The 288,358-nt window shown below is 40.1% G+C and overlaps 1 protein-coding gene and 2 long non-coding RNA genes across 7 annotated transcripts in view; 1 reads left to right on the top strand and 2 right to left on the bottom strand.

Annotated features, from left to right (window-relative positions):
- Positions 1-32,444: 32,444 nt before the first annotated feature.
- On the bottom strand, positions 32,445-239,265 carry GALNT18 (polypeptide N-acetylgalactosaminyltransferase 18). 3 transcript variants are annotated; one of them, XM_042035553.1, is made up of 12 exons: positions 239,244-239,264; positions 238,443-238,708; positions 147,130-147,322; positions 137,226-137,392; positions 104,907-105,090; positions 103,827-104,024; positions 100,927-101,041; positions 86,595-86,780; positions 82,613-82,750; positions 77,837-77,932; positions 49,359-49,523; positions 32,445-32,922 (listed from the first exon to the last, which is right to left on the bottom strand). In XM_042035553.1, the coding sequence occupies exons 2-12, from the start codon at positions 238,675-238,677 to the stop codon at positions 32,776-32,778; spliced, it is 1,824 nt and encodes a 607-aa protein (XP_041891487.1). In that variant the 5' UTR covers positions 238,678-238,708; positions 239,244-239,264; the 3' UTR covers positions 32,445-32,775. The 3 variants fall into 3 exon arrangements, with proteins under 3 accessions (XP_041891487.1, XP_041891489.1, XP_041891488.1); XM_042035555.1 differs by lacking the exon at positions 239,244-239,264 and adding an exon at positions 238,852-239,159; XM_042035554.1 differs by lacking the exon at positions 49,359-49,523 and having other exon boundaries at positions 239,244-239,265.
- LOC121668117 lies at positions 40,892-45,399 on the top strand. The gene is made up of 4 exons (XR_006017259.1): positions 40,892-40,978; positions 42,597-42,693; positions 44,839-45,019; positions 45,183-45,399. It is a non-coding gene; the product is annotated as an uncharacterized LOC121668117 (long non-coding RNA).
- Positions 239,266-274,789: 35,524 nt separating the features above from the next.
- LOC121668137 overlaps positions 274,790-288,358 on the bottom strand; it is a 45,718-nt gene continuing 32,149 nt past the window's right edge. For 2 of the 3 annotated variants that reach the window (XR_006017263.1, XR_006017262.1), the window contains 3 exons: positions 285,744-285,911; positions 285,148-285,275; positions 274,790-276,911 (listed from right to left, as the gene is read on the bottom strand). This is a non-coding gene — a long non-coding RNA (uncharacterized LOC121668137). The remainder of the gene's footprint in view (positions 276,912-285,147; positions 285,276-285,743; positions 285,912-288,358) is intronic. The other variant, XR_006017264.1, reaches the window with a different exon arrangement.

The following is a 288,358-nucleotide window of genomic DNA, read 5'->3' on the forward strand; positions in this document are numbered from 1 at the left end:
GTCCTGAGGGGGCAAAGAAAATGCTGTTGCTGTGTAGACAACCTATCATTTTTAAATGCTCTGAGTTTGAAGGATCTCAGCATTTTCATACTTAACAAATAGGATTAAAATGAACAAACAAAATGTAAAAAACCCCCCCAAACAAAACAACAAAACTCCCCAACAAAGACACTTCTAAAATGTCATGTTAATTCAAATATAGTTTGGAGTTGTGGCAGCAAGCTTCAGGCTAGCTGTAATGCTGTCTGCATTGAGAATTGAGTTATCCCTTCTTTGGGCTGGCATATGACCAGAATTAGACTCCTTTTTCTTCTACAGTGATGTCTTTTGCCTCAGAGTCCCCTGCCCAGAACTGCAAAGTTAGGCCCAGCTGTCAGTGTGATGGGTCTGTATGTGGAACTGATTTCTCAGAACGCTTGTCTCTTCAGTTTACATGAGAAATTGGTTTAATTAATGATACATCAGCAGTGCAAAACCAAGGGCTGGTGTAAGGCACTGACAAGAGGCATTGGTGCATGTGCTTAGCATGACCTGGGAACAAACTCAATTTGTGAAATCTCAGTTTATGTAGTGGAGAACACTATTACGATTTTGGGGTGATGTTACTTATTTGGGACACGTCAAACCTACACTGCTCAGGATAGCTCTGTTGCATGTGATTGAGACAATTTTTTTTTTGTTTTGTACTTTCAAAACGATGACAAGTGTGCTTGCAAGGTCATAAAGCTGCCCCAGATGTGATGTGAGAGGTTGAAATTATAATTTCCTCAGACTGAAAGAGAGGAAAATTAAACTGTCAGTGGAACTGAGATCCATTGCTTGCTTATGTTTTACAGTGAAACTCCTGACAGATTATAGTGGTGTCTTTTGTATGTGGTGATTTCTTGTGCTGTGCAGAGTTAGTAAAGGACAAGCTGTGTTTTAGGAATGGGTTACCACAATGGTAGCAATGAATGGTGTTCCTTGGTTCACATGTAGTCACTTAACCCGTTTTTTTTGACTCCCTTGCTTATATCTACTTTTCTTTATTGACTGCAAAGCATAAGTCATTTCACTCTAAGGTGTGCTTATAAAATACAGCAGATGGGTTCCCCTCTAGAAGTGCATGCAGAAAGCTAAATGAAATGATTAATGTCCTGTTTATAAATTGTTAAAATGCACATTATTTTCACCTTGGCCACTGAACATTTTTTTTTGTTACACAGCTGTCAGCTGGCTTGGTTTCTTTGTTCTTCACTGGAAGCATTATCAGCTCAGTGAAAGAAGGTGTCCAGATCTCAACTGCTTTTAGTGAATTTTGGTTCCAGTCTTACCTGATTACCAAACCTTTTTGATTCCTTAAAGACATGCAATAATATCCAGTGAGAGTGTTTGATCTTGTCATGTTTATGCTGTTATACAGAGTTGCAGCAGTTTGATTTATTAACCCAATTGGTTAGTGAGTTGGGATCTGGGTTTTATCTGACTCTTGCAGTAAGCTGCGAGTGACAATTTCTGAAGCATTAAAAATCCTCCAACCCACCCAATCCACCACCCTCCCCAACCTAAACAACACACTTTTGTTTGGAGAGATCAGTATTCCAAGCTACTTCAGAAGGAAATTGCAGGTTTCCTTCTGTGATCTTGATGGTGTAAGGCACATCCAGTGGCAGAAGCACCACAGGTCCCTCCAGAAGTCCCCAGCTGTGTGATGCAGACTTGTATTGGTGATGGCAAAGATTAAAAAAGTAGTGTGAGTTGTCATGTTCCAGTAGAACACAGCTTCCTGCCAAGCTGGCTTTCAATTACAGCTTGGGAAAACAGCTTGGTGCCTGTTCTATTTTTACAGCTTTGAAACTCTGCCTTGGTTGGCATGGCAGTGTATGATTAAGGGGTTTTTTGGTTTGTAATTTTATTTAAAAAATAATAATAAAAAGAGTCATGGTGTGACATAAGAAAATATTCTGGAGATTCTTCTGATTCCCTATGCTAATGTAACTTCTAGTTTTAATACAACAAAGTGCTGTTTAAATATCCTGTGATGATATTGTGGAACTGTGTCTAGAAGTTTCAGAAATGAAGAAGACAGAGAAAGGTATTGTGGAAACTATCAGGGGAGAAGTATGGCCTAAATATATGGCAAAGGGCTGTTTTTTTTCTGAAGCATAGCATCAATTCCAATAAATACACTAAAATAGGGTTTACGCCTTGATGTGGCAAAAGTTATTTCCTTTCTCTTCAGAACTTAATAGAATATGAGAAATTGGTTTTATAAAACATGAACCATATATGTTGGGTTTTTTTGAACCAAGTATTCTTCTACTGTCCTATACCTATGCTGATGATGACTACTTAAACATCTTGGAAAGGGCTGGGTTTCAAGCACTGAGTTTTCTAAGCAACGTTGAGAGTTTGAGTACTGAGATTTGTAGTCAAGTGAACAGTTTGATTTAAGTTCAAAAATTTGTATTTATTCCTTTTAATGGAGTAATATATTTCCAACAAGACTAAAAATGAGGTCAAACAACAAAAACTTGAGCTAGGTGCAAACTTGGCACAGGTATATTCAGATTAGTCTGTGGATTTTTCAGTCTGACTTCAGGTAGCATAGAAACTTTGGCATTGCCAATGTTCTTCATTTTTCTTGTAACACCACACTCTATAAGCCAAAATTCATGCCTTAATCTACGTGCTGGGTCTCCATTACGTACTTCTGGTCAGCCTAAGGGCCACATTCCTGTGCAGTGTGTATCCTTCCAGTCCAATGTAGTGTGTATTTCTTTGGGGGCGACAGAAGGAAAGCTCACTTTCTGTGGATCCTCTCTAATGAGGAAATGAGGTGCTGAAGTGGATGGTGTATTGACTTACTCTGCTGTAGCACATCAGCAATGAATTTCAATTTTTAGAGCTGGAACAGCTCCAGCAGCTAAGGCTTGTAGGACTGTAACAACTGAGCCTTGACTGAAGATTTCAACAGGCCCATCTTCCACAGGAGGAAAATGGACACTTGCTGGTTTTGGCTGGGATGGAATTACTTCTCTTCACAGTAGCTGGCACTTGGCTGTGTTTTGGATTTGCAATAAAAACGGAGTTGGTAGCACAGGGATATTTTGGTTACTGCTGAGCAGTATCAAGGCTTTTTGTGCTTCTCACCCCACCTCACCAGCAAGGAGACTGGGGGGCACAGGAGGTTGGGAGAAGGCTGGAACAGCTGACCCCACTGACCCAAGGCATGTCCCACACCATGCGGGGTCATGCTCAGTGTATAAAGCTGGGGGAAGAAGGAGTAAGTCAGACAGGGGACATTCAGAGTGATGGGGTTTGATTTACCAAGTCACTGTCCTGTGATGGAGATGGTTGCCCATGGGAAGCCAGGAATGAATTCCTTGTTTTGCTTTGATTGAGTGCACCGTTCTTGCTTCACCAATTAAACCATCTTTATCTCAACCCATGAGTTTACTCACTTTTGATTGTCTCTCCCATCCCACTGTGGGGGGAGTGAGTGAGCACAGCTGCGTGGGGCTTGGTTTCCAGCTGGGGTTAAACCACAAAAACACACTTTAGATTCTGACACTACAGTAAAACTGCCAACTTAAGCAATGAAGAGGATCATGCCTTGTCAATACTGTAGTAACATTCACACTCTGGCAGTCCAACCTGTGGCTGTGGTAGTTTACATACAGTTTTCTTATGGAGTTGTGGATTTTTAATTTTACGACACTTAAAAGGGAAATGAGGACCATAAGAAGGTCTTTCAGTATGTAAGAAGTCGAAATGGACTTACCTTGATTTTTCTTGGGCCAGTGCCTACTTTCCCAGAAGTTAAGAGCACTTTCCCACTGACATAAAGAGCCCAAAACATCTTTAACCTACTTATCCCCTCACACATATAGCTGGGAAAGAAATGGTCTTCCCATTTCAGGAGACAAAAATAAGACTTCTTTTCTTCCTCTTTCTGTCCTTCCCCCTCCTTAAAACACTGACAGTGCTGGAAGCTTAAAAATTCACAGCTGAGATCCACAGCATTTCTTTTCAAAATTGAAAGGCTTTTCTGTTAATAATTTCTGTCAGGCACTAAGAGCTGTACAGAGCTCAGCAGCAACAGACAGAAGCAACTAGAGTTCACATCTCTTTTGTACTTCCTTATCTCTGAATATGAGTAGAATAACTGAGCAGTTTCTTGTTAAAACTGGACTCTTTGTGCTACTGTTATTCAGAAATGGACAACCACCAAAAAATGTCCATTTTTGGTCTTTGAGACACAGTTATCCACAGTTGCTGCCTCTAACTGGGGAAGATTTTAGGAAAAGAGAAGTTTCTTTCAGCCCATTGCCTCTGAAATAAACTTAATGCCACAGTTTCTCATTTTCTTTATCTAAGGAACATGCAGTATTATAAAATAATTTTAAAATCCCTGGGGCCTTACAGAACACCCTGTTTCCTCCATGTGTGATGCAGAGGGTTTTGCAATGACTGCACCTGGCTCACCTCATACTCTTTCTGTGTTCTGTATGTTCTGCTTTTGATTTTGGTATTGATTGCCATCTGATCAAAGCCTCAGTCATGCTGTTAGTTAAGCCCATCCCCTGTGAAACAGTAAATTAAATAGAAAATCTGCCAACTGCTTACAAAAGCCTTCTACTACTCTTCTCAAGAAAAGTACCTGAGTGTGCAGCTAAATTTGTCTGCTTATAATATGTATTGAATTTGCTTATGCCATTTCCTATGTACTCTTAGTCTCTTGAAAGATGAGGAATGTTTTCTCCCAATGTGTGTGAGGATGTGTTATTGAGTTTAATCTTTATAGAGTGTGTTTGTGCCTTTGTGCAAGAAGAGAGGGACTGTCAGGAAAATTCAAGGATAGGGTATATTTGATTTTTATCTGTTTCTGAAATTAACATAGAAAATAATCTTTAGTGAATTGCCCGGAGTATAACATCAGTCTATAGACCTGTCTGAAATGAAATTTTATCAAGAGTTTGATGAAAGATGAAAATAGAGGGGAGAAAAGAGTGACTGGCTTGGCTGATCAAAGTGTAGCAGTTCATAAATAAGGAATGTAACAGGTTTTGAAGATCTGAGCTTGTAGCTCAAGCCCCTGGGAAGACTGGGCTGCCATGACTGGCACATCTCACATAATAAGCTGGCATGGCAAGGGCCCTGTCTTACAACAAATTAAATACTCTATACTACCTTGCAGCAGAATTAAGTTCTCTATTTTTGGGACTTAATTTCAAAGGATACATTAGCTGTCGTTTGTCTCTGCCTATCAAACTTCTGCCATACATTCAAGCTCTGAGTGTTTTCTCCTCTTCTAATACAGAAAGGCAGATTTGGAAGAAAATTCTGTACTGCTTCAGTGATTATGTATTTTTTTTGTTCTTGTTAATACAAGAACAGTGATGTTATGTCAGACTCTTAACTTTAGCAGCTGCCCAATAGACTTTTCTTTTCATGCAGCTCAGCATCAATCACCATACCCTTTTCTCCTACCTCTTTCTTAAGCCATATTTTGTGTAAAAATTCTATCCTTGTCACCAGAATGTGTTCGTAGGTTTTCCATTTGTAATTGAGCATGGAAATTCAGAACTGGGGGGGGGGTTGATTTGGGTTGAGTTCTTGGGTTTTGCTGGGGTTTTTTGTTTGGTTTGTTTTTGTTTTCTTGGTACTGTTGATTTGTGTTTTGTTCTTTCAAATAAAATACAAGCAGTGTTATTAGAGACTTAATGGCTGAGAACAAAATGGTTGCTCTTTCTAAGTACTGGAAGAGTGCTAAAATACAAAGATTCTGAATAGAGAAGAGATTTAAAATAATACTTATTCAGATAATGCATTTCAAGGAGTTCAGGAGGTGAGAGGGAAGGGTGAAGAAAAGGGCTACATCTATTAGCATTTTAGCAAACTGTAATTGAGTGCCCTAAAGGGGTCACTTATTTTTTTTAAAAGCTGTGGTTAAAATTTTCAGTAATTGCTAATGACTTCAGATTTTCTTTTGAAAATTCAGTCACTTCAATTTCCATGTTTGGGGTAGGTCATAAATGCTGGAGTTTTATGGAGAGATTGAGAATAAAGGAACCCTTAAAAGGTGGCCTGTGACAGTCTGGTGAAGACTGTCTTGAGTTTTTCTCAAATCCAGGATAGTTTTCAGTATTGGTGGTGGTGGAGAGTTACTAATGTTTTTCTTATTTTTGTAGTCCTTAAAATGAAGCAATTTTAGAGCCTTAACATCACTTACATCAAAAAAGAGGTACTGAAGAGACAGTTTCCTCAATTTGTGCTTAATCTGTCTGACTTTTGGAGCTGTTTAAAATGGTGATAACCCCACTTAGCAGCACTCTGTAAATATCAATTAGTGCTTGCTGAAATGGCACGGTCTCTCCAGGACTCTTCAAAAGTCAGCAATAATTTAGAGCACAGAATCATCCTGAAAAGTAACTTTCCATTAAGATGAGGTTTTTTCTAATTTTTGTATGGCGTTCCAAAGTTCAAACTATTCTTTTCTCATTTCCTAAAGACTATGCATGACTGACTTCAGCGATAGGATTTTGCAGTTCATCAGATAGAACAGTTGAATTGCTTTCAGCTGAAGATCAAAAAAAAAAATCTTCTTGAAAGATTATGAGGATTTTCTTTTATGTTTTAGTATTCTGTAGCAAGTTCTTTTCTTCTGCATTCAGCACTGGAGATATTTGAATGCCTTGGTACTGTTCTCATCTCTGTGTGTGCTTTCCAGAATCTTTTTTTTTTTCCTGTAGAAAATATTTTTTCTTCTCAAGCTTTTATGAAGAAATATGACTGTTTATACACTGACATATGTAAACATTAATAAGACAGCCTGGCCTATAGTATATAGAGGATTTTGATGATTACTTGACCAAGAAAACTATTAATTGACAGAATCCCTTATGAAGCTTTGCTTAGTGATCACATAGCCCCTGGTATGAGATCAGGGTCTGAGGACAGTGGACTCTCATAACATGCTAAGAATAAAAGAGGACACATCAAACATAAGTTCTATATTTTAACATATTCATATAAATTCAGGGAATGAATTGGATAGGAAATCCATGGGTTGTATTGATGCCATGATGATTTTTTGCCTTTTCTTTTATACCTTTTTACAACTTCTGTATTAGTGCTTTTTGCCTACATTCTTGGACTTGTTTGTTCAGCTAGAAGACTTAACCTTTTAGAAGCTTTGTAGCTAGGGATCAGTGTGCCCCAGACCCCAAGGTCCTCTCCAGAACACATTCTGTAAACTAAGATAGAACCGTCCAGGGGAAGGTTCCTTGGGGAGAGGGGCTGACTCGAGCCTTTCGTTGGGGAATTTTTGATAGATGAGCTAATTAGTAAGACCTGTAATGTTATACCTCATCTATTGTGGGTGTGCATTGGTGTGTGTGCATTCTGGCACATTCCACCTGGATGTGTGCACCTAAGGATCCTTGAAATAAATACCAAGGTAAAAATCCCTTTTTCCCTTTTAACTGTATTTGACTCTTGATTTTAAGACCAAGAAAAGGCATCAGTATGTGTCAGTAGCAAAAATATTCCTGTAAGATACAGGTTTTCTAAAACTTGTTTCAGTAACTTTGCATTCTTCACACTTCATAGGCTGATGCACAATCCAAATGCAATTATCGACCAAAAGTCTTCAAACTCTAAGTGTTTTCTAGAATCTGTGTTTATTCAGGCCAGGAAGAGATAGACTGCTGGGCCAAGCGTCTGTATCCCCACCTAGACGGGCATGGAATTGATTCGGGGCTCACAGAAAGGTGTTGACTGTTTTGATTTGCTGTCCAGGAAATCTGCAGCACTGAACAGGGAAAAATTATTTGTTGTATTCTGAAACAGATGAGGAAAGCATTGTCTTTGTATATCTGAACTCTAGAGTTTGTGCCCTGTGTGGTTTGCATCCACTGTGCTGAGGGACCTGGGGCTGTTCAGTATGTTGGTCTCCCATCTGTGCCACGGTGCAAAGTGCAGCACTGGCTTCTCAAACAGATTATGGATCCTCTGAACCAGATGCATGAGGAAAAGAAGTTTTGTCTCTGGAGTTCAGGCTGAGTCTGACTTGGTTATTATCTCTGACAGACTTGATGAGTGACCTTGGGCAAGGTATTTTCATAATCTGTCCTTTGTTGGTTTTTTTGGTCGGGTTGTGTTTTTGGGTTTGGGGTTTTTGGGTATTTGTCAAGCTGATTCTTGTCAGGTATATTGGTGATTAGGTCATAGAGGAAAGGGAAATCTTCCAGTGGAAGGCACCATAGGGGCACAGAACTAGAACATCAAATGGAATTCTGCAGGACAGGGTTCCTGAGTTACCATCATCATTATTTGAGGGTGTTTTGCTGAGAACCTGGTACTCAGAGCATTACGCAGAGTTAAATAAATAATGTTTTTCGAACTGGGAGTTGCAATCTGTTATTGTCACTTCCTTACAGGTACCTCTCTCTCCTGTCTTTCATAAGCTGTCAAAAAGAAAATGAAACTCCTAGCCTGAGGAAAGAGAAATGCTAAAGGAAAGCAATGTGTTTACTCTGCATATCAAACTGTGTCTTATCACAGGTAGGCTCAGAGCTGTCTGTGCTGCTGTCTGCACCCATCAGCAGTGGAGTTCTTTGAAGCAAGCACTGGCAGACACCAAATTTCCAAAGGCTCCATAGCTGGATGAGGAATGGGTGTTTTGCAGCTGTTCAAGGAGGCAGGAGATTCTCAAGACCTGTAGTTTAGAAGTCACAGTCCTTGTACTGTTTCCATTATTGCTATTAAATTGTCTCTTGAGTATAATATAATGAATTTCCCTTGATGCCTTTCCAGTGTATTTATTTGTTTAACTGTGGTGCTCCTTGGATGGAGAAAGCTTTTCCCACAGAGTTGTTGGGTTTTTGTTGGTTTTTTTTTTTTTTTTCCCTTCTTACCCTTTTTTTCTTTCCTTCTACAAATGTACAGTCCACCCACATGGCTTAGAATTAATTTATAAAAAAAGAATTTTCATGTTCTTTTGTTGAAACTGTACTTTGCTTATATACTTAAAGGACATTTTTTGGAATAAATGGTGAAAATGTGCCTCAGGAAGACAAGGGAAGAAAGCTTCTCTTAGTGTTGTAGGGAGGGTGACTGTTTTCAAGTGCGTGTTTTTTTCCTTTTTGCACTCCTGTCAGCCTCCCTTCTCAGAGTTTCTCTCTTCAGATTAGTAAAGTTGTATTTACATCTTGCTTTAATAGCAAAGGTAATTAAACCCCTACATTTCTAACCTGCCTTATTCAGATCCTATTAATTTAGGGAATGAGTTACATAGGAAATCCATCATAAACTTTCAGTGGTTAAAAAAAGGAGGCGGGGGCACTATTTATTGAAAAAGTAAATTGGAGGGGAATAGGCTATCTGTTTTGTTCCATGTCTTAGATGAAAATAATTGGCTCATTAATCACAATATCAGCTTGGTCATTTTAGCAAGGTCAGGCTGAATAATGAATAGAAACAAGGCACATGATTTTAAAATTTAAAAAGCAAACATTAAGAATGCCAGTGAAAGAAACTTCAGTAAATAAACTCTTGACATCTTGTTGCTTTATATAAGCAAACTTTTAGGATTAAATGTATTTCATGTGTCTTCCTTCCCCAAGTTCTTTTAGAATTACACACTCAAAACATATATGTATTTATATACACACACATATATATTCACACAATAGCATGAAAGTTAAGATTGATTTATTTCCTTCAGATTTTTGTGGATGACTGTTCTTTTGGCTTTGCTAGCTTTCCATGTAACCACCATTTCTTTCCCAAACTACCCTCTACTACCTTTGAAGTAGTTATTGCTACAGCATAGAGAAGGTAGAACAGAAACCCTGGGATCCTTCCGCTATGTAGGGTCCCTTGATGTTTCAGATGTCATAATTTCCTGTGGTAAGAAGGCTTTTATTTTAGTCTCAGCTTTGAAACAGCAAAGTTTCATAAGGGAGTTGTCTTACTTGTTAGTTTTTTATTTAGTACCAAATAACAAATATCAAGTACTTCGGGACATCTCATCTGAATATATAGAAGACAGAGAAATTATACCAGTGAATAGCTTTTCTTATAATGTTTAAAAATAATGCTTTAAATTTAGAAGGCTTTTGGTTGGGGATGGCAGTGTCATCTGTCTGTCTCTTCTTTGCTGGGTCTCATCTTTCTGTGTTTTCTTCCCTGAATATCCACCACAGTATTATCCTCTGACATGAGCTGCAGTGCCACAGATTTCTAACTACAGGATATCTCATGTTGGCTCATTTCTGCTTACTGCTCTTTTGGATAAGCTCTCAGTATCTTTCTATCCAGTGACATTTATTTTCAAAGGATGACTGTAGACATGCACAGTATGTAACATGCACTAAGCTGGGATGGTGAATGCCAGGATGATATCCTAGTTCTGCTAGAGACGGTAGGAGTTTTGTGGACAGATTTTTCTAGTTGATCAGTATGCAGCAGAAAAGGTTTTTACCTTTTTGTATTAACTTAGATATTCTGGAAACACTCATGCCACACCACAACCAAATATTGTCTTGAGGTGAAGATGAAAAAGGATGTTTCTCCTAAATTACCACACATGTGCAATCATCTGTCATGCGAACAGATACATATGATTAAAACCATGCAATTTTGGCATTCATCGGCTTATGAGTATTTCTGGAAAGTTCTGGAACCAGCTCAGTTAAATTATCATTTGCTTCTTCGTAAGCTGTGTGTGAATTCCCAACCCTGATTTTTATCTGTGTAAAAGATTATTAGCTAAAGTTTTAAGGCTTGGTGATTCTTAGACCCCCATGGATGCAGGCTTAAATACACCATGTAACTTCTAGTGAGGTGCACAAGAGTATGTGCTTAAGACCTGTGCGTACTGATGAATTCACAACTTTTTACTTGATTGGGAATAATCACTATCTAAATTGTCTTTTTTTTTGATAGAGAATCCCTGAAAGAAAGTCCAGAGATTTCAAGGATGAAGAGAGGAGTTGGGTTCTGTGGATGGAGCAGCAGTGCCTATACTCTGCTGTGAAACACTGTTCCTTAAGATTCCTCTAGCAAAATCTAAATGAAATTTGAGGCTGTCCTATTTGATATATTCCTATTGAATTTATAGGGGAAAAAACTGCATAAAAAGCTATTTATGCCCTATATGAAATAGTGTTGTTAGTGATGAATCCCATCAAATTAGTTTATTACACTATGCCTGCTATTCTTTATCTGAAAACTATAGAGAAAAAAATTGATAACTTGATTTTGCTGCACAGAATAATTGTTTGCACTGTATTTGAAATTCGTCCAGTCATGGAGGATAATGACCAACTGATGCTACATTTATGCTGCCTGAGGAGCTAAGAAGGTGATATAATACAGCAGAAGACAGGTGTGAGACCCTTCTGTGTTTAATCCATTGATTTGATCTGTCATTAGTCCAGCTGCAGGGTTTTGGATGTGTTAAAAAGCAAGCTGAAAATGATGCTGATGTGTGAAAGGCCCATTTCTGCACCAGGGCACAGAACATCAGGGTGACAATCAGGGTTTTTGCATGCTGAGGCTTCAAAGAGCTTCACAGGTGAGCCATGTTTTGCAAAGGCTAAAAGGTAGTTTTTAGTATCTGGTTTATAGGCAAATCGAGAGACAGTTGCAGCATTAGATGAAAAGAAGAGATATGGGAATTTTGCAAGCAGTAGTGATGTTGGAATTCCTGGGTGATATGGAAGATAAGCTACAGAGCCTGTGATGAAGAGCTCTGCTAAATGGCAAGGGAAATATGTTCACACTTGACACTCTTTTTCTAGGGAGGATGGGAAATGCTAAAAGTAGGACACATGGCATGAATGACCCCCTACAAGTGTACATACTGAGTGTCTTTTTCTGGAAAAGCACGAGAACTGGCTTGATCCTCTGTCAGCTGCAGGAAGCAGCTCCAGCAATGAGCTGACTTCTCTGCGCTGTGTCCCTCTTCTCTCTTCCACTAGAGCCCAGAAGTTTATTTCTGATGTGAGAAATGCTCTTTGTTAGTTGGTATGTCAAGCTTCAGTTCTCTGTTCTTTCAGTTCTCTTCAATGCTCCTGAATGAACCAAGCTTAATGTGTGATGGGGAAAATCAGCTACCAATGGATTTTTTTTTTTTACATCTAGAAGGGCTCTAATTTATTTTCCTTACTCCTCTCTTCCTTTCATTTTTGTTCCCATGTTTTTTACTTTCCTATTGCTTTTCCTTTCAAACATATCCCAAACACACCTGGTGAGGGACTTGCATGTCTTAAAGTTCATCTACTCTTGCCTGTGGCATCTTTTAGTCAAGGAGACATGGCCTTTTCCTTTACTATCCCTGCTTGAAATAAAACTCACAGAGACAAAACTAGGTCTCATGTACCCTTTACTCAGGAAAAAACCAAACCAAAAAGCAGAGAGGAGATGAGAGCCAAGAAATCAGGGCAATTTACCCTTCACTTGAGAAAGGTAAATTAGAAGCCTTGAAGCCTGTTTTTGAAATTGCTGAGTACCTATTGCCTCTCATCTGACAATGACTAGGACTTTAAGCATCCTACTATCAAGGAAGATTTTTTTTTTTTAAAGTGTGAAGTTCACTTACAGTGAAATCTTCCAAGCTTGATGACTGCTCTGGAAGTCATTGCAGTGAATTTCCAACCTTGTGGAAAGGAGGAATGTGCGGCCCCCTCAAGAAAAACACATGTGAAATCAACATAAATTCTGCTCAAGCTGAGCCTGTAAGAGGATTTTCCGATTCAGCTCTGACAAGGCTGGCAAAATTTGGGTCAGGCCAAAGCTTATGTTATATTGTTAATTCTTCATGGGCTTTTTTGTGTTTTTTAACACTTTCATCTCTTACTCTGTTACTTAGAACACTGAGTTCTGTTCTTCAAATTAGAACCTAAATGAGGATAAAATTTCGCATGGTAGAAAAGTGTTGTGTTTGTTTTCCTCCTCTCTTCTCTTTTTAAAAACAGTTTGCAGGTCTGGAAATGTGAAATATTCAGGGCACGTGAAGGCCAGGGAGTTTTGACAATTCCCTTTGCAGGTCCCCTATCAGCACATTGTGTTTGACAAATTGCTCCAAAATGGGTGAGTGTGCTTTTTATTTTATCCTTAGGTTCACCACTGTCAACCTAATGAACTCTGGTTTTGCAAATTAGCTCTTAGACATGTAAATAATAAATTGCTGGAATTTACTTTAAAACCTTCCCTATCACATTCCTGTTGTCTGGACAGAATAGAAGCCAATTGAAAATATTGAAAAATATGTATGTCTTGAACAAGCTCACTACAGTAAAGACTCTGGGGGACCTATCAATTCTTTATTAATAATGGTTGTTACTTCTGGTGAAGGAAATCCTGTCTGATGACAGGAAGCTTCATATTAACCAACCAGTTTCTACTTTCTGATTTTCATTCAAGAAGACAGTAGAGGACAAGATTGTATTTAGCAGATATTTATGTGCATGAATCATTCAAACAAACATCTGGAAATTTTAAGATCAAAGTGTTCCAGCAATTGTTTAGCCAGTTTCTCTGTAGATATTATATTAGTGAATTTTGCCATGGGTTAATTACAATGGAAAGAAGAGGAAGTTATTAGAAAAATACTTAATTTTTTAATATTAATTCTGAATTGCGTTTGTACTTAATTGTTTTATATTAACTCTGAACTGTGTTCGTCGCTTCTACTGGCTGACTGATCATTCCAAGTTGGGACCTCAGGACCAATTTCCAGGTTTTCTGAGCCTCCAATTTGACAAATGAAATCTGATCGTTTCTTTGGTGACAATCATGAGAGTACACAGCTGATTCTGGTTGTCACCTAATTTCTCAGTCACAAAAGCCTGTTTGTACTTAAAAATTTGGGGACAACGAGGAGCTCATCTGCATCACTGTGTGTCACGTTGCCAACAATTTCCCTTACACAAGGCAGCTAAGAATATTTTCTCTCCAAACCAAATTGCTATTGGATTTTAATGAGGTTTGGTTTTCATTTAGTATTTGGGTTGATTAGGTTTGCATTGTCCCACTTTTTATAATTTTCTTTGTTAGTAAGATTACCCAAATAGTACATATTACACATGAAAGCTATTTCTGAAGTGGAATTGGAAGTTCATTGTTTCATGCAACAGAGCTGTATTGCCATCAGTGCATCTCAAAAGGAAAAGGAATTTGATTATTTCCCTCCATAAAAGTAATAGCATTCAAAGAGCTCTTAATGTTGATGAGTTCATCAAGCATTTATCATGCTCAAATCATTCCTTTCTGAGACTTCACTTGAAGGAAAAATAAATAAAGAAAGTCACTGATATTTGTATTTAAAAAGCAGATAAAAGTGCTGCTGGAGATTATACTCCAAGTGCACAGGTATAAATGGAGAAAGTATCTTTGAAGAATGATGCTCTATACTTCAAATATAAGTGTTTTATGAGCTGCTTACAATGGAAAGCCCAGAACTGGCACTTGTCTTTCATGCCATACCTCAGTTTGCTCAGCTCTAGAATATTCAAATGACTGCTTGTGAGCTCTGAAATCACAGATGCAGTTCTACAGCACTTCCAGTCCATGGCATCATTTAAATATGTTGTGTGAAGAAAGAGGCTTTCTCAAGAGGGAGAAAATAAGATGAATCCTAGGAAAAAAAGGTAATGAAACCCTGCACATTTGAAGATTTGTCTCTCTAGCTGGTAATGTTAGCAAGGCTGGCAGGGAGCCAATGCAGATCAAGCTCATCCTGAGCTTCTGTGCACAGATGAATAATCCTGTAGACACCAGACAGATGCATCCAGCTCCCCTTCTGTCCTGATTACATCTGAGATTCCAGAGATGTTTCTTGGCTGCAGTGTGTCAGATTTCCCTGTATATAATAAATAAATTCTCAGAGAAAATACCTTGCTGAAACCCTTGGCAGGCACGGGCATGGTAGGGACAGACAGACTTCCAAATGGTTGGTATTCCAAGCAGCCATTTCAGTGAAGTAAAGTAAAACACAAAGTTCATTAACACACTATTTGTCTAAAGCAGAGCATTTCCACATATTTCAGTGGGTTGCATTGGTACACAAAAGGAGAATAAATTTTAAGATGTGTTTTTCTTCAGATGAGTGTGACACAAACCACAACTGCTGTTAAACAGTATTTGTCCTCCAGGATGTGTTCTAGATTTTATCAAAAACATAGCTACTCCTTGGCAGTAAAGGGGCCACGGTAAAATGTGTGAGTAAAAAAGACTTTCTGTGCGCTGAGAAATCTAACTTGGGACACTTGGATGAATTTTGGGATGCTTTATCCATGCCTCATCAAAATATGACAGCCGGCACCTACAGCACCAGATTTTGCTAAAGAGCTTTCAACATTTAGTTTGTGTTCTGTGTTCCTGATCCGTACTTGAACGTCAAGTTTTTAAGGGAGGCAACTGTAAAATCTGTATTTACATGAATATTCTCTGTCTGGGATTAAGTAAAGTAGGTAAAGTCTATCTGTGACAAAATTTCTTGACTCAACCATTTCCTCAAAATGTATAAATCTCTCTGTACTGCAGTGTAGCTGATGTATCCAGTGGGCATTTTAAGACTAGTTTAAGACTAGTAAATTTCTGGGATTTAAGTGCTCCATTTCTGAACCTTCATTCTACCTTTTTTTAATTTTTCCTCACATGGAACATTAAATCAAGGCACCTTGGTAAAGGTCTGACTACAAATATAAAACTTATCCTAATGCAACAAGAGATAAACTTTACTTTTAAGATGTTTGTTTGTATGTGTGATCTGGGGTTTTATTTTGGAAAAATCTGCAGTTTGGCAGATACAGACAAACTTCATGGTATCCAGTCATATGCATTGCCTGTATAATACACTGTAGTTTGGAGAGGTTTGTCTTTGACCCCTTTCAGTCAGCGAGTTTGATGGCTAGTGTAGCCTCTCCAGCTAGCAGATAGACAGGAGACAATATTTAAGTAAAACTTACATTCCATTTTCAAGTGTGTGTTTGCCTAAATAATAATTTCAGAGTTATAGTTTCACTATGTATCTTTGGTTCTGCTCTGTCTCCCTTCATCCCTGCAAGTACCTTTCCTAAGTAAAACAAGAGCTGTCTAATGCCAAATTATTCACTATACAAAAGTTGGGAGGGGAATCTTGCTCTTCCACCTTGGTTTTCTGGAGCTGGAATTCCTGTTGGGCACGCCATGGTAGTGGGACAACCCTGGAAGGTGAGCACTGTGCCACAAAAGGACTGAGCTGGCTGAGTGAGCTTCTGTCCTGACACCACCCCTGGACCACCCCTGGATCCCTGCTAGAGAGCTCCAGGGAGTTGTTTATGGACAGTCTTGGATGAAAACAAGGCAATTCCCATATGTCACACCTGTAAGTCACACATGCTGTTTTCCTGGAGGTTCGTAATGCTTTACAGGTTTGTGTTCTTGATGCTTGTCCTAGTTAGGATTGCACTGAGTGACAAAACTTGAATTCTTCCAGGGCAGAAAAAAGATTTTGGCATATCTTCTGAGTCCAGGGAGCTGTGAAATGCTGCAGTTTGACGATCAATAGCTCTAATTATGGACAAGAATCCCATTTCCCTTAGCAGTGGAGGGGAGCAAGGGTAAATAATTTCTTTGCAAGAAGTTCCTTGTAAATCCAGACAGACCAAGTCAGGTTTGAATAGACTGAGTCAGACTGACAAGTGCTGATAACGATGATTCTTTGAAGACTGTAGATTTTACAGATAGAGAGGAATGGGTAATTCTACACACAAAAAGAACACTTTGAAGAAGCCAGTACCAGTGGTAACTAGAAGATTGTGTGACTTGGGAGATGGCAAACACAGCAGAAGACAGAATTCATTCCACAGGGAGATTGTCATCGTCCCATAACAATGAATAAAAAAAAAATCAGTCAGTGTACATTCATTATCAGTTTTCCTGTCCTTGCCTTATTTATGTTCATCTGCAGTTACTAGCCAGAACATAAGAACTGCAGTTTGTACTGCTGTATGGAGTTTGGTAATGGATTATAGATCTATTAAAGATTCTAGTAACAGAAAATATTCCTGAGTTCAGGTGGTGTAAACTTGCAGCCTTCTCTGAAGGTCGCCAGTTTAATCCCTGAAGGTGTTTTCAAAATGTGGTGACCAGTCATGAACCAGCCCTATGGGAATTGTAATGGATTAGTTTTCAAAAGCATGAGAGAGATCTTTTAAATCTCTCTTTTAAGATGTGGGAACTGGGGTAAGATAAGCCTTGAACCATGTTTGAGTTCACATACAGTCTTTGGTAGAAACTGTGGCCATGTATTTGCTCCTGCTCCTGACATTAAATGGTACCTGTACCACCACTGTGGTTTGGAGGGGTTATGGTAGGGTATAAGCAACACAATACTTTTGGCAAAAGTCTATTAATGTTCTGTTCTGTATTAGACCAGGCTGGAAAATGACTGAATTTTCTGTTTATTTCTCCGTACTGTCCCATCCATTTTCTAATGGTACCCACTTTTGATCCCAGAGGGCTTGGCAAACCTTTCCAAAAGGAAAGGAAAAGGCCATTTTCTGACAGTACAATTTGAATGTGGAATTCCTATCTTGTAGCTGTTTTGTGGCTGTGCAGAACAGCATAACAAATGAGAATGTGTAGCACTTGTAAACTCTGCTTCTCTGGCTTCCCAGGGCAGGCAACAACAGAAAACATGAAAAAGAATATTGAAACCCATTTTAGCTTTGTATTTTCTAATTGTTAGTGCTGGGATTCAACATTTGCCTTATGGGAATTAAACTGCATGAAACCAGTTTTTATAACAGGGTTCAGATTATGCACCCCAATCACTGTTTATTGTAACAGCCCAGGGGAAAAAAAAAAATCCATCAGAAAAATATCAGTGTGTTATTACTAATTCTCATTGGACTCCTACTGATATTGTATGGTTTAAGAATCTGCAGTTGTATATTTTTGTCAGCAGACATTTGATGGTGCCTGCGACATTGTATTATGCCATGCTACATTCATGTGTCAGAACATACTGTTGCTTAGTCATACCTGCATTTTTTATTATTCAGGACAATAACAAGCACTTGCTTTCAAGACACAGTAAAGTACAACATTTAAGCTTGTAGGTCAGTAGGTTTTCAAATTCTGTATGCTTGCTTTTTTCCATAGTGACTTATTAGGGGTCTGTACATACGGGAAAATGAGGGATGAGTGGACCATGGCACTCTGGTTATGCTTTTGATTTATTTGTTGTGGTTTGGGTTTTTTTTTTTCCCCTTCAGTCCTATCATATCTTTGCATTTTAGTGATTGTGTACAGAAAAAAAAAAATTAGTCAGATATTTCATTTTGTTTGGGAAGCACAGTTATCTCTTACAAAGTTCTTTCTTAGCACTTAGAACTGTACAAAGTGGTATAAAGTAGATTTTGAACTATATTTATTTGTTACTTTTTTTTTTTTTGAACATTTAAAAATCTTGTTTATAATGTTGCCTGTATTCTGGATAGCCATTCTCTCCCTCAGAACCTTGTTCTTTTCTCATAGATCAACATCCTCAGCTCTTGCACAGATTTCTGTGTCCAATCCCTCACCCTGTCCTTTTGCTCACTTGTTCTTTGGGACAAGCAGCTCATGTCTTCCTTTAGCAAGCTGCTCCACGCTTTACTTTCCCTTCACTCACTTCCAGCTCCTTTCCATTTCCTTTACATTTTTTCCATCCATCTTGTGCATTCCTGGCCAGCATTCTTCACATTAGCTGGTCTATTTTCCAACTGATTCACGAGGCTGGTACAAAGAGAAGTACATGAATTGGGACCAGAAGCCTAGAATTGGGGTACTCTTGGGGCAAGTTTGGAATTTTTAAACGTAAAGGAACTTGAAGGCAGGATTTAACCAGAGGGAATTCAGAATCTTTTAAGAACCAGCGGCATCTTCTCAGTTTTTCATCTTTTAAAAAAACCTAACCCCACAAAACCAATAAGCAACAACAAAAGCAGCCTGGAACTGAGGAATTTTCTGCCTCTGCTTTTCAGCTTTTTATTTTCCTGTCTTTCTCCTGTACCCCTAGAAACTTTAAGATCTCTTTCACTTCATCCTCTGGCCTGTCATGCCATTGCAGCAGGTACAAATAACCTTTTCTTCTAAAGGCCTGCTCTAAGAAAAATAATTTCCTCTTCATCATGCCAGTGCCTGAATTGCTCAGCCTGGTTTAATGCTGGTGGTGTCTTTGTATTTCAGCCTGGCTTTCTCAGGAAAACACTTGTTAATGCACAAGTGCCTCTAGACTCTGTGAGGCTGGTGCTGTCAGCTTTATCTCTGCTTGTCCTCCTTGCATTCAGTACAACAACTACTGTTTCCTTGGTAGGCTGCTACAATCATAATTTGCTTTCTTTTTGAACCTGAAACGTCCTCCCCAAGGTTCATTTTTTTGTTACTATCTTGGCTGGATATACTCTTCTGTTTCTATTCCATTTCCCAGGTGATAAAAGTTATTTAGAAGTCTAAGTGCAGGGATGATTTGTGCCTGTGCATGTGTTTGCCTGCCTGCGTGCAGAGAACTCCTGAGACCAGGCAGTGCCCTACCAGAATGTGGTATTCTCTCCCTCTGCTTTTATGTGCCTTACAAATTGTGAATTCCTCAGAGCGAGGATGATGACTCCTTATGTATTTGTAGAACAGTGGGTGTTCTGTAAGTGGTATTGCAATAATATTTATTGGAAACGTTTCTCCTTGGACTGAATGCCCTGAGAGGACAAAATTCAAGGAATAATACCATGTTGTCCCTTCTGGAAAGTACCAGAACTCTCCAGATCTGTTTCTCATGTAAATCCCACTTTCCCAGCAGGGCTCCTCGATCAGTTCTACGCAGCAGTGCTGGCTCTCAGTGCCAGGAAGGCACGGGATGAGTGGGAGCTGCCCAGAACTCGAGCTGTCTGCAATGCAAATCCAGCTTTTGTGCACTTCTTATGTAATTTTAAAAGCTTTTATCTGTGGAGTTAGCTCTAGGAGAGAAAAAAATGAAAAGGCACTATAACAAACTGCCCCCCCCCAACCATATTACCATGCAACTTGGTTTCTTTATTCTTTCTGCTGCCTTACTCCCAGGCCTGCTGCACCCCCGTCTCCCCCAAAAACCAAAAGTAAAATCTATTTAGGCTACATGTTTCTATGTTCTTGAGGAACTTGCCAAATTTTAGTGCTATACTGTCTGATTCTAGGTCCCATTTATAGTGAAGTATAAAATCACTTTGTACTGCTTCACTTTTTCCCAATGCAATGGATTTTCTCTGTCTTTATCCTAGCAAAGTATAATTTTATTAATGTTCCTAGCTGCATAATACAGTATGCATGCATTTCAGTAGTCAGATGGATTATCTCAATGATTTTTTTTTCTTAAATTTCTGTTTCACTGCTTGTAGATGAAACTCAGCACCTATATGTTTGGAGGGAATATAAAAATAGTAGAGTAGGGTCTTCATGGTGGTTTAAAATGAACATACACTTCAAAAATCATGGTCTAGTGATTTCCTATACTGGATTAGTTCACAGATTGCTGAATTGTCTGGACAAGTACTTCTTTATGCCTCATTTTAACTCATTGTACAACAGAAATAAATTAGTTACCTATTTCATGGAATGTTATAAAGACTAATAAATTATGTAGGCAGGATTTTAAAGCACTGGTATAAGTAGGTGACAAGTGTTACTGGTGGAGATACTCAGATGTACAAATGGCATTTGGACACAGCAGCCATTTCTGCCTCTGAAAATGTTTCACTGGCTGGTAGTGCTTTGCTGTTGCATGTGACCTGGGGGAAGCTGCTTAACTTCTCTGCCAAATGGCAAGGCTAATCATGTACCTCAAAGGCATTTAATCTGCAAAGGGCTTTGAAATCCTCTGACAAGAGGGGCCCTATCAGTGAGCTTATTCGAGTCTTAAGTCATATGATGGTTTTTTGAAGATGTTTCTGCCTGTGCTTCTTCCTGAATGATAAGGATGCAGGATGCTTTCTATTCCAAATATTAATTTAATTAATATATCCTTTGCTATACTCTGAAGTTACATGAGAGGGAACCAGATGTGTGCTGAGGATATGATCCATGCCTGCCTTAGAAGTGATATTGATTTATTCTATGGAATCCTTCACAGTTGTATTTTTATGTGACACATACCTTCTGTATGGTAAATAGACTGCAAAGTCAACCATTTTGGTACTACTTTTTCAAGACGTTCAGATAGAAATCCAAGCCAAACATCTCACTGGAATGGGAGGGGAAAAGAACTTACTAGATGCTCATTTAACAGGCATTGTATGCACAGCATAGAAGCCACTCCAATAATGACTGGCCACCAACCATGACTGAGGTTAAATGTGGTGACTGACAAACACTGTGAGCTCAGTTGTTCAAAGGGCCTTAGAAGATGTCTGGATGGTCAGAACTGAAAACACTCAGAGTCAATAGAAAGGGGGCAAATCAGCCACAGTGTAACTAAAAGGAGAATTTCCCTCAGCATGGATTTTTGTTTCTCTGGGCAAAATTAGCCCTTGTAAAAAGACCAGAAGAAGCTTTTTTCTCAGAAGAAGCTCCCACATCTCTAGCACAGCACTCCACCTGCCAGCTCCACAGTATCTCTTTTCTAGCTTGTGTTATTCACAGGATATCAGTAATGTTGATGAAGAGATGTTTTGGCGTGGTAACAACAGGAACATGCTGCTGGTGTGTTTAAAGTGGGTCCCCTGAAACCCTTGCCTTGTGATAAAGTGCTGCACCAAGCTTCTGGGGGTTAGCAGGGGTGGTGGCAGCAGTAGCTCCCATTTTTCTTCATGAAGTATGGTTCCACTGCATTCACTCAGAAACACTGTGATAAAGTACACTGACGAGAGGAAAACCCTTGCCAGACTACTTCAAAAAGGTGTTGTTTAGGAAAGTCACTCCCCTGAAAGCTGGGAAAAATGGACTTCTATTCCTGGGAAAGAAGGTTATTTAATGTGACTGCCACTTCAGTCTGAGTGGTGTTAACTGCTGACAAAAGGGAAAACAGGCACACCTTCTCCTCCCACTGTTTTTGAGTAGGGACTGTACTTATATGAGGGTTCAGAGAACATAACCAGTCACATCTTCAGGAATTACATCCCATACTTCTGTACCTAATAATTTTTTGATGAAGCTGGAACTTTAAAAAGGAGCCAGGTGCAACAGAGACGTTTTTCTTCCTACAAAGATGAACATGTGCTAAGCAAAACCTGGGTCATGGCAGGATTCAGTGTTTAATCAACTAATCACTGAAATTAAACACTTCATGTCCTCCAAACTAGTCCAAATTTTTCTTTTCCTAATGTATTATCAGAAAACGTACAGAGTTCTTTGTTACAAATTTCCCTGAAAGCCCTTGTAGACTAACAGTTTCCACATACCAACACCTGCAAGTGTCAGAAGTGTGGTTTCACTGAAAGCCTGCAAAGCAGTGCTTGCCAGTAGAAAACAGTGACTAAAACCTCAAAATATTTCACTCAGGCTTGAGCACCTGTCAAGGTCTGAGAAAGAATTCAAAACAATGAGTTTGACACTGTATTGTACATTTATTTATTTATTTATTTATTTATTTTAAAACTGTGATGCCTAATTAGTGCTTCTCCAGAAACACTTTAAACCATATAATGTGATACAATATTGCTGTTTTATGAACAGTCTGAATTTTGGAAAGGAAAGGTTAAAAAGGTTTCTTTTTCCTTTTGTTCCCCCATTCCCCTGCCTAATTATATCCAGTCTCTTGATTCCAAGGTTGAAAACATTGATATGCCCTTTTTTTTTGTTTGGTAAGTGGTAATTTATTTTTATTTTTTTTGATAAATGTAAGTACTTCATTATAATAGTATAAAATTAAGTCTAGTATTTTGGTGAAACTGCTGCTGTGACAAAATGATCAGCAATTACAAGGTATCAGTTCTGAAAAGGTAAATGATTGTCAAGTTCAAATAGCTATAATGCTTCACCTTATAATTGTATAACATCATTAGAGACATAATTATGTAATATCATTAGAGATGGAATACTCATGTCCAACCTGGGTTCTTGCCCAGTTAGTCTTTAGGAAAACTCAGAACAACAATTTGTGTATTGCTTATTTGTAAAAATGTGAAGACAGAGCTGGAAATAGCTATGTTGACTTCCCTGCTCTGAATGCATCACTCCAGAGCAGTATTTAGAAGCAGATAATTTTGGATGCTCAGTAGATAGAGCTCACAGAAGTACATTTATGCAGTGCTCTTGGTGTAGAAGGCAGGAGCACAAACAATCTGGCCTGTGAATGTACCTTGGACAGCAGCCAGACTAAATCCAGGCAAGCTGAGGAACCTTTTATCAGCTCTTGGTGTCCATTAGATTGGCTGCTGGGAACAGGGGTCTGTAGGAAATGGTGGCTCACATGGGCTGTGGTGCTGTCTCTTCAAACACTTTTGCAAATGATTCCCTGGATGCAGCAGTTGCTTTATGTAAATATATACAGTGATAAGTTACAGTATACCCTGTAAAATAATTCCTTGGGGTGAATTGTTGGGGAATTTCTCCTAGAGGAAGTTATACATGAATGCATATGCTGTGTAAAATTACCAGATTTCAGAAAACATTAAAAAATGAAAATGGCGTTCTCCTCTGTTGTGTGAGGAATGGCAGCACTGGTGCAAAGTTATCTGAGCATCTGTGGGAGTGAGGGAGCAGGACTGGCCCCAAATTACCAAGCTGTCAGAATGGATATTTGCAGAACTGTGACATTTGCTATTTCCAGTACCAGCTGGAAGAACCAACTGGATCCCCACTGTGCATAGCCAGTGGCTATGGTGCGGTTTCTAGGGGACATGGAATTACTCGTTTCCTAAGGTGCTATGAATAGACAGAGTGCAGCACTAAAAATATCTGCAAGATAATTACAGAAAATTGCATTTGGGACTTTAAACAACATAATAAATAACCAGAATGCTGCGCTAGCTCGATTTCTCTGTGACCAGCTATTAAATGTGTTATGTTCTTCCAAGACTTTGCAAAAATCTGCGTGCAGTTCCTCTCTCCACCACACGCTCCCATATACTGGAAGTTTTTCAGTCACCTTAAAGTGGACTTCCTGTCTTATGCTCTCTGTACCCTCAGCACCCTGCCTCAGGTGTGGCAAAGCTCTGCTAGGCAAGAGGTAAGGCTGAACAACTGAAGAATCCCTCCTGCCTTTAAGAATTGTGAATTGTTCTCTGATCCAGGAGTCTGTCACCCCGCGTAGCTCATGTAAGGTGCTGCACTTTGAAGCACAGATTTGTCACCCCTGTGTGTCTTGCACCCTTGGCCAACAATGCTTTTTATCTTCTCTGTTCTCTCTCCCACCCTTTCCAAGTGTCTGCAGCTACAGCTGTACATGGTTCTCCCTTCCTGGTCTCTAGCAGGTGTTTTGGGCCAAACCAGCTGCTGTGGTACATTCCCTGTTTGTGTAGAGTAGATTGGGAACACCTGAATCTCTGAAAAGTGCAGTCATTAAAAATGGCAACATGTAAAAAATTCAGCCCCTGTCACCTTTTTATACCTTTTTTTATAGACTGGTGAATAATGAGATAAAGAAAAATATTTTGATCTCTGTGGTCACTGTTGCCTTGTGCTGTTACTGATCACTGGAACTTATCTGTAAGACAAACATGGACTCAAACTACCTGTGAGGTACAAATGATGTTTTCTACAAACAAGCTGATGTTATCTCTATTTCAGTAATTGTGTTGAGAAAAATCGTGGGCTTTGTGTGTATATGTAGGCAGGAAGTTGGAGAATCGCATAACAGAACCTAAGGTATTAATTAGAATTGTTATTATTCTGAAGAGTCAAAGGCAGATCTAAAATACATCCTCAAGGGTAACAGGTTTAAAAGAATTCAGCTCTTTACAAGGGTCTGCTTAGCAATAATGAACACATTGTTAGTTTGTGGACAAAAAGAAATTGTATTCCTTACTCCTGTTCCAGTTAAAAGCAGTTGTTATGGCAACTATTGCAACATCTTTATTGGTATTTCTATTGTACTGTTTGGGAGAGGATAAATCTGTTTTGCTCAGCTGCATGTGACTGAAGGAATGGGAGGCTGAGATGCCGAGTAGTAGGATGAGGATTGTGGTAATGTGTTTCAAGTTAACCTCACCCTTCCCTAGGGGAGTGGGAAGCAAGGGCTGCCCACAAATGCAGAGGTAAAGCACCAGGACACTTCTCCAAAGCTCTGGCTACCCTGAAGGCCTGGCTGCAAGTACAGCCAGCTGCTTTACATGTCAGTCTTGGTAGCCAAATCTGTGTGCTGCTCCCGGGGAAGGGGGATGGCTGTCATTTGTCGAATGTCTGGTGATCCTACTCAAATACCTGACAGGAGGCACACAGAAGCTGTTCCCTGTGTGCTTAATGGGCAATATTCTGCAGCAAGGTTTGCATTATCTCTTCGAGTGGTCCCTCCAGTCCAACAACTTCCCATCTTCCAGTTGTGAAATTAGGGTTGCTTTTGGATGCTTGTCTGCAGTTTGCCTGCAAACTTGTGTGTGCTTGTTTGGCTTCAAGCCGAACTTCGACCTGAACTCATTTTTTCCTCAGTGTGTTTGTACCAGTTTGTTGCTTCCTTTTATAGTTTTCAACTTTGTTTTACACTGTTTTTGTGGTGCTCGTTACTCTAACTGTGGAGCACTGGGAGGGGTCAGAAAGGTGTTGTATAAACCATTGTTGTTTCACAGCAAACTGTTGGCAATATCATTTGTGCCAGAGGAATTTCTGCTTAGTTTTTAAAAAGCAAGAGTAATACAGGAGCTATTTCTGGGTAGAACACTGGGCACAGCAAAATCTGCTGCAAAACTCAATTTGCCTGTACCTCTGACTCACGTAGTAATCTTCAACCATCTGTTGATTCTACAATGCCCTTAACAGTGCAAGGCATTATACTGAGGTAAAAGAACAGTATGGATCAATAGGCCAGAATGGAATTAATAATCAAGGGTCAGGTTTTTATTACCACATTCTTCCTGGAAAGTGCCTCACTGCAAGTGGTCCCACAGAAACTGATACACAAGAGAAGATGATGGCTCTCAAGCTAACCTATCAGGTAATATTCATCTTTCATGAATGTTTTCTATAAAGTAAATGACCACTTCTGCAGACAGTCTAAAGTCTAAGTGATACAGACAGGCTTCTGAAACTACACTGGTAAAACGTGACTTGTGGGAGCTTAGACATGATATACAACATTCTTTTCAGATCTCTTCAGATGATGAAAGGTCCATGGGATTCAATGGAAGGTCCCAGGACCTTTCAGTCAAGGATTTAATAACTGAAAGCTTTACTTTCAAGAAGAAAAATTATTTAAATTGGCCATCCTTGACAGGAGTTATTGACTGTGAGACCAAGTAGATGAAGTCATGCTATGGAACAATAAGGTAGTTTAAATATGAGCTGGTTCAAGTGAACTGACATTTTGAATATTTCTGTATCTCTGCTAACAAATTTGGGAATAAGAGCAGCTTTTTCTTTGACTTTGATGGCTAAACACACAGAAATCTAACATTAAGGTGCCTAGGCATAATACACACAGGTTAGAAAGATGGAGGTGGCACACTGCGTTCAGCTGCAGGCAGAAGGATTAGGTATCTAACACAGAATCAGCCAATGTGGCTTCCAACTAATTCAGTTGGAACTTGGACTCTGCTTTCTAAGAATAGGAAAGTAAGACAGATTAGAATAGTGATACCTGCCAGAAATTAAAAGTTACCTTTGATACAGGTTCTGTGATTCAGTGGTTTTTCTTTCCCTTGTGTAATGTGTACCCAGGTAAAATGTGCTCAATAGCAAAGCATGTGAGGAACACTCAAAATCAAGGTTATTCACTTCTCTACTGTGATGATCTTTCTTCATCTCTTAATAAAAGAAGCTCTCCCTAAATGGCTGCCAGATTTGAGTGGCTATGTTCAGCAAAAATGCTTAAAGCACGAGACCTGTTTTGAAAAGTGCTGTCTGTACGATAACTTTTAATTCATGTCTTTGCAGTGCTTGTACTTTTTCTACTGTTTAGAAAGGTGTTCTCAGCAACCACTTGGGCTGGCAAGATCCTTTTTGTGCACAGGATCCTTTTTGTGATTGTCACTGCTTATTCAAGGTGATCAGTAGACATGTTTGGGATGTATTTTCAGTATCTCCTCTTTAATTGTGAGCATTTCCATTCCATTTAACTCAAGAGATACTTGTTATATAGCCAATCAATGTCTAGGAGAATATAGAAAATTATAAAATAATGGTAAATAAAGAAAATACTATGCACAGAAAACCCTTATTAACAGAGGCTGAAAATAAGAATGTAGCATTTGGTGTTTTGTTTTGAATTGGAATGAGTGCACTCGTTATCTGCAGCAAAATACTCACAACGGGTATGAGAATAACTAGCGCTTATGGGTGCCTAGATATGGGTATTTCCTACCTGTGTTTGCAGAAAATGGGCAGATCATCCTGAGGTTAGCTGTTGGTATGCCAGTTCTAGAGCAAGTGTTGAAGAGACCATGAGAAAAGGGCAATGAGAGAAGGCAAGGGAACTCTATCAGTCCAAATGGCAAGCTGAGGCTCACAACACTCTCTGTGTGTGCTCACAGGAGCTTTGGTTCTCTAGGAGTAAAAAAGAGTCAGCGTTTTAAAATTTTTGCCTGTTACTGTTTATTAAAAAAAAAGTACCACCCACACAGACTTCTGACCAAGAATGTCAGCAGAGTTTAAAAGCTGAATTTAACTTGTATACTTTTAGGTCTGAGCAGTCACCACCTTCTAAACTGTGGTCCAGTTTAGTTAGAATACTCACTTTCCTTCCTTTTAAAAGCTGAATGAAAATTTCATGCACCTTTTGCAACAAATATGTATTTGTTGTTTTCCTATCATAAGATGAAAATATATTCTTGTAATTGAAAAATGCTGTCCTGTCATATATGCAGCTCAAATGAGGCTACTTCACTGAAAAGAATATATTATCATGAAAAGTATATTTTTGTGGTGCTAAAATTTTTTTTCAGATGGTTTATCACAAAAATCCCCTCAGACTCTTCAGAATAAGACTGAATAAAAATAAAATAGTCAGTTTCTGGTAAAATAGTCACTTTCACCTGACAGTGCAAAGCTAATGTTAGTCAGTAAACAAAAATACATGGCTTTGCTGTTTTAGAATGTAGCTATGAATGACAGACCTGAGACTCAAGTTCTGCACGTTTAAGTATTTTTAAAGCAAGGTGTGTAGCAGGGGGGAAATTTAAGAAATCAGTAGAGAACACACTGTTCCATGAAAGCCTTGCTAATTGCCCCCTGAGCCTCTGTGTTAGCACAGCTCTTTTGTATTCTGGTTTTGAGAAGTTATTGTGGAAAAATTTTAACATTTACTTGAACAAATGTTGAAATAGGATGACGTTGTGTTCTGCTCTTTTTGTCAGTGTTAAAAACAGATGTAGTGCTGAAGGTGTTCTGGGTAGCAGAGGGATATAATTGTGAACCAGACCTGACATTTTGGTGTCTTATCTGCATGTCTTTAAGACTGTAGTTGGATAAAGTGCACTTTAATGTGATTTTTCTTTTGTTGTTGTTATTACTGGCTCAAAAGCAGTTTGAGTGTGTACATGCATGCTTATATTTTATATATAAATTGATGTATGTTTGGTGGTGTGGAGATACACACACACACACACACACACAAAAATATACATAATTTAGGTCTGTAAGCAAAATTGTGGTACCATCTATCTAAGTATGACCTTAAAATGTGTTTCCCTTTATATCTCCAGCTAAGTAAGTATTCAGAGCTACCCAGTATAAAATAACACATGACAGCTACTTGCTTAATTATCATTTTGCAACTACCTCTTGATTAACATACATAAAAAGGCTCAGTGATGGGTTTTGACTGATTAACTTCTTTTTGGAAAAGACACAAGAGGCATGATGTTGGAGGGTTAAATTTTGGTCTTTCAGAAAGATGAAACCAATAAAACCTGCCTTTTCCATAGCAGAAGAGGACAATCCTAAACCCTGCTCTGCACAGTGACTTTCAACAGGTGTTGGCAAGCCTGGAAAGATCAGGCAGGCAAGGATAATCTTGAATTCTCCTGTCAGAGTTCCAGTTGGGAATGAGCAAGCATGGTGTTGATAATCCATGCTCCTGAATACCTGTAGCTTTGTGAAAATAAACATATAAACAAATAAAAGAATAAATTCCTAGAACCTGGATCTCTTCTGAAGACTGTAGAGCCCATCTCCAGAAGTATTACCTAGGGATCTCTGATACAAGCCAAACCCTAACACCTTCTCCCTAAGCATGTGGAATTAATCTTTTCTGCACGTTGTCCTCGCGTCACCAGCACAGCTTCTTTTCTCTTTGGTGCTGGTGCTTTGCCCCACGTGCTGATGTGATGAAAGAACACACAATGGGAAACCTTACAGCCTTGGGAAGCCACTGTATGTGATATCCTGGTATGAGTGATCATACCTGAGAAGATATATGTTGTCCGTAAGTATTTAAGCAAGTATTGTAGGAAGAAGGCTTAGGGTTTCTTGAAATGTTATGTTTCCTTTAATTGTCAGTATGTCCTTATCAGCTGGTAGATGTGGTAGATGTACTGCTGTAATTTGTCAAGAAACACTGATCAAAATATATGGGAATAGCTGTCAAGCAGCAGGAGGAAGAGGGAGCTGACTGGATATTTCTGGTCATCTTCATCTCTGACCATACTCAGTTGATGACTTCTGGAATGGTATTCCTTTTTCCCCTTAAGTGCTAACATTTCCTCTTTAAAAAACAATTAACACACCTCTTCCTCGCCCCCCCAAATGCAAACAATTATTGTTAGGGAATTTTTTTTTTTACCTTTTGAGGCACCTGATGCTTGAATAAGATTCTATAATTTTCCAGAAAGTGAAGATGAGATTTGTTTTCCACTTGGTACTTTTGATTATTTGTCTTTTACAGTGTGAGGCAGTACTCCTATATCTATGTAATTGCTGTGCAGCTGAAAAAGAAAGTGGTGAGGAAGCAGTTCATGACTAAGAGTGTCCAGTGAAATGTGGCCACATCCTTCAGTTCTGCTTGTGCTGTTCTGTTTTTCTGAGAGGTTTGTCAAGGAAAGTCTGTTCAGAGAACTGAGATCTCAGAAGGTGCACGAAAATGGTGATGCTTATGTACACTCATAATTTTTACTGTACCCCTTTAGTAAGCTTACCCACAGATTTAAAACCCTTTCCCTTTTACTATAAGTTATCACATAAAAATGTTTGCTCCATGATACAAAACAAAGGGAAAAATGTATTATAAAACATGCATTTTACCTATAGCCAAATTGCTGCAGTATAAAGTAATGTTTCAAGTCCAGATTTATGGGATTTCCCACTCCAAATGTTTATTTTGGTAATTCTGCTGTAGTTACTAGGATTGTTAGGTGATCTAATTTAAACCCACAGCCACCACTGTGGGATTCTCTGTAAGGTTGTTCAAGCAAAGTGTTCCTGAGTGCAGGCCCCATGGGAATCAAGGGAAGCAGCAGCCTTGGAGCTGCTGTGTAGCAGGGAGGTACAGCTGGACAGCACAGGGCACGGGTGCTAGGACAAGGAGCAATGGGTTCAGACTGAAAGAGGGGGAATTTAGGTTAGAGATATGGAAGAATTTTCTCACTGTGGGGGTGGTGAGACACAGGCTCTCATCCAGAGATGCTGTGGATGCTCCATCCCTGGCAGTGTTCAAGGCCAGGCTGGATGGGCTTGGAGCAACCTGGGATAGTGGAAGGTGTCCCTGCCCATGGCAGGGGGGATGGATCTAGAGATCTTTAAGATCCCTTCCAACCCAACCCATTCTATGGTTTGGCACCGTGATGAGGTTCACTTAAGTGTGGTGTGTCTTGGTTTGTTTTTTTTTTTCACTTGGCAGTGACCATCAGCACACTGCTGCAATGTGATAGGGAGTAATTTCTATCTTCTCTGGGCAGATTCTAGACACAGGATACTCATTTGGGCATGAAATAAAATTCTTCAGAGCTCAGCACCTTCCTTTCACTTTTGTCAAGCCTTTGGCAGGTATCTCCCTCTAGTGCTCATAAATAAAAACATGCCCAGACCAAAAAGTTGAAGGCCCACAGCAGCAAGCCTGGGGAAATCAAGAGGAGACTGGTTTGATCCATATCATTTGGTTTTTCCTTACGGCTGCATCTCCGTGCACTGAAGTCTTGGTTATCTCTGCTGGAAGGAAGCTCAGTTTGTCTCCTGCCACTCTGCATGTGTTCTGTGCTTTTCCTCTGCCTGAACATGCAGTTTCTTCCTCATTTATCTGGAATGGCTGAATTCAGTTCTGCTCAAAATGGCTCTGCATTCTTATTCCAATTTTAATGTGATTTGTTTTTACTCAAACAGGGCTGAGGGGCCTCCAAGGTCGGTCAAAGGACAGGTGTTCAGCCTATCTCCATCTCTGTGACTTTTCTCCTGTTGTTGGCTCAGGGTTTTTCTCTTTGAGAAGCAGATGTATGGTAATTATGCATCTGTCTATATGGTAAATATATATAGCAGAATACCTAAAATTAATGTACCACAAGACTTATTGAAGAGCCCCAGGAGACAATGCTGTGAGCTGATCCTGTATGTGAAGCCAGCCTGTAAAAGACAGTGTGGCACATAACCAGCTCCAAAACAGGTTAGGACTGTTGCTTAAGGTAGCAAACAGAATCAAAAGAACAAATAGAGTAATAAAAGAGAAGGAATTTACATACAAATAAAAGCAGCTGGAAACAGACTCCAGTAATCCCAGTGTTCTGGTTTACCTCATCAAAATTTCTCTCCTCACCAGTCTTAGCTGAGATGAAGTGATACGGAATTGCATTCACACTTCTTTCAAGGCAGGGAGAAAGGCAAAGTGAATTCATACCTTTTTCTCTTCGATGGAGCCAAGTCTGTGGTAGCCAGGGAACAAGTGCATTTAAAAAAAGGAGTTGTAAGAACAATGAAGAATTGGAAGGAAATGAAATGGAGGCCAACCCACTGAGTAATGTCAGGGTTTATATTTTATTTTTCTTCCAGTAGCTGCTGCTTTTCTCTTGTAGCTTTTTTCCTCTTCTTTTTAACAAATTCCCTTCCCCGTCTCACTTGAGCCCTGGGGTTCTCTCTGGGGTTTTACTTAGTGGTACTGGAGAGGAAAAATACCTGGGGGCATATTATATACCTCCACACACCACCCCTTCCCCCCATATTTGCACACCAGTAGCTACAGTGGCCTAGACAGATCGCTGGAGAGGGAGAATGGAGAAAATCCTGCCTCACTGTAACTACTGGTGTGCAGGTAGGACTTTCTATCACAGGTCTAGAGAATTCTGATGCTCTGCAAAAACATGCCGAGGTCAGGCTTGGGTTAATAAAAGCAATGAAACCAGCACTTAACCTCCAAATGGATTTCCATGGAGACAGCTAGACAGTAATAGTGTTTGCACTTTTTTATTCAATAAAAGTTTGAGTTATAAATATTCTCCATTTGCTTCCTATTTACAGTTGTAAAATATTTTAGGATAGCCTACCCGTCACCTGTCATTCAGCGTCTCTATAAATGTCATGAAAACATCATTGTGAAATAAAAACATCTTATTTCCAGCCCACAAACCCTATTTCCACGCACTCACAAAATAAAATCAGAGACAAAAAAGAGGAGAGAAGGAACTGGGGGGATGGGGAGAGAGAGGAATACAGTACAGCAGTCGACAATGCAGTACTTGCTACACAGTAGCAAAAGAAATGGGTACAAAATTTAGTCTGCTATGATGACAAGCTTCTCAGGACATTTGTGATGGACCAGCGCTGTCCAGTGCACTTCTGAAGGACCAGTTGAAACCCAAACTCATTTTCATTGTTTTCCTGCAATTCCAGGCAGCGCTTGGATTTTCGGTTCTGGATAGGACCTCCCTTTAAAGATGGGGGGAAAAAAAGAAAAGGAAGTGTTAGGGTTAAACATTGTGAACTTGTTACATTGCTACTGTGGGGTAATATAAATGATAGAACATTCCAGTGTCTGTCTACTGTGAAAAACGTTCCAGTTAGAGACAAGATAAGCGCTGGATTTGGAATGAAGGTTCCTTTGTCACAGGCTGGTTTAATCTCTAAAGCAGTTTGCAATAGTCTCAATTGCCTGGTTTCCATTTCAGCAAATGGGATTCCTGGAATTGAGCTGTGTTTCAAGCCATGCATCTTAACCATGAGCCAAAGCTTTCCTGTTTGCTTCAGTTCCCTAATTCTGTGGCTTTGTTGCCCTCCTGAGCACTAAAGTCAAAAGAGAACCAGGATTTTGGCCAGGGGTGTGCTGTATAAAGGAAAAAATGCAAAAAATTGTTTATTCCTTGAATACTAAATGTCTTTTATAATTGTTGTTGCTAATCCTCAGTATTGATTCTGTTCAATTCCCAGCTTAATGCTGCCTTATTAAAGCCCTGCCTTCACTTTTGAGTTGCATCAAGCTTTAAATCACTGCTACCACACAGTTAACTACAGCCCTCAATTACAATTAAATTGTCATGCATAAATCACATTTTTTCCCCCTTTAAATCTGTTTTCAGTTGGTTCTTTCCTCCTCTCGCCTGTCTAAAGAAGGCAATAAATAACTTGTACACATTAGTGTCTGGGAGGTTTCTTCCAAGATACATAGAGGAATTGCACAGAAGTCTGAAAGTGGCTTTCTCTAAAGTATCTTGGACTTGTGTAGAGAATTACTGGCTAAATCTGCAAATCAAAGAATGTAGTCAGTAGAGATTAGTACACCTGAAGTATGGAAAGAGCAGAAGCATTTAAATTGCTTATTTGTACCATAGGAAAAAAAATAGTTGCTGTAAAAAAACCAAACCAAACACCCAACCCCATACAAAAACCCACCACCTCATAGTTTTTTTTAAAGTCTGTGTTATACCTTGCATTATAAAGTCATAACTGGGAAAGACTTCTGTTCTATTCACAAGGATGCTGGTATAAACCTCCTAGAAGGGCTGTGTGCTGTCTCAGAGCAGGCTGTTCCCCAGACAAGGGCAGCTTGTGCCATTCAGTACAGGTTCTGCTTCATTCAGACAGGTGGCTGGGGGTCTCCTCCCATCCCACCAGTAATGCTTAGCAAGTACTTTCTCTAAGAAGTGACTTCTAAAAGAATTTTTTGGGCCTGGCTAATGAAATAAAGAATAAGGTTTGAAAGTTCCACATTTTAAATAGCTTTGGGTAAGAGGGACCATTTCTACAATAATCCACAAAAATTCAAAACATGAGGCTCCCTTAAAGCCTCCTGGTAGGTCTATGTGCAGCCTTGATAGAATTTCCACTGATTACTTCAGTAGACAGACAGGCTTGCAGAGGCATTTTAATACACCTCCATGATGAAATGCTGACTGAACTGTATTTTCCCACAGCTGTGTAATGGTTATTGGCATTTGTATTAATAACAGCAGTTAAATTTGGGTGTCTGGTGGGAGCCTAAACTCCAAACTACCCAAAAGCAATAAAACTGCATGACATACAAGAAACTTGAAGAAACTAGGTTGAAAAATTTATCAAAGCTTTATTATATGCTATTTGTTCTCTTATCCCAGATACTCACCCTACATCCACTCCCTCCATTCTCATCCCCTCACTCCCCTGGTTACTTTGGCCTTCTAGAGATCATTGTAGTGAGGTTGATTTTTTTTTTTTTTTCTTCTCCAAGTTAATTTAATGAGCTCTGAACTAGGTTATTCACATGTAAGAGTCAGAGGAAATGGATATTTTCTCATTGTGAAAGGAACAGTTATCTTGTTTTCTTCTAGAATAACATACCCTTTCTATTCTTGATGGAAGCTGTGGAATGTGGTTTTCCACTGCATGGTCTCAGTGTTCCATGGCACCCAGTCAGCTCCCTGGGAATTGGGAATTACAGTTTACAGGTGTTTCTGCCTAAACCCAAAATCGAGATTAACTTCCTTGTGTTTCCAACTGATGCTGGAGGAGCTTGTGTTGCTGTTAGCTATGTAAATTAGCTCTGTATCTTTCATTTATTGGTTGCCCCTCATCCCAGTTTCAGTGTCTGAGACATCCTCAGCTCAGATCCTGCACTGGAAGCTGAGGAAGGCTGTCCCACCTTGTCTTGTTAGAAAACTAACTTGTTCTGGTCCATTGCTTCCCTGATTTCTGGGAATCAGGGGAATGACTCTCTGCATGGCACCTTTAGGCTTCTCCTGTCATTTCTAACTTACTGGCATGAGGGGAGGCACAGAATTCCTTCTCTCCATTTTTTGTGAAGCATGGCACTTGGAGCTCTGTGAGGCAGAGGGAGGCACAGCACTAAGATTTAAAGACTACCGTGCAGAATTGGAATTTTTCTGCCTAATTCCCATTTGTTTCAGTGGTCAAGGGTTTCCTTCATTGAATGGGCCCAAATGCCATGTGGATTTGGGGGTAGAGGAAGGAGAATTTTCACAGTGGAGATGATGTTTTTTCCTTTATTCTAAATCTTGTAGAGCAGACCCAGGTGTTACAGTAAATGTATTCATGAGAAACACTTTAATACAGGCAGCTACACAAACAAAGTGTAAGCCACTCCTAAGGAGAAACAAAACAAGGAAGAAACAAAAAAAGCATATAAAAAAGCCCCCTTACACTCCTTCACTCTTTCTGATGTGCCCTGGTGTGAAATCTGGCTTCTGTTTAACAGAAACAAGTGAATTGGGAGATAAAAAGCCAAGGAAGCTCTTTTTGATGTGTGGAAAGTGCTCTGCATTGGCTACTGAAAACCACCCTGCTTGAGTACATTGGAGCTGCTGTATGGAATATAAAAGAGATGCCCAAGTTAAGTAGTGGCTAATATGTGTGAACTGAGTGTTGTAGGGAGCCCAGATGCTTTTGGCAAAATGTGCTTTTTTTAACCACAAAAGAGAAACATGAAGGCTCAAGCCCTGTTAGGAGCTAAGTTGTTCTGTTTCTAAGAGATGTGAGGCCTGTGCAGAGCCACTGCCTCAGCCCTCACAGAGGATGCAGTGTACACAGCTTTAGTTCCTTTCAGCAAGCATATAAGTGAAAAAATTGCTCTGAAGTACAGGGAGGAAAGTTTGTATGCTACTTACTTAAAATTTCCTGTTATTTTTCTATTTAACTGCATTTTTTTTCATCCCTTCATATGCCCAATACAAGCCTGGGACAGTGGTATTGTCCTGTCAGCCCTGGGCTGCTGACAGTGCCCCTAATACAGGTTGCAAGGCCTGAACTAGTGAGCTGTGTAAGGATTAAAGCACGTGAACTGAGTAACTCCAGTGAAGTGAGCAGGCAGGACTGAGGCAGCAAAAGCTAACACTGTATTTTGCTCTTCTAGCTGGCTTGGCCTCCAAATTACAGCATTCCTGAATGGTTTCTTCAGTCTGTTGTCATCATTAGAATTTGGAACCCTAAAGACAAATGCAGGCAAAGGTGTCCTTTAAGTTAATTATTTTTTGCCTTTTTTTTTTGGCAAGCATTTAGCCAAACTTGTATAAAGCTGTCATAACTGGGTTTTACTGTGTGCTTGGCAAAATGGTTTATTGTGTTCCTACACTTCAGGCTCAGTGAAAGGCGAGTTGCCCATCTGGGTTCCTTTCCCCATTCTAGGCAAGACCTCTATTTTCCAATTTAAAGGCAAAAATTTGCTAGCCTAGGATAATGTCTTTAATCATGAGCCATTAAACATAATTCTGTAGGCTGAAACAAGTTTCAAGAGGAATTCTGTGCAATTGAACAGAATTAGGATTAAGATCACTGGTGGTGAGAGGCAGCTCAATGGCAGTAGGAGTCTCAAGAGGATAAATAAGCATCCAGGTGAACTATTCTGCGAAAAATAGACAGAACATATCAGCACTAACAAGTTTGACTGAAAACTGCATGGTTTCTGCAAAGCAAATGGAAGGAATTCCTGTGAGAAGCACAAGTGTTCTCAGCTCCTGCTGGTACTCAGACACACAGAAAACTGATGGAGTGCTTCATAAGTGTACTTTTAATGTTAACACTATCTCAAGTCAACATCCTGCTACACAGAGTGGAAAGCAGTGCTTTTGGCTTCCTTTAGAGTTATTGTACTTGCTGCATTTCTACTGTGTGTAAGGGGTTTCCTTCCCAGTCTTCCCCTAAAGCAGAATTTATCCAATAATATGGCACTTAAGAACACTGTTTGATGTGCCTGCAAACCCTTGCAGTACCAAGTTGTGCAAAGTAATTAGACTGTTTTTGCTGAACTGTTCTATGGGTTTTCTTTTGGTTTTTTAGGGGTGCTGGATGCACAGTTACCAAACCCGATCACTTTAAAAGACCTGATCACTTGTAGAAATGAGGGATGTAAAATGAGCACTGGAGGTTGGCAGCATTACTGAAAATCAGTCTGGCAGCTATTTTTAAGGAGTTACTCTAAAGTGAACACTTTTCCTTACAGGTTTAAACCTGCTTTTTGCTCATCACATTAAAACTCCTATTATTCTACCTAAAAGAGAAAACCATGCTCTTACCTGCTTGCCTAAACATGGATATTTCAGAGAAAGGTCTTAAAAGGTTAATAAGTATATCCAGCCTCATATCACATATACTTTATAGATCGTTGCATTCTCTAGTCTATTAATTTTCTATTTGGACCTCAATCAGTGACCTCAAATATTTACATGTTCACTCTGCCTTTGAGGCAGAAACTCTCATCTTCACTGTTGCTTTGACACATTTGAATCAAAGAATTATGGTGAGATGTATGAGACAGAGATAATCTCCACTCCAAACAGAACACTTGATATCCTCCTGCATTTCCCCAGAATACTGGGGTAAATTTTCAGTGACTGTTAGTACACCAAATTTAATCCTAAAGAAAATTACTCCATTTTTACAGGGTCTTTTTTCCTCTGTGTGATTCACTTCTGTATGGATGTTGAAGCAGTAAGAAAGTGTTCACAGGAAGAAGGGAATAATTTTTCCCATCCAGTAATTAATGTATTTTCAGTATTGCCCATTGCTTGGAAATATTGGATGATGTTATTCAGTTTAGATTTTCTGCTTTTTAGCTGCATAAAGGGTATAGATATAGATAATACAGAGGTAACTGATTAACTCCTTGAATCCAAACCAGTGTGACAAATTTTCCAACTCTTTGTCTAACAGGTATGCTGTAAATAAAGCAGGCTCCATAACATATCTTTTGTTGTTCAACTATTTCATCAATTAATTTGAACTATTTCAATTGAAGTATTTCTCATTGAAGTATATTGTTAGCTGCTCTTACTCAAAGATGTGCTTCCTAATATATTTTATATGACTACTGTGAAAATGAGGTGCATTTAACTGCTTTTGTGTATATGAAGTATCACATACAGCAGGGTTATATATTAAAAGTGTATTGTTGTCTGTTCAGCTATTTAGATATTTATTTACAGGGTAGATAAGCAAATGAGAATTTTTACAAGATACACTTAAAATGTGAATTTATGTTTCCAATACTAAACAAAACTAATTACTATATACAGCGTAAACTTAAATGGTGTTATAATAGGGATCAGCCAAACCATTTCTTAAGGAAAACGCAATTATTTTTCCTCCTCCTGCACTCAGGTTCTGTTGTCAGGTAGCCACCCAAGCACTTAGATCCACTTGCTGGTACTCAGTGTGTAAATACTGTGAGGCATCCTCTGGCAGTGGGATTAGACACATCATTCAACAGTTGCACCACTTTAATGTCTACATCATGATTTTGCCTCATTCCTCTCCCAAGACATCTGAGTGAGTGCTCAGGTTTTACATGATCTTAAATGCTACATTTTCATAATGTTGCAACAAATTTTTAGTACTGCAGCTGTGACAAATCGAATGATGCAGCCTCATCTGTGTGTCCAGACCAGGTTTTAGTAACTAGTGGTCTGTGCAATCATTTTCTGTTTTGTTTACTCTAGATTGAATGGTCTGATTTGCTTACTCTCTCCAGGATGTAGAAATACACAATACCGTTAATTAAGGTATTAAAACAAAAGCAATTAAACCTGGCACAAGGAAATGCAGCTTCACACAGAGAATGTAACTGGAATAGAAAACGAATTACAGCATAAAAATCAGAAATGGAGTGTGGGAATTTATACCTATCACTAACATTTCTCCACATATATACGAAGTTTCATCACAGATTAATAACAGATTGCAGTCCTGTGAATAGCAAGATTAAGAAAATACTACCTTAAAAATAATTTAATTCTTCACTAAAATACCAAGAAGCTCTTCAGGATATGGTAGCTGGAAATGTGTTTTACTACAGAAAATTGGGATAAGACTAAGAAAATGGAAGTTTTGGAGTAGAATTCTTTAGCCAGACTAGAAGTATTTTTCAGAAACTAAACATGAATTATTATTATATCAGCACTGGCCAGGGAATCTTCCTGACATGCTAGAAAAACATCTGCAGAAACAAGTATTGTAGGTATATGATGTGATTTTTGGAATTAATTATTGAACTCTGTTTCCAGGGAGGGGGATGTGGGTGTGGTAGGATGGAAAGCAGATTAAAAAGGGAATCCTTTATCCATACATAGTCCTGATAATTACGGCTAAATGCAGAATTCACAGCTGAATGCATTGTTTGGTTTTTATTTGGCAGCAAATCCAGATGATGATGTGTTGTGTTGTTCTTCTGAGAGCCAGGACTACCCAGCAAGTCCTTTGTGGAAAAGGAAAAACTGGGTTCATGAGGAGGATGGCTGCATGGCTTTTCTGACCACAGCTGTCCTGAGTAACCAGTAACAGGATGGGTCACTTAGAAATAAATTGCCTTTTTGAGAACTTAATGGAGTAAGCTGCAGAGATGCATGCTGGCAAGGGATGATGTTCATATTTGTCTCCCATTTGTCTTCCTTTGCCCTAAACTGCCTGCTGTCCTGCTTGGTAGCATTCAGAAAACTGTATATGCAGAACCCACCAAATTCAGTGCTCACTAGCTACTTAGTGGTCCAAGTTTAAATTAGAACTTAAGATGCGTTTCTAAACTCTGTAAGTTCACAACAACAACAACAACAGCTACATTTTATGCTCCCTCTACTAGGAGAAGAGTTGGATATAAGTAAATCCTGTGTAAACACCTCTGGAGTGAGACTTGACCTATAGAAAATATACAAATTAATGCTTTGTCTAATATTTTCTGCAGGGTAATTTTTCTCTAACCAAAAACCAGATTTTTAAACAATCCTTCTTATCATTGATTGTGCCAGGCAGTAGCTGCCTGTGTAGTGAAACAGTATTTTGATACAATCAGGAAAAAGACAGGAGTGCTGGAGACATTTGCTTTATTTGCATGTTTTACTAATGCATTTTGTGAAAAGCTCAGAAAAGTTACCTTTTTCTCTTTCATTCTGAGATTACATATAAATGATTTCTGCAAACAACTCAGGCTTGAGTTATCTGCCTTGATCTAGGCTTGCTTTGAGATGTTTAAAGTGTAAGACAGAGAAAGGCAACAAAGATGTTTTGAAGTGTGATGGAATATTCAGATGGTGTGGAATTACAAAATACAGTAACGAAAAAAACCCCAGGACTTGGCTTAGGAGGGGAGTGAAAATTAGTGGGACCTGCCTTTAGTGTTCAAAAGTACAAATACCTGTGAAAAGCAGTGAGGAACTGGTAAACAAAACTTCTAAGGAAAAAAGTGTTAGATTAAAAATTTCCAACAACTATTGTGATTTATGAGAGTATAGGAAAACTGTTGACTTCATTGTCTCAGCCATCAATGTTCAGTGACTGACTGGATGTTTCTGATGGGCTGAATTAATTTTAAGAGTGCTGATAACTCTTTTTAGGCATGCTGAGATGATCATTCGGACAAATCAAGCCTCAATCTTCTTGAAGAGAGCACATCAGGGGTCAAGAAGGGAATCTTCCTCCTGCTCTTAAAATGAACTGCTGGCTCAGAACAGAGCTAATTCCTGCGAAACAGCAAGTACTGCCCATTGCCTGGGGCAGTCTTCAAGATGAGGTAATTAATCTAGTTAATTAATTTTGTGATCTGTCATGCAGCAAATTGTGTATCCCTAGGTTTTGCCTTTGTTATCAATTACAGAAGTGTTTAGGTGGCAAAAGACTTTTTAGATCATCATTGAGTTCAACCATTCAACCATCATTTCCACACTGTCACGTCCATAACCAAACCAAACCATGTCCCTAAGTGCCACTTCCACGTGTCTTTTAAATACCTCCAGGAATGGTGACTCCACCACTTCCCTGGGCAGCCTATTCCTAGGCTTGACAACCCTCCAGTGAAGAAATTTTTCCTGATATCCAGTCTAAACCTGCCCTGGCACAACTTGAGGCCATTTCCTCTCATCCATCACTGGTAAAAGAGAACAACACCAATCTGGCTACAGCCTCCTTTCACACAGAGCAATAAGGCCCCCCACAAGCCTCCTTTTTTCCAGGCTAAACACCCCCATCTCCCTCAGCCTTGTGCTCCAGACTCTTCACCAGCTCTGTTGCCCTTCTCTGGACAATTCCAGCATCTCAGTGTCTTGCTGGTAGTGTGGGGTCCAAACCTATAGACAACCACATGTTGCAGCTGTAGTTCATGCCTAGGAGCACCTCACTGCCTTATTCTTTCTCTTTTTCTCCCTATGGATGAAAATATTGTTCTAACGTAGCACAGATGGAAAACTGATGTGAAGAATGCAACTTCACATTGTTATTTACCAGTCTTAGCATAGGTTATACCTAGCTACTCATCTTCAGCCAGATAAACAAGAAACTCCTCTCAGCACAATTAGGAAACCTGAGATTTTTATATTTTCCCCAAGACATGTTAACAGATTTCCAAAGATTTATGGGGTTTAGATGAGATTGTTTGTGAGAAATAACTCCCTTGCAAAACAAAAATACTGAACGACAATTTTATTTCTTTTGTATGTGTGTTGTATTTAATTAATCTAAGTTTTCTAATCTGAATGCTCCATATGAAGGAGGCTTAATGCATTTTAATCCAGAAACAGAACTACTTGAATTATCATTATATGCTTATGATTAAACTAGTCTCTAGAGACTAAGAAATAAATTGAGTGCCAAGTGAAGAAAATTAGGAAATGAATTTGTACCAGTATTACAACTGATCTGCATATTCCAACATGGGAATTTAGGCTGGGCTCTTTGGGACTCGGATCAAAAATGGCTTTTTCCCTACTAACCACACAAATCTGATTATAACTGATATTGGGAATGTCCTTACTGCTGCAGCACAGACATTGTGCAGTTTACTCAGACAGTAATGAAAATAGATTATTTTTTTTGTCTGGTATACTGAGCGTCATCACTTTTCGGTTCAGGACACCAGGCTTGACGTCCTGATCATTTCACTGAATAGCAAACCCTCTTTTCTTGTCAGTTTTTTTCATCCTGATTTATTTGACTTCCAAGGGAAGATTTTTCTCATCTTCTCATCTCAGACTGTAGACTGTTGTGTGGTGGCCAAATCTTGCTTACATATATACTGCTTTTGTCTCCATTGGGACTAAAGATGCAACTTTTACTGACTTGACTGGGACAGGGTTTTGTTTTCAGCTGCAAAGTTAGAAATAATAATGGCAAAACTCCTTCCATCTCTCCCACAGCTGAGGAATGCAGAACACAAGCAGCGATTGGTGCAGTAATGCAAAGGAGGAACCAAAAGCAGCGCTCAGATTTCCTGAAACTCACACATTTCATTTGGTGAGTGCTGGTTATCACTCCAGTTGTAGGAGACCTTCTGGATTTGGTCCTTGTTTTGCGTGCCTGACACAACAATGCCATGCAGTGCCTTGTCAGCAGCTGTCATCTGCGATTTTTGGATGCAGCCTATCCGGACAGCTGAAATTAGGAAGAATCATGTGCAACTAGAACAAATAATTTCTTTGTAAATAAATGTGGCATTTAAAATGAGATGCTAAAATATGCAAATAGGGTATCTGTTTTGAAGAAAAAACATGGGTATGTGTTAACTTTCTTCTAAATTAATTCAGCACAAGTGTCTTTGGAGCTTAAATGTAGTCCTCAGGAGAGTAAATACTGCATAATGTGATATGCTAGAAAAGATTTGAAATGCATCCACTAAAAGCTCATTCTACTGCTGTATTTCACACAAACTTTCTAGCTGGCAAGTTCTACACCCAATTTGCAAAGATTAAAACTTGCTACTAGAAAATTACTCCAAATAGAAGACTAAACTGAAACAATGAAATTTTGGTTACCACTAGCTACAGCAATAATTACCAAGTAAATTTAATATCAGCTAGCAATAATTGCCAGGCAAATCTAACACAAGTTGTTAAAACACGATACTGCGTAGTAATATTGGTATCTAATTTTTTTGTGCATGTTTTTTGCATATACATTTTCATATTTAAGTTGAAGTCAAGTATTCAAAATGGAGAAAGCCTGCATGCATTCAGATTTTTGTACTTGTCAATTCCATTCTGCATAAATGGTACTAAAATGTTTATAGGCTTATAGTAAGACATGGTGAATAAAAAAGAAATATTTTAATACACCTTTTTTGAAATTAATATTGTCATATTAAAATATGACAAGAATATTAAGTTACACATGACTTAGGGACAAATTTACCAGAGTAAATGAAAATTGAAATATTAACTATCGTTTTCTCATGTCTAAGCAGAACAATGGTTCAGCTTGCTTGTCCTCCAGCTATAACACCTTGTGCAGTTACCCAGTTAGTTCAAATATTAAGTCGAGGCAAGCTGGGCCAATATTGGATCATAAAATGGGCAAAGAATACCTAAATATAGAAATGCTGCTGATGTTCTGGACCCCTACACCAACACCAGACTGGGGCCCCTGGGGCTTGTGGAAGTGCTCTTTTGTGTCTGAGGTTCAAAGCTTCACACTTGGCAACACTGGTTACTTAAAAATCAAGACAGCCTCACTAAAAATACAGGGCTTAACCTAGTCTATTGGCTCATTTAATTGAGTAATTATGTTCTGTTTTTCTTTATATTTCTCCTGCAGGATCAAAGTCTCTATCTCTTTTAACAGGATCACCATTCCTTTCTGTTCTGAGCTGCCAGGCAAACAGCACTGCCTAATTACAAAGCTCTACAGCAGTACAGCATGTCTTAAACTACAAAGACATATTGAGAGTATTTGCATCCTTTGTGGTTAGAAATACCACATAAATCCAAACTCTTGATAAATTAATGATGCTGTTTTTCCAGCCTGTGGCTCTCATAATGGAAGAGTCTCATGAAGTTGATTGGGGGCCACTGTTCCCTTAGACACACACAGCTCTTCTGAGATGAATCCCTCTTGTACGCTGATGCCCTTGGCTAATGGATGGGATGAAAACAGGAGTGGACATTAGAATTAGGCTGCTGTTTAATGGTGTTGGGCTCTGCTTCTGCACTCTGTGTGCTCAGCAAGGGGGCATCTGAAATTGGTACAGAGATTCTCTGCTTGCTTCCCAGCCCACCAGTTTAATCCTGCCACGCAGCCTGCATTCCTGTACTTCTCTGGGATGTGGCGGGGGGTAACGTCGTACTGCACATCCTTTATTTTCATTACATGAAGGTGGGTAAAAGGAATTGAAAGGCCAAAGCCTGCAGGAGGAACAAGATGTAAATTCAGTAATTTTAAGGTCTAGTCTTTCTTTATACAGCTAAATGGAGTATTCTCCTTATCTATTACCTAATACCTATTTAAATAAGATCTAAATCATCATATTTATCTGTGGAATACTTGCAATAACTCAGTAATTAATTTGCTTGTCTGTCTTCCCTTTTCCTTCCAAAGCAATTCCTACTAGATATTTAGGAAATACATATTGTAACTACAGCTGTCAGCAACAAATTTTATTTACAGCTTCTGGGGATGGCATAAACCACCCCCTCCAAACATTTATGAATGGGAAGACAACCTGTGGAAACCTTCAGCAGTGACTAGAATCACCATTCTCCACACCATGCACAAGCAATGTTATCAGAGGAACAGGACAGTGCTGAGAGCAGGCCCTGCCCATCCTCTCCCTCCCATGAAGGATGAGGTGAGTGTCCATCCCTATAGATGCAGACTCTTCCTACCTTTCTATAGCAATCACCCTGGGAGCTGAAATTACTTAAGTTAACTAAGTATGGAACAGCTGTAAATGATTAATCTCAAGTTTTTAGCTCAGCCTTGTGTCTTCTCTTTTGCCTCTTTTTACACAGAGCTCTCCCCTGTTGCATTTCTCACAAAAGTAAAAAGTGAGAGTCAGGCTCATCTGGTTAATATGGCAAAGTCACATTCCTGTCCAGCTAAACAGAAACAGGAAGATAATTCAAGATAAAGAGTAATTACAGAACAACTTCCTCCTTTTGCCTCTGCTATGCCTCTGGAGGAGCCCAAACATGTGGTAAGTGAACGTTTTAACCAATCTGCTGCAACTCAGGTGAGGGGTGTAGAGACAAATTTCACTTGCAGGGCAGGCAACTGACTCTCCATCAGCAATAAATGTGAGAAATCAGACTGGAGACCGAGAGACTTCTTAAAATCACCAGAATTTGGGATTTGCCCTCCAAAAAACTTGATTGCATCCCTGAGAATATACTGCTTCTGCCGACCATGAACAAACCTAACCATATCAGGTTGGCCACAAGCACCTGTCCAGGTGCTCTGGCCTCCATCTCCCACAGCTCATGGCCCCTTCTCTGCCACCCACCAGAGCATGTACCACCATCACTGCAGCAGCCCCAGCAGCTTCACTGAGCACAGGGACAGTGACAAGTGCTGCTGAGCTGGTGCTTTGTGCCAGCCCTTGGGTCCAGGGGAGCTGCTGCTGCTGCCAGCAGTGTTTGCACCTGCTCCTCGCCAAAACCAGCTCACAGCCTGAGTTTTTGCTTTCCTCACACTTCATGATGCCAAAACAGCTTCCTTGAGATCATGTTTCAAGTAATATTTCAGTAAAATTCGTTTTACTACCATGTAATTCTTGCCTCTATCCTCTCTCCCTTGTCTAGCTTCTGATCACTTACCATTTTTTTGCTACAAGCTCTAATTTTGTTCTGATTAAATGAAAAATTGGTCAGACAGACTGAAGTAGGTGAGCTGTCAAACAACTAGAAGGCTTTCCAGCATAAAAGTATTTCCAAAACAAACATTTCCCTAAGAGAAGACTTGACAAACAGCCTGAACAATAAAATTCTTCAACACTACCCAGTTGATGAGAGCCTTTCCTGGGCTAATTTACATAATTTGACATAATTACTGTTATAAACACTTGAAGAAGCTTTGGAAGCAAGAATGCCACCAAAGCCTACATTTTATTGGGTCTCATTGCATTTGGCAGCTGTACAAAACTGTGGAGCATGGAAATGTGCTCAGATAGATCCTGATGATACAAACACATACTACAAGCTTTGAATGCTCAATGCAAGTTTCTGTACAGGACAAAGATACCAGAGGTGGTGATTCTCTCCAAGTGCCTGCCCATCAAACCACAGTTTTGTCCACAAAGTAGCAGTGGGCATCTGGCTGCCTGACTCCAGCTGTCTGCAACTGAAGAAAGCCAGGAAATTGAAAATTTTAAAACCACAGGAAAAGATAAATTAACAACAACAGCAAATCCCCAAACCAACCAAAAAGCCCCCCCCCAAAAGAAATCAAGTTTGTGATATAGGCACAAGCATATATATATGTGTATACACACACTTCTGATCTAGAAGATGTGATTTAGTAATTAAATAAATAATTCTTTAATAGATCTACAAAAGCGAGGAGTCCTCTAACTGAGGATAACCCCATCTTCTACTCCTGTCATATGGAATTAGCTCATCATTACACAGTACAAAGGAGGAGGAGGAGGAAAATGTTACCTGAAGAATATTTTAAAACAGCTGTACAGTTTTCTATCAACCAGACTGCTGTCCATGTCCCACCACAGACTACTGGGGTGCCTCTCAGATTATAGTGTTTCCTTATTCAAACTGATTTAACATAAATGTCTGTAAAGCAGGGAATATAATGATTTTTGTCCTGGTCAAGGCAATCTAGTTCAATTGGTTTATCCTGGTTTGGGTGGTCAGTCTGTTTCCTGTTCCCTTTCTGAGTCAATTCTCCACTTGCACTGCTGTATTTTTACTTACCTATACCATCAGACATTCTTGTGGAATGGCTCAAGAATCCAGAGAAGTCAAAGCATACTTCCAGCTAAAGGAAAGTGCTACAAAAAAGCTACAACCAGCATCTACATTTTAATTATTATTTTACAAATTTCAAGACCATGTAAGCATCAATGCTTACAATCCTGATACTCACAGTAGTTCTGCTCTCTGCACAAGACGGAAAAAAAATACCTTTAAGAGCCTTGAAAAAGTAATAAAAAAAGGAATCTTTTCAGAGAGAGAGCTTCCAAGGTAGTCACACAAACATGTTTTCACCAGACTAAATGGGAGCATTTCCAATGGAGTTCATCAGTTGATGTTGGCAAGCCTTGATTACATTCATTAACTTTCCTCTACCTTACCGAGCATACCCAGGGCTGAGTACCAGGCAGTATGTTGAGCAATAATGACATTTTAATTGTATTGGGTATTAACAAAATCCTTTTTGAACAGAAAAAAATTAATTATTTCATTTGTCTCTTAATTTATCATAAAGAAACAACCAATTAGTTTTCACTTCTCCTTGGGAGAAGTTCCTCTGTAGAAGGAAGAGAGAGTCCATATAGTCAACTTTACCAGTGCTGCACTTTCACTGAGAGACTGTCTCTGGAACATGGAATTGCAACAAACCTAATGCTGCTAAATCCCATTTTTAAAGCTTTTAATAGCTAAATTATCAAGGCCTTCTACTGCTGCCCCCCAATGAGCTCTAACATAATCAGTGTTACCAAATAGCAGCAGTATCCTGGAGCAGAAACCATGAACTGTCATCAAAACTTGGGGGTATACAGAGCAATCACTGGATAGGTGGACCATGCTAAAATGTTACCAAAATACTCTTCAGTGTTAATTATACTTTTTAGAAATGGTACAAAAGATCAAGTGCAGAGATGGACACAGTGAGGGCCCCTCCTCATGAGAAGACTAGTGTTAAAATTTGTGAGAAGGCATAATCAAAACTTTGACCTTGAGGGGCCAATTTAGGGATGTAAGGTCTGCTGCTTGAGAGCTACCTCTCAAAGACCTGGATGTCTTTCAAGTATAAATACAAAATAAGCTAATATTGTGCTTTACTGATTAGTGTCCAGATGCTGTCTGCACCAAGATTGATGCTAAACTGTATTAACAAGGTCCTAAAGTATATTGATAATGACTTGACAGAAAATATATTTGCAAACCCACGTGGATGTTACAGAAAAATTCAACGCAGGAAAAAAGTTACCTTAATGGTGAGCCTCAGCCTGTGGGCTGGAGCACACAACTAGATTTGTTGACTCAAAACTGCAGAGGAGCAGCTGTGAGACCAGGCAAACTCACACTAGCTATGACATTTCCCCCAGAAGCTAAATCATGCACTTGTTTTAGAGAATAATGTAATTTCATTTCATTGATTCACCAGCGTGCCAGTACCTGACATGGCAAAGTTCCATTGTGTTAAACTCACCTTAGGAAAAACTTGTCTTTCTTTGAAAAACAGAATTTGACTGTCTTTAGCTTCCAACCATTGGAACCTGTTTTGTCTTCAGGATAACCTATATCCCTCTGTGGAAACACTGAGATGCCTTGAGTCACCTTGACACTTCCTCTTAGCTAAACCAGAGTGATCTCCATAAGTGTTACGTGGTGGAGCATCTTTTCTAGCCCCAGAACTTCTGTGGCTTCTTTACAGTTCTCCCTTATGTTTCTAAATCAGTTATGAAGGGGGTCACCAGGCCTGGCCTTAGTGTCCTGTCAGCATTTCTCATCACTGTGAAACCACCTCTGACAGCCTTTCCTTGAGCCTTTCTGCATCTCTCACACTCATGTATAAAAGCATTAGCCTTTTGTAGCCTTTTGAAGAAAGAAACTGCAGAACTAGCTCATTATGAGGCTGTTATCACCAATGATCCACTCCCCCTTTTCTGAGTTGCTGCTTCCAAAAAAAACAAACAAAAAGATTTCTGTTCCTTGTTCCTAAATAGGTTACTTTGCATTTGACTCCACTGAAATAACTTTTTTTTCCCCATAACAGTACTCTGCTTTAGAAAAAAGTTATTCATGGTGAACTCAGAAAATATAATACAAGTTTTGTACCCTACTGAGGTAGCTGACATTGGAATCAAATCTAAACACCAGCTTCCTGGCTCTGTGCAAAGAAAGCAAGGATAAATCTGGTCCTGTTCCATTAGTAAACAGATTACTCACACTTCAGACACAGAAACAGAGACTTAAAACTTTCTGAAATGTCTGCTGGGTAAGAATTACCTGAGTAAATTGCCAGTAAAGCTTCATTCTCTTGGCTTTGGCATAATTGCATTCAATGAGCCTGGGCCTGCTGTTCACATCCACCAGGCATCTGTTGTCATCATCGTCGATAGTGGGGCTCAGAACACCCACGTGGAGCTGCTGACTGCTTGTGTAATAAACATTCTGCAACAGGAAGCACAAAAAAGATTTGTGGCCTCTACACAGAAGCAGCACTTTTACCCCAAACTAAAGGCAAAGATAAATATGCTGAATAGCAGTAGGCTGACCCCATAGTGGCTTTTAAATTATTTCCTTTCATGCAGGAAGCAACACAACATTTTAAAAGTTGGTCTAAATAAACAATTAATTGTTCATTGTTATTAACAAGTAAATGCTGATTAAGTATTTAAGAGGAAATATGCAAATACAACTGATTATTGTCTCATCATGTGCCTTTTTACTTCTGTTTTCTGTGGCTATACTGAGGGTCTTGAAAGATCAAGATACACAGCCTGGGATTGGCTTGAATATGGCCACCAGCTCTGATTAGACTATTTCATCTGAGGATAACACCTCACTGGAGAGGTAAAAAAAGAGAAGAGCAGCACAGGAGTTCAGAGCATCTCAATCTTTTATAGGACAGATGGAGAAATGAAGGTTTTCTACAAACAAATGCTAAACCCCACACTTGAAGCAGCTACCATATACAATAAAAAGTTATTAGCAACTGGTGACAGAGAACAGAACGGCCACATTTCAGGGCATTTGTTCTCATTTTACTTTTTATGTGTCAATGCACACAGACACAAGAGACTGGGAAAAGGGACAGACACTGGCTGCTCTGTATTTCTAGCAAAGGAGTGCCCTCAAAGGCCTCAGGGATTACACCTGGGACCAAAGACATGAGTTTATTATGTTATACAAATTCTTTCTACTCTGACTACAAAGACATGTGGGAGGTTTCTCTAGAAGAAAGAAAAAAAACAAAAGGGAAGGAAGGTGAGCTTGCCAGATGGAGGGGATATGTCCTCTTGAAGATGAACAGGTTACATATCAGCCCAGAAAGGTAACACCGGACTATGCCAGGATTGGCTGTTTTCTAACCACAAACAGAATTTATTTTGCTAAAATCAGACCTTTTTCTTGGAAGGACCATGAGAAACATGAAATGGAAACATCATTCTTTAGGTGTTAAGTCTTTGATAACTCAATGGTAGCAGAGTCACACCAGGTAAGAGCAGAGAGAAGCACCAAATGAATGCCCCAGTCATTCACTGAAGCTATTCTATTTGCCTGTAACAAAAGGGAAGCTGGGAATTATGCTATGTGTATTTGGGATTTTTTTCTGTGCACAGAATTTCCTCGTATTTGTTGTGAATTGTTTTATATGTGAGTGTTCTTATTTGTGAAAACTCTGGTAAAATAGGAGAGAAAGCAGAACAAGCCACGTCAGAGGAGAGATTTAGGAGCTTCATGAAATAAATAGATAAACAAATAAATAAATAAATAGAAAGAATGCTGAAAGCAGTCAATGCAGGGATTGAATGCAATCAAAACAAATGGTGGTGTTTTGGGCAAGACTGTGTCCCCTGTTTACCCTCCCGTAAAACTGCCAAGGCAGATGTAAACTCACAGAGCTCATAAAAGTTAATTAAGTTACCATTAATGGTTTAGAGTAATCCAAGGTTTTGTCCCCCGTAATGAAGTTTCATTGTTTTCACTCCACAGAAATGACAACAAGCCTGAGCTGGCTGAAGTGAGGTGAGTGAAAGTTTTAAGAGGTTGAACAGAGAAAAGTTGAATAGTTCACTCATGCCCTACAGGAAGAGAGCAGGGCAATAAAAGGACCTAGCAGAACACATTTCCAGAACGGATGGTTATGATGGATTGAAGTAAACTGTAAAAACCATGGGCACACCAACAAGATCACACTCCATCCACAGCTCAGGTTATTAACATCTCTGCAAACAAAACTGATGCCTTAGAAAAGCAATAAACATTTAGAATGCACTTTCTAGACAGGCCAAGAGCAACTATTTTAGACATGTTTATGACCTGTTTTGATGGTTTTTTTTGGAGAGAGACTGAGGTAGTGATAGAGCAAGGCTGTAAGACCAAGATGATCTTTAAAGGGGCACTCTGCAGATGAAATTTTGTTGCAGCTCGTTTACCTCTTACCTGAAATTACTACTAGAAAACAGAGAGGGAAATTTTTATTTTAATTTTTAGGAAGGGATGTTTCATTTCAGCATGTTGTCACCACAGAAAACATGATACAAGAAAACAAAGGGGGGGTTGCATTTTTTTTCTTAATGATACAAACCAGTCACTGGAAACAAAAGAGCAGGCTTGGCTGCAACTCTGAGAAGGTGCACTCTATAGCTCAAGGTCTGCACAAAGGAAGCAGTGTGCCTGCAAACCCTCAGGGCTGAGCTGTTTTTATTAGCTCAGACACCTCAGCCTTTCTCAGCGTGGCCTGAAGGCTGCAGGTAATCAATCATTTCACCTTCCTGGATAGAGCAAACCCAGTTCCTACTACAGCTCCTCCAGCTTTTTCTGATGTCAAAGCAGCAATGGTTCAGTCTGAGCCTCTCTCTGGGCAGAAGCAGAATGATGGCTCTGGCTGGAGGAACTACTCAATTCTGCTTGTTGGCAAACCTATACAGAAGTAGAACAATCAAATACAATTATGCTTAACAAATTTAATTAGAGGCTGCTAATTAAGAGAGCCTACCTGCTAATATAACTTCATTTTTCATTGTGGGCCAGTTATAAAAAGAGGTGAGAACTCTTGAATTCTCACCTAGTGTTGGGAAAGGCACCTTTCAGCTCATGAAGTGGCATGTAAAAATAAGCTCAGACTAAACCAGAACATGGTAGGGTGGCAGTCTGTCCAGCAAGGCTCTTTCATGATGTCGCTTTGCTTATCCAGTAATGTGGACAATTTTTAACTGTTTATAGATCATTACAAACATTTCAGTCTCTTATACAATAAATCCATTTCTTATTTCACTTCAGAATTGAAAATGCACAACCTTGCAACTTGACTGCTATGTTTTTCTACCGAAGGAATCACATCAAAAGCACTACCTCTAAAAATTCAATTTGAGCAGCGTGTTAGCCAACAGGGAGGTACTGGTTTGTGCTGCACTTGGCCAGAAAACTTTTCTTAAAACCTACAGACAGTGCCTGGCTCCTTTCCCCCCACCCTGAGAATGAAACAGCACCTGCACTGAGAGAACACAATAATAACTCTGTTGGATGAAGGAAGGAGAGCCATTTGGTAAAACAGGACTAATTACTGACACTACTGATTGCTGTTCTAGCCTGAAACCTAAAGTCATGAAACCATGGTAAAGCCTTCCTTTAAACAATTTCATATATTGAAAATATTTTAATTGCTTTCATGCTACATCTTCCTGTTTCTATTTCATTACTTACATTTTCCAAAATACTTTTTAAGTTTCTTTTTTTCATTTGGGGTTTCTTTTGTGGCTTAGGGTTTGGTTTTTCTGTTTGTTTGTTTAAGGATGGTGTACAAATTGGCTGTCTGGAGCAGGCTGCAGGAGATTACCTGAGTTACATGAACTGAATTAAGTCACGGTATCCCACAGTGGTAGGGAGGAGAAGAGAAATCCAGCAGGCAGGCACTGTGCAGCAAGATTCCTTTATTTAATTATTTTACAACTCCTTCATAGACTTTTTTCTTCATAGTCTAATTGGACAAGGATCAGCCACCCCTTGGGGTGATTGGCTAAAATCCTAAAACATCCATTGTCAAAATATTTTCCTACTGTACCATAAACAAAGCTCTGTAAGGTTGCAGGTGTTCATAGCTTATAGAACTCTGCTAATATCTTCCATGAGAGAGAAAAATATCTCACAGGACTGGAAAGAAGCAAGAGAAATTCTTGCTAGCTGCATATTTGTATCCACAGAATTACCCTCTCGTAATGTACATGTTAGCTATGCACATCTATGGCTTCTTATTGAAGATATTTTAAATTGATCTTCAGGTAAAATACGGCCTTACAGATTAAAACCATGCTCATGCTTTAACATCCTCTAGCCCTATTAAGAACACACAGCCTGCACTTGTGATTTAAATAAGCTGTTAAATAGATAAATGGTCACAGCAGTCCTTCTTGAGGAGGATGCTTTTAACAAGCATCAACAAGCACACAAGCTGTTTTGCAGTCCACTTCAGCACAAAATGGACAATTGAGGCACTTTTGTTTAAAACACTTGAAAAGATATGGTCGAAATGCATTTTACCAGCACATCTGTTCTACGATATTGCAAACATCACCATCAACCAACACGACAGGATAGAAATTCTGCACTAATTCAGGGCAGTGATTTGCTGAACAACCACTCCAGTACTATCCTGGAAGTCCAAAAGGCTGAACACTGGATATGAACTAGTAAGTTGTTAGGCTAACTTTGCAAATTTTACTCAGAACTTGGACTTTTCATTTGAGCTACAACAGCAAATGCCACAGCAGTGCTTGTTTAAGGGACTAGACCTTAGATAGGCAAAAATTTATTTAGCTCCACTGAAGTCAAGACACTTGCTGTATGCTGATTTAGGGCGCTCAAAGTTCCTTAGCAAAACAAGCACACATTTTCACATCATCACACACATACTCCCCAAGGAGCTACTGAATTTCCACAGAAAGAATCTTGCTTGGATATTGGTACCAAAGCACCTGGTAAAAACTCCCTTAGTCTGTAACAAAATAAGCCCCCTTACATTTCATTAGTCTGTTCTAGCCCACAGCATTCTACCATCTCTTTTTTTCACTACAGCAGCACTGACGTACAACTATGTCTCCTGGGCACCTGGCAGGGAGCACTTTTGTTCAGGAAATCAGTTAGGTTTGACAAAAGGCACTTAACTTTCTCAGAAAGTGAAGCTCCAAGGATTCAGCATTAGTGTCAGTGAGAAACTGTAAAAACCTGGGCAGGATTTGTGATCCACAAAGTCTCAGAGTCAATGTGTGCCCTGAGTCCTTGGCACTGCCACCTTCAAGCACTCTCCCACCAGGTGGGTGAGTGCCATTCACACAGGGACAGGCTGGCTCTGGATGCTGCCACATGCTGCCTGCTTTCCCTGCCCTCTCTGCAGGTCCAGCTGCATTCAGTGACCTCAGGAACCTTCCCCTGGAAGCTTGGGGCTCGCAGCAGATTAAAGTGATAGGAAAGAAATTCCTCAAAACAAAACTGTGTGTTACCAATCTAAAGGTTTGCAGCAAGCAAATGATTAAAGTAGCAGAAGTTTCCTACCTGGGTCTGAAACACATTGGTTGCCTTCAAAGCATGACAGAGGTGTCTGCCAAGAAGGCTTCTGTTTCAGTCTCTTTTGTGTTCTCAGAGACCAGCCTCATAACCAATCTCTTCTTAACTAATCTTCCTCCAGACTGGAAAATGTGGAGGTTTTTGTAAATTGTTGCCAGCATTTTTAGTATCTGCTGAGAAACTTGGCCTGCAAATAGCCTTATGTCTTTAAACTGGCATCTTCCAACTAAAGGACCAATTATTCTGTAGCTTTCTTGGATTTATTTTCCTAGAAGTGTCCTATGTAAAGCCACCTCTTCATTTCCATTTGCTCTACACAATAATCTCTGTCTATTCACATTAAGACAGGCAAACAGAGGCTGGTATCACATAATTAAAACTAATAAAATGGTTCCCCAAATCCTCATACGAGGTGAAAGTGTGAGGTCTAGTCAAGGCATACTTATTTTTGTTGAACAATTTATCTTTTTTTCTTCAGAACATTTATTTGACCTAAAAAAAGGTAGCTAAAGGATGAAAACATGGATGAGTGGTAGTTGAGAGCTGCATGGGATTCTCAAGAAATCATCGTAATGACTAGGAACTATTAGAGAAAATTAGGTGTTTGAAATGTTCTCCACACTTGTGTTTCAGGTGAACTAGTTTGCTGAATGTTATTTTTTTCCATTTAATATTCTAAGCTCAACTTTTTCTAAAAATTTGCTTGACTGTCAGGAAAACTTACAACATTGCAATGAAAACCAAAGCTGTATTCAGTACTGCTACTCAGATCACCTCCAGAAATAAGGAGAAGCAGCTCCACCCTTTATTTGTCATTGGACCAAGCCATACCCTTGCTCATTTTTGGAGAATGCCAGGACTCTCCCTCCCTCCTGATGCAATCTCACATAGCAAATTGTCAGGGAAGAGAAAATGGAGAGTTTATGCCTGGAGTCACAGTCTCCCCTAAAACTCACTAGTTACATTCAAAACAAAGGATCTTTCTGCCCTTGTATTCCAGCCCTCTCCTCCAAGACAAATTCTGCTTTCAGCTGTAATGTTGAAATATCACTGGCACAGCCCTCTCACTGCCAAAGAGCTCATCCTCTGCTCAGCTAGTGCTCCCTGAAAAGCCCTGCACATGCCAGGCACATGGAGTGAGCACAGCACAAAGCAGAGCTGAACAAGAATGCTCGAAATCGGAAAATAAGAGGTTTTGATTTATAAAGGGATAGAGCTGACATAATGTATGTGGAATCTAGCATGTGTATGTGGAAAATACTTCTTTGCTGGTGTTAAAGATCCTCTGACAAGTTTTGGTTGCTTCTGTTTTACACATGGGGTGATGCCAAGCATGATTTACAGAACTCCCTCTTCTACTTCAGCTCTGGCCCAGCCTGGCCAGACAGAGCCAGACCAAAATGCTGGGACAGACCTTGCTGGGACAGATCAGCCGCTGAGTCAGGGCCTGGCAAACTGAAAGGTGCTGCTGCTCTTTCTAAAGATCATCAACTTGATTGCCATGGCAGGTTTCCTGTAGGGCTGGAAGGATAATCTTGGTGCAACACTCACACCTCGCGTGCTGCATTGCAGTGCAGAACGCGCCCTAAACTGCCATGAGAGAAGTGAAACCCCAGGTACTTCAACCAAGTTTTTGTGCCCAGTGAAAATATTTCAAACACCTACACCAAATAAAGTCTGCAAAACCACACATGATGCTGTAGAGTACGGGGGAAGGTAAATGAGCTCTGCTTACTTGGACACAAATGCACACCTTTCCCTCCTCAGCAATGTCATGTAGAGCTTCTGTTCTTGAGAAGTTCACCCTAAAAGGTCAAATTGTGATTCCCATTGCAATTAACACTGAAATTCCACTGACTTTGAGTGCAATGGAATTTTTGGCTCCAAGTTTATTATTAAACTTTGAAAAGCCCCCAGACTTTATAAAGACTTCAGAGCTGAAGTGGGTTGCCAATTGCAGTAAATTATTCATAGGAGCTGGTTTATCATGTAGCAAAAAGTTACCCTAAGATGTTCAACTTAACACAAGATGATTATCTGAAGGATAAATTGCCAACTCCCCACTGGAAGTTTAGAGCAATACATACCAATTTTCAGGCTGAAAGCCATTTGTAATCCTTATGGCAATGTTCCCAGATGAAATCACGCTGGAGACTGGTACATGACTCTGCATTTATAATGAGCAAACTTAATGCTCACCACCAGCAGTATTTATTTGCTACCCTGCCTTTGGCATAATAACTACGAGGGATAAGAAACCTGATTCACCACTACTTTATTCCATTTTTGAACCATATTTTTCTCCAAATGAATCCATGAAGTCATTTATTGTCAGGAGTAATATAGTAACATATTAGGTCCAAAGTCTCATAGCAGATTCATACTTGGCTGTAGCTCCAGCTAAAGAGCAGACTGGTGGATTCCAGTAAATCCAGACTTAGCTCACATTGCCTTTACTTGGCTATTTGTATTACTCCTATTCTGGCATTTCTTTTACATAAACACATCTGAAATAAAGAGCTTTCCAACCCCGATAAGAAAATGCCCAGCAGAATCCAAGTTCATTCTGAGCAATGCAAACATATACATCACTAAGATAAAAATCAAGTGTTTTCCCATTTACTATTCATGTAAGAAGTGACAGAGGAGAGAGGCGGTGCTGTCCTGCAGCAACAGCATCTCTGTGTCTTGTGCTGTCCTAAAACACTGCTGAGGAAGAAAATACATGAGAACATGGGCTGAGAATGAAAAATTATCCCTAAGCCATGGGTCAATCCTTAGATGACTCATGTTGTTTTTTGAGGCAGGTTTTTCAGCCTGATGATTCAACTTGAAAACCACGATAATGATACTTTATCCATGTTGAGGATCTATTAACTATGAATCTAGCCTTAGTGAAGAGTTGAGAAACAGCTCTGGTATACCAAGTGTAGCAACACCTTAACTTAGCTTTTAATTGTATTAAAGCATGTAAAAAAGACTCGCTATTTCACTTCAGTGCTCAGATTTGTATCTACTGAATTAAGGCACCAGCATACTGATTATCTGACCTACTTGCTCTTCTTCATGTCCATGCACTAATTAAGACCTGAACTCTGAGCAACAATATTTGATAGTAATAAAACCAAGGTGCTCAGAAACCTTAAATAATACAGTGTGGTGCTACAAATACATGCTTAAAGACACAAAAATGTTAACATTTTAATAGAAAATAGGTTCTAAATGCCAGACCTTTTATTTTTAATTTAAATTCATGAACTCATATTGCAGTGGAATACCTAATTCTGGTGTTGCCTACTTTGGTATTCTGCTTTGGTTTTATTTAAAACAAGCAAACAAAAATCCTATTACTTAAGCTCCAATTTTTAAATGGAATAAAACTGTCAATCATGGGGTTTCTATATGCCCTCAGTATTTACTGCCATAGTTCTCCTAATTCTGGTAAGTACAGAATTAACAGGACCTGGAAAAATTTTTACTTGATTTATTTCCTAATGCTTCTCTGGGTTTTGCTCTCTTCTCTACACAAGATCTCTACATCTCTTCCACAAGAAAAATAATAATAAAAAAAAAGGCATTAAAAACCCCAGAATCATTCTGACAAAGACTATTATGTCCTTTTAAAAAAACATATTGTCTTATGGCTCCTGTGACTTAGACCTATCTGCAGTTTCCTTCATCCTTTCCCACCAATCCCTCTTTAACCTTCACAGTTTTCTTTGTGGATTCCTACAGAATCCCATGTCTTTACTACCCTGTTTTCTTCTCCTTCAACCCATATTCACAGCCTTTGTTTCCATATGGTGATGCACTGGTCCATCCTTCAAAGCAGAGCTGACTTCTAGGCAAATTAAAATCTGAGCTAGTTCACTGCCATCTGTGTATCAGCATTTGGTAGCTCAGCATCAATAATTTTAGAAGCAGATTTTTTTACCTTTTCATAGCTAGACCTTCAGGTTACTGTGGGTACAGTCACGTTCAGATAATTGTGAGTTCACACAATGCACATCTTCACCTTGAACCTCTTCCCAAGCCATCAAGTCTTGCTATGCAGCCTATTTTTCCTGCAATAAAATATAGCTTTTCTACCTAAAGTTGACCCTTGCTGGCTTCCTCACTGATGTCAAGACTCATGATCACTTCAAATCCATGCTGAATGCTTCTGAAAACTCGGTTTTCAGGCTGCCTTTCAGGAAGGCAATATACTTCCTCTTGTTCTATTTTCCATGCTGCCTAAACTGCTTATCTTCATTTTCAACGCCCCCCTGAACCCCTTCTCTTGTTACTTATCAAGATAGCAAATATCACTAGGTTATCCCCCAGCTCCTAATAGCCAGCCTTCACTGTTCTCTGCCTGTTCCACTGAATTTCCCAAATGTTCAAAAAGAAAAAAATAAATCAGTAATTTAAATTTTGCCGATGAATCCAAAGCATTACTCAAGAATGCTCTGTCTACCTCCTAGCATTCCCTTCTCCTCTCTCCCAGAATCTCTTGTTTCTAATATTCTATCTGTAGGCTTTAGCTCTTTGACTCAAGGACGTAGGTTTTATCCTGAGGTTGTAGAGCACTTGATGTAACAAACATCTGGGTCATTATTGGAATGCCCAGAACTGCAATAATAAGCATAACAATAAAAAATATGTAGTGCCAGGGATGAGTCAGGTAGCTTACCACTCCTCAGAAAGTGGTTCTTCTAGTGGGATAACCTTCTGAGAGTTTTCTAAAATAAATTGTGATATTTCTACCACTATTAGCTTTTCTAAACTGAATTTGATAATTTTTTTTGTCTACAAGGGATGAATCAAAGCAAATTACAACCAAGTACCACACCTTCTTAAGATGCTCTACAGTAAACACCTTGATGTCAAGGATTTTGAGGTTCTTGTTTGTTTGTTTGAGGTTTTTAGTTTGCAGATTCATTTAGTTTTGTTTTGTAATCCAGCCCTGTCATGTTTAATTCTGTATGCTAGTGAGCAATGACTGTGGATACAGAGGTCCTTTAATTCCTGTTGTGTTCCACAAGTAGTGTAATTTTTCATCATTTTGTGAAAGGAACAAAGTAAGGTAGTTACATTTATAACTCTGGGAAGAATCCCCAGCTCCCTACAGATACTACTTAACCCCTAAGCCTACTGTTTCTCCTGGCTTCACTGAAAGGAATCACAAATCTGTTCCTAAGATCAGATGAGCCAGTCTCACCCATTCTTAGAATCACATGTGCATTTGTTTTCAGTTTTCCAGAGGTACCACATTGACACCAACACATGCAAATTCAAGAAAAAAAATGATCTAAAATGTAGTTACTTTTGGTGCTGAAGACAATAAAATAGAGACACTAAAACTTCTACAGGGAAGCGAGGCAGCACATTTTAACCTAAGCTGGTTAGTGGTGATCTCTCTTGTGATTTTTTTCAACTACTAGCAAGGACATACTTATTTTTCCCCACAGAAAAATGCCAAAGAACAATACACCCACAAGAGTTCATCAGCCAAAGTCAAGTTTATAAAGTGACCTTCATGCAAGCACCTTTGAGAGGACAAATTGAAATGTCAAACCACCTGCAACCAAAGAACCCGCTTAGAGACTTAAGTTGCAATGGAAATGCCAAAATTAATACGCAAATTGAAACGAAAGTAGTAACTTAGAACATCCCAGAGTGCCAGAGCACTTTGACAAAAGGGAAGCTCTGAAGTTTTCACCTAGTCCTATTAGCAGCGTTTCCTTCAGCAGTAGTTTTAACCTCCCACTTGACCTCCTAACCTCTCTGAAATAATTATACTCTGAAAGTCTTATTATGGATTTTATTAAAGTTGTGAACTAGTTAGGAACACAATCCATATGGAGACCCTTGGGATGAGCAGCACCGGTGGTCTGGAGCACTACCAATGTTCCAACACGGAGAGGAGGGACAAAATCCTCTGCAGCGCAGCAGAGGGCCTCAAACACCAAAGCCAGGAAAAGAATTTCACTTTGTTCAAACAGACATGTGAGAGAAGCTCAGCACAGATGCACAGCACTCACACAGACAATTTTCTCCAGTGTTTTGTCTCTCACATGGCTTCAGGAATTGTCTTACAGCTGAGATATTGCCATCTGGGAACACCATCTTAAAGGCTTATTACTTGCAGGTACATTGTGCATTTCCATGCACAAAACATTCAGTGCTGCAGTTTCAGTGATAAACAGCAGCTCTCGTATCAAGCTCTGCCACTTGAGCTGCTCAGTGGGTACTGCTGTCGTCTTTTCCCAGGTTAGAATTAGTCACTTTTCAGAGTAAAACCTGACACCATTTGCCTCAGGTTATCATGTCATACATGCCTACATTGAGAGAAAAGGCAAATACTATATATAGCCTAGTTTCATGCTCAGTAGCATTATTTTTAATAAACTATAACAAACGAAATCTCTGTCAGGTTTAGCTGCCTGATTTGGTACTTTGTCATAATATGAATAAAATTTCAGACATCTGATGTCTGTGCTGTGATGTCCTTTTTTAAGATGACTTATATGACTTAACAGCCAGCTTCACAACAGAGTTTTAATGGATGAGACAGCTTGAAATCTGATGATGCAGACATGACTGATAACCACCAAAGCAAAGAGCACATTTACCATTTTTTGTTGATTATCTCTGTCATCAACAGTTAAGCTTTTCTCTTTTTATAAAAGATTAAAGGCTGTCTATATTTCCCTTTGGGGTTGTGCTAATTGCTTTAACAGATGAGGGCCAGTGGTGTGGCTGTTCAGCAGGCAGGGGTGAGAGGTGCAGCTTGGTGCAGCTCTCCCTTCCATGGAGAGCAAAAGGAAGTTACTCTGGTCCCACCTGGGCACACTCAGGAGTATTTTGCCTCTTAAAGCCAGCTAAGCCGATTAAGCTGAAGAAAAGAATTTCTCAAGTTTTAAATGGACAGTGTCAAAATCCAAGCAAATCCTTAATCACAGTAGCCTACAAAAAATAAACATATTATGCCTTAGCTGTAGATAATGTATTTCAAGTGACAAAGCCTGTCACTTTAACTGATTTGTTTCAATCTTTACTGTTGGTCTCTCTCTGTAGAGACTGACAGGAGCTCATGAAGTTTTATCCATCCCAACTGTATCCTAAAAGAAAATCTCTTCCCTGAAACAGTTTCAAGCTCTCCAACACAAGTGGAGAAATATATGTGCCTTAATAGAATGAGCACTTTCCCTGAACCGCCAAATGTCTTGAAGTAGTGGCTCCACTGTTTGCAGGGTGACAGCAAATGACACTCAGAGAAAGAAGTCACATCTAGAATTTAAATGAAGAGCCTGCACACTATGACCTCATGCAGAAGCTGGAGATTCGATCCCGTGTTTGTGAATAAATCGCAAAGTTCACAAAGCTCTGGAAGTAAGATTGAAATGTGTCTCAGGCTGGAATACTCTGCTCATACCCTAGAGATTCCTCTTGTCTTCTGCTCTTCTTTTGGCCCCCAAAAGAAGGGCAAAAAAAGCATCACCTAATACATTTCCATCACTGAATGTACTGTTAGTGCTAATGACATTTTTTAATGGAAAGATGGAAATGAAGAATGCCATTAGAAGCAACCATACATCAAGACTTCTTACCATGAGTATTTGAGTCTTAAAAGATTTTCTAGACTAGAACCAAATAAACAAATAAAACTGTTTAAAAAGCAGAAAATTGCTTTGATGTCAAGGAGGACATTAATCCAACTGCCCTAGCTGTGAGGGCAGCCTTACTGTGCTTGGCTGAGTGAGCTTCACTTCTCCTATGACTACAAACACTGCCAACTCCGTGTTGTGACCCCTTGCACAAATCAGGCTGTAGACCTCGGCAAGAAATGAAACTGTAAATACTGTGATATGCAAAGGCATGTTGCTTAATCATGCAAATATATCTCCACCTCTCACCTCCCCGTTTTCATTCATTTAATTTAATTTCATTTCTAGGCCATTCAATCACACAGTGAAGGCTTGATATAAGCTCAGGCCTTCACAGGCCAAGCAGAAGAGGCTCAGATTTCTGAGTAGCAGCTTATCAGATGGATGAGGCAGCAAAATAAAACCAACAGCTCTAAACCCAGGCTGTTTAAATGACCTTCAAGTACAACAGTGAATAGCTAAAATAGCTCGGCTAAGCTCCAGGCTGCTGAGGTACCACTGGGCTGTGACGCTGAGCTGCTTTCAGCACCAAAGACAGATTATTTCAGATTTTTCCCTGCATTTTCTGCCTGTCTTAGGAGGCTTTATTTTAATATCTGAAGTAGATTATCCCATAACAGTATCTGCAGGACAAGACCTAAAGAAAAGAAAAAGCCTGCTGTCTTGCTGTTTAGAATTAACACAAAAACTAGGCACATCAGTCACTCATAATTAAAAGTCACTGAATATTCACAATATAAATAATAGTTCTTTACAATATCCCTTTGATTGTTCCAAACCAACAACAATGACTACTGTTAGCATCTTAATTTGCATATGAATAAAAACACTAATAAGGATTATTACAATTGTCTGTTGTGCAATAAACTATTTAGTGATTTGTATTATTTTGTGCAGATTGTCCCTAAAGCACAAATCTATGTCCCTACATGGGCCCTCTAGGGCTAGATGCTCCCTTGGAGGCCAGGGGTGGCAGAGGCATGCACTGGAGAAATAGTGGTTTGGGAATTAATTAATGATTAGTGGAAGGGAATTCTCCCCTCCTTCCCAGGGGACGTTGACCCGTGTCCACAACAGAGGGAATGCTGTGCTAGGACACTGCCAGGGGGAGGCAACACCACTGCAGTCCTGACCCATGTATCCACACCAAACTGTATGAGGGAGGGCAGGGACCCTCTCAATTCCTAGAGACTCAGCTCAAAGGCCCAGACAGCCCACAAAAGAGCTCAGGAAAGAGGCAATTCACACCCTGTCCTTGCCCCAGCTGGGCTGTCATGACCTGAGACATGAATTAAGTGTGGCAAAACCCCAAAAGAGGGGAGCTAAGTTTGACTCAAAGCCACATTAATTGTACTTAGCTTTCCCCCCATACTAAACCAGACTGAAGTAAAGCATCAGAATTTCAGTCAACAAACTGCTGAGTCCTGGTGTCCCCCTGGTACACATCTGGAGGACACAACTACAGCCAGCTACAAGTTATTCCTTCAGCATGCTCCCTTCCAAGCCCACTGTTGTCAGCCTCTTAAGCAGAGTCACAGGGGAGCAATTCACCAGCCTCCAGTACAACTCACCCTGTGACTCGTGCCTGTCAGATTCACAGCAAGAAGACAGGGGAAGAGTTAAATCACACTGCTCACAGCCTTGATCATTCCACACGAAATCTCTTTGTCTGCTTCAAGCCAACAGAGCCCTTTCCTTGTGAACTAAATTGCATCAGCCCTAAAAGGAAGTACCAGAAAATTTTGTTCCTGCAACATTCATAGAACGATTTGGGAGATGAATGGGAAGCTGAGGTGACAGGCTACATCCTCATCTGAGATGCTGAATCACACTGATGTACCTGATCCTGATACGGTGTTGAGCACTCTCTAAATAAAACTAACTTTACATTCTCTACGGCACATGGGGCACCAGATTTACTCTCCTGTCACACAAAGTATCTCTCTGACTTGTTCAAAGCTGCTTTGCATTTAAAGCCTGATTTAATTATTATTTAATTAAAGCCATTTCATGGCTGTTACCCAGAGAGCATTTCATCAGGCACTGACTGAAATCCTTGGGCCAGCCTTACTGAAATAAGAGCTTTACTCTCTGTCCTGTTATCCCGAAGCATCCAGAGTTTATCCTTCATGATCAGCTGGGAAGCTCCCTCCCTACTGTTATTTACAGTATTGGCTCACAGCTGCCACTGTTTTGTACTGAAGATGAAACATTTTTATGGGTTACTGTATTTGGTTACAGCTACCTTGTATCTTTAACGGTTGGTTTGCTCCTTTAAAGAAGAAGTGTCAGAAATACTAGAATTTCTTTCATATTTATCCCAAGTCTTGGAGAGTTTTCAGCCTTTTGGGGAAGTGGTGGGCCTGAGGTCATGGAACTTTTCTTCACACCCGTGCAGGCAACATATTTGTCTTGGAATTAGCAATTTCGGAAAGAGACAGAATTATTTCAATGCTACTTATTTGTCCACAGAGCAGACTCTTCTCTTGCCCAAGATGAACTGGGTTTCATCTGTTTTTATGGACAGAATAGGAAAATAAAGTATCATGAGATATGTTCCTTGCTCCAGCTGACCCTGCTCAAGCAGGGGGGTTGGACTAGATAATCTCCAGAGGTTCCCTCCCACCTCAAACATTTTTTGCTTGTGGGAAATAGTTTCCCATAAGCACAAGGCTGAAAACTGCTGGAGAGCAACGAAGTTGGAGGGACAGGAAGAATCCTAAGAGGTAATGTTTAATTAACAAAAAAATTAATCAGCATTGATGTTTAGAAGTCTAAACAGTGCCAAGGAAGCTGAAGTAAACATCAAACCTGACACAGTATTTGTAGGTGGTGTTTTTGTTTCTTCTTGGTGACATTAACTACAGTGTTATGTCAGGAAATATTTATCAAATTACAGAAGTCCTTCAAATTTATGTGCAGCAAATAGAGTCTGCAGCAGGCAGATTGAACTTATTTGAAAACATGTGACATAGGATATTAAAAATACATTTGGAATCCAGAAATGGGCATTCTGCAGCATAGAGTTAATCCATAATCATTCAGCATGGCTCCTGCTGAAAGTGGGGAAATTAGGTACCTCAGAGTACTATAACCATGTACTGCATGTCACACTGGCAGAATGACATGCAGCTCACCTGACAGCTCATATTTAAATGTGCCTGCAGTGCTCAAGAAAGTCCCAGAACTCCCAGTCTATCTTTGCAGGTACTCCTGTTACTCATTATATTGAATTTAAAAAAGCAATCTGGGGAAAAAACCAACCTGCTCCAGAAATGCTTAAAACCCCCCAAATTCATAGCTGCTAACAAGAAAGAGGTTAAACTTGATGAGATGTTTAAATCAATCCAGTAGGTGAAAATGTTGTGACTGCATCAGACACAAATAAATAAAAGAATGATCAGTCAGTCATTGCTGTAATTTGATCCAGCAATGCTGGTAACACACACAAACCTAAGGTCAGCTGGTACCCAAAACATGCCCCGTATCATGAGAACACTGTGCAGGCACAATTTAACAAAGGAAATCACTTTAGCACTCTGTGTCACACTAATGCAATGGTATTTGATAGTTTCTATTTGAGAAATTGAAGATTTCCTCACATGAACACATTTAAGGATGAAAAAAAGTGAGGATGTGGTTCTGCGTTAATTAAAATAGAAGATCAAATTATACCCCCAAACCAACAGGAAATTTACAGCTCTGATTTACCAAGATCTACTTTTTCCAAACTGAGTCCTGTCCCTGCCCTTTGGGTCACACACCTCCATCCCAAAGGCAAAGCAGCATGATCTGAAAAAGTTCCAGGTTTAATGTAGTAACCTCAGTTTTATCCTTTTTAAACAATTTTATTTAAACCTCATGTTACTTTAACAAAACTTGTGAGTGCATGAGCTGTGCTGCTCTTTTTAACTTCCCAAACTGCCATTTGTGAGTCAGTCAATGCAGACCTCACAGTTTTAAGGCTAATTTGAGAGCTTGAAAGCTCTAAAAATAACTTCTGAAATGGAATCTGCACACTGAACAAATCACTCCGTCTTTTACACAGCAAGAGCAACAAAGCCCCAGTGTCCACAGTCAGGGCAGTTCCCTACCAAACAAATACGAAGTTAATTCTGTAGTAACATCGGAATGACTTAAATGCATTCCTCAGCTTTTCCACTTGATTGCTCTAAGCCTTTATGGACAGCCAGCTGAGCAGATAGGCTTGGTGTCACAGAACTATCCCTGTATAATTTGTGTAATCACCCTTTAGGAGAAATTTAAAAAAAAAAAAGGAAAATTAATTCAAGAAATTTAACAACTATTTTTAAAGCTACACAAAAATACATTAAAAAAATCCCCCACAATTTCTTTAAAGGCATACCATTATTCATCCACTGTAACAATCAAGTGTTATTTCTGAACACTCTCAACTGAACTGAAATTCCAAGAAGTCCTAGCTGTGATTGCCACTTGGCTGATATGTGAGTAGATTCACGAGCCAAAGAGGACCATCAGTTTTTCACTCTGCTCTCCCGTATGCCACGGGCACCGTATTTCCACCTGTTTAAGTGAAATGATTTGTATTGCATTAAATTAGAGTTTCCAGGGTTGTGTCAGCTTTGATGATCTCAACAGTTACTTCCTGTGATGGCCACTGATCTGCTCTGATAGGAATATGTACCTTATTCCTAATGGGCATCCAACTGGCTTTAATTTCTAGCCATTGGCTCTTGAAACTATGCTAGATTAAAATCTCTAGTATCTCATATTTTCTCTGGGGAAAATACATGTACTCTGTAAATGTATTCAGGTTTAGATTGAACTCAACTCTTGCTAAGAGCTAGTTTGATTGCTGATTTCAAATAAATTATCTGACAAACATAGCTCTATCCTTGACTTACGAATCAGTGCAGGGATTTTTTTCAGAGTTACTCATAAATATCCAATCAGCATTTCATGTGAACAAATAATTTCTGACATTCTCTGTGCTTCCCAATTGGACAAATGACAGTTAATGAGCAGGACAAAAAAAATCCCCTCTTCACAGAAACACATTGTGGGTACAATCATTCCATAAACATTTCTGCAAATAACCACACTCTGCAAGTGCTCAACAATACCAGGGAGAAACTGAGCTGAAGCTGAATTGCTGATCAGAATCTGAATGAAGGCTGTGGAAGTAATATGGCTCATGTAATTACAGAGGGAGTTAAATATGCTTTCATGGGGACTGAACTTGGTCCATGAATTCTAAATGAGCCAGCAGATGACTTCAATTAATGGAATGACATAATAAAATTATCAATAAAACCAAAGTAACTATAAAGTGGATTTTCCATCTACTGTATTACCTTCTCTAACAGTTAATAACATACTGTTAAGAATTTGAGAAACAAAAACCTAACCTTCAGAACTTCTGTCTGATGAAGTAATGAGAGACAGCATAATATCAATCAAAAGAATGGTTAAATTGACAACCATCCCACAATTACTACATCATCCATCTCCAAGTGCTCTACATGTGCTCCAATAACTGTTAGTTTTATGCTGAATTTAGATTGTAAGCGACAATTGGTTTTAAAAACTGCTGATTGAACTGCCAATTTGCAATGAGAAGAGACATCTTTAAAATATGGATAACTCTAGTAATAGCTACATCATATTCAACTCTGGTCTATTTCAAATTAATGCACTTACAAAATGTGAAATGTTCACATTGTATTAGATTATGAGACTAGACTGCAGGTACCCAACACAGCTGCTCTGTTTCTCCAAAAGTGTGAAATAAAACCATTTCCAAGTTAGCAAAGGAAAGCCCTGCCCTTCTTTTGTGGTTGTACTGCATCATCTCATACAAGCAGTGCTTGCTTGCAAAGTGCCTCAGGGAGACCTTGGAGGGGGCAGCTTTGGGCCCCAAGATGAGGGCATTAACCAAGCACTGCAGAAAGCAGCAGCAGACCCAAAACCATGACACCTGATTTTGGGGGTGTGGGCTACAAAGCCCTTCAGCACCAGCCCACAGCTCTGAACCCAAAATCTAGTCCCAGGCTTATCATCTAGAAGCCCAACAATATTTCACCTCCACATTTTCAAATGTTTTGATATTTTAAGCTGCTGAAGTAATTTTGACCAAAACTAGCCATACAAAAAAAAAATCACTTATTATGGCATACCACATGCAAAAAAAAAAAAAAGAAAAAGCCTGGACATGTATGTGCATTTTTATTTCCTAGATGAGAACAGTTCTGAACTGTTGTATAATATTCAGGATAACAACTCTAATCTCTTCTAAATTAAAACAGTACATGAGAGCTTGAAATGCTCTGATAATTTTAAATTCTTAGGCACTACAGTTGCTCTCAACAGTTTGTTTCAATTAAATTTTCAATGCAGTTTTTTTTATTACAGATATTCTGGGCAAATTGCCTTAAAAATGTAAGCTAGGGAAGAAAGCTCTTACAGTGACCATGAGAAGCTCAGTAAAAATTATTTGAATCTTATAAAATTCATAAAAACCAATAAAAAGAAGGTATTACATAGCCAGAAAATCAATTAGTTTGATATTCTACTTGCCTTCTTCCTGCATCAGCCTCACCTATTTAACAAAATGCTGAATAAATTGTTTCTGGTCAAACTATAAAGACAGTAGATATATGTTTCTCTCCTTCCATATCAATAACAGACATATCATCAACTGTGGACAAGATAACCAGAAAAGATGATAAAGATGGATTTACTCATCCAGAAAGGCAACAGAATTCAAGATGAAGAGAATAACCCAAAGGCTGAGAGGAAAATGCAACACCTAAAGCAATACAGAAAACACGCAAGGTAATGATAACACAAAACACAAAACAAAAGTACTTCATAAATTATTAAAACAAAATCTGTGAGGAGCCTTCTGTGAGGTACAGCCTCATCAACTAACCAGTTTTTCTTAAAAGCAACAAAGAAAAACCCTCCCAAAGAAATCACCCATGGAGAAAGCCCCCAGTTTGAGCCCTGTGCTCCAAGAGAGGGGAACAGAGGGGATAACTATTAATTGATTCATCCCACTGTCTCTCCTCCAGAGCATCCTCTGTGGCCTCGGGGTGCTGCTCTGAGCACTCCACAGGCTCCCTTACTACTGCTCTTTGCTGACACGATGCATTATTCTTTTCTGCAGTAATGTGATGAAAGCTGAGTTTATCAAGTCTAGGTAAATTATATCAGATTTTTTGCCAGTTGAAGTTTCTATTATCTCTGTGGAAATCCTGCTTTACTAGGCAAAAGCTGAGGAACTGAATGGCTGTGATAGCATTTTCTGAGTACCCTTCTGACATTGCTTCTGATCAGCATTTGCAAGCTTTCCTCCCATTAAAGGTTAACTTATGCTTCTCTATCTTTTCAGCACATCTTCTAATATATGGAAAATTGCACCAGTACCTCTACTGTAAAATATTAAATAATTCTGCTATCATAAAAGAGCTCTTATCCATTCTCTGAGATGAGCATTTCCCTTTAATTTAGAAGAATGGATGAGTGAACAGGTACAGCATATTACAGACAACTGCTTTTATTCCTGTTACATTTTGTGGTTAGGAGTTTTATTTGCTTTTTCAAACACGTGTCTTCTGTGGCACTGGCCAAGTTATCTTTCACTCTCCTGCTGCATCTTCCTGCTTAAAGGAGCAGTTATTTCTCAGTCAGAAAAATGCTTGGCTTTTTATTTTCTTAGAGCATTCTTGGCTCCAAGTTTTGAAGTAATTAAAGTTCTTAATATTCTTCCTCACAGCACTTAAAAGAATTGAACTACTTTTTGAATTCTTGCTTTTTAACTTCAGCTCAGGTCCTGGAACCTGAATGTCAAGATTAGTGCTTTAGCCAGATCACTAATTTCATCTTACAGTAGTATTTTCCTTTTTCATTATTCATGCTCACCTTCAGCAGTGATCCTGTACACTAGGGAAGAATATAGATTTCAGAAGCATATAAGACATTTTAAAGTTGGGGGTTTTTTTTCATTCTAGACCATTCTATTGAAACAAAGATAAAACTTCTTCAAAACAAAACCATTTCTACAAGACTACAAAAATCCTATATGCTTCCAAATGAGAAAATCAATGTTACTCTTAGGAAAAAAAAGATTATTTTTCAATTCTCTCATTTCACCATGGTTGGAGTTTCAATTCCAAGTGATCGGTTCTCTCAATTCTCACAGGCACATGCAATGTTTTCACACTACATGGTTTCCAACACAAAAATAAATAAGCAGAAATATCCATTCCATTATTTCAAAATTGAGTGATGTAAAAGATATTCCCTCTGATCCAGAATAATGCAGTTCTACAGCTTTTTTCCTCTGCTTTTGTTTTCAGCCAGTGAAGTGTAATATACAAAAGACCTATCCCAGGTCTGAAACTTGAAGAAGGACCTCTTGTGCTTATTCTTTTGAATTCCAGTGCCTTTTACCCTCTGAACAGAGAATGGCATTCATTATATCTGACACTTTCATAAAATGAAGAGACAGGTTGGTCTCTGTTCTATTATTACAAAGACCTCTGTTCAGTCGCAAAATAGAGTGTGCAAATCCCTCAGACCCATCAGATCCACACTCACAAGCTAAAAATTCAACACTACTGATCTTCACCTGCAACGAAAAACTCTCTTATTTAGGTTGGAACAGACTTTTAAGATCGAGTCCAACTGCAAACCTAATGCTGCCACAGCAAGTACAGAAATAATTCACTCATGGCAAATGGCTCAGTGTAAAACTGCTCCAAAACCAGAAACCAGATTAACAGATTCCCCCTCTGAAACTTTGCCCCGAAGGAAATAATGAGAATTTGTCCAGAATCAAACTTAAGGAAAAAGATTATAAAAAAGAAAACAATATACAATGTGAAATGCCTTCATCCATGAAACATCCCCAGGAAGAAAGCATTGCACTGCCTGCGCTGGGCCAAGAAGGACTGGCTGGTTTCGGACGCCTTTGAAACATCTCTGTAGCTCCCTGATGTACCTGTCATATACTCTAAGAAGGCTGAAGCTTTGAAAAAGCATTGCTGGATTCAGCTTCTCAGGTATACATAGAAAAACCCAACTTTGAAAAGGATTGCAAAAAACTAACATCAGATTTTGCTTCCCTTGCAAACAAGGTTATCACGACGTCCCGCAGTGGTAGGGAGGAGAAGAGAAATCCAGCAGGCAGGCACTGTGCAGCAAGATTCCTTTATTTAATTATTTTACAACTCCTTCATAGACTTTTTTCCGCATAGTCTAATTGGTCAAAGGATCAGCCACCCCTTGGGGTGATTGGCTAAAATCCTAAAACATCCATTGTCAAAATATTTTCCTACTGTACCATAAACAAAGCTCTGCAAGGTCGCAGGTGTTCACAGTTTATAGAACTTCTACTACTATCTTCTGTGAGAGAGAAAAATATCTCATGGGACTGGGAAAAGCAAGAGAAATTCTTGCTAGCTGCATATTTGTATCCACACAAGGTCACAATTCCTATTAACTATGATCAAAATCAGGATTTATGCACTGAAAAAAATTAGTAGAAATATAAATAGCCTTAATAAACTACTCAGCAGGAATGTCTTATATAGGACATTAATTGCCATAGCAATTTACAGAATATATTTAAAATAAAAAATATAATTTATTAAATGCTTATAACCATGCTTGCCAGGCAGTTTCACTGACTCTCTAAATTATCTTCTATTACTTGGGCCTCTGCTGAACTGAGGAACCTAAATTGGGGGAAAAAAACCAAACCAAAAACTAGCTATTTATTGTGGAAAAATATCCTTGCTCCCAGAAATCATGCATGTACATAAAAGTTAGTGTTCGGCCCAGTGCTTAGATTATTCCACAAGACTTCATGAAAAAGGCAAAGAAAAACAATGAGCTGGCAGTGCTGTGAGATGCAGCCCCTGGAAGAAGAGCACAGACCCTGGGAATCAGACTGGCCAGCCAGGCTGCCTCTCTGCATAGGAATAACGACAGACTGGCTGGACAAAGAGAGGAGTGACCACTCACTGTACCCACAGCGTGACTGCAAAGTACCTGGGCCAAGATGGAACGGGACATTCTGTACAGCTCAGGTTCTGTACAGCCCTCTGTGTGTCTGCACCCACAAAATGATCATCCTCAAGCAGGTAATTACCAAGTTCAGCCCAACATGTTAGAAAGAAATGGTGCTGTCACATCAGGCTGCCTCGTACACAGGTGCCTAATATGTCTGACATTGGCCTCCAAGACAATCATGAACATCAACCCTGAGTTTTCATATACCTGAGAGCTGTTGAACAGCTGCTGTGCTCCCTTTACTGCCTAAAAAAGGCTGCCTGAAATGTTGTTATTGTAGACATCTCATCTTCAGGGCAGTGATTTTTCAACTCTGAAGGGCCAGTCATTGATCCATCTGAAGGTTTTGTTGTGTTCTTCCTTATTCTCTGACAATCAGCAGCTGTTGCATGTGGGGCCTTCTGTTAAACTATTTTCTTGCACAGTCTCAGTTTGCAATGCTTATGTGTTTTACACACATACTTAACAAACTTCTAAATAATAGAAGCCCTTTTCTGGAATGTATTACAATTATCTGTGTATGAACAACCACCATGTTAAGAGATTTCATTGAAGAAAACATAGCTTTTATAAAAATATATATGATAAACAGTTTAAAAGAAGCATTCATGAATCATACAAAGAGTTTTTAGAAGTTTAGAAGTTTCTGGGAGTTTTTGCAACTGCTCCCAGTACTTCAGACACTATGCTTAGAACACAAGATTATGCTTTCAGGTCAGAGTCTTGTACAGTGTGAACTGGCACAGCTTTATGTGTTGGCAGGACTCCCTTCCACTGCCTTCAGTGGAGATGCAATAATTCATACCAAGCAGGGCTGTAGTCACCTGTGTCAGTTCTGCAATCTCTTGCAAGAACATGAAATATATAAATGAGTGTCCCTTCTCACCTGCTTTTCTTTTCAAGTGATTCTCCCCATTCAGTCTTCTGACCCTGTTCCTCAACTTGAATTCCTCCAAATCTAACCGGTTTCTATTGACTTTCACATCACTGGATGAGCTTGGGGGTTTAACTGCTTATAAATTGAGAATTATATGAGCCAGAAGCTATTGAACAAGGGAACAGAACTGCCCATTATCCCCTCAGTCACAAGCAATTATCAAGGTAAATCTGTACTTAAAATATCACTTCATTGATTGATGGTACTTATTTATTATATAATAAAGTCTCTAGTAATGTGGTATTTCATTCTCATAAAAGAATCTTCTAAACTATCACTAAGGAGCAGTTTTAATGCAAGTGACATGCTGTCATCTTCCTGCCTTCAAGATTACAGGCCTGGTTAAACAGCAGTCTTAAACAACAACAAACATCCAGGCTCAGGCAGACGCCAGAATTAGGAAGGGAATGCAGTCAGGCCTGGGGCACATACTTACTGCAACTACAACAACCATTTTTTTCATGCAAAACAGGGGCACAGCTGGAAATAGATCTTTTAAGGCCTAAGCATATGACTGAGTTGTTGCTTTACTTTAACAAGTTCAGGAATTAGAAGAGTACCTTTATCTTTTCTACAGGAACCACTTAAAAAACCCCAGCAAAACCCCCAGAGCCTCACATGAACTTTATGTTTTATGTACTGTTTTGCCAGTAGTATTCTTCTGCCTTCACATTTATCTCCTCTCACTGCCAAGCCACCTCATCTCCCAGTTTTTCTCATTCCCTTTATCATCGCTCTGATGGGGAGCTGTTGTGCTTTGCGCCTCTAAGATGATCTTATGTGATTAAAGTAAAATGATTCCTACCACCACCAAACAGTGCAGTAGGAGCCTGGTTTAACTCCTGTAGTTAACTATTTTACCATGTTGGCTGCTTCAATGGTTGCAAAACCCAGTTTTGTTCAGAGGCTTGATGTGACAGGCTAACAGAGACACTAAAAGCCATTTACAAACAGTGACCAGCAGCACACCAAAGGTACCAAAACCACCTGATGGCCTTGGTTTGAGCACATCTAACAGCTGCCTGGTACCCGTGGTGGCTGGAGAAGAGCAAAAGATGCTCAGGTGTGATGGGGGTGTTCCCTGACAAGTCTGGGGAGTTATGTCAACACTCTGTGTGTTGCTGTGCAGATGGAGCTGTAATGACAGTGCTGGTTTGGGCTGAGAGTGTCTAAAGGCAGGAATGGAAAGATGTGATGCTTAGGAAGCAACACCCTTCAGCAACAGAATCAGGGGAGGATGAGCTACTTAGGCAGCCACGCTGTTCAGATGCCACCACTTAGACAAGGAAGCTCTCAAAAGCATCTCAAATTACTGGGGCAGCATTTTGTAATGAACTCATTAAAGGTAAAAGAATAGCAATTCTTCCCTTAAATTCATGTGAATGCATTGCAGGATCATCACCCAGTTTGGTTTTTCCACTGATCAAACATTCAGTAAATGGTATGCTAAATCCTGAAGTGTCCAGTCTCCTAGGGACCAGGACAAAATACAGCTGCCCTGGAAGGCACCGTCCGAAGATGGAAGGAGGGTAGGAAACACACCTAATCACAAATTCTAGTTTTTCAAATGCCTTCTGTCTTTTCAGGCCAAGCCAAAGACCCTGCTGTGAGGAATTCTTTCACATTAGTAGTATCAGAAGACTACAGAAATAGACAGATCATATTTTGATTTTCCATTCAATCTCAGCATTTAACCACACATAAGATTTGCATCAGTTTCTCTGTGTGTAGAATGGAAGTATGAAATAAACACAGTTATAAAGCACTCCAAGATACTTGCAGGAATGAACTGTGAATATGCCAATGTTAGTTACAGCAGAGGCAGAGAGGATTGCTGAAAGGTTTGGAATCACAGAAGTCTTACCATCACTAACCCTGATTCTATTTAAAACTAAACTGAAACACCACAGGGAAAACTACTTTTGATCAGTTCATTGCAATATTTTAGGGTATTTCCTCACCATTTTCTACTGTTTTTAATTAGGAAGCTACACATTATGTTTTTGATACAGTCTATGAAAAATGGAGCACGGAATTTTAATGTCAGGTATGCAGATCCCTTTCTATTGACTTCAATGTTTTCTTTCCTATATAAAGCATATTAAAAGGAAACAGTAGCTGTACCTACGATTCTAAAACTATTTTTTGATGTCAAACACCTTATCTAAGCCACTTCTCATGCAAAAAGATGAAAATCCAAAAACATCTGAAAGTAGTTAGGGGAAAAAAAGGGAAGTTATCCAGTTTAGAAGAGGGGCTATAGTAGTAACTAAGAGCAGCAACTTAACTGCCTGTGAGGGAGTGGTTCCTGGCAGTCAGATGGCACATCTAGATGCAAGTGTGCCAAGTGGTGGCAGCAATAAAACTATAAATGGAATAACTACAACAGAAAAACTTTGCATCTGAGCTAAGAACGGCATCACCAAACACTCAAGCAGGCAGTCCTGAATCAGGGCACTAATTTGTTTTGGTAAGGACTGCCAGGTGGGCAAAACATCCCCCTTTATACAGCATTTCACCACTGCTAGAATAAAATTAACATCTTACCAGTATCTTTTGTGGCTACTGGAAAGATCACTAAGATTAAAAGGAATATTTATACACATATTTCCAAAATGCAAGAGGAAAAAGTCCATGGCTGGGCTGCAGCTCTGCCTAAGCAAGAGATGCAACATGTGCAGTGGAAATCTCACAGAAGAATGCTGAGTGATGTTTGTTAGTTCTTTCCCTCTCAATACCATAATCCCTAACACAGGGAAGGTCTAATTCTCTTTTGCAAAAGTTCTCAGGCATTACTGGGATCTTACCCAAATTTGGGCCTTTTTGGATGTTGTTTTTAACATGAGTTACAAAATGAAATACACAGTAATGGGGAGGAGACACAACATTCTAATTATGAAGGAGCAGTCTTTTCAAGAAAAGTTTCCCTTGCCTCTTTCCCCTCTGTCATTTATTTGCTGCTATCTCATTTGTACAGAACTTGAGCTGACATTCAAAGGTAGTTTTTTATCTGGTGAATAACAAACTGCGCTAATTGAAGCGACTTGTTACTGTTGTTTGTCTCTCAACTATAATTAAAGTTTCTAATTGGAATTTACAGGCATGCCTGCAGTGTATTGTTCTCACAGATGATGTGCCACAAGAGCCATGGTGCCCTCCTAGAGGACGAGGAATAATGGCTCTGGCTCAGGGGTGAATTGCACAGTTCCTTCACAAACACTGAGGACTGTCTTGCAAACCTCCTGCAGGCAAACAGTGGTTCCCACATCCTTATGTGACAAATAAGGCACAGCCCATGCAGTGAGTGAGTCTGAGGGATGGGATTTTCAGATATTTCTGGCTTCATCATTCATAATTTACTCAAGCACGATGCCACTAGTGATCAATATTAAAGGTCCTCAGCAAAGGAAGGCAGTGCAGAACAGAGTTGCAGCATGTACAACTTGGCAGGGAAGTAGAGAAACATATCTGCATCTCACCAAACTCAGGTCTCCTGTTCACTATGAGGTACAGGCACAGGGGACAAGATCACCCTGTTGCTCTGTGTTTATTTCTGAGATACTCTGAGGATTCATTTGCTGTATAGTCAAAACAGGTAATTCGCCATTCCTGGGTAAAACCACATTCCATAACTTCATAGGGTGGGGCATTATTAGTGCCCTTTCAAGAAGGCAAATATAAAAGGTAGTCAGGTAAAAAAAATCATTCAGACTGGAGGGATTTTTCAGTTTCTCCAATCACTCCCACAAGTATATCCATTTCCTTTATGTCCTTTTTGCATATGTTACTTTTGAGGTTAAATAATCTGCATATCTGTCTTTGACGAGCATGTTCTAGGCCATGCAACATTATTTCTCCTGTCAAGATTTGCCTCAAAATCCTTTCACTTAAGCCCATGTACTTAGTTGGGGACACACATGTCTTTACCCTCCTGTCTGCCAAGTTAGTAAATCCAGCTGCTATGTAAGAAAATGGAAAGGTTTTGGTAATTTGAGTCTTTGGCACATAGTGGAATAATAGGACAACAGCAGAGAAAGAAAAAAGGAGATTTAGGGGCGGGGTTTTCACAAGAACAGGGTTTGGAATTTGACACAGCTGTATGGTGTGAAGAAGGTGGCTGTACATTTCAGATTTGTGGAAATGACACAGTAAATACATAAAGTAAAAAACCACATTACTTCAGATAATGCATAAATAAACTGTGGGTATACCTATTCGTGTATGCAAAATGTTTTAAAATGCATTGCTTCATTCATATGACAGGCACAGTTAAGGATCAGAAATGAAAGCTTTTATCAGCAAATCTGGGTCAGTGCTGACTCTCATATTCCTTAAATTCTTTCAAAATGAATAAATCAACTTCCTTGTCAAAGCATTAATGTACCAGTGCTTCTCAATTTACAGCAGAAATAATGTTCTGTCTCTCTAAAAAAGAGCTACTAAACATCTTACCGAGGGATTGTTGCAGGAAAACAATGACAGGTACAAGATGGTTCCTCCTACACAATCTGCTAAAAGCAGCACCAAAATCAGAGATCATTAGACAAACTAACCTGTGGTGTCATTCCATGGCAGATATACATGATTGGGATATTCTCTGTGTCTGGCCCTTGATCAAGGCACAAATCGCTTTTCAGGGAATTCTGCAGCTAAAATAAACAGAAAGAAAAAGAAATCAAGCAAGTTTTACGTGAGAAAAAGATGGTGTGATTACTTTCTTTTCTTTGAAAAAAATAAAACATATGTAGTTGAAGAAGGAAATATGCAAAATTAAAATATGTTGCAGTGAATATTTTGAAGAGAAAGCATCTGGACTAAATTCTTCCTTGTAGATAACCTAGCACTACTGATTTCGATAATGTTGCACAAAGTTTCAGGCACAGTGTATTTCAAAAAGCTTTCAGAGATAGCAATAATTTTTTGATATATGTTTTAAAAATATTTAGTCCCTGGTGCACACTATATACAGAACTTCAATGCATCCTGCTGAGCAAGATAGATGAGGTATTAAACAGCTTTTCAGAGTCACTCAGGAGAGTCTTCTGATTTCTGGAAATAATTCAAAAAACTGCTTTCAGCTGACACCTGAAGACTTCAGGGCGATTGTTATGCACCAGCTCCTCTGATTATTCTGGGCTAACCACACACAGCAATGAACAGACTGCAAATACTTGGCCCTGGTCAGCACAAAGCCCTGTGAAAAACCTGGGCAATGCTGAGACAGTTTTCTGAAAGTGAAGTGCTAAATTAATGAGCACAGACAGCTGGGAGGTCTGTTCAGAGTGTGAGGACAAAGATGTGGACTGCATACCCACGGACATCTATTACTGTATCCTGCAGCCGTAGGAGAGGAGAGGAGATCCAGCAGGCAGGAATTGTGCAGCAAGATTGATTGATTTAATTATTTTACAAACTCTTTTATAGACTTTTCCTTCATAGACTAATTGGACAAAGGATCACCCACCCTCTAGGTGGATTGGCTAGAAATCCTAAACATCCATTGTCAAAATATTTTTCTACTGTACCATAAACATAGTTCTACAAGGTCACAGGTGTTCATAGTTTATAGAACTTCTGCTAATCTCTTTGTGAGAGGGAAAAATATCCCACAGTTTAGAAAGAAGCAAGAACATTCTTGCTAGCAGCAACATTGTATCCACAAACGTGTAAAAGTGCTCAGTGATGTAAGATTGGCTCAGAGAATAGGAGGCAAGTGTCTGATGGAGGGAGTGGAGATGTGGTTTGCCACCACCTGTGATTAACTGGCCAGGTCTCTTAGCTGTGCACAGCGGCCTCTGCTGAGGAAAACAAATTCATATCCTTAGCAAAGAAGCCTCGAACTGCACTAGCACATAGGAAGAGTGGACAAGCCAGAGACTGAAGACAGGAAGTGAATAAAATCAAAACCATTAACTCATTTCTACAAGACTTCCAACTCCAAACCTAACTCTAAATCCAGTAATGGACAGGAAAAATCTCAACATTAAAGAGAAAATATGCATTAGGTATCAATACTGGCATTACTCTCAAGAATTAAATCTTTGAGAATTAAATACAATCTCTCTCAAAGCTTTCTACTTCTTATTCATAATGTAACCATAGCCATGACTCTAATCACAATCAGATGTCTAAGCACCACTCTCTATCCAAACCAATGATAAATATCAGCCTTATTAATTCATGCTGGGTCCAGCACTACCTTTGTGTTTTCAAAACCTCTTCCATGAACTCCCATCCTAATGCTCGTCCTAGTGCTAATGTTATAAACTTTTCCACTACAATCCCCGTAATAAAGGAAGAAAAAACCAGAAACAAAACAGCAACTGACCTGTTAGCTAATAATGCTATTTCAAAATCTGAGGGCCAGATTCTCAGGAGCTCTCTCTTTCCAAAATCTAGTGGCTTTGTGGCAACCAACAATTAACCTGGGTAATGCAATTTTAGCCTACCAAGACTTAATCTTAAGAACAATCCAAAATATGACAGACAATCCCTGTGCTGAAACCCAGAAATAATTAGTCAATACTGTCATTTGCTCCCTTTCAAACTTGGAGCCTTACAGAATACAGATATAAGGTAGACTGCCACAATTCTGAATTTGCAAAATCACCTCAAACATCAAGTTGCCATCAGGGAGCCAGCCATTACACTGAATACAACAAGCTTTTGGCCCAGTGACATTGCTTTCTTCTAACTAGGAGTATACTGCACAATTCAGAAAGAAATTTCCTTCCCAAATATTTACTCTGCCACCAACCCCAACCCTATCTATATGCCACAACATAAACTAGACCTGAATGATGCAACTACTTCCCTAACTCTCACAGAATAGGAGGAAATTTAGGATTCAGGAAATAAATGCGTGGGGTGACTCTGTCAGTGCCTAAATCCTAATCTTCACCCCCATTCAGGTAACTTTTTCAATTACTCAGTATTTTTTTAAATTGATGATAATGCTATAGTAGGAATATTTCTATTTTCTATGAAAAAATGAATCCAGTTGATGAATGGAAGCATTTAGAGAATCAGAAAGCAGCTGACTTGGCTTTGAAGTATCACACCCTTCTCTGCTGTAAGATGTGCAAGCAAACAGGAGAGCAGACTCAAAAGAAGATTAGACATCCAAGTGATTCTTTTACTACAAGGATAGAGGCACTTAGTCTCGTGTCATACAACAGTATTTCATAAAACAGTGAGCTGTGTATTTCACAGAATGCTCCCTCTTTATCTGTTGCCATTGTTGTCCACTGCTTCCTTTGTGACGGTACAAACAAGGCCTGCTCCTCACATCTCTGTCAGCTGATGATAATCATGTGCATTTCTGGGCAGTACCTGAATCACAGAATCATAGAATGGCTTGGGTTGGAACACACATTAGAGATTATCTTGTTCCAAACTGCTGCCGTGGGCAGCAACACCTTCCACTAGACCAGGTTACTCAAAGACCCATCCAGCCTGGTCTCGAACACCTCCAGGGACAAAGAGTCCATAATCTCTCCAGGCAACCTCTACCAGTGCCTCACCACCCTCACAGTAAAGAATTTCTTCCTAATACCTAACTAGGATAGATTATCTTTCACTTTACCCTCTTTCACTTTAAAGCCATTCCCTCTTGTCCTATCACTATATGTCCTTGTGAAAAGTCCCTCTCCAGCTCTCTTTAGCCCTCTTCAGATACTGGAAGGTTACTCTAAGGTCTCCCCCTGAAGCCTTCTCTTCTCCAGGCTGACCATTGTGTTCAGTATTTTTGTGAGAAACCCTTCTTACTCTTTTTGGTTGATGAAAATCTCTCAGCAGAGTATAAAATTACAGGGCGCCTGTTGCTGATTTTCGTTTTGACTTGCATGATGTGAAGTTGATCCTGAGATGAGTACATTAGCTCTTCCACTGCCCTTCCTTTATTTATATTGTATTATTTCTACCTGAAAAGACTTCTTTAGCCAGAGCCACCTACAAGCAGAACCATGCACTAGTTAGCTGCTGTGCCTCCTTCTCCTCAGGAAACTCCACACTTCATTAGATCACAGCATCACTGAGAGCAATTCCATGGTCTCTATGGCAGAGGCTCCTTGCACACAGGTGTGATTTTGGCATTGTTCTGAACTAATTTGGAAGGTAACCATTATCTCATGCATTTAGCAATGACCTAAACCTGTGCTGGAAGTGCTTTTCTTCTCTTGTTTGATTGTATGAAAAGTCAGCATGATTATTTTAATTGATCATCACAGGGGTCATGGAACTTTGCAGGATGTACAATCCCTTCATTTGCCAAAACACCCCAGCTGCTCTATGGCACCCTCAGGGCTCTTCCAGAGCCATGCTGGCCAACTGCACAGGTCACTTTTCTTTCTGAGGAGGAATGTGTGAAGACAGACCTTTCACTTGTATGATCCCCTCTTAATTAGTCACACTTCCTGTTTGGGAATGTCATGCAAAAAGAAAAATTTTGCAGGAATCAATTTTTGTGAAAATGACAGTGGAAAAGAATGTGAAAAGGCCATCCTAGGTTTATTACCTTACTATGGGCCTGTGCTCATTTACTCTGCTCATCTGCCCTCTCTGTTTGGGGTCCTGCCAGTTTCTGAGGGGCAAGAACTGCTTCTGCCTTAATTAGCACAGTGCAACTCAAGCGTGATTTCAACACAGACAGGGGCACTACTGTTACACAAATAATAATGATTCCAAAAGGCATGGATTTAGCTGCAGTTTCTGTTGGATGCAATGTAATTCTTGAACCTCTCTAGTGGTGCTTTACACATGGCTTAGCTATGTGAGATTTGGCTAGCTTGGCATGTGAGTCTTTGACACCTTGTAGCAGATGTCTACTGTGATATCTGTTCAAGAGTGAAGCAGGATTGCCCTTAAATGGCTAGAACTTTAATAAGGGAAAGCATCAGCCTTTTAACAGTTGGATTTGATGATATTAAAAGTCTTTCCATCCTAAATGACTCCATGATTCTAAATTAAGCTCTGGCTACAATATTAAGAAGGTTGCAGTTGAAATACTGAGCCTATTTGGGAATTCACCTGCTGCCACAAACCTGTCAGTTCCAGTGTGTCTGCAAAATCACCCCTTGAGTATTTCTGTGTGAAATGCAAGCCATGAAGCAAACAAAAAATCAGGGAGGAAGATAACATTCAGAATACCTCAGCACAAATGACAGCAGAGCAGCTGTCTCTGTCAACTACCCAGTCCAATAAATTATTTAACTAGTGACTTCAAGTTGATCTGATTCTTTTGAGCCTGGCATTGTCTTCATGAATTTCTTCCACTATTACACCTTTCTCCCCCATGTTTTTAGAATGGGAAATGTAAACAAGATCCTTACCACCCCATAGGCGACGGTATCCGAATACATTCTCATTTCAGGATACACACTGACAAGATACCACCTAAAGGTCTTGCACTGGAGCTTTTTCCTTAAGGCCTTCCTCTCTGAAATATCACCAATATCAATTCCGGAGTCCTGCACATGAAACAAAGGGCAGAAAAAGCAGAAGAGACATCAGTGATACATTTCTGTGTAAACTGAACACCCAGAATCTCCCTCATTGAGGAATCACAGAATCAACTGAGTTGGAAGGGGCCCATCAAGATCATCAAGCTCAACCCCTGGCCCTGAATAGCACCATCCCCAAGAGTCAAACATGGTTTTGACCTATGACAGTGACCAGGTTTTGGTTGTGAAGTGAGTCTGTTAACCCACACACACCCCAGAAGTGTCTCAGCTAAATATGATACAGGTCACCATGGCAGGGTCCCTTTTACAGTCTGCTTTGGTGAATGGGACCACTCCTGTTGGCTTCAGTGGGGTTTAGATCCAATGTCCAAGGAGTATCACTGTTGTTCTCTAATTTCCTGGCACTTTCCAAATCCAAAAAGAATTGGCAGAAAATAGCAAATTGCCCTAGAAACATGGGCATTGCTGGTGTCCCACTGTGGCCTAATCATTAGTGTCTGACACTTCTGGCCATTTCTGAAGTCTGGGTTACTGCTTCACTGCAAAGAGCAGAAGCTCTGCTCACCTTTCTAAAATAGCACTTATTAAAGTTCTTTTGTAATGTAAAAAGAGAAGTTGTTATTTTTGTTAAAAGCAATTGCATAAAATTCTCTCCTGTAATTTTTATCCTCCTTTACATTTCTGGCTAACCTAGTTTCTACTTTTCGTAAGAGCAGATCACAAAGCATGACTTTCATAAAGGCCTTGCATATAAAAATCAATAATTTATCACATTAAAATCACGCAGCAGAAATTTTTAGAGAGGGATCTAAGTGCAAATCCATGGCTTCTCTATGACAGGAAGTAAAATGAGACATTTTGCTCCACACTGTGCTATACCACTTCTGCCTCAGAGCAAAACACAGGATAAATACATTTTCATAGGGAAATCTTATAATCTATCTCCTTAAACAGCAGCCTTTACTGGGCCATAAACACCTCAAAGATTTTTGTCAACCACAAGACAGGATTTAAAAATAACATTGAAAGCACTGAATTTTCTTAGTTACACAACAAAAAGGTATCTGTATAAGTATCTAGATTTCTGAGCTGCTGAAGCAACCACTGCATCCCAAAGCACTGAATTAATGCTAATCTGGAACAAGTATATTTTATTATGGAAGCATTTTCTAACTGAAGTAAAACTGATTTCAACATTAGCAAAGTACTCTAAAAAGTAGGTAACTGAGATTTTGCATACACAGATCAGACATAACTCAACAATCTTAAAAATGGTGATTCCCCATCTCAAGCCCTATATAATTCATAAAACTTCATGTGGAACTGTGCCTTAAGTGGCAATTTTTTTCTGAATTTTGCAGCTAGGGACTAAATAAAGAGACTGTAGGGTGCTGAAAGACAATCAATGGATCTCGTGAACAAATCCTGCTCAGGCACCACTCTGGCTGCACTTGCCAGCGTATCTGCCACTTGTGTGTAGGAAAAGGAAGGTGCCAGCACACAGACATTTGACTTCTAACATTAACAAGGCTTCCTGGGATCAAGTGCTAAATTGGTCCACTGCCTCCCAAATCCTATCTCATGCAACCCTGCAGGCACCAATGCTTGTTTCCTCACCGTTTACTGTATAAGAAAATAAGAGCATCAAGGGCCTCAGTAATCACATCCTTTCATGCAGCTGGAGAAGAAAAATAGCTCACACATAGCACACTGGCTTTATCACCACCAATAAGGAGTGTGTTCCCTAAAGCCAAGAATATGATGGGGGGAAAAAAATCAAAACCCAACAAACAAAACCAGAAGCACAGGCAGAACACATGGAAAGCACAGTCCTTGATTCTGGGACTTGAAGAATCTTTGAGTTTCAAGTACTTTTCTGTACCTATGAATCTAAGTGTCAATGATGCAGAAATCACCATGGCAGCAGAGGTCTCCATTTGAAGCCCTCAGCACTTCAGAGAGAAGCCCACAGACATCCCGAGAGGGCAGTCACAGCACACTGCCAAATGACTCTGACTTCTTTTTATTGTTAGCTCCCAAAGACCAAAACCTTTGGAAACATCTGACTTCTCAGAGATCTGGGAATCCTTCCATGGAAAAAATCAGGTCCAGTGTTTAACATTTTGGAATAACATATTTCATGGAAAGTCTTGACTATTATAACTGAATACATTTCTATTACTTGCACAGTCCATTACCAGTATTCATTAGCTTCCAGATAGAGAATTACTCCTGTAGTTTTCCAGTTGCAATTTATCTTTGCATTCTTCATGAATTTGATTTTAAATTGCATTCAGATCTCAAATTTGCACAAGGTTAAGCACCACCACCACCACATCTGGATGAATACGATGCAAATCAGTGTACAGTACTGTACATCCTGGTTAGCAAGAGGAATTTCTAAGTATCATGTTAATGTTATGTTTGCAAGTTAAAAAACTAAAACCTGGATCAATCAATGAAAATCAACCAATCTTCAAGAAAATAACAATATGAAATAGCAACTGAAATCTAAATCTATCAGGCTAATCACAAATAAAATCCATTTGGAATTGCTTTGCCATAAAACAAGTAACCCTATCCAGTGCAGAAATGTCTTTATTCTTGTATGGACTGCCATGCAACTTCTCAAAACAGGGACACTTAGAGGGCAGCATGGATTTGTTGAACATGGGACTTCCAAAAAAGGTTACAGAGGATTTTTTTTTCATGGTCATGGCAGATTATGTGGCTAACGTTGCAACTGAAAAATAGGACAATGACTTCCCCACTTTGCCAAAATTATCTACTTTTAATCACAAGAGATGCAAGAAGCTACTGAGAGCAGCTGAACCAACATCAGCATTCATATATTAAGTCGGTTTTTTGTTTCCAATCTTTTCTTCTTATTAGACTAAAGGAGAAGTACAGCACTTTATTTCTCGAAACAGAAATTGCAGCAAAACCAGTTTCTCTGAACAGTTGTCAAATCAGAGAGATTTTACTATAGAAAAAATAAATTGCCCTTTAATTTAAGTCTAGACTGTTTGCTTTTGCTGTAATGATGAGAGCTGTACTCTGAGTTAAACTCCACATTCAACTAGAGCCATGCTTTCCAGCTTCTAGGGGGAAACGATCTATTCACACAGATTCTGAATAAGTACAGTCCCCTTGCTCTGAGCCCTTTAGCTCATAGGTGTTGATAGATTAAGTACCATTGACTACAGAAAGGAAGAACAGCTAAAATCAAACTGAATTCTGAGGTTGGCCATCTGACATCATCTCTTAAATACAATCGACCAAGCAATGCTCATCCATGGAAAAGAAATCAGGACAAGCAGTCCAGTGGGGAGCTGCAGTGAGATTCTGCAATATGTCATGACACCCACCAGCCACCCTCACTCTGACGTGAAATCCTTATCAGGCACCCCACACTTGCCTCAGTGGCTGTCAACACCCCCCGGCAGATCTCTCCTCACAAATCCTGTGGAATTATAGCGCTCTGTGATGGTAAAACCAAATTCAAAACAAGATGTGCAATGTAGATTTGATGGGGATTTTTTTCCCACATTTCTGCAGCTACTAGTTTAAAATATCCATGAAGAGTCATCAGTAAAGAGGATGAGCTTGACAAGAAACTAATTTTTAAGGAACCTAAAGACAAAGGAGTTACTCTAGAATAAGACAAAGCTACATATATATGTTTATATACAATTGTGTAGGTATAGGCATGTCTTATGCCTATATGTGAGACATAAACACATACACATGTGCAAATAAAATCTTACCAGAAAAATCAAAATTCAGGGCAGGAACCAAACCCAAAATAATCTAAAGCCAAAGCCTGCAAACAGTGGTCTCTGACACTCACCTCCTGGGGTATGTTCCAGGCCATATAGACATGGCTCTTAAACTCATCCATCCACACTTCTGCCACCCTCAGTGCGTTTCTCCGGACGTGAGCAGTCAGATCCTCTGTGTATGGTTTATGTGCTCTTTCAATGTGGGCAATCCTGGAGCAAGGCAGAACCTCAACGCTTCCTCCACACTGCCACACCTAGCAAGGAAAAATAAAAGGACATTCTGCTAGTGACAGCTCCCTACACCACTGCTGGCCTCCAGCAAATACACTGGAATTGTTTTATTTCTATGCTAGCCATTGTTACAAAGGAGAATAACCATTCAAGACTTATTGGACTACACAGAGGTTGTGAGAGGACAGAGTTACTACCTTGCCCTACCATGAATTATTATTGCTACTTAACCTTACTGCAGTTTCTACATTACCAGTAGTCTCACATCACAAACTTCCTGGATCAACTCGGCTTTTCTCAAGATTATCAGTAAAATTATTTATAGCCATTCAAAACAGTAACGCCTGGTTCAAGTTTTAATGGTTTGCAGGGCTTTTCTCTGAGGTTCTGCACAGTCCATACCAGTCCATACATGCACTACCCAGAATCTCAAACTAGGCAGCTAGTCATAACATGGAAATGAAGCCAACCAGCTTTTTAAGACCACTGAAGTTTCAGGTTCTAGGAAGGTGAGGAATATAAATGCATCTTATGCTTTGCTTTAAACATAGTTGAGAAGGGACCAGGTCTATTCCTTTTGAGAAGGAAAGGCAAAGACCGAGACTGCCTGGTGAAAATGTTGTATGAACAATTTCATCAGAAACTACTCTTATAATAAATTTTTAATGTAGGTTACTCTACCTGCTCAAACGGATTTCAGTTTTGCCCACTACCACAACTGAGCTAAAGTACACAATATTAATCATAATTATTGCTTTCATTTCTGATTTTCCCTTTCTGCTTTCAACCCACTTTGGTAGACTTAAGAGTCAGTGAAGTACATGAGTTATTTTACATAGCAGCTCTTTTTCTGTGTATCCTGTATTCTGTAAGCTTCCTAACAAGATCAAGGCAGCCCATTCATAATGGTTGAGTGGATGCTGCTCAGGTGAAAGCCCAGATGTACTCAAACAGTTTGATAGTGCTGAACAAGTACCTTGGTGTCCCAGAGGCAGGTGTACTCACTGAGAAGTGACAGAGTTTGCCTTATGATACTGCCAGCTGAGATTCCTGAGGCTTGGTATCTCATACTAGGACAGCAAAAAATGAGAGCAAGGGTGCTTCTTCCTTCTACACTCATCCAGGAGATCATATTCTGGTCTCCCTCCTGGTGGCCAGGAATGTGGGCTGGCAGAACATCCTGTTCTGGAGCTGATCTCAGACCCTTCAGTTCTGTCCACCCTATAGGCATATGCTCTACTAAGGAGGCACTTTGTTCAGTCATTCATTTTATATATTTAGACATCTGGCTTGAATACAGCATTTAGGCATTTGGCAGCTCCTGAGACCAGAAAATGTGGCATGAATTCAGCATGTTTACAAAGCTTTTTCTGAACTGGTGCCTAATTGCATTCAGCATATGCTGGGAGAAGAGATAGAGCCCTGGTTTCCAGAGCTCTGTGGAAAGGGAGCTAACCCATGAACCTGCTGTACAGTCAAAAAGGGAGCAAAAAAGACTTCAGCATCTCTCTGTGTCCAGAACTTGGAAGACTATAAGAGTAAATAAACATAACCATTATCAAAATCAGGGCAAAACTGAGATGATCATAAATATTTAAAAATAAATATGCAATTGATCTGACACAAGAATAAATAATCCAGAAACAACATTTGTGTCCTGTCTTTCTAAATATCCTATTAAGTGGGCAATCCAGTTTAGCAATCTAACTAAAATAATAGTTTGTTCAACATATAATTATAAATGGTCCAGCTCCATCTCCTAATAAAGATTAAATGTGAAGTATCACCAGGCTGTGCTCACACAATGCCTGCTTTCAGTCACAGTCATTTCTCAGTACAGCATGGACATCCAGCTATAAATTGTTTCAGAGGTACTCAGTGCACACTGCCTAAATTAGTATAATGAAAGACAAGGAAGATGTAGAGATGCTCATAACTTAGCCCAGGACAAGGGCTAAGGACAATTCACACACCACTTGCACTGTGTACTCTGCCCAGCGCCTCTGCTCTCTCATCCCTTCTAACCAGGGATGGCCTCGTGCCAAGGCCAACAAGTGAACACCAAATCTTTTGTGGGATTTTCAGAGCTAGGTCTGAATGCCATCTTGACAACAAGTTAAGCAAAAAATTCACAGTCTATAATAAGCTGAATTTCCAAGCAAATTTCTAGGAACTGAAATTCAGAAGAGCAAAGTCATCTATAATTTTAGCACTGATTCAGTTATCAGTAAACTCTGATTTGACTTTATAATGAAGTGAGATGTTTTCAAAAAACATCCTGAGATCACCAAGTCTTCAACAGAGTTTGCAAATAACAGTTACCCACTACCTGAATAAACATCCATTAATCAAGTCCAAGTGGCCACTCCTTTCTCCCAGACATTGTCAGTCTTTGTTCTATTTTCAAAGACTAATTAGTTACTATCAATTAATTAGCTATCAATACAGAACTGGTGAGTTGCATCAAACAGTTTCAAAACCATATTCTGTTATTTCCAAACAAAGATCTCCTAAAATCCACAAAAATTAGCTACAGAACTCAACAAGGAGCATAGATGCAGGCTATGAAACCTTGCAGAGTGGAAGCAGAGGTGATGCTTTAAAAAGGCAGAAAGCACAATCCTGACATGCTCAGCTGGTCACACCTGGGACAAGACATAGTCCCTCTCTCTTCCACAAATGTTCTTTGCAGATTGCAGTACAGTGAGAAAACTCTATTATCCAAACATTTCATTGCACTTAGGGAGAGGTAAGTTGTAAAAAAAAAAAATTTAAAAATGTAGGTAGCAGGCATTAAAGTGGGACTTTCAAATGACATGAAGCTCTCCTGGAATCTCACTGAAGCCTGGATTCCCAGCTCCCCAGAACACGCAAAATCTCCAGCCAAGGAATGGAGGGTTTTGCTATTCATCCACTGAATATTGAACACTACACTGAACTGCATGTATGAATACTAAACAATAAACATAAATAACTGCTACAAAAAGCAGCAGGGCTTTTGTTTAATTCTTTCCTGATTATATTTTAAATATGGGTATTTCTTGCATTTTCTTTCCCTTCTAGACCAACTGTCCTCTTGAATCTGACCACTTCTACCTCCCCCCATGTCTTTCACTCATGTACATTAATCCCTGGTGCTCCAACCATTGTGTTGGAGCTGTTGTGGATAGCTGGGTAGTTTTTCAAGAGAAAGACCTTGAGATGGTATAAATCTCACATCAGAAGTGCACAGGAAAGACTAATTAATTCCTCTGAATCAATACCTTTCAGTCAGATACAATTTTTAGGGGTTTTTTAAAATAATATTTTAATACTAAGAAATATGTTTTCTTAAAGACTCTATTCATAGGGAAGTTGAGAAGCCTTTTAGAGTGGTCTGTTCTTCATCTAATAAGACTCCTGTAGACAAGAAGGAATAGCAATTGAGGGGTTAGCTCCTTGCAGCTTCACACATTTCCCCTGTGAATTTTGCAGCTATTTTTTGCTGTCATTAGCAATCTTTATTCAGGCTTTATCCACACTGAATAACACCTTTCTAGTTTTCCAGCACTGCTATTTTATGTGATGGCTATAAATACATACAAAAGTTAAAAATCAGTGAAGCTTTTCCAAATTATCACCCATGGCTTTAGCAAGAAATCTAAAGATAAAAGATCTTCAAAGACTTTTTTCAACCACATGGAATGGTTTGAAGTAAAATGTTATATCTCTGAGCATACTGTGGCTGCAATCAGTAATACTTAATGACTAACCTGCTTTTACAAATTGCAAGGAAGACATTTGATTAATTTCCTAAACTCTGGTTAAAAGGAAATTCAGCAACTTTTCTTGTTACACATGAAGATATTTTACCTACGGTAGGCAAGAGATGGAAATTGCCAGCAATAACCTCAATTTCCTGCCAAATCTCTAAATATATATATGCAGTTGTAAAAAATAACATATGCTTTCATCACTGTGACATGATAAAGAACAATTCAAATTTCATGCTGCAAAAGCATCAATTGCAAAACTGTACCAACAGGTCTCAGACTTCGCCTTGGAAAGTTTTGAAGTGTGAGGGTCTGTGTATCTTTGGGAGTTCTTTCCATGATTGCTGGAGTCTCAGCAAGGAAAAAGGTTTGCTTTGCTTTGGAGGAATTTCTTGAGGTTCTGGTCCTGCTGGTTTCCTTTGCAAACAGAGTCTTTCAGGAAAAGAACACAGCAACTGGAGTTTCCCTTCCAAAGAGCTCTGAGCCCACTTCAGTGCGTTTTCAGTGCTCTCTTCCAAGAGGGCCTGAGAAAGGGCTCTTTATTCTCGAATCTCCTGAGGAGGTTCATATATTTGGTATAGCCCCAAGAAGGGCTTAGAGTGATTCCTCTTCTTGAAAGGGTTCCTTGTTCCTTCATCACTAGCAAAAGGTAGTAAAATTCCATAAAAAAATTCAAGGTCCAAAGGGACAGCAGCAGTGCCAAGGCGAACGCTTACAAAGCTGAAAGACTAAGCCAGCATACCCTATGATCTAAACTGAGCAAAGCAAAGGAGAGATGACAGAAACACCAAATGAATACAGAGAATCTATTGATGGGGGGGGAAAAAGGAGGGGAAACTCCCTTTTAAATCTTCAGTTGCTACGGCTTACGTGGACAATTTGTCCAAGCTCTGAGCGCTTCATACTGTTAATTTACGGAAGGTTTATTTGCACACAGTTATAATTGTGGCCCTAAATCTGTGAGAATTTATGTTCATCAAGGTTTAAGTAGCACCACAAAGCAAACAGAAAACAGGCTCTCCACATTGGGAGAGCCAGGAGAGCAATGTAAAACCACGGAGAGAACACAGGTGGCGGCACCACAGCTCAGCTGCGACTCCACCTCTGCTGGGGGAGTACAGGACCTGAGTATGGGGCAGTCCAGGGGGATGGCACAAGTGAGGCAGCAACAGGAGCAGGAACACACCAAGTGATTCCTTAGAGCAATTTGCCAAGTCCTGACACCCCTGTCACCCCTCACTCACTCCCACCAGGCATCAGTTACAGCACTCACAGAGCCGTGTGTCACTCACACTTCCTTACAAATACCCAAACCAAGCTGGTTTCAAGTTTTTTAAAGCAAATTCCATTCACATCTGGAAAATCTTTCACTACATTCCTTAGTAAACCCTTTCCAATTTCATTTAAATGTATTAGAATTTGCATACTTAATCAAAACAATCAGAACTCTGAAGCCGATCCCTCTCTCAAATAATTAATTTATATTTCATTATAAAATGACGTAACACTTCTTCATTAGAAGTTTCTTTTTATCTCTTTAATCATTGAGTGTTCTTTTTATGTTATAGAACCTTAATCTAATAAATAAATAAACTCTACAAGTCATTGAGCAGTTTATTAGCATGTACTGCATTCATTAAATTTACACAGATCATGCAGTTTCTCCAAGAGCTAATGTGACCTTGTTTGATATCATCATTTCATTTGGACTGCAAACGAAAACCTTTTAATTATTAAGTGATTTCTCAAAAAGCTGAAGTAATTTCTAGCTTCTGTGAAGGCTGCAAATTACAAAATTAGAAGTACTCATTAAAGATGCCCTGAAGTTAAAAACACAGTTAGTGTAAATTAATTTCTACTGTGGATACAAACTAATAGTTACCAATATCTTTGAAATATATTTTTGGGAACAATTTATTGTAAAAACTACCTGTGAATCCTGTCAACCCTTGTCATTACCATTAATTGTTTACTGGTAACCAGTAATGAGCTTGATGTTTTCCAGACAAGTATGAATAAGCTATTTTTATTCAATACCACAATAATTTTAAATCTGCATTTTTATTTTGGTATCTTGACAGGTGACTGCAGAAAGGACAGAGAGAATTGTCAGACACAAAGATCACTGAAATCGATGTTCGTATTTCTAGTTGCTGTCAGTGGAGTTTCGATCACACCCTGGAAGTTTTTGGATTGTTGTGTACATTGGTTGGGTATCTGTCACTGCAGAGCTAGAAACCATACTCACTGGATGAAATATTTCATTCTTTTTTTAGGTCATACCTCCACTGCAGCCAGATAATCTTCACTAAATACTTCTGATCATCACACAAGCCCGTCATACTTCCAGGTAAACTTATCTACTTGTATGTAAAAACAGCTTTTTTTCATTACCAAGGTGGTATTTTAATGTGAAACTGTAAGCAATCTACAAAAACACACACACATAATCTAAAAGGCTTTTTAAAAGGAAAATAAAAGACTTAAACATAACTAGAGCTGCTCTTAATTTTAAAATGTAAATTATCCCTTAAATCTAACTTTTGAAGTCATCATTAATTGCCTCACAGGCCCCATTTTACATTAATTGTGCCTTCATAAAACACTCTCAATGAAAACCTAATACATGAAAAGATTCTTCCCAAATTAAATTGTCATTACTTTCCTTACTCTTTTAGATAATTGCTTCATTATGTACTTTTTAAATTGTTTTGTTCTGCAGGGATTAATTTTGCATGTATCTTCATGAGCTGTGAAACTTTTACAGTGTACTGTTAACCTACACAGGGTGTGCTCCTGGTTTACAACTGCAGGAACTATTCTCCACCTGCATCACTTGGAGATAACACATGAAAAGGGTCACTGAAGGCTTGTGGCTCCATTCAGTTCTCTTCCAAACACGCCTATCTCATTGCCAGGCACAGTTAATAACCCACATATCAATCACTGCTTTGCCAAGTTTATGTCATGAACAGGAAGTAAAAAAACCCACTTTTTGTCTTAAAAAGCACAGAAGTAGGAGACTGAAGAACAGGATCACCACTGGTTGAGTATTCATGGAGCAATGTACTGTGCTGGCCATCTTTTATGGTTTTACCTTTCTCTCCCTTACCACAGCTATACTTAGCTTGATCAGTCTTGTTAATCTTGCACTGTGCCTAAAGGCTTGATCACAGAACAGAATATGCTGAGTTGGGAGTGACCCACAAGGATCATCCAAGTCCAGTTCCTGGCCCTGCACAGGACACCACGAGAATCACAAAATGTGCATGAGAGCATTGTCCAAACACTTCCTGAGCTCTGTCAGGCTGGTGCTGTGACCACTGCCCTGGGGAGCCTGTTCCAGTGCCCAATGAACCCCTGTGTGAAGAATCTTTTCCTGATATCCAACCCAAGCCTCTCATCACAACTTCAGGCCATTCCCTTGGGTCCTGTCACTGTCACCAGAGAGGAGAGATCAGTGCCTGCCCCTCCTCTTCCCCTCACAAGGAAGTTGTAACTGCAATGAGGTCTCCCCTCAGTCTCCTCCAGGCCGAGCAGACCAAGTGACCTCAGTCCCCTCCTCACAAGGTTTCCACTCCAGACCCTTCATCATCTTCGCTGCCCTCCTTTGGATGCTCTCTAAGAGCTTCTTTTTTATATTGTGGCACACAAAACTGCCCCCAGCACTCGAGGCGAGGTCACCCCAGCCCAGAGCAGGGTGGGACAATCCCCTCCCTTGCCCAGCTGGCAATGCTGTGTCTGATGCCCCCAGGACAGACCCTCCTGACTGCCAGGGCACTGTTGTCCCATGTTCAACTTGCCACAACCAGCATCCCCAGGTCCCTTTCCACAGGGTGTAGCCCAAGTTCTATCAGTATTCTTAAAGACTGAGGCAACAGCTCCATAGCTTCCTTGTTCAGCCAGGCTTTTTGCCTCACTTGCTTGACTTAGAACACAAGGTACTGTCACACACATAAAGGTACCTGGCCTTCACACCTCTGACCTGAACATGCTGGATCCATCCTGGTGAATCCATCTCAGTCACCTACTCACTTTTGTACCACCACAACAATTCCTTGCTCTCCCACACTGATCTTCCTCTAATCTTTGTTAGATTACTAAATCAGTCTTGCGATACTAAAAACACTCAATGAAATTGAATTCTAGAGATAAGCAACAAATACGGAATCTTCCCATCTTAGGCAGTGAAGACTTGTAACACCAGAAGGTACAATGGCAGTGACACTGTGCCATGACTTGAAAGTGCAGGAAAGCATTAAACATGAGGCTAATAATGCACTAATTAATTTGCATCTCACCTGAGTCCATTGATTTGTAAGTGTATATTGACATAAAATGTTTTACTTCTTCCCATACCACTATAAAACAACAATTTCCTCTCATAAAACATCAAGATATCTGTATTACTTCCCAGTTGGTAATGTGCAACCACACAGGCACAGTTGGTGAAAAAACGTTTGTGAGAAATCTCCAAGTGCCTCGTTGTCCTTCCTTGCAGGGTACAGTGATGCCACGTGTTAGCTGCTGCTGTAATACTTTCCTTTCCTGTGGGAGCAGCTAATAAAATGTTCTCTCCCCAGAAATAGCAAAAACACAAAAATGATTCACTGGTAATGTATAATTACACATGCTGTAGCTGCTGGTTACCTGCTGAGGCATTCATGGGCAAAACGGGGGGAAAAACACTTATTCCAATGCAGGAGTGACTGAAACCAGAACAAGTCAAAAAAAGCCAATTTCTGGTAATGTCATGGCAGAATTTGGTGGCATGACAGTTCCTTACTTTATTCTTGATAAAGCCTTTCTTTGTTAACCTGTTGGAATTACAACCTTGTAAATAGAGAATTTTAGTCTGTGTCCTCTTGGGATTCAGATTGTTAACACAGGGAGATAGTTTGCAAAACAAAATTAACCTTAGGAATAATCCTGTGCACACTGATAAGACACTGCTGGTTACACAGAGTGCTAGGCAAGTGCTTATGCCATACTTGCACTGCTAAGGAATTGTTTTTATCTTGGTGGAAGTGTGGGCTGTGAAAAGCATTGGCCACATCTTGTAAGAAGTCACATTCAGTCAATCTTTACAATTTTTTTTCTTGCAGGCTTCAGTTTAGAAATAGCCTCTTAATTCACAAAATAGATAAAAGCAAAATAAACTTCTATTTCATGCTTTAATGCAAAAAAGAGAAACCATTACCTTAAAAAGCAGTGTTAAAAGTTATCTAAGAGTAACAAGTAAAAATATTTCTATTTTCCCACTTCTCAACCCTTTGCCTTTGCCCATCACCAACCTAATACTGTTGAACAGCACTTGTGATCAAGTACTAAGGATGGTTTCTGTACAGCAAATCATTCCCTAGTGGCAAAGGATACTGGCCTTCTTACTGAAAACAAGCTAAAAACATGGCTTTAAGACTACAACAAGTGATGATAACTGCAAGTGCAAGACCAGGGAAGGTCCTGATTCATTTTCCTGAGGTGTATTTAGGTAAGATCTACATTGCTCACTGGAGTGCCATGAAGGGAGACCCAGCAGCAAGGACAGAAAGGGACACTAGGCACACAGGACACATCCCACTGCTCCCTCTGCATGTAAACAGTTCCACAACACAGCAGCTTGGTGAAAAATCCCCTCACTTTCTTTGTTCATTTGCAGTCATTTCTACTCCTTGGTGCATCAGTCTGTCAATCTGCCTAACAAAACTGTTTGTGAGGCAGCACAGTAAACCACAAACTGATTAACATTAAAATTAACCCTGCATTAGAAAAAAAAAAAGTTTACAGAAGCAGAGGTGTTCAGAGGCAGCAGGTGTGGACTGACCACTGTGCTGGCAGGGCCAAAGCACTGGTGAGCTGCTGCAAGAGTGAGAATGCATGGCATGGAGAAGAAGAAAATGTAACCCAGTGTGGCCTCTGTGCTGTGAAACTACACTCGAGCTTGAACACTGTTGGTGTGGTTTAACATTATTCTCATCCTAAACCCAAAACATTGCACCGGCTACCAGGAACAAAATTGTCTCCACCCCAGCCATGCCCAGGACAACTGTGCAAAGGCTTTCCTTAATAAAACCAGACATCTATTTATATGCAATATATTCACAGTTTCATGTAATTTATGGCCTGTGTTAGGAACACTGACAGGTAAAATTGCTGGAAACTTCTAGGGAAAGAGGAAAAAGAGCAAAATGTTTCCAGATAAACATGGAGATCTTGGGGCAAGGGTAAATATCTTCACTTGCTTGTGATTAACAAAAAGAACACTATTGCAAGGGCAATATTATAAGATCTCAGGTGAGAAACAATTGGGATGGCTTAACTAACTCAACTAACTGGCAATGAAAAATCATGATCCCAGAAGTACATGTGGGGGGAGGTTAAAGAAAAAAAGATAGTGAAGAGCCAAAAACACATTAAAAAACCCCAAACAAACAACAAAACAAAACCCACCCCAAAACAAATAATAGAAGTAACTTCTGGAATTTAAAAAACAATACATCAGAGAGAGGCATGATAAGACTTCACACCTGCTTGCTCTGCCACAGAGGGACCTTAACATATGGAAAATACCCCAAAGAACACTGGGACTATTTTCTGCTCAAGGGACTGATTTCTCCATCTCTATTCATTAACTGCATTCCTGAGTTCTCCACCAACAGAAAGAGCACCAGATTCACATAAGGTCTGCAGACAAACCATCAGACTAACAAGAAATGAAGCAATTAATTTCACTACAGCAATATACTGTACAAAAGTAGTGTGCCATACTCAGTCTAAGTATAAATGCAATTTTCCTCCTGGTTTGGCTGATGTGAAGTCCTGATATACCATTTAGTGGGAACAAGACCCAATCCTTTTCCTTAAAAGAGCTTTTACTTGCTAATAAAATTTCCTCTTACCCACTTAACAGGACCATTGTATCCTTGTGAACACAAATTTGTCTGCAAGCACAAAGTCTTTGTGACAGACAGAATTACTCTAAGTCAAAGCCTGGGCTTGCATTCCCTTGACTCTGATGATGACTTAGTCTGGGACCTGAGGCAAATCACTGAATATTTGCTAAGGCATCCCTAAAAGTGGTACAAATAATTTCTTGTAATAGATATTTGGGACCTTTATCAAGCATGCAGGCTGCTTTAAAAGACAAAAGGATTGCTTTGCTAGAGGCTTGCTTTTGATAGAAAATCTTCTGCTGACTTCAGTAGGAATTGGAAGAGGCCTTTAAGAAGCCTATTTCAAACTAGATTTGAACCATCCTGAATCTGACTGATTGCATCCAATTGATTGCAATGGATTTGAAGGGTCTTCCACGGCCACAAGTGTTGCTTGTGCAGGCACAACCCAGAAGCAGAGCCCAAATGACAGTGAGAAACACCAGCCTCACGCTCACATTCTTTTTCCACTTTAAGGCAGTTAACAACACAGTTCCTGCCTGGTCACATGTATAAGACTGTGATTCCAATTTGCCCTCCAAATGCAATCTGGTCCTTTAAAAGCACACTTAAGTCCATTCAATTGGGATTGATTGAACATAAAACAAAACGAAGCATCACTCATCCTAACGTGAATTTACAAATATGATGCTGCTTCAAAGTAAATGCATCTTTCAAAAATCCCAGTTGAAGTGATTGAGCTGCTCAAAGAGGATTCTATCAAGTCTTGCATCAACCAGCCTGCCTGCTTTGTCTTATGGGGCAAATAAATAGCTTTGCAAGAAAACATTTGCTCGAAGAGTAAATGAAGTGTTTCTTCTAAGAATCAAATGCACTCATGTTTTGAACTCATCTGTCAAGCTTCTAGCTCAAGGCAACAGATCTCTATTAATATTGATTTAATAATATATGCTTAATATTTTACAAATGCTGTTACAAAGCCACAGACAAAGGTAAAAATCTTAGAAGTTAAAATAATATTCCAAATCAGAGACCAACAGAGCTGAGTAGTGAAACAAATTCTTCAGAGTCAAGAGAATAATCCTCCAAAGTCCTATTTTCTGTGGCTTGTTATGGTTTACCAACAATGGATACTTCAAATACAGATTCCAAAAACTGGGGATTTTCTTGCAACTCATATAAAACAAATAACCAGATATTTGTGCAGATGATGAGGTGACAAAAATAACTCCCGGGTGAGGATAGTGGGAAAAGTCTCCATTTTGTCAGGGTCTAACTCCTCACAGTAGTTTGGCTCGCAGCAGTTTTACATCCTTAGGAACAGAGTCAGTAATATAAGGACACAGGACCATGTTCTACTTACCATGTTTAAGATAAACAGGTAGCTCTAATGATCCTAACAGCTGCTGCTCTTTCTGCAGTGAAAAATAAACTCCCTAGTTCCTCGAGATGTTTGCTGCTACAAGCTTATGCGTAAGACTTCCCGAGCAGGCCAGTTTGGGCACATGAGGTCTGCTTGCCTATTATCCTGATAATGCTTATCACACAGTAGAATTCTAGAAAAATCTAGGTACTTCTTAAAAAAGGAAAACAGCAATGAAAGATAAGGTACAGTGAGGAATGTGTAGTTATAGACTGGAGAGCAGCATTTGAAAATGGAAACATTATTTATTGCACTAATACTGTAATTATAATGTAGTTTTTGTAGAACAATGACTACTTTAAGTGATTCATCATCGGCCACACAGTTGAAAGTGACACAAGTAATCTAGAGATGTTCCAGTGCCCAACCACCCTCTGGGTGAAAAACCTTTTCCTGATATCCAACCCAAACCTCCTGTGACACAACTTCAGGCCATTCCCTTGAGTCCTGTCACTGGTCCCCAGAGCGAAGAGGTCAGTGCCTGCCCCTCCACCTCCCCTCATGAAGATGTTGAAGACCAGAATGAGGTCTCCCCCTCAGTCTCATCCTTGTATGATCTAGGACATGCTCAGGATTCTGAGAAGAGATGGTAATAAACTGCTAAAAAATCTGTTTATTACAGCTGCATAATTTGTTTTCATATAGCCAGGAACACAGATCCAAGCCAGCATAAAAGCAGATAAGGCAGCATATATTATGCTACCTTGCACACTACAATCTGTTACAGATGAAAATATTTTATGTAGGTCAGCCACTGCTTCCCTGGAGACAGACAAAAAGCCAGAAGGAAATCAGAGCAGTGTCAGGCCTTACTCCAGTGATCCAGCCTACTCCTAAGTTTCAATTATGCAGAGATTTGTGTCCCTCTGGTCTCGTCTATCAACACATCAACAATCAGCTCCCCAGACCGGGTACATCTCATGATGCAAACCGAGAGAACGCTCCGTGCACTCATGAGGAAACAACAGGTTTTTATCAGTTGAAAAAAGAGCAGAAAAATCAAAGTGACGTTAATTTTCAACTCATTGCAACACTGAGCTGCAAAATAAGTTTTTGGGAACAGAAGGCAGCTCTCTGGCCCTCACAGTGAGAAGAATGGTGTTATTAAAGGGAGCACTCCCGCATTTCTCTCTCCCTTTCCTCAAAAAAAGTGCTCTAGTGTAGCTGAAAAGGGGTCTGTGCTTCACTCATGCTGAAATAACTCTTTATCTCTAACAGGCAGAAGAAAAAGAATTTCAAGAAACCAGAACTAAAAATGAGTATTTTTAGTTATATCTTGCAGTCTCAGGAGAGAATTCGATATTCTTACAGTAATTTCCTTTTTTTGCTGTTGTACAACAGTCTGCTTTTATTCTGGCCACTAAAATGCACAAATCACAATGTTACCTTCCACTAATGTTTCATGGTTTCAAGGTTCAGAATTTAATTTTATAATACATCACACCATTTTTCATTACCATTATCTACCTAAGAATTCCTTTCTTATCAAAAACCTGAGAGATTCTTAAAGAGAACAGCACTGTATTTTCAGAAAGGTATTTAGCTGTGAAGAGATACAGAAAGAAGTACACAAACCACACACAATACTGCACTATAGTAAACAGGTAAAGAGTGCATGAAGGAAAAAGAAAATACGTGCACTTACGCACTTTATGAATATCTTAATTCCCTTCCCTCTGGAAAACAGCATAAATGCCTCTGTATTCCACTTTGCTCCACAGTGATTTTCCTAATTTAAATAAACCAAGTAATCTAGAAAGGCTTTTCCCATCACACCTGTGAGAAGCTCTCCTCCTTACTGGAAAGCAGGGAGTTTTAGTTTTAGCTATCAACTCTGCAAAATTCTAGCACTGTCACCTGAGTGAAAGAATAATCCTAAATTCTGTACTTCTATCCTTGTCCCAGATTAAGTTCTGTAAAGAGAGCTTTTGCTCTTTCTTCCCCCCCCCCCCCCCCCCTCAAATTTATTTACATGTCTGCAGAGCAGTGGATCTTCTTTTCAGGCCATCATCCATATGTTTTTGACTGCTTCCCCCCCGCAATAAGGAGCAAGCTATATTTTAAATGTAAGCCACCAGTATTGGCTAATTATTTTCCTTACCCTGATTCCAAGCTCCACATTCTCTCCTCCATATACTTCCATGCCTTCATCCAGTAATCCAATCTCTTGGAAGTATTCTCTATCTACTATGAAGCATCCAATCAATGCAGGACTTCTGGAAGAATAAACCAGCAGCAACCAAAATTAGCAGATAAATTATGAAGAATTTTATTACTCAGACGTGTATGATATTTATAATTGCTGGATAAAATGGTGCAGCAAAACAGATCCTTACGGATGTATTTCTCAAACAAATTGATTTAGCCTTGCCTTCTAATATGCTTAACTCTAAAGTGAAATAAGCACCACTGAAGGAAAATAGAGTCAAATTATTGGACACAAATATTCACCAGAGCAGGTAGGATTTCAGTGCTAACAGCACAAGATCCAGGAGCCCCAGTTTTGTTTCTGAGGCACCAGCCAGTGTAGTCTCTGTCCTTGCTAAGTCCTCAAGTCTCTTGCCTGTGATAATTGCAGATGATACCCACTGATGCACAGTTCTGTGTGTTTAGCCAGAAGCCAGGTTCGGCTAGAGCTAAAAAACTTGTGTCTGTAAGTTCTAAGTAAAAAAAGAGATTATTTCTTGAATAGGACCATCCATATAAGGTTTTTTTAATACAGAATCAAGAAAAGTCTGCCTGTACCAGCATAGTGTAACATTAGTCCATTGTCCTGAGCCAAATTTAAACACGTCACATATCTTTACTGGATCAGTAAGCTCTATTTATGTCATGGTCTGAACCAACCAATTTTTACTACACAGATCCAATTTTAGCAAGGTAAGAGTTCAGCCACAGAGGGTACAATTTTACCTGTATGAGATGCAGTAGAGAAGGATAGAGAGTCATTTAGCCTTTTCATATCCCCCCTACGTTATAGTCCACAATGGCAAGAAATAAAAATGTCTTTTCTGATGACTATTCTGCTATCAGGCACTCTGGTAATGACAGCATATTAATTAGCAGTACAGGGGAAATCACCCTACTTTTATTGAGAACACTCAAGCTACAGCTAGTGTACACATCTGCTTTCAAACAGATTATAGGCTGTCTTAATCACAAATTGTACAATTCTACAAAAATCTATATATTAATGCCCCTAAGTGCTATAGTACCCACTTTATAACAATGAAAGACTGTTTCTGATGTATTTATTAATGAGGAAAATAGCACTTAAAATCAATACAAAAGTTATGCTTCTTATGGTAAGGTACTTTTGCTTTTGTTGTTGTTTTTAAGTATTTCTCAGAGCACCTACTTCCCTCTGCTATAATTCTAAAAACATAATGGAGGCATGATAGAAACCATCCATCAATACACATGGCTTTGTTTTTTGGTGTGTTTGTTTTAATTATCCAACACACACATGCAGCATATTGCACTGAATTAAAAAAATGTGCCAGGGAAAGGGGTAGGGAACAAACCTTAACATCCAGTATTCATAAAGGACACTCACTCCCTGGCCCTCATATAGAACAGTTTGGGGGTAAAATGGAAAAGCAGATTTGCTCTTTATTCTGTGTTTAAATACTTTTAATCTTAAAAGTCATCATAATAATTAATCTATATATTTAATCACAGGATCATAGAATCGCTTGGGCTGGAAGGGGCTTTAAAGATCATCTCATTCCAAACCCAGGCCATGGGCAGGCATATCTTCAAATAGATCAGGGTGTTCAGAGCCCCATCCAGACTGGCCAAGGGTTTTCCAGGGATAGTGCATCCACCACTACCCTGGACAACCTGTTCCAGTGCCTCACCACACTCACAGCAAAGAATTTCTTCCTAATATCTAATCTAATCCTGCCCTCTATCAGTTTAAAGCCATTCCCATTTTTCTATCTCTACCTACTTTGTCCCTTACCAGCTTTCTTGGAACCACCCTTTAGGAACTGGAAGGTGCCTATAAATCTCCTGGAACCTTTTCTTCTCCAGGCTGAACAACCCCAACTCTCCCAGCCTGTCTTCACAGAAATGTTTTTATAACGTTAACAGAGTTCATTAAGAGCAATAACTATTTCTAATGATGTGGAAATTATCACCCCTTTTTACATTTGCCTGTGGCAAACCTGTTAATTTTTATCTCCTACTTTCCAATTCTAGGTCCTGTTCATGGGTCAGTGCAGTTCAGAGTGTGTTAAGCTGATGGAACCTGAGAAAAGTGCCTGCCGTAAAGACAGCTATGGGATGAAAAACAGCTGCCAGTGCCATTTGAGGTTCGGCTTTTCAGCTGGTGACAACAGTGGTCACACTATTTCTGCAGGGAGCTAGAGCACAGGTACCAGTGGCCTCCTTGGAATCAATGCATATCTACAAGCAAGGCCTGGAATCTCAGCAGAGCTGCTGAGTGGGTTCAGAGGCAACTACTCCCCTCCCTGAGACACAGGTATTGTTCTGAACGAGCCTAACAACACTCCAGACGTGATAAGAAGGTAGAGACCCAGATTGTCCCAAAGCAAGGATCCAATACACCCTTTGCTCACAGTGTCAGTGACCAGACATTAACTCCTAGGACACAGCATAGCTGTAAAGCTGTGTGACAGCATTATAAAGAATACAGCTGTCAGATCATCTCTGTTTATATCATGTATCTGCAAAGGCAATTCCATTTCTGGCCTGTTAGCACTAAATTAGCAGGCAAAACATTTGGAGAAAGCAGTGCTGCTGAGCAGCCCTGCCTACCACTCCACTTTGGCAGGAAACCTATTTAAGAAGATCTAGAAGAGTTTCCTTTAAAAAGATCTACTGAAAACAAGAGTTTTCTTGATTGTGTAGGGGACAAGGACAAAGGTGAAGAGGACAGCTCAAGGACATTTAAGTACTTTAGAGTCAGTAAAGCCTATCAGCCCCTGCCATACCTAGGAGAGCACTGCCAGTGACACTCATTTGGGCCACCGTTACCTTATTGGAGCAGTTGTGTTCTCCAGCTTCCACCAGGACTTAGGAGGGTTCAGATATCGGCACCACAGCTCCCAGTCAAACCCCTGTGCTGAGAGAGGATACTCCTCTATTTCAAAATTGTCATACTTAATGTTATCGAATGATGGAGAAATTACTCTTTTTCTGTTTTCTTTTATCCTGGTGAGCACTGGTTCAGCCCTTAAAAAAAAAAAAGAAAAAAGAAATATAGTGTTAAGATTACATCAATAAAAGCACAGCACTGATGGAAATCATAGAATAGTTTGGGTTGGAAGGGGCCTTTAAAGTTTATTTAGTCCACCCACCAAATAAACAGCAGCTTATGCTGTATTTTTCAGAAAGAGTGAAGTCTAAATCTGTTAACCATTCAGAGCCCTCTCTGCTTTGAGATGGAGTTTTGACAACGCAGGATTTGTCCCAAAATAACACACTGCAATATTTTCTCTAGGATGCCTTATTGTTAACCTTGATTTGAGCTGGTGGATGGAAGAAATGAGTATCTGCACATCATAGAGCATTTATACCCTTGCTACCAAGCAACGATAACTTCAGGCCCTCAACATCATCAAGGACATCAAGATCAGAGTTAATAATAGATCTATCCTAGGGACAGAAGCTCCTGCCTTTTTACCATCATTTTTACTTAAGAAGAAAGGGAGATATTAAATCCAGACTGAACAAGTTGAAATACATTCTTTTAGTTATGTTTACTTTTGCAGAATGGCCAAAATAACACCTCTTTGTTTACACTGCAGAACATAAAAGAAACATAGTATTTTTAATGAAAAGAAGACACATTTGCCCTCATGGGAAAAGGGCTATGCTAGTGGAGGAGGTTTTTCATGTGCAGTTTTTAAATATCATTTAAGTACACTGTAATTAGATCAGCAGATAAACCATAAAAATGGATCTAGACCATGTTACACAGATTATGTCTGAATCTCCATTAAAAAGCTCTGAATGCTAACTCACTCTCTATATGCAAGAGAAATGCCAGTCAGTAAAATAACACCAGTGCTTGGAAAAGGTCCCTGGGTCAGAAAAACTGAAGGAGGCACATACCATCCCACGTTGAATTCCACGTGGGCATCAAAGAGAGCGACGACCGGTGCTGTGGCTGCTCTCCACCCGCTGACCCGAGACCGGATCAGCCCCTCCTGCTTGCTGTGCCGGACAACCTTGATGAAACCAGGCTTGTGGGCATTCACTTCATCAACATACTTCTGGAGCTTCTCCTTGAGTTCCTCTGCAGAAGGGAAAGAATTAGGTGTTAACAAGAAGTGTCAGCTCAACGAGATGTAAAAATCTGTTCTTTCAGCAAAACAGGAGTAGCCTTCACACAGCTACTAAGAATTCTCTTACAGTCAGTCTAAAAGGAAAAAAGTAGAAGACCATGAATTAAACAACAACAACAAAGAAGTTCAGGTGTAACTATTTAGCCTACATGACTGACATCAGAATCCTGGCACTGTTTAACAATAACAAGCCATGAAATAAAGTGCCATAGCTACATAAGAGCATATTATGTTACTGTAACAACAAACAAGACAACTGTCCTACGTTTTCGGAAAAATAATATGCCCAAGTATTCTCCATGAACCTTCTCTACCAATATTTCAAGAAAAAAAAAGAGAAGTAAGAAGAAAATTAATTATTTTTTCCTCTTTCCATTTTCCTTTCTTAACTTTGACAACTGGTTTCTGTCTTGACTAAAAAGTTCTGTGACTTTTGCTCTCAGAACAAAGACCAGTAAAAGCCCCGGAGGAGAATAATTCCTCATTAAAATAGAATAACTCTTAGATCAACAGCTATTATATCTCTGGTTTAAAGACCACTGCATGAGAAAACACGATATGTGGAGTTGAAATATTGGGTTCACTATCATTATTTACTGAAAGCACTGTTCAATGTTCTTTATTAGCATTCCTATATTCTATTTACATTATGGTATCAGAATTCCCTTTGTGACATTAAGTTCCCTTTATTCTGAATCTCTCCACAAATCCAGGAATGCCTTTGCTGTGATGCAGAATGATGCTCCTGTGGCTGTAACGCATTATCAAATCTGCATTAAAAGCTCAATGCTGACTAGTCCTTTCCGTGAAAACTTGAGCAAGCCACTTAACTCTTCCTGAGGAACAGGTTCCCCAGGGCAGCAGTCAGAGCACCAAGCCTGTCTGAGCTCAGGTGTTTGGACAAGGCCCTCAGGCACATTCTCATGTGATTTTTTGGAGTGTCCTGCCTCGAGCCCAGGTAGCTTCTCAAACCATCAGCCTTCCACTTGGGGAACTGGTCAACTCAAACAGATCAGGACAACAGGCACACTAGAATAGTTAATGCCACAGAAAATTAATAGCAAGCACACTTTACGAGCCACATTAAATGTTCCTCTATAGAAAGGAGGTGGGTGTGTCCTCTCTTGAACTGACGAAGAGGAACTGAGCTGGTCAAGTACAAAGACTCCTTAAATTCATCCCTGTTTGTAATGACTCCTGGATAGCCACCAGGTGTGATGCAGCTGGCTCCACAGGCCTTGCAGGATGGTGCATGCCACGTACCTTTGTGTCAATGCATGAAATGAGAGACTACCACAGAAAACTGCTGATACTTACAGGTTTTCATAAAAACAAGAATGAAAAAGAAATAGTCTGCTGATCATGTCTATCGGAGTATTTAAACTGCAGCAATATTTCATGAATTGATTTGATATACCCCAGAATTTTCAACATTACACTGCCAATATCTATTCAATTTGTTTGTCTGTGACTGCATCACCTGCAATAAACAATATGAGCCACTTACACATCACTGTTCTCTTCTGTATTAGACTTCCTGCTTATTGATCAATACACTTTTTCTCCTTTATAAAGTAAAAAAACCCCCACATTAATTTCTATCATGCTTGTGCCAAACCACATGTTCTTATTGCCCATCCCCAAACACAGAGAATTGTAGCAAGCACAGAAATTTGTAGCAAGCACAGAACTATCAAACCAACCACTAGCTAACAGCACATTAAATTGAAAAGAAGACATTTATGTTACTGTAATTCTATGCATCTAAAAATAATACAAACCCATTCTCTATTCTCAAAATGCAACACTGTGGAGGGGTGAATAGCAAAACACGAAGATGAAAGCTTTGTTCTCCATGTAAGTGGCTGCTCCCAGCTTTGCAATACCAGGAAGCTTTATTTGCCACAACAATGCAGCATCACCACTGAGGATAAATTGCATGAAAGGAGAGCAGGCTCTAATCAAGGACTCAAAAATCAGTACCCTTGATAGTCACTGCTCTCTCAATCACTCCATTTCAGTAAGTGGCCTTTTCTTACTCCTGCCTTATACTTTTCCTAATGTGGACTGACTTCAGAAGCTTCAGTAAACACAAAATCTATTTCATAGCTAGGTGTAGTATGGAAACAGATGGAAATGGAACAGAACCCAAACCTTGGCTTGCCACCAGCATGACCTCAGCTGCACATTAAAGCTGTGACATTTACTAGGCAGTGCACGCTTCTAATTTTCTGGGTACACTGCAGCTCTTTGCAAATGAAGTGAATGGCCTGAGAGCATCTCAGGGGAACCTTGGAGGCTTACCTGTGGTCAGTCAGTATGGAGGAACCATACCCTGGGCTTCAGGATCACCTCAGGAGGAAACTGCTGCTTTTTACCTAATGTTCAATGCTGGCCCACAAGCAGTGACTTACTTTTTTGGCATGTCCACAGGATGTCTCCTGTGGAGACTTTTGCAGCCAGGCACTTTCTGGCCTTTGTTATTTAAAACAGATCAGCTTTGCTTTGCAAAGGCGGAGTGCTGAGCAGAGCATTATGTGCACCCTTTGTCTTACAAAACCTACTGGGCAGATTCTCCCAGAAGAAAAGATATGAAAAAAATGTATCATTTTCACTCAGCCACAGGACAGAGAAGACATGTTAATGAAGCTTACAAAGTCACAATTTCAGAAAGAACTTTAAAGATGCCTGTCATGGGTTAGCAAAGCATAGTCTTGGAAGTGATGTTCTTGCAAAGGGGTGCTTACAGCTTCCTCTGTGACCTGACAGAACCTATCAGCTGGCCAGTTTGAATATGGACAATTTTTTAAGACACTTAAAATTGTGACCGCCTCTGTGGTCCACATTTAAGAATAGACAAACCCTGGGCAGGGCTCTCTCTTGTTTCCAGTGCTGGGACAGGTGGCTGCGGGCCACAGCCATCCTGGAGCCGATGGGCCCTGTTCCAGCTGCGGAACCCCCCACAGCCCTGCTCTGAGCAGACAGAGCAGCCCGGCTCCCCCTCTCCAGTGTGGCCAAGATTCAGCCGAAAGCTGCCCACCACTGCCTGGCAAAGATCATGTGGCCAACAGTGATAAGCAAAACTCCAGCTGCAAGGCCTGGGTGAGATTAACCCTTTCAGTGCTGTGAAGAGCTGAAAACCTGAGGGAGAAGAAAGAGGAGATGCTTAAAGCTGCAATTCAGTTGTAAAGCTATGATGTATCAGAGTACCCGTTGTAATTTCATGAAGGCATGGGGGGTGGAGTGTTCAACTTGTACTTGTGAGCAAAAGCACCTGCGCTGAGATAGGCAGATGCTGAAGCAGCTGTAATTTGATGAGAAGTTTGAACAAGGAGTGATGGAAGCAATGAGGATTCTTACTCCACATGGAAAGGGGAAGACCTCAGTTCCTAGAGATGCTCCCAGAGATAGTCCTAGAGATGAAGATGAGGAGGACCCTTTGCTCCCAGGGAAGGAAAAGGGCCTCTGTTCTTAGACATTAAATGCTCCCAGAGACGGGTGAAGAGAACCTTTGTTTCTGAATGGCTCAACCTTAAAATTGTACCCCAAAAAACTTCAAGAGTGGACCCTCGAAAGCACTTGTGGGACAAGCTGCAGGTCGGGGAAGGGACTCAGACGCGATCAGAGAACCAACCCAGGCGGCTGTCTCGTTGTGATACTGTTTTCATAGCATGGGCAAGAGAGACTCCTCTTCCTAAATGGACTGAACAAGGTTATTATGGAAGTGGTAAACAGACTGAACATCTCAAGAGTTGTCTTTTTACATTGTCAGTGGGAGAAGGGAGAAAGGTGGGGGGGAGGAAGAGAGTTCTGAACGTGTGGTATGATTTCCCCCCCCCCCCCCCTTTTATGTCTGTTAATAAACTTCTTTATGTTCTTTCAAGTTTGGTGCCTGCTTTGCTTTTCTCCTAATTCTTATCTCACAGAAGGTAAATAGTAATGAGTATTTTAGACCAAACCACTACAATGCCCTAGGAAAATAGTTGAGTCAGTTTTTTCCCCACGCGTTCCACGTCTTTCGGAATTTTACATGAGAAATCCAAGTTCAATTGTATTGACAGTTTCAGAGCACCCAGCCCAACTGGCCTGGATGATGGGACTCTCCCCCCAGAACTATTCATACGCTTTGCTATGGCACTGATGGTCTTCAGCAATATCATTTCAACCCATGTTCTTTTTTTTCCTCCACTTCAAGATATGTTGCCTGAATAATAAACAGTCTTTTTCAATAATTATTGTGCTTCACTGCTTTATGCTACCATAGGGAGAAGACAAGGAATAAGCAAATGTGTCATCTCCAATACACTGTTGATTCAGTGTCTAATTATGGAAACAAACAGCCTTATAAAGATAGATGCATTTGCCTTTCAGCACAGAATCTCTCAAATAAGGACTCAATTTGACTAAGCTGAATGAGGATCTGCAATTGGAATGAAAGAGCAGCCATATATGGAATGGGAAAATGGCACTTGGAAATGTTGCACTCTACCACCTGTCTCTATATGGTACAGATGTCTGAAGAGCACAGCACAACTCTCCTCACAAATGTAGAAAACATAATTAGTGTGCCATAATTATGTTTAATATTAACATAATTAAGTTCAAACACTTCCAAGAGGTTGTTTGTTTGTTTTTAATAAATTGACAAAGATTCTGTTTATCAAGTCCCCCTACTCAGTATGACAAAGCAGTGTTAAAGAATTCACACAACTTTGCCTTCTTAGGAAGCAGAAGCAGCAGGACAGGGTGGGGCAAGGAGCATGAGGAGCCAGAAGGCTTCAGCCACCCCGCTTTCTCAAAAGGAAAGCCATCTACAGGTCATGCTCTTGGATCCAGTTGCATGACATGGGCTATCTTTTGTAAGCCTCTGTCCTCCCTAAATCAAGAAGTGACCAGGCTCAATGCTCAGTGATGTCAGGTGCCTTAGCCTCTTACACCAGTGCCCTACAGCAGCTGTGGGTCTGTCCACAGACTTCAAATTTCAAAGTAATTGATACAGTGTTGTCATAAGTAGCAAATTACTGCCTCTCAGTTATGGAGAAGAAGCTTAAAGAACAGCCAATTAAGGCTCACTTTCAGTAACTTTCATGCTTTAACATACTCCCACTCCGAGTGTTTAAATGAGTTCTCATCTCTCAGAACAGTTACTTTTATGAAGCCCCACACTGTGCTTGGCTGAGACAGATGCATTTTACTGACCTTTTTCTTAGCTGTAAGTTTGCCAACAGAGCTAAAATAACAAATATATAAATAAAATAACACTCTACATTTTCTAAACCCCAAGAGTCCCTGCTGACTTCAGCCCAGCAATGCATGCTGCATGTTACTGCCATCTCTGCAAACCTTGTGCTTTTACCTTTAGGGAAATATTTACTTCCATATCAAAGGCCCAGGAATTGCCATGTCCCTCTACCTTGGCACAAACATGGCTTCTTTTGCTGTGAAGGGAAAGAATTACTTTTCAATACAGAATGGGGTTTAACTTAACAGTTGGCCTCCTTGTGCCAGAAACTGTGGATTGACACATTATATGAAAGGGGTAAAAACCTGCCAATTCATTATTTTATGTTATGTGTTCACTGAGCTGCCTAGAAGGCACACTCTGGTCCCCAGGTAATGAAAAGTGTTGGATATTTTCTTGGACCATAAAGGACACTTTTAAAGACAAATCATTATAGCAGCTGCAAGAATACAGCAGGAGCTTATGCCTGGGTTTGGAGCCAAGAGACCATTGGTCAGCTTGCTTCTGGGAAGGACTGCAGAGCCTTCGTGAATTCCCAGTGCAGCAGGTTCACAATGGGATCCACTGCCCTGCAGGAAGGCAAAATAGCCTTTCACCACGAGGGCTGCTGCCACACTGGGAACATCTGTCTCATCAGGTACACCTTGCCTTTGCATGAAAGACCAGTCAATTGGCAAAAAGACAAAATTCGCACAAGCCAATTAATTTTAAACCAAGATTTTTCCATCTTCTTTACCTGATTATTTTTGACTCTAAATCTTAGGAACAAGAAGAGCTGCTTTTCCAATTTTAACATGTATTAACATAGCTAACTTAATTTCTGGCAAATAAAGAAAGCCTGTTATAACAGGTTTGCTGCAAACCCCTTCCTCTCTCTCACCTCAGTCCCTCTGTAGGCAACCAACCTGACTTCATGTAATAACCTGAATTCATGGCAGAAGCTAGGCATAGAAGAGAACCTGTTTTGCTGCACTTTATCTAATAGGATATGTGGATTATGTCACTTATTTCGTATGCAGCTCAGTGCTTCATCATTTTTATTTTTCTTACTTCTGGTCCTTTATCTTTCATGCTCAAGTGATCACCTCTCATCTCTGTAGCAGAAGCAGATAATTCCAAATGGAAAATATTTATAACCAGATAGAGGCACGTCATTTGTAATGCACATGTGTATAGAGAATGTCTGCAACAGAGGGCAACAATGCACAAGCAGATAAGGAGGGCCTGCTGTGCACACGTATTTAATAACCCCGTGTTATCTGGTAATAGATAAACCACCCAGGGGAAATTACCAACGTGATGCAAGGAATTGATCTGGACAGACCTCAAAAAAAAAAAAAAAAAAAGAAAGAAGCAGTGGAGTCCTTCTCCTCCACTCCCATACCTAACTTGTATTGTTGACAGAGATGCATAGTCTAATCCCAGAAGTTCAGGCTATCCACATGTAAAGATAGAGAGTGTAATGAACTTTCACAGTCACAACCTTTGCATTCAGCAAGCCAAAGTCCCAGCTGCTGTCAGACCTCCTCAGGTCTATTAAGATAAATTGCCTACAGCAACCCATTCCAGCTCATATCTTGGTCTACAAGCCAAGGGTTCCTTTACTCTAGCACATGAACAGCACCCTTCTCCCACAACAAAGGCAGGAAAAGAAATGCATTTCCCCTCTCACCCCCTACACACACACACATTCCTTCAACTGCCCAGGAGAATCTTATACAGAGGAGTGGGAAGTTTTCAAGGGATTCGATAGGGGCTGCTTTGATCCACACTCAGCTCCTTCACAAACATCTTCTCTATGCACGGAAGGAGCTCAGGTGGACGTTTCACTGAATCCTTGTGTAAGGTCCTGGGAATCCTACAGCAAAAGGACATCATAGAGCAAATAAATCCACTTCAAAACAGCAGTTAAACAGCTTCCAACAAAAACGAGGCTTTGCAGAAGGAATCTGTGCCAGCAACTCTTCCATGAGCCATCTAGCAGCCATGTTCACTACACAGGTTCATTTTTGTTTTTTCCTAAAGGATGTCTATTTCTCATCCCAGCCATGAAAATGGGATACTACACTTCACATCATTCAGTCCCACACAGAAATATTGCTGTGTCTTAATAAATCCCAAAAGTACGGAAAGAACTACAAAAGTTATCTTTTGGAAACTCTGACAGGTCAACTCTCTGTTATGGAGGTGGGGGATACTGAAGAAAGAAATATTACAGCTGTTATTTTTTGTTACTACTAATCTTTTGGGGTAATGTCTTTATTATAAGGGCTGTAAATCCCTTTTATTTCCCTTCTATTATTTATTAAGTATTGTTTGAAGACAGCACTCAATTAATGTAAGGTGCATCCCATCATAACTATCACTGAGCCCACATTCTAGCAGCAATCTCCCAACACTTCGCAAGACAGAGACATAAATTAAGATGCCAGATGAATCTGCAAGGTCACACCAGAAGCTGCAGAAGGGGAGGAATAGAACCTGAATCTCCCAAATCCCAGGGCTGCACATTATCACCACATGATTTCCCTAAGGCTGTGATTCTGCATTTTGAGCCGTGGCGTATATGGAACCCCGAGAACTCTGGTTCAGAGCAGATTCAAGGGCTCTTCCACATCACTGTGTCAGGATTAAGAGGCATCTGATATCTGGGATCTTGCAAATGTCAACAGAAATGCATGGCACCAAAGGAACTGAACACTGCTCTTCCATCCCACTGACCATGGGAGACTCACACTCTTATCTCTGAGAACAGAGCAGAGCTTACTAAAGGGAAGTGTTAATATTTAGAGAGGAAAAGAAAACATACTTGCTCTCAGGTGAACATTTCAGCTCTTTAAGAGGCAAGGCAGGACTAATAAAAAGGCAAAAAATGTCTGTTCTTAGATTGCCAGTCAGGTGTGCACGTGTGGAACATGCAAACACAGCTAAACACGGAACAGGGACTTTCCAAGTGCTGCCACCAGCCACACAGACACCAGAGGGACAGAGGCTGCCATGTATCTCTTCAGGGCAATACCTAGAATCCTAGAATGGTGCTCAAATTTCAAAGTCTCTTTAAATACAGAGCTAATGATATAAACTTAACGGTTCCACTCGATGTGCAGATTGCTGGATGCTTGAATTAATCTCAGCAGGAATACTATCCCACCCCAGCTTTCAGTGCATGACTGCTTCCCATTTAGGGACTGCTATTGGATGGATCATGGCTACAATAATGTGATCACAACAATGAGGGCAGGAATAAGCGCTATTGCTGAAATCAGATATAAATATCACATCTGATGCAAGAATCACTTCTGATGTTTATTTGGATACAATAGTTTTAGAAAGTGGCCGTAAAGCGAGAGGCCTAGCAAGCACCGAGAACATGCATAGAGAGACAGTGATATGACACATTGCTGGAATAACCTCAGCCAAAATTCTGAGTTCATCATTTCATTCCTTGGTGTTCCTGGATTCATCTATAGAATGACCTTTAAATGTTAAAAGAAGTGCTTGAGAAATGCATTCTAGTCCCAGCTGTTTTCAGTAATCCAAGCGGCACTTTTTTTTTTTTAATATACAGCATTTAATTCTAATCTATTTCTTGGATGTATGTGAAAGAGAAAAATCACTATTCAGAAAAGAAACTAAATGCCTGAACAGAGCCAGATCAGATTGTATAAATCAAGAAAAATACAATCAGAAGAGCACATTAGAAAGCTCTGTACTTTCATAACCATAAGATGCAGCAAGTTGCTCACTGTACTATAAACCTGATAAATAATCATGACTCCAAGAAACAGCATGGCACTTCACATTATGGTAGCAGATTCATAAAGAAAAAAAATAAACCCTGCCAATTAAAAAACAATAGTCCAAGTGTAACTACTTTATTTCTGGAGTGGATTCTGAAGAAATTAGTCACACAGGTTGCATTAAAAATGGAATATGCAAATACTCAGTCAGAACTGTATGAAACAGAGCTGCTAATATTGCTCTCTGGATCAAACGTCTCTCTAATAGCTGAGAACAGGACTATGAAAGGAAGAGGAAACAGAAAGCAATCATAGAATACTTGCTGGAAGGGAACCTCTGCAATCCAATCTTTGACTCAAAGCAGGTCCAAATAAACAATATGAAGTAACTCTCACTGTTAAATAGTTATTTAAAAGAATGACAGAGAGCACTAAAAGACAGGTTTTGATTTTAATAAATAAGACTTGGCCTTGCATGACACGTTGATTTTTATTAAAATCTTACTTGATATCAGAAATTATTATCTAACTTTATATTTGTTGCATGGAATCCCTTCCCTGGGAGCAAACCAACATGCACAAAACCTGATGATACTACGAAAGCATCCTCGAGGGTCAGGACAGCAATAACACTATTTCACAGTGCCCTTTTCTTTTTCTTTAACCTTGCCCAAATGTAGAGCTACATTTGGTAACTTTTGATTTTGACTGAATGACTCTTACTATACCAGACAATTCCTACACATCAGATGCAAACTGTTCTGTCCATATTCCAAGCCAGAAAGATTGATTTCTTTACCTGTGATCATGTTCTGTGTGACCTGCTATTATCTTCTCCTTTCAAAGGCCACTCGCAGAAGAATGCAATTCACACAGCCACAGCAACACAGCACCCAATCCACCAGGCAAAAATACAGCCTGCCTGGGCAGGAGGGTTCTTTTCAGCAGATGGGATTAGTTCACAAAACGGACTGGTTTTTATATCAGCAGAGCTGCAGTCACACAAGATGTTTCTCAGAATAAAAATAAAAGCAAACCATCCCAATATCAGCAATTTTTGTTATTCAAGTGGTTAATACATCTCTGGCAATACAAACAGAGTAGATCAGGTAATACCCCTTGCAGGTAAAAATTCTACATGTGAAATAGTGAAGTCACTGAAGTCAACAAGAACTTCTCAGAAAACACTTTTATATGTCTGGGTCCCAAATGCAACACCACACATGATGTCACTGGAAGTGCAAGTTAAAATCACCCCTCGAAAAAGTCAGCTCTCATATATCCTCTTATTATATCACACAGTCTTGAAAAATTCTACCAAACACAATTTATTACCTTGCACAGCCATCAAATCCTGCTCACCTGGCATAAAGAGAAGGAGCAGGACCTACCCCATCACCTAGCAAGCAAGCAAAGCGCTGCCTTCAGAGTGCACTTCCACTACAACCCTTCGAGGAATGTCACCTCAGTGACACTGCCAAGCTCACTTGGGACAACTTGGGAAGCAGCTACTGTGCTAAATAAGTTGTGGCTTTTAATTCACATCATTTTGAAGAACTTGGAAGTTACAACTGCTCATTTTTGAAACTTCCTAAAGAATGGACAAAATCCAAGTAGTTTTTACGCCTGTAAAGCCCCCATTCAAATCAGAAATTATTTGGTTTGAATACCATATGAGCCACGGGATTTGTTGCCCTCTAAAGATAAAAACTGGGTTTTTTGGGAGAATCAACTATGAACATTTTCAAATTAAAGCAACAAATTCTGGCTTGCTTCTTTCCCAGCATATTTGCTTACTCCTTAGGAATAACACAGTGCTGGGACCATGCCATTTGGTAGCTGTATAAAATCTCTAAATCCAGCACATATGATCTCCAAGAAAACTGCTTATTATACTACTGTATCATCCACTGCTTCCTAAAAATCCTGAACTGCAAGTCTAGAGAGAACATAATACCATAGAATTTGTATCTTTAGATTAAATAGATCAGCATGTAACAAATTATTCCAAGCCCTTCATCAGTTATTATAGAAAATTTCTCTGTGGGCACCTAATCACAATTGATCCATTATTTTTAAAGAAAGGTTTGGAAGTTAACTCTTGTATTACAACTGCTGTTCATGCCCTGCCTTTTTGCATCAGAAACATGTGAGGGACAGCAGCAGCAACCCTTATGTTTTCATAAAAAAAAAAAAAAAAAAGGCTAGATATTAAAAATAACCCAGGCAGTAAACTTGAACTAAAATTCATTATACCTTTTCACAATTCACAACACAGGAACAGCACTGCTATTAGCATCCTATTGCAGTCTGGAAAAGATTTGGTTAAATCCTGCTTAATTAGGAGTATGTTATTTTAAAACTAAACTATGTTAATGTGGCTATTAGTATGCCTCCCAGCAGGGTGGAAACCTTGCCTGCATAAAACATGCACACACAAGAGCACACACCAACCTTGCCTTTCCTGCTCCCTAGAAGCAATTGGCAGTAGTGTCAATATTTTTTTTTTTTACACTAGAAGCAGTAAAAGTGTATTTTCACTGTATTAGAGTAAGACAGAATCCCACCAGCTCCAGCACTTGCTCCTGGATTTACACCCAAGTGAGCAGCTGGAGGCTCAGGTGACTGGGCTGCTCCAGCCTTCTGCTTTACTCTGCAGATGGCCGGGACTTCCAGGGAAGGACAGCTCCTGCTCCAGACTACAAGAAGCAGGCTGGGCTACCAGTTCAAGTTCTCTTTTTGTCAGCAAAAGCAGAGCTGGCTGGGCTGGCTGAGAAAGCACGAGGAAACACACAGCAATTCTCAACGTGCTGCCTGACATTCCACAGGTTTGTCTCTCTGGATCAGTCACGCATCGACACCCAGCACTGCCGAGCCAGCAGCTGCTGGGATGCTGAGGGTAAAGGGTCACAGAAAATGGACTGGAATCAAAAACACCACCTGGGCACTGAAATGCCTCACATCTTGGGAGATTCTCATTAAAGTTTCACAGGTGAAGATAATGCCTAAATTTAACAAAAACATTTTAAAAGCTCCTTACTTAATTTTTTTTCATTAAGTATTAGGCAAACAAGAATTGAGGAGAATATTTTTGAATTATACTGCCTCCTGCTAATATTTAGATATATTACACCAGGTTTGTTCAACATTTGTATTCTGGTAGAATTCACAGCAATTTCTGTTTGTTTCCTTCCTCTCTTTTTTTTTTTTTTTTTTTTGGTCATTTAATTTTAGCCCTTTACTTCAAATTTACCTTCTGAAGCAAGGCTTGAACACCTGTGGTCAAAGCAGAGAGACTCCTGGGACCCATCAGTCACTGCCCATTAAGAAGAACAACTCGAGATGTGTGAAACTGATTGTTCATGTGAAAAACTATGCACATGGGCACTTGTATCCAGGCCCTTCCCCACATTTTTCAAATAGCTTCATTTTTTCAATAAATGCAGCAAACTTAAATGACTTCCCAGCTTAATTTTTACTGACATTATTATTTTTATATACATTGTAATTCTGAATCCTGACATTTACATAAAATATTACTTGGGAATTTTACTTTTTTTCCAGGACATCTTTCTACGAAGGACTGTTAGCACTAAGTACTGCCTGTATCTCATTTAGCCAGCCATGCTGTAGTCTGTAGCTCTGCAGAACACCTACCAGACTCCATTTATTATAGATATCCAAAGGCTTGAAACTACCTCCTATGCAATTCTTCCAGTATCCCATTTGACCTTTCACTATGAATAATGATTTTGCACAGATACCGGCTAATTTCCTTGGACTGGATTTTTATTTGCAATGATTTGCAATTTGATTTGCAGTATATCCACATTTTTCAGAATAGGTACTGCCTGACTTCTCAGATTTAAACCCTTTGGCATCTTCAAAAGAGCGCTTCCTGAACAGCTAAATTTGTAATGAAATTCCATGATTAAATTCTCTCCATCTATGAACATTAAGTTTCTACCTTGTCTGCATACTGCAATATGTTGCATTGAAGACAACTTTGGACTGGGTAATGATCTCATTTTCCTACATAGCATTCATCTCAGTTAACCTCAGAGGGTTTATACAGTATATTCTTATGTCACAGGAGGAGGTTGCTCCCATAGGTACTAAACTCTGAGTTATAATTAACATCCAAACCTTAAAAATCCTGAGCAGCATTTATTCCACAGAGCAATAACAGGAAGCTTCTTGAGGCATGTGGCCCTTCCACCTCCAAGGCTCTCACATCACCCCCACATTCTAAACTTCCCATATGTTAAGTTAAAAATGTGTAAATTGTACCCTACATAGCAAACACCGCAATCCTACAGACACTGAAAGTGTTAAGTGGCCTAAACAAAGAGTAATTAATTTCTTCCTTATATTTTCGCTATATATAATCCATACATATAGGTATGCTTAAAGCAAGGTTCTGCTTATGGAAACAAGACAAATTAATGTTATTTTAATAAATTATATTAAGCACTAACATTTTGGTACCATAGCAGTACCACATGGATAATCCAGCGTTTTCCACAGAGGAGTTTGACATGAACAAAAAATCAAATGCAGCCACTTGCATTCTGCACAGTATTTCCACCTGAGAGGTTTATAGATTCCTCAGAAGAGCTGCTTGCAAAGCTGTTGTCAAAGGAACTGGCAGGGTTTGCTACCTGAGCTACAATTGCAGCTAATGTGAAGAACCTGAGCCACATGCGGCAATTCCAATTAGGGAACTCAAATCAGGAAAATAAGTAGCTCCAGTAAATGCCATAAACATAAGACGACAAAATGCCTGAAGAGGCAAACAAAAAGTGGTCACAGTTCAAATACTACAAACTGGAGACTAGGCACTGTTCCTGTCTTTCACCACAGACAAATCAGGGTGATTAAAACATAGAGCAAGTAGGTTTCCTAATGTCTCTTTGAAAAACATGGCAGGTGTTGGTTTGTTTTTTTTTCTATTACCATCCAGAAGAACAAAACTCCCAAACCTACAGCAGAAGCAAGTAACTTTCTGAAAAGCAGAAAGACTACCAACTGCTAGCAAGAAGTTACTCTCAGTCTTTTTGCTAAGCTGCACATGAAAGCTTAAGTCAAAGGTTCCTTTTTTTATTTGCTGTGTGACTGAATCTTCTCGGTAGCTAAAAAGAAAACACTGTGTGGGTTAATTGGAAGCATTTGTGAAAACTAATTAAACTTGCTGTGCTGCAGTCGTGCTTCAGAAAAGATTTTTTGTATCAATCCTAATAAAGATTTGTTCTTCTTGTACATGACTTGTTTAATCCCTTCAGGTGGATAAACAAAGAATGTATCAGTTGTATCTTAGTAAAGCGAGGGAGTCAATCTAAAGACATTAATTAAGGGAGCATGGTACAAGTTATCCCTGGATAAAACTCAAAGGGATGCATGTCCTTTCAATACTAAACCATGCCATCACTGATGTGACCATTCCCTAATGAATTTGTCTTGCCCATCCTTTTGCTCTCATCAAGACTATCCTTCCTCACCGATGTGAAATGGACCTGATATTTGATATGCACTAGCACTCACAAATCCCTCTGAAACCAGCTGGCATCAAATGTATGTAAAATTTATGAGAAGTTGGATGAGCTATGTCTCCATTTCCTCTTGGCTGTGTCCATACATAACATCTATCCTTATCAAACAATGCCTTATTTTTCTCCACCCATCTGCTACTTTGATTTTGGAACCCATTGATCCAATTGGTTTGACTTGCACTGTGTAATGAACAAACCCAGCAGGAGTAGCAGGGCACACCTCTTAAAGGCTCTTCACTGAAATCCTGTCATTCTCTTACCAAAATCCAGTCATTTCATCCTCCTCATAAACACTTGGTGTTTCACTACTACATGAGCCACCACCATTAAAACCTCTGTCTGAAAGCCTAAAATATCCCCAATCTTGGTGTTACCAAGCATACACAACTGGGATTTACCACTCAGCAAGTAAAGATTCCTCCTGTGAGGACAGGGCACCACAGCTTCCCAGGACAGATCCACAGCAGCTCCCAGCACATGGGGCGCTGTGCGGATGTGCCACCTCCAGCTCTGGGAGCAGCTTGGCTGATTTACTTGGGGCAGGGTACAAAATCACCTGACCTAGTTCATGCACTTCAGGTCTACTGTCTTGGAAGTGCAAGACAGTGCCAATATGGCATTCTTAAAATACTACAAACTATTCTCTTTGAATCTGGATTTCAATAACCACAATGTTTTAGTCATATGAGATGTTGCTCTGAAGCTCAATCCTTTTAATTGTTGAAGAGAAGGCACTTTTACAACTCCTTAGCATCTGGCCATCAGAAATAATTCTATGAATTAAGATGACAAGAGCAGCTTTGGTGAGAACTACTCAGCATCTGAATTAAACAAATACAGTCAGTGAGGCTCAGCTGGGCTCATAAATCAAAAGTGATTACATTCACATGCCAAAATGCAGTCAACATTTTTTTAAGTTTAAAACTTGTATTTCTGGCTTAAATTGCCAGTCACCTTAAATCTTTTTAACTAGCGTAACAAAGATATTACTGAGGTTGGAGATTTTGAAACCTAACTGGACATGGTCTTGGGCAACTTGTTCTAGCTGACCCAGCTTTGAGGAGGTGGGTGGGACTAGAAGGTCTTCAGGGGTCACTTCTCACCTCAGCCACGCTGTGACAGAGTTCAAATCTGCCTTGGAGAGGATGCATTCATTTCTTTTGATCCACACCTATCTTCTGATAAAATAAACAGGCAGACACAGAACAAATTACAACACTGAGTAGATGGTCTGAGAGCAATACAGGAACTGGGATGTGAGTGATTCAGCCCTTCTGTGAGCTTGCAACATCCAGTCATAATCTTACAGAAACTGATCTTAATATTTTTTCAATTTCTTAGATAAAATAAAACCCTGCCAAGAAACTAAGCACATGTTTCTGACACTGTAAGGTCAAGGTTTTTGAAACAGATGTCTGAAGCTTGACTCCTTAGCCCTTGCTTAGGTCATTAAAAGTACAAGTTTCCTGATTTTCACAGATCTGCAGAGACTAAACACTACGGCATTCAGCTGAACAAATGGGCTCACCAGTAGTGAAATAACAGGAAATAAGTCTGTTTCACGGTTTATGAAACTCTGCCTATCAGTGACTATGTAAAATTATAAAACACTTCCACTTTAAATCTATATAACACCAGTTAATAAATACCAGTCAAGCTGAAGCTGTTCTGTGTCACAAGTCTTCCAACAGCAACAGTTTGCTAAAGAAATTGAGCTTTGCAATTACTTGTTTGCAGATGGTAAATGAGAAAGCATTAATGCGAAGGAATCTGGTGATCTTATGCACCACAGGCTGTTATGCAAAGAACAAGCTGTGAGCCTTTTTATATGTATTCTCCATACATAATTCAAACAGATTGCAGAGCCTGATGGTGTTTCTTTCATATACAGTGATCTCTGTTTAAAAGTACATCTCAAAAACATTTTTTAATGTGGACATCGTCAACGGTGACCAACTACTTTGAGTATTACAACATGAGAGATTCTAAAGATATCTCTAGTTCTGTCCATTGGCACAGGAACATTCACAGAACTGTTAAAGGCCTTCAGAGGATCTAATTTTTCCATATTTGTCCAGGCCTCTCAAAATGTTGAGGTCAGAAATTATTTCTAGTAGAATGAAAATAAACCTGCCAAATACAGAGAGAACTTTCTACTGCTGGTTGCAACCCTTCCACCTTCCCTTCAACGGGAAAAACAGCTTCTGAAATATTTTTATGGTGGGTCAGAAACTATAAGAGGTTTCCTTGAATATAAAATCCCTGCCCTGAAAATCTACAGGCTGACTAATCAATGAGTGTTTATGAACTTCTCTTTAGCGCTCTTCTGTTAAAAGACCTAAAATAGTTTGACAAATATACCCACATCAAAGAACTGCAGCACTAAACAGACTTTGAGAGATCATCTGGCCCTTCTTCTTGCCCCAACACAGAGAGACCCTTGTTCCAATTAATCCTGACAGAGGTTTGTCTCATCTCCTTCTAAGTTTACTCAGGAAATATTGTCCCATGCTCTTTATAGATGGATCAAATGAAGCACACTGTAAAGACAAATATATTGACAGTATACCCTAAGTCTGTCTGGTACAGATAAAAAGCACAATACCTCAAACCTGCAGTGATTAAGTCTAGATATTTGCATTTGAAACGACAAAAATAACTTCCTTCAGACTAACCACTTACAAGAGCGATAAAACAAAAAAACAAACTGGCAAAAAAGACCTAAAACTCTTTCTGCAACTCTTCACTGACAAGAATATTTTTTCCTCATAAATCTGAAGACCAAGAGCTACAAGTCCCTTTGAACATTCATAAATATTAACATATTTCTGATGGCAAATTCATTGTAGCAACTTTGCTTTCAGAGCTGGTATCCCAGGATCCCCCTTGGACAGGGAAATGGAATGACAGCACTATCTCCCATTGCCAAGCTGGAAAAGAATCCTCCCACGAGCAATAATGGATAGTCACACCAGCAGCCTGTGAGGGGATGAGAGCTTTAATAATTTGGCAAGACACTTAGCTGGCTCTAAACCCTACACAGTCATCAGTAACATTTAAAAACCAGCTTTTTATACAGAACACAAAAAACCATCCAAATTTGCTCGCTGCCAAATCACTTGAACACAATCAAAAAAAAGAGCAGAGAACTAGTTTGAGAAAAAATACTTTAAATTCTAAATCACAGGAGAAATACAAGGAAGGTGTAGGATATAAAGTTATCAATTTTAATAAAAAAAGGAAAAATAATTAATTTAGGTCTTAATAGCTAAACCAGGAAAACACCAAATATATCAAATCCCACCAAGGACATAACTGATTCAAGGAAAAGTATTTTACAGCCCTTTAAAAAAAAATAAAACCAAAATTTACTAAAGTCAGCTGATTAAGAATGAAACTCATCTACCATCTCAGACAAAGCCTACAACTGTTTTGTGATTTGCACTGACCTCCCTTCAGAAAGAAATTAATTTGGTTATTTATCTTATTCTCAATGATGTTAAAAGGAATAACAAGACGACAGGAGTTTGTAACTTGTCTAATAAATATTCCAGACAGTTGTCACAGTACTTACCGTTCCCTGGATTTTTAAATTTATTTCCATGTGTATATCAAGTCTCTGATGAACTATCAGTCTATTTCTGGAAGCCAAGAGACTGAAGTCATTGCTCATAAATTCTGGTACCATATGATACAAATAGTTTCACTGAATGCAATGGCATCAAGGAGGATGGGATCCATTGTGCATCTAACTGCTGAATAGCACCTTAACCAAGGAATGCCTCCCTGTTTCCACGTGGCAGCTTACAAAATAACACAAATCACACAAGTAATCAGGCTTACAATATACACAACTGGCTGCATGATCAGGGTGACACGGTGTTCAGTCATAATGCACAAAAGAGGACAGTAACAAGGGTTAGATACTTTTCAAAAGGGGACAAAATTTTAAGTGAGATTTTCTTGAGCAGACTTGCTCTCATTTTTGCATCTGTGCCAGTAACAGTACAGCAGCAGAAGAGTTTACTGAAAGAAATGCCAAATAAATACATTGAGGAGCCTGGAATCTGACGCCAGGGACAGACCTGAGCAAGCAGAGTAATTCCTCAAGTCTTCCCCAGTGGAACTGTGATTTGGCACACATTGGAGAGGCATTTATTTCCTAGGGAGAAAGGCAGAAACATCCTGCATGGCCACACCACCAATGTGCCATCACTCCTGCCTGTCCTGGGAAGGCTCACCTATTCCAAGCAGGTCCAGCCCTACCACTCCTGGTCCTCCTGTTCTGGAGGCACTTCTGGGCACTTCACTCACAGAAACAAAGCTTTGTCTCCCAGGGGAGATGAAACAGCTGGAATCAGAACCGTGTTAAAGTATGACTTGCAGAATATTTACAGAGAAATCTGGCTGGTTTTTTCCAGAACAATGCCAAAGCATCAATGGTGCCTCATCCTACCACAGAGACATGGAACTATTAGGCAGCTATACAGGTTCTCTCAGGATAAATGTACAGTACCTTCAGTGACAGGTCAAAGATCTGCTCACTACTCCCTTCAAAACTGGCTGTTTATTCTCTATAATTCGTGTATTTCTCAGCTGTCACTAGTCAAGCCCCTTTTGGGATGCTACTGAGTCCTTGGGCTGAAGCTTAGTCAACAAGGGTTCTGCTGGTAATAGGATAATGCAGGCAGTTTACACCTCAATTTCAACAGTTATCTTTAAGGAAATTATCCAAAACTCACGGAGAATGACCTACCATTTCTAAAAGGACCCATTAAAAAATCAGAACATTTTTATTTTATAGTTACTGGTGGTTTTATAGGTCTTTCTCAGTCAGGAAACCACTGAACAAGTAAGTGATTACACAGGTAACTGCAAGTGGCAGCAAATTTTAAAAATATAGTACAAAGGCACAAAAAACACTTTTCCCCTGCCACAGCCAGTTATATAAATCACAGGAATTCCTACTGTAATGGGTATGTATGGCACAGACAGAAGTGCAGTTTCACACAGATAGGAACCTTTAAAAATGACCAGAATCAGAAATCCACTTAGTCCAACTGGAGATGGGCAGGTAGGGAAAGTTAAGCCAGCATAAAGCCTAGTTCTGATAACCAAAGGAACCTGCTGCAATTAAAAGTTTCTGAGTGTGGAAACTTAATTGCTATAAAATCCATCTCCAGCACACAGATTTGCTAACTCGGGTTGTATCTGGTCTGAGCTAAGTGATCATTGTTCTGTACTAAATCAATCACTCCCACTACTGCTCTGTTAGGAAGGGAAAAGAGAGCCAGAGCAGCAGTGTAGCAGAGCCCATCCAGAGAGCTTAGCGTTTTTCTAGCAAATACTCTAGATGAACTCTAAACCACGGGGTGCACACAACACTGTGCAACACCATCAAAATTCATGCAATTTTTGAAACATGTTTTGTCATAGATCAGAGCCAACTCTTGGTGCATAAGATCCTGAGAGAGATAAATCACACACTGCCATTTTTCATGTTACTTTGATAACTTTGACAATCCTAACCCAGGAAGCCAAACGAACTATTGAACATGTATCTTTCTTTTACAGTTCTACTAAAAAATTCCTCTACTTTCTTTCTTGCTGACCTGAAGTTGATTGAGCTATTATGCAGTAATCCACAGTTGATTAAACTCAGTTTGATATATTGTGAAGGAACAGGCATATTTTTCTAGGGCACTTTCCACGCTAAGTAAAGCTGATTAGACCTCTTTTTTCCCATTTTACTGCATTTAAGTCATCTCTCTGTGTTTCAAGTTTAGCGCCATAAAACGATGGTTAGTTTAACAGACCATTTTATTAATTCACCTTCCTTGAGGTTTTTCTTTTTAGGTATTTCAAAAGACCCCTGACTTCCTAATTTTTGTGCCTGATTGCAAGAGTGATAAAAAGAACAAATATTGGACAATGCTAACCTACACAGAGCTTGCAGTAGGAATTACAGATCTCTGAAAGTGACACAGGCTCAGTTTTGCAATCTTCTTCCTGGTAGACCCTGTTGGGTCTCAGATGGGTGCTCCACGGAACTGAAACTTCTGATGAGAGCTGGCAGGATCACAGAGGTTCCAGTTACACCCATTTGGGATGACAACACTCTCTTTCAGTGATGAACCATTTCTAATTTGAGGAGATGGGATATGTGAGCTGACCTAACAACTGGAAGATGCATTCAAGGATTGCATTTCCCTCATTTTGTGGTAACACTCTCTGGCCTAATCGTACAACTTTATGGATAATATTTTTCTATGTCACGAGAAAGAACCTATATCACACTGTAGAACACAGCCTGTTAATGAACAACAGTCCTAGGAGTCAGCACCTTTCAAGACTGGTTCCTCCAATTAGAAACAAAACCTAAAAGCTTTAGATATTTGGTAAAGATGGAGTACTGACATAACCAAAGGATAAAAAAAGCTATATAAAAAATGAAAGTAAAACAAACCCTAAAAACTTAAAGTAGCTGAATAACCCCTTTCCCCCCTTTTGTTTTTAAAAGTAATTTTCAACTGAGAGCTTTCATGTATCTAGTCTTGTTCTTTAGATTTAGTATCATGCTTAGTTTAATCTCAGCACCATTTTGAGAAAGGCAGCACACCAGCACCACGAGCTGTGATGGAAGCTTGAACACTAAAATTATTGTACTATTCTCACCTCAGGGACTGTGAGTGCACATCTGCAAAACCAACAGAAAATCCCATTCTACAGCATGCAGTAAAACAGCAATTTTGAGTGCTTTAAACCGGATTTACTGGTCTGTCTCCTGCAGAAGTGCTCATGCCCACATGATGTCTGAAGCTTTGTAGAGTATTCCAGGCTGCTGTAGGACCATCTGAGAAACACCAAGCAGTTCCCATGCTCAATGAATTTTCAAGGATATGAACTACCAACATTCCCTGCCATCAAACTCTTCCCAGAGCTCCTACGGGGGCATACAGTAATAAAGCCACTTATTCAGATTTCAGAAGAAGAGTAGATCAGTGAAAGTTTAGTTAGAGTTACATAAAATACTGCTCAGGGTCAACTGAGTATCAGGCAACCTGTAAAGTACTTCTGTATCACTCTGTAACAACCGATCTTTTCAGGCTTGTAGGGTAAAACTAAAGAACAAATTCTCTTATTTCATCTGACATTTTTCTTCCTATGAGCTATGTGATCATTCTGTGCCCACATGTGATGATGATCCTTTTAACAAGCCATTGAGGTTTCCTGTAACTTCATTATTTTGTGATGTTCTTCTCTTCTGGGAGATATAATTGCTGAAGCAAGGAGACAGACTAAATGAAAATTTCAAAAGTCAGACATTGCTTACTTCAGATAGCTCTAGCAGTGTGCAGATCTAGACCATAAAAAAAAAAAAAAAAAGGCAAAATAACCTTGACTGTTTCTCTTGTCCTTACACAACCTTTGGGCTCCCCAGGAGCAGGGAATTCTGGACAAAGTCTTTGCTTCTCAGTCAGAAAAATCTCCCTTTCTTTTAACTGACCTACTTTTTTTTTTTTTTTTTCCTTGGCTATGCTATAGCTGAGTATTTCTGGTAAAAAAGCTTTCCTCAAGTCTCTTCTCTCAGGTTGGACTAATGCTCTAAGCTCAGATACCATAAGATCTATTCCTAGAAGAACAGGAACCTTCAGTGTCTAGCAGGTCTCCCTCTTGGACACAAGGCATTCCAGAGGTTGTCATGGCACAGCCTCACTCAGTCCTTGCCCTTTTATACAACACTGTGCAGCACAAAGAGTATTTAATAGAAGTTAAAGCCAATTGTAGAATACATTTTGTCTTTGCCTGTGAGATATTAACCATATACACAGTCACAACTTCTGCCTCAGTATTCCTTGAGTTTTACCTATTTGTGAGGGGGGGAAATTGGTAGAGAGAAAAAACATTTCTTTGGGAACAGAGATTCCTGATGAGAGAACACACAAAACCAGACCCAGTGCTACCCAGTTTCACTGGTTGTCAAAGCCTATGAACTACCAACAAGGAAATTTCAAGGGCACAAATATCACTAAAATCTAATCCTAGACATTTCATATAAGAAGCAGGCTACAGGGAGATGTTTCAAACTTGCTGCCCATACAGTAATAATAACACTCCAAGGCAGGGAATCACAGTCACTTACTCGATATGGGAATGTAAATACATTTTTCAAGTACTGACACTGCAGTCATTCATGGCAATAAAAAACCAGAAATTATTGTTTATTTGCTGGCAGAGAAGTTGTCAACTTGTTTATTTGCTGGCAAATGAGTCGCAACTTGTTTCTCATTTTAGAAGACCTTGTTGTTCTCTTTCCACTTCGTGTACATGAGCAAAGCTTGAGATTAGGAGCAATAGATTGGGAGGAATAATTATTTCATAGCACGTAAGACTGATAGACCATCTATTTAGCCACAGAAATATCTTTAAGCTTCCTAGAACTTTACCATAATTTGATTAGCTACGCAGTATGTTTTTTCACCTTCATAAAACATTAATGCTATTAACATCTCATTTCTTATTTATTTTTTTTTACTTTATTTTTCCAATTATTTCTATTTCTACTGTATGCAAATCTTCTGGTATTTGTACTGCTTGAAAAGATTGCTTCAAATAGAAGGTGGCAGCTTTTGAAACATTAAGCAATGATTAGACAGGCACTGGGCCAAAGGAGTGTGTCAGAGAGGAGCAAAGGAACAATGCAGCAGCCGACACTGAGCTATCTGGAGAGAACTGAGATCACTTAGCAATTCCATCAAGGCTTTCCCTGCTGCCAAACGAAAACAACAATGATTCATGCTGCCATATTATTTAGCATTCATCATGATTCTGAATTACTTAGTGGAGAGTTCACACTGCAGTGCAGACAAACCCTGTTAAATTTAATGAAAGGCAAATTGTCCTTTGAGTTGGTACCAAAAAGCATCTACCACTGCTCTCAGATTATGCTTGAAAGGAAACTAATACGCAAAAAAATCAGTTTATTCACAAACTCCACTGCAAAATGCCATAGGGATGTAGCAGGAGAATTCAGCTCCACGCAGGTCCCCAGTCAAAAGCTGTCCCTATCAGACTGCCAGGAGAGCAAGATTTGCCCTGCTCTGTAGGAACTCAGCTGCAGAACTTACCCAAAATCCTAACAGACTTCTAGGCACTTGTGAAAACCACAAAGAACATGAAGGGGTTTTGTATTTTCAGCATGTAACCTGTATCTCCATCCATAGGGACTCACATACACCCAGACTCTCACAACAGTGTTCCACGAAGTGGTGTTAACAACACCTCTGGCTATGGAGGCCCAAGGAAAACAAAACATTTTTTTCCAAATAAACCAGGTGAGGAAAAACAAGCAGGAATTCTCACTCTCTCACAGCCTAACCACTAACTCTTCATTTTTCTGCTGTTAATTGCATCATCATAAATGAAAATTTTAGCTTTTATTCACCTCCATCACATTTTCCATAAAGTTTTACGTTGAGCTTCCCCAAAGCTTTCCCAGGCTGCTGCTTGAAGCACACTACTTTAAATAGGTTACTTTTCCAGGGTGAAAGGAAGGAACATCATTTTAGTAACATCCCCAGAAATTACTAGAAGTGAACAAGTAAAGTCAAGTAATTTAAAATTTGGCCATCAAATACACTTTGAGAACACTTTCAAACAACTCATTGCCAAGCATATCTACAGAAAAGCAAGAGAAAAGCCAACGTGAACTGATTTATTTTTTCAGAATTCACATGTGCTTTGTTAAAATGTTCTGTACTTGAACTTTAGACTTACAGTAGGTTCCACAATGCCTTTAAAATATCTAGCAATGCCTATAAATGTGCCTTTGTGTGGTGACCATAGAATAATCTGTAATTTATTAATATATTTTGCTAACTGATCTTTATCATTTAGTGATACACTTGAACACTCTTAAATACTTCCTTAGGCAAATCTCTTATCATGTTTTGGACCCTTCAGTACATCAAGAATTTTGAGGTTCTATCACAAAGAAATTGAAGTGTTTGAAATTATCAGCTCTGGCAGGAAGTTTTACCACCACTTTAAGAACTTGGCAGTGATTTTATGAAAGTTATCTTTTTATTCATTTTTCTTTTTAAGAAAAGTATGCTTGGGTTGAGAAGAAAAGGTAAATTTTAATGAAGTTCATTTAAAAGGCAATTTCTATTTCTTAACTTTCTGTAGGACAAAATCCTTTAACTCCTTTGTCTGACACTACAGAGTATTTTCCCCACACCCTGTCAAACTCTTTCAATTATAAGTGCCATGCTTTTGATAAGGAAAGAGACAGAAATCCTTTAAGAAGTCATTCAGGCTCATAAGAGCTTACATTACTAAAATATTTCAAATACTATTTCTATTGAATACTTCATGGGAAAAGATTCCAAAAGGAAATAATCAGATCAAACCACAGTATCTTACTGACATCAACAGATATTGGCACTTTTCTCATGAGCTCTGCATGAATGTTTGTCACTGCACCAAATCTATACATGTGGCTGCTACTTGAATTTAGTGACATGTGCTTGAGAACATTATCAACAAAAACCATGCAAGCATTTTTGAAGGCAAAATAATCTGACAAACGTGAGAGAAGAGAAAAAGTGGGGGAAAAAATAAATGGGGTTTTAAATCAAGCAAAGCTTTAGAGATCTCTAGAGATTCATTTTAAGGCTAAAATCACAGTGATGGTACTGAAAAGTGGGCCAAGGCAGTATTTATGTGCTGTCATCCTCAGAGTCAGGATGCCACCAGCCCAGAGCACCTCCAAAGCACACAGGGTGAATTCCCCATTACTACCAGAAGAGCTCAAACCAAGTCTGTTCTCAGTGAATGTGACTGCAGCCTTTCAGTGTGGTCACATATGGCTTCTGAATCCCACCTGACACAGGTGATGTTGTTTTCTGTAAGTTGACCCAAATCATTCTTCCAAAATACCCCAAAGTGCCAGTGTGCAGCTATTTATCATCACCTAGAAACTGGAACTGTAATTCATTCATATATTTTAGGCTTTGCTATGTATGACCAGTAACACGAGAGCACATATAAATGTGCTCACACTAAGCACTGTGTCGTGAGAGGGTGGCAGGACAGGCGTGGGGATGAAGGACAAGAAAACCCTGACTGTGCATTGCACTACTTGTCATTCATGGGACACTGCAGATGTGGAATAGAAGCACAGTATGAATTGGCACACTGGGATTCAAAACAGAGCCACCATGAAACAAGGCCAGTCCTCTTAGACTTGGTGTGCTGAATCTGACACAGGAAAAGGTATTTATCAGACTGCAACACTGCAAGTGGATCAGGGCTGAATGAGCTAAACTACCTCATGGATGGAATAAAAGATAAGATGACCATACATTAACTTTTGGCCACTGCTGGCTAGGGGAGATTCAGTTAATAGCATTATCTGAATGCTTAAGTCATAAAGTCTGATGTCAGGAGACTGCAGTAAAAGCTCTGCCCTGCACAGCTGCCCCCTGATGTGGACAGAGGTTCTGCTATCAGCTGGCACACACATCGAAATGTTGCTTTTGCAGCCATACCAACAGAGTGATCTACAGTGTATTGCAGATGATTAAAATAACTGTTGTGCTGAAAGGCCACTTTGTCACTGCCAACTCCTTCTGAGCACACAGAGCTTCCACACAATCAAACGGTCCAACAGCGCTGGAACTCTCCTAACTGTCAAGAAAAGGAAGGCTAAGGACCTTCCACTGGAGTTATGAAGAATGGAGAGTGTGACAGTTCCCAATATAAGAACTCCATGCTGGTTATCAAACAGCTTTCATATAACTCTAATTCCAAGGCAACAAAAACCAGAGCCTTGCCTCCAGCAAGGGATGCTATCCCTGCCCCCTGATGTGATTGAATGCGAGTCATTGAGTCTGATGGAGTATGGAGTTCAGGCAGGGGGAGTTAGAAAAGCTGAATGAAAAGTATCCTACATAATTATTCTTAAATGGAAGCAAAAGGGAATGGAAAAACATGCATGAAAAGGAGGCATTGGACAGAAGGAGGAAGAAAATGGGAAATGATAAAAATATGCCCAAAAAGGGAAGGAACAGACTATTACTGGGGGTGGAGGAAGGCAGGGACGGATGATTCAGGCAGGAGTTTAATTACTGTGGCTAAAAGCAAGGGAAAGCTGAATGGTGAGATGGGGAAAATGGAAAAACACAGTTTGTGAGAAAGTGTGGCAAACACTGGGATGGAGGAGATGATAAGAAGCACAGGTACCCTGGAATGTGAGAGCATGCCAAATGGAGACCCCAATTGAAGGACACAAGCCCACAAAGTAGGATGAGTCATATGGAATGGGGCAAGGAAGTGAGCATTCAAAAAGGGCAGACTGCCAGGGTAGGAGTCTTTCAAGGAAAGAGGACTGAGAGAATAAAGACCAAGGAACTAGACCACCCCTGGATGAAAAGAAGGGCCTTATTCATCAGCACTGTCCTTCTCTTGTCTGCTGCTCACTTCATTTTGATATCCTACTCCACAACCTCTCCCCTTTAAAGCAGGAACCAAATCCATTGTCATGAGGACTGACCAGTACGAGGAGAGACCAGTCTGCAGCCAGTCTAGGACACTATCCTCAGGACTCAGTGTGCTCACAAAGATCTCACAGTCTATTTACATTAGTGGCTCGTATTTTTTTTTCCAGCAGAGCTCTGAACTGCATGGCCAGGCCACTCTCTCACACCCCTGAATAAGAACATTATGCTCTAACTTCTGCTGATGGCTGGAACAGATGGCCAGAGGACAAGGGTTTGCCTCTGGTTATTTCCTTCTTACATCTTTTCAGACGCATCCCCAGTAGCTGGCACACCTCACTGCAGTCCCAGCAGCAGCACACAACACTTAGCAGCGAACATATGCTCAAAGAATTGCCTTCATTAATTCCAGTTGCAGTGCTAAACGTTACTGAAGTAAAATGCAGAGTTTGTAACAACAGCCAACACTGTTCTCAAATCCACACTGGGAACAGATTTCCTGGTCTATAGATAAATATATGCCTTTTAGCATCTGATTCCTAACCAGCACTGCACAGCCCTCTTTTCATGTCAGTCCCTGTCAACCCCTCTGAGAGCTTGCTTGTGTAAAGACTGTGCAATAACGATTTCAGCATCAAGACCTTCAACTAATGCAGAGAATCAATCTAGGCAGATAAAGCAAAGCCTTCCTGATGCATAAACCATGGCCCAAAAGGGAATGCAGGTTTGGATATAGTTTGCCTTCCTGATGCATAAATCATGGCCCAAAAGTGAATGCAGGTTTGGATATAGTTTGCCTATTTCCTTGTTTTCAGATGTTTCTGTTTGTCTTGGAACTTTCCTGACATTCAGGTAAGGGAATAATAAGAAGCAAAACAGAAAGAAACCAAGACTTAAGGTTTTCCCTAGGAGATTGCTATCAATAGGTTTTTCATAGTTGTATGATCTACAAGTAAGCCATCTTCAAATTATGCTGTGCTATGAAATCTAGCATGCATTTCAACAGCAGTGTTGAGGCCTATTCATCACTACTTTTGTAAAGAAAAAAAAGTAAAATTCAGACCATCTTTTATTCCCAAATATCTTTTAGGAATTACCAAAGAAAACAACATTTTAATGAAAAACTCTGGATGCTTTTTGAAAAGTTTCTTTTCAGTGTTCTGAGGACAACCTCTCACAGGTGATAGATACAGTTGCACCTGACCCACTTTCTACCAGTCTGTGTTAATTCTCAACACTGCAAGGCATAAAATTCACATCCTGTGGTATCCAGCATTATTACTGCAGTTCAATAGCTGTATTCATGGAAATCTCAGGACAAAATGAGAATCATTACACTGAACATGTAGGAATATTTCATTCATGAGTAATGCTTCAAGGAAAAGGAAAAAACCTTGTAAAATCTGAGCCTCTACTGCAATATTATTAACTGTTACGTGAAAAAAAAATATCCTAGAGAATGATAATTACTGCTATAGTATTAAATTTTGCAAGGCATATTCTGGACACACAAATGCCCACTGCTTCCCCATGAAGCTGAACTCATCATGGCTCACAATGAGATTTTTTAGAGAAATTTCAAATCATCTGAAAATACCTTCAAGAGGTACTTTGTAATGCAGTGGTGCTCAATGCCTGCAAAAGGACTCAAAAGCCAAGCCAGAGCTCCAGTGGCACAGAAGGTCACAACCCCATCTCCAGAGAGCAGGATGCCACAGAGCAGGGGGCAAATAAACCACAATGCCAGTAGTCTCCAGCTCAGGCAATGCTTCTTCTAAATACATTTCTGAGGTCTAATTAACCACTAGCAGTCATGGGTGTGGTCACTTACATTTTTTTAAGCCTCTCCTCTGAAAATAAAAATTAAATTCTGCTGCTCCTGAAGCCAAAAATAAATAAATAATTATATTGCCAAATGATACACTTATGTGCACATTATCTCTGCAAAGCAGACAGCCCTACTGAGGAGAATGGGAAAGATTCTGATCTGATACTTAAAAATACAGTAAAACATCTGAAATCTGTGCAGTTGCTTAGTCACCAATGTGACTGAGACCCAAATGAGACACAAATAAACAACACTGATACTTGGCTTGTTTAAATAAAATTTTTGTTCTTATTATACAGTACACAGTAGTCACTGAAATGTGCCTTCTTTATCCTTCAATTAAATTAAATTCTAGTACTAACATACCTAACAGCATATGTGAAACAATTCAGAGCAATCTTCATCAAAATTCCACCAGAAAAGATAGTATGGTGAAATACACACATTAAGCCACACAAATGGCTTTATTAAATAAAGGAACAAAATTTTAGGACCTGCAAAATCTACTTTCTGCTTTTAAACAGCACATAGTGGCACTTTCACAGTTTTCTAACTCCAAACATTTCTTTTAAAAAAGGGAAACTTCACAAAGAGGTTAATTGAGGTCTCCTGAAACATAACTAGGAACTTGAAAAACTGCACTGAGGTTTAGAGAAAGTCATAGATAATTTGCTTGACATACCTTGAAGTACATGAAATAAAATACTATAGCACATATTGTTCAAGACAAATGTACAGACTTTGGGCCTATGCTTGAATTAATGGTTTCTGAAATCAGCCTTCTGGAATTAAAAAAAAAACCAAACCAACCAACCTATCTAGTTCTTCCATTGGTCTTTTCCAAAATACAGGACTACAGAAAATCGGGATTCATTAAAACGTGTCCATTTGGACTCTGCCAGATCTCTGGTCTCACTCTTTATTTTTAGTCACTTCCCACAGTGTGATTTTTCCTTCCTGTGAAGTCCATGGCTGTGGCATCACAGAAAGGAATCTTCCATCAAGTTAGAGAAGCTGCCATCCCTGGCAAAAGCCTGAGAGTAAAAATACCACTTATAATTAGGATTCTGACAGATCCCTGTGAGAAGCAGAGGCTGGAGCCCACTTCATGCACAAACCAAGTGTTTGCCCCCTGAGGTAACATTACAGGGAAACCCAGAGTAACCCACTTATCTTACAAGCAGCAACACTTGCAAGCTAAAGAGCTACTAACAAAAACATAGAATGACATAAAGGATTCGTCTCAGCAATGCTGGAAGGGAGAAAAAAGAATGGAAAACAGAATATTGTAAAAGGAAAAGTAAGTTTTAAAATAAATATTTCAAGATTTAAACTAATAGTAGGAAAGCCCATAAATCATCTTTACAATTGCTCCTGTTCCAAACATCCATCTGCTCCAAATATATGCCTATTACCAGGTCTTCAGCATACATTATGGGATAAAGAGGACTGTAGAAATCTAATTTACTACTGCAGGGAAGAGATGCCAGAGGAAGGGTTAGAGGAGTAGCATAAAATCCTGTAGAGAGTTGAATTTTTCTGTGAGACTAACTATAGCTCTGCACAGTGTGATTTTGTATAAAATGACATGTAACACCAAGCCAAGGCAGCCAAACCAAAGGTTACCTTCCACTCAATTTCTGTCTCCCTGCTTGGGGCCAGGAACCCAAGGATTTAAGGCACTGGAGGGTAAGAGAGGCAAGCCTGAATAAAAGGCACAGCAAATCATAAAAATATTATACAGTATAGTACCAATACTGGTACTAACAAAAAAGGTGGCTGGACAGGTTTTCCTGAAAGATAAAGTAGTTCCTGTGATTTCTTATCTATTTCAGGTATGAAATAATGAAAAAGAATAATTTTGACAAGTGTGTAGAGCACCGTGCAAAGAGTGTTAGTGAGCTCATCACAGTGATGACAGGCTCTCAGAAACACTGATGGTTCTGACATTGCTCTGCAATGTGCCCACTGGAATAACTGCCTGTAAATTATACATCACACTCAAACTCTAGGAGCCACTTTTTTCCACCAGACTATTTCTCTTCTTTTATGTCTGCTTTGTGGCCAGTTTATCCATATCCAGAGACCTCAGGCTCTGCAGCACCAACAGCCACTCAGATTCTTTGAGTTCTCATTTAAGAGGTGCAGGAAGGAATTTACACAAACAAATTGCAGAGCCCAGGTTCACCAGTCAAAGCTGATTTCAGTGTTGTGTTCTTTCCTATCAAAGTGCCAGGTGTTGCAGAAGGGAGATGACAAAACTTAAGGCATAGGCCTGCACCAAGTTGTTGAGTTTTGTGTGTACTTTAAAGAGTCAGGATTGTACTTTTTCCTTCATTCATAGTCAGCAGAAGAGGACATGATGACATGCATAGCCTGGGGGTGGGGAACTTATTTACTTGCTTCCCAATAAGTTTCTCCTCTGTACAAATCTGAGATACATTTGTGATCAGCAGCAAGTCAGAGGATTTAGCTACAGGGATACAGCCAGATAACAGCAGTCATGATAGCAAGGATAAGAGAAACCCTTTGTTCAGCATTTTCCTTCAACAGAATAAATTCAAATTCTCGTTGTAATTTAGCAGCTCAGAATTAACCCCCCCAGCACAGCAGAATTTTTCTTTAAGTTCAGCATTCTGTGCTTATTAAAATTTCATCACTAAAGCTGCTAGAAAATAAGACTTGTAAATAGTGCCCAACATGGCCTCACTGACAAACACCCTGGCAAGCACTGAACCATCAGAGATGGGCAGGGCAATCCTTCAGATCATAGAGAGCAACATCTGAGTACAGACAGCAGAGAAACAACAAGATAAATGCTGCTAATGAGGAGAAGAGAACTGGAAATCTAAAGCACAGAAAGCCATTTTATACAAAACAGAGAGTATGTGTGTGGAATCATACAGTGGAAACAGGAGAAACACAGAAACCATGTGAGCTTGAAAACACTCTGAAGTACTAAGAGTAAAACTTGCTAGGTCTAATCTACTGTTACATTCAAAATTCTGCCTACCAGACACCTTAAACATTCTATCTTTTGTACACACTTTTAAACGCCCCACTTGTGCAGAGCTCAAGACAGCCCAGCAAGAGTGTGGGATAAAGAAGGGAGAAAACAGACCGGTAACATTTGAAACACCAACTGGATGAGCAAGAGACAGAATTCAAGGTTTCTCTTGTATGATCCAGCCTCGGGGCAAGGAGGGGGAAGAACCAAAACCTTTTACCGTTGTTACTGTTATCATCAACTAGGATGATCTCCTTGAGGAGGTGAGCAGGAGTGCGATCGATGGCTGAGTGGATGGAGCGCAGGATCACCGAGAGTGCCTCGTTCACAAATATGAACACAATGCTGACCTCGGGAAGACTGTCAGGAAACGTGAGGTTTCTGCACCTGAAGTGAAAGGTGGAAGAAAAAAAAAGATGTAAACTGCTGGAAGTCACATTGCAAACAAAAGCTGTTTCAGAGGTATCTACCCTCAGTCATAAGAATGCATAGAAGATACAGCTCCAAAGAACATCCTGCTACTAAAGCTGATACAGAAGGTGCAGCCAGAAAAATACATACAAGGGAAAACTTACCTGTAAGCTCAGTCAAGGGGTTTAATCAGAAAGAGGACTACTCTCATAACCTGGTGCATTTTCTTTCCTTTTTCAAAAATAGGTATTTCAGCCACATTCCAACTTGCTTAAGGAAACAGCAGTATGGAAGTGCTCCCCACAACTTTAAAGCTCCTTAGTGTTTTATTGGGGGGTTTTTTCACCTCCTTCATTCCAAAAAGGATTCAAATCTTTCAACTATGAGTAGAAAGCTCTTTTACCACTTTACCATTTTAAACTGTCAGCAAAATATTTGCTTTTTAAATAAAGCCACAAATTAATTGAGTAAAAGGAATTAACTACTTTTTCTCTGCAGATTTTAGTATTTTAATGCAATGTTTCTGAACAACAATTAATTCTACTTTTTTCTCAGATCTGAAACCGTTTACTAGGTGGAAATTAGGCACAGGCTGACTCAGGCAGCATTTTCAGATAGACTCTGAACATGGAAATGATTGATGTTAATGCCTTTTTCCACCTCCTGACAACTCTGAGTGGCTATCTTCTCTCCAGATGCCAGAGTCCACTACATCCAGGAACTCCTGGAAACTGTGGAAAGCATTACTAACAGCCAACGTTCTCCATACAGAAAGCATGGATGGATTCAGAATTTTTACATCATGCTTGAATATGACTCCTTAACTAAGTCTGTTCTCCAGGTCAAAGAGAAAAATTCTTTTTGGATTTTGTATTTGAATTTGTGTAGCAAATAAATACAGAGAAGTATCACAAAAGCATTCCTCTTCATGTGCTGGATGTTGTACAAAATTAAATTCAATCAAGATGATTAATTTACTTCTATGTTTTTACAGGTTCTGAAAAAAATCAGTGCGTAGGACACATGACACCCAAACCCACTGAGATACACGTAATATTCAAAATTCAGCTGGTCAACCAATTTTATCAATTCAGTTATTGGTTTGAAATTGATGGAAATCACATTAAAGAAGCTATTTAATATTTTAGGTACTTTTGTCTCTGTCATCATGCAAAAGAATTATAAAGTCATATAAAACAGAAAACACAGTCTGGAAAAAGTACTAACAGCTCAAGTCTTTAAAAGTGTACACTATATTTTTTAATAACCTGGTTCATACACCTCTTAAAAACAAATATGAAACCTCATCACAGAGATCCACAGCCTTTTGTTCCATGGCATCAATACCAGAGGGAAGTAATTAAAATGGTGCTTGGATTTACTGATTCCCACTTGTGGCTTGATCTCTTGCAGCATAACAAGTCTGAACTTTCTCTCCAAAAACATTTTGTATTTCCACTGGTGTGGTAATCCTCTATTCATTGGTAAGAAAGCTTTCAGCCATCAGAATGAAAAGTTCTCTTTAAAGCTTTCAGGAGTGGATTTTATGCAAGATAAAGCACTACACTAAGAGGCAAGGGGAGCTTCGTTTTCTTTCAGAAGACAAGCAGTGCAAGGCAGCATTGTTTTCCTCTTTTAGCCAGTAGTTCAGGAGTTAAAACCTTTAAGCAGGACAGAGGGAGCATGAGGTCAATCTTCTCCAATCTCCCCAGAGAGCTAACTACCAGCCAGCTTGGTGGGATTCTTTTCAGTCCCCCTTTTCAGGGTCATTCCACTTTCTGTGGAGAAATTAAACTAAGCTGGAGTGATACCAAGTCTCTCTAACCTCATGTTTAGCATGAATCCCTTGGAGGAAGGACCTGCAGCACCTGTTCCAATGAATGCTCACGCATTTTAAACCCTAAACTTCACTTTTTATGGCTATGTCCAATCTTCTAGGTTATAATGCTACAGAAGGTCTTGTAAACATATTTTTACTTCTTTTTCAAGCTAATATTTACTGTTTCCTTTTAAAAAGTGCTGTTTTGGCTGAAGGAATAAAAGACCCTTCACAGAGCCTGCAAGTCAAGTGTCAGGGCAATTTACCAGGATGCCATAAAATCACAGGATGGACGAAGCTGGAATGGGCCTCGGGAAGTCATCCTGTCCAACCCCTTGCTCAAGTGGAGTCCCCTAGAGCCAGCTGCCCAGGAACAGCATTTCCCCCATCCAGACTGGGTTGGGATGCCTCCAATGGTGGAGGCTCTACAACCTGTGCTTCAGTTTGTGCCCCTTGCCTGTGGTCCTGCCATTGGGCAGCGCTGAGGAGAGCCTGGCTCTGCCCTCTTTGCAACCTCCCTTCAGGTATTTACCTTGATGACATCCCCTCCAAGCCTCCTCTTTTCCAGGCTAAACAGTCCCAACTGTATAGACACACATTAGGTTTCAAAATTTCTTAATGAGAAAAGATTTCCACACCTGCCTCCTGTACCCTAGAGTGAGTACTTTAACCTCTGAAATTGTTCCTTAAAGAAAGATCACCTTCTGCGGTGAACAATCTCTGAAAGTCCTGCTTAAAACAATCTCTAAAAGTCTTGCCCAGATGACTGAGCAGTTGAAGCAGGTATAGATTTACTTGGGCTGAGCACTGTCAAATGTGAGGTGCATCTTTGGCAAATGTGAGTTTTAGGGGCCACCAGGTTTAAGTGGCATCCGACAAAAGGATTTCCAATGTGCATATTTCAGGCTCAAAGTGGCTGGGAGGCCCCTGTACTTATAATCACATTAGAATTATTAAATACTAACACTCACATTTTTCCAAAAGATGCTAAAACCATTACAGATCCAGCTCCTTGAAGAACAGACCTGTTCATGGAAAATGGAGTGAACACATCCAAGTTTTGAAAATTTGGCTTCTAATAGACTATGAACTAGTGAACAGGTATAAACCTACTCAATAATCTTCAGTATTACCACTTGAAGAACCTACAATGCTGCCCTGCCATAAATCCATGCATAAACTGAAAAGCTCAAACAAAATTTCTGCTTCTGGTAAGTCTTCCACCCATTTAAAAGAAACTATTTGTATTGGTTTTCCCATCTGCATTCATTTACATCCTACATATTTTCAATTTTTATCACTCTGGACAAAATTTTTCATTACTGGCAACTTGTACAAGCAAGAGCAACACTTTTAATGCTGTGACTGTCATTTGATTCTCTTTTTGCACCACCATACCTTAAAACATAACTAAAAATGACAAGAGAGAATAGAATTAGACTCCTGTTCTGTCTAATTTCTTTAGTCTTTTCAAGAAGACTAATTTTCAATGAGGGTACATTCCTAAACATTCCTAAATTGAGTTCATGTTTTCTTTTTTTTTTTTTTAATTTAGACTAATTCATTCTCTTTACTTCCAGCTCAAATTCACTTACTTTTCGAAGTGTGTAGTTTTTAAAAAACGCTTTTTCCTGTCCACATTGTTTTTCATATCAGCTAATGACAATAAAATTTACCTACCTTTTTTAAATTTATTTATTTAAACAAATCAGAATTAACCCAGCCCCAGATCCTGCACAAAATGTAGAGGACTTGTGCATTTTCACAAGTATGTCTGTCATCATCTTTATGCCAAGCTTTATGAGGAATAAAATTCCGTAATGATAGAAATGAACAAAAAATAGCTACAGAACAAGAGGGGGTGTGTCTAAAATATGCTGAAGGGGGGAAGAGGAGAGGAAATTGTATGGATGGAAATCTGAGATCCATTAAGCTCGGAGAATGGAGCGGTTGCGTGGCAACCACAACGTGCAAGTGTCAATGATGGCTCCGCCAAGGGCTCATCCTGGGCTTGGAGCGGGCCCTGGACCTGCCCCTCACACCAGGAGGCTCCCCCCAAACAAACCATCCACGAGGCACACAGCGTATTTCGGTGTAACCACTGAATTTCAAATACACATTCCAAATGGCATTCAGAGCTGCAACAGCGAGTATCACTTCAACAAAGCTAAAAAATTACCACGAGCAACCCACTCTGCTAAATTACATTGGGCTAATAACACTAAAGTAGCAGTTGTCATGGTTACCAGAAATTTAGAGAAACTCCTGGTGTTCTATTTCAAGCACAGCTCTGGTAAATGGAGGGCAGCATACATTATGAAGCTTCTGTCAAATATTTGTCCACAAGACAACTATATTCCTCTATGTATTGTGATAATTCAATTTAGCCAGTCATTAGTCATTAAAATTACTTTAGCATAACTATGCATTAAAGCAGCAAAACAAAAATGATTTCCTGTATTAATCTCTGGGACCTTCTACAAATATGTACATAAACTATGAACACAAATTATTTTCTGCAAACTTTGAAAATCTTTCACCAAGAGTATCACAGCCAACAATGGCAAAACCCCATTTTTTGGTTAAAAAAAAAAAATCCACTTACAGCATATATTCCACTTTTTTTTTTAAACATAAGATACAATAAGCATATTATTAAAACATTTGGGGTTCAAGTGCTGTTTGAGGAACATACATGGGAGCGAGCTTTAGTTCCAACAGGGTAAGAATGTCTCAGAAGCACAAGCAGAAATAGAATTGTACTTTCTTCAAGAACTTGTAACATTTTGTCCATAGCCAAAATGGTAAACAGAAGTTCAAATACATGGGAGTTTAAAAAAAAAATCCCATTCTGGCATAAATGAAATAAAGAGCACTAAAACTCTGGCTAAAAGAACAGAGTACTATAAGAACTTCAGCACGACTATTTATGCATTTATGTTTATAATTTCATTATGTGATCATTTCTCCTTTTGCTATTACCTGTATTCTAAGTGCTGAGCTATGCTAACAAGGCTAGCATAAAAAGGTGGGTTTTTTCCTGTATAAACGTACATCATCATTAACTTCGGTTATTACAGCAGCCTGTAGACTGCAGCAGATTTGATATCACTGCCAGAGATATTAAACACTTCTAGAGCAGCCATTTGAGGAGCTACATCCCGACAGGAAAACTGAAGCTCAGCTCAGAATCCCAGAGGGTGGCTGCTCAGGCAGCACACACTGCTGCTGGGAGCCACTCTGAAGGCAAAGGTGAGACGAGAAAAAGAAGAATCAGAGGTAGAGAGCTAAGTTAAAGAGAGCATGAAATATGACAGAATTAAACATTAGGTATTTAACAAGAATGCTGAATACTTTGGTAATTTTAGGACTTCTGTCCAAAACAATACATTACAGGCTTTTGTGCTCTTTTTAAACGACTCCTTTGAAACATCAAATACAACAAGCAATATTAATGCTCTCTTTTACCAGTAGCAACAAAAGAACTTGGTCAGAAATTAACATGGAGCCATATCCATCACTAAAATAAACCCAGCAGAACAGAACTCTTTCACAGGGACACGTGGAAGCAAAGGTTTATAGAATGCAAGTCTGTAGGAGCTGGCTTTTGGGGAGGAGCAGAGGTAACATACAAATGCCCAGCCTGAACCTCACTATTTGAAATCATATATTTTTCTTACATCAGTTTTAATAAAGGAAAAACTTGTATACAAGTCTGATGCATGCTACACCCAGGATTGTGTTTACCACCGTAATGCTGATGGACATTGTGGACAGGTGGACACAAATGAACAACTTTTGTCCTAAACCACATCACTCTCCTCAATCAGCCAGTGCTTGACTTTTCTTCCTTGTAGTCCCATCTGCATTCAGGGGACCTCTTGCCTGCCCTGTTTGTGCCCACTTTATCACAAACCTAGGTTTTCTGTCCTCAAGGCTTCTACCATTGTCCCTTGCCAAACTGAGCCTCTAAGTAATCAGTTTGGGAGCGGTGAATTGTTTGAAAGAAGTGCTTACAAAATAGCCAAAGCCCTTCTCTGCACAGCAAACAGGACCTCTCTGCACTTGCCTAGATGCCAAACAGCACTGGCTCAGCCAGGAAAAGGGCAAACCTGCTGTAAGCCACATGCAGTACCATGCTGTTTGACAGAATTTAAATGTCTGAGCTTTAAATGCTTCTTTTCCCTTCCACCATTCCTACCTTTCTTTCTTTTGCTTCTTTGCTTTCTTCCACTCAGATACACTGACTGAAAAGGTTGTATTGCATTCACTGGCCAGGCTCCTTCGTAACAGTCCATGCAGGAGCAAAACTCTTTGAAACAGTTCCTCTGCTGGGGTCCTGCTGCAAACCTTTCCCATTACGCCTCCCTCTCTCATCACATAAGCAAAGAGGAATGTTACCTCCCTCTCCCATGTGTGCTTCAGCACAATACATCAGGCAACAAAAATTTACAAGCCAACAAAGTAGAATCTTAAGTGCATCCACTCAAAAGGAGTTTGGTAGACACCTTCAGGACCCCTAAACAACCTAACTTGTTATAATGAATTTCTGCATGAGTGTGTTTCATTCACATTTCACTCATAACAAGCTTTGTGGGTACTGCCTGCCCTACTAAAAGTAATGAGCGCAACAGAATTATAACTAACATAGAACTATTATCCTCTGTTCCTGCATGCAACAACGGCAACATTGCCTTCCTCAGTGCTTCCAAGTTCATTAGAGCCAGAAGCTATTTATCGGTCTGTGATGCAGACAGGTTATGGACTAATAGATGCACAGAAGGGTGGTGAACAGCAGAGCACCCAAATTCAGCAGCACTAAATCAGTGGAGGCCCTGGCAGAGACGGTGTATGCAATACTCCACAATAAAGCCTGCACTGTCATACTGAGTATTGCAAAAACTGTGTCCCCTTCAGGGTGCTGAAGTATCCAGGGCAGTTAATCTCTTATTTACTTATAAGAGATTATTTTGGACTGTGCTGGGGACACCCTGTACTAGCACAAATACTCACAGCGAAAAGGAACCAAATTCAGAACGGGACATGAGGCTCACAGCTGTAGAGAGGGTCAGAAACCACTCAGCAGTACCTAAAGCATGAGAAGGTCCCTCTGAAAGGTGTGACAACTGCCACAGCCTACCCCAACTGTACTCCGCTGGATGTTTCCATCTGACTGATGATGACCTTTTTCTAGGGAGGCCAGAGTTCAGAGGCTTGGGCAGAGCTCACTGCATTAACTACTAAACGTGGTCTACTGCCTCTTCATGACACCCACATTGGAGGACTGGGCAAGGCTAGGTTTTTTGCCCTCTTCTCCATATGTGTTGCAGCTCAGCAATCTCCAATCGTCCTCTGCTTTTGCCATGGCACTTAATGTTGACAATATCAACCCTAGAAAATGCTGCATGTTATAATTTGGTGTTATTACACATGTGGAATGGCCTTTCTCACTGCAGATCCTTCCAAAGACATGCTGAGCTCCCCTGCTAAGATCTGTAGATGTGAATTCTCAGAGCACTGCAGGCAGAAAGGTCAAAGCTGAGTCACACCAGTATGATATAAAAGGGGCTACTAATATCACACTTTTGGCAGGTCACTTGATTCTCCTGGTCTCAGCTGGGGCTAGCAGTGTATGAATTACCTTAGATTTCATTTACAAATGCTGTTGTCTTCCCAAATTCCTGTATTTCACACGATAGGTTCTGAATACAGATGACAGACCGCCACTGAGCCCAGACAGAACTATGTGAGCTCCACTCCTTTATCTACCTGTCACAAGCCTTTGCTGGGATTCCACTGTCATGCTGACTCCTGCAGAATTCACTGCTAAATCCAGGCTAATGAGCTTGGTTAGACCTTGGCTAACTCTGCCCAGAGCTACTGTGGTGCCTCTGTCATATCTGTGCTTTTGTGCATTTCTGGTCAGAACAGAAATACCACAACTGACTGAGGTCCAGCAAAGCTGACTAACTTGGTCTCCGTGCCACTTGCTGCACGCTCTCTTCACACCAAGCTGTCCTTGGCTTTCATGCTGTGCTGCTTGAGCCCAGTACCTGCCCAAGGATAATTTAAACACAGCTATACAGACTCGCCAAGTGACTTACACACTTGGCTTAAAAACCAGGTGCTAGAAATCCCAAACATACATTAGAACCATACTCTCACAGGGTAGATTTTTTTTTTTCTCCAAAACATTCATGCATGTGCTCTCACACAAATGAGAATTTGCCTGTCAGGAGCAGGAGCTCTTTTTTCAACAACATGACTTTCAGAACACCTGTAGCTCTGCACTCCACAGGGTGCTGCAGATACAGCAAACACTTTGCATGCTGCCTGACAACACACTTCATTTCCCTCAGGATCAGAACTCACTACATTCCAGTGTCAGAGTCCCTGCTTGCTCCCTAGACACAATGGGTGTGGGGAATCTGCCTGAACTACCATTACTAAGCCATTATTTTGCATGTATGTGTCCCTAAACATACTGTGATGTCTATCATGTTTCTGGCAGACAGTCAGCAAAGGACAAAAACTTTCACAGGAATTAGGATCATGATTCATTTCTAACTGGAGTTTCTTTTAAAATCCGAACCTTATATTATTTTCAGCTACAGTAACATTCATTTTCTCCATCTTTTTAATTTTTAAAACACATAGTTATAAAAAATTTATATTTAAATCATTCATAAGAGTAATTTCAAAAGAGCTATAAGAACCGAAACATTTCTATCACTGATGTCTAGTTAAAAAGATTTCTTTTTCCTCTGGATTAGTTTACAATTAAAAAACAAAAAAGAGATTGTCCCTACAGGCACTGCTAAACTGATTTAACCAAAACACAAATACAATTGGGTGGACTTCGATTTCCTTAAAGTCAGTATTTCAGCAAATCTGCAACAAAAATATTTCTAAAATGCAATACATAATAATATACAGCATAGATACTGCTTAAGTGCTGCCTGGGATGGGGTTCATATATTTTTGCTATCATCAACTTAATGTGCAGCAAAATGCACTGCTTACTGCTTTAGTCATTAAATATTTGGTTAGAATAAGTGAATAAGATCCCATTTGATTCAGTAAGTGCCCAGCATGTTTATTTTAATGATTTCCTTTTTTAATGAGCTGCAAAAAAAGCACTTTTCCCTCCACCCATTTCTCCATCTCCAGAGCTGCTATTTGTTCAAAGGATCAGATGTATCAAAAAAAAGTTGAGCATTCAGTGTCTCTGAAGAGTCCTACCCACACAGGCCTCAAACGCACCGAAGGGAAGGTTGTTCCCTCCCTTGGTCCCATCCCCCTCCCCAGGCCACTGTGGAATAACACTGGATGTGTTCACCCTGCCTGACACGCATGATTCTGAGCACAGAACTGCCCGGGGCAGGAGGATCCCCAGGCTTTCAGCTGCTTGGCTCAAAGGTGTATTTCACCACTGAAGCTCCCAAATTTCACTGCTGACCGACCTTAATCAGGCAGTTCTGGGCTTGCAAAGAAAACAGTTCTTCTTTAGCCTGATTATCTGATAAAACTGAAAATTAGCATTAAAAGGTTCTTTTAGCAGAAAAAACACACCTGCAATCCAATGTAAATTGTAGGTGAGCTTAATCTTCCAATGGATGCTGAAGAAATTTTAATGAATACTTACTGGGACTTCTAACAGGACTGACTTAGGGCACAGCAGTTTTTCAGAAGACAATTGAAACTTACAGCCTTCATACATTTGATAGAAATTACTCATTCTGGTCATCCTGTGTAACCTACATCCAACACAGCACTTCCAGGTGATGAAGAGTGGGAAGGCTGCACAGCTGGGGCCCTACACTGGGAAAGGGGGGTCCCGCACTGGGAAAGGGGGGGCCCCGCACTGGGAAAGGGGGGGCCCCGCAGGACTCACCCACTGGGCCGCAGGTCCGGCAGGGGCCTGTCCAGCGGCAGGCGGTCACTCAGGTAGGCGTTGTAGCCGTAGTACTGGAATTGTTTCAGGGCGATCCGTCTGTTCTCAGGGCTCAGGTCCTGGCCCCAGTGAGCGAAGAGGGAGGAGTCGGTGAATGCTTCGGCAGGGTTGTCTTCCAATTTTGGTGGAGCTTCTACGAGAGACGAAGACAAAAGGAAACAATTTCAGACCTCCATCCCACGAGTTGCAAGGATCTGTTATTTTACAAAGGGTAACTTCAGCTCCACTTGCTGCCTGTAAGTCTTCCCATGACATACAGTCGCATATTCTTGTGTCAGTGTAGCTATTAGCACCTAAGGCTCAAAATTCAATATTCAAATAAAGTTAAGTAGAAACTATTATTTTTTATCACAATCTGACTACAGGCCAGGACTGATAAATCTAAATTAATTAAATTTCAGAAGGAGCCTTATCAGAAAAGAATGTTATTTTGCTTTCATATACTAAGATGAACTATTTAATTTCAGCCTGGATTATGTTGCTAGGAAGAGACTGAAGTGTTGAAGGGGAAAAACACAGCATCTGTACATAATGCACAAAACAGCTGCCAAAGTCTGTGTGGAAAATAAGTTCTTTAAAACTACATAGTCAACAGAGAAAAAATTCACTGGGCTTGGCATCCACGTTTAAATAGCAAACCAGTTTCAGACATGCAATAATGTTACGGTCCAGTTTACCAATCCAGGCTATTTGAATTTTTACTCCATATTTAGGTGTGTTCAATGATGCTACTGGGATCATCACTTTCTAATATTTGTGTCATTAGAAAAGGTTTTCATTTCACAAGGCCACACCTCCGGCTGCTATGCCAAACAGAGAGGAGGTGGAAAGATATACCTAGAATTCAATTTAAGAAGAGCTCCAGTACAATGAAATCACAGTATTCACTCTCAATGTTTAGTTGCTCAGAAAGTCTGTTCAAGGCGACTTGTGAGCTCTCTGTGACAGACACATCACAGCTGACCACATAATCTAACCCAGAGAACCCCTTGTTTCTGTTAACACTTTACAATCTACAGAACACCAGTAAAGCAAGATCAAATGCCTTACTTGACTCTGATTTGTCAACATAAACTAGAGCCTCACAAAGAAAAAAATACCTTCTTTCTCTGGAAGGTCTAATTATTTATCAACAGTCACCATAGCCATTAACAGTGACCCAATCAAATAAAGAACTCTCCTTTCTGAAGAGCTGTACTTACAAACACAGAGACTTTAATTTTTATAAGTGAATCTTTTGAAAAACTGCCAATGAGTCATAGGCAGAAACTTCAATTGTCCCCAAAGTCCTCCTCAGCACCCCGCATCACCTGAAGGCCTGAGAGCTGGTTTAAGCTTCATGGAAACACCTAAAGACAACAGTTTATGTACTAGCAGAATATGCCATCCAAATCCTGACTCCCAAAGAATCCAAGAAGCATCCTTTGATCTCCTACTAAAAAGGACTCAAAATGCAAAAACATAAATTGAGAAGATTAAGTTGTTTGATTTGTTCAAGATGTTCTCCTCCTTCTCCCTGGCAATACTGACAGGAAACTAATGGTGCTTGCTTCCCTACACTATGTTCCCACCTCTGCAAATATGAAATGTTTCTTTACCTGTCCAAGTACTGTCTCCCAGCCTGAATTTGGGAATCAGCTCCCACTCTTCAAAGATGAAAGACAAACTAAACCCCTCAGTCAAAGGAGGAAACTATTCTGACAGGCCCTGCTACCACAGGGTAATGTCAGAGAGAAGAGCTTGGAAATGATTAAAGTTTGATAAACTCAGATCATTTTAGAGGGTCCTAACTTGAAAAAGACAGAATAGCATTTGAATACCAGTTCAAAAACCACAGCAGCATGGGAAGTCACAGATGTCTCTGTCTTTTCATGGATGAAGAGCCATCCCAGAAACAACTGTCTTTACAAACTCACTCTCACACAGGCATATATTGAATTTTATCTAATGATTTTGTGGGCAAGAGTATTTCCTAAAGTGATCTTTCAATCTCTTGCTGTTTTCTGATTGAAAAAGTGCTCAGTAATCCAGGTTGTATCTCAGTTTAAGATTTTCTAGCAAAGGATATCTGTGAATTTAATTTACAAGCACTACTAAACCACTTACCAAATGCAGTAATTTTTTGTATGCTAAGCAAACATGTTATTTCAATACATTGCTCCACAGGAAAAAAAAAAAAACATTAGCAGGAACTTTCAATTACAATTCCAATCAATGGATTTAAGCATGCATCTCTGATGACAAAGTCTTTCTTTCCTTTATTTGGCTGAAAACACTTGAGGGAAGCAACTTTCTTCAGCCAGTCTCTCACAAGAAACAACAATAATGATTACAAGACCATCAGCTGCTTTTTGACTAGTCATTAAGTGCATTTGATGCCTTGACCTCTGTAAACAGGTCATGGCCTGAGGTCTCCCAGCCAGGCCTCCTTAGCACTTCTGCAATCGCAGAATGGTCCTTGGCAGCAAAGGCTCAAAGGTGACCCATGAGCAGCACTGCCTGAAGCAATACAAAGGTAGGCACATTCATCTGCTCAGTTATTACCAAAAAGGAGAGACCAGTTCCATTTCTCCTGTGGGAGGAAAACCTGCTATCTGCAGCACATTACTGCAAATGTTATCATGGGAGTTTTCCCTACATTAACTTTACACACCATGCAAAGCACTATACTCAGACATGAGCCTGGTATTAACTCTTGGCACGCTGACACCCTTGCAGGTAAATCAATTAGTACCAGAGATTTATTACACAGATGTCAGCTGGCTGCACACTTGGGCCAAAGAAGTCTCCTTCCAGAAGCCTGGCTGGTCATAGCATCAGCCCGGAATTGGTCACACACCGCTTACCTGAGCCAAAAACCCACCAGCTTGTTTTCCAAAATCATCTCCTTAGCTCATACTTACATTTCCTAGTTACGCAATTAATCTTAGTAGAAAACTATTGCTTCATGTGATCTCACTGACCAGCCTCCAAGACAGAAATTCACTCTTTTTTTTCTAATACTCATTGTATAAAATAAGTCAGAGAAACCAAATCAAGAAACACCACTGAGATAATAAGGGACAGACATTTTGTTGTCTGGTTGCTGCTTTGTTCTATAACCTCTGAAGAAAGCAAGTATTTAATTTATTACAAATTAACACAATCATTTAATTCATAACTTGTATTTAACCTCCATAAAAGCCTTTGAATTTCATTAAGAGAGGCTCATTCTTTCAGCTCCATTCAGATTTCAACACTTCTTCCTAAGAAAAGTTATCATGAACAGGTTCATGATAACCTTTTTTTTTCTCTTCAATTAAGAGAATGGATCAAGAAAAGGGTTGCAAAAACAGTTACACAGACAGATTCAGACATGCTGTTTTTTCCTACAAGTCCCTAAGTTTCATTTTGGTTCTACCCCTTATTTGACTGCAGGTCTATTCACAAAAGCAGCAGTGTTTCATATCAAAGCTTTACCATTGTGAAAATCCCTTCCATGGAAACAGAACTGCTTTACAAAGCCTGCAGTGTAACCTTATCTGCTGATTTCACTAAGTGCCAGTGCCAGTAACAAGAAGGTGGATACAGTAAGTCAGCAAAAACACCCTGTCTGCAAAAATACCCGTATGTCAGCTAAAGACATGCAGAAGGCATCAATAACTGCACTAAATGATACGTGCTCAGGTGGGACAGGTTGCTCACAAAAAGAAGAATGAGCTGGAAATGATGCCAGGATGTAGGCAGAAAGGCTTTGATCACATGCTGCTCCGAATTCTCCAGTGCCCAAACCTTTGATTTCCCAGCCCAGAGAGGAAGCAGGGCCATGATTACAGAGGTGATGCTGCAGCTCTGCCTTGCCTCACCGTGCAAGGTGGACTCGTGAGGTGCATCTAAGCAGACTATCATGAAAGACAAAACAAACCTCAGCTCTCTGATGAGGCCTAATGGCCTCAGACTCTGGCTCTCTCTCCCAGCACTCAAAAACTCTATATTTCCTACATGCAGCTTCCAGCTTCAGCTTCCAGCTTCTGTGGAAGGAGGATCCTTTCATCCTTTTCCTCTACAAGTGCCCTTCATCTGTTAGGCAATCCATACCCTCTCCACCCTCTTGTCAAGAGGCTAGTCTGTGTGACAGGTAAAAATCCCAGACTTGCACTGGGTGGTAGAGCCATGATACAGTGTTTAGAAGTGTGAAAACTTTACCTCAACTTTGTCACACAGCAAGATACACAGAGGAAGATCACACTTTTAAAATCAATTGTAATTCATGAAACACCTTATCAGCACCCTCAAAAATTGCAGTTTGACAGCTCCTGTCTTGCAAGGCTGCTCCCATGCAAGGACATTGCTATAAATCCTGTATCAGATGAGTGAAGCTCTAAATGAAAACATCCTTGTTTGCATGGCATGGTGAAACACCAACAAGCAACAGCAGAAGCAGCTCACCAAAACGCACCACTGCATCAGCCATGCAGAAACATACACTCAGAAGACAAAAATTGAAAGTTACAGTAAGAGATCTTCCCTCAAAAAAGTTATTTTACTTATTCACTTGTCTCCCCAAAAAATCACAATAGTGCTGGCAAGGTGTCAACATTAATATAGCTTTGTGCTGAAAAGTGAACTGTACTGTTTTGAATATTCAGGTTAAGTTAATTCCTCTTGGCATTCTAGTTTTGTTCCAGAAGAAATGATTTTAGCAGAAGTGCTGCTAAGAAAAAATGCAATATCTAAGTGGGTTAAATTCTGCTGCTACTTTTTACCTACAGCTTAGTAAGTCATACTGAAGTTGCCAGGGTTCCTCAGGGACTGACAAAGCCTGTCAGACTCTGTCTGCACAGATGACACAGCAGCAGAGCCCTAATCTTAAGAAAAAATAAACCTGATCCAAACTACATACAAAACACACAACCACACAGAGGATTCAGCTCAACATCCAGTCTTTGCATATCCCAGCACACTCTGCAGTTAGTGCAAACACAGGACAGATCAGACAGACAGGGAATGGAAAAAATCCCCAACAACAAAAAAAATTGTGATCCCTCTCCTGAACAGCTGTCAAGAAATCAGGAAAACACTTTGAATACTACACAATCAGACAAAACTTTACAGATTAAACTGTATATGACAGCACATGCAGAAGAAAAGGCTAAAGCTCTCTCAATTTATAAAATTTTTTAGAACTTGAAACACGATTTATATGCTATTAATTTAGATGCTGCCTTTATTGTATTTTAAAGTAGCCAATACACATACATAATGGTATAAGCTATTAGCATGCTACTACCATATTTTCATTTGTTTCTGTTTGGGTTTTTTTCTGATGAATAATCCCATGCTTTTTGTGCATATGAGGGTGGAAATTCAGTCTAATTCTGCTGCTTAGCACCCAACAAGGACAGATGTTCATGAAGAGAAGGTGGATGTTTCCTGCCCTGGCAGACTTTAATAAGCCAACAGCTCCTAAAAAGTCATGGCACAAAAGTTACTTCACACCGAAGAAAGGTATTTGAACTCTCAAAACACGCTCAGCGCTAGAGGGCAGTGTAAGAAACAGGAAAATTTGGGTCTTAAGTGAAACCTGAGGGTTTTGAGACTTCTTAAGGACTTGTTAAAGAGCTCTCAGAACTTTAAGTACCAAACTTATAAACTGCTAATTAACCAGCAAATTCCATGATAGTGTTTTTTTCCTATGGGTAAGAAAATGCATAGGAGAAATACAATTTTTATTATGTTATCAAGTCAATGCTAAACTATATGATGTGGGTGCACACAAACAACATTTTACAGGAACAAGGTCTTGGTAAGGGCTCTGTATTTCTTCTGTATGTACTCCATCTGGCCTATTCTGCTCTGAAAACACTATAAATCCTGGCCACTGTTGTTCCTGCTAGATATGTTCCCAATACCAGCCTATTAAATTCCCCTCTAGCCATAACTGTGCCATGGATATGAATCAGGCTAGACAGGTCCATGCATCATTCTGGCAAAGTTAACATAAAGTTACTACAAGCCAGGACAACTTGAAAACAGGGTAAAAGCTTCTAACTGACTGGAATGAGATTATCTACGGAAATATAAATTTGCAAGTACAACCCATTTCACCTCAGATGAAGACACAGAACCCTCTGACAAGTACCAATACTGCACTTTTAAGGCTTTCTGTATTCATTGACACCAATATTTTGTCAGGGACCAATTTAGTTTTCTCCAATGTGTAAAAGGCTGATTTTCAAAAAACACGCTATGAGGATATTAAAGACTAAGGAGTACAAAGTTCCAAGTCTTCAGACTTTCTAAAACACAATTTTCAGCTTGTCCAAAGCAATACCCATCTGCATTCCTTCTACTTGGAAACCAGATTTTAAGACAGCATCAATTAATTTAAAGCAACACATAATTGTTTAACTACAGACCTCCAAGGTAAAGAATGGTCAGAATAATTATTTATTGACTATAACTTAAAGGATTACCGTCGTATCATTAAAAGAAATAAGTTTTTAACTGCAAAGTTGTTTTTCTCATTTCAAATAGTTCTGTACGAAAGGGACTAACTTAACTTGTAGGCAAGCATACCTCAATTTTTGGAATAACAAATAATACACTAATAATCTGCCAAAAACGACCTTAAAATTAATTTGGTGACTTTATTCAGTTGTGATACACAAATCTCAGTACCACAAACTGCAGTGTAAGTGCCCTGAACCAGCAGCAGTACCCATAATGGAAAGAAGGGAATGAGATGGGTACAATTACCTCCCTAATTCCTCAGACAAGCAGCATGACAGCCTTGTTTCAGGTCATGGTTTTGGTTAGGAGGTATAAACCCCCCTGCAGTGCTGATTAGATCAGATTGTCAAGGAAAATGCTAAACCAATTTAAGGCCATAATCTCTGATCTGTGCAATTTTGTGAGAATTATGGCACTGGCCTAACATGTCTCCTGTCTTGGATGAAAAAGACATCATGTTATCATCACACGTAACTGCCGTTCTTTTAATCATTTGTGATAGCATTTTCAAAATGCCCAGAAAATATCATGATAGTGAACACGGTACAAATGAAAAGAATGTATAAATTAAACCCCAGTTTTGCAAAACCAACAGTTTTTCATTAGGTTAGTTGGTTACACTATTTTTCCAGGTAAGAGTGGAAGACAACAGATATTCACAGATGAGAGACCAGTTTGCATCCAGGAAACAGAGCAGTGCCAGAAATTGAGATTGCTTCCGTTTGATGCTCAGTAGCAAAGCTGAACTTCTAATGACTTTCCTCACTTTCTTATCGCCATGAAAGAAATAAGTGGAAACACAGGAGAGCTACATATAAAGAACACTCTGCAAAGGCAACAGAATAACCCAGGTTCCACATCAGGGTTTGTAGTCTGAAACCTCTCAGAGCACAGCAAGTTCCAGCGCAAGAAAGAAGATAAAAAGGTTCAGAATATGCCACTGATTGTAACTGCACATGTTCCTAAATTTAGGCATCTGTTAATGGACTTATTAGAAAAGGAAACTCATCTGCACTTAATGAATAGCAGACCACATTTTGCTTCGGGATTAGTGGAGTTTGCATCTGTGCAGGTGAGAGGCTTTAAAAGCTCAGTGTGTTTTATATCATAACCCCAAATCCATGTCACCTGGAGTAAACATGAAAGGCACCTAACTATTTTGAGAACTATTTTGCCAGGAGCTGTCAGGCTGTGACATGGCTAATTATTCATATACATATGGCTTTTCCTTCTATACAGAGCTGAGCAGTCACACCAAAAGTAAAATTCACACAAAGAAACAGAAACTAACTCTCCTTTACAGTCACCCAACTCAAAGCACCAAAAATAGGTTTCTTCTTTCAGTAATCACACAAAATGAGATTTTTCTCTGCTTGCCAGGCTGTACTGAACTCCCTCAGATTAGTTCTACTTCAACAACTTCCACTCAGTTCTTTCAGTCCTCTGAGGATTTTGTTTTGGCCACTTCTTCGCAAACACAGAAGTTTTAGAGAGCAGCAGCTCCCTCACTCAAGACATCCTTTTCTCTTTTCCTGAGTGCTTCCAACATTAAATATTGCAAGCTGCTTCACCCCGTCCATCACCACGTTCTCACCAGCACCTCAGTACACAAACACTTCGCTAAGTGGGCCCGTGCTTGACAGGGCTCCTACTTGAGGAGTACTTTTCAAACACTTGCAGATGTTGTTGTACATTGGAGTATTTCACACTCCCAAGAATTTTCCTCAGCTACCCCAAGAGACAGATAAGCTTTGGTTTTAAAGGAAACCTGAGGAATTACGAAGAACAGGGCTGTTTTGAAGAGCCAGCATGTGCTTCTGTCAAAACATCTTCATCCCCACTTGCCACTGCCCTCGTCATGCTTAAAGCACTGGACACAGACAATGCAGCAGCAGCAGGGAGCAAGTACATTTTAAAGGTTTGCAAACTCCAATTTAAAAAAAAAAAAAAAGAAAACTAAGCGTAACATAGTTTCTCCTCTTGGCAGAAAAACATGAATGACAAATTAAAAGCACTCTCCCATCTTTGATATCAAGTAGATGATCTGTGCTAATGTTAACATCAATAATACACTGAGCCTATCAAGATGTCAAGAATTCTCCTAGAAATGGTAAAAAAAATTCAAGAAAATGCAATCAAATTAAGTTCTCTGATTTAATAAGCATTTGGGTAAACAATGTAAGATGATACTTTAGCTTAATTTTGGACATAGAATAGTAAGTCAAAAACATGCTGAAAGAAGACAACAAATCATTTGGAGAAGCAGCAGTCTGCATGAACAGAAGGCAAAGAAGAACTTCTAGATTACACCCAGCAAATACTTTGTTTGTTACTGTTCTCAGCTCATTCTCTATCCTACCAATAGGAACTTGAAGAAATATCTATTACCTGAGAATTTTCCTGTTCTGTCTTAATTTAAGAACTGCAGATAAAATGGCTTAAAACTTAAAACATTCTGCCTTTCTTTTGCAACTCTAAAAAAAACTATTTTTGAAATTGCATTAAGTTGATTCTTCCTCTGCTTCAGTTGTGTGAAGAATGGAAGCATCTGGCTGGCTGATTATTTCTGCTTTGGTTTTTTGGGGCTTGGTTTCTTTTAAAGTCATCACAGCCCTGTTAGAATTTTAACAAAAACAAAGAAACAAAAAACCCCCAACAAAACAAAAAATACCTCAAACCCTAATTTACAGCCAGACTAGTGAATGAATCAAACTTATAGCTAGAAATTCAGTTTTAAACAGAAATAAGAAGAAAGAAGAAAGATGAGGAAGCCAAGAAAAACTGGAATTACTGCCAAAATAGGAAACTAAATGAAAATAATGGAAAATTCAATTTATTATGCAAGATACAATGGGCAATTTAGTTAGTAATTTCTCATCATAAGACAACAGATTTCCCTGCAGATCTCTGTGACTTTAGTGTGAGGAGCATTATTGAAAAGGTCTGAGATTCACAAATCAACCTCTTGCAAATGCGCGAAATCAACACAGAAGAAGAGAAGTAGAAACATCTTCTACGGTTTTTAATTTATTACCTTTCCTGCAACATAAAACAACGTGATACTTTGGTAAAATTCAGCCACATCTTTCTTCTTCCTGTCCTCACCCCACACCTGATGATGAGCTTCTGGTAAACACACAAAGTAAAAAGGATGAGGGGAAAAAGGCTCCATCTCTTACTGGCACGTATTTTGAAAATGTGCAAAAATTTTCTTCTATTTTGTTTTCTAATAACCCTGTGCATCACACATCCTGAAGAGAAAATCAACCTGTTCATTTTGCCTAAGATAAAAATCAAGACTCTTTGTTAAGAATGGTTTCAGTCCCCACCAGCACTGCACCCCAATTTAATCCAGGTCAAAGGAGCACTGTGCCTCCTGCACTGCACCTACAGAAACATCCACATCTCACCGAGTTACCACTGAGTCACTGTGTACAGTGATCACAGGTACATCAAGCATGCACTGGCATCCATGGCAAAGCTGCTTAAATGAGCAGGAGCAAAGGAGTTCCTATTGATGCCTACCAGGCAAAGATCTACAAGGGCATTTAAAATATTCTACTGTAGGTAAAATTCTCATCTAAGCTATATTAAAATGTACAGGAGTAGAAGTTGCTTTATTTTAAAAAGCTGCTGAAGGATACCACAGTTACATTTCATGTGCCTGCACAGAAGTATTTTCTACCAGTTCTCCTGTTCCACTGTAAAAGAGAGCAGAAGCAGACCTGGATCCTACAGTCTGTGCACTAAATAGAGAAGTACAGTTAGGAGGCATCTCATATACACATAATGCCACAGAGGTGCTGACTAATCCTAACTGCTCTACATTGAAACAGAATTATCCAGGAGTGTTAGCAAATGTCAGCAAAATGCCTAAAAAGATAGGTAATTAAAACAGACTTTCACCAGTTTTGTAGAATACCTTTAGTAATAGACAATCAGAGACTTCATTATTTATTATCATTACTTTTAGTAGAGACTATTTAGGATAGATACCAGAAGAAATACTCTGGTAAAACACCTGAGAATTGTAAGATATCCAATTTTGAATTTATATAATGCTTTTAGGACTTGTTAAGCATGATAACAGATTTCATTAATCCCAAGGTTATGTCCAAAAGGAGCAGTGGTTTTTTCATTTGCTCCACCTGCCCTGCAGGTGTTTGAAATCTGCAGGGCTTGCAAAGTAATTACTGATCAGTCACTGGGGTAGGATGGGCTAATTAAACTCTATTTGAAAAAGAAAAGAATGGAAAAATCATTTCACCATAAGAGTCAAGATATTAACTGCACAGTAGTAGTGAAGGAAGAAGTTCTAGGAGCAGCCAGCTCTGAACAGAAGACTAGAGAGGAGCTGATGTCCCCTTGGAATAACTGTTCATCAATAAACCCAAGGATTTTCTATATTCAGAGTGCAGGTAATTTTCTCTAACAGCAAATGAAGTTTCTTAACAGTTTGTTTCCAATTAATCTTCACTCCTGGAGAAAAGCTGCCCTTTAATACTTTGACACTTAAACACAGTTGGCAGTCAAGTAAAGAAAACTGCAGTAAAGGCTCCAGGAATTTTGTAAACAAATCCTAGCTCAAGGCAATGCCAGAGAATTACAGTTCTTACCTGGAAAATGGATTATGGGATATTTTCATCCAATAAAAACAAATATGAGATCAATTGAAGCAAATTAGAAAGCAGGAAGTGATTTCCCTGGCAAGAGAACTAAGGCTCATTGCCTTATTCCTAATAAACAACTCCAAACCTGAGCCAGAAAAAATTTCCCATCTCCCCCTTCCCCCCCCCCCACTGGGTTTCTTTGTGTCCCTGGCAAAGAGGATTTGGTAGGCCTGATGAGGGGGTAATGGCTTCCTCCATGAGCAGAGCCACAATTTGGCTGAAATACTGTAACTGCCTCTACTTCCCTGTCCACCTGACTAAAAAGCACACATGCGATCTGTCTCCGTGTTCAGCCAATGGTCATTGTGTGAAAGAGGTCAGCAGGTACACAAGAGTTGGAGATTTAACTCCCAGGTTGCTTTTGCATGTTAAGTTCATTTACCAGAAAATATATAATCTGCATTTTAAGAGTTAATGCTCCCTGATATCAAGTTTTGAGTGTGCTACCCAGGGCCAGAAAACTTGCCAGTGTTTATCCAAACACTCCTGAAAGAAACAGAGACTGATACCAAGGAAACTCCTACACTAGGTTTGGCTCGATCCTAGTATTGGAAGAGTGGCCTGCTAAAAGGTTCAGCAGAGCAGTGCTTCTCACTGTTACTAGCATCTCTCTGCAGCTGCATCTCTGCCAATCCAGGAGTCTAAAAAAAACATTCAAGGAAATACTCATGAGATCTTGCTCATCCCATATAATTTACATGAGAGTAGGTTAATCAGAATCAGAGAATCGAGCAAGATCTTGTATGGCTTCTTCTCCAATAAATGTTGTTACAGAATGTCCCTTCAGACATTTGCACTGATAAACACTGCTTTGTTTGTGTACTTTTCTGCCAAAGACCTAGCAAGCTGTGAAGGAAGGGGTGTCTGTTTTTCCATCACCGCTTTCTTGGCTTCAGTTACCACCAGGTTCTCCAGTTCTCCAATGCTCTCAGACACAGAAGCACAAGTACCAGATTTCCACTTATTTAGGGCCTCAGTTTCACCTACAGTTAATGGAAGATTTGCCATTGGTATTTTCCCATATAGTCTCCAGTCTAATTTTACACAATCTCCGTAAGCCAAACTGTCCACAGCCACCAGCACATCCTTTGGCCTTCTGTGGAGGATGATGGTTGAATTGGGAACTTAGACTAAGGCTTAGACTACTTTTCTCCTGTTGCTGCTCATAGTGCCCTTCAACAGCAGTAAAGGAAAAAGAGGCTTTAGTTTTCTTCCTAAAATAATTCCTTGATTATCTCTGCACAACTGAGCTCTCACAGAAAAGCCAGAATGTTTTCCCTGTAGATCTCATTTTGCCATTGTAGAACAGGAACAGCAGTGCATCCCCTGCCTTGCAGGAGTACTAAAACAAAGCTACACTTCAGAGCTGCTCAGTACCAGCCATCACTGAAATGCTTACAAAACCAATAAAAATCCTCTTTCTTCTCATTAGCAAAGATGTTAAGATCAGCCACTTTTCACAAATTCCTCTGCATCAGCAGACAGGCTGCACCACCAACAATCTTCAATTGCTTGCTGTCCCTGTCCCACAAGAAGTTAATCCTGACTATGTTGGTTTCACTGTTTCCAAGCCACCAGGCTCCAACACTCTCTGCATTACAAGGAGCAGATGTTTATGTTACAATTCCATTTCCTTAACTAGCATCAGAGGGTTTGTTTTATGTGTAAGGAGATTTACTAGATTTTTCCAACCTCTTTAGAGTGTGGCTTGTGAGGAATATTAGACATTTCAGTAGCACCATTCTCCCTGCAAAGAGTCACACGGACTCAGATATTCGTTATCTTACAGCCTGGTAAAAATTTGGTTCTGTGAACAACGATTGTTACCAAGAGGGTTTCCATTCCCAACTGACCTAATCATACAGCAAGTTAAATATACTGCACTCAAATAATTCTGTTCAGGCAAAATCCCTTCTTTAAATTGTATTTTTTAGCCCTAACAACACATGCACTTCTTTGCTTAATTACACAGCCTGCTTTATTCCTTTCTTTCCCCATTCCCCTTTTTTTCTTGCTCAGAAGTATGCAAACCATCTGTGCAGACAACATGGTCTAATAACTGTCTGCAAATCTGTTCCCTCAAAGTGACACTACCAAAGGGAGGCCAAATAGTACCAGCTACTGAGTGTTATGATTTATTCTTATAATGCTAGAGCATTCAAAACTTTTCTGAAGTGTTCCTGAAAAGATACTTCAATTTTATTCTCATAACACTTGCACGGTGTAGAAACATATGCTTATTTTATCACTTTTTTTTGTAAGACTTCAGTGTTTAGGATGATTAAAGAAACTCCAGAGAATTTACATGCTCCATTTACATGAAGAGGAAGATTCCAGAGTCAAAAGATACATCCTTGGCTGACAAAAAACCAAAGTGCATTTATAGAGCCTCTGAAAGTGCCTATCTTCAAATTTTCACAGTTTTCTCTTCAATTGTATTTTGGGAATCTATAGATTTACATTAAATTCTTTTTTTTTTTTAAAATAAATTAGTAAATGTACAAGGATATACCTAAGTGAGATGCTACTTACACAGTCAGACCACCACAGCCAGAACTTTAGTAAACAGCACTATAATACTACAGGAGAAGCACTGACATAATCTGGCTTTGAATACAACTGATGTGAAGAACATGTGCAGCTTTTCAACTGCAAACAAGTGCTGCAACCGGAGCAAAGATGTACTTTTGACCAAAGCTAAAACCTGCCTCATAAAAAGAGCCCCTTTTTCCATGATTTGGGGGAAAAAACCCCCACCCTAATTTAAATACACTCAACAGATTCACAGGAGTTTCTTATTAAAGGTATTTTCCTCTGGTAGCTCTCACACATTGATGCTCACAGCTTGTAAGGCTTAAGAAAAGCCATGTTCTGTAAATCTTCTTTAAAACTTCTATTTCCAATTATTAACGTTACTCTCAGCATAACCCTAAGTATTAGGATCTCTCTTAATATATTTCTCCCCATATATTTTTGCCAGGGTAGGGAATGGTGGAAGCAGAGGACAGGTAGGAGAAAGAAGAGGAAACTCTTTCATTACATTCCCTCCAACCAGCAAAGCAGAGCTACTGAGCGGAAAGCAGTAGATTATGCAGGGAGAAAAAAGTCAATGTAAATTTCTTTTCAGTTGGAGTAAAAGGACACTTTACATGCCACAGTGTTGCTCCTTCTTGTGTTTTCTGCAATGACTACTCAGATCTTCCTACTGGGGACCAACTCAGCCCCTGCTAATATTTAATTTAAATACTAATTTCTAAACCACACTTTTGAAGCAAACAGTCCTTAATGGAGAAGATAAAACATAAAGGAACATTGAAACAGTAATTCCAACATTAATTTAACATTTAAGGAAAAGGAGTTATTCTTTCACGGGTCTCAGTTAAATGAACAGCTTTATCTAAAGTATATTCAAACTACAGGACTTATAAAATTATGGTATCTTCCCAAGAGGTAACAAGACATACTGACAGAAGAAAATAGTGCTGCAAACTAAGGAGGGATAACCCAAAACTTTGTTTCACTTGTGACTAGCTGATGAATGATCGTGTCTTGCCAAAGCTTAACCGGATTTCTAAGGTCTACTTTTTAATATGATCATCGGTTTGTCTTCTAGCCATACTTGACAAATAAACTTAATTAGTTTGGATTTATGCAAGCTTCTTCACAGACTTTCCATGTATAAACATAAAATTCAATTTTTAAATTTAATATTTCCCATTAGAAAAGAACAGGAGAGTGAGGAATGAGATTTTGTCATATTTGTCACATAATTCCATTTGATGTCATTCCTCTTTCAGTGATTTCTATCTGCATAATTTAATAGTTCATTAACATATTACAGCCACTGAATCTCAAACAGATGGTAATCATCATATTTCAGAATCTGTTAGCATCCACTTGCTACGATCTTGTTCTTCCCATCTTCCATCTGAACCACTTCCAGCTGATCAGTGGCAGGGAAAAGTGTTATTAAAATTAAAATAGCAGGGTAGAAGACCTGCACTGTAACAAGCAACACCCCAAATTTTCCTGTGGATGTTTCCAACCAACATAAATAGGCTTATGTGCAGCTTTTAGTATCACTTTCCATGTGCATTATTTAAAAACAACCATATAGGTTAAGTTGTTGGGGCTTTTTTCTTCTCATCTTTTCAAATATTTAAAAGAATGCTTTCCCCTTTAAGAGAAATAGCTCTGCCTTTGCATCTAAAATCATTACTATTTCTTTTATCTCAGATGCTGCCCAGATCATACTGTAAATATTGAATCAAACCAGTCTTCAGATAAAGTCAAGACTATAAGCACAGCTAATTGAGCATGAAAACACATACGGATCCCTCAGCCAGGAATCAAGCTGCATTTTCTGCACCCCATCTCATTTTCCCCCTCTTCTTCCTCAGAGTAACTTCCAAACAAGTCAGTGCAATAAGCTGAAATATTTATCCTATGAGACTTTGTGAAAAACTACCTCTGGAGGCCTGAAGACCCCACAAGGACATTTGCAATTTCATTGTAATTGTTGATGATTCTCCATGATAAATCCAGGCAAAATCAGGGCTCTTTCCAAAGTCAGGAAGGTCACTCTGCACTATTATTAATGCCTATTTACACAAAGTCACATCTAAGAATTTATTCCCTCAGATCAAGAAAGCAAATGGCTCTGTAGCTGATAAAAAACCCTCCAAATCTGTCTGCAATTTCTCTGTTTTCACAAAGAAAAACCTGACCCACAGTCCTCATCTTAACAGAAAAAAAAAATAATAATCATGAGGGCCATGTGAATCTCCCATTTCAATTTAAATAAATAGTCTTTGATACCCAAACTTACAATTTTCACAGCTTATTTTATATTCAGTGCTTAATGCAAAACTGACTTGGATACATTTTCCTATAGCAGTCATAGAATAATTTTTTTTTGTTGTTAAAAACCTTTTCACAGAATCATAGAGCATTTCATCTCATGTTGGAAGAGACCCACAAGGATCACCAAGTCTAACTCCCTGCTGCTGGCAGGACTATTAAAACTAAACCATGTGACTGAAAGCATTGTCCAGATGCTCCCTGAACTCTGGCAGGCTTGGGGCCCTGACCACTTCCCTGGGAAGCCCATCCCAGTGATACCTTAGGTTTTAACTTTTATATTTTTCAAATCCTGTACTGCCTAGTGTGTAACTCTGAAGTTTCTTGTGGCCTGTTAGCTGCTGTTCTCTCATGCTGGTTAGACATAACAAACCTCTAGGTTTCCTCTCTAGGTTACCTGGAGTAATTACATCATGAACTGAAGTTATAATTGGAGAATTAACCTTGATATGCAAATGGACCAAACTTACAAAAGTGTGAAGAACCTGTGACCCAGGGTCCATCTTGAGTGTAGCCTTTTGACTGCCCAGGGTGCACCTTTGAAGGCCCTTCAAATAAAGACCTCCTTTTATTCTCTTATTCTCATCTACTCTGTGTGTTTTAGGTGGCCACCTCAGGCATCACCAGTGCCCATCCATACCTGTACTTAGCTTATAGAAAGTGACACTGCAAAAATGCAACTTGTAATTCTAAGTATGTCTGAGTCTGAGATACGTAGAGAAATGTGCCTATCATGTTGCCTTTCCTATATCCTACAGGCTGCCATGACCTACTGAATGTCAGCTTCTTGGTGATTTGTTTCCATCAACGTTGAACACCAGCTAGCTCTGAATGTGTTAAAAAAAAAAAAAAAGGAACACCCACTAGGAAGTATCAGGGAGCTTGTTCTGAGCAAAGAAACTATTACAACAAAGACACTGAAGAAAAAAGATTTGGATGAGAACCACAAGAAAATACCGGGGCTTACTATTAAAAAGGAAAAATCTGCCTTTTTAAGAGTATGTGTATTGGAGATATATTATCTACCAATTTAAACACATATTAATTTATGCCTTACTGATTAGGTGTATCATAATCTATCACAGTATTCTAACACTTAAGAAAATTTTGCTAGCTGCATTTTAAAAATGTTACTTAGAATAGTAAAGGGTAGATACAAGTGGAGCATTCCCACAATTCTACAACGAAAACATTTTTCTAATCAGTTAAAATTCACTGAAGCAAATATATTCATGCAAGCTTTTAGCTTATGCATAGATGAGATTAATTACTTGGATGAAAATTCAAAAACTTGTAGAAAGATCATTACTCTTTCTGTGAAATTAAATACCAAACTGTTCTCTTAATAAATGGAAGTCTTCATGAAAAGCCAATGAGAAACTATTGAATGAGAATTTAGATTAGCCTTGAGAATTCTGTCTTCAAGTTAGGGAAGCCGTTTGCATTCCTAACAGCCACCAGCACTATCAAGCTCATTACTTAACGAGGGCAATCCAGCCTGTAAAACCAACTGGTAACTCAGATGAAACAGCTTTTAAGTCAAGAATGCTCTCTGGTGACACACTACTGATAATGGTTTTTATGTCAATGGCTACGAGAGATGCAAAACAGGCAAAAGCCAGAAATTTTATCGGCAAGGTCGGACTATCAGACGTGCATGACACTCCCCAGAATACAAAGGGAAACACTGCTTGATTTTAGTAGTTACCGAGTGCAATTATCTATCCTCTACCTTGCAAAAATTAAAGTGATCTATAAAAAAACATATTAAAAGTATTTTCCATGGGTTTGACTGTTCTATTTATGCTTCTTTTCAAGAGCCCATAAAGCAACTTGTAAAACTATGGTCCCCCATACTGAGAAACTTGGTGATGATGCTGACACATCAGCTTACTAATTAGCACATAGTCTCCAACTGCAGCTATGCTTTGCTTATTTTTAAAGTCTTTTTCAACAGAAATCTCTATAGCCCTGTGATGTCCTTGACATGCAGTTAAAACCTTTACCATATTTATTACCTATCCTGAAGGCAATTCATGACAACAGGTTTTCCAAAGAGGATTAATGTTAATTTGTATTACTCAAGCCCAATTCTGACTAGAAAATTTTACTTGATGGACATTAAAAATAAGTTTCATACTGTTTTAAAGCTTTGACATGGTAATAAGTAAGCTCAGCCCCACTACACAAGGTATGCTGTTATTTTCTTGTAGAGTTTCAAACAACTATGTTTCCTTTTCAAAAGCAGAAAAGCTGCTTTTATTGTCCTGATATTTTAGCAAAAAGTTCCCCCTTTTTCTCCCCAGCTCTGAATACGTCAGTAGGAAGCCTATTCTCCCACATGTGCTACAGAAACCTCATTCCACTGATCCCCCAGCTACTCTTCAGTTTGCAGATATTTGCAGAAATGCTTTACAGTCACAATATTTGTTTTTAAACTTCCTTCTCCTCCCACGTGAACTTCTGTCCTCCACCTGAAGCTCATCTCTTTACAAACACTGCTCTGCAATAGTCCTCTCTGGGGCACATATCACTATTTAGACTGGTTTTTTCATGGTTCTTTTCCTTGATTCTCTTGTCAGGTTTCCAGTCCCCTTTGGACCAATGCCTGTTCTCCCCTGAAGAGATCAGGATCTTATTTTGGTACCTGTACTTGCTTTGTACACCACTCAAAAACAGAGCGGATGTAGTTAATCTTTGGAGAGTCAGAGGAGATTTCACAAAAACAATACAGGAAGATGATAAATCCTTTGTTCCCAGTACAAAGGGACTATAAAACTAATCCAGCTTAAAGAGATCATTTTAGGTCAAAGAGAAGCCAAGACTCAGTGTGTAGATTAAGGCAGAGAGACACATTGGCTTCCCTTCCCCTTCAGGCCTGCAACTGCTGTATTCCCCAAAGGAACGACCAGAGAAACAACCTGGGGGGGGGGTGTGGGGGCAGTTTCAGCTCTTGTGCAGATTCCTGCCATTTGCAGTTTCTCCTTCCAGGAACAGGAGTGCCTTAATTTCCACTGCACCATGAGGACAAGGACAGGTGTGGCAATATGATGCCAGGGTACCAGTTCTGCCCAGCTTACCGGGACATTTTGTCTTCACACATGGACAAAGCTTTCAGGGTACCATTCTGAAAACAGTGCAGCATGTTGAAATTCTCGGCTAAATCCCACAGGACATGCTGAACAAGACCCAGTATTGAAGGAAAAGCAGTGTTAAGAGCACTTGGTTGCATTTTATGGGACTGGCTATCAATTGTGCTTACTTGCAAGAAGTTTTTAAATTTACTACTTTTACTGATTCAGAAGGTGGGAAATTATCCATATTTTATTATCTGCTTACATTTTTGCATAGCCATCATTCTGGCCAGCAAACAAAAACCTTCAAGAAGGTACTATCCAACTAAAAAAAGACTGACAAGCTGAGAAAAAGTGACAGCAGAATGAAGTTATCTTCCATGAGATACACCTGGCTTCTGAAGCTGATCACATCAATTTGGCAGATGGGTGGAAGAAGCAGCCAGTGCAGACAGATAACCTATTACCTCTTCCAAAGAATCTTGAAGGTCAACCAAATACCCACAGTGATCATGAGATGTTGTGATAGCTGGGTAATCCTCCTACAGGGAGCAACAGCAGTGAGCACAGCAGCAGGAGGTCCTGACACAAGCATTTAACAAGCAGCCTTGTTTTCAGAGGAGAACACTAATTGACATGAGTACGACTTGTGTGAGTTAAATTTGCTGGGTTGCATTCAGTTTGTAATCCTTTCAACCATAATCCACCCATAATAATAATACAAGTTTAGTGCTTTACCAAAACATTTCCATTTCCACACACAAAGCTGAAATCACTCATTAGCTGCAGCATTATTAAATCCTCACTGTTCAGTGACCTGGTCAGGAATGCATTTTGGCAAACGGTCTGAGGAGCAACAGATTCCAATGCTCTCTTACAGTCTCAAGTATCAGGACAGATGTTCTTAGTTTCTCTTCATCAAACATACATGCCTGCTACCTCTGTACAGCTGAGCTGTACTTGTGCTCCTAATGACACCCACTGGGAGCTGGGAATGCACAGCCTCATCCAGTATTCCCTACAGCAAAACAAAGACATTGATTTTCCAGTTCAGGCAATAGCAGCAGGTTGCCTCAGCTTCTTGCCCAGTTTCATCTTCAGCAAAACATTTGCATCTTTACAGTTATTAATCGCATCACTTCACGGTATTAAATACTGCTTTATTTTTCATTTTTAATAGAAAGCTCTGTCTTTCTCTAATATTTAGCTTGTGGTTCTTTAGTGGTAAAAGTATCATCTATTAGGTGCTCAGATAGAGAAAAAGAGCTCTTCATTCTGTTCAAGATCTATTGTTTAAAACTAGAGGTACATTTGGCATATGAGTCCCACACTCTAAGTGATCAAAATACCGAAGTGTCATCAGCCTCAAGCAGTAGACAAACTCTTCCAAAAACTGAAGTCTGCAATTGCTGCTGAACTGGCTCAAAATTAGCATGTGGCACTGGCATTAAGACAATAAATTTAAACCCTTTAAATAAATAATGTCTTTAATATGTTCTTGAAGAGGGAGTTTTGAATTAATTTTTGTCTTGATCCTGTTATTTATGATGAAAAACTAGCCTGGGGCCAGAAATAGAGAAAAATGCTGAAAGAGTAAATGAGATACAGCAATTGAAATGAAAGAGTCTCAAGCATGATGCAGCAGTATCTACCCAACAGCTCTCTTCTCAACCTGTTGGACTCTGCAAGGCTGTCAAAGCAAAATTTAACATCTTTAAGAAAAATCCAGGAGTACCCACCGTACTCGATAATCAGATTTTTAGCTGAGACAATGTGTATTTATACATTTTTTGTAAATGCTGGATTTGTTTAAAGCATTGTCAGCTGCACTTTTCAGAAGATCAAACGGAATAATAAAAAAAAAAAAAAACACCAAGAAAGATTACTGTCATCACAAAGAATTTACAAACTGGAAAGCAGGCTGTGAGTAGAGGAGGTTATAAATTTTACAGTGTTTTTTGATTTTACACACTGAAGAATTACCTCAATCAGATTCCTTGCCTGCAAGGAACAGAAACTCTGGCTCTGCTTCTTGACAGCCACAGATGGTAACGGGCAGCCTCAGCTCAGCAAGCCTTCCTACAAATGGATTCCTGCAATATTGACCCAGCCATGGCATCTAGGAGCTGCATCCTGTCCCAAATTCCCTGACCTTGACCAGCAAACACTAAGCTTGGTCCTAGACCACTGAAAATCCATTCTCAGCCAGCCTCAGAGACAGCACGCTGCTGTTTGTTAGACTGAAGTGGGATTCCAGTCCTATTCATGGCAGAACTCTGCACTCCCCACCCTCACTTCTCAAAATACCTTCCTAGCTGTGTATGTGTGACATACACATTTTTCAAACTTCTCAGTGTCCAAAGCATAAGGTTTAAGGAACTCTCTATCCCCAGGGGAACACGCAGAATTTTCTGCTGTGCTCTTTTTAGAGCATGCCATAGAAACAGCGTTTTGAGCGTGCTTCAAACAAGACAGTTTTGCTTAATGAAGACCACGTTATACAGAGAGCCTTGCATTCTGCTCCAGCTGTGCTTCACCCAGGCCTCTCTGGTCAAGAAAAGAAACACCTGTGAAGCATGACAGATCTAAGATATGCCCCGTCCCAAAGCAGTTCATTATCAAAACAGATCAAAACTCCAAAATAACAAACATAGGACTAAGCTTGCAGAAACGCCTCTGAAAGCTGAGCAGCACAGAAGGTGCTTCCATTCTCCCCCTACCTGTCTTTTTTTTGGTTTTTAATAACAATGCACAACTCCAGACAGGTTGACAACTTACTGAAAAGGATTTTTCTTCAGAAAAGTTCTCATCATCGACTGTGTACCATCTTTATTATACTGGTACTGACATTTAGCGCTCAATAAATCTGCAGCCCTTCAGTGGAGCTCTGCCTTACAGTTAAACTCAGACTTCTCCTTTTCCTTTGATACTTGAGGTTTTCCAGGGACCAGGAGATAGTTCCAGATCTGGCACTTAATTATCATGCAAGCCACTTGCTTACACTCCCTTCCCACTGGCAAGATGAAGCAAGAAGAAAGGGCAGGGAAAAAAAATTCCTAAGGGTCTTTCACAAAATTTCACAGCTGTTTTTCTCTCAAGACACAAAATCAAACTGTGTCATTCCACCGAGCTGCAGTTTGTAACTTCCCCAACAACAATCACTGCAAAGTGAGTGAGGAGTGACAGCTCTCCCAGCTAAATCTTCTGGCACAAGCTCATCATGAGACTCAATGTGGAAGGGTCAGGGGATGCTGCTGCTTGATGCTGTCTCTCTCAAAATGGGGTGATGTAAGAACTCCTCAGTTAAACACTCCTGCACAGAAGCAACCCAGTGAGGTGGGAAAGGCACCAGCAGTGGCTAGAAGGGTTCTGAGAGAAACAACTTGCACACTCCAGCTCAGAAACCTTTTATCCCAGGGCAACTGTTCAGATGATTTTCAACTGGCAGCAGAACTCCCTCAAGTAGAGCACTTCACAGGGGTTTGCAGCAGGGCTCCAGTGCAAAGCATTTTGAATTCACTGAGCTAAGAGAATTTGGTTGACTCACCTGAACTGGGAGCACACAACTGATTCCAGAAGACTTACGTTATTGGTAACTGCCAACAGAATTAAGCCCCAGAGGCAATTTCCTTCAACAGTTTTTGTTTTCTAGGTTTCAAAAATTAATTTCAACCAGGTAATTTGATCTACAGCAGATTTCCAGAGAAGCCAAAGAGCATAGGTGCCTGAAACAAGGATCTGACCCCTTCAGAGGGCTGACAAACCACTCCATTTCAGCAGGTAACCCTTTGTTAACACAGGTATACTAAAGTTACAAACTGGAAAACCACACTTGTGGATTCTCATCTGCTGGAAACTGGAACTTCTCCAGCACCAGAAACAGCCTAATTCCCAATGAGTCTACAGATAATGTGACCCCTTCACATCACAGATGACAGTGAATGAAGAGTGAGATGTGACAGCCAACATGTTCCTTGGGGTTAGCTTCCACTCCAAGCTGGAAATAGAGCATATGGAGTGCTTCACATGCACGCAATGTATGATACATGGCAAAACCCACTCTTGTTGGCTTTAGCTTTCTGTTTCTTACTAATGGTTCTTTTAGCCACAAACACTTAAATTGACAACTCCAGCTTTCCTTAGGAAAATAAAATTTCTACCACTTTGACTGCAGAACAAATCTGCAAGTCCTAAAATGAGGTCAAAAAATCGAAATGCATCATGGAAACTCAGTATTTTTAAATCATACGTTTCTTCATCAATTTTGTGATTCAGGTATTTGAGTTTAAAATGCTTAGACTTGATAATGCTGTATTTCTTAATTACAGTATTTCATTATGGCATACAGCATGCTTACACTTTAATACCAAATTTTATTCTAGGTTGTAAAGAAATGAAATTTCACTATACTCCTTCCAGAAGCCACTTTTAGCACAGTACACAGCATTAATGTCCCGTTACTGGGACATGAAGCAGTCCCTTTCTTTAAGAGACTCAGTAATTCATTTCCTCAAACAAGAGCATGAATGTAACAAACAAGTTTTGCATACTGCAACCATTACATGTTGTCATTTTAACTATTTATTCATTTGTCCATGGCAGGTTTGCTTCAAAGACATGTCCCCAAACTTCAGTAAGTCTCCATAATTGCCTCATTCTCCCCTGCTCTTCCCCAGCAGTGCCAGCCCTCTCTTTAGCCGTATCTCTTACCTCAGGATAAGCACAAAGGACATTCTGTGGCAAGATCAAGACTGCAATAATCTTTTTCTTCTTTCTCTCTGCCAGTCCCCATTTCATTTTAGTCAATACATGTGTGTTAACAAAACATTTGACAAGAACACACTGATTTTCTGCCTGGTTCTTTGTCATGTGTGGAGCAGTAGGACAAGCAGTTCTAGACAGATGGACAGGACAGACACTCTTTGAGGAGATAACATTCTATTAGTGACTCATACACCATCTTGGCAAGTAAACCAAAGGTATCCCACTGGATTTTAGCTTTATTCCAGATTCTCCACACCTTTCTGGTTTAAATAGTTCATTGCACTTCTGTAGTGTGATAATATACAGTCACCAGTGGCCAGGACTGACAAGAGGAAATGGTCTCAAGTTGGGTCACAGCAGATTCAGGCTGGATATTAGGGAAAACTACTTCACTAAAAGAGTGGCTGAGCATTGAACAGGCTCCCCAAGGAAGTGGTGGAATCACCATCCCTAGAAGTGTTCAAAAAATGAGTGGTCATGGCATTTCAAGATGTGATTTAGTGGGCACGGAGCTACGGAGTCAAAGGTTGGACCTGATGCTTTTGGATGTCTTTTCCAGCCTTAATGATTCCACGATTCCCAAATTCAAATGGCTCCAACAAAACCACAGGATGTTTCACAGCATTCCAACCCAAGCAATGTGAGCAGGTAAGCACCTGGCCCAAGATGTAGAAAGCAGCATTAAAGCTACCTAAATGTTTAGTAATGTCTTTTTGATAGCAGTAATGCAGACATTCCACCAGAGACACCGAGTTTGTAAACAGGACAATATTTCACCTTGCACTTCTTGTGATTCCTATCCATGTGCTCACTCAGCAGCTTAAGATTCTTCTCTGGGGTTCCACACAATATACTTTTTTTTTTTTTTTCCTGGACTAGATACATTGGGAGAAAAAGATGGCCATTGCATAATGCATCCAGAATCACCTACCATTACACAACTTAGCTCCAAGATATGATACAATACTTCGCTTTGTTCATTTTCAGAGACAGAACTGACCCTAAAACACAAGAGAATATACTAAACTAGTATGATGGCATACTCTTAATGTAGTGTTAATAAAGTGTTCATTTTAATTACATTTCATTTTATAAAAAAAAAAAATCAGCAGATATAACTTTCAAAATGACAAAGTAATTCTTCATTAAAAAAATCTTCCATGGATTGTTTTCCAGCATACATAACAAGGCATTGTGCTGGATTTATATTTGAAGCATGATAATCATAGAGATGAAGAGTACAAATGGGTATTTATTGACACTCCTCATGGATAATAACATTAGTTATTTTACTGTTTCATCTTGCTATCATGCAAGGAGATTTCTTAATGCTAAAATTCAACATTTTATCAAAAGAGTAAGATACTGGGTATATTCAAGTAATAAAAAAGTTTCCCCACAAAACTCTAGATTTTCAACTACATACCTGGCAGTTCAGATTTCACTTTAACTCAGTTTTGATGCTCTCTACGGGATCATAGTCAAGTGCTAAAGTTCATATTGCACACCCAGGTTTCTGAGGCACACTTCATAGGGAAATCCAGCATTCCTCAATTTTTAGCTTTATAAATTGTTACAGACTATGCAGCTTGGATTGGTTTTTCTGATTTGCCTATCCTCCCCAAGGACCACATAAATGAAAGAAACCTTCAGGCTACATTTATGTTGCTTTCGTTTTCCTTTTCTAAATGCCAAGTGTCTGATTAATTTGATTCTATCTGAAACGTGAACATGAAACACAAAGACACAAAGTTTAAATAAAAAAGAAAAGTAAGCCATTAATATTCCTGACGTGAAAGGCACATCTATGGGGTTTCCTTTTTCATGCAATATTTAAAGCAGTGTAACAAATAAATAAGCTGCTATTCTACCCATAACTCTGGCCTATCAGAAAATTTTAAATTATTGTACGACAACAATGAGTCGCCAGAAAGAACTAAATCTCTTGCAGAAATATATTCAGTCTTGTCACTCTGTCAAGAATGAATCTTCAGCTCTAGAAGTTAAATTTTCATCAGTGCCAAAAAGATATTTAAACCCTCAACTGAAAGAATTGAAAAGGAAAGATCAGAGATTCAAAGTCTCATCCCACATGTGCACCTTGACTACTGATTGGTTACCACTGGAACAATCAACCTATTCTCAAGTCTCTTTTTTAATGATAAATGGCAAAAACTCTTTGGAAGTCATTAAATGAAAAACTTTACAATCCCTGAAAGCATCTGATAACGACAAAATTGACTTCTAGATAGCTCTGCTCATACAATTAACAATATTCAGAGGGAGGTGTGTTAGCAGATGCCTCTATATCCATTTAAAAATAATGTTTAGCTCAGTGAAATAAATCTCTTTTTAATCAGCAATGCTTAAAGCTAAATTACAGCTAGAGTATGTAATGAAGAGATAAAACTCTGAATAAGAATCAAAATTAATATAAAGAAATTAAGTTATAATTGCGTGAGGAGAGGGAACTATCTAACTTTACGAGATAGTTACAAAGGCAAATCACAGTAGTTGCACAGAACTCTTGTTCAGAGCCTGCTTTTCTTCTAATCTCAAATTTTTTGAGCACCCAAAGCAGAATTTATGTAGATTTTAGGGCAACACATAAAACCTGATCCCTCCAGGTCAGATTTGATAGAATGACTTAATTTTGAACTGATTATCTATTTTCCAAAGCATTGAAAATGCTGCTACAGGGTGCTCAGGAGTAGCATAAATCAATTTAGGAAATCTGTTAAACAGCAGCTTTCCAATTACCCAGGAGAAACAGCAAGGCTCTCTACTTTTATCTATGTTATTTTAAAGGTCCAACTTACCTATTTTACAGAATTTTCAAGGTAATGAAGCTCAAAAAAAAATTATCCTTTTTATTAAGTGAATATGTTTGCTTCTCATAAATGCAACCAACTCCCAAAGAAATAAACAGAGCAAGATACGCAAAAGCGACAAGATTCTTGAGATTGGGATGTTATCTAGCTCTCCATTACTGACAGAGCACTAATGCCACATCCTCTAGTTCAAATTAAATTAGGAACTCTCACACAAGAGCAGTAATGGAAAAGCAATTTGCAAATTTTCAGCTTACTACTGGGTAGCAGGCCAGCACCTGCCAGTTGGTGTTAACATCAGACCATGAACGCAATACAGGATGTATTAATTGTGTAATTTAGGACATGCTCCTCCTTGAAAGGTACACAAATATTCATCTACACATACCACAACAGGTTAATTCTTTCTCTCTAATATAGCTCTAATGTATATCCATGGATGCCTGTTTAAAATTTGTATTGGATATGTACTGCCTTAGTCCTTTGTCTTACTAAAAGTTGGTAGAGGTCAAAAAGTCCGTGATCTGAACATCATTGCATTGAACCACAGAGGATAAGCGGATCCAAATCCCACTGTCAGCATCAGGATATTTCTCAGGAGGTATTGAGTCCTGAGAGCAACGCAAGGTGCGAATGCATACGCTCTCTGCAGATCCAAACCCACGAGGTACCATCTCTGGATGCCCTGAATTACCACCTAACACCTTGCTGACACTTCAAGACAGGATTTAGCACCACAGTCACACCCCACAAAGCTCGTCTCCTCAGGCAAATTCTGAGTTGCACCTTGTGGGCCAGCTGGGAACCAGCGCCCAGAAATTAAGATTCCATTCCATGTAGGCTTTATTGCAGCTTGAGGAATGAATTTCTGTTTAGGCAGCCTGGCTGCTGCCTTTGCAGCTCAACACAACAGCTCCTCTTCTGCCTTCTGAACATACAGAGCCTTGTTCTTCCAGCAGCTTCACAGCTGCATGATCAACCAAATGAATCCAGACCATGCTGGCATTATTCAGAGCCACAGCTCGCAGTCTTCTTAACAGCAGGGCAACAGGGCAGTCTCACAGCTCTACCCATGACCACAAGACAGCCTCTCTCAGCTGATTTACCAAAGCAAATCCCAACTGCACTGGGTTAGACACCAAACCCATTGTCTGCAGTCTAGGAGAACATCCCCAGACAGAGCCAAAATTGAACTTCTAGAGAACAGCAGCTGGGAGAGAACTAATGGAATTTCCTTCATTTCAGAAACTTATACAGACTGTGCCATACCACAGGAACTAGCTGGACCTTAAATCCCAGCTAGAAAGGTTTGAGAAAGGAAGAAACTTATAGTCAATGTTCAAGTGAATCAAGTGTCTGCCTTCAGTTCTTCCAAAATGCGACTATTTTGCTCCAAAGGAATCGGCAATCTCAAGAAATCAGAATAGAAAGTGTTCTCAAAACCTTTCAGACAAAGAAAGAAAAATCTTGTTTTCAATCAGTGTGAACAGTACAGATACTTTTAGGTTAGTCCATATGAATGTATCTACAGAACAAGAAAAGGGGAACAGATTTTCAAAACATGGTTTCTGTAATAAAGTAGATATTTTTAAATTTATACGTGGAGAGACAGGTACTTTCAAAAATTAATTTATTTTCTTTAGCTTTTGTTTCTCTGCAAAACCACATTTTTTTCAGTAGTGGTTTTTTTCCTTTTCCCATTTTGAATCTTTTTTCTTTCTTCCTCCTCTTTCCCCAATGTCTAAACAAAAAGGGAGATTTCTCTACCATTTGAGAGAGAGACAACACTGGAATAAATTCCTGACAACATGAATTAAACTCGTAGGTTTTCTTTGACATATTTCTACATAAAATCTTAAAAAGCACAAGAAAAGTATCTGTGAGCTGAAAAGGAAGGGAAAACACTAGAACTAAAATAAAGTGAAAGCATGATTACTTCATTTTCTTTTCCCATTACCTCAGCAGATAATTAATATTACCGATTTAAAAGCTTAAAATTGTCCATTTTCCTCTGTTTATTACTGCAGTAATCCATTTGAAGGAGTCTGCCTAATTTTAAATAAAACATACAAAGTCTAGCCTTGGTTTTGTTTTCTGCAAGGAACTAGGGATATCTATTTAAGTAGCCTGAGGTCTCTGTAACTTCCACACAATGACATTTCTGCCCAACATCTAAATCCACCTGAGAAAGATCCTAAGGTACTCTAATAATTACTAGCATGCCTGTCACATGGAAATACACTTCTCAGTACTTGGTGCAGTATGACAGTCTACAGGAAAGCTTATTTATTTCAATTTCAAGACTACAACTGAAAACTTGATGAGAAAACTTCCAAGCTTACTTTCCTTCTTCCTCTATCATTATGAAGAAATTCACTGGCATAAGCTTAAGATTCTTCACGATGCTGACCAAAATACTCCATGAGATGTAAAGCACACAGTGAAAGTGTGCCATGATAACATTGCCCTGTGGGATCCTTCAGTAAAGAAACAGGTGCCTCTGCTTTACCTATTTATTGCTATTTTACTGCCCAGTCATCTGCATCAGTCCCAGGGCAGTCTAACCTGTGTCCTACAGCTCATTTCACAGGCTGTTTTAGACAAACAGTAGACATGAATTCACCAGCAGAAGAGGCTTCCAGGTTCTCAGAGGGGTTATTTTCACTCTGGAGTGGTAACCACATCCACAATTCCCTCAAGTACTAATTGCTGAAAGTCAGGAGAGTATTTCAGGGAAGCTGATGTTCAACACATTTTTTTCCTTTCCTCCATATGTACTGGCTGCTGCCAGAGACAGGACAACAGGCCAGAAAAGCCTTCCTATGGGTAGCTCTATATTCATCATGTAATACACACATTATACCATGCACTACGCATTGTACAGTGCAGTGCTCATTACACAACAAATGTATTATATAACACACTGGCAATTTCTGAAGCAGGTAATTATGCAATGTAACTTATTAACCAAAATCCATGCAGCAAACTCTGATCCTGTGAAATATGCATGATTAGGCATTTTTAAAATGTAAGAGAAAAAAAGAAAATTGGGAAGAGAAACTTGATCTGCTTCTGCTTGGTAATCAACACTTTTTTGACTCCAAGGGTCAGATATGCAAAAGCTGAGCTGAAGTCCCAGAACAATATTTGGCCAGAGAAATCTGGCCAGAGAAACTCAAGCCCCTTGGTTTTCATGTAATGCTGGTCATGCAGAAGCTAAATGCATCACTTGTAGGTATTTGCACAACTTAATTCATGAAAGCAACATTCTGATTTTGTGCACTGGCCTGAAAGAGGCTAAATAAAAATGCATAAGCTTTCATCACTTTATCTGAAATGGCAGAGCTATTAGTGTGGTGAGTTACAGTAATGAGTTACCACATTGAGTTAAAATGTAGCAGTACCTCTACTCTGAATTTTAGTGAGAGGGAAAGGATTAACTATTCATAATAGTGAGATATTTATTGATGGGAGCCTTAGTAACAAAGCAAAATAAGCAGAGTACCACATGATCTCTTTCTAGTTTTACACAAGACATCCTCTCAGATCTCTTTCTTAGTGAAAGAGATCTTTTCTCTGCCAAAAGGTGAAAGCATGACAGGTATTAAAGAGGGTAATTAATGCAACACTTGGTCGTGCCTTATGTTCTTTGTAAGGAAAATGTAAAGGCATGTCAGAAAAAGAGGTCAGCTGTAATCAGGGAGCGAGGAACTAATCTGCAGTATGAGCTGTGGTGTTTGAGATCAACACAGATTACATTAATCCGTGTGACCTGCCTGCAGTGACTCCGGCCATGTGACACCAAAACCAGTCATCGTCAGGCTCCTGCAGATTAATGCTTCCACAGGAGACAGGGGGAGAGGCACTCAGCACAGCTCGTCACCTCATAAAGAGTGCAACTGACAGCATAAATAAGATAGATTTCCAAGCCAAGTACATCTCACTGAATTTCTCTGTCGCTTTGGTGTGCTTGCATTCAACACAAGCCAGCAGTGACTCGCTTTTACGCCTTCCTGCGCACGACACTCTGTGGTTCCAAAGATAAGTTTAGTAACAACCTCTTAAGGATGCAAATGGAAGATACCTCTTGTTTTCCGAGGAAACTCTCACCTCCTACAAGCCCACTGGAGGACTCTCATGAATAAATCTCTTTGTGGAAATCCCAAGGTCGTTGCTGAATGAGCAGCAGCGCCTTTCAGAGGTGGCGTCTCAGTGAATCCTTCCTTGCCTCTGTGAACTAAGAACTACACAGAGCCAAAAACTGCAAGGAAGGGCAGTCACACACACAAATGCGCTGTTTGAGTTGTATAAATAGCTTTCCATTAAGTGCCATTAAAAACAGTCATAAAACCCAGTTTATACTCCTGCAATATGCTTCGTTTTCCAGTTTAGGCTTGGCTTACACATTAAAGGTTGTTTTCTCTCAGGCAAACAGAGATGACTATCAGTTTCTTCATGGGACTCCACATGCCAAACTCTTTATAGCCCAGGGACTTTATTACACACATCTTCCTGCCAGAATGTGAAATTACTGATCTGAGCTTTCATTTTTTTCTGCACTCACCAACCTTCATCTGAAAGAAATCCAACTACACAACGCTTTTCTATATTCAGTTTTCTCTTGGATCCAAGTTCCTTGGATCCCATGTTCCAGCTGGGGTTTATTTTTAGTCCAGATGACATTTGTTGTAAGAGTCACAATATGCAAAGAGACCTGGATCTAGTGTTTACTGTGGTTGGCATTCATTTCTCAGTGCAGCTTACAGTCCAGAATTTTGCTTGGTACAGGACCATTTCTGAGGACAATGGAGAATTATATTAATTGATGAGAACAGACACTTGATGAACCACTGGTGTTAGAAGGGCTGAAATTCATTTATATTCTGTTCAGGTTCAAACCTTCAATTTCCACACTTCCCAGCAAAATAATATAGTGGAATCTTCCCAGCTAGCCTAGTTTCCCACTATTATATTTTTCAAAACTTATTCTTTATCTCTCACTGCAGAGACAATCAGAAAGGTCTGGGGTTTTTTTCTGTGAAAGATGATCATGAATTTTCCTCTTCAAAACATAAAGGGACTTTAAAACAGACGATGTAAATTGATAGAACTGTCAGCTTCAAAAGACAGATGAATCCTATATTCCCCCAAGAAAGACCACCTGGGGCCAAGACTCAGGTGATTTCCCTTTAAAATACCCTTATATCTGAATGAGCCTTTGAAAACATTTTGCTAAGCAGAGCAGGGTAAGGATACAACAGATAAATTTCCTCTCCCGGGTTTTGAGGGGTTGTCTTGCCTGCTGATATCTCAAAGAAAAAATTAGGTCTGAAAAATTTCTAACCATTACAGAGCAAAGCAGCTCAGGTGAACACAGGGCAAGCTTTCCTGACTGCCTCTGAAGCACATAAGAACTTTGACATTGCTAAAAACAACTTTGCTGGGGTGTTGCCACACAGGCTGCAAGAGAATTGTAAGACATACCCACGATTCAGAGGAAGGCATCAAGGTCTGGAAAGCCCAAGAATGCATTCAATAAACTGGATTACTCACAGCTTCTTATATTCCTACGAACCATTTCTCCACAAGCATAATGGGAGATAAGGTCAGCTTTCATCGGTGCTCTCAGAGGCCTGCATTCCTTGGGGGAAAAAAAAAAAAAAAACACCTTTCTCTGAACTGTGTGACTGCTGTACTGCTATGAGTGCAGATCCTTAGCAGGCACAGAGCAGAACCATTCCACCTAACTCTGTAAAACTACACAGAGCAAGGTGAGAACCTATTCTGGGTAGAAAATAACGTATTGTGTAGTAAAAGGGTTTAGATGTATTTATTCAAAGTGAGTTTAGAACTAACTCTTGCTACATAAACTCACATGAGTAGCATGTTCATCAAAAATAAGCCTCCATTAATAATTTCTTGGAGAAATATTTATCCTGTACACAAAAATCTATGGGCTAATAGCAAGATAAACTGGCTACAATGAAACAATACCAGTTGATTAGATTGCTATCTTTATCTATGCCAGGTAAGGATTTTTATATTATCCATTTTAGAACAGACATCTGGATTTAACAAAGCCATTGTTAGAGCTGTTAAAATACCTTTCACAAAAAATATTTTATTAATAAATCAGGCTCAAGGATACAAAGAGTACACATGGAATAAAGCCTTTTGCATCCATGAACTTGTCCTGTGGCCATGTGTTCTAAACACTGATGTTGCTCTAGAAAAAAAAACCCCAACCAATAAAGCTCCTATCTTTTTCAGTCTCAGCCTACTTTAACTCTTTTACAGAGCACAAAGAAACCAGAGTGAACATTTTGTATCTCAACTGATAGGTCAGAGGAGTGGTTGGTATCCAACTAAATGGCAAAGGAAATTATGCATAAAGAAGGAAATTGTAATGCAGCCATGGATCACTGCTGACACTTTCAATTAAGGTTTTGTTTAGTTAAGCACTTACAAGTTTTAATGAGTGGTTTTGCAAAAAATTAATTAAAAGATTTCCACTTTTCTTAAGTTACCTGACTTCACCAAAAAAAAAACCCCACCCCAAAACGGTAACACATTGTATTTGTATTCTATAGTTTTCAAACATTTTACTTTTGGATAACTGCACTCCAGAGCAATACTAAACTCTGATGCTGAATTCTTTACAAACTAAATACTCTACACAGAGTTTGCTCTTCTTTTTATTAGGAACATTTGCATGCCAAGATTCTTGAATTTGAATTATTAACACAGTCATTTTTTAATAATTCTATTTCATGAAGGAAGGATTATTTCATCTACAGAAATGCATCTAGTAAGAATTGAAAATCAACTTCAAAACTGGAAATCTCTTCACAATTAAAGCAGAACCTGAGTAAATCCCTAGGGTGAACTTCAGCAGAGTAGTTTCATCTGGTACCGCTCTCCCTCCTGCTATTTACTGAGAATGTGTGTTGCTACGATATAGAAAAAAAATCAAGGTGTTTGTTCATACTCATTTTACAGCAGTACCTGTAAAAACACTGCATCTCTGAACGTGGTACTGTGAAAACTTCTGTCTTTCCTTCCAAAATAACTTTCATTCCTGCTACTCTTGAATTTATCAATTACCTTCCCAGTGAAACCCCAGCTGTTAGAGGGAGTGGAGAAGGAAAACACTTTTTTATTTTTATTTATCCTCGGATGCATCAGACAGGTAGAACTTTTCCCCACTCAAAGACTGGTTTGATGAGAGGCACCAGGAATGAGAATCAGCACAAACTACAGGGCTTGAGGTAACTTTGCTTCAGAAAAGAAAAACAAAACAATCCAAAAAACCCTACAAACAGGCCTGACAATCCAATTCATACTGCACATCTCATGCTGCATTTCCTTGCTTTGGAAGCCACAAGCATTTGCAGTATTAGCCAAAACACAGGGAAAAGCTCTATAACTAAAAATGTGCAATTATTGTATTTCAATGGTAGCTTTCTACCTGAAAGAAAAACACAACTTGCAGACAACCACTCCCAGCCCATTTCACAGTTTCAGCACTTATAAACATAACTTCTTTCAACAAGGCTTAATGTCCCTCTTGAAGTTTGAGTCACAACATAAATACTCCAACAGTTTTGCATTTCCTATTAAACAGCAATATATTTCTACACTATCCAAAACAAGAGTGAGGGAGTACCAATTCTCACAAAAATGAAGTATGCTCTTAAAACAATGAATCTGCTTTTATTCATTTCAATAAAAACTTTAAAATAGTGTAAATAGTGACCTACATTATCATAGTTTCTAATTTAATTTTTTTAAATATTTCTCAAACACAGCCTGGAGAATGTGCTTGTTGAAAAAGCAGGAATGTGCAGTTTATGCATCACATCCCGCTGATAAATCTCAGTCATAGGGAAGTGCTAAACTACTTTGCAAAATCATAATGTTAATATCTAGTGGGCAATTAATTTGATTTTCCAAAGAAGCTTGTTCCCTGACTAAATTCATTTACATGCATTTATGGTGTGTTGGACACTATTCTTGATCTATGCTCTAAATCAGAATGAAATACAAGAGCTAAGATCCAAGGAGAAAAGGCCCTCTCTTTCCCTGTTTAATAGCTTGATGCTGTTAGTGGCATCACAGCTATCATGGACAAAATAGCATTATTCATATTTCAGAATCTCTGTGTACTTTTGGGGAAAAGAGACAGTCACTGGTCTCAGGAACAAAAAACAAACAAAGGAGGAAAAAACTCAGAAGGTTTGCAGCTTTCATTTTGGAAAACAAAGTTTTCACAGGAGACAGGGCCACGTTCTCCATTTCTATTTTCATTCTCAGGAACAAATGCTACAGAATTAATTCCTCCCATAACTTTCAGCCTCCTGCTTCCAGCAAGGTTGATTATGACAAGACATTTATGCTTCCTTGGAAAGCTGTCAGACGCAGTGGAAATTGTCTTTTAAGTCTACAAAATTTTTACAACCATATCCAAGAACTTGCACTGCTTGGTGCTCTCTCTACAAAACAGCCTTCCAAATCCACCACCAATGTACTACCTTTGTGCTGTAAGAGAATGATTTAATCTCTGTAAAAACGCCTTCACTTGGCTTTGAAAGATCATTAATGAAGGCAGCTATTACAACATCAACCTCAGAAATGCCATTAAAACATATCTACACATTTATTCATGCATAAAGGTTGACATTGCAACTCTCATTACCACAGTGTGCCGCTTTGCTAGCCAACATTTTTAGAAACGTTTAAAAACTTACTTGCTTAACAGCTGCCTACAGAGAGAGTTTGTGATCACTTTTTATTCAGTTCTCTTTAAAGTGCAAAATTCTAACTACACAGTATCGTTTTGTGTCCTTTTGCATCCATTTAAGACAGGTTCTCAGACTGAAATATCACATCTTAGCATATTTCCTATTTCTGGGACGTATATTTAAAACAGCTTATTCACCATCAGTGCCAACATGCTGACATACCACAATATTTTTTGCATGAAAAACACTACTTTGTCCCTTGCGTTTATGCAACTAAGCAAGTTTGGGGGGGTTTTTAAGCAGAATTTTTGTTCCTTCCTATTTCTCTCAGAAATCTATTCTAAAACTTACCCAGCACAGCAATTCTATTTCAGTTGACGCTACTCAGGGACCACCAGGCCAAGCAATGCGCCCCAAGCTTCAGGCAAGTGAAGAACAGCTAACACCAGCAGAACAGGCTGCAGCCCTCGAAGACTGAATAAAACACTGCTTTCTAAAGCCCCAGTGTGCATAAATACAGCCACACCTTAATTACCTCCACTCGGTTTAAACAGAACTCCAATTATTATCATAACTGCTTCTTCTATCCATTTCTACTTGCTGAAATCCCCACAGTGACATCAAGCTCTGACCTAAGCTGGGCTGCTGCTCGTGTTTGAAGAGGGTTCCTGGGCGACCGTGTGGGATCAGTTTTCTTTTGAAAAGAACACTGGGGTGAGGCATCTGAGCCACAACTTCAAAGCCAGCTGCGCCCACCTCCCGGTTATCCCAGGGTGTTGTGTGTCAGGGTTGGCTTTCTGGTAGGGATTCAGCCATGCTTCTTCCCTTAATCCCGAGCCACTGTAATCACATTACTGAGGTGGGAGTGCCTAATTAGTTCTGGAGGTGATACAGAAGCTTCAGGAAGAGCAGTTTGGCTTGTGACACCCAAGACAGAGTCCATCTGAAATCGGTATTCAGCTCACTGAAGTAAGGGAATCAAACATTCAATGGAAATCAGGGGTCTGACACCTCTGAGCTGTTTTCAGATTCCCAACAGCTGTTCTATAACAGCTGAATTGCCATCCTGGAATCTCTCAGTGGCAACCTCAACAGTACCCATCCCACAAAACGTTGTGGGAATTTGAGTCTTGCTGTCAAACAGGACAGCAAGGCTCTGCAACTGACTGGGAACAGGAGTCTCATTTGTACCCTTCTTCACCCTCTTGGACCACAGCCCTTTGCTTTGGAAAATGAACAGTCCCACTGAAATCATCAACACAGCTCACATGTTCAGTGTCTACCTTTTTTGTAGGGTTTTTTTTTCCTTTTTTCTCACAAAAGAACCACACCTGGAGAAAAAAAAATAATGAAACTAAAGTGGAACAGAGAGTTGCTTGCTATTTCAAAAATTTTGAGACAGTTAATCCACTCAATCACCACTAAGTTACATATGGGGTCTGGGCTGATATAAGGGACAGATGGCAAATAGCTGCCATTTGTTAATGACTTAAATTGTCACTGTAAACTGACACAGCTCTCACACAAGTGTCACAATTACTATTCAATATCACAAAGTCTAAAGGAGTTGCCATGCTCAGAGAAGCTCCAGCAGGCTGCCTCCAGCCACAGCAAAAACACTCTTAGGAAGAAAACCAGAGTTTGTCTGAAATGTACTTAACTGGCCTCCAGTTGAAATGCCTCGACTCCCTGTGCTGATTTCTCTCCACAAACAGAACCCCCTTCCACTGGGGACACTCTGCAATTGCAGTGTTTGGGAGAAGGACTACACTGCAAGGATATACAATCATTCCTCAGACCAGGGACTGTGGTCCTTCTGCATGCTGTGCATGGGATACATTAACTCCAAAATAAGAGGAAAGTGGGCAGTGTTATTGCTAAGAGGCTAAAATGCATTCAAGTAAACAGTACTTAAAGCAAAGCTCATCAAATCAGCTCTTTTCCGAGAAAACTTTCATACCAAGTTCAATTCCACTCAGCAAATACTGGCTGACACAAAAAGCCAGGAAAGCATTGCCAAATTATGAAGGAAAGTCTCAGTACCCTAAGTGTGGAAAAGGAGATATAACTTTCTTAAAACAATCAATTTTCTTTTTAAATAAGGAATAAATTAAAGCAATTCTTGACGAGCAGTTTTATTAAAAACATTCATTAGCCTTCTCTGAAACACAGACTTGGGCAAAACTTATTTTCCCATTATTTTCACCTTTATTGGGACAACCAAGTTTTCACTTGTTACGCACGTCAGATTATGTCTAAACATCTTCCTTGATTTGTACAGCTCAAGAGGTCTCTGAGATCTACCCTCTGGAACGCAATCCTCTATTCTGCTGCAAAATAAGCATGCAATAACCCACAGCTTCACTCTGTGCTGATGTGATGTGTGATTCTGACCAGCACTGCCCTCTGGTTCTAATAAGATTTTCACTCCCCAGTGCACAGGGCAGCATGAACCAAGTGGCTGAACCAAGCAGGTGCTTTCACTTCATCAGCTTCAACTGGCCCAGAAAAAGGCAAATTGCTCCACAGCTTTGCCTGCCCCGCACACAGTGAGCTCCTCTGACATGGGGCCCTGGCAGCAGTGCCTCCATTTAACTGAGCTGGAAAGCCTCACTTGACACAGGCAATGCAGCAAACACCAGGAGAGATCTAGGGGACAGATACATCCACAAAAACATTTGGCTCCAGTAGCTTTTTGATTAAGCAATAATGCGAAAATACACCCATGGAATGTGAATTAAGGCCTGCTGCAATTAAGAGGATGATCTCTTTAGATGGCAATTTGTAATTTCGCTCTTCTATCTATGCCCTGACAGACGTGGCTGGCTGCACCTTACAAAGCTGAATTCTGCAGTTCATCTAAAAAGAGAGAAATGAAAATTGGCCAGCAGGGTTGCTCCTGATGACTCCACCTCAATTAGACACAACTATTTCAGATCCTAGCACCACAGTCTGAAGATGCGGGTCTCAGCCAAGTGGCTCCCGACAGCTCGCCAGTTTCCTTTGCTCCTGCGCTTCATGGGGCACGCAGGCTCCCTGCACGGACGTCTGGGGGTCTTAAGGAAAGCTTCCCTTGGAATGTGCAGCCTACAGGAAGCTGGCTCCCACCCATGGATGGCAGATGGCACCATCAAAGCAGCACAGCTGTACTGTAAGTAACTCCTACCCTAAATGAATTACTGCCTCTGCTAATGGGAGCTGCTGCCTCAGAAATGAAAACATCAGAGCCCAAAGGAAGCAGAAAGGCAGCAGTGGCAGGGACTGCACTGCCTTATCCTCTCTGTTGCCCATTCCTGGTAAATCCACCAAGTGGTGGCTGTCTCTGGACTGAGAGGACTCACACGACCCGTCTCTGATGTTTCCAATACCTCACAGAGAACCTTCTGCATACCAGCCCCAAAATCCAGTAAGTGCATTCCACAGGTACATCTGCAATGCCACCCTACCCATCCTGTAGGAACAAACCAGGCAGCCTATTTACACAGAGGAGAAGGTTCCCCCAATGACATATGGGGAAATATCTGCATACTTTTACCTATAAAATAACAATGATGCTGTTAGGCATACGAGCTACACCTGTATAAAACTAGTAAAATACAGCTACAAATGAACAGGCTAAAAGCAATTTCCTAGTATAACAGAAAGTAATGCGAGCTTTTATTTCACACCTAAAAATGTATGTCAGTATGTAAGAGAAGCAAAGCTGTATCAGAATATTTTCAGAAATTATTAGGTCTGTTCTTTTTATGGTAGCTAAGTATTATTTAATAATGGTCAAACTGCAATGCAAATATCAGCATTTCAAAATGAAAATAAGCAAAACACAAGGGGAAAAAAGAAAAGCCCAACCTTGCTTAAGGAACACCTTTTGCTAGATCAAGTTTGAACATAGTGCATTACTTAAAGAGAATATCAGCCAGGAAGCCAGTAGGCAAATCTTACTCTGTCCACCAAGAAGGTATCTGGGCTATGGAACAAACTGAACCACTAACCTCTAAGCTTGTGCTCTGCTGCAGAAGCCTGTCCACAGAAGAGCTTGGAGAGGGAAAAAATTATCTGCAGAAGTATTGGTCACTGGTGAGGAAATAATCACCTTTAGCAGAAGGTTCTGATTGACTTACACTGTTTTTCAAAGTCAGTCAGTCATTGTGAGAGGCTGGGGGCAGGTACACAGGCAAGTCCAGCCACAGACCCTCAGCACACTGCATTAAGCCAACCAAAACTCAGACCAGCAAAGCACAAGAGAGAAAAGCAAGGGCTTTCCATAGGCTGCTTGCTGCACCTTCTACTGGAAAAAAAAAAATTTAAAAAGCTATAGAAAAATTCCATGTATGGCAATGGAGGCATTCCTGCATCTCTCCCTATTTACTTCTATTGCCTAAACACGTCCTATTGTGGGTTTTCAGTACCACAAAATACTTTCAAATTTACAGACAGATCACAGAATTCCCTATCCCCAGCACAAATCAATTATTCCACTATATTGTTGAAGTTAAAAACACTTAAGAAATGCATCTTCTCTTCCAAAAAATGCACCACGTCTCTGTATTGTCTGCACACCAAATAAATATTTGCTTTGTTTACATCCATATCAGGAAAATGGCTGTCCTAAGTTTTTAAGTGGTGTGGTTTTAAACGTGACTCCTGACTGGACAGAAAACACCACATTAAGTGGTTCACAGGCTTTATGAATACAGATTTTTATTTGTTTACACAAAATCTATTTCTTGCATGGAAAAGAAGTTGTCCTTTGCAAGAGTAAGTAGAACTTCAAATTTGATGTCTGTACACAGCCCTAAATGCCATCTACAAACTGGCTGCAGTGATAGTTAATGACCTTATATAATATTGTGACCTACCAAAGTGATGAAAACAGACTGTTCATTTTATGATTTTTCTTATTTAAATCTTTTCATTCATCCAACTCATTACATGGAAATACTGCAGTTATTAGAGGAAATACTTTCAGCTTGTTCAGTATGAGAAACATGATAGGACTATAACTTGTGCATCTAAGAAAACAGAATTGTTCCATCTTCTGTAATGGTAGAGGCAAGAAAAAAATTACAATTTCACAAAAGTTACAATAATTTTAAACATTTACTTGGCCAAAATCTTGAAAAGGCATTCTTGTTGGCATGCCTTGGGGATACTGGATGCTAAAACATCTCCATTATGAACTTACAAAGATTTAAACTTGCTATATTGACTCATTCAAAGATGAATTACCTTTTCAACTCTGTATCAAAAACAGTGTGGCCAGCAGGACCAGGGAAGTCATTCTTCCCCTATACTCGGCCCTGGTGAGGCTGCACCTTCAGTGCTGTGTCCAGTTCTGGGCCCCTCAGTTCAGGAAGGAGGTTGAGATGCTTGAACATGTCCAGAGGAGGGCAACAAGGCTGGTGAGGGGCTTGGAACACAAGCCCTATGAGGAACAGCTGAGGATGCTGGGGTCATTTAGCCTGGAAAAAAGGAGGCTCGGTGGTGACCTTATCACTCTCTCCAACTTCCTGAAAGGTGGTTGTGGCCAGGTTGGGGTTGGTCTCTTCTCCCAGGCAACAACTGACAGAACGAGAGGACAAAGTCTCAAGCTGTGCCAAGGGATATATAGGCTGGATATTAGGACAAAGTTTTTCACAGAAAGAGTGGTGAAGTACTGGAATTGTCTGTCTGGGGAGGTGGTGGAATCACCATCCCTGGAAGCATTTAAAAAAAGATTGGATGTGGCACTTGGGACCATGGTTTAGTTGAGGTGTTAGGGCATGGGTTGGACTCAATGATCTTGGAGGTCTCTTCTGACCTGGTGATTCTGTGAATAACACACTTTCTCCAAAGTTAAAATCCAGCACATATATTCTTATTAATGTAACATTATGTGCCTCACAGAAGTGAAACGCTGAAGACTTTTAAGTAGACTTTTCAAGAGATAAACAGGTCTGGTGGAGGTCACAGCTTAGAAACAGAGGAATCATGACATATTCTAGAAAAACACAATCGTGAACCAAAAGAATTACATCAAGAAGCCCCACTGGAAGTCAGTTACACTCCCAAAAATTTGATTTTCCAGCTTCACAGAGAGTGGAAATGTCTTAAAATTAGAAGTTGAAAATAATCAGATTTGTGGTTAACAATCCTTATACTCCAACTTATATGTGTGCATGAAACCAATTAATACACTAACTTTTTTCTTGGATTTCACTTCCAAGTTTGAAGACTTCTTTCCCATGTGGACTGAAGAATGGATTATAGGGAGCTGCACATACATAAAAATGCTCATATACATTCATATAGCACCTTCATATAAGTATTACAACAGTCAGCACATAAATGGGTGGGTGATTTGTGGAGTGAGGCCAATTCTCTACACTAATTTCTGCAGCCTATTACCCATTCCTGTTTGTTATTTTAATATCCATGGCTCCCTGTAGCAAACTGAATTTGCTGTTCTAAGGAAAATAAAGCATGTGCTAATGGCACACAGAGCAAGGTAAGATACAGGTCATGGGAAGGTCACAAGAAAGTAAAAACTGGGGAAAAGATCAGAATGTATAAGGTCTGTTTGGTCTTAGGTTCCATAATCAGCCATTTTCAAGAGCACAGTGTATGAGATGTTGCTATCAACATCATCCACTCCCCCTGGAGTATCTCATACCACAGTAGGGAACAATCAAACCCTAACAACTGTATCCCAAAAGTCCTCTAAGAGCAACATGTCTGTTTTCTTTGAGACATGTAAGCACATCTAATTTATTTGCTTTCCCCCACTGCTCCTCTCAATTTCTCAGATTAAATAGCAGCTGTGTGAAAAATTGAGGGTAGCTGTGACTCTGGACATCATGAGTTGTTTAAGACTGACAGGTAAGTGTAGAAGCAGTACCCAGACACATTTGGCTCAGAGAAATTAGGATCCAGGATCAAGCAAGATTTTCGGTGTCAGCTGAGGTGGTGACAGGCCAACTTTTGAGCACCATAGCTGGTGAATGTTCTGGGCATCCCATCTTCCAACAACACTTCACATGTCAGTTTTCTGGATAATCTTCTCCCAAAAAGAGAGAAAACACATGATTCTTCTACCCCAGCAAGTGAGATTCAACGTGTAAGAAGAGAGCTGGGATAACCCCAAGTATGTGGAGAAGATCAAAAGTGGCATGGCACAACAAAAGGAAAACACAAGAAGATGGTTAAGAGAATGAGACATAAATCATACTGCAAAAAGGAAAAGTGAAAAGGAAAAGTGTCCCCACAGGAAAAAAAGCTTGTGGAGACCTCAGGCACTGACCTGAGGCGCATCTTTTACAACTACATCTCACTGCACCCAATTCTATAAAACAGGGTACGATACCTTTGCCACTGCCTGCAGTGGGGACAAAGCCAGTAACAATTCTGATGCCTCCAAAAACTACAAAAGTGGGGGCCCTTCAGCCATAGCAACTGCAAGCAGAGAATGACTTCTGTTTAACCTTTTTTTTCTTTTAAAAAATCTTTTTATACTAAAAAAAGCAGAGGAGAAAAAAAAAGTCTTTGAGGATGCCCTCCTCCCCTCGAACAAACATTCTGGCAATCAAGACCCCTGCTGTTCTGACTGGACAAACACTCATTAATGATTTGCTGGATTGCAGGAGATAAAAGAATATTGCAGAAATAACTAACAGACCAATTTAATTTTGTTGGATTTAAAAAAAATAGTATATATGGATGCAAAGGCATGCTTCTCAAAAAGCCATTATGCCTTCTTTAATTTCCTTCAAGGTTTTTGCTTTTATAAACTATTTACTTTTCAAGACTATTATGATCTACAAAAATAATTGCACTGGAGCCATTCTAATGGCTACCCAGACTTTAAATTCACCACAAGGGAATTTATTCATTCAGCTTCTTCATGGAAGGACAACAAAGCAGTAACTTTAATTTATGATATTGTTCTAACATTTAACTTAGTACAATATAACTGATGACCTTACACTGACCCAAAACCCCCTATACCTGCAATACATTATACTTCAATTTCATGCCCAAAGGAATTTTTAGGAGTTCTTTATATTTACAAGCTAAGGGCAGAAAGCCCCACTGCTCCTGACATTGCACCTCCCACACAGGAGCTCTCTAACCTCACCCAGTTTTACCCCGGTAACTTGCAGCTAACACGAATCTTTCCAAAATTTAATCCAGATCAGGTTTGTAAATTCTGCATCAAACTCAATGATTCAACTATGGCAGTCTCTACTTCAGAGCAAAAAGCATTAAGGACTATATCTGAATTAAAAAACCACTTCTGTCATTTACTTTGATCATTAAAAAAATCAGTCTTCAATCTAAATTTACTTACTCTTAAGGTTTAAAACTTTGCATCTTGCTGTGCTTTCAATTTAATGAACATACAGTTACTCCTCACTCATTTAAACACAGGCAAAGGACAATAAGACCAACCTTTAACCTGCTTTTTTTAATTAAAAAATAGACTTCAAGTCTCCAACTTTAAGAGACATTGCTAGTCATGGTGTCTAAGTCCCTGGTAATCTGGGACATCAACACAGCAAACAAAAACATTTGACAAAAATCAACCTTGATATCATAGCTTCACCCTGAAGAAAAAAGCTTCACAAACAATACCTTGCACAGCAAGTATGTGGCTGTTCATGTGCCACTGGCCTGACAGCATGGATTAGGAGAAAACAAGATTAGATTAAAAACCTGACTTGGATTTATTTTTCCCTGCTAGCATTTCAAAGTCAACGCCAGTGTTGGAAAGAGAATTCTCTACTGACCAATATTTCTTCCCTAAAACTGTTAACTAGATTTTGATCACTGAGCATTCACACCAGGGGACACACAGAAACAAAGAACCACCTCACCTGAAACAAATCAGACTGTTGGTCTTTGCCAACAGCCACTTGTTAATTTTAGTCAAGGACATCAGTGTTAACAGCTGATGATTTCTCTTCCTAAAAGGAACAATTGGCAACACATGCAAAGGTATTAAACCAGTACCTGTTTTAAAGTCACAGATAAAATGATGCAGAACTAGCTTGAGCAAAAACTAAAATAAAAAGTAACCCAGTAGCACGAGGTTGCTCTTCAGTTTGCTGGAATGTGGGTATTCCCACTGCACAATTAGCACTGGCAGTGAAACCCACCAAAATCTCTTCCTGACAATTCAAAAATATCCCACTTTACTTGTAGCATTTCTCATTCTAAGTGTGAGAAAATTAAAGTCAAAACCTAAGAAAGGAGAGTAAAAAAATGTTCATTTGCTGTTCTTGTTGGTTTCAACCTGACATTGGAGACAAACAATCTGTTTCTGCTCCTTAGGTATGACATTAGATATCTCTTATTTTCACATGGTTTCATTACTAACAATTTTTCCTCCTGTTTAGTAAGCAACCAAATAGTGACAACCTTTTGTACAGCATCTGAGGTTTCTTAAATGCCATGTTTATAAATATAACTGCAGATACAAATTATTCTTGCCACCTGTCCCTTAAAATGCTAGGCTGCCCTTTAAATGTTTATTTTACCTGAAGTTCACCCATGTTCTGGAAGTTAATGAGCCTCCTGAAACTGCTTCATAAATATCTTCCTCTCTGCAGCATTTCTTTTCTATAGGAAGTGCCTGGGGAACCTCTATAAAGATCAGTCATATGAGGTAAGAGCCACAACCTTTTGCCAATTTGTGCACCTTAAAAACAGAGTGAGATTCCTTGTAGCAGCTGCATACAAGGGGAGCTAGCACATAGATTGAGAAGTGATACTTCTTTCCCATATTCCAATATTATCCCAATAATAAGAATGTAGAAAGACATTACTTTTACTTCCAGACAGTCTGCCTGTGGCTTGTACAGGGAACCCTCATGAGCACACCTTTAGAATTCCAGTCTGCTCATTACCTGTGGCTGTAAATGAATCGGGTTTCAGGACTGTTTTGCAGCAGACATCAAAAACCAGATTAGGACTGTGTGTAAACCCTCTCTAGGTCAACTTACTGCCCTCACTTTCCACAGTTCTGGAACAAAACTAGGGAGACAGATTTTGCTTTTAGGTTTTATCTCTGCATTCATATTCCTTTCAGTAGTATCACACAGGAATAATTACACTGGGATTTGGTTCAGTGGAGAGGAATCTTGAGATTTATTTCTTTTCCTGTGAACAGCTGTCAAGGGAAACTAATTGTAAAGAACTGTTTTTATAACATGCTTTTAATGGGAATAATGATACAATTTTAGACTTTTTTTCTTCATTCCTGCCTTGCCAGACATCTTTCCTGTAGGCTGCTCGAGAATATGGACATAATGCTCATCATGTGAGCAACCCCACTGGCATCAGAAACCTCCAAGACAAGCATAGGACTAAGCTGCTGAAAGGAGTGCTCCTTAGAGACACTTCTTTTGGAAAGCAAGAGGAAAAGAGGAATAAAAGAAAAGCTCAGGCATTTCAACATAACTTCCAAAATAAATATGAGTATAACTTTAAGGGTCATTACACCTGTTAGGCTGCATATCACAAAAATAATGATTATGATGCACATGTACCCAGCTGTCTTTAACAAAGTGGGGTTTCCTCATTCCTACAGCACTGGAGGTCCCACACCTGTAACCCCACCCACCAAACTGCACAGCTCATCCACTGAGCTGACAACAGTTTGCTGAGAACCCAAAACAAAATAATAAAATCAGAAAGTCAGTTTCTTCCCCTCTACAAATCATAAAAGGAAACAAATAGATTTACTAAAGTGCAAATAGGCCTGGGGAACAGGAGAGTTGCATACCCACCAGTGACAGGAATCTCTATCAATTTTAAAAAGGCCATTTGATAATACCTTAAATCCAAAGCTTCCACTGCAGCCCCTGTACAAATTAATTCTGTAATACACAGAAAATAAAAGAGCCCGTATGCACTTATGTGAGACTGTGTGAAATAGGTGGAACAAATGCAAATGGCTTGACCTGTGAGATGTGATCACTGCCTATTTTTAAGAGCATTTACAGAAGGACAATTGAGGATTCAATATTTAAACGAGTAAGTCTAGATATGCACACTAAATTTGACAGCCCTGCCTGTACAGTGGTAACTCCTGTATGTACTCAACCCAACATAAAGCCAAGACTGTTTATAATTCATTAGAAAAGAGACTAAATTGAAAGTAGTCTGACTTGCCATGCCACTGCTAGATCAACATTTGACTCTGAATTTCAACTATTTGCCACAGACCACCATGATATATCATAGCAATGTTTTTTAAGTCTAACTCACCAGTTTTGGTATGGAAGGTCTCTTCATGCAGGGGTACATCCTGCTAATCCCAGCAGAGCACCCCAACCTGCACTATACCCAGGGAATGGCAAGTTCATTCCTACCAGAAGGTTACTGGGTACTCACCAGAGAAAGTTTTCCTGCTTGAGACCACACTGTGCTGCTGGGTAGAAAAACACAGTCTCCACTGCTCCCCTTCCCTTCTGCTTGCTGGAGTCACTTCCCCACAATCAGTGACACTGCATTGGATACAGGTGGCTACAATCTACTTCCCAGCATTTAAATTACCACTAATTGGTCACCTGAAGTTACTTAAGTTCCATCCTTAGTAATGAATGTAGCTTCTATATTTATAAGAGATGCTGAAAGTGTAGAAAATTCAGAAAAACAAGGAGGAAAAGGGTGTATTCAAACTACAAAAAGTTCGCTCTTCCTCACAACGCTTTGGATAACTTTTTCTTGGTCCTTGAGATTAATTTAATCCTTGTTTTAATCTAGATCCTGGTTAGAAACAGTTAACAACAGAGAAATTATGTTGAAAAATGCACTCTTCTCTTTTGTAATCTAAAAATAGGTTATACTGTGAGAGGCTCCATAAATAAATTCTGAAGACCCTCTTAAGCCCCCACTCAAGTACATTTTCGAGGACCTGAGTAAGGGCATGATGCAGAAACAATCTGGTCTATCAGCCTCTGCTGTCAATAACGACACTTGAGTACTTCATCTTCTGCAGCTCTTGAGCATTTCACAGAGGTCATTGTCCCCAGGGTGTCCTGCTCACATAGCTCACATCACTTGTTGGAGATCTGCCCACTCTGTTTCTCTGTTTGCATTCCATGTAATGTATTAATCTAGAAAAGCAACAAAAATCTGGAATGCATTAAAAAAAAATAATAAAAATATTTCTTTTGAGTAGGCACTTCATGTTACAAGCTGCTTTTTCTTGGTGACAGTTACTCTTAGCTGATTTTTCCTGCTGCTGCCAAATCACTGACAAGGACTTGCAGGAAAGGATAACTAAACAGAGAGAGAAAAAGCAAGGCATATGTTGAAATCATACCAGATCTTATGTTATTTCCTATGATCTCCCAGACTCAGGAAAGATTTCAATAACATATAATTGTTCTAAAAATTGTCCTGTATTATTAAAAGAAGCCCATTTCAAAGTAACACGTGGTATACACAGAATCACAGCATGGGGCAGGCTGCAAGGGACCACAGTGGTCATCTTGTCCAACCTCCCTGTTCGAGCAGGGCCATCCCAGAGCACATGGCACAGGATTGCATCCTCCTGGTTTTGGAACGTCTCCAGTGAGGGAACCTCCACAGCCTCTCTGGGCAGCCTGTTCCAGTGCACAGTCACCTGCACAGTGAAGTTTTTCCTCATGTTCAGGTAGAACTTGCTGTCTTGTCCTATTGCTTAGCACCACCAAACAGAGCCTGGTCCATCCTCTGACACCTCCTTGCAGACTGACAGACATGGATGAGTATTGTGTACACTGATACAATTAGCACTGTTCAGAAAATTTGTTCTTAACCTCTTTAAAATGGTGGGAAAAGCCACAAAGCAAACCACATATGGAATTAGGGTAATTAGTGAGACCAAACAGTAGCAGTAACAGATAAATGCTATTTATTCATTGTCTTCTAGGCCTGTCAAAAAACCACCTCAATAGCAGCCTCACTTCATAGCTACTCACACACTTAACAGTCAGCAAAAGCACTCAGCTCTTTCTCAAAATGAAAGTCATTAAATATTTTACTAGATCAAGGCAGGCCTGGATCAAACCTAATTATTCAAATGCCTTTATTTCAATCATCTATAACTAGTTACTTTCCGCAGTGCTGCTACCAGAGGTTACACAGTCCATCCTGGGAGAAAGCCATGGGTTCTGTGGAGAGGTTTGTTTGAAGGTGTTCCAATATATGGGTTTGTAGGTTTTCTAACATTTTCCAACATTTCCTTTATCTCACCTGGGATATCAGATAACAGGCATCGGCATGCCACAATAATGTTTGGGGTTTTTTCAAAGAACTGTGACATCCTTTCCTCTCAGGCTAACAAATCTACAGACCAAGAGCCAGCAGTGTCTTCCTTCACAGGTCCCCGTACTTAATGAAAAGGGATTCCCAGTGTGCAGGAGGAGAGCAAACTGGCATTGCAGCAGGAGCAGTGAGACACCAACTCTGAATGCAAAGCCTGAGCCGCACCTGTAACCCCCAGAATCACACATTCAGTGCTTCCAGGCTTCCATGTTTTTTCCAGGAATGAACGGCAGCACATTGTTAATAACAGCCTAAGGCAAATGGAATGACATCACCAGCATTCTCCTGCAGATATCCCTGACTTCTCAATCACACTACTTGTTACTTACACTGGTTTTGCTGTTATTTGTAATTTAATGTACATTTAGATGAAATATGTATGAGGGCATCACACAGCAAAATCTCAAGCAGGCTGTGCCTCCTGCACAAGCATTCATCTTCCCTACAGGAAACCTTTTAGGGGCATAGAGCTTTATCTTCTCCTCTGTAGTGAAATTTCACCAAAAAAACAATCCAACAGTTTTATTAGTTTTCTGGCTGATCTTTTTAGCAAATATATTTTCAACCTTTGTGTCAGAGTGCAGGTTATATGAAAACAATATGTGAAGAAATGCAATTTTGAGAAACAAAGAATATTAAAATCTAAAGCCATAAAAAAGTCATTTTAAAGGAATCTAACAACACCTAGGAGAGACTGCATCTTAACTTCATTTACTCTTCACTCCTAAGCTTTAAAGACATTTGAGACACACAGCTCGGACAGAAAAATTCAGAATACCTAGTGTGTATTCAAGAGTCACTGAAATAAGAATATCATTTTTATGTAGAATAAAGCATCATCAAAAAAGTCACAATGAAGAGTGAGTCACCCCTCTTTTGCATGCCATCCTTAGCTATCAATGTCACCATTGGTTATAAAAATAAAGACATAATGTTAAGAAATTCATTTAAATTAGTGTCTCTGAGCAAAATGTGAATAGGTACAGGTCAGATGCACATGACACAGGGATGAACAGTGACCAGAAAAGCCCAGATAAAATTGTTTCTACCTTAGATATTTTCACAAGTTAATGTGAACTAGAGCAGTGATGTACATTTTTATTGTCTGTTAGCCAGGCTATCGAATTTGTACAATATATCCCTGATTCCAAAAAAAAAAAAAAAAAGCCTGGCAGAAGGAATGCTTAGCTTTGGAAGTGATTGTCCAGTGTGGCAAGGAGCAGAAGATTATGCTGATGGAAGGGGAAATGGAGGGAATGGGCATGGAAAACCACAGGTAGCATTAACCACTGAAACCACAGCTGTATCAGTAAATCCATGGGGTGAAAACGGCTGAAGTTTCAGAAGGGAATGGAAAGCACTGTCATGCATGCTTGCCCTGCTCTTGTTGCTTATGGCTGCTGCTCAAGACAGAACATCTTTTATTTGTTCCAGTACTCTTAGGTAATAAAAAGTGATGTAACAGGAAAGCAGACTGGAGAAATGCTGCAAAGAGCACCATACCACTGCCTACCAAAGGTACAACCCAGGTGGAAAACAGCATTTGATTCAAATTCACATCTAATGAAACTTGGTGGCAAACCTCAGCTGGCCTCAGTCTGTCACCATGTGAAGCGATAGATAAGGTAGAGTTCTGTGGGCTGATGGCATTGTTGAAAGAAATTGTGCACGTAGCCAGGCCAATAATAAAGTAGCCTGTAATTTTGTCTGCATTCTTTTGTGTCCTCCTGCCCATCCACTCCTGGTTTCATTTGCATACCATGATTGCTTGTTGCCGTGCAAATCGTTCAGGGCAGGAACTCTGACTGATGTTTGCACAGGGCTCCACACAGCAGGGAGCATTCAGTGAAAGCCTCTGGCCCCTACCAAAACAGAAATGGGAGGAAGGAAGACAGGAGAGCAGCTGAGGGTAATGGCATGTTAGTAATCTTAATTCTCTGAGAGCAGCACTAGACCTGAAGTGAGCAGCAGAAGGACTGGCAGTGCAGGAGGCATTTTACCTCTGACACATGGCTACATGACTCACATTTTAGTCCTTTTTGAAACTCACTTTCTCTGAAAGGCAGTTTGTTCATGCTCCACAGCTTCACTTGTTCTGTATTAACAAATATCAGCTGCATAATAAAGTCCAAGTTTAGCTTTTATTTTTAACCGAATGCTCATCATCTCCAGCAACATCTCCATTTTTCTCCTGTTTGCTTCTCTCTTCCAAAGTGTCTCTTGTTGTTCCATTTTGGCTTCAGCCTAACTGAATACAGTAGATTCGTCTCTCCTATTTCTATCTGTAAAGGAAACTGAAGACCTGAGCCACTGTTCATTCATTTTACTTCATGTTAATGCACAGAATGCAATGAAACAGGCACAGTAATAGGGCATCACTGTAACACATGGGGAGCTTTGCTGCCACTGGCTTCAAATGGGGATTCTTTTCTTTTTGGTAAACTTTGTGCCTACAGCACTTCTAACTTCAATATTCTACAGTTTGCTTTACTGCTCACAGAAGAGTCCAGGTTTAGTGTTTCCTCAGATCTCACTCTGGTTTAGCATTTTTATATCCCAAGAAATAGGTACAAATATTAGCTAGGGAACAACATTGTTTTGTCTCTGATCAGAATGTTAAAAGACAATTTACAGTAAAAACACTATGGTGGTCTCTCTTTAAAGCACATCACAGGAAAACTGCATTTTCAGGGGTTAAGGAAAAAAAAAATTCTTGCTTAATGTCTTGGTTTCCATCATAATATACTAAAAATGCAAAATAACACAGTTCCAAATTTAGCTACTTTGACAACACTGTTGATGCCACGTCTCTACTTACTTTGGTGATATTCTTAGAGATGTTGCCAATTTGCCTAATTTCTTATATACCAGGGCAAAAATTAAGGGCTCCTTTAACCTCATCTGTCTTTGTGAAGTTACACCAATTCACACTGACTCTAAATTCGACTTACAACTCAGTACTGCTCTCTCATATAGCTCTCAGATTTCTGAACAATTTTCTTATGACAAAATTTCATGAAGTTTCTGGGCCTTATTATTCTTCAAATCTCATCTGTGCTGTATCATTTGCATATTATCAAACAGAATTAGATTCCAACAGCTTTACATCAACGTAACATCACAAAATGTTCCTGGAATTGGTGTTACTGACCCTATTCCAGGTAAAATCAAATGAGAGTTGCATAGCAGAGGGGAATTAGGCTCTCAATCTCAGTGCAACAAAAAAATAAATCATGTCCCCTTTGTCTTTCTAAACTCTGAGGTGTGTGTACAAGTAATATTTCAGAGCAGATCCCTCAGAAAACCATCCTCCAGTCCTCCAGCACACAAGGTCTCAAAATAACATGGCTAAAGAGAGCTTGTCTGATTTGCCTCCCAAACACAATGTGCTCCTGTTTTTCTACACTCCCACTCTAGTTCCACACAAAACTTTTTCTTTCCAGCAGCATAAAAGTGAATACATCTTTTTCTGTCATACATGGAATTTTTAGCATACTCTTAAATAATTAAGTGAGCAGAAAGGGGAATATTACATGGCCTGTTCATTATTGCCAGTTTTTAACTTGCTCTTCCTGTTCTGAATACCATCCATACAACCTGTCTGAAATAGGTGTAATCAACCACAGAAGGAAAAAAAACGGTTCCCCTTCAGATCTCAAGTCTACCCTCTGCTACACAGTCGTTCTTTAACACTTTAAGGAAAAAAAACTATTTTAAAAATAAAAGGAGATGATGTCTGCCTGTGGAAAGCAAGAAGCACCCACGTGGTTAAACTACACAGTATTAGTTCATTAGAAACTGGCTAATAAAATGAGAAGGCTTCTTTGCCACATGAAGAAAATGACAGATACAAAGCTTTGAAAGCAGTCTGATTAAAGCCCCAGAACGGCTCATACAATCAGAGGGAAAAGGACAGCAAGAGGCTTAAAACCAAAAAAGGTAAGTGGATCATAGATAACCCTGACAACTTGAAGGTTATCAGTATTTCCAAAAGAAAACTCCTCATGTCACTTCATTTAGTGCCACCCATGTCCAAAAGCAGTAAAAAATAAACCCAACTCTGCACTAAGCTTTCATCCTTGCTCCCTCACCTCCCCTTTTTACAAGGACAGAGATCGAGATCGCCAAAGCGGTAACCGGGACTGATTCCCGAAGCCTCAGGCAGAACACGGAGCAGCACGGATTTGCTGCCTGGGATGGGTGCCCGGGGTGAGCAGGGGGCCGGGCCGGGAACAGCCCTGGGCCTGGCACCTCTGCCTGCGGTGCCGCCCTGGGAGCCGAGCTGCCAGGCAGCCGGCCTGGGGGCGATGGGCTCCATCCGTCCCGCCTGGCTCGGCACTGCAGGATCCGGCCCCAGCAGCAGCCGGAGCGGGAACTGAACGCAGCAGGATCCGCCTCCTTGGGGCACTGCCTGGGGATGGGCCCTCAGCCCTGTCCCGCTGTGCCCCGCGGCACGGCCTTCGCGCAGCTGAGGCACACGGACACGTCTCAGAGCTGCCTCTCAAACCCTGTGGCTGCTCTGCCGCCAGCCCCAGGGACCAAAGGTCACGCTCAAATACCTACAGAGAAATAAAAATCCTCTGGGCATTTACACATCACTTAAGCAGCACAAAGCACTTCTACAAACGGGAATTGTGCCCATGCTACGGAGTTGTGAATTTACAAACAGAATCCATTTGCCCTGTGTGTGGATGCGCTGGGTAAAGAGTGAGTTCTACAAAGTCCTTATGACAATACAGAAGTCAAAAATTAATACAGAGCATAATGAAGCCAGAAAAAATTTCCAAGATCGCAGTAACTGCATTTACTTGAAACAGCTGCTGTCAAGTTCCTCAGCTTGAAATTAAAAACTGATAAGAAGAAATTGTTATGAAACTCAAAAAGGAAAATTCTTATGGTTTAGGGTAATTTCATGTTATTAGGGTAATTTTAAGACTCATTTGTTGCCTACAACATATTCTTGAGCAGTATTATTCAACATATTTTGAAATTTGAAAATATTGGAAGACAGCAACTTTTCTTAGCCTCCCATTTAATCAAGCAGCATCTCCTTCTGTAGTTCAGATACTTGTGCTGCAGCTCCTCCAAAGCAAAGCAATGCACACAACCAAAGGACATGGATCTAACCATGCCTCAGCTACCCATGTTTCTGTCTGCAGCTGACTGCTGCTAAGGAATGAAACACCAGACCTTATAATGAGAACTCGAAAGTTATTTTCAAACTCAGGGCTACTTCTGCAGGATTTTTTTCATCCCCACAGCAAGAGTTCTATTCTGTCTGCATGTGGGGATTCAGTGCCTTTACTGAGATGGAGCAATTAAGACATATTTATACAACCAGTGGGAGGTAATCTGCTTTAACATTTTTGTAATGAAAGGACAGTGGTAACAGGTAAGGAAAGAAGTGAATACTGACCTTGTCAGAACTTTTTTTTTTTCCCTCCAATGCAATGAAAAAAACATTCTTTCAGAAAAATATGGGGTTGAGCCAGCAAATATAGCATTTGCATAATAACTCCCAGCAGGCTACACACTACAGAGTAAATTACTATTGGGAAGTACTCCATATAGATGATAATTTTGCTGGATACTCTCTACAGAACAATTCAAGAGTAGAGATGCATAAAAGTTGTCATTATTCATAGAAATTATGTATCTATCTCCACAGATGAAAAGAAACTTAAGGAAATACATTACAAAAAAGTGCATATTATTGAAAAAAAATCACATGTTTATACAAATATAATCTAATATCTCTATATTACAATAATCACGCAATAGATGTATTATAATTATATGTAAATATTAACAGAGACACAATATATAGGTGTATTAAATATAAATCAAACCTGTAACATGACGAAAACTGATGTGAAATTGCAGTGCAACAGTCGTTTTCTAGGCAAAAGCCCAGCAGGTAGAAGGCATCAAGCCCCAAGAAGTCTTAAAAAAAAAACCAGTACATTTTTTCACACCATCGCATTAGATTAACAGTGTGAACAACTGCAAATAGAGAAAAGGTTGAATATGGAAATCAATAATCTTTGTCAAAACAGTAAGGAGAAACTGTCAGGCTTATGGAATAGAGCTGCAGCTCCATGTATTAACTCAGATATTCTGCTGTCAGTGTCCAGAGACACTGAAAACAAGGATCGACTTGTTCTCCTCAGCACTGTCAAGGACTGGCTGTATTTTACCTAACCCCACTGTAAACCTTTGGGAAACATGCTCACAGCACCTCTTTTAGTAACTCAAAATCTGAGACAGTCAGCTTTTCAGCAAGTCAAAAGGATCACAGAATAATTCATCAGAATATCTAATAAATAAAAAAAGATTAAAAAAATAAACCACACATCCCTTCTGTAAGCCTGCAGTGTGAATTTACAAATATTTTTCCTAATATTAATCACAAAACATCATCAGCCTCAAGCTCAAAGTACAGATTCAGCCACCACATGATAAACCTATTCAGGAGTCCAGATGGAGTTTTCTGTTCCATTTCCTCCCTGAGCAGTATCTTGACAGTAGGTGCTGCCTAGCATGGCCAGTTTAACTCTCATGAGAATCTGACTCAACTCCAAAGACTTCTTAACGACTTCTGAAAAAATCTTTTATGCATGTAAACCTCAGGGATCAGTTTGAACACAGCTCCAAATTTACACTCATCATATCTGGGAAGACTCATGTCTGAAACTGTGGAAGAAATAAAAAGACCCTGGCACCCTTCCCACTGCCCCTCAATAATCCAACAAATCTAACTTGACATTTTCAATTAATCCCCTCTTTCCTCAGAAGCTGAAAAACCCCGAGTCATAATCCAATAGAGAGTTTATTACTAGTCTTCAAATGCAGACTATGGAAGCTTTTGTGAGATTTCTTATCTTTAGCTGAGAGTCAAATATTATTTGAGTGAAAAATTAAGCTGATTTTCGTCTTACTAATTACTTACCAGAAATTTTGTCCAAAATTTAATGCCACTGGATGTGTGCTAAAATTTTTATAGGAGCTGAATAGGTCAATTGTTTTTTCTTACTTTGTACTGAAGTTTTCATGTTCAGGAACTGAAAAAAGTTAAATAGTAATGTCTGGCAAGAAAAACATACCTGTTTTGCACAAAGTTCCTTTTTTGCTCCAACTTCAAATTCCACCTTGTGATATTTCCAAATAAATACAGTAAGAAGAATGCAACATCCTAACTACTACTCCTTTACAGATGTTAAAAACTAAAAAATGGCCTGATCACTTAAAAATATTTTCTTTTTCAAAAAATTACACATCAAAGTCCATAAAATGGAAAAGAGCATAGACCATCAGGACTGTCATCATAAACCAATTTTCTTTTCTTTTTGCCTCTTACTAAATATCTTTATCTAGCACAAAACTCACATAATTTGTATAACACATGCTACTGGTTTTCATTCCCACTGATATTTTGGTGTCATCAAACCAATTCCTCTTTTTTAATACCCAATGTCAGGTATTTCACTCACTGTGCAATGGACTTGGCTAATTCTGTGTAGTGAGAAAACACATTATGAAAATGGTATTTTGGAAACACAAGCCAAGTTGAACAATAAAAATAAACTCTAGAGCAGTAGCAAAGGCAAGATGCAGGTCTGGCAGGAATTTGTGGTTTTGTTTTGAAACATTGGTGTAATTATAGCTTCCACCCAGCTTGGTTGTGCATTCACTCCTCAACAGACCTTTAATAAATTCATAGAACACATACATTTCCAGCTCTTTACCTATGCCATTGCTCTATTGCTTTTCACCCCCATTTTCCAAACAACACAATGGGGAAAGAATGTAACAGAGGGGAGCTAAAGAAAGCAAACGATGGGAGGCCTTCCCTCGCTCCTAAGTCTGTAAAAGACCCCGTGATAGGTGAGACCTCTCCATCCTTTCTTGCAGCCTCCCCGTGTTCACAGGAAATGCTTTCAGATAAAAGCAGAGTGGACTGTGCTTTTCCATGCCAGCTTGGCTCCACCCACATGGAGCTTCTGGAAACAGAGCAACAACCAAATTGCTCCAGCAGCCAACCACGCTCCTTTGGCTTCCTCGCTGCATCCCAAACTGCTCCACTTGGAAATTACTACACCCCTGGCTACAGCTGAGCCTTTTCTCCTTCTTTTCCAGGTGACACTGCCACAGGGAAATGACTGTGAAGCAGGGCAAATCCAAGCTGAAAAAGCAGACTGAACTCTCCCAGCGTTAGTGTGTCAGGCCACACATTTCAGACTGCAGCAAAACTCACGAGCTGTCAGTGCTCACTGTTCTGGATCGAGCTGCAAGGCTTAGCCAGGAATTGGGTTAGAGTTACATAAACCCTAATTCAAAAAGGATTTCAGCTCATCGTCTGGTTCAGCTAACACAATTACAGAAGCAGCTTTGTCAATATACTGAAAAGATGTATTCTTTGTAAATGTTCCTATTGCATTTACAGTCAGAAGGGAATTAGGACAGAGACAAACGATGCCCACTGTGTAGGCAAAGTTTCCAAAGGAGACAGGCAATGGAGAGGAGTTTGGGTTCATGCTGACACACCACGGATGGTGAGGAAGTGAACCTTCCCAAACTCATAATGGGGAGAAGAAAAAAACACCTGCTGCTTCCCCAAGAGATGTCAGTAATTGCTCTGCTGAGTAAAGTGAAGGGGTTATGAAATATAACTTTGTAAAGTTTTAGTTAAAGCTGCTGTAAAATTCTACAATAACTGGCTATTCACCTTAAACCACAGAAACGTTTTAAGCAACTGATTGATTAAAAAAGCATGAAGAACAAAAAACCCCTCTGATACCCTCAGCTTGCATTGGTTTCAATGCCTCAGGAGTATTCAGCTAAGCAAAAGGCATCCGAGAAAAGCTCTGGACTCTGACGTTATGATCTGCTGTTCATCACACCTTCTTTGACATCCACAAAGCGACTGCCCCACAGAAAAGCTCTCATCACCGCTGGGTGAGGGAAGGATCGACCGCAGCTTTAGCACATGTTACTGGACTTTGTATGACAAAACTAAACATCTCAGGTTCTCCATGGCTCACTTGTTCAAGGTGCTGTTTATTCCAGAAGCTGGACTCTGCCTGCCTTAGGTTACACAGACAAGAAAACAGGGAAGAGCTTTGGATAAACCTTTCAGAATTAGGTGAGATATAGTATCAAGCCAAATAACTTTGATAGTCAATAGATATTAATATTCAAATCCATAATTCTGTTCTCTCTCACCCAGGTTGTTTAAAAGCTATTTTGACTAGGAGAGGAGTACTTGTACTGTTTTATGGAAACATACAATTGACTCATACATGCAGGGTTTGCTTGATGGAAGAGACATCTGGAGCAGAATTTTGTACGTAGGTTCTGTTAAAAGTGAAAAAAAAAAAAACAAACCAAACCTGAAAATATCATTTATATCAAGTCAAACTATAGGGGCTGAATCAGAATTCAAGTACCTCCAACCTTTGGCACATCTGAAACACAGCACTGCTATCTCTAGATACTTCCAAGTGCTCCTGGTGATCTACACATTTTCACCAATCTGTGGAAGATGCTGATATTATTAACTAACACAGGGCCCGAGTCAGGACAGGAGCTGCTCCACAGCAGTTTGCCTCCAAGCTTCACATCTGTTACATTACAATAATTGACAGGCATGCAAAATGACCTGGCATGCCTCTCATTTGGGGTTGGAATGTGCTGCAGGAGCACACTCACTCTTCCAAAATGCATTAACATGTTCATGATGGGGCTCTTGAGGATTCTTTCTCAAAATGTAAAAGACACCTATTTTTTTTTTTTTTTAATTGTAGGTGAATCAATATTCACCTAGAAGATTCTGTAATTATAAATTAACACTCTCCAGTACTGGTCATAGCACAGCTCCAGATGACCACAAAGAGATTCGCCTGTAGCATGCAGCACAATCCTGTTTAGTCATTACATCTTTCCTGATCTTTTCCGACCAGAACCAGATTTAACAGACTTCTGAGCAGCCCGAAAACTTGAGGGGGTCTGCATGGCAGAGTGAGAACACAGAACTGAGAGAAGAGGCAGCAGCTAACCAGAGTAATGGCACACCAGTGAGTCCCATCAGATATCATACAAGAATTTAGCATTCTCTCATGAAACAAGCCAAAACTGTACAGGTGGGGATTTCAGGCGGAGAGATCAAGGGCTTTAAAAGTCTATGGCAGACTTTAAAAATCCATGGCAGAACAGAGATGCAAACCTGAACACAGCCTTTCTGTCATCTCTTGAACCAATCTTTGGGGTTCTGTTTTTGGATCTTTGAAATTCTTCAGAGGAAGGAGGAAAAAAAGGGAATTGCCTGGATACCTCTGTGAAAAACAGAATGACATGTAAGGCAGCTGTGGGAGTATTAGGAAATCCTGAGAGCAAAGATAAAACAAGAAAAAGTACACATTACTTTGAGCCTTAGAAAAGTCTGGATTTAACTCAGAGGAAAGAAGGCAGAGGGTTCCTAGTCACTGTAATGAAATGGTACACTAACTGAACTACAAAGCCACGAAAATTGCTTTCTGTTCACACCAAACCACAGTAAACTTGCATGTCACCATGGGATGAAGTTCAGGTGCTTAATCTACAAAGCAATGCAATTTTTGGCATTATGTAGGTACACTGTCTACTTAATTTTAGTACATTTTCACCACCTCAAAAAGCAGCACAAAAGGAGAGTATCACCTTGAAAAACAAATGCGCTTAAAACACTATGAGTAAAATATCTTCAGAGGAGAACAAAGCTTTGACTCATTTTAATTTTAATACCCCTCTATAACCTGTGGTTTCAGCCACATAGATATACTCCAGCTATAAAATACAGCTTATTAGTAGCTAACTACTCCAGTGCTAAAAAGGAAAATAGAAGAGATCTGTTGGTAGCAAGTAACCATGAGAGAAGAGTTGGTAAGAAAAAACTCCAAATCTTCAAATTAAAAAGAAAAGAGAGTAAACTCTTCTTTCAGAAATAAGAAAAGACATTTCTCAGAATCCCACAATGTTAATGGAAGTTTTAGGATACCAGGATTCCTGGTGGAAGAAGCCTTACAAACAAGTGGGAGATGATCACTGAACTATGGATGATGGTATTCTGGGGCATGTCAGCCATTTACTAAGCTAACAGCTGATCTCCACAAGTCAAGATTTTCCTTGATGTAGTGCAGCCTTTTGGATCAAGCTATTTTAATTTACTCTCAGAAATGTTAGCCTCAGTGCTTACTGGTGTCACAGCTATTCTGAAATAGGGATCAGCTCTGCCCAGAGATAACACCACTGCAGAATAAACACCTGCCAGCTAAACTGACAGCTCTTCAAAGAGGCCTCTGGACACCAATCCCAGAAGAGCCAACAGCAGCTGAGTTAAGCTGGAGGTTCACAAATTGACCCCGTGTAGAGCTACCTCTCTCAGCCTGAAGTTTCACTGTCAACAAGGTTCAGGAAAGCAAATTATATACATGACAAGATTCCCGCAGTTTGCAAATAAATTTTCATATAAACTCTGTAAGAATCTAAAAATCACATCCTAAACTTAATCAATGCATGCATCTTGTCAGTCATACCAGTATACAAACACCAGTCAGGGTACATGCAACACTGTATTGTTGTTACATCAGCAGCCTCAACAATCACCACGGCTTTCCTAAGCTAAACAGGGATACAAATGTAAAGTGGTGTCACTTGGTTGATACCAGTGGTGTGACATTACAGCCAAGCTAAGCAGTAACAAGTATGGACTTCCTGTATCAATCTTAAAATACACCAGTCTGTGAATCTACAAAGAAGCACATAACCCAAATTAATAACCTTTTAGTGGTACTGAGTAAATTGGTGCAAAACTGTAACATTCCTGCGATGGATGCAGTGACTCCAACTGTTCTGAACTTCCCCTTTGCATTTTTAATTAAATAAATAGTGACATCAATTTTTTTTTAAAAAGAATCAGTTTGAACTAAATGAGCAAGTCTTCCACAAAATCATAACATGGAAGTGACAGGATTAGGGCAGCACTCCCTACCCTCTAATCCCTCTCTGTTAATCAGTTACTTCACCAAATGTAAAATGAGGCCCCACTTCTTCAGTCAACTCCTTTTTGAGAGACCACTCACTATCCACTTAAATATTTATTCAAGGCTATTAAGTTTTACAATGGTAAAAAAGGGTTAGAGTGAAACAGAGAAGTCAACTGCAAGGTCCTGGGGCAAAATATTCCAGATATTACTACCAAATTATTCCAGTATTCCAGATATTACTACCAAAATAAGCTGAATGTACAAAGAAATAATTTCTTAAGCCAAATAAATGTAATTTTGTCTATCTTTTAGAACAAATGGACCTTTAAATTACATACTGCCTCTTCTGTTTCTCCATTATTTCCTCATATCATTTAGGTTGTAAAAAACTTTTAGATAGAGCCCAACCTAACACTGCCAAATCCACAACTAAACCGTGTCTCAATTGATACAAAGAGATGTAAATCCAGTCAGTGCAGCAGTACTGGATCTGGAACACTGTAAAGAGGTGCAAGACAGGAAACAAAGGATTTGGAAACAAGCAAGAGACAATGCAGAGCAGATATGGAACTTCTCAGGAAAGATGTTTAAAAAAACCAAAATAGTTTTCTTGGGTTCCTCTATGACACAGACATTTAAACGCAAAAAAATGGATGCTAATAACAATAATAATAACAACCAAAAGGAAAGGCTGAGCAGCCTGAAAGAACCCCTCCCTCCCAGCCTTCAGCCAACCAGATGGCAAAAGAAATGCCTCATCTTGCAACAGGAATCCTAACCAACATGGTCATGAAACAAGGAGCTACTCAGGAGCAGCAGTGTTTTGTCACTCTGCTTATGAAGCCAAGTGCAATCTTGTAGCTCACTGTTATTTAATCTGGCACCACAACAAAGCCTGACTGGGACAGTCCAGAGCCTTCCTTGTTATTACTACCCACCCATAATGACTAGAAATGTCCTGGAACACCACCCAAAAAAGACTAAACAGGGCTGCTTTGGATGGGAATGTGCAACTTCCTTATGTAACCAAAGCAGAAATTGAATATTTAGGCTCCATTCCATTATCCTGAGGTTCTCCAGTACAGGTACATTGGTGCACATCCACCCCTTAATGAAAATAAGTGCCAAAGCATGTTTCTTCTTTGGGGAGATAGAGAGTAGGTCATCCAGCTGTTTGAATGTAGTGGTTAACTTCCTTTTGCTTTCTCATCTTCTGCTCTGCAGGTTTGTTGATTCTTCTGTATCAGGACTCAGAAGAAATGCTGGATAATGTGGGCAAAATATGTAGCTGTTTTAGAAACCTGAGGTAGTTTCGTTAATAACAGCTTACATTTATTTATAAAAGTATATATGCAGAACAAAGTCCTAAATAGAAAAACAAATGTTGCTGTGCTATTACTGGCTACTTTTTATGGCTCGGTTACAGCAGTCAAAAATCTCCACTGTAAGGGTGTAACAACATCAACAACAAAAACCCTACACAGCAAAAACATTCTGTGCTTCTAATAGGTTGCTATGGAAATATTTTTCCTTTTTCAATATTGAAGCAGCTTCATACACCCAAGCAGAAGATTGGTTGCTCAGACATTAGTTTGAGAAGCTTCCTCCATTTACAGGATGGTAACAGGCTAAAACCCTCATAAAAAGAAATCCCAAAAAAACCTGTTTAAAGTTAGTATCAACAAATACAAATCTAAATTGACAACAGGGAAAATAAAGCAGGTAAAGACATGAGTTATATCCCAGAAAAAATGGAATTCCATCAGTCAGAGAATTCTGCAGTAGGTAGGAATCTATGAAGTTCACAAAAAATAATTTCTCAGCTCAGTGCAAAATGTGAACTTCAAGGTTAGGTTCTCAACAAAAAAAATGGAAGATCAGATAACTCACCTTGGCATGAATCATTTCTTTGACTGAGAGTACTTCAGCAATGCTCAGGTACATGCAGAAGATTTAGAAAGCAAGAGCAAAACAAGCCCACTTCAGCACAACTAGGGTTTCACACAGGAATAGCTCAAAGGTGGGGGGATGTGACAGCAATTAAATGTATCAGGCCCAGAGATTCAGATTGAATTTGCAGCACTTCTATAGACACCCTCAGGCACACACATCTGCACCCATCCATCTCTGCTCCCTGTCAGCAAAACTGCAGTGAGCAGCACTTCCCCATTTCAGGGGGAAGGCTGTGAGGTTAAATACATTGCAAACATCCAGACATCCTAACAGTGGGAGCAAACACATCCCTGGAGCTGGAGAAGAGTGGGTGCTGTGCTTGTACACACACAGCTCCTTTCCCTTCCTATGCCTCTGACAGCTGAGCAACACTGTGGCTCTAAAAAGAGGGCACAATTCCACATTGTCCAGGTTTCCAGCATCACCTGAATTCATCTAGGCAGTTTCACTGCAGAAGAATATCACCCAAACTCTCAGACAGTTACTCCTGAGACAGCTGAAGTGGTTGAAGAACCAGCTCTTTTCCATGTTCTTCTGCCAGCATTTGCTACCCCCACAGAGCCTGGGTTTTTCAGGACTGGATACATCTTCTGTTTCCCCATCCCTGCTGAAAGCACAGTGACTTCCACAGCAGTCAGGGACCATTACTGCTTCAGCTACTGCATCCAAATCTGCCCTTCCAAAACACGGCCCTGTCTTCTTGGGGCTGACCTGAAAATGATATAGCAAGCACAGCTGCACTTGCTGCTGACAGATGCCAAGAAAACTTGTCACCCAGAAGTGATAAGAATCTTCCTGTATTGTCCCTTCAGTCCACCTGCAAGCCTAGGGGAGTGCATATTTAATACCTATTAAAGCCTTTCTAGGAGTTACCCAACAGGAACAAGATCAAATTCCTTTTCAAGGATCCTGTCTTACCTACTAGTGAAAGATATTTTGCTTTGGTGACTCCTTCCCACATCAAATTTACTTTTATTGGTTGTGTGGAATGATTGTATAATGGCAAAAACACCAAGATTTCAATGGGATACAAAAAACCAACCCAGAGAAACACCCCACTCATATGCTTATGGAACTTATGGACATTTCCAAAGCCAGACCCACAGATATCTGATGATATAGCTGCTATGAAGTCTACTACATTAAACACCTTTTTCACCTACCTTTTTTTAGTTCGAAATTGAAAACCTGCACTAAGAGAACAACTGCATCAAATTTCAACACAGATTAAGAAAAGGAGGTAGTACTTTTGAAAAAGTCAAATATTGACTTTATTTTTCAAATTACTGCAGACAAGTACGAGATTTAAATTTGCATTTGAAAAGATATCAGAGGCAATATATTGACAATTCCCTAACTAGCACATTTCAAATCAAAACACCAGAAAAATACGTATGTGATGTCCTAATTACACAGAGCAGCTACCCCATTAATCACTGAAACCAAAGGACTTTGGCAAATGAAAATGCAAACAGGTGCAGGAGGTGCAGGAGGGCAGAAGGGAGATCAGACAGAGTTGCTCTTCGGGAGCACTGGACCTCTGCTCTGCTCCAGCTCTTGCCCTCCTCTGAGCTTTTTAGTCAGGCCAGTGCTTGCAAAAGTTTCAATGTGACTGTTAGAGGAGCTGCCCATCACCATGAATGTCACTGCTGCAATCAAACATTCCCAAAAATCAAAACTCAATTTGCCTCAAAGAACTCCACAACTAAACCACAACAAGCTGAAACATCTGCTTCACCACAGGGACAACTGCAAAGGTGTTACAGATTTGATTTATAAACAATATTGTTTCCCACCTTTTTTTTCCTAATTATCACTTTCCTACAAAGTACTTAAAAGTTCTTCTAGCTAGTAACTAGCAAACCTAGAAGTCAGTGGCAGAATTGACACATCTAAGATCTGATCCAGCACTCGCTGAACTACGCAGAAGAATTTTTTTCACTCTTGAATAAAAATTCTCAGTGACTGAAATTCAATATAAGTTAAAAACTTTTAAAAGGTAATTTAAGCAGAGTACAGAGATCATGCAGCAGAAAAACCTGTACATGAGACTGTTCAGCAGTTTCAAAGAGCAGTTCTCTTTTCAAAGCTCCAGTGTGTTCATTTGTAAGGAGCAGAAGTCTTGGTGATTTAACAGGCATTATGCCTTCCAAAGGCTACATCTCTACCAGAGCTGCCTGAAGAAATGAAGAGTCTTAAATAAATTCCAATTACATGAAATGAACCACTAGGTCTTCTCAATTTCGTAATTTTCCCCTCGAGAAATATCTCAGTAAACTCAATGAGAGGCCTGAAAAAAAGGTACAGTACATATTTTTGACAAATAACACTGAATTAACATGTCCTTTAGCCATCTGTATCTTGAAATCAATTGTTGGTTGAATACAAAGTAAATACATCTTCCTAGCACAGGCAAACTCCAATACACGCTCTCTTGTAGCAAACCAAGACCAGAAAAAGGGATCACTTTTAATCCGAGACATCACGGTTTTAAAATTTTGTTCTAGGCCTCTGCGCTAATTCCTACAGAATATTTTTGTCATAAACTTTCCATAACTCTCACAGGCAAACCCTGCAGTTTGTTTTCCGACCAACAAAAAGAAACCAAATCCCAAATCTCAGAGTCTTGCAAGTTAAATTTCTTTCAAATACTGAGCATCTGTCTTTTTCTACCTTTCATATAATGGGGTTGGTACCAATAACTGTACATGGTTTCATAGAGTATTTGTTTATCCTGTAAACACTGTTTATACTCACAAATTTAAGTTGTTTTCACCCCAGACTGACTGTAGGGCCGAAATAGTATTTTTCACTAAATAAAAAATTCAAATAAATTTGAATGAAGAACCACTAAAATGTTTGACACTACAGCTGTCAGCAGCTCCTGGTTGCAGTACAAAAGTCAGTAGCTACTGGCACTGCAGTACAGAAGTTACTCTAGTCCTAATTCTTTAATTGTCCTTATTTTAAAAAGATTATTCTGGCTGAATTCAGGGACATTTTAAAACAAAATATTGTTTGATATAAAAAATCTGGAGAGCAGATGCAGTAAGAGTGATGTGCTACACTTCTGTTCACTGTAGCTTTTTCACAAATTGCCACAGCAGATCTGTCCCCTAAGATGAGGAGGATGCTCCACTTTCCAGACTCTTTTGCTGAGATTCAGAGTTTACTTTTGATATAGTAAGATTTGAAGCTGAACTGCAGCTGAGAAAAATCTCCCACTGAGAGATGGATTAGTCCTGGAGGTTTCAATCCTGACTACCCAAAGCAGGAAGCGGAGACTTCCCATTCCCTACTTCAGAGCTGCATCAGGGACAGACTCTCATATCTCAGATCCATTTCCCCACCACACTGGGTTGCTTCCAAAAAGGTCCCAGCTGATGCCATCACAATGGAAAAAATATGTGTACACCTATACATTAACATATTTTGAATAACAAGTCTCAGCACTCACAGGAAAATTTAGAACAATTCCATGGACTAATGTTATACAATACAGAAAACTTAATTTTCCAATTTCCCCCTTCGATTTACTCTGTGGTTCCCAGCTGAAACAAAATTATTTCCTAAGCATTTAAATTCAAGAGAGTTTCACTCTATTGGCTGTAGAGTATGGTTATGTGAAAACACAAATTTTACATGGTGATGACCAGATGTAAGAGGATTTGTAAGGAGACTGAGTGGAACATATATATTCAGAAGTAGATATTTAAATTTAGGGAATTCCAAACTGAAGATCTACTGTACAATTCTTTTTTCCCCCCTGTTAATTATTCAGAGATACCAGGCAGAACAGTATAATGTCAGCCTTAATTTACATGTGACTTAACATGAACTTATGCTCCCAACTTCAATGTACGCATATGACAGGAAGGGATCCTCAACTCAAACTTTATACTACCTTGAATTTCTTTCTTCTACTTTACAATTCAAATCACTTCACCTACATTTAACCTGCAATTATTTCTTTTAATTGTTCACTGCTTAATAAATTCAAGATCATTCTGTTTTGAATGTTCATAAATAAAATATTCATGTAGTCTATACAACAGGAAGCATTTGTAGGGTTAGTGTTGTACAACGTCCCAGTTATACAAAAGGTACTCGTATTTATATGCAAGTTCCTTTTACTTCATGAAAAGAGACTGCTTTAAAACTACAAATTAAAAGATCAGTCTTTGGGGATAGTGATACTTTAATTGCAAGATTTCCAAGACCAGACTGTAAGAAGACCACGTACAAAGACAGGAAAATTCAGGGCTCAAAGAAAACTGTCTTTGCTAAGTCCTGGCTGTTATTAAAGTAAGAGCCTGGAGCCTTAGATACTCATCTAGATATTGCAGCATGTAGAGATTTAACTGATTTGCACTCTAGTAACACCAAATACTGGCAGACATTAACTGGGGACATTTGTTTTATTACAAGCAAGATTAGAACCCAGGTTTTATTTTTGTGCAGACAGTCTTAGCTGCCAGAAGAAGAGTGCCAACTCAGTTAGTAAGAATAATGGTGACATTTTGCAAACAAATTTCCTTTAAAAAAAAATATACAGTCATACCTTTCTTCCCCTTGACTTCATTAATAATCAATACCATAAAAATATTCACATCTCTCAGGCTTTGAATTATTTCCTTAGAGAAACCACATCCTTCCCAAGCCTGTTCTGGAAATGGGAAGGATTTGATTTTACAGTTTGCCAAAACTGTAGCATCAAAATAAACCTGATTTTCTTAGTTCACACCTTCTTGCAGGTGCAAGCAGGTAGCTTGTTTAATTAAGTGAGGGCTCTGGAAAGGGCAGGGGTTTCAAGCTAGTGCTGTTTTTTGTCTACAGGAGCATTCATTATATTTGAACATCAGTTGGAAACTCAGAATTTGTACTTGTTTTTCAAGTGTTGCTGGGATAGAAATCTCAAGGGCTTATCATCCATGAATATCTCCAGGCATTGACAGTTAGCCAGCAGGACTTACTGGAAGGGTGAAGAACAAAAGAAGGAGGAAAAGTGCAGAAGGCATTAATCTACAGAAAATTCCACGAGACAAGGTCAGTACATCGGTCATTGTCTGTCTGAGGTGAGAAATTCAATAAAGTCAGAGCCCTGTAAATCTCCTGATGAATCTTGGTAACATCTTTCATTTCAATAACAACTTTTATGGCTGGCAGAAGGTAAAACACTTTGTGATAAGCAGCTCTTGGAAAGTCTCAGACAACTGCAGTTGCCAGTCTCAAACTAACCAGAAATAGCTGTTGCCTTCAAATGTCTACCCAAATTTGGCAATTCAATAAGATTTTCCTAGAAAAGCCCCAACTGTGCAGATTAATTTCTTAACACAAACTGTTTACTTGTATCAGAATACTCTCAGGACTCCCTGTCACATTTTGGGACAATTTTATTCTGTCATGTATGGCCACATAGGTGAAGAGTGGCTATTCTTCCTTAATGCCATATGCAAAGGGCATAATATATTTCTGGACTAAAAACCTTTCACTACCACTTTCTTCCACCCAGAGCTCAGAAAGAGCCTGTGCTCCTCCAGCTCTGCCAAACCAAGAAATTCAACAAATGCTCCTTATCAAAAGTAGAACCTAAACAATATGGTTCATTCCTAACTGTCATGACGGATCTAATGGCATTAAGAGTTTGGGACACCATGAACTGAACTAATTCTCTGCTGAAGAAAAAAAACGTCAAAGGCTGCAAACTCACAAAAATTTTAGACTGAACTTTTGATGGCAATCACCTGCTCTGTGGCCACATATAAAAAGCTCATAAAAGAGTCTAAAAATTAATTTGAATTAATTCATTTTGTGATGTCAATAAATTAAATATTCTTATCAAATAATGAATGAATCCTATGACCCGAAAAATCTCCTTTATGATTTCACATACCATATGTTGTTTCACACACAGTTTAAGCACCCTAATTAGTATCTTACATATAATGAGCAGCAACTGTTTAACTCTTTATATGCAACCAGAACTAAGTGGATGGAACCAACCAGCTTTAATTTGCCTGATGCCCCAAATTATGTCCATTTAACTTCAAGGTGCACCATGTGCCAGAATCTGCTGCTTGCTTTCTTTTTTTTTTTTTGTCTTGAATCTTCCCTTTTTATGCCTAGCCATTCTAGAAGTAAATAAATATACTGAATAAAATTAATTTGACACAGAAAAAAACTTTAAAAGGTATCCTCAGGGAAATAAGAATAAAAATATGAAAGGTAAGTATTTAATAAAAAAAGCACTGAGGTGAGACCTGCATGACCTTCAGACTCTCTCCTGTCATAAACACATCCAAACCCATAGTGTGACATTGCCAAGGCAGGTAACAAGTTGTGACAACCAGTTGGCAACTGTGCATAACATGATGTTATTCTAAAGCACAGGGCTATTTATATTCATCTTGTCATTACCCAGTACAGCTCATTAGGTTGTTTTGTCTGCTGATGAAAAACAGATATATATCTATGGAACGGCATTAAACCCAGGCTTTCTAAATTGCAGCCTAGCACTGTGGCTACCAGAACCACCCCTCCTGGACTGTACTGATTTTAAATGAGTATTTAAACCCAGCACAGAGAAGCCCAAACTGGCTCTGAAGGGGCTGGTACAGCACAAGGCAAAGCTGGATGTCCAGATGAGGGCAGGTCTGGTTAGTCCAGAGCAGCACAGCCTTTGGTACGACCTACACTGAGCAGAACGTGTCCTCAGCTATGTAGGAAGAAATTTGTTTTTCACTTGATCTCAAGAGAGCTGGAGACTATTTAGAGAGTTTTAAACTATGCTATCACAGGGCATCAGTTGCTTCTAGTTCACCTTTGTTTTGTGGGGGGTTATCCTCCTTAAAAACCAATACGCACATTCAAATGCTGGCATATGGCACTGGCTTGAACAACAAATGGCCTTTTGGATCTCCAGTGGGTAAGGGATGACACACAAAATATTAAAACAACCTGAAGAGAGGTTCAGGTTACCCGTGAAACACTTCATACTTCAACTTTTTTTTTTTTTTTTACACATCTTGGACTTTAGATAAAGCCTTTAAAAATCAACACGTTCCATAATCTTTACATTACAAATTCCTTCTAACTGGCAGCATTTAAAAGTATTCTTTTTCCTCCCATTTTTATTATTTTCCCTGCTTTCACTTTTTAATGGAATGAATAAATGCTTTACTGTTTGTGAAAGCCACCAGACCAGTAGCCCCTGAGACCTAAGTCTAATTAAATTGTTTTCAGAGTGTGTGGCTTCCTTTTCCCATTATATAAACAGAGGCTGGCAACCACCCAAATTGCACTGAGGGTACCCATAACAGCCAACATCTACTTCCCACTGAAGCCAAGGGTCTCAGTCCCTTGTGCTTTCCATTTTCACTTTTCCCATCCTATCAGGGAAGGTAATTTCTTCACCAGGAGAAATTATCCCCTTGCTTCGGGAAGTGTCCTTCAGCTCCAAGCCAGAAAGTGCAGCAGGTCCTGCTGTACCACAGGGAAAAACCTTCCTGTTCTTGTAACTTCCACAATAAAGGACAAAACACAACAAATCCTTCCTGTCCATGACTGCTTCTTTATAATACTGGGATTTTTTTTAAGGTAAGCTGTAACTTAACTGCAAGCTTGTAACAGAGCATGCTGGGGTGACCCTGGCACTACTGTAATACTTTAGGATAAAGAAGAAAAAGGAAAAAAGTGAGAACTTGTGCCTCACACATGATGTGTTATCTGTGTGATGCTGCACTGAAATCTGCACAAAACAAAAGAACCCAGTCTCATATTCCCAGTCCCCAGTGGAAGCAGCAGCCTAAAGGAAAAGCTAGAACTGAATCATTACTATAAATTGGTTTTTAGTACTCATAATAGCTTGTCGCTCAAAATTCCCAGATGGCAGTAGAAATAATTTCCTGAGTTTGTATATATAAATTAATATCTCCAGTCTGCATAGAAACACCTTGTTTGCTTACTAGCATCCTGTCTTATGTATTGGTTTCTGGCTGAGACTCTGCAGCATTGCTGTGCACAACACATGCTAAGTCTACTGTTTTATTTAAATGGGCCTGAGTATCCCAAGTAAAAGGCTCAATACAATGAAGATTTAATCACCAGTGAAATAGGGGATTATTATAGTTGCAACCAGAACAAAGAGCCAGTATGTCAATATATTTATAGATATATATATTCACAAATACAACAGACAATGATATTCATGCTAAAATACTGAGATAAACATCTTGGGACTGCATTTATTGTGCAGTACACTTTATAAATGGCTGATCCAGCCAAACTAAAAGGGCTACAGCACCTCATAAGAGGAGCTAATGTCTAACATGAGACACAACAAAATATTGGTTTAGCAGAGAAGAAAAAACAAGCTTTTTTTGCTTGCTAAAAGACATATCTTAAAACTGGCCAACCTCAGTCACATAATTAAATCTGTTGATTTCAAGAGATTTAGACTGACAAACCTTTAAAGTGGGGTTGATCTCCTCTGGCAGTAAACACTCACAAAGTGGATATCTACATGTGGGTGAGTCAGCTGAAGCTCCTTTTACAGCAGGGATCTGCATGAGGGTTATTAAGCTTCAGTCCCTCTACCGTTTGTGGAGAGAAGCAGGTGCTTTCATGGAGAAATGTAAAGGCTTCTAGACTGGGTTGAGTTGAGCCTCTTCCCTTACAGGGAGCCTTGACACAAACTTTCCATCAGAAAAATCCTTCTCCCACTCTCTGTAATGATCACAATAGGGAAAGGAAGTGAAAGCCAGAGTGCTGCTCAAGGTTTAAGGCAAAACATTAATACAGTGCAGAGTCCTTTTCTATTATGAACAAAGGCATCTCTAAGCAGGAAGAAAGATAAGCAGAGCTCACACTAGACCTATGAACATCTTTTTTAAAATTATGCACTTTGTGCATGGCTCTGCTCCCTTTCATTCTGCAGAAGAAAGACTGTTGCTGCTTCAGAAGAGCTCCTGTAAAGCACTGATTTTAAATGAGCAATTTAAAAATTATCATGCAAGGTAGTTACCCAAGTGCAACAAAATATTTAAATGTTATTGAGACACAAAGTCACCTAAACTGCCAATCAAAATGGTATTAGAATTAATTTGAAACAGTTTAGTTTAAGAATACATTTACTTTAAAAATCAAGGTCTTGGTTTTTCTTTTTTGTTTCTTTGAAAACAATAAATGATTTCTTGACATTTCTATTACTTTTTTCCATCTTCTATGCTTTCATGCAAAATCCAACCATTTAGGGCAGCATTCAGCAGACTTGTGCAAGGAATTAGCAAAAGACACGAGTACATTTAATTGTCACTGGAGTATTATTGCAAAACTTTGCTCTAAGGCAGGTTTCAGTCCCTTTCCCTTTTCCAGAAACTTTCAGGAAGAAATGTAAGAGACTACAGAGGAACAGGAGACCCTCTGCAACACTGTGACTTCCTCATCTTCCTCTTTCCTCTTTCTAGACAACACCATAAGATATAGAAATTGAGAGAATTACTCAGTTTGCTTACTGATGTTCTTAATTCAACACTTGCCTGCAACAGCAAATCCTCACGAACCTCCTGCACACAAGCAGTAAAAGGGGAAATGTTAAATGCACGTCCTGCCCGGAACACTGCTCTCTGCACTGCTCCCAAGATACGAACAACAACCCGAGCACACGCATTCAAGGCAGGAGGAGTTCAGTTCAGAAGTCAAGCCCAGGCTAAGCATAGCTTTTAAAATAAATCCTGCTCTTCATCAAGTCAAAGGAAGGAGCAGACTCTTGTCCAGGTTTGTGGATTTGGTGTGGGTTTATTTTTTCCCTTAAGTTGTGATCAACTGAAAAACCTCAGGCAAAATTCTAAAAGTTATCACGGTAGAACTATTGATTCAGTAAATATAGTAGGAAGAAAGCAAGCTTCTAGTATATGTTTTTCTCTATTTTGTTGTACAAATACATTTGTGGGGAGGTTTTGTTTCCCCCTTCTTCCTCTCAGCTGCACAAGTAAATAAAAATACAGAAAGGCTGCACTGAAATTCTCCCTTAAGATGGTTATTTCAGAAAAATGTTTTTCAAAGTTTACCTTGGACATTTTTGCAAGGGAATAAATACATTTTTCCCAAGGTGAATAACTAACATTTGCCCTCTCCATCTTAACTGGCACACAGGGATATGCTGAACTCATCAATTGGACTGCCATAATAAATTTTAATGTTCTGCACACACATTTTCTTACTCTTATAAGACTGAGGAAAACAAGAAACAAACTTGCAAGAGGAAAATACTACACGTTCACAACAATCTGTAATACACAGAATAAACCACTTGGGCTTTTCTGTATTCACAAAAACTCAACAGTAACTGCTCTAGCCATAGCTTTCAAAAATTGGTCAAGGAACAGGCTACGGATTGGTCTGGAAAAACAACAGGGTCAGAGTGGAATTAATTTCTATCAAAGTGCATAGTGAAGCAGATTATCCTAGTGTCACTCATGCTGACTAGGGCTTTACTGGCCAAGCCAGCAGGATTGCAGGAGTCATTAGGATTAAGGAAAGAGAAAGTACTATGCAATTCAAAAAATAACAATATTTTGTCTGGAAAACCTCCAGCTCCAATACAAGGGGAAAAAAAAAAAAACAATTAAGTAACTTCTAGAAGACAGTTGGGATGTTAATCTAAGGCAGCATACATTCTCAAGATCAGAAAAATCAAACATGCAAATCTTGGATGCTTCTATTCTAGACAGTCATTATGGGAAAATCTGTGTGTGGAAGAGGAGATGGATGTACAGAATGTGCATTTCCATTAACTGAACTCCTGTCTCAGTAAAGCCTGTTTATTAAAATACCCAAGCACCTAAAACTCAGTGAGACTTAGGGGTGGGCAGCTTGATTTGGAAGGCTTTTTCTGAACTGTACAGAAGCACTTCTGGAGTATATCTGCAGAACAAAGAGCTGAGCCCCCTGACTTTGTTTGTACCTTAAGGCATGCAATAAAGTGAGCAGAAGAATCAATAGCTCGAAACGTTCCATTAGAAGGGAAGTGTTGAGGCCATTAGCACAAGCTTAATGAAATTAAGATATTAACAGAGTAAATGGCAACCCAGCTCTTCTATAGGGTGTACTGCAGCTCTGAGTAAACACCAGCTTAGTCAGGCAAAGGCACAAGGGTCAGTGTTTTAGGGCTCTCAGAGGCAGGGGGAGGAAGGGAAGAGGTTTTGCTTTTAAACACACATTAGAAACTGGAGATTCCTGGAGAGAGATGTATTAATAATTAAGCAGAGCTTCTGGATTGGAAAACCAATCAATAATATACATTAAGATCAGACATTCCTTAAAAAATTGGCAAATGTGGGGTTTCAGAGGTTGTGTATTCACACCTAAGAATTTCTACTTATATCCCTCATATCTGTCATTATTCTATCAAACTAATGCTAAAATCAAGAATTTTTAAACTGCAGTTCCTTACAGTGTTGTGTTTCAAGCTTGTAGTAATTTACAAAATATTCCTAGTTACCTAGCAGAATTGTCTTTATTGTTCTTCCAGGGAAAGATTTAAGTGATTACACTGGTTGGGGGTTTGGTTTGGTTGTTTGGGGGCTTTTTTGTAATCTATGTGTAAAGAATTTCATGAAAGTGAAATTTTACAAGAAAAACAATTGCCTTCTGTTACTAAGTTGCTAGACAGTTCTTACTAACGCATGAATTAAAATGGGTTTTATGGTGAAAGTATCAGCTCACCATAATGAGCAGGAATTCTTGTTCATGTATAGTCCTGCTACAATTCTTAATGGCTTTGGTGCCTCTACAGTGAACTTTCAGACTTCCTTTGGGGAAGTTCTCCTAACAAGGTATAAAACATTTGCTACAGCACTAAATTACATTACAGAAAACCACAGAAAATATATGCTTTACAAAGCAACCATTCTGTAGTCACCAAACGAAATAAGATTTTTTTACAAGTTTCAGTCATTGTCAAGACAATCCATAAGTCTACAAAAGCCTGCTAGCTGAAATTTTGCCAAGGTAATACAAAGTACAGAGCTGACAGTACCAAAAACTGATGGACTATCTGAGTTTCCCTTGCTAGGCCAAACTGCACAATTTTAATTTTTTCCTTCTGAACAGGACATGGTAACCCTGCAAATGTGCCTGCTCTGCCTTGAAACAGCACACAATTTCAAAAAGCTGGATTGAAACTACCTCTGCACCATAAAAATCTGTTCCCAAAAAGAAACACAGCGCCTTTCTTGCACATCTTTATTTCTTCTTTACGAATTTAGAAGTATAAGGTAGTATTCCCTGTGCAGTGCAAAGCAAGAAAAGGAACTTTACCCTAACTAGTGACAGAAACAAACACCACAAGGGCCCCAGTCCAAATGTGTACAAAATTGTCACAAGGTCACCTGGCATTTTACCAAAGCAGTTAGCATATAAATTGAGCCTAAACAAGAGGAGATAAGTATGTCCTCTGACAAAGAAGATTCCCAACAAAAACAGCAAAAGAATTTCCATTATGGAAGAAAAAAAATGCACTTATTAAAAATGTAGCAACATTTATCTTCCTGCTGCAAACATTCTTTTAGCCATTCTATTTATTGCAGAGGGCCCCAAACACTGTCAAGTTTCTGTGCTTTGTTTCAGGAAAATATTCATACAGAGGCTGATTACAATATATCCCAAAAACCATTTGCCATGTAAATATAATGACTGATTGAATTTGACAAGCCTCCTTCTAGAAGAGTAAACACTGAAGCTTTTGTTTAGGGCTATTAATCAGCTCAGCAAGCTCAACGTGTCACCTGTGCCAGAATAGAAGAAAAATCATCCCCACCTGCTGGTAGAACAGCCACCAACTATCCAAAGGAGGCAGGACCATTCGTTGTAAGAATGACTCTGGATCCCAGCTATTCCAACAGGCAGGCTTTCAGCAGACACTCGTCTTTCCTGTACCTGATCATCCCATTAGCAATAATGATCCTGCTGCAACAGCTGTGGAGGTCCAAATGGAAATCTGCAAACTAAGAACTGCAAATCCACATAGGTGTTATAATTCCCCTCCAGACTGGCTCAGGGGCCTGTATTTGCACCTTAATACAGAATGAAGACAGTGCTCACTACACTGAGAATATCTTATGTCTTGTAAAGCTGACTTTTATTTAAGAAATATTAGAAAACACAGATGTCAGGCAATAATATACTAAAATTCTTAACTGCAGCTTGGCCATCAGCAGGTCTTACTGACACTCTTACCTTCTGCTGCTCAGTGGCAAAAAACATTACTGATAATTTGTTTTCAAGTTCAGGTTCCTGTAGAAGGGCAGGTGATTGTGTAAAAATCAACTGGCTAACTGAAGTGGTGAAGTCAGTGCTCTAAAGAATGCAAAAATGCCACCCTCAGCTGTAAAATGCTTATTTCTTATAGGAGGATACCACACATGCTGAGTAAACAGGAAATATCTTCATATAGTGACAGAAATTATCCTCCCTGAACTCAAACAGTGAAACTTTATCTGTCTCATTGGGATGGTGTATATTTTGACATTTCCAAGCTCGTCATAATTAAGCCCAAAACCTGTCAAAAGCACACCCCTTTCCACTGACTAAGGCTCCCAAGCTCTGCAAGTGTGCACCTGCAACCTGGTAATTTTCCATCGAGTTTTCACTTATTTTTACAATCTCTGATCCTTGCAAATGGGACAGCTGGCTCCTGAAACTAAGACTGGAGTGGTGAAGACCCAGCTCAATGTTTCACTGGCCCATTCCCAGAGATGCTGGATTCCAACAGCTGCTGTACTTCCTGGTCACAACCTTTGAAAGCCCATGTGATCCCATCAAGCTGAGCAAAATGGGCAGGCAGCTCAGATGATCTTCTGCACAATATCTGGAAATAGCAAAGTACACTTTCTGTCTCATTTACTAATACTGCTGCTAATTTTGCTGTGTCCCAGTTTCTCACCCATCTGCAATCAGAATTCAGTTTAGCTGATGGAAAAGGAAACACGTCGCAGTTCACACCAGGATGTTACAGTCACGTCAGCAGAATGAATATTCCCATTTCTGCTCAGGAATTCCTCCCAAAAGCTTAGAAAGGACCTAGGACATGATTAAATAAACCAGATCACTGAGCACAAGAGCAGATAATGGCAGTTTTCCTTTGGACTTAGTTCTGGGGTTAATGCAAGTGCTTTTGAAATTTTGCAATATTCAGGAAATTACTAGGAGCAGGTGAGTGTTCTTTCCTATGCACGCTGTCTGACAATAAATATTAATAAATGCAGCTTTTCAACTAGCACAAGAGAGTACCTACAGTGTCTCCCTCTACTACCTGGAGGAGACTTCTATGGATATAGTTATTTCCAACATTTTTAACCTCTGATTATGTCAATTTGACTGTGAGATTCCAAAGTTATTAGAAAGGTAGATGGATTGCTTTCTTAATAATTCAGATTCAGAAGTAAAAAAATAGAAAGCTTATTAGACAACCCAGGAGGTATCTGATTCCTCCTTTTAATGCCAACATTACTGGTAATAATTTTAAGCAATTACATAATAACCGAAATGTATTGTGTGAATTCCTCAGAATTTCTATTACCTGGTATTTTACCTCCAGTTCCCTGTGGGAAAATTCTGAGGTATGCCTCAAGCAATTTAATTTTTTTTTCTTGGAAAGGTAACACACATTAAAGGAGATTAAGCAGTGGAGGCTCCAAAATAACTTATAGAAAAAAAAATTCAAAACATATCTAAGAGACCTATAGAAATGGGACTTACAAGTTTTTAGAAAACATTTTACTGAAATTCTGCTCCTGTTGCAGCCACGTGTTTTGTCATCATTTCTAATGTGAAGGTTTTTACTCACACAGTCTAATGATCGTACTGCACTTTTTGGGTCAGGTAAGAGGCAGTAGCTAAAACAGGTCATAATCCAAAAAAAAACAAACCTATAATCAGGAGCCAATTTAAAACATATATATCAACAAACAAAGTCATTCAAGAAGTTGAAAACACTGAACAACTGGAAACAACTCACATTCAGACCTTGGAGCCTTTGTTACAAGGCTATATGGGGCTCCAAGACTGAAGCATTCAAAGAATGGCATTCTTCAGGAAGTAGAAAGGAGGCATATTGGACAACTGGCTGCTTCCACATTTCTGGAAAACAAGTTATAACATGAACACAAGGAGACTAACCTTACCTTCCATGCTTTTTTAGTGAAGTGGATCAAGTTGCTAGAGAAAAATGAATTCTCATTCCCCCTTATGCTATTTTGTATTCTAAGTATTCACTGAAATCTGGCTGCTTACAGAGTTTAGCACAGACCTTTTCAGCAGATACTTAATTTTCAAAAACCTCTTTCAAAGAGATAGGCAGCATGGGATGGGAAACTCCTGCATATTTGTAACAGACGTCCCATAGCCTAACTTACCTTTTCCTAACTACTTTTATCTACAAGTTTCCAAAGTCCACCAACTGAAAAATCCTAACTTATTACAACACAGGTGGCACAAGGTTTAAATAGTAAGGTTAGTAAAGGAGGGGGGAAAAAAACCCACTCCTAGAAAACAGAAGACATTAATTAAGTTAATTAACGGGGGGGGGGAAGGGGGAAAGGTCATCATGCTCTTCACTGGCCCTTGAGCCCATCCTGCCACATGGCACTGCTGCAGTGGTTTAAACTATTTAAATTTTCAACCAAATCCTAATTGCTTGACTGCAACCTCCTTTGTATCTCTAGTCAACACATTTTAGTTCACATTTTGGGTTTGGAGCTGCAAAGGCAAGTTAAAACAAAAACACTGCTAGACATGAGATGACTTGAAAACACACATCCTGCTCAGTGCTGGGCAAAGGAATGTGACCAAAACACCATGTTCAGGTCTCAAATATCAATCACAATAGTCACCTGTAGGAAAATTATGTTTGTCCACTTAAGGGGGGTGCAAGACTTCCCCTTAAGATACTAGAACTGAAAGATGTGAAATGCAAATGTGTAAATTCCTTCAGCCAGGGCCATCTACTCCCAGTGTTACTCCTGCTGTCTGAGGTGACTTCATAAAATTGCATTTTTATTTTTGTTATTTAAAAGACAGCTACTCATTCCAATGAAACAAACAGGACTTCTTAAGTGTATTTTAATATCAGTGAAAAGGGTATCTTGTGTTGAATTGGTCCTTCTAGGTAAATTGCTGGAATAAATCCTGCTTGTTGGATGATAATTGAATGAGCATGGGGAATTTTGACAGTTCCAGGTGTCAAGAAGTTGGGAGAAAATAACATCTGTTCTCATCAAACAGCAGAAAGGCAAACTCAAAATCACTCTTAATAAATGTGTACCATAAACATTGAACAGAGAGTAAAAGAAATACATTAAAAATATTTTTGAAAGTAAAATTACCCTTTTCTCTTAGCGGAATGTAGCAAAGCTAAACTGCTACATCCTACATTGTGGTTTTCTCTTTTTTTTCCTGTCACACCTTGCACTGTCACAAGTTGTCATTGTGGCTAAACCACTCCCATTCCCTGCACCCCGTTCATTATCACAACAGCCAGACAATGCCATGGCACACACCAGCACAAAGAACAGTCTGGCTGCCTGGGGGCTAGCTCAGCACGAGTTTTAAAAATAGACAGGCAGCATTGCTTAATATTTGCCATTGCCTGTAATTTTACACAGTATTTTATGTCACTCCTATAATAATTACATAATCTTTTACACTTGTGAATACTTTGAATCTTCTTTCCCTTTCCCATCTTCATGCTTCAGACCCAGTGGCGTACATGGTGATTAGAAAGAAGTCACTCCACAGATGTGAGGCAAGGAAAAGCTGCCCTACATGATCCTGACCTGGCCTGTGGGTAATCCAGGGCAGAATTCTGGGGCAGCAGAGGGGACAGAGAAAGTGAGTCCCTGTGTTTTATACTGCTCTGCACAGATCACTCTGCTCCCTCCCAAGCCCCACAGCTCCTCAGATGTATGAGCTACTGCAGCGTGGCCACAACAGCAATTTATGTGAGTCCAATGGAGACAGGATTTTAGAGCAAAAACTTTGAGTAGAATCACACTGACTGAGAACTCAATCCAGGGGCTCTCTATTACATTCTTTCTGTGGGAAGAATGCAGTCCAAAAAAATCATTTAATATCTGTCAGTATCTCAAGGTTTTTAATGTAAGGAAAAATCTTGTGACAGAACAGCCACTGCCAGGACTTCCTTGTTCTCACTTTCAAATAAAACCTGTGTATCTTGTTTTTTAGTAACAGAAAGGGTATAAATGCACAGTGCCTTCAGAGATTACTTTATTACTTAAAAGTCTGTCTTAACTGGACAGTTAGAATGATAATCCAGTTGCTGGAGAAGCAAATATACAGAATTATCTTCCACTGAATCTGTGCCTACACAGAGAGCATTGAGTAACTCTTTTTCTCTGTTCCTTCTTTTCCTAAGACAGATAAACAAATTTTTTAAGTTACATGGCATTCTTACCTGGCAAAACCAGCCACCAGGTTAAATGCACAAGCTTTTTCTCTCAACCTGCCAAGAAATATTCCCTGTGGTTGACCCAACACTTCAAACATACCGAGAGTTCTTATTCCTGCGAGCATGTTCTCAGCTTCAGGACAGCCACTCACAGCCCAAAAGCTGCTCACACAAAGCTCTTTGTAAGAAACCATAATCAGAAAGACATTGGTGAGTAAAACTAAGCAGAATCAAAAAAATATCACTCTCCATGATCACCCCAGTGTTATATTTACCACCTCATTGTTTTAGCAAAACCTGGGGCTTGGGGATTTCTCTATAACCTACACTTACCCATAGAGTTAGTGACTGCAATCAGGGTATTTCCCTGCTGACAGCCACACACAGCATACCTTGGGCTGAGTGGCTGATTGTCCATCAATCCCTGGAAAAGAGATACAGGTGGTCAACATGCAACCACATGGGACAGTGTTTGCAATGACACTTTTACACCACATCTCCTGGTACCTCTCTGCTTTTTTGCCATGGTCAACATCTCTCTCCCCATAGTGTGAGGACAATACCGGTATTTCATCAGGTATTGCAACCTTTTGCCAGACTAAAACAGAAGCTTTTGTTTTCCTCTTCATCTCAGAACACAAACAGAAACAGTCTGAAATATATTTAGACTAAAATTTTTTTTCAAATGTTAATTTTCAGGAATGTTACCAATCCACTTTTAGTAGATGGTTTGCTATTTAATGTCTCTAGGCAGGGAGAAAAGCTTTAATCAATAGAATCAAAAGAAATGCTGAGAAATTACATGCAATTTCACAAAATCAAAGGCATTTCCTACATATTGTCAAGCAGACAAAAACATATTGACATGTTATGCAACGAGCTAAGGAATGTTTCCCACGTTACAACACTGAATTTCCTTTTACGTGTTTTCAAATCTCCAGGTTTCCTCATAATAAGGAATTTTACTCTGTCATAAATTTAGAAATTCTCCAAGAGCAGCTTAATTAAGAAAAAAAGAATCCAGAGCAGAGTGATTAAAATCCTATCCTCTAGAGCTGGCAGTTGCCACATAAAAAGCTTTTACCTCTGCTTACTTCTAACAAGAAATCAATAGTGTGGCTCCCCATTCACTCTGGGGCCCAGTATTCCACCTGCATCTGCAATCATCCAGGAAAAGAGACAAAATGGGCAGGGATCAGCCTAGCCACCAGCTATTACTCAGTTACTGCAGACAGCACTGACAACAGTCTGAAAACCTGATTCCAACACACCTCAGGCAATACTTCCATCCGTGCGCTTCCAGGCTCCAGGAGCCTGCTCCTGCTGCCACCACACTGAGATATTTTGCAAACACACTCCCATGTGCTCTAACCAAGCTCTTGCTTTGGTACTTGCACTACCATTTACAGACTCTTACATGTAAGCCCCTGTCAACCAACGGTGAAGCCCCTTCCTACCTTCCAGACAAGACATATGGATCCTTAGCTTAACCATATTTTTATAGAGAGATTTCATATAGAAAATATTTTAGATATATTTAATATTTCTATATTCGTCTGCATGCAAAATTTTATCTCAGTACTTAAATGAGAGTAGTAGAATCAGCACTGTGAAGGTGCTTTAAACAAATTTTATGTCTTTTTATGTAAGAAAGACATAAGCTGTGCTGAAAACTCATGGGTGTCGATGGAATTGCACTTTTAGGAAGTATAACAATAAATCAATGGGATTTAACTATTTCTATACCAAAAGCATTCCTGTTACAATGGCAGCAAGTGGGAACGATGTATCCAAACATGAGTCTGCTGTTGCCACTTTGTTACAGCTTTTTCTGCTCTTGCTGCTTTTAGTGCCTAAATTCACCAGTCTTCTTGCCATTCTGTACAGCTTTACACATCCCTTTGGAACTTGTGTTTGGGTTTTTTTTTTATTGTTGGTTAGTTTGGTTTATGTCTAACAGTTTTAAATTAAGTTTAAACTTGTACAGCTTTACAGGCACATGAAAACATTAGCTAAACAGAAGCTTGAAATACCTCATTTAGTTACATCTAAGTTTAATGATGTCATAATCCTTTATGGCTGACATCATGTCGTAAAGTCACAGAGTTCTAACTCTAAAAAACCAGGATCAAAACAACAACAACACACAATTATAATATTGGAGACCAAGAGCACCGCAATTTTGGTTCCAGGCCCAGTATTTTGCTTATGATAGTCTGACTGTATGCAAAAAAATTATTTCTTACTTCATTAAAGGTGCTACACATGTTTTAAAAGATCCATATAAACTAAATCAAATAGATTGAAGTCTTCAGTTTTTGAATGCTAGATTTGGGGTTAATTAACAAGCAAATATTTGTAGCAATCTACCAGATGTGAAACTGGTTTTGATGCGACAGGAAAGCAAAAGGCTTTCAGAAGAGAATCAAAAATGGTGCATCGCCTCTTTCCACTCCATGGAAACTCACTAGCACCAGTTTCACTAACACCAGTGGAGACTCCATAGTTTCCACTCAATAACTGCAATTTCATATCAGCTAAAAAAAGATAAAACATTCAGGTATTCTTGTGCAGACTGTAGCTTTTGCTGTACTTTTCTCCTCCTTGACCCTCCTCGTCCTCCAAACTGTTAAATGTGAACACGTTTTCTAATCAGAAATTCCACAGAAATTACAGCATACTACTCCCACACCCTTTGCTTGAACAACTTAAAATATTCCTGTTAGCACAAGTAGAAGAGGGAAAGGCTGACATAATATGATCATTCCATATACAGCTGGCAAAATTATAAATACCTCAGAGAAAAAAAAATACATACAACAATGTTATTTTAAAAATGATTCTGTGCTCAGTTCTGCAAGCCCTTTTTATTCTGTGCACAGAGAAATCCCAAAAGACGTTTTCTCCAACCATAATTTCATTGCAATGATAATCCTGTAATGGATGAGTACAGACTCACTGAGTCTGCAGTGCTTGAAAAGTTTATCTGACAGTTTTACTTTTACCTCCAGCATGCCAAATCTTCTTGCAAAGCCTCTGGCAAGTCATGACTTGACGCAGAAAGAAAAGCTTCAAAGGAATTTGAATCCACCATGAAAGCAGGGACAGGTAATTCTCTGCATTAGTTGGATGATTCATGAAAGAGATCTTTAGCTAGATTCAGATTACATATGAGGAAGTCTAAAAATCTATATTATCTCCCTAAAATGAAGACTAGAATGATCATTTATCTATGAAGAAAAAAAAAAACCAGAAATACTTTTTCTTAAACTCTTCAGAAAGCTGCTTACAGAAATCCTATATTCTCAGAGATCACCTGTGACAGCTCTAATAAAAGGAAAATTCAAACATTCACATTTAAAATACAGTGCTTGATTTAGGAGATAGGAAATGTCAAAACCAAAACTACAACAGGATTTCCACACCCCTACTGACATTACTAACAGAAGGTCACTGAGCTCCTGAATTTTCAGTATACAAGCAGAGATTTAGGCAATTATGTAGTATTTAGGATGTGCTAATTATAACATGCATGTTGGGAGAGCTCTCTAATCTCATACTTCAGGGTTCATGTCAGCCTCAAATTTGTGTCAGTGGACAACAGATGTGGCTGCTGCACCCCACCACCACTTGGCTGCTGCAGGACTCACACACTCCCTGGGCTCTTCCTGTGAGAGAAGGGACCTTGGGTCTGATTCTTGTGAGCAACTCCAGCAGCCAGTCAAAGCTGCCACTAACAGTCTCTAAAAATGGGGCCATATCAGTTCTCTCTATGCCCCTCCTCTGCCCTGCTCCTGCAGCCCTCATCCATGGAAATGAAGGTCTCCGAGTCAGGGGCTGCACTACACATTCATATGGCACTGATCACAGGACAGCTGGGATTCCTGCCAGCTGCCACAGCGCTGTTGTCATAGAAATAAGACATTTTAAAAATCTCATGTGTTTAAAACACAATCTAAGTAGCGAATATAGTAAGAATCCCTCACAGACTTGAGAAGACAAATTGACATTTTAAAGGCAGAGCACTTCAAAGTAGCAGCTTGGACCTTCCACCTTCATATTCTAAAACAGAAATTGGAATATTCTTGTTTGTTAATTTTCAAAGCCAAGTAAAGGAGATGCTGGAGAGCTGTAATAATGACCATCACAGTTTCAGCTCCTAAACATCTCTGCCTTTCCCTCAGAAAACGGAGGATATCAGGTTAAAAACAGCACCTTAGTTACAAAACACCAGTTGAGCAGGGAAAATTTGTGGAGAAAACAGGAACAAAATGTTGTTGCAGAGAGAACACACCTGCATTGCACAACTGGAGAATAGATTCAGGTGTAGATAAGAGCAGCATGAAGTCAAAGCATTAAGTTTCACATACCTGAGAATTTCAGTGTCTGTCCAGAGTATTTGTCCACACTAATCCAACAGCTTGTTACTGAGCTGTTTATCAAGTTACTAAAATGAAGGAGCCCTGCAGTTTCTCAAGAGGCTACAGAGAGCACTGGAAGGCCAAGGGCAGCACAGAAAGATACCTCCAGAGATGGTTAAAGGAAAACAATATAGCAGATGAATGAAGAAGGATTTGCCTCAGAGGAATGAAGTTAGTTTTCACAATACGTAGTTTTCACTTTTGCATTAGACAGAAATTAAATTTCATTAGTTTCGTTAATTGTGGACCAGTAAATTCCTTCACTGCTCTGGACTCAGGGACACTCCTAAGACACCACAGTGCCCAGGGTCTGATCTCCGGGCCAAGTGTGGCTGACAACATAATCTTATGGCTGCAAGAAACGAGGACAGCCATTAACCAGCTACAGAAGATTCATGTCCCATTGTGTCCCTTTCCACACTCCATACATTAATAGCTGATGATCGAGTTCCTGGGCTGTTCCAATGACAAGCAAGGATCCCCCATCACCCTCAGGAGGCAGCTAAGCCCTAAGCCCTCTTCACAACTGCCACCGCTGTCTCAAGAACTGAGCCAAATCTGAGCTTTTTTAAATCACCACAGATTTTCTTTACACATCATGTCTCTACCATCCAGAGGGGTAATATCAGCCTATCCCATCTCACCACAGCTTATGTACACTTTCACAGTGTAACACTGATGACAGGACCTTTCTGTTGAACGCAGAATTTCAGTAAACTGCTTCTGTGTATTGTCACAGGCAGGGGAGCAATGTCAGGTGGAGAAAGGCAAAATCTGCCTCATGAGATGCCATGAGAGAGCGAGAGCCCAGGACCAAGCTGATCCCACACGTTACACACAATTCCCAGCAGCTGTGCATAGGTCTTGCTTTATGTTTCATTTCAGATGTATTTACCTCTATTCTGGTCATACAGATAAAAATCACTCATTAGTACTAAAGTAGGCATAACAAGCTGGCAGGAAAGACCTCAGCTGGAACTCCTGCACAGCTGCAGGCTGCTTGTGCCAGCCTAAGCAACATTGCCCAAAGTGACACCTGAGTGGCACAAATGAAGCACTGAGTGCAGGACCTGAAGCAGAACAGCTCTCTCCATCTCTGCTCAGCCCATACATCATCTGCTCAAACACTGCACTAAAAACCCCCCTCCTTCCACTGAGGCTGTGCCATTGTGCAGCGATAACATATGTCAACAAAAATGAACTTTTTCAGAGAAAAAGGCAAACTTTTCTAGCTTAGCAATGAGGGAAGTTGTGGAGGGCATGGAAGTCGCAGCTCTGCTCCTGATTCATTTTTTTAACCTTCTGTTGAAGACTTTCATGTGAACTACAGAAATTGTCATGATTGAAGGAAACGGAATCCAGGTCAATTCCCTTCCCAACTACAAAGCTATCATTCACTCTCACTCAGTAGCCAAATAAAACTTTTCTTCTTTCTCTCAAAAGAACCAATCTCAAATAAATCTGTCATGCCATTCCCATTGTATACACCCGAAGAAACAGAGCAATCAGGAAAATGGAAAATAAAAAAAACCCCAGAAACCTCATTCTGAAGAAAACAACTTTAATCATGGAAAGGAATCATTCAATATCCAGTAATGAAATCCAGTTACCTTAATAAGGCCAAACTACCACTCCTCAGTTTTGCCCACTGCATCCTAACCCCAGTGACGTAAATCCTCAGTGGAAGAGGCACCAAGAATATAACTAGAAGGGAGCTAAAGATATTAAAAGCACAAAAAGGTTAATTTTAATAATAGTAATAATATACTATCGAGTTGTAGTCAACATAATCAACAACATTAAGTCGTCAGTAGATTGTCCTTGAAATACCTGCACCTCCAGTATTGCTTGAAAATTTACAGCAAATTAAGTCTTCCAGTTGAAATAACTGTATTAAGGTTTCTTTAGTGCACTCATCCCTAAGCATGGCAGAACATGAAAGTTAAATTCCAATTAATCTGCACTGACATGCAGCCATCTAGAATGACTTGAGAAGTCACAGCCTATAGAGAAAAAATAATGGGATTAATCCCGCCTGTCTTACATCTGCAAGGAGTTGCTTCCATTGCAATTAGCTACATTGGGACAGCAGATCTCTCTGCTTGCACAGAGACAGGGAATACAGAGCCTTCTGCAGTGGAGCAAGAGCTGAGTGTTCCCAGGGCTGCTGCCTGGTGCTCATTTGTTTCTCAGTAGAATAAATATGCTGCAGTGAGTGATAAACATGCCTAATTGCTTTTGAGCTTGAGGGAAATAAGCTGGGGGGATTTAGTCATTAATTATTCCCAAAAGGAAAGTAACTCAGGAGTAAGAGACATGGTGGAGTGGCCATTTGAATCCTATTGAGCTGACTTTACAGAACCCAGCTAGGGTTAGTTAGCCAGGCTGCAAAAGACAGAAGACATTCTTCTTTGTTTGAGATCAAGAAATAAAGGGTAAATAACAAACACAACGTTTACTTACTCAAACCTTTCCCAGGCTAAAATGAAGAATGTGGCTTGACCTAGCTCCCAAGCTCAAAATACGCAGTTTCTGAAAGCAAATAAATTCACCCTAACACCTGACACAGGTACTGAGTGAATCACACACTGGAGACCTCCCTGTGCCCCAGCTGACCACAGAGGGTGATCAGATATCCAACTGTGGGATAGCTAATATTAGCTCAAGTAAATCCACACAGCAAATCATTCTAAGCAGGAGAATGAAAGATAATGTAAACAACTCTTCTCTCACAAATTTTCCCAAGCAAGTCCACACAGTGTCTGATATTCCACTGATAAGATCAGGATGCAGCAGGTTGCAAGGATGGATGACCAAAATCCCAGCTGGACACAGATGTCTTAGTAACCATCCATCGACCTCAACTAAGAATTCAGCTAGTCCAGAAATGAACTGTGTGCTACAACTTCAATTTAGATCTAGTCTTTGTCTTAACTGTTTAGTAATTCTGTCTAGGTCCAAGGGGTTGAGAGGAAGAATGGGGCAGGGGCAAGAAGCAAGTTCATGACATAGATTTCATAGCCTATAATCTTTTAAGATAATTCTGGAACACAAACATCATCTGATTAAAACTAGGAAGGCTGAAAAATACTAAAATGACATTGCATAATAAGACAGGATGATGTGCAGAGGTGTTTTGAGTGATATGGGTTTAATCACAGCTTAGCTTTTCAAGGAAAATGAAACTATGGGCTATGATGGCCTAAAGTGAGGCTACAGAAACCAATACATTCCTCCCTTTTTGCTAGTTTTTTTCACATTGTCACTGATACAAACTACGTATCAGATTGAGAGCAGCCTGCCCACTCACCTGATCTTCCAACTGCACATAGGGCAAGTTTTTGGTGTCAGAGCCAATGCATGATGCATTATTAAGATGAAGGATAAGTCATGATCTGTCTGAAGCACTCTTGAATTGTTTTTAATAAAGTGAGAGTGTTTGGGGGTTTCTGAGCCAGTTTGGTGCTTGGGAACTCAACAGAACACAGTTTTTTCTCTCATTTGACACTCGTTAACCTTAGCCCTCTAAAGCATACTTTCTGGGAATAAAGCTCAGTGCTACTACACAGTCCATATGCCACACACCTTTGTCAGGCATGGAAGGGCTGCACTTTGCATCAAGCTACCCATCTGGTCTTTTACTCAGTTTCTTTCAAACACATACACACAATTAATCTCAAAAAAGACACCATCCTGTTTGCAAACTCAAAAGGAGGTGGGAACCAAAAGTTTCTCTCAGTGGGCTGCCCGCTAGCATGGAGCATGTGCCTCCGACTGAAGATTTGGGCTGGAGGGGAGGAGAATCTCCTTGGTACTGAATGCTGGGGAGCACTCAGACGTAATTAACATCACAATGCCACAACACACTGCCACAGAAAATCCTGCAGGTCGTTATCATTGCAAAAAGGTAAAGTCATTTCACCAAAACCGTGTTGTGAGCTGTGTCTGGCCACAAGCCAAGAATTCAGGATTCCCAGGCTTCAGACAGCTCAAGTTTCAGCATTGAGCTTTAGCTCCGCAAGATTCTTCTTTCTGTGGCCTGGGATTTCCCTGTCCATACCGTTCTTTCCAAACACAAGGCATGCAGGCTTTGATTCCCTCTGAACCTCTCTTACCTGGAAATCTCTTTTCAGTCTGACACTTTTCTTGCCATGAAAATGTCTTTTTAAAAATACATACTTTAAAAGGGGTTTTATATGAAGGTGCGTCTCATTTCTAGGACACTTGATAAAATATTACAAGATTGCAATTTATATGCTAAAGGAATTCCCAGATGGCATCTAATCAAACAATTCAATGAGAAAGCAAATTAAAATGAAATATTAGCGCAATCCCATGTGTAAAATGCAGCAGCTAAAGCTCTCTGGCATTTGCAGGATAGCCTATGGAATGAATTCTATTACCCGTGCTAATTTCATGCCTGTTCAGCACTGCAGAACATCTGAGCTATTGAGACCTCTCTCCAACACCAAAAAGAAGTGGTCCAAGGAAAAAGTTTATTAGCAAGCTACAGATAACCCTTATAACCATGTCTAGAACCATTACAGCAGCTGGTTTACTCAATTTCTGGCAAGAACTCTCAAATGTGTAATTTCTTAAAGCTGACCTTCAAGTTCAAATCAAACCCAATCAAGCTTGGGATATTTCTTTCAGTAACTCCAGTGAGTTTTGTGCCCTGACCCAGAATTCACAGCATCTCATAATTCTAAGTAAAATCTGATTAAGGTAACATCCTATTCTGCAGTATCTGCCACGGGAATTTCTGTGAGAACCCCCATTATAATTATTTGGCAAATAAAAGTACAGAAAATCCACTTTGAGCTAAGGATCTGTGATTTTTATTTTATTTCTTTAAGACTAAGTAGTTTCAATAAGGCATGAGAAGCTTGTAAAGCTTTTTTTTACCCCTACTATTTTAGTATTTATCACCAAACTGTTCACTTAGTTAATTCTGAAAGACCCTCTTCAACTTTAAAACGAGCACTGTTTAAGGAAAAAACCATCTTGTTTGGCTTATGGATAGTCACCAAAAAAAAAAAAAAAAAAGCTTTTGCTCTAATCCATGTTATACTCTCTCCTGGTTTAAGTGTACCTTTCCTCTGCTCCTCTGAGGACTACTTACCAAAGGCACCAATGTGGTTAGTTTCCTTGAAAAGAAACAAGGCTGTTTGAGTTTCACACCAACAAACCTGAAGGAGTTATGCTCCAGCCTCATAAGGGAAGTCAATTAACTTTGTGTATCTCACTCTTAGCCAGAGCCTTTTGAAAAATCCCTGCCTTCATATATGCTTCCACAGTGCACTCCACTGGCACACAGACAAGAATACATTTCCTTTTAAAAATCCATTTCAGGAATCAAGAAAAACTTAAGGTCTGCATGATAGAACTTAAAACTTAAAGAAGCTGCTATAACCCATTCTCCAGGGAAGAAAGGGGAAAAAACATTATAAAAAGCAGCATTTTACTCCTTTAAGCAAGATGACAAGACTACCTGAGAAAAGAGTCTATATACAAAATGAATGATGATATGCCATATTTAAAAAGATATTAACACAAGTCAAAGCAAAGTAGCTGGGTTTTAATAGCACTACAAAGTCATGTGTATTGACCAGCAGGGAAGCCCAGCTCACAAGGGATTACCCACCCTGCTCTCTCCACTGGCTTCATATTCCCAGACGACCAGTTGGTCACAGCTGGAAGTGAGCAAGATTTTTTGCACTGGTGATAAGTGTCCTTCACCACATGGTCTACTCTTCTTTTTCAGATTTAGGAGAGACTAACTGGGGTTTGAGCATTCAGTGGAGGTTATGCAGAAGCAGAGAAAGATGGTCCCTCTAGATTTTGTACAGGCTCTCACCTACCCTCAAGCCTCCTTACCATCCAATTCACTTGGCAGGCTGAGAGAGTGACACTATAATGCCATGCAGATGATGAAAATATAAAGGAAGACACTAAAGATCCCTCAGTAAAGCAAAAGTCATGTAAAATCCCAAACTCACAGGAAATAATCTTATTCTCTCCCACTGTTTGCCCACTTCAACCCTTCTCCCAGAGCACCCATTAAAAGGAGATCAAATTAAAAGGCATTACACAAAGAGATTGCCCCAGTTATAATCCCAAGAGGCTCCCGGCAATACAGCAGCACTAAGGGAAAAGCTTCATCACCCCAAGGAACACAGAGACTCAGCACGGATTAGCAGAGTCAGGCTTAAAGGGGGAAGAGAACAAGAATTCCACTCGCAGCAGCCCATTTTGAAAAATAACAAATAGAAATTAGAAAAAAAAAAGAAAAAAAATACAACAACAGCACGACGGGAAGCGAGTCTTGGCGCCGAGCCCTCCCCGCGCACCCCTACTTGAGGAAGGCGGAGGCAGGCAGGGAGCTGAGGTTTGTTCCAGCCCCAGGCCGAGCCCCGCGGGTGGGGGCGGCTCCCGCAGGTCCCCCCCGCCTCCGCCGCTCCCCGGTCGGGCTCCGGGAGGGCTCCGCCGGCGATCCCGCACGCCCCGCGCAGCGCCGGCTCTTCCGGGCTGGCGATGGCTCAGCCGATCGCCACAGACGCGACAGACACACGCACGCACGGCCGACACAGAGGAGGGGATGGAGGCTGCACACGGCAAGCGGCGGGCGGAGAGGGGAGAGGAGGGCGAGAAAGCGGGGGTGAGGTGGTACCTTGGATGTGCTGCTTGATGACATTCTCCAAATGGTCCAGCCTTTCTATAATCGTTAAAGTGTCCCCTTTGTCTTCTTCTAACTTTTTTTCTGAGATCGGCTCCTGCACTTTCACATAAACACTGGCAATGTAGTTGGTCACCCAGCCCACGTACAACAGGCAGACGATGTTAGTCATTCCACTCAAAATCACGCAAGTGGACACTAAAGTTTTGGTTTTCCTGGTGCACACCATCCTGAGATCCCTCCATATAGCTCCAAAAATCCTGTGATCCAGAAAACAAAAATAATCTGCGATGAAAAGAAATCCTTTTCCCCCCTTTCCCCGAAACGGAGACCACTCCGAAGTCAGTAAATTTCCATGCAAAAAGTTCTCTAATCCACAGAATAAAAAATACTTGTCGCCTACCTAGAAGGAGAGGTGGGGGCGGGGAGGGCTGATAATTAGAATCCTGGCTTTGAGTACATGAAAATAGCTGAAACTTTGCGATGGCAGTGCCGACAGCAGACAGCGAGGCGTGCCAGCCGCCCGGCTGCCCGCTGCCTTCAGGCACCGCCCCCCGCCCCGGGCATCACGGACGCCGGCAGCCCAGCGCCCGAGCGCGGCAAACTTTCTTCCCTCCGACGCCGCTTCCCATCGCAACCGGCCGCGGCTCCAGCCTCAGCCCTGGGGAGCAGGCTGCCGGGGAGCGGGACTCGCCCCCCGCCGACTGGCAGCGCCCGGCTCCAATGGGGAGCGGCGCTGGCGCGGGGGCCGCTCCCAGCGCCGGGCCGGCGGGGCGGGCGTGCGGCGGGACCCACCTGCTCCTCGCTCGCACACGGGGCCGCGCTGCCGCCGGGCCGGGGGCCGGGCCGGCGCCTCCCTCCTTCCCGCCCTCCTGCCGCTCCCCGGGCTGCCCGCGAAGGATCCCCAGCCGGGAGAGGCTGCCGTTCGCTGGGCGGCGGGGCTGGGAGAGCAGCGGTGTCGCCGCTCGCACCCGGAGGCGTCCATTTGCCTGAGCGGTGAAACCGGGGCCGTGCCTTGGGCTCAGCGGAGCTCTCGGCTCCCTGCGACCACGCACTGCTGCGATGCGTTTGGCTTTGAGCCTCTTGGCGTGCCCGCTGCCGCCGAGGCTGGACTGGGAATACCGAATGGTTGCTCGCATCCACAGCAGCGAGCCCCGTATCCATCCGGTCGTCGCTTCCCCCACCTCCACAGGGACACGCTTTATCTGAGAACATCCAGAATTAGCTTCAGTATCAGGGGCAGGATCAGTAACTCACAATTTAGTTCAGGATACCCATGCTGCTTTCCTCTCTTCACCTCGTATTTCACAGTACTTTTGAAAACACATAAAGGCAAATTCCTCTCAATATGAAATCTCACTGATTTGAGAGAAGGCACATGATGAATCTTTTCCATTGCTATTAAATAGGGACTTTTGTACTATATGAGATCATTTTCTTTTGACAGTCTCGAGACAGAAATGTAACCAGCATATCCAGTATTAGAAACAATGAGGCACGTGTTAATTAACATTCTAAAATTATTTTAAATACTTATCCAATGAAAGCGAGAGTATCAAATGTTGTGGATTGACTGCAGTCTGTAGTCATGCTCCAGAACTGATCGTGCCTCCAGGGCTTGCCTGTGTGCAGAAAGCCCAGCAGGTACCAGGACTTACTACTCTGAAGCATAAACATGTGAATGTTCAAACCCTTCAACAACTCGAATGTACAGCTTGGAGTTGTTGTTTTCAAACTAATTGCAAGCAAGACCCAGTATTCAAGAGAGAAGGCAGGCAGCTGTCCTGCCAAAAGGCAGAACGACTTCTTCCTTTCCATCAGTTGTTACTCCATAGAAACAGTAAAAATGACGAATACTCACACATACAAACCAGCACCAACAGAAGCTGCAGTCAACCCTGCCAATAAAGCTGAAAAAACAAACTGCCCCCTCAGTCTTCTGAGCCTCTCTGAAAACTAACTGAAATTTTGGCCAGTTTAAAAGTGCTTCCCCAGTGGTAACGCTAGCAAAGGTGAGCCCAAGAGAACTCCCTTGGAAATGAGAATATATAACACAAGGTATTTGAATGAGAAAACAATATTTACATTTTAAGAAAAGATATTTTCAATAATACAGGGAAGTTTGCTGGCCAAAGCAGTCAATGAACAAGTTCAAGCTTTGTAAAAGACAAAACACTGACAGAATATACTAGAACAGTTCCACCCTGTAAGTCAGTTGATCCACTTGGTCTGCAATGAATGTTTGTCTACACCATCATTTATTTTCCTATTTCCTATCTTTGGGTAACACTTCAGTGTTACAGCTTTGCTTCTGGTAGTAATCGAGAGCAGGAAGTGCTGTGGCTGAAGCCTTTAATAATAGTGTTATCTAGACTTCCTTTAATCTTTGTAAACCCTGCCTGCAGTCACAAAATATGAATTCTTCAGCAATTTAGGCAGAATCCAGGACTTAGCCTGGGACTTCTCAATTTAAAGCACAACTTGCCTGAAATCAGTGCAGATAAGGGATGAATAACAAGCATTAATAAGTCACATTTTCCATGGAAATTTATAAAATACTAAGCACTAACTGCTTTTATAAACAAATATGAATAGCACTTGTTACTAATGACTGTAAGCACATCCTTAAGTGACACAAGCCTTTGGAAAAAAGATGGGTAATGTGTCTCACAGGCTTAATAGGTTGCTTATAACAGCACATAATTGATTAACCTACAGTAACTATTAATAGTTCATTAGCCTTTTGTTCCCATCAGCTCTGATCATGTTTAGAATATATTTTCATTTCTAACCACATTCTCCTACTACCAAAGCTGCACTCCTGTCTCCTCACTTGAGCCTTGATTTGACTGAAGCTACTCTTAAAACTGACTCATTGTGAAACCTCCGGGTGCTTTGATACACAAAAAATGCGCTTGCTTTCATGTCTCTGGTAATAATATTCTAGACAGGTCTCTTTAAAAGTCTTCTTTTATGTGTTTATACAAAGTTGGAGGTATCCAAGTGTATGCCATTTAGAAATTGGTTGGTTTTGTCATTTTGATTTATTGTTTAGTATTACAATCCAGATGAGACCCCTTCATGTAACCTATTACATAAATACATAAGCAGTCCACTTTTGTAATTTAATGGGAACAAAAACAGGAGAAGGAACAATAGGAGAATAGAAATGCTGCCAGCCTCACATTATAGTCAAGGAGAAAATTAGGTGGTAAAACCCCTAAATGTTTCTTTTTTGAACATTTAAATTATAGGGGAGCACAAGGTCTATGAAATATTTTCTCTTAAATCAAAGTGGTGTTTTCTCCTTCAGGTGTTTAAGCTTGAGGCAGTACAATCTACTGTGCAGGTTATTAAAATATGTGTCTTGATTTTATCCTTGTCCTGTGGTGCTATGTCATGCTATGCAGATTATTTCATGTAATTATTTCACATTTCTTAAAACATATATGTATTACAGGCTTTAATGTGGATTTCCCCCAGCTACACTGCTGTAATAGGGCACCATTTCAAACAGTGCTGAGGAATTATTACCTCACAATCTAGTAAATAATGCAAGATAAGTGGCAGCTGTAAAGTGACCTGTAAGTAATTCAGTTAGTATTTCTTACTTATCATTACAGCTCATGGAAGGGAAATGTTTAAGAACTATATTTTTATTGCTGCATTTTGATGCAGGTTAAAACACTTTAACATGTAAGATGGTCCTTGAAACATCAGAACCAAAAGTACTTATCCCATTTTATAGGAACAGGTTTCTTACACCTTGTTAGAAATCAGTGGAAAAGCTTAACTCTTTAACTTTATTTTTATCACATTCTATTCAGATTCTTAAGTGAAATCCTATTAGTTTGTGGAGATACAATCTTCATTATTATCTAGTCTGAGGGGATTTTCTTCTATTATTTCTTCCCTCTCACCCATGATTATCACATCTTTTGTTTGGAAAGGTGATAAAAAATTCCAAAGCACTCACTAAGCAACACAGCTTTTACATTGTGGATAGAGATGACTAAATAAATTCAGGAAAGTCTGAATTACTCTGAGAAGGTAATCTTTTTGGAAGCTCTGATGTCTGAGCCTGTACACACAAATCAAGACCTGTACATCTCGAGCAGACATTACCCCTTCTGCAGATGAGCTCTTCCCACAGTTCAAATTATAAAACTGGGGGTTTAGCTCCTCAAAAGAGGCAGCTTTCTCTATTTTGAAGATAAAGGTCAGGTGTTCAGTCCCCAGGGAAGTGATCTGATGAACTTTGGTATGCACTGTCCCTAGTCATCACTCTCACAAATTTTAAACCAATCTGAAACTTCTATTAAACCCTAAAAAGAGATATGCAGGAGTTGCAGAGATGCCTTCGCGTTTTCTGGAGCTGGCTTTTGGATTTTGATAAGGGATTTTGGTAAGTGGATGTTGTAAGATAGTGAATATGAACTGAATGCAAAACAAAACAAAAAAAAGGAACGAAAATTGGAAAAAAGCTGAATTAATGAAAAGTAGGATGGATGAAGACAAGAGAAAACTAAAAACTACTTTTTCCTGTTACAATGGGACACATTCTCATCATCCTTATTCCTCTGGCATTTTCTCTTTTTCTTTCTCTCTTGCCTTCTTTGGGTCCATATCTGCTCCAGCCCTTTACTATTCTCTGTCATCTTTCCCATCCCTCATTTAAAAATCACCACTTTGAAATTTACACTAGTTCTGTTACACATCACCCGTTGTGACATTTTTAGCAATCACCAGTTCATCGAGGTCACGCAGGACTCCTCATTTTTCACTGTTTGGCAAAGACTGCTCACCAAAGCACCAACTACAGCAAAATTCAGCTTCACATGGCCACTGCAGCCTCCCAAGGAGGAGAGCTAATGTGGTGTCTAACACACAGACATCCAATGGCATTCACAATACGTAACTAACATCCATGAATCACGGAAGCATTGAGGTTGGAAAAGACCTCCAAGATCATCCATTCCAGCCTTTGACCAAACAGCACCATGTCAGCTGGGCCATAGCACTAAGTGCCATGTCCAGTTCTTTCCTGAACACCTGCAGGGATAGGAATTCCATCACCTCCCTAGGCAGCCCCTTCCAATGTCTAATCACCCCCTCCTGTCAGGGAGTTGTAGAGAGTGATAAGGTCACCCCTGAGCCTCCTTTTCTCCAGACTAAAGAGCACACCTGTCCAAGCCATGGGCTCTGTCATTTCAAAACCACTCACTGAGCACTGAAAGGAAGAAATGGAACAATGCAGAAGATACAGAAGCAACAGAGTGCCAACACTGTTTCAAGAGGAAAACCGAACTGTATCCTGTCTTCTGGACTGAGCTCTCACTGCACATGAAGCTATGAGAAAACATCTCATGCAAAGGGCACAGAACAGAGCCAGAAAGAACATTAAAACATCTACTGGAAACTTAGATTAAAAAGCAACCTGCAAGAGCCGGGGCACATGAGTGTGTGTTGTCTTCTCCATCACCAGGTTCATGGCTTAGAAGGCATTTTCCATCTCCCTTATACAGTTGCTATAAAATTTATGTCTGTATTTTCTGTTTCCAGATGGCATTTTCCATTCTCAGTGTTTGCCAGGCTTATCTTGTCCATTTGTCTTTCCAAAATGTTTTTCTATCAAAACCATAAAAAATCACCTCATACTGTAATTGATCTCTGCTGTGCTGCTTTATTAGTTACTTTTATGCACTGGTGTGATTTATTTTTCCTGGCAGCATTACACTGCACCATTTTTTTGCCACAAAACTCTCAGTTAATCCATGTCAAGTGACTCATGTGTGACCAGCAATTCACCAGCAGGAGTAAAAGAGGCAACATATGGTCCTTTGCAAGTGGCATGTCTACAGTTTCTAAGAGAAGCATTATGTTCTGTTCTCTTCAAAGCTGTCATGTGTCTACACCCTACACCTCCAATGACAACCTTGTCCCTAAGCAACTTCAAGTCTCTTCGTTTTTGGGTGTTAAACCTTGGAAACATTTGAAACAGATTTCCAGAGATTGCAGCAGCCCACTCAATCTCTGCATCTTTTTATATTCAGATGCAAAAAAAAAAAAGTAGTAAATGCAAAATAATTTGTGACATCTAGAAATTTTGGCTTTCTCAAACCATTCCTCAATGCTGTTTTTTTCTATCTTTAACTATAGTAATACAAATCATTGTACTATGTCAAACAAAAACTGAGTCAGCCAAATATCCTATTTCCAAATACTGTCTAGCTCTGAATATTGAGGGACAAAAACAGTCCTTTTGCCAGGCTTTGCCTGGAAAAGCTTCAACACATTTAATGGCTTAAAGGCTGTCTGTGTCAGTGGTTGCAAGTGATTACTTACACTAGCTGTGCAAGCAATTACAAATTCACAAAATTCTGAACCAGTACTTTCTCATATTCTAAAGAAACATGAACAGATTGTGCAGGCCTATCACAGACCCCCTTCTTAGACAGCTCTTGGCCAATGTGAGGCTCATATATGCAGCCCCTTCTCACATGACAGGAACTCCATACATCAATTAATTGTTGTAATTTTGCTATTTCATCAGCTTGTCGTTCAGGGTCATGGCTTCTCCCACCTTTTGCAGTTGGCTTTAGAAATTACTAAAGCTACGGTACCCTCACTATTTACATGCTTGTCTGATCACATCTACGTGTGCTGAACAATGCAGATCCCAACCTCCCCTGCTCATGACTCTCTTCTCTTTGGAAACTGATGATTTCTTCCTATTCTTTGTCCTTTCTGTCTTAATCAGTTTTTAATGCATGAATGGAGCTTCTCCTTAAGCATAATGGGTGTCAGCCTTTGGAGAACAAACTCCTAGGAAGGCTTTGCAGCCCAAGTACCAATTAAATCTAGCATCAACTATCATCATTACCCATGTTCTCTGATGTCTCAAAAAAAAAAAAAAAACAAACCAGTAAATAGGTGGAAAGTGACTTCCTTCAATTGCTTGTTAGAGAGCTACTTTTCTAGACAGAAATTCCTTAAAAGAAGCCTAAAAACCTGCAATACTCCTTTTCCTCCCATTCCTGCAAGGCAGGGGGTGATTATTTCTTCCAAATTCTTTCTTTTCTGAAGGCTTGGATTTTCACAGTGTTTCAGAGGAATTGGCACTGAAGCATTCAAGAGCATTATGCCAGAGTAAAGAGAGTTAATGAAACCACAACAGAGGGTTAGAAGGGTAGAACCTCAGAAGTGACTGTAAAGTCAAAATAGAGATCAGAGAAAATTGAACATTAAAGTAATTGTCATTTGTAATTCAAATTGATGGTTAGAAGGGACTAATTACTTCTGTAGGTTCAGTTTATTGCTCAATGAGAAATTATAAAAAATTGTATGATTCTGCCTTACTGGTTTAATGTAAGGCAGGACAGACACCAATGAAGGACAGTGCTGGTGAAATCAATTGGTTTAACTCTTCCATTTCCCAATCAACATTATCCAAATAATTTTAAAGATGAGATTTGGCCAGCTGTCCTTCAGCCAGTGGTTAGAGTAAATGCACAAAAGCCTGTGTTGATGTTCTTTTGCCAAGTTTACATCCAAGTATGTAATTTAGCTGAAACATGGGTTCTACAATTTGAGACTGCGGAAACCATTTTCCATATGACACCTTCTTTCATCAGATACTGCAGCCACAGCTTAAGCAAACAAGAAATTCACCTTAAAATACCTAGAGTATGTTAGTAATTAATTCTGTTTCTTAGATAGATGAAAAAGTCTTCTGCTTTGGATGTGTGTTTGGTTGATTTTTAGGAGTTATCTTTTCTCTGATCTGTTCGCTGCATAAAAACCACCACCACCACCCTGAAACACAAAAGAAAGCCCTTGTGCCATTTTTAAACAAAACTGACTCCACAGCAAGAAAGCTTTCAGTCCAGCTTGGTATTGTAACAGCCCTCATGGTATGAGAGGAGATTGAAGTTTTTATTTGGTTAGGCCTCACACTGCTCCAAGAATGTCTAACAAAACACCTGTGCCCTGCTGCAGACTTGCTCTGATGAACTGCAGAGGGAATGGTCTTGTAACGCTGACAGTTAAGATTTGTATAACCCCTTCACCTCAGGGTTTTGTGGATTAGTTTGGCCTTAAGTTGCTACAGATTTTAGGAAAAACGTAAACCTACAATGAGGTCTCCCCTCAGTCTCTTCTTCTCCAGCTGAACAGACCAAGAGCCCTCAGCCTCTCTCCATACAGCTTCCTGGAGCTCTGGAGCCTGCTCCCCTCCTGGTACAGTGCCTCAAACATACCATGTCTCCAACAGGTGAGGCCCCATTGTCTCCAGGCAGAGGCCCTGTGCCCTTCATGCAGCTCCAGCCTCAGGCACCTGCATCCTTCCCACTGGGCTCTGTGTCTGGCTCAATGTCCCTCCTGTGCCAGCAACACTTACTCCAGCAGGTGCTGGCACCAAGCACTGGGCACATCCCTGCCATTGCTGGGCAGCCTCAAGCAGGGCCACAGTTTATTAAGCACCATTCATGGATCTGGGCCCAAACACACTGCGCTCCAAATCCCAACTCCCAATATCCGTGAGAGATATTGCACTCCTCTGTTTATTGCACTCCTGTGTCAGTGATTTCTCTTGAGACAATACAGACACTTCAGTGAATTCTCTAAGTGTGTGTCGCGTACATGACAAATTTCTTCAGACCTGTATAAGATGACTGCCTGTGCTCATTCTCTCACTCACCTTGATCTCTATGCATATCTTACCCATCAGACACAATTTCTGCTACTTTGGAGTCCTGTTGCCCTCTGCTTTGAGGGCTCTAGGACTGGAGGGGGCCTTGGCATTGTCCTGCTGCCACAGCAGCCACATCCTAGAACTGCCTTGTGTGTGCTGCTCCGAGTCCGTCTTCAAGGGCCAGGCTCTGCTTCCTGAAAAGCTCTTCCAGAACAAATCATCTTCTACTTTGCAGCCTCAGTCTTTTACCCTATCTATTTCTTGACCTTTCCTCTTGTACAAACTCTCTGTGACATGAAACAGCAGGTCATTCCTGAGCTGCTGCTTTCTTCTTGAACAGAAAGAGAGAAAGAAGAAGGAGAGGAGCCCCTCTGAATGTCCTAAAAGTTGAGCAGTGCTCATTGGCACAGCCTCTTCTACTGCCAGCAGGTCAGTGCCAGACTTGTGCCAGGTGGGCAAGGACAAGGAAGAGCAGATGCAAAACAGAGGCGATGTAAGCTGTGCCAGGGGATGTTTTGGTTGGACATTCGGAAGACTTTTTTCCCAGAAAGGCTGACTAGGTTTTGGAGTAGGCTACCCAGGTCAGGGGCAGGTGTTCGAGGAAAGCCTGGGCATGGCACTCAGTGCTCAGCTCCAGTTGCCATGCTGGGGATGGGTCCCCGGTCGGACTCTGTGACCTCAGAAGGCTCTTGCAAGCCAAGGGGTTTGGTGCTCTTGTGACCTCACAGCCTCTGGGGCCAGCGCGGTGGCTGGCAAGTGTCCCCAGCCCGAGGCTGTGGCCAGAGCGCGGGCTGAACTCGCGTGGCAGCGATGTGCCGAGCGTGTGCAGAGGCAGCAGCTCGTCCCACAGCAGCACGATGGCCGGCCAAAGCTTCTCCAGGCTCCTGCAGCTCTCCGTGCTCCTGCTCCTGGCTAGAAGACTTGACCCTTCCAGCCGTCTTGAGGGGGATGCTGTCCTTCCCAAGGAGCTGGAGCAGCAGCTCCCGGGCCCAGAGACGAGCCCCTGGGATGGCCTGGAGCTGCTCTCTTGGACCTGCTCAGCCCTGAACACGCTGCTAAGGGCGTGTTCCTGGCACGCTGGCTGGGCAGGAGGCTCAGGAGATGCTGGGGAGAGGTGAGGGATGGCATCAGGCAGCCGGGGCCAGGAGCCACCAAAGCCTTGGGCCAAGGTGGTGTCGGGCCAGGCCTGAGAGCTGGCAGGGACGCTGCAGCCGCCAGGAGCTGCTGCGGCTGCTCAGGGACAGCCGGGCCCTGGTGGAGCTGTGTCTGCAGCAGCGCTCTGCGCACAAGGCACCGCCGAGAGACAGGAGCCAAAGGAGACGTGGCCTTTGGAAGGGGAGGAGAGTCCACTTCTCCCCTCGCCTGTGTCTCCCTGGCTCCAGCCCCGCTCTGGGCTAGCAGCACGTGGCGGGGAATGCATGACCGGTGCCAGTGCCCGGCACTGGGACGTTCCCAACCATAGCTGTGCTGAAGCCCCTCATTTTTAGTCGTAGATTTTTTATAGGAATGTTTTTATGTAGAAGTTGTAGTTTCTCCAATTTAAGAAAGTTGTTTTTTAGGCAAGGGGGTCCTAGTAGTTTCCCCCCCCGCCTTAGCTGTAGCTTTTAAGAGTCTTAAAGTTCAATAAAGTTCAGGTTTTCCATACATTGCTGGGGTCTTTCACCATTCCACATGAGACGGGCTGCAGTGATTGATGGCTTTGCACATGAGCTCTACACCAGCACTCATGGAGCAACATATTATTACTTCCAAAAGCCTCTTCTTTTTGTTCACAAAATAAAGAGAGATGCTCGCAGAAGTTATCACAGGAAAAGACAAGGAAGGCCTCAGAGGAAGCACTGGATGAGAGACAGGGGTTCTTTCAACAACCAGTACGGTACCAGCAAGTAGAGATCACCCATCCAGGATTCACAAAGTTCTAGGTATGTCTTGAATCAGGCAGAACTCCAGATTTTAGAACTCCTGAAGAGAATATTTCAAAGCATAGGCTTCAGACAACCTATAAAATGTTTTAAATAAAAGTTTTGAAGAAAACATCGTTCTAATAGAAGTAAAAGCAAACTATTTTTAAAATCTCCCATGCAGCTCCGACCAGGCTCTTTCCTTACTAAAGAACAAGATTCCCTGTGGTGTACACTGGAGTCACATGCACATACTCTTTTGCTGTGCAACTTCCATACTCCTTGAATTCTTTTTTCCATGGGATGCACATGCTTTATGGTCTTCAGCGTAATCAATCAAGCACTAAAGAACACTTCAAATATCAGGTAATTCAATCCTTCAGACTGTAAAAATTTTTTCTTCTGTCATACCTTCATGGAGCCACAAAGCAAAGCATCTCAAAGTCTACCTGGTATTGCGATGATCAACACAGTTAGAAACATCCTTCAACATTTTTAGGTGAAACAAATAATTTGCCTTCCAAAGCTTGAAGATTGAGCATGGACTGCTTATGAAATGCTTAAGAAATTCTCTGAATCTTCCATGGAAAGCAGCAAATGCTCAGTTACACAGACAATCAAACCATATCAGACACTGGCAAAGCAATGTAACAAATCAAAGCAACCTCAAAGCATAAAGTAGCATTCACTTTTCCAGAGATTTCACCATGTCTCTTTGAGCCTAAAGAATTATATGTTGGTCAAAATGAAAAAAAAAAAAAAAGCTAAGGAAAAGAACTTAGTACTTCTACCATGAAGAAATGGAGCACCTGTTTCACTGAGATTTTGCTTAGATTGCAATGACTGGGCATTTCAAGGCATTAGCCTTCCACTACTTGTTTTACTACTGTAGTGAAAAGAAGCAACAGGACACTTTTAGAGGGTAGAGCTACCATGCAGCTGGAAACATGTCACAGCTCAGCAAAAACTCTGGATGCCAACCTGAGTGAGTTATTTGAAGCAAGGAAGAAACAGTTTCATTGGATCTCTGTGGGTTGGGGGCACAAGAGGTAGAAAAACGCTGTTACATAATTTGGAGGATTTCCAGTCTAGAAGCCGGCTTCACGTACAGCCGGGTCTAGGCTCCAGCTGCAACATTATTTACAGCTTGAATTTTTATCAGCACCACACACACACAGTCCACAGCTTCTTTAGGCCAAAGAAAAGCTACAGAAAGCATTTTCTAACGGGCATCCAGCAGCCCACTAACCCACAGCTTTCGCTCTAATGATCACATGAAAAGATTTTAAAAATGCCAGGGCTTTTTTTGACAGGAGGACTGCAAGTGAGAACTCTTTTTTTACAATGTGCTGAAGTGGTTCCACCCTTCCTTGTATTGTCTTTTCTAGTCAAGTTCAGAAATAAACAGGACTTACATTGTCATTATTGCTACCAGTTTGTTCATTGCCAAATTCATACTGGATATCAAAAAAATATCAACTTGTTTATTCTTTTGTTGGTCTTAAGTAGTCTGCACACTAAGAAAAAGAATTCCTTTTTATAAAATCACCTACTTTTATACAGTTCAAGACAAGAAAGGGCATGAATTTCTATTTGCCTCTCTAAATTCAATCACAGAATAAGCTACCACCAGTCAGCAATACTTCAAGATCATCTAAAGAAACAAGCAGCTGAATTGCCCTGTTTAGATATTCCAGTTTACCTTCCTGTCCTTTATGCTATTTGCTTTATAATTGCTGGAACAGTCTCTTCTGCCCCACAGAAAACTTCCTTAAAAACACAACTGGGTCCCGGAGCCTAGAACAGAATATGTGAGCTCAAGAAACTTTTGGAATTCTTGCTGTTACTGAAATACTAAACATCACTTATTTAAATGATAAAGTCGACTGCAGAGTGGCTTTACTATGAATAAAAGATATTCAGAAGTCTTAATTTATGCAGTACTATTTATATAGTACTAATCAGAAGATGGGATCCAGAAGCATCAGTCCACAACAGCAAGAGGTATAGGAGTTTCAGAGATTTTTTTAAAACTCTGATCTTTTTTATTTTAGTTACCTCAAAATAGTCCACATAAGAGATACTGGTTCAGTTCCTCAGGTTGCTACAGCTTTAACAAAGTAAATGCTGGTTTTGGAGTCCCACAGCCTGGCTTTCATTATCATGAAGTCTTGGAGGATATGTAAGGTGTTATTTTTCAGCCACTGACATGGCATCCAGGCACTCTGAAGGCTTCTGTTGCTTGTGTTTGCCAACCTACACAGTTCAAAAAAGTTACAAGATCATATGGATTTAAGACTAAGGTGCAATCTGTTTAAATTGTACCATGCCTCTTCCTCCTTGGAACATCTCAGTTGCATGTTTTCAACTACCCAGTTTTATGGCCTTGGTTTTGTTAGGTAATTTCCTCTATAGGATTACATTCCACTGGCTTCTTGCCAAAAACATTCAGACTAGAAGAGATTAAATCTCCAGCCATCAACAGAATAGTATAGCTGACATACATCTTCAGGCAACTGCAGTCTGACATCTATGAACAGCACTGTGCTGAACGCAAATTTCACTAAACATCACCCGGATGGTGTTTCTACCTAGCTGTTGATAAAGAAGTGCAATATAGACCATCTGTAAAGTGTGGAAATCACAGTAGACACCGTTTCTCTGTAGATTGTAAATAATACAGTTATTTTAGCAGCAGAAATTCTGCCCAAGGCTCACGCTTTCCTCCACAGGGCCTGCCTCAACAAGCCTTTGTTTCTTTTACCAGGATGTTAGAAAGGTTCCACTGCAAATACTTCAGAAGCAGAGGTTTTACCTCTGAGAATTGATGTCAGTTTTTGGTGGGTCTTCCTCCTGCATCTGGACTTCTCAGCTGAAGTCTCTCAGGAAAAAATGACACAGAACCAGAATTTACATGCTGATTTGTATGGTAAGCAATCCATAAAACCAACATTTTAACCTTTTGCAGTGAAATTTAAAGAGCAAAGGCTAGACTGAAGGTGGAATTTTTGGGGAAAAGATAGGAAAACAACTCAACCTGTAAGCAAAGGGAAAAAACAAAGTACAATAAAAATTATACATTTAGCATTAAGTGTTCACCTGCAGCACAAGATCCAACTCTATGCTTTGGTTTTTACTCTCTAGGGAAGGACCACTGGGAGGACTAAAGAGGAACATCTAATCTGAAGTTTATTCCCTGGTGATACTCATTTATTTTGCTTCTTGCTGTTAAAAAAAAAAAAAAAAAAAACCAAACGTGTTTCAATATAATTCTTCCCCCAGCTCAAGCAATTTCCACCAGTTTTAACTTAGATTTATCTATCACATGCCAAGCATTATTTCATTACAATGCTGTGTTCTGAGGATGACTCATCAGTCAAATAATATTTCTGTGAAATACCTGCAGAACTCAGTGATACCAGGCTGTAGAACACACTGCTAGCTGTTAAGAGCAGTACTAATTCCAGTTGCCATTTATTATAGGAATAACAGGTAAGCAGAATTTGGGAGTTATTTCCATTGGGATTTGCATTAAACAGGACCTCCTGTTTGCTGTGCAAACTCTGAACACAAGCTCATTATTTCACATTTCTATCAGTAGAAGTTTTCATGCTTGTAAGTGCACTCTGACACATTCTGATAATCAAATGGCATTCAAAACACTCAGCATATGGCAGTAAGGCGAGTTTGGTGTTTGGAAATAGGACATCTGTTTGGGAACACATTTGATGGTCAGTTTGTGGCAAAGAGAAGAACTGTGAAATAGGCAATGATTCTCTGACAGTTGTAGCAACTTAGATTTCTTCTATTTTTCAGAAAAGTCAAACTGATATCATGTACCACCTTGAAAGTTCCATTTCCAGGTCCTTTTTACAAGGCCTGAACAGAGAAGTTCAATGTCCCTAAACCTTCAAGGGCAAAATAAATGCTGACCCCCGAAGAAAATTGTTTTAAAGATTGAGCCAGTCCTCCTGGACTCATTTTCATAATTTGTTTTTCTTTGTTATTTTTTGGTTTTGAGAGTTTTAGGAGATAAATTTCCTTGATTTTGAGGGGAGGTGTCTGTTGTTTTCCTTATTTTCTTGAAGCAAAATAACTTAATGGCTGTGACAAACACAAAAGGAGGAGTAAAGTGCTGCCGGCTTCCTTCATTAAAGCACGTTTTCCACTCCACTGTGCCTGCTCAAAGAGCTCAGGAATATCTCTACAATGCCAGCACTGCTTCATTATTTTGTTTCGTTTAAATGAGGCAGCGCACGTCAATCCAGCAGCAAGAAAGAAGATTCTTTCTTTTCTGCAGTGAGGGTATGTGCAGCAAAATGGCTTCCACTGGTTTGCAGATCCAAATTTTATCTCGAGCACTGGCACAGAGAGACCAAACATCAATTGTTGGTCAAAGGCTAGAGAATATTACTACTTTGTACAATAGGAGGAAGTATTTCAAACTCATCCATGTCTACCATAAAGAAGATACCAATTTACACAAATCAGGTTTTTTTAAAAAGTGTAGAGAAACAAATATTACTAAAATAATTACATTACTTCCTTAAAAATCATTACCTTTAGGCAACATCAGCACAAATACAATTAATAACTCAAAAAATATTCATTTCTTCCCTTTCAACAATGATGAAAAGCATTAGTCTCTAATCTGAATTTAAAACATTTGCCTAAAAACTAAATATGTTTCCCTCCCCTCCAAGCTGTTCCACAGAAAGGCCTTTTTTTGTGGAAAAAAGTATTTTTATGTAAAGAAAAAAAAATCAATATATTATTTGATTACCATTGTAACTTAGAGTTCATTCTAATGATGTGGTACTTTTAATGCTGTGTTACTTCTAAATTCTTGACCTTCTTAGAGTGAAATTAAAAAAAAAACAGTCAAAAAATATTCTTGCTTCCAGTAAGAAAGAAAGACTCCGTAGGCTAATTTAGAAAAAAAATAATCCAAGAGTCTGTTCACAACCGTGTAGGATATTAACAAGACTTTTTGAAACTGTAGGAAATCTGTCATGCTTTTAAAAACAAAACTAAGCAACACAGTCAGAAAGGGGGAAAAGTCTGCCTTTCCTGTAGCTCAAAAGCTAAGCTTTTAGAAAATAACTGAAACATTTACTTTCAAGCTCTAAGACAGATTTAATAAATACTCTAAATCAAGACATATGACGTCACATGATTCATATCCATCTTCATTAACTAAAAAGAGAGAATCTCTCATACCAGGTCACATAAAAAGTTCTTGCCCCGTTGGAGAACATTACCAACTTGAACACACCTTGTATTCCTTGCTTTGTTTATTGGACAAAGAGCTGAATTATGGATTCTCTTAGAGCAATACAGCCACACCAATCCATAGAATGGGTTACCTGGGACAGCAGGTGTTCCTCCATAAAGTAAGAAGAAATTGGAGAAAATAAAGGTGCAAAGCTTCCCCAGGTTTAAACTAGAATTTAGGGAACACTGAAGTTTGATGGTGCAGTGGGAAAATACCCAAAACCCATCAATGCCACTAGGCACATAGTTTTCAAAAAAATGTGGAGTACCAGGCAGAGAGGGTAAGACTTAAACAACAATTCCTGAGTCTAACAGAGCTGTGTTAACCTCAGTGTACTTTAGCCAGTGGATGTGTTCCCCTTCTGTGAGCTTTCATGGAGGGCTGGGAATAAGAGCAGCTGAAACATCCTGAATTGCAGAGAGCACAGAGAGTAATTGAGACCAATTACACCACCGAGCATCCTGACACGATCTGAGAGCACTCACAAAGAGCAGGGATGAGTGGCCCCGCTCACGGTCCAGCCACAGCTACCACCTGTACAGAAACCCTGTGTTACCAAAAGGGGAACATCTTTGGGGAAGGGAGGAGGTGGTGTCAGAATTTATTTTATACTATTTTTTAGTTCTAATGTTAACAGTGAAGGTTTTTCTGTCACCTACCGTGGAAGGCTCTATAGCCTCATGTATGTTAGAGACCATGAATTTGACTATTTCCTACATAAATAAATCTTTGACTGTATTCCACTTATTATAGGAGTGAAAATCCAGATTAATATATGCTACAGTAGTATTATTAAATGTTACGTAATTTTTTATAGAAAAGAGTGTTCTGACACCAAAAATCTAAAGTTTTAGAATTGGCAAAAAAAATATTATGCTTAGTGATTCTGTTTTTAGTTGTCCTCCAAAAAGATGAGGATTTTCCCTTAAAGTCCTACTCTCTCTTGTTCCCATTGTCCACTTTCTTCATCATCATCATTAAGAATTTCTGCAATGTTTTACGAGTTTTAATGAGTTTGTTAGGCAGCTAAATCAGATTAAACCTAACTGTAGTAAAATACTATGCCAAGTGAAGACAAATAATAAAACCAGAGAAAACCTCTCAAACTCTGTAACTGCAATTATCTATTTTAATTCATAGGTGGGAGAATCACTGAGTTTGCCACAAATGTCACCTGTAACTTCCGTCACTGGCAGGAGAAATCTAGAAACCCAACTGAAATGGTGCTAGATGCCATTGCCAAAAGCTGCTTTATTTCTTTTTTTTTCCTTCCTGCTAGGTAAATATGTAGCAGAGCTGAAAGAGAACACAGATGGAGGCTAAAGGAGGCTTAACACCACTTCATGCATCACTGCTGCTGGGCTTTGCCTTTGCATTTCACTAGACTGCTTTCTTTGAATGAATCTGCATCAGAGACCAACAGTTTCATTAACTGGTCAAAGCTGGCTGGGTTGGAACATGAAAGATTTGGCAAAACTGTAAATTAGGGGGTGTATATTTACACATTTTTCTTCGAGGGAAGCAGAGCTCATTCATAAAGAAACTTAATGGACAGTAAATTTTATTGCATCTGTTAAAGTAAAAACATTTCAGACATAGTTAGCTGACAGGCCAAGTATGAAGAAGCAGATTCTGCAATCACTAAGCTGCAGAAGTACTGTTTGGGACATGTTTGTCCCCCACCAGTTATGAGATAGTGCAAAAAGGTGAAGACTTATCTTTTCCCAGAGGGCAGTTTCCACTAACCCTGTGTAAACATGAAATCCACGTGCACTGGCTGGAAACACTGCTACTTTTCTCTCCTAGTTACAGCTGGAAGGAGAAAGTTTTCTTATTGCAGACTAGTAGGGTTGTCTGATATTTAGAAAACTGCAATATTGTTAAACCTGAGGTTTCCCAGAAACACCAAAAGCCTATTTTAGTGAAATGCCCTTTCAGAGCAAGCCTTTCACGTCATAGATAGTTCATAAAAAGGTAAGAGAGTCACGATTTCCATCTTTCTTTTGTGACACCAATGTACACCTTCCACAGCTATTACTCCCTGCCAAGTGAAAAAATGAGAACTCACAGAACTTTAGAAGTTTAACATTTAAGTTACAAAATGAAAAGGAGCTTCCATCTTTTATTGTATTTGGTATTCTACACATTCTGGCAACAATGCAGTCATTTTTACTTTTGTCTGCCCCCAAAAATACTTGCATTTTGAGCACCCACGCTGCAGAACAGGTCCAAAGGATACAGAATATCCAGCTCTTCATTGCTTGAGCTAGTTTCAGGCACACAGTAAGGACTGGCCCTGGCTGACAAACCAGCAGAGCTTACTTCTGTTTTCTTCACTTGCAAGAGAATCTTTACTCTCCTCATTTAAAAGACATAGGAAGATGAACATGTCACTCAGATTAGATTTCACTCAAGTTAGATTTCTTTCAATATTTATGACTACCCCACTGCCCAAACAAGACTGTTAAGAATGTCAGGTTCACAGAACAAAAAAAAAAAAAAAAAAAAAAAAAAAAAAGACTGTCTTTTTTTCCATATTGTGAACTCACTGTGATATGGAGAGGACCTGTAACACAAGCAAAAAGTGCAAAGGGACTTTTGTCTAAGAGAAAATGTCCCATTGTGCAGAGGAACACTTCAGTGACTCCAGTTAACATTTGTGTGCTCAGCACAGGCTTCTGTGACTTGCACTCGGCTAGTCTTGGTCAGTGATTTGTAAATGCACTGATCACCACATGGGCTCATTAAAATAATTTCAGGATTTGACTGGTTAGTGTTGTCATCTTATTAAGATTTTAGAAAAAAAATTTACTTCTCTTCTGTAAATGTTAATACAAAACGTCTTTGAAACACCTTCCTTGCACACAATAATGGGATAGAACAGCACGACTTCCCTGCCCTCTAGAATGTGATTTTGTGTTTATGTATCTAAGGGGATCTGATCCTAGCCATCCAGACTGTTTCATTTCTGAAACTGCCAAAGAAAAACTAGCTTACAGAAAATATTCGGAATGTATCCTCTGAAATAAAATGGAAAAAAAACCACAAACCAACCAACCACTCAGTCACTCAGTTAAGCCCAGGATGGCATCAACACATATCCAATGTCAATGCCTTTCTTCATTCCTGACTGGCATTCAGAGTCCAGAGCAATGCATACATCTGCCTTTTGTCCTAAAGAGGATGTCACCACACCAGTCTTCAGAAAGGCGAGAGACAGGACATGCCCCTGCTTTCCCAAAGGCTTCCATCCACAAGAACCATCTCTGTGCTGTGCTACTGCTTCACAAGGAAGGTTTCAGGCAAGCTGAACTCTTTGCAAGACAGCCGTAGCTGACAAATGCAAAGTCACCACGGGCTGCTCCCTCAGGTTCTGAATTGATCAGGTTTTGGCAGTATGATACGGTAATGGGCAAGCTCCCTGCATGCACCTGTGCTCATCATCAGGCAACACACAATTCATTCACTGTGGTGAAGCAAAGGCCACCTGTGCATAGCGTAGGGTGGAGGTGGATGAGATAGGAGAGGTTCACCTAAGCACAGGATGCATCTAAGATACATCCACAATTAAAGACAATGAAACAATTTCACTTCCTCCAGGCTGGGAAAGTCTTATCAAAAAGTTTTGCCTTTGAAACCAGTAAACGGGAAAAAATTACTACTGAGCAGCCAACCATTAAAAGACAATTACACATTGACAAGCAAGATGGTGGCATTTCATTGACAGTTTTATGCAAAAATGAAGGCAGAAACCCAAAGAAATTCTCCATTATTATTTTAGCGCACCCTTTTATTAACAGACATTTTCTTCAGTAGGTATTAAATGTGATAAATGTCATATTCTAAAGTTACTGAGGGCTGCTTTTCCATCCCTTTCAGACTAAGTTCAATTGATTGTTGGGCAGATGGTGCAGAAGAACACATAATGTGTTCTCAATCTGACTGACACAGATTATAGTTTTAAAGCAGTGATTGAAGCACTTTGATATACCACTTCCTCATCCTCCACCATCAGACAGGAAAGTTTCCTTAGTTACATTGATGCTGTCTCCACAGTAAATTGTGTTCCAATTATTATGCAAGTCACGGAAGTCTATTTTAAGACTCTTTGCTTTTATTACAGTGCATATGGAGGAGGTTTTCTCCTGACACTTGAATAATCTGTCTTCACCTAGCAGGTGTGTTTTCCTTCCAGATTTTTTTTAATAACCTCCTGAAAAATAATCAGGAGGATTGAAAGGGAACTAACTAGAATTCTGCTGACAGGCATATGCGCTGTGTTTAACAGCGCCCAAGAACGGTGCCATGCTAAAAAAAGCACTAAACCCACACTCATGGCAGAGCAAGCGAATCAAGTGAGAACATCCACGCATTTCCTTTTCAGGTCAGCACACAGCTCCCATCCTCTGCTCCTCCTTGTGCTAATGGTAATAGTGGAAGAGCTGAAGCAACCTTGGTATCACTCACCACCCCAGCTAGAGCCAGCTCCTGACTGCAGAGATCTTCCCAAGCCAGAATAACACAGGTGCAACACTGCACTGGCTGGAGGAACACAGTTATCATCAGACAGACGTTCCTCCTTCAGACATGCAGTGAAATAAATCCTGTCACAGGCAGTTCAGGTGCATTCTTCAGGATCTTAAAGGTATCTGACAGGTTTTTTTCTGACAAGCATCTTGGAAGTCAGTGAACAGGTCACAGCTGAAGAAATGTTTCAAGAAGCAGGCAACAGATGTAGCCAACACCCTGAGAGAGCATCCTTGACTGCTAGCAAGTTTGGAGGCTTCTTGTTCAAAATACAACTCATTGAGTGGTCCTTTGCAAGTCCTCTGCAACTGGATGGTTCAGGCTGACAAATATTTGAAAGTAGAAAAAAACCAAAGGTGAGCTGAGAAAGCCCCATTAAAAAGATGAGCTTAGCTGTGTAAATAAATATACCTCAGTGTTATATGACTCTAAGCCAACTTAATGAGATTCATTTAAAATAATCTCCCATTCAGCTTTATGACAACCTGTGACCTCCAGGCCTTGCATCAGTAGGTGGCTCAAGTAGGCTGAATAAGGAGAAAAATCCATAAATTATTTGATTTTTCTAGCTCAGAGCTTTGGCCATGTGCTTAGTGCACTCTCAATTATTTTAAGTCATTCAGCCACAGCAATGAAAATTTCTCCTCATTAATAAGAACTAGATGTTTATTTTCCAGTTTAGAGCGTTAGGAAGGACAGAATATCTCCAGTTTCTGACAGAAGAAAAACCTGGAATTGGGCCTTTACTCCTGCTCTGATCAAGATGATCTCATCAATACCCAGAGCTATGAGACTGAGACTTCCTCCAGTGCCTGGTGACCATCACTGTCAGCAGCACTAACACAGATGGTGAGCAGTTTACTAAGAACCTGGGCAAAAGCAGGAACCTCTCACAGGGCATCCTGGAATTTTGGTCATGCTTGGTGTTTTGTACCAGTGTTGGGTGGCTAAAAATCTGTAGATATCTGCATACTGCAGACCTTCCTGCTTCTTTCAACTCTGCAATTTTCTGCAATCTCTGTCTCTCTGTTTTGTGCCAGATTTCAAGTGACCAAATGCCAGTGGCAGCATGGGATTCCTTCTCTTCAAGTTTGGGCGCAACTTATTTGGCCAGTGGTTGTATAGCATCATAGAACAATTATGGCTGAAAAAGACCTCAAAGCTGATCAGGTCCAAATGTTAATCCAGCAGCACTGCCCATGTTCACCAGGTGCACATCCACATGTTTTTTGAGCACTTCCAGGGATGGTGATTCCACCACTTCCCCGGACAGCCCATTGCATTGCCTGACAACCCTTTTCTTGAAGAGATTTTCTCTAATATCCAATCTGAACTTTCCCTGGCACAACTTGAGGCCATTTCCTCTCATCCTGTCACTTGTTATCTGGGAGAAGAGACTGACCCCACCCGGCTACATCCTCCTGTAGAGCGTGATAAGGTCTCCCCTGTTCAGTGATAGAAACATCCCCATCTTTTAAGGGGATGAAGCCAGCAAGGAATGAACAGGCCACAAGGTCTGTTTGCAGATTTCAGTGCTCAAGGAAAGGCAAAGCCAGGCAAGAATTTAAGCAAGAGAAGAACACAGTAACTCCAGGTTCTGAAGATTTACAAAGTTTTATGGTATGACTTAACTAAAACTAAGAACCTCAACACTCACTGCATTTTCATAGCTATCATTAGCTGAAATACGTGAGAGGAAGAGTGGGTGCATTCTCCAGAAGGACTCACTAGCTGACACAAAGGTAAAACACAACTGCAGCTGAAACTTCCACTTGAAAAAATAGCACTGGTTACATAAAACACCCAGGTACCTGTAAGGGTCTCCACTTAAAGAATGCTTGCTCTAATAGTGAATATTTCTATCCATGATGTTCTCCATGCTTTCAGACAACTGCAGTTTCCCTTAATGAATAAAAGCTTCCCTTCACCTCCTGCTAAAAAGATCCCCAAAGATATGTTAATTTTTCTTTAATGTATTATCTTTTCCATCACCCCAGCTGTCTTGTCTGCCTTTTTCTCAAGGACTGATGCAATTGCAAATACTTTCCTGCCTCCCATGATAGATTTTGTTAATGACATCAAACGGTTTCATGCTTTGCCTCGTTATGAAGTCCTGTGCTGGTAGTGGATATTGCATTCCTTTGTGTAAGTTCTGTAATTTTTCTGAGTTTTGATTAGGTCATTAATCACAACACAACTATGCTAATCCAGACTATACTGGTGTCCAAACAACACTACAATAACCATTCTTTAATAACCATTCCCCTTTGCCTAACACCTGTACAGACTTTCTCTGCTTAGGTAGTAGTCTTTTTTAAAAATATGGGAGAAGATGAGGACTAAAGGAACATGATTGTGTTTCAGTAAAATTTCTTCAAATAATTTGGATAGGGCTGACCCTATGAGCTTAGCTCATTATGTGGGATTTGACCTCACATCCTTGTGACTTTACTGCTAGTTGAAAACATTCAACATCTGTCAATACTCGGCCTTAAACGATGCAAAGTACTTGAAAATTCATAGTTGAGAAGGAATATAAATAGCACTAAAATCTTTGCTCCTCAGTAGCCTTCTGAAAACCTTCTGCTGACTGTAAGTATTAGGTCTCCTTGCATTTGCTAACCAAAATCCTGGCTCCTTTCAAAATAGCTGCTGACAGGTCAACACCTAAAGAGATCACCCTGCCAAAGAGCACAATTGAGCAGCATTTGGCAGCCTGCTATCCTCATTTCTCTCAAATTTCTTAGGTATTGCACCGTTCCATTTGGCTACTGAGAAGTATTGAGATGCACACTTCAAAATTATGTTTTATGTGACCCCACAGAGGTCACATACGTGCCTGTGCACATCCAGATGTAAAGCACAGGCACTGTGTTACATACGAATCTCAAAAAATGAGGAATGTAGTATTGGGGAGGAAAGGCACACACTGAATCCATTTCCTTCTTGTGGCCAAGGTTTGCTTCCTTTGTCACACCTACAGCCACCTGCTTTATCTGAGATGCCTGAAGCACAGAGGTTACTTATCCCAGGACAAAGCACACTCAGCACTTCAGAGGATGAAAGTCCAGCAGGTGTTAACTGCAGCACAGTACAAAAAGAACCCCTTGCATTATGCCTGCACACAGCCAGCCCACTGCAGGAGACTGTCTGAGCAGGGCAGAGGAGCTCCTGGGAGTCTGACTCCTTCCCTGAGCCCACTAAGTGTTTAACACACTGGGTCTGAACAAGCCTTTGTTTGACTTAGTACCTGTCCTCTGCAGCAGCCAACAGCAAATAACCCAGAGAGAGCATGTAATGGAGCACACCACAAAGGCATTCTTTCTCCAAAATATTCTTTCAGCCCCCAGAGATTTAGGGTAGGCAGAGTTCCCGAGTCAAAGGTGGTGCTCTGGTGTCCTACAGCCCTGACTGAATTTCCCAGAAATACAGGGAATTGTTAAAACAACCTGGAAGGTAGACAAGCCCCAAACCTTGACAAATGAGCTGAGGAACATACACAGAGTGGTTTTCCTCCTTAGTTCCATTTCTTTCTCCCAACCTTCCACCATTTGATGCCTCTGGCTCCATTAGAGGACAGTCAGAAGGCATCTCTGACTGACCACCTCAGTCACCTCTCTTCCATTTTAGTCTGATTATCCCTTGTTCAGAGAACAAGGTCTAGGGCAGACACACATGGCTGAATGAAGGAACTCCCTACTTCAGGCTGTGCATGCAGCTCTTTTCCTAGAGCTGGCACCTGTCTAACCCAACAAGGAGGCAGCTCAGGAGGGTTCCTGGCAGACAGTTCAGCTCTGAGTTGACCATGCACTGGAGCCAAGGCAGAGGAGAGGGTAAGACTGTTTGGTGATGAGCAGCAACAAAAGCCACAGCAGGGAAAAGCTCAGCTTCTGTGGAACTGTGCAGACGGGACTGCTCTGGAACCTGGACACTTCCTCATGTACCTCCCATGAGGAAAACAAGCTCACCCCATCCGTGGGTGGGTATAAATCACACAGCGATCTCAGGTGCTGCCTTACAAATAAAGCTAATGGTTGACCTTTGGGGGTATGAAAAGGTCTGGGTTTGCAGGTACAGAGTCAGCTATGGCTTTGCAGCAAGACAAGAAGTGCCCTCCTCATGTACATCTATCACACAAGCCTGTAACAGTCAAGTGATTTCAGTGCTCTCTTATGGAATATTACAGCTTACTGTGCTTGGAAACAGGCAACATAATTTCCCAAGTTTCAATAAATTCTATTAGTTACCCCACATTTAATTTTTCTTCAAGAAACTTGCTAATACCGGCTCATTTCAGAAGTCTCCAGATAGCCAGCTTTGGTTTTGTGAAGGGGAGGAAGAAAACATGTTTGTTTTGCTTCGTTGTACAGCAAAGTTTACTCTTAAATTGCTTTTTAATTATTAATAGCCTTCCCATATAATGCACCTAGTGTTTAATAGTACAACAGCAGAAACACAGCTCCTTCCCTGGCTCTCTTATGGCTGTGATTCACTTCCCAGGCAGCCCAAAGTACATTAGGTGTGTGACTGGAAACAGGATTAGGTGTTCTGCCCATAAAAGAATAAAAGCATGTCCTTCATGCAGCATTTCACGAAGCTCTCTCTAGTAAAGTGCAAGTAACGCTGCGATAGAATTAAGTTACACTAGGAGTAGGTGATCCAAAAGACAGGAACAGGAGTCACCTGGACTCAGGTGCCAAAGGACCAGATAAAACACACCAGGGAAGAACTCTGATCCAAACATCCCTATTCTTTGTGCGAAACTTCAGTGCAACTATTAGAACGTAAGCCTACATATAATTGGATACAGTAACTGGAAAACAAACTTAAAAGATGGTATGTGCAAATGTCCCAGAAATACAGGAAATTATTACAGTAGCTTGGAATGCAGAGAAGGCCCAGCCCTTGACAACTGCTAGGTTAACCAGAATCAAGACATACTCTGTATTGTTATCCCTCTGGAATGTTAACCTTGCTAAGCCCTCACACATTTTGGAAATCTGCCCATCAGTTATGAAGTTCATGCTTTCATAACAACAACAACATCTAAAAAAAAAAAAAGAAAAAAACCCCCATGCATATTTTTTATTTAGAGCAGTGTGTTACCGATAGCAGAGTACTCTTTCTGGAAGTCAAATCACCAAAAACTCCACCAAACCAAGCAGAGACTACAATCACTGATCCTCCTCTCACTTCCCTTTCAGAATAATAAAATATGTGTTATTTAGAACAATTTCGTAAATTTGAAAAAAGGGAAGGTTAAGAACAGATGTCAGAAACTTTTTCCGTTCTGAGACCCCATCCCCAGGTACCCACGCAACCCATGAATAAATCCAAGAGGATCATGCAGTGCCAGAACATGCAAGTCCTAGAACATACTTTTGTGAAAATGAGCCAAATTTATCTGAGCATAAGCTAGAATTAGAAAAATAGCAGATGGCAAATTGCAGCACCACTGAAATTCCAACAGCTTGTTTTGAAATGTTGAGTTAATTCTTAAAATAAGGCTTTGGAGTTGAAATAAGATTCTCTAGAGATCCAGGAAACTTGGTTCAGACACAGCAACTCAGATTATTTTCAAAAGTTGACTGGATATTATTAGCCAGCTGCAGTTTTGGACATTCTCCTCACATCAGAGGTCTGTTCTAGGTGTTCCTCTGACAGTCATAAGGGAGGACTTTTTTTTTTTTTTAAGCTACTCTCACTTTAGACCAGTTACTCCTGCCAGGCTTGAAAGAACTCCTCACACCCTCTTTCCCAGCCCTGAAGTTGGTTGTACTTCAGATGCAGTAACTTCATAACCCTGTTGCCACTCTGCTGTATGGGTCTCTACACTGGGGAGCAAGTTCCCTCACAAAGACTAAGGCATATTATTTTGCCTTTTAGGCCACAGCTACATTAATGAAGAGGAGAAGGACTAAAATCCTTGGGTTTAGTGCCCTTGGCAGGCTGAATGAAGCCAAATCCCCTGCAGGCTTCCTGCTTAGGCTGAACCACTGAGTCACACTGGGCACCGAGAGTTTCTTTGCTTTCTTGGGAGAAACAAACCAGTTTTGGGACTGAGGGGAGGAACCTCCCCTTCCACACCTTTCTTCTCTCCTAAGCCTGTTCAAGAATTAGAAGTAAACAGGATGGTTCTTTTGTCCTCCAGGAAATGCTTTTTCCCCTGACTCTACCACCGGACAAATTTAGGATACTCCAAAAGCCACCCTGGGCACGCTGCTATTCCCACGTCCTTGTGGAAGGACAAACAACACAGGAAAGCCTTGCTTTGAAGCTGCGAGCCAGGGCTTTTCATCGCTCGGAGGAAATAAAGCACTTGCGTTGTCAATCCCTCCCAAAGCAGCTTGCTTACAGCTCCAGGGAAAAAAAATCCGGGAAATTAAAGGCAGGAGGCGGAGGCAGAAGCGCGGCCGCGGCTCCACCTCGCGGCCCCGGCCCGGTTTGGCAGGAGCACGGAGCCTCCCCCCGCTGCCCCTGCACACGGGACAGTCCCGGCTACAGCAGGAACAGCATCCGAAAGCAGAACGCTCCCCTCTGGGAATTAGCGCTGATCTCCCCTCCCACATAATTTATCCTCATCACCTACCAGCAACTTCCCCGGGTGGCGCAGCTGCCTTCTCTCCTCTGAAATCAGTGTGGCTCCGTCGTTCTAGGTCAAAAGCATCCCTCGAAGCAACACCTGCACCAGGCATCTTTCTCAGCACTACGCTTCCTTTTGGAGCAAAACCAAGAAGCAGCTGAGCGCAGCCTTTCCTCCATCCAGAAGGTTCTGGCCAGGTGGGCTCAGCGCTTGGCCCAGCTGCTGGTGCTCCGTGCACTTAGCTGGATGTCTCCAGTCAGGCCCAGAGCCTGCAATTTAACGAGCTGCACGGGAAGGCAAAGCAAAAATAAAGTTGTTTAATAAGGTGGTGCTTTCTCAAGGGCAGCTGCTGGGGCCAGAGCTGTGAGCACCCCACAAGTGGTCGTGTAGAGACCACAGAGTCTGCCTGTACAGACTCAGTGTCAGTAATGTGGTAACATTGCCTCTGACTTCCAGGATCTGGCACAGGAGAGTTTTAAGGTTTTGTTCCTGAAGTTTCTTGCTGTTCTAGTCCCATACCAGACTCTATAAATAATTATTTGTATGTGTATTTTCTTTTTTTGTACATTTCACTGTAGAGGTGGATTTATCACAGTCAGTATTTCTTAAGGCACAGCCGTTTCAGCAGACAGTGATCAAGCCTAACATTAAAGTCAGGTCACAATTTGCATTACAAACATTGATTTCTGGAATCTTACTACCCTTGAATAAAAATGTCCTGCAAGCAGAAATAAAGCTCTGTGGATAAAAAAATTAGAAGAACTAAAAATATTAAAGAACTAAAACAGTGACACCGTTTTGCACCTACTACCACTGGTTTTATGAACTTATTTCTGCTATTCACCAGTCAGCAATCTGACCCTTTAAAAATTCTATTTTCTCTGTGCAAAACAAAGTGGACACATGCAGATGATGTCCAAGTGCCCATTAGAAGGGACTGGCAGCTGCAGCCAAAGCCTCGTGGCCACCAGGACAGGACAGTTTGTACTGCTTAAACAAACATGCTAATGAAGGTTTGCTTTAGAAAAAATGAGAAACATTTGAGCACCCTGAACATTAAATCCTCATTTACTGATGGGAAGTGTTGTATTTCTTTCCAACACCTAGGCACAGTGCCACTGCTTCAACAAGCTGCTTAATTTTCTCTCTAATGCCTAAATCTATGTGATGGATATACGGTGCCATATCACCCTCAGCTGGGAATTGCCTGAACTTTGTTTTCTTTCACAGTCTGTATGCTCTTCCAACGTTTCGGTGATTGTGAAAGATCAGTAAAGAAGGACTACTTTGAAACTCTTTGAAAAGGGAAAAAAATCCACAAGGGAACTTCAAGCAACGGTAAGCCCGAGACCTGTTGTGCAGCACAAAACATTTAATGAGAAGAAGCAGCCTTTCAACTGTAACAAATAATGAGACATGCCACTGCAGGACCACTGCTGGAAGACATTTAAGAGAGCATCAGAAGAGTGAGTGCTCCACTTTCGGGAAGCATTTTGTTCCCAGGGTCCCATCCTTGTGGATCAATACAGTATTTATTGTTGGCAGTGACTATGAGTTACCACTGATGCTGTTACATGGACATCTCAAAGGCATTTTCATCAGTCTTTCCTTCTAAATTAGAATTGGTGTGCAAAGGCTGTCGTCCAAATTCAGCAGGAACATAAGCAGCACAGCACTTTCAACACATTAAAGATGAACAGGGATCTTTGGGGCAGTTTCATCCCATCCTTGAGGCCAGTGCTGGCCTGAGGGGCAGTGCCACTCTGCCTGCAAGACACTTCCATCCCTTCTCTGGTTCTAATATCAACATTTGTCAAGTGACCTGGCAGGAACTTTTTATCTGGTCAAGTTTTACCACAATGCAGTGTAAATGGTAGAAGTAGCTTACAGGAGACAAGGGGGATGGTAAATATTTCAGCTGGAGAATGCAGAAAACTTGAAACTGAATATTCTTGATCCTATTTGCTGATGCATTTTCCTGAGAGACTCAGGTTCTGCCTTCAAATTGGATGGACAAATAAATTAAGAGTGAAACAAGCTTGTGCTCCTCAGTGTTTATTTGGTTCTGCCTTGTGTTTCTGGAGGGCTGTGCCAGTGGGAGAGACAGGAAAATATATAACTTGTAAAACTTGCATCAGCTTTGATTTAGTAAAAGTTCCATGATGTTTAAGCTACAGCAGTTTTTTACATGAACAATGACTGAAAAGTCAGTGGATCCTGACCTTGACTGGGTTGGTAGCAGCTACAGTCTCACAGGAGAAAGCTCTCGTGAACAGCCTCTAAGTGCATGAACCTCTTCTCTCAGCTGCTGAATTTCTTCTGTTCTATCTCTTGCTGTCCTCAAGGTTATTCAGCTCCTCTTTATCATACTGCTATTCTCTTGCACGGTAACAATGTTTCCCAGCTGTATTCCAACAGGGGGTTTCATTAGCAAACTCTTCATTATTTCAGAGAGGTCATTAATGAAAGCATCACATGTTTGGCCCCAGGCAGATTCCTTGAAGATCTCTAGTAGTCAAACCCCCTCTAGCCTCATAACTCCTCCTAAGGAGGTGCCAGCCTCAACTTACATCCTCAAATCCTGAAGCTTCCTCATAATATCCAGTGTGTGATTTATCTTAATCTGCTGAGCACTGAATTAACAATGCATTGTAACGTTATAATGAGCCAGACTTGCAGAAAGGTGTAGATTTCTTAAAATGCAGCATTTCTATCCTAATGCAAGCAGGAAGAAAATGATGGCCTAGGACAGTAACAACTTATGAGAGGACTAAAAGGAAAAACATTTGTACTATATCAGAAACAGACAAAACAGTATGAACTGACCTGAAATATAGTGGTCCCAGAGAAAGCCACACATAGAATGTGATCCCAGCAATATCAAAGAGGTAGCAAAATGCTCATTATTAATTTATCAGGAAATTGTAAAGAAAGGAAATAGTTGTTTTTTTCAAGAAGCAGAAACCTTTATGTATCACACACTTCTATTAAAATACAACAGTGATGAGCATTAATTAACTAGTAATCGGCATTAATCAAAGAGAAAGTTTCATTATTGTCCAAAATAAAACAAAGGGCCTCTTTAGACTTGAGATGCATGCTAAGTAATTAGCACAGCCACCCACTAACTTGGCCAGCTGAAGAAGAGAATATTCACCAGCCAGACCAACTGATGGAGAGAACATTTTTGGTCCAGTCACCTCCTGGTTCTTGCAGCATGGAAAGGAGTTGTCACAGCAGGGTCAGCCACGAACCTGGCTTACCTGGAATGAGTAGGGCATCAGAACACTTAGTGAGTGACAAGTATCAAAAGTGTAAGACACACCAATATAATTTTACAGCTCCAGGAGTTAGCAGGGACACAGTTCTTGTGCTGCTTCCTGATGCTGTCAGATCAGGATCTTCTTCCCTCCACTTTCTCTTCCACTCTCTCATCTTTGTTCACCCCCCACAGTTCCCAGTTACAGTGCACAACCTGTTTCCTCTCTCCAGTCAAGAATTCTGTCATATCAAACTTGGCATCAAGCCTTATTTCTTTCTTCTTGTGCCATATGACCTGTTCCCATTCTCTGTTTTGTTTCATTTTGAAACACCTGGCAGATTTTTAAACTCCTTTATTCTACACTATACTTAACATTAGGTTATCTTAATAAAACACAGTCAACTTGTAAGTACAGAATTAGGTCTTCTTTCTAATCTGATATCTAAAAGGTATCTGGAAAGTTTATTTGGGGCATATGATCCTGAAAAGTACTGTTTATGTTGGATCAAATAATAAGTAACCCAAGCCAAACATTGCTGTATGCAAAAACTACATTGGAAGCTTTAGTTTTTATTTCATTTATTATAAACACACATATGCACCTGAACACAAGAAAAAACATGCAGATTACCATTCAAAGATTTTTAAAAGGTTAAAACATTATGAAGAATACAGTACCATTAAGCTAAGATTTCTTAAATATGTTTATATATTACTTACAAGAACAATTTACAAGGCTATGAAAAATATAGCCAAGAATTAATGAATCAGGAGATACCAGGATTAAAACTGCACATATTCATTATGATCTACAACTTTACTGCATGCACAGGTACTATTTCTTCGATGTGAGCCATGCTTTATTCGGATTTAAGACAGATTGATTGCTCTCTTATTGACCCACTCTCCACTATTTGATTTTGTTCTTACTTGTTCACTGGGCAAAAGCCAGTCCTGTACTCAGCACACACTGTTCCATTACTGCTTTAAAGGAGCAGTATTGGACTTCAGAGGCTGTGAATCTTCCTCCCTGTCCTCCCACACGGAAATGATTTCACAGCAGAGAGGGCACGTCTGTCGCAGGCAATGGAGCAGGGTTAACCCGGCTGGTCAGTTAACTGCCCAGCAAACACAGCCCATGCTGCCCCCAGCACAGGATGCTTCAGAGGGTACCAAAAGCAGGTTAGATGGGCACCATGCCTGTGCTAAACCCCTTGGCTCCCAGGACAGCTGATCTGAGCTGACATCCGTGCTGCCTGCAGGGCCAGAGAGGCTGAGAAATGACTGCTGGGCTGCACTGACACAGACAGGGCTGATGGGCTCTGCCTCAGGCCTGCCTATTATAAGGAGGATGAAACCTACAGAAGGTTTTATCCCTGAAACTCTCTGACTGAGTTAATACTGTTGATACCTACAGATAGAAATCTTCCAGAAAAAAAACCCCCAAACCATTATTTAAGGAAGGTATCAAAGTTAGTATGCTTTAATTAAAATGGCTTAGTGCACAAACATTTCTGGTGGAAGTGGTGAGACTTTCCAGGAAAGCTCTAGTACCAGACTGTTTTATTGGTGTAAAGCACATTAAAAATTACTGGGTAGACACTAGACAATAGCTAAGGCCCTTTGTCTGAATCAGGCCTTGAGTGACTGGCCCCAGATACCCTTGACCAGCAATTCCTCTTGATATTACCACCTATGGTATAGTACCACTGTTTTACTAGTAAATCTAAGAGATCCTTTTATTCATACAGTTTCTTAAACCAGGAACTTCTTACTTCTAAATAAACAAGCATGCTTAAATGTCTGAAAGCCATCTTTGGTGACATGTGATGAAAAAATCAAATCAGGTTTTTCTCATCCTTGTCCCATAGCAGTGGTCACACCCCAGGATTTTTACCTCAGTAAGTCATGGAAAATAACTCTGACACTCAGCTCTGTCTTCACTGGCAATGTCTTTATGTCACAAAAGTGTACATACCCATTTGTTAAAATGATAATGATAATAATAATATTAATAATAATAATGTAGTGTTGTGTCCATGTTAAATATATTCATAAAGCCCTAAATAACAATTAGCATGTTTGTAGGTGTTGCACACTCCATTTTCTTCAAAAATCTATTTTTAATTTATAAGATACTGTTTGAAAGCAGGTTCTGTTTGCACAAAAGGCTGTGCTCAGTAGATCCCTGTGTACACTCAGAACTGAGGGTCAGCCTGGAGCATCCAGACGATCCTGTTTACTAATTCATGGAGTGTTTCACAGCGTGCCAGAAGGACACAACTGTAGTATTCTCACTTCTTGGTATTCTGCAGTGGTGGAGAGCTTATTGGATTTTCCTCAGTCCCCTGTCACGCCTTAAGCATTTCTAGATCATTAATGATCAATAGATCCGTTTAGATAAGAATAATAATGCAGACAATTGAAAAACATCCAGGCTTCCTGGAAGAGCTTCTGGTCACAGCCACAAATGAATTTGCTGTTCAGCCCTCCCCTGAGGAATAACTGTGCTGTTGGAAGAGCACATCTTGGAATACCAGAGATGCTAGCTTTGATGATTCCCTAATAACTGCAGTGTCACATCTGGGTTGTTTGTTCAAACACTGCACAATTATGTTGCCTTTAAATTTATCATCTTTACTGAGACTTTGAGCTCTCCTTAGACCCTATGACCACATTGTATATTTAGTTACCCCAGCAGCCTCCACAGTTGCAAAAGTAAAAATGTTCTTTCTTAAAGAGCTTCTTTCCCAGTTTTGGGAAATGTTATTTCTAAGTCCCAAGGAGGAAATACCCAAGATCCAAGAACACAGAGTTCTTACTGTCCATATATGTGAAGTCACCTTCAGTCTCTGCTTCAGGTTCACCATCCCTTTTGCCCATCCCCTGTGCTTCCTGTTACGTGTGCAATAACAAAGGTTTGGAAAGAAGCAGGCAAGGGTCTGCACTTTAATATCCTGGGAGGTCGGGTGGACAACTGTGTGTAGGAAGGACAGTCCCACAGCCCCACAAAGGAATTGCTTTCCTTCCTGCATTACACACCCTCCCCACTCCTGCACACGCCACAGGCCTTTCATACACACCCACTTCTGTCTCCAGCCACCCTTCCAGCTGCTTTGCTGCCTCCTGCGTAGGGGACATGTGCACTAAAATTCCTCTGCTGGCTGTCTGTGACCACCCAGCCCTTGCTCACCACAGCAGGTGTGAGTCCCTGGTGTAGTAGCCACAGGCACCTTGGGCCAATTCAAGTGGCTGGTAAACTCAGATTTCTCCTTTTTCTCATATTTCTCCAGTTCTGATGGAGATCTTTTTCTCCAACAGTTTATCTACATGTTCAGTGATCTTAATCTTCATTGCCAGGTTTATCACCTCTTGAAGGATGCCAGTCAGACTCATGGTCCATCATTTCTAGCATCCTTTCTAGAGCCATTTCTATGGATGGGACAGACTTCAGCAATATTCTTGCTTTTCTCTTGTTGAAATAACTTTTACCTTTTTAAATTTTTTTTTCTTCCTCATCCTGTGCAAGGTGCTCCTCAAACTCTCTCTTAACCCTCCTAATGTCCTGGTTACATTTGGTCTGCCATATGGAGTTTCATGGTCTATTCTGAAGGACAAAATTCCCGTGACAAATGCCAGTCCTTCCTACATGGAAATCACCTTTAATTTTCTATTTAGTCCTGAAGGGCTTTTGCTGGACCACTCTAATTTCTTTTCAAATTTCAGCACAGTTTGTCTTGAATGCTAATACAGGATTTCTCAGAAGTGTCTAGGCTACCTCTAGGCTTCTTGCTTTTTAGTCTGCTCCTTCCTTAATCCTTTTCCTTCCTTTTAACCACTTGCCATATTAGTATGCAGTTCCCTTTCTTTAAACTGAACACTTGTGTCCTGGAATTATTTGTTTAGTCTCTCCTGCTGCAGGGTTAAGCCTAATCATCCTGCAATTGCTATTAGATCGTCTCTCCCACATGCTTCTTGAGCTGGTCCTGTGCACCACTCAGGACCAAAGCCAGGACAGAGCTTTTCTGGGATTGTAGACTACTTGTTCTGGAAAGCAGCTCCAAAAATTGTATTTCTATATCCTGTCATAGGTGATGAGGCATTTATTCTGTTGGTAGCTGATACATCCCAATATTAATACCTGTCCTGACTTTGCAGGTGCTCTAAACTCTATCCTCTATCTAAATCCTGGCTGAGAGTAGGGGTAATTATACAATCATTACATTATTATTATTACAGTAGGATACTTCCAACCAGAGGGATTTCAGACTGGTGGTTTTTTTTTTCCCAACAACAATAATTTGTTTTGGTTACACTGTATTTTAGACTCCAAAACCGCTGCCAGCCCTCTGCATGCACATCCTGTTCTGTCAATTTGTATAAAGTTGATAGGCTGGGAACATCACATCCACCAATTACTCCCTTCCTGCAAGGTCTCTGAGGTGCCTCTCTCATTGTATGAAGCCAAGCACCCTGGTTCTCCCCATTTCATTTTCCATGCTTCCAGCCCTGGCAAGGTTTGCCCTTGGTCTGTTGCCCCCCTCATTGGGCACACTGTCAGCTGACAGGGGAAGGAGCCTGATGTGCCTTCCCTACTCACTGCACTTGTGGTGCTTCCCTTGCAGCTCTTTAGACATGCCCTGAACATTATCCATGGGCATTTTGGGGATCACAGCCCTCTGACATCTGTGCTCCTCTACATCTGTCAGCTTCCTCACAGTTTCTTATGTTTTCAGGGCCACCAGCTTGGCTCTCTTCTAGCCAAGGTTTCAACCCTTCCTTCCTGTTCCCCATCTTCTGAAATATTCCCCATTTCCTGATGTATGTCAATCTCTTATGCCAGTATATAAACTAAATAATTTCTAACTGAATATTATGTTAATTTCAGCTCATGAACAGCAACTGATCATCATCTTCTTAAGAACTTCGACTCTATTACAGATTAGACGGCTACCAGAGCACAGAATTTCTAAAATGTTGTTGTTTTATGAAAGGTTATTAACAGGCAGCTGCCAGATTATTAGGAGACATCTTAAGCATTATACTTATCCAGACAAGAACAGCATCAACACTGTAGTGCAATCTTCTCCCATGCAGTTCTACTTGTTTATTGTCATCATGCCCAGGAGAAATTCCAATAGGGAAAAGGGACAGTAATGAGTTTCATGAAGCCTTATTCATGCCAAACTGCTACAGATAATGAATGATTCAGAGAGGGAGAAAAGGATATGGGGCAGCATCCAGAAGCTGGGGATGTTAAACCACCAGTGCCTGTTTGCAAAGTTCAGACAAAAAAACATTCCCTAGCACTTCAGCTTCACCTTGCAGGGCACCAAACTCACTCCAGCACGTGTGTACAGGGGGGAGTTCAGCTCTGCTCTGCACTGGGGCGGCCTCATCTCGACTCCTGGGGGCAGTTTTGGGTGCCACAGTATAGAAAAGACATTAATGTATTAGAGAATGTCCGAAGGAGGCCATGAGGATGGTGAAGGGTCTGGAGGGGAAGCCTTGTGAGGAGAAGCTGAAGTCTCTGAGTTTGTTCAGCCTGGAGAAGAGAAGACTGAGGGGAGACCTCATTGTGGTCTTCAATATCCTCACAAAGGGAAGAGGAGGGACGGACACTGAGCTCTTCACCAGTGACAGGACTTGAGGAAATGGTCTGAAGAGAAAAAAAGAGTATCCTATCCCAGAAATGGTTTGTTAAGAGCAGAGCAGATACATTTTAACCTGCTGTGCATTTGCATTCTCATTTGGACCCTAAATTCTGAACTCAGGCACGTTCAGCAGAGGGAAGCCTGTTAAGGTATAGCACCTACACAAAGGCAAGCAGTAATGACTGGTAGCCAGTAGCAAATTGACTTTAAAACAAAAATCCTATCCCTGCACCTCTTGAAAGAATTATCCCTCCTATGCTGTACTAGTTTGAAAACAAACCAGTGGGAGGCACCAAGTCGGAATAACAATTTAATGGGGAAATCAAAAAAATAAAGGCAGAAAACACTGGGTTAAACTGACAGAGTCAGGATACAACCTGACACCCTGTTAGTCAGGGTGGTGGTGGCAGTCCTCCTGAAGTGATGGATGTGGTTCTGTTGAAGCAGTGATCCTGTAGAAAGGGGTTGCTCTTCCTCAGAAGGTCCAGTGGTGGCTGTGTAGCTCCTGTCCTCTGGAAATCCACTGGGAAGGTTGTTTCTAGTGTTTGGAATCTCAGATTATATCCAGGATGGAATGCTTGGTTCCTCCCTCTGGGTGGAGCATCTCACAACGGGATGATGAGTCATTAAGCAAGGCGTTGATGGGCTCATTAACAGAAGATAGTCTGGAGGGAGGAGGCAAGGAAACACTGCCCCACCTGGTTTCAACAGCTCATGAGGATGGTAATAGAATACACTGCAACCCAGGACATATGGCTAGAACAGGCAAATTGTTTTGCCTCCTTTCCTTTTGTTTTGTGGAGTTTTTCACCAAACCATGTACAGTGGCATATTTATGGTGTGAAACATATCTGGCAAAAATCATCTTTTCAACAGAAAGTACCGCATTCTAAAATGTCCAGGTACTTCCCAGAGCTGCTGTCACATGGTAACTGCCATGGGCTGGATGAACACTAGGAATGAATAAATTCATGATCCAGATCTGTAACATTTGTGGTTTTGAGTATGTGTTGCAATATAAAAAAGGTTTTCATAGCAGTCAGAATCAATGAAAACAGGTAAGGCAGAGATGCAGAAAATGTTCTGAAAGAGGGGTCAGAGTTAATGGTCTCAGCTTCACGTCAGAGAAATGTCATAAATCCTCCACCACACCTGCAGCTGGCACTGCTATAAACTGAGAACCAGAATGGGGAAAGGGTAAACAAAACATGGATTGTACTGTCTGGTGTGACAAGCACAATACTCCTCCCAGGATTATGCCACAGATTCTATGACAACAATAAGAACTAAGCTATTTATAACTTTGAAAACAAGCCTTTGTCTTAATGCCACAGTTTGCATTCATGGGCCAAGGACAAATTCAGAAAGATTTGCAAGTAGGTACCTCAGGTGTTTAAAGGATTAGGTGTGCTTTGTTTCATGTAGGAGCTGCAATGTGACAATGTCTGTGAAAAGTGGCCTTTTCCAGGATGGGAATGCCAGCAGTGCTGGGTGCACTGAGCAGTGGTGGATGTGAAGCCTGGAGCACAGGAAGAATGATCAGTTTTGAAGTGCTTGTTGTGCAGCAGGGAAACACTTACTGATCCAGAACATTAAAATACTCATAGCCTGTGCCCCTTCCCTTCAAGCACCACACAAATTTAATAAAGAAGGAGCTTGGTGAGTCTGTCATTTCTCACTTTCTGTATGGCCTGCAGACAGCAGGTGCGCTTTGACATTAGCATCACACCCATCCATGAGAAAGGAAGGATTTCCTTGGATGTACACACATTGATTCAAAGAATGAAATTAATGTCTTAGATTTTAACAAGCTGGAAGTTTCAGTGCCATCTTCAGTCCTTCACAATATCCATTCTATCCTCAATAAGCAACTCTCACTCTCTCAAAATTATGTCTGTCTACCCAGGTTTAGAGCTCTTGCATATCCCTCAAAATCCAAGCATGGTTTGCAAGCTGTCTGACCTGAAACTGTTAGTGGCATTAAGAACCACTGATATTCACTCCCCTGGGCATTTTCACATATTTCTTCCCAACATCTTTCTTTGCCCAGCCAAACACGATAGTTTTTTATCCACAGTGACACAATTTCCAGCAGCAAGACCCCATCACTTGCCCTTTGCCTTGGTCCCATCACCTTCTCTGTGTAAGCTCCCACATTCCCACAGCTGGGAGGTGAGCTTAAGCCAATTAAACATCCAAATATCTCAACTGATTTTTCAAATTTTTCATTACTCTGCACAGTATACATAGCACAAAAGATGAGGCCAGCACAAGGAAAGCAACAGAAATGAAGTAGTTGGGGCTAAACTCTTTCAGCCCAGAGAAATTACAACAAAGACGTGGGACAGTGTGGCCTAAATATTTAATGACAGCAAATAATATATAAATTGAGGTCTTGTGATTGGACAATGTTAAGTTCTCACCTGTGGAAATGGTATCTCCAATAACATCAGGAAAGTAAAAGATCTTTGCTTTAGTAATAGAATAGATGGCAAAAGATGCAGCTCTTCACACACCGTGGTCTTCTGACAGTTTCACTGGTGATGTCTTTGCAAAGGCACAAGAGAATCTGGCAGATTTTTTAAATATAGTAGAATAGGGCTTCTTATGTTTGATATTCAGTGAAAAGGAACAATTATATTATTCATAGTGTACAGAGAGTCAGCTTAGGACAGACAGAGCAGTCGAGTGAAGAGGCAGAACAGAAGAGGGTTTAAAAACAACTCTCTCTAAAGATGCATTTTGATGTAGTGAAATGAGACACATTCAGAATTCATAATCATTGAATCACAGAATACTTTGTGCTGGAAGGGACCTTTAAAGCTCATCCAGCCTGACACCCCTGCAATGAGCAGGGACATCTTCAATTGGATCAGGTTGCTCAGAGCCCCATCCAACCTGGCCTTGAATGTTTTCCAGGGATGGGGCATCCACCACCTCTCTGTGCCACCTGTGGCAGTGTTTCACCACCCTCCTTGTTCAAAACTTCCCTTGTTCTGTCACTACAGGCCCTAATTAAAAGTCTGTCCCCATTGTCCTTATAAGCCCCCTTTAAGTATTGAAAGCTGCAATAAGGTCTCCCAAGAGCCTTCTCTTCTCCAGGCTGAACAACCCCAACCCTCGCATTTTTTTTCCTCCAGGTTTGCTTCAACACTGAGACAAATACGGGTTTTTTATTGCAAATAGCAGTAGGTTTTCATTCAAGAAGGTAGGGGCTGGATTTCAAGACAAAGACTGTTAAAAATAAGAACTTTTTTTTTTTTTTTTTGGTTGAAACTATTTCTGTTGTGTAAAAAGCCTAGTCTTTATTTGAGAACAAAAAGCATTTAGCTGAAAAATCTCCCATTGTTTCTAAGTCTGACACAACTGGAACAGCAGACATCTATTCCATCATTCACTAAATACTGGCAAATGCAGCCAGCAAAAGGCCAAATACTCTCAGAGATTCAGCAATGTCTCTGTAGGCCCTCAAATCCTTCCCAGGGAGCTGTGCCTTTGCAAACAACTCAGGCATTTCTGCAACCTTCTCTGCAGCCCAGGGGAAATAAAAAGACACCAATCACATGGGACTGGCCTCTAACATTGGTCTTTTGTTCTTCTGCCTGCTTATGTTTTAAAAGCAGTGGTTGTCCTCCCTGTACCTGTTGTGAGCGTCAGAGGCAGTGAGCCTCTGCCCCATCTCCTGCTGCAAGGCAGGACAAGGAGACAAAAAACCCCGGGGGAATGTTGTGAGGGGAAAGTGGCTTCCCCCTGCCAGCACATCCCATCCAACAGCTTGTTTGAATTCCGCAGTGCCTTTTCCATCTTGGCCTTCATTAGCTTTGGCGTGTCCCCTGAACCCCTTGGAGGTCTTTAATACACTCAGCTGTGCCACTCAGCTGTGGCAACCTTTTCACTGGGATTCCAACCCCCTGTCCCTCCTACCACAGTCTGCAAATATTTTTAGACGATATTTAATTAGAAGTCTGAGCTCTGTGCTCACCAGAAATACAAGTCAAATAATACTGATCTGCTTCACAGGAACTTCTTTTCACTACTGAACAAAATCAAATGCGAGAGCTTCCCGAGTCCCTGTTACACCCATGGAAGTCAGCAGCCTTCTGTAGTTAAAAGCAATCCAACATATTTCAGGGGCGATAAAGTGCTTCTTTCTTTCTTGTTCTGATAGTCTAGGAGCATATCCATGTGCAATATCTGCCTATTGGATTAAATGTTTAACATGCATTAAATATTACTGAAGGAGCAAACACTGCACTCTGGCACTTGCTGACTTTTCCTCAGTGTTTTTCTTGCCTTGCCTTTCTTTGTTAGAGTTCAATCAGCAGGCTGTACCCCCAGCCTTTCTTTTCTAGAAAATAATCAGCCAAAAATTAGTTTTTACACAGTGGAGATAAACAGGATCAACCTCAGCGAGAAGACTACATCCCATGAAATTAAACTTGCTTCAGGCTTTTAAGGTATTGTAGCAGCAAATTTTTAAGTGTTGGTACAGCAAATGATCTGCCAAGCAGGGAGCTGCTGACACACAGGGCCACTTGGAAGCAGCATCTCAATGCAGCTTGTATTAAATTCCCTAGTTTCTCAGATTTTTGTCTCAGGAGCACATTTTAAAGTAATTAGTTAATGAACTTGAAAGGAAAGAGAAACCAGGTAATTCTAGAATCATATTTACCATTAAATTTAGCATTTCTTCAGAAAAATATAATTTTCCTGAATCGACTTACACCCTGGTTAGCTCATTACAAACTTAGAATCTCATTTTAGCTTGAAAAATCAAACTTACTGAGCCAAGCCAATAAATAATGCTGTTCCATACGGGCAATAAATAACCAATTTAGCTGCTTTCCAAATCCATTTACAAGTAATCATGCAGACATTAAGCAGCTTTATAACTGATACCTAATGGCTACATAATAATATATTTATTAGAGCTAATAATTCCTGTTCTGCTGGTAAATGGACGAGCATGGTTCATCACCATTGCTAATGGGCTCTTCATGAAGTGAGAGGGAGGCTGTCAGGGAGTGACTGGCACACCCCATGAGCAAGGCTGCTTTCATGCACTCTGATTCCTGGAGAGTAATGCTCAGACACAGATGGCAGGTGCCTGTCATGTCATGTTGTGACAGATTCATTCTCCCAAGTTTTGTCTGAAGAGTGCAGTGACTGCAGCAGGCTGGAACATGGAGGAAACTGGAAAGCTTTAAAAAAAGAGTACAAAAATAAAGTATTTATCCATCTTGAAAACCCTTTATGCCACTAGAAATGTGCAAAATTAGCTTTCAGCTGTCAATTAAAGCAATTCAGCTTGCTGTTACTATTGGCTAAGAAATTGTTTGTGTTCCAGCACTGACACCAAGCAGGAGAAAAGAGATTCTGAAACTCCCTTTGTGTTCCTCAGGCTGTGTTTCCCCCTAGACTCTGCAGAGGCTTAGTTAGCCCCAGCTCATACTTTGCTCCTCAGAACCCCTTTCCAAGCCCTGGGAAACAGCTGTAGCACAGTGCATTCCAGCTACAACCCTTAAACTATTATTTTTCCTACACTGCCATATGTTCCTCATGTCAGGGCTAGAATTAGGGCTGGTGTGGGCCATCACATGAGTTATCCTCCTCAGTCTTTGAAAAACAGCCAAGGGCAAAGATACATCTTAAGCTGTTTCCTCTCTCTAAGGTCCCTTTCAAACTGCTAGAGCTGGGGATTTTGCATACAAGTCTTTCTGTTTAATTTCTAGAGAATGTTCCTTGGTATTGATTGTGTCAAGATCTCATTTTCCCCCTGCTGCTTCCTAAAACTCCCTAAAAATGCTCAAAAACTGCCCCCACTTAAGCTTCTCTTCATTTATCACAAAGTGAAATAAGCATTTTTAAAACAAAATTCACAGACTTGTGGGCATTTGACTAATACATTGAATGTAAAGAACAGAGATGGGAAGATGGATTTTTGCCTGCTATCCTCTGCTGTTTCAGCTGTGTGCACTCCAAGCAGAGCCTGTGACAGCCCTCCATGACACCAGTGCAGTACATGACTGATACCCTGGTCCCAGGCTTGCTGAGCCACCAGGCTGAGAGCAAGAAAAATGACTCAGCATCCTCTGATGCCTCATGGAACCACCTCTGGTGACTGTGAAGGGAATGATCACAGTTTCTACTGACAAGGCATAGAGAAGATATGAGAAAGAAACAATCCTGCATCAGTGCCAATAGCAATAGAGATGGCTTGCTTAATCTGCCAGTAGCCTGGGGTAGGGAATGTCACTGGAAGCTCACCTTAATAACATTGCATTTGGAGGCAAAGCCCTGTCATTCAGCAGCCTCATTTATGGTGTCATATCTCTAATCTAACGCTGAAGAAAAGCTTTATTAAAAGTAACTGACAATATCATTCCCCTCCTTGTCACCATCCTAGCCTGAGACCCTGCCTGTTACAAACACGCTGACATCATCTCACTTGGGACACCGTTTCCTAAGGAAGAAAACTGCCCCAGTGCTGCCCACACCTCTCCTTCCCCTGACTGTCTCTGAGCAACGACTCATAAGAACAACAGCATCAAGCCAAAATGTAGAATTTAAGTCCTGTTTATTCATTGCTCAAACAACCCCCAGGGAGGGGCTATAGCTCAGGGGTTAGCTCGGGCTCATACCCTCCCTGCACCCAGGCTGGGCTCTCTGGCTGTTGCCCAGATGGATTTTGATATGGAGCTGACCTATGTCCTCCTGTCCTCATTGGCTTGGGGCACAAATCTAAGAAATTCAGTGAAGAAAGATATCCTCGATGTTCCTTCCTGCCTTGGGAAGGCAAGTAGGAGGAAATGTTCCCTGTCCCTTCTTTTTCCCAGATAAAAGAAAAGTAGGATTTTGGCTTCACAGTCTTTACTAGTCAATGCCATTATGGATCAGGAAAGCAGCTTTCCTAGGGCAGGACATGGGTTTGCCCTCACTGCTCAGGCTAACCTGATTTTGAGCTGAGCATGGCACAACTGAGCTGGTTTTGATGGGAGATCTGCCCAAGTGAAGAAGCTGTCTAAGCTGAAGTAGAATGAGGCCTTGGTTTACACATTCAATTTATTTGAAGCTACTTTTTAATTAACAGTGATTAAAAATTAACAGTGATTAAAATATCAGAAGCTTTTAAATAAAAAATACACTTACATTAGCACTAATAAATATAGCTGACAGATGAACAAGGAAGAATATGAGCTGCATGGCAGACAAGGACCTCTCCAAGTCCAAAATTTCTGTGATGTGATAGTAAGATGGTGGTTTGTGACTAGCTTGTATTTTAAATAAAAGACTCCCTTTTTGTTTTAAAGAACAGTGCTTCTTTAAAGGTGATTCCAGAGTCTCTCACCAGAAATGTGTTTCTTACGAGCTGAATTAATTTTTGCTGACCTTAACAAATAGCCATCAGTCACCCAAAACGTGTCCCCCAGAGAATCAAACAGCCAGCAAAACTTCACATAGCTCTAGAATTTATGTGTTTGAAGGATGCATTAAGTATTTCAAACAATTTCTAGGATGTTTTAGACCATAAACTCTGCTTTCAACTATCATAGATCATTGGCTCTGCTTTACAAGAAACATTGTTTTACAGGTTTATAACTTGCCTATAACAGTGTGCTCCAGGCTAAAGCTCAGTAGAAAAAGGTCTCAGCTAAAGGGTAATTTTTTTTTCATTACAACTTTTTCCTACTTTGTTTAGCTTTTAAGATTAGAGCTTCCTCCAAAACTCCCCTTTCACTGTAGAATTATCACCAATACTGGGGGTTGATTTATACTCTAAACTGCAGGGAAGGGAAAGGTATTCCAAATTTAGAAAAAACACCACAAAACCATCAGCAAATGAACACCCCAAAAATGCTGGAATTATGAGGTTTTACATGGTCAAGGTTTTAGGGTTTTAAGGTAATGTACTGGAACACATTCTTAAAAGAGCTGTGACTTAGTGTGCACATCAGAGCATACAAAAGCATGTAACATAATCAGTGTATTACCATTCCAGACTGTGACATCCATAACAGAGTGCTCCATCAATGCACCTCTGCATTGTTGACAGTTTGCAGTTCCTCAAGACGTGGAAAGCAACCAGCTAAAGCTGTTTGGTCTGTTCATTTCATCCAATGCAAAGTTTCGGGGTCATCCCAGTGAGCGCCGCTTGGGCAAGCTCAGAACTAATTTAACATTCTGAGAAGCAGGAGCCATTGAGCCTAATGATAATCAGTGACCAGGGCAAGCAGAGTTCAGCAACTTGAGCTCAGTTTCATATTCAATTATTTGGCTCATAAAAGCCAAACAGGTGTTAATGCCTAGGGAACTATAGCAATTATTAATATAAAATTATACGAAACTACCATAAAAAGACAGCATTGGGATTTGTTGGGTTTTTTCCCTAGCAACTGCAGAAGGGATATCGTTGGGAAAAGTAGACATAAGCTTTTTCCCCAGTCTTGTACAGAGTGAGTGAAATTGCTGTATTTTTGCTCAGTTTCTGGACAAGATGAAGCACCACTGTTGGTTAGAGGGTACTACAGGGGAAGAACACTCAGTGGAGAACATTTGTGTCCGGGACCCTGGGCAGCCCCAGCTCATACCCTGGTTATAACACCACATCCATATCCATTTACATGAGAGGCCTTTGGGGCTTACTGTTCTTTTACTGCCTGGTTGTTCTAGGCATACAGGGTAGAGCTGCACTTCCTAGGAACATCAGAGATGTTGCTTCTACATTTAAGACACCCAAAGAAAACAATTCTGTTTCTAATGGTTATATAAATACTTCAAATACTGGAAGTACTTGGGCTTTCTGCCCTAAAAGCCTTACAAGGTTATTTTATGCTTCTTTCAGAATCATGTGGTCACAGGTGCTACACGTACAAGCTGCTATTTATATCCCCTACAGTAGTATTTCCCTGATGTTTACTACTGGCCCTGAAAGGCTTGGCAGCCCATCATACACCACCACCATGAGCTGGGGGTGTTCAGCCTGGAGAAGAACACATTCCAGGGAAACCTTGCAACACCTTCCAGTGCTAAAAGGGGCTACAAGGGAGCTGGAGAGGGACTTCTGAAAAGGGCAGGTAGTGGTAGAACTAGGAGGGATGGCTTCAAACTGAGAGGGCAGGGTTAGTTTGGATATTAGGAAGAAATTCTTCCCTGTGAGGGTGGTGAGGCACTGGCACAGGTTGTCCAGAGAAATTGTGGATGCCCCATTCCTGGAAGTATTCACAGCCAGGTTGGAGGGGGCTCTGAGCAATCTGGTCTAGTGAAAAGTGTCCCTGCCCACAGCAGTGTCTTGGAACTAGATGAGATTTAAGGTCCCTTCCAACCCAAACCATTCCATGAAACAATTCTGTGATCATTTAAGTATTAGCTAGAGATACAGAACAGCAATATGTTCCCATACATCAGTGACAGAGTACTTACGCCTTGTCGGATCAGCAATATTATGGAGACCATTGTGTACATCTAATTTTGCCCAGTACAGTCCAAAAAACCCACAATCAAAACAGAATATGCCACAAAATCCTGTGGATAGTGTGCAAATAAAATACATAACTTTATTTAAAACTTTCTGCAGATCCATGTGATATTAACCTGCAAAACAGCACTAGTGATGCTCCTTTTACTTTTTATATAGCCATCAAGCTTTAAGTTAATAATTATTAAAATGAACATATCAACTAAACCAATGTATTTATTGTCTATTAGTTGCTATCCACACATGAAGGGCAACAGTGATGATTTCACAAGTGGCATGTGCCACACCAGGCAGTACCTCAGGATTTACATGAAGAGGTCAACTTTGTCTTGAGGTGGTCAAGAATTATAGAAAAAATATTAGAAGTTGAAGACTACTGAAGTAAGGAAGAAGTTAGGATTTTCAGTGGCAATCCAACTTCACTCAGAAGAGTGAAATTCACTGGTGATTAAGCCTTGTTCTGCTTAGTGAGGAGGACATAATTCTAATCACTGGGATGAAGTCAAGCCAAAACAGCTCAGCCCCACCATAGGTGAGAAGCACTTATTTGATGGTCTGTCAGAGGGAGTTCTACAGAACCACTGCTCCCCCAACTGCAGGGCTGAGAGGATGAAGGTGCCCAGAGTGAAATACACCCTTTGTGCCTAATTCAATTTCTAAATCTCATCAGGAATGGGATACAAGCACAGGCTCTATTCGTACCACCGTGAGCTGAAACAGACACTAAAAGAAATGACTCATAGCAGAGACTCAAGGACCTGGGAGAGGTTGTAATACTGTATCTAATTTTGGAAACACTTCATGATTTGTATCCTCTTTCAATGCCAATGGAAATAATGAAAGTTAATACCAGGTGCACCAGTGAGTCCTGGCAGTTCTGACCTTTAGGAGAGCGAACTTGGATTTACAGATGACAAGATTCATTGCAAGCACATCACACCACACTGAGCTGCTGACTTTCAGGCTTGCTAAGATTTACTGTAATACCCCAGCCCATACACCAATATTTCAGCACCCACAGGAAGGGAAGTTATACTAGCAAATACCCTTGTCTGCAATGTTCACCAGTAATTCCTGAGACCTATCATGTTAACCAACTTGATGTAAACTTGTCATATTTTTCCTCATAGGACTCGTCAGCATTACACATTGCAAATCTAATACTGAGGCTTTTTCATTGCACACAAACATAGAAGAAATATGAACATAAGGCAAAAGTGGACCACCTGATTATAAAGTCCAGTGCAATTAAAGACTTCTGGAAAGCAAAATTAATTTAAGCACTAATTGAGGAACTTGGTTTTTGGTGCTTCTTTTTGAAGGCGCTTACCTAACTCACCTGTCCACACCTCTTGTAATTCTCCTTTCCTCATAAAAGTTAAAAATAAATCCTGGAGGCATCCCATTTGTGAGTTGAGACATCAGCTTTCACCACACACCTAAAGTGTATTTGTGTACCTGCAGGTGTACATAAAGCAAGCCTTCATTTAGGAATTAGTTATTATGTGCACATAGACATAGAGGATTCTGATTGACTTCTGCAATCAATATGAACAATAAATTAGCTCTAGGCTGGATAAGCAATGCAGCACATTGAACCAGACTTCTCTGAGGCAGTTTGAGAACTTTATCTCTCTCCATTCTATTTTAAAAGCTGTTGTTCTAGCTCTCCTAGCTTCATCTCTGGCCTTTCTGGGACCTGGAGATGGAGAGATGCTTCAATTTCTGGGATTTTGGTTTTTTTTAGTCCCATAAAATACTGTGTTTTTCTTGACATGTGTGGACATGATGGAAAGAAGATAGATTACAAAAGAGAAATGACCCCTTTCTGCCTGCCCTCAAAACCCCTTTCTGGTTCCTGAAAACAAAACAGTTGGACAATTACACCCAAGTCAATACATTGTGCTGCTGTTCCTCTGTGTTTACCATGTATTTGATGCAGTAAATCCTGGCCACTGGCTCCTGACACCCACAGAGGTTAACTGAGAAGCCTTCCTTGCTTGCCTGTACACAGAATGTTTTTCCAGCATTCGGTATCCAGAGAATCCTTCGCTGCCTGTACTCTGATCCAATGGGAAGTTCTTCACACATTTCCTGAGTAGAGAGAAAACCCATTTCAGTAAAAAAAAAAAAGACTGTTTAAGTTTCAGTAGTGCAGTGCCACAGCAAAAAGTTTTTCTGCCTTCATAATATATCACTGTAATGTTTTATTTACAACAGAATTTGTTCCAAAGACTACTGACTAAAATACGCTCTAGGCTAAGGTCATAAATTTTCAGATCTCACCCAATGAGTTTTAAGATGTTAAGTACATTAAATTTTTAATTGAAAAGTAACTCAACTGCAATGTCGTAACTTGAAAAGTCCAGAAACCTTATGGAGTCCAGCCTGCATTCACTTACACTAAAAACTGAGCACTACCTGTTTCTATACATGTCTGAATTTGCCTCCAGCTACTCTCACACTTCTCTTTTCTTCCAGTTAGGTAAATTCACTCTCAGAGTAAACCTGAAAGAAGTCCCAGAACAGCATGTAGCCTCTGAACTCCCAGGGCCAGGGGCCTCCCACTGCCTTTAATACCCTTTGAATCAGATCCTGGAAGAGCCTTTGTTCATAGATAACTTCATTTGCCACAGAGTGGCCCATAGGCCTCTAGAACCAAAGCTCTATTAAACAATCAAACCCCCCACCCCCAACTTAATTGTCACATTTATAAGGGATATATTTTTTCATATATTAAGACCTTTTAAAAATAATTCCTAAGTTTTTTTTTTAAAGCCAATTTATATCACTTCCAATACTAAGTCAATATACATGTAACAATAACATACACTGGCTTTTAATCAACGAAATATTTAATAAGCATGGTCCTAACTTTATCCCAGAAGCCTGAAACTGTTTTAATGAATCAAATCTAGAGTTAATCTGAACCAAACTTTATTCAAGGGTTTACCATAATGATAGTGCTATGAACAATCTTTGGGTATATAAGATGCAGAAAAAGTTTTTGTTACCTTTAACTGATATTTGCCTGGTTTTGCACTGTAAAAATATTCTCACAATGCCATGGCCCCTCAGCTCTAGAACAGTGAGGAAACATTCCTGTAACAGTACCTCCAGAAGGGAATGAATAATGCTCAGCATTTAATAACTTCCACCATTTAATAAATAATGGATAACACTTAATCCCAATTTGAATGCTTCACAGAAAAATCTCATGGGAGCCCCAGTTTGATCCTGTTCTTTAAGGAGCAGAACCTGCTCCTTGGAGATGAGTTTGTTCCTTGATATGTCTCTCTGACTACAGGTGGCCAGGAATAGTCTCTGTACTAACTGTACTGTGCTGTTTGCACTCAGGTACAAAAATAACACTGCTTAGTCTAGGCCAGCATACAGCTCGTTTGTATTTTACCTCAAATCAAGCCCGTGAAAAATAAAGAATGCTGTTCTCACAAGCCACTCCACCTTCCCTTTGTCTTGTTCCATGAGATCAGTTGGCAAGTAGAAGTTGCTACAAATATAGGCCACAGCACAACCTTATTTTCTCCCCTTCATAGTAACTTAGAGAAAAAAAAAGCAATGGCCCACAGAGGTCTTATTAATTTCCTTTATTGATTGAAACATAAGATACAAGGCGCCTCACAGAGGCCCCTGAGCCACACAACAAAGATGCAAGGACCAGCAATGAGAAACACTAAGTAATGAAACAAAAGAAATTATGAAAAGTAAAGCTAAAGATCAATATGCTGTTTTTCTGAAAGACTGTGCTCAGCTTTAAAAACAGAGTCATTTGTGCTGAATGTTTAATTAGCTATAGATTGCTAAAGAAGGATTCCAGACCATCTGGAGTCTATTCTGTAAGTTGATCTGGAAACCTCTAGCTCAAAAATAGTCCCTGTGGGAAGGCACAAACATACATACCACAACCTCATCAGCAAGTTTCTGGAATATATTTTAGATAAAAATATGCCATCTTTATGTCCTGGGAAACCTGAGACGAAAAATAAAAGAACCCCAATACCAAAGTACTAGAAACAATTGGAGAAGCAAGGTATCATTTCTTAAAGGAGCAACAAGACAGAGGTTAATACCAAAAAAGCGTGATGAGCAGCTTTAGCTTCTAAACATTAAAAGATGCAATTATTCAACAATGTTAGATAATCACCCAGATGATAAATATACACCTGCTTACAGGGAACTTAAAAATCTAGCAGAGGAGCAGGAGCCCCCATTGCACTGGGAGGATAGGGAAACTGAAGCATCGCACAGAAACTGAACAAAAGTTGTCTTAAAATAGAACTTGGAATGATGCCATAGTTAATAGCTATAAATACAGAACATGCTGATGTTTTAAACATGGTTTTTAAATACAGCTTTAACCAGAATGGAAAGGCAAGCCTTGACAAAGACTTCAGTCACCATCAGCAGTACAAAGAAAACTGAAATAATTCTAGACAGTGCCTAGTGAAAGATTTTTATTTTGCTATTTAAATCAGGTTGGATCAGACCAAAAGGCTTCCTCCCTGTTTCTGTACCAAGAA

Source organism: Corvus kubaryi, unplaced genomic scaffold (assembly GCF_017639235.1).
Source record: "Corvus kubaryi isolate FWS band 111438036 unplaced genomic scaffold, C.kubaryi_AGA036_p1.0 37384, whole genome shotgun sequence".
Classification (NCBI taxonomy): Eukaryota; Metazoa; Chordata; class Aves; order Passeriformes; family Corvidae; genus Corvus; species Corvus kubaryi.

Coding starts and splice junctions, on each gene's coding strand:
- GALNT18 (XM_042035553.1), bottom strand. CDS start 238,677: ATGGTGTGCACCAGGAAAACCAAAACTTTAGTGTCCACTTGCGTGATT. Junction 147,323..238,442: donor CATCAAGCAGCACATCCAAG/GTACCACCTCAC, acceptor CGTCTCTCGTAG/AAGCTCCACCAAAATTGGAA. Junction 101,042..103,826: donor AACACAACTGCTCCAATAAG/GTAACGGTGGCC, acceptor TTATTCTTCCAG/AAGTCCTGCATTGATTGGAT.